Source organism: Apus apus, chromosome 12 (assembly GCF_020740795.1).
Source record: "Apus apus isolate bApuApu2 chromosome 12, bApuApu2.pri.cur, whole genome shotgun sequence".
NCBI classification, from domain to species: domain Eukaryota; kingdom Metazoa; phylum Chordata; class Aves; order Apodiformes; family Apodidae; genus Apus; species Apus apus.
Window position 1 is genome coordinate 13,690,884 of NC_067293.1, and position 243,869 is coordinate 13,934,752.

General features: G+C 50.4%; 12 protein-coding genes across 30 annotated transcripts; 6 read left to right on the plus strand and 6 right to left on the minus strand.

Annotated features, from left to right (window-relative positions):
* The first annotated feature begins 10,466 nt into the window (after nucleotides 1–10,466).
* F9 (coagulation factor IX) lies at nucleotides 10,467–26,571 on the plus strand. Its single transcript, XM_051630456.1, has 8 exons — nucleotides 10,467–10,583; nucleotides 13,319–13,482; nucleotides 13,852–13,876; nucleotides 15,769–15,882; nucleotides 17,610–17,738; nucleotides 19,818–20,056; nucleotides 22,193–22,310; nucleotides 25,831–26,571. The coding sequence occupies exons 1-8, from the start codon at nucleotides 10,517–10,519 to the stop codon at nucleotides 26,376–26,378; spliced, it is 1,404 nt and encodes a 467-aa protein (XP_051486416.1). The 5' UTR covers nucleotides 10,467–10,516; the 3' UTR covers nucleotides 26,379–26,571.
* Nucleotides 26,572–27,972: 1,401 nt separating this feature from the next.
* Nucleotides 27,973–83,420, minus strand: MCF2 (MCF.2 cell line derived transforming sequence). Of its 2 annotated transcripts, XM_051630177.1 has the most exons (30): nucleotides 83,250–83,420; nucleotides 71,742–71,810; nucleotides 71,082–71,196; nucleotides 66,715–66,805; nucleotides 59,511–59,630; nucleotides 58,262–58,378; nucleotides 56,319–56,468; nucleotides 53,351–53,475; nucleotides 52,760–52,874; nucleotides 52,278–52,397; nucleotides 51,073–51,264; nucleotides 49,456–49,647; nucleotides 49,134–49,305; nucleotides 47,403–47,491; nucleotides 46,749–46,837; nucleotides 46,404–46,470; nucleotides 44,518–44,633; nucleotides 44,336–44,405; nucleotides 43,885–43,977; nucleotides 43,452–43,544; nucleotides 42,324–42,449; nucleotides 41,295–41,516; nucleotides 38,263–38,355; nucleotides 37,612–37,690; nucleotides 37,031–37,094; nucleotides 36,189–36,295; nucleotides 36,000–36,112; nucleotides 35,603–35,715; nucleotides 34,082–34,182; nucleotides 27,973–29,914 (listed from the first exon to the last, which is right to left on the minus strand). In XM_051630177.1, the coding sequence occupies exons 1-30, from the start codon at nucleotides 83,365–83,367 to the stop codon at nucleotides 29,874–29,876; spliced, it is 3,372 nt and encodes a 1,123-aa protein (XP_051486137.1). In that variant the 5' UTR covers nucleotides 83,368–83,420; the 3' UTR covers nucleotides 27,973–29,873. The 2 variants fall into 2 exon arrangements, with proteins under 2 accessions (XP_051486137.1, XP_051486139.1); XM_051630179.1 differs by lacking the exons at nucleotides 71,082–71,196; nucleotides 83,250–83,420 and having other exon boundaries at nucleotides 71,742–71,807.
* A 4,735-nt stretch (nucleotides 83,421–88,155) lies between these two features.
* Nucleotides 88,156–144,935, minus strand: ATP11C (ATPase phospholipid transporting 11C). 5 transcript variants are annotated; one of them, XM_051630037.1, is made up of 30 exons: nucleotides 132,380–132,546; nucleotides 126,634–126,753; nucleotides 125,059–125,148; nucleotides 121,066–121,146; nucleotides 119,971–120,078; nucleotides 119,282–119,410; nucleotides 116,747–116,850; nucleotides 116,035–116,085; nucleotides 114,914–114,978; nucleotides 114,282–114,363; nucleotides 113,782–113,932; nucleotides 112,768–112,965; nucleotides 111,753–111,914; nucleotides 111,409–111,566; nucleotides 110,406–110,477; nucleotides 109,547–109,620; nucleotides 108,769–108,872; nucleotides 107,995–108,176; nucleotides 107,195–107,458; nucleotides 106,667–106,841; nucleotides 105,897–105,999; nucleotides 104,707–104,852; nucleotides 104,297–104,356; nucleotides 103,160–103,287; nucleotides 100,674–100,809; nucleotides 98,830–98,895; nucleotides 97,923–98,026; nucleotides 96,135–96,288; nucleotides 92,799–92,894; nucleotides 91,529–91,616 (listed from the first exon to the last, which is right to left on the minus strand). In XM_051630037.1, exons 1-29 carry the CDS (start codon nucleotides 132,449–132,451, stop codon nucleotides 92,802–92,804), a joined length of 3,432 nt encoding a protein of 1,143 aa, XP_051485997.1. In that variant the 5' UTR covers nucleotides 132,452–132,546; the 3' UTR covers nucleotides 91,529–91,616; nucleotides 92,799–92,801. The 5 variants fall into 5 exon arrangements, with proteins under 5 accessions (XP_051485998.1, XP_051485995.1, XP_051485999.1 ...); XM_051630038.1 differs by lacking the exons at nucleotides 92,799–92,894; nucleotides 132,380–132,546 and adding an exon at nucleotides 144,786–144,935 and having other exon boundaries at nucleotides 88,156–91,616; XM_051630035.1 differs by lacking the exon at nucleotides 92,799–92,894 and having other exon boundaries at nucleotides 88,156–91,616; nucleotides 132,380–132,545.
* A 7,693-nt stretch (nucleotides 144,936–152,628) lies between these two features.
* Nucleotides 152,629–156,118, minus strand: ARL13A (ADP ribosylation factor like GTPase 13A). Its single transcript, XM_051630621.1, has 8 exons — nucleotides 156,060–156,118; nucleotides 154,965–155,035; nucleotides 154,624–154,873; nucleotides 154,199–154,304; nucleotides 153,941–154,116; nucleotides 153,630–153,850; nucleotides 153,032–153,133; nucleotides 152,629–152,705 (listed from the first exon to the last, which is right to left on the minus strand). The coding sequence occupies exons 1-8, from the start codon at nucleotides 156,116–156,118 to the stop codon at nucleotides 152,629–152,631; spliced, it is 1,062 nt and encodes a 353-aa protein (XP_051486581.1).
* Nucleotides 155,047–169,482, plus strand: XKRX (XK related X-linked). 3 transcript variants are annotated; one of them, XM_051630277.1, is made up of 4 exons: nucleotides 155,047–155,055; nucleotides 164,059–164,400; nucleotides 166,597–166,856; nucleotides 168,376–169,482. In XM_051630277.1, the coding sequence occupies exons 2-4, from the start codon at nucleotides 164,096–164,098 to the stop codon at nucleotides 169,119–169,121; spliced, it is 1,311 nt and encodes a 436-aa protein (XP_051486237.1). In that variant the 5' UTR covers nucleotides 155,047–155,055; nucleotides 164,059–164,095; the 3' UTR covers nucleotides 169,122–169,482. The 3 variants fall into 3 exon arrangements, with proteins under 3 accessions (XP_051486237.1, XP_051486238.1, XP_051486236.1); XM_051630278.1 differs by lacking the exon at nucleotides 155,047–155,055 and adding an exon at nucleotides 158,297–158,315; XM_051630276.1 differs by lacking the exon at nucleotides 155,047–155,055 and adding an exon at nucleotides 158,345–158,631.
* A 1,015-nt stretch (nucleotides 169,483–170,497) lies between these two features.
* NOX1 (NADPH oxidase 1) lies at nucleotides 170,498–175,676 on the plus strand. Of its 3 annotated transcripts, XM_051630273.1 has the most exons (13): nucleotides 170,498–170,956; nucleotides 171,975–172,070; nucleotides 172,438–172,548; nucleotides 172,629–172,713; nucleotides 172,790–172,935; nucleotides 173,014–173,195; nucleotides 173,408–173,546; nucleotides 173,640–173,732; nucleotides 173,891–174,126; nucleotides 174,207–174,369; nucleotides 174,477–174,623; nucleotides 174,821–174,945; nucleotides 175,134–175,676. In XM_051630273.1, the coding sequence occupies exons 1-13, from the start codon at nucleotides 170,498–170,500 to the stop codon at nucleotides 175,258–175,260; spliced, it is 2,109 nt and encodes a 702-aa protein (XP_051486233.1). In that variant the 3' UTR covers nucleotides 175,261–175,676. The 3 variants fall into 3 exon arrangements, with proteins under 3 accessions (XP_051486233.1, XP_051486234.1, XP_051486235.1); XM_051630274.1 differs by lacking the exon at nucleotides 171,975–172,070; XM_051630275.1 differs by lacking the exons at nucleotides 173,014–173,195; nucleotides 173,408–173,546.
* A 576-nt stretch (nucleotides 175,677–176,252) lies between these two features.
* CSTF2 (cleavage stimulation factor subunit 2) lies at nucleotides 176,253–183,095 on the minus strand. Of its 5 annotated transcripts, none has more exons than XM_051630439.1 (15): nucleotides 183,000–183,095; nucleotides 182,832–182,910; nucleotides 181,984–182,153; nucleotides 181,580–181,716; nucleotides 181,346–181,465; nucleotides 181,111–181,251; nucleotides 180,859–180,982; nucleotides 180,492–180,554; nucleotides 179,194–179,253; nucleotides 178,456–178,597; nucleotides 177,947–178,098; nucleotides 177,401–177,648; nucleotides 176,830–176,955; nucleotides 176,569–176,694; nucleotides 176,253–176,448 (listed from the first exon to the last, which is right to left on the minus strand). In XM_051630439.1, exons 1-14 carry the CDS (start codon nucleotides 183,055–183,057, stop codon nucleotides 176,572–176,574), a joined length of 1,743 nt encoding a protein of 580 aa, XP_051486399.1. In that variant the 5' UTR covers nucleotides 183,058–183,095; the 3' UTR covers nucleotides 176,253–176,448; nucleotides 176,569–176,571. The 5 variants fall into 5 exon arrangements, with proteins under 5 accessions (XP_051486399.1, XP_051486402.1, XP_051486400.1 ...); XM_051630442.1 differs by lacking the exon at nucleotides 183,000–183,095 and adding an exon at nucleotides 182,292–182,544; XM_051630440.1 differs by lacking the exon at nucleotides 179,194–179,253.
* A 154-nt stretch (nucleotides 183,096–183,249) lies between these two features.
* TRMT12 (tRNA methyltransferase 12 homolog) lies at nucleotides 183,250–186,762 on the plus strand. The gene is made up of 7 exons (XM_051630639.1): nucleotides 183,250–183,871; nucleotides 183,995–184,142; nucleotides 184,221–184,410; nucleotides 184,499–184,649; nucleotides 184,731–184,840; nucleotides 185,662–185,819; nucleotides 185,898–186,762. Exons 1-7 carry the CDS (start codon nucleotides 183,807–183,809, stop codon nucleotides 186,330–186,332), a joined length of 1,257 nt encoding a protein of 418 aa, XP_051486599.1. The 5' UTR covers nucleotides 183,250–183,806; the 3' UTR covers nucleotides 186,333–186,762.
* Nucleotides 186,763–187,738: 976 nt separating this feature from the next.
* On the plus strand, nucleotides 187,739–195,751 carry SYTL4 (synaptotagmin like 4). 5 transcript variants are annotated; one of them, XM_051630444.1, is made up of 17 exons: nucleotides 187,739–187,802; nucleotides 188,695–188,857; nucleotides 188,996–189,211; nucleotides 189,709–189,818; nucleotides 189,980–190,094; nucleotides 190,261–190,368; nucleotides 190,641–190,764; nucleotides 190,875–190,965; nucleotides 191,095–191,198; nucleotides 191,307–191,393; nucleotides 191,740–191,918; nucleotides 192,106–192,208; nucleotides 193,079–193,240; nucleotides 194,030–194,135; nucleotides 194,536–194,635; nucleotides 195,142–195,350; nucleotides 195,472–195,751. In XM_051630444.1, the coding sequence occupies exons 2-17, from the start codon at nucleotides 188,748–188,750 to the stop codon at nucleotides 195,612–195,614; spliced, it is 2,067 nt and encodes a 688-aa protein (XP_051486404.1). In that variant the 5' UTR covers nucleotides 187,739–187,802; nucleotides 188,695–188,747; the 3' UTR covers nucleotides 195,615–195,751. The 5 variants fall into 5 exon arrangements, with proteins under 5 accessions (XP_051486404.1, XP_051486405.1, XP_051486406.1 ...); XM_051630445.1 differs by having other exon boundaries at nucleotides 187,769–187,780; XM_051630446.1 differs by lacking the exon at nucleotides 187,739–187,802 and adding an exon at nucleotides 188,326–188,343.
* A 434-nt stretch (nucleotides 195,752–196,185) lies between these two features.
* Nucleotides 196,186–201,417, minus strand: SRPX2 (sushi repeat containing protein X-linked 2). The gene is made up of 10 exons (XM_051630450.1): nucleotides 201,176–201,417; nucleotides 199,313–199,399; nucleotides 199,028–199,219; nucleotides 198,723–198,899; nucleotides 198,228–198,354; nucleotides 198,006–198,127; nucleotides 197,712–197,891; nucleotides 197,445–197,578; nucleotides 197,253–197,374; nucleotides 196,186–196,942 (listed from the first exon to the last, which is right to left on the minus strand). Exons 1-10 carry the CDS (start codon nucleotides 201,243–201,245, stop codon nucleotides 196,762–196,764), a joined length of 1,392 nt encoding a protein of 463 aa, XP_051486410.1. The 5' UTR covers nucleotides 201,246–201,417; the 3' UTR covers nucleotides 196,186–196,761.
* Nucleotides 201,418–202,625: 1,208 nt separating this feature from the next.
* TSPAN6 (tetraspanin 6) lies at nucleotides 202,626–207,795 on the plus strand. 2 transcript variants are annotated; one of them, XM_051630539.1, is made up of 8 exons: nucleotides 202,626–202,783; nucleotides 202,895–203,083; nucleotides 203,273–203,347; nucleotides 203,919–204,017; nucleotides 204,275–204,430; nucleotides 205,043–205,126; nucleotides 206,736–206,842; nucleotides 207,041–207,795. In XM_051630539.1, exons 1-7 carry the CDS (start codon nucleotides 202,697–202,699, stop codon nucleotides 206,802–206,804), a joined length of 759 nt encoding a protein of 252 aa, XP_051486499.1. In that variant the 5' UTR covers nucleotides 202,626–202,696; the 3' UTR covers nucleotides 206,805–206,842; nucleotides 207,041–207,795. The 2 variants fall into 2 exon arrangements, with proteins under 2 accessions (XP_051486499.1, XP_051486498.1); XM_051630538.1 differs by having other exon boundaries at nucleotides 206,736–206,828.
* Nucleotides 207,796–210,606: 2,811 nt separating this feature from the next.
* TNMD (tenomodulin) lies at nucleotides 210,607–219,218 on the minus strand. Its single transcript, XM_051630268.1, has 7 exons — nucleotides 219,158–219,218; nucleotides 218,896–219,030; nucleotides 215,490–215,630; nucleotides 214,592–214,693; nucleotides 212,605–212,758; nucleotides 211,251–211,423; nucleotides 210,607–210,816 (listed from the first exon to the last, which is right to left on the minus strand). Exons 1-7 carry the CDS (start codon nucleotides 219,203–219,205, stop codon nucleotides 210,607–210,609), a joined length of 963 nt encoding a protein of 320 aa, XP_051486228.1. The 5' UTR covers nucleotides 219,206–219,218.
* Between the last annotated feature and the right edge of the window lie 24,651 nt (nucleotides 219,219–243,869).

Consider the following 243,869-nt stretch of genomic DNA (forward strand, 5'->3'; position numbering starts at 1 on the left):
CTAGCTCAGATTCCTTTATTACTATTTTATACCCTTCTGTTCTTACGTCACTGTTCCTTTCCTCCTGCAGGACACTAAATTCAGATTTTAAAAAGCTAAAAAACAACAACAAAAAACCCCAACGAGATCTTGTCTCAGTCTTGTAAAGTATCTCCAGCCTGCAAGCTATGTGCACACTGGCAAGGTGCAGATTTTCTCTTTTCTGCAGGATGCATTTTGTAGTTTTGAAGAAAGAAACACAGAGGGAAAAACTGATATGGAAAAAGAAATGTCTGCACCAAGATCAGCTTGCTTCTACAGAGCCTGTGCTGGAAAAAAGGTGCTCCTCAGGTTGAACACTGAATAAATTACTTTCTGGAAGGTTTCAATTATTTTTTTTCCTTTAAATAGAAAGCCTCCCCCTTCCCCAGGCAGGACCACTGCTTGGTAGTGTTGGTTTTGCAGGAAGCCACCTGCAGAAGGAAACCCTGACCAGAACTTTCCATGTTGGAGCACCCAGGGAGAGGTCTCCTCCTGAGAGACAGGACTGGGAGTGTGGGACTTGTTTCTGCAGGAGCTTTCACACTGCTTAACTTGTGAGAGAATTGAAATCCCAGTTGTCTGTGGGTAATTGATATTTAAAGCTCCCGGAGGTGGGATGTGATGTATGAACTTCAGGGCTACAGCAGGTTTCTCCACAGTGTACTTCTTTCCCATATTATTTATTTCACTTTGGTAGGTTTTAGTTTTAGTGACATGCATGGCAATTTGTTTGCCTCTGATGAGTTTGTCACTGTTTAGAGCAACAATAAAGACACAAATGGCATTTAGAACTTCCACGAGACAGATCAGAGTCATTAATTAAAACTCATTTGATTTCAGGCACAATAATGTGTTTTCCTTCCTTCTGCCATCAACACTTTTGGTGCTACCTTATCTTTTGCAATGAAGCTTGACTGCAGCAGCCCTGTTGGCTGAGGGCTCAGTAACCAAGAACCTGGTGTCTTCTGGCACCAGAGAGAGGGAATCTGGGCCATTTAGGAGACAAGACAGAGGGGATGGTGTCACAGGCTGAGGGGTTGAACTTGCATTGTGCCAACCAACTTAAGTGGCTCAGCTGAAGATGAGCTGTATTACCTAGCTTTAGATTTGCTTATCTATGAAATGACACACTTGTGAGAAAGTCCTACTTCATGTAGTGGGTAATGTTTCCTTTTATGAAGCTTTTTATTGCTCTGTCTCCCAGAGAATTCACTGACTATTCCATTTTGTAGGGTAGTTTAACGCATGACAGAAACACCATGCCCTGTACAGACCCCCCAAAACCACTGCTGGTCTTCTCATGCTGGGGTTTAGCCTGAAAGAAGAGTCAGGGAGCTGGATTAGCTTGAGGGAAAACCTGAGCAATCTGTCTGGGTTCTGACACTGTTCCACTGCACTGTCATGGACAGGCTCTTCCACTGTCTCCATCCCCCCTTCCCCTTCTCTGTGGGTTCCTGGTGGAAAGGTTTCCTCTCCCTGTACACTGGCACAGATGACCACTGTGAAGCCTTTATTTCCACTGGATCCTGCAAGAGTTGGTGGGGGCACACACACAAAAGAATGTAGGACTTTCCCATCAGAATAACTTCTTAAACATCCACTACTAAGTGATTAAAACAACCCAGCACAGTCCTTCTGGCTGTGGTTAACCCAACAACCTTTACAGAAGATAACTTGGCAGAGATTTACAAATGAGACCGTTTTCTACCATGAGATAATTTTCTTTGGGAACTAAAATCTCAAAATAAGGTTTTTACCATTCCCCTCCTTCCCAGGAGGTATCAGACACCTCCCCAGGCAAAGCAATGCCAGCTCCATGTGCACTCATGATTCAGGGGGTTCTTTTCCAGCTGACAACCTGATTCAGATGAAATTTCAAATCCTATTCTATAACCACATCTTTCTTCACTACTATTTATTACTGTGTAGAGAATTCTTTTCTAGATTTTAAGCTGCTTTTTTTTTTTTTTTTTAAGAAAGAAAGAATAATACAGGTAGCTTGATCAGTGCATGGGGAGATAAAAATTTCTCAGATTTCCAAAACCTCAAGATACTACCCTCTGAGAGTACAGCAGGCTGTTTCCTACACAGATAAAGCAAGGGAAAAACAGAACTTAAAATAGAAAACAAGCACCCAAGGGCCCCACGCCTGCAAATGAAGAACATGAAGCACATGAAGAACTCGATTTAGGGAGAAACTTGGTGTATCTGCCCAGAGAAATAACACCACTGCTCCTACAGGGTCAAGCCATGAAAAAGAACCACAAAATTTGTAGGACAAAGGAGGTTGAAGGGAGGAAACACAAATTTCTGGCTGTAGTACATAGAAGATAAAAGTGCTGTTTTTTCAAACACTGTAATCTTACTTGAAGGCCTTCTCTAGAAATGGCATTTGTTCTTCAATTTTAATCAAATTGATTGTTTTCCTCCCTAGAATGGGGCTGAACCTTTTAACATTGCTGCAGAGCAGAGATGCTGCTAATAAATATTTAAAGACTCACAGCTCTAAGTGAAAAGAAGAATTTATTGGATGATATTTCACTTCTCAAACTGTTTGCTCACCATTAAAATTGAAAATTTTAATTTTATGGTGATTGCTCAGAGAGCTGATATTCAGACACTTCCCCAAGAAATCTGGAAGTCAGGAAGAGAGTCTGTCTATAAATAGCTGCTTGGAGATAAACTTCTGTGAACTGGACATAACCCAGACCAGATTTTCAAGTGTGTTGCAGATTCCCCACAGCCAGAGCATAGGCAAAAAAATATTTACTAGCACTGAGCTTCATTCTCCAGATTCATCTCCCAGGAGTGTTTTAAACCTGGAGAAGACAGAAGGGAGGTCTGAGGTTCAGTTCTGCTTGCCCTCAGCCCCAGCTGGTTATGTACTCCTGTGCTGACACAGCAGGACTGTCTCCTGGCCTTGCACTAGTGTAAATATCCATAATAAGCATCATCTGATTTTTCTGTCACATTAATATCAAAAGGATTAATTTTTTTTCCAGGCTGCAAGTAATTAAGGTTGTTGATTTATAAAGTCTCACACCCCTGATCTCTGTCTGCTGTGCCTGCTGTGAAGCTCTCCTTGGACACACACAGTCCCTTCTCTTATCACAGAAGTACCTGGTTTGGAAAAGACCTTAAAGATCACCGAGTCCAACCATCAACCTAACACTGACAAGTTCTTAACTAAACCATATCCCTAAGCACTCCATCTATATGACTCTTAAATACCTCCAGGGATGATGACTCCACCAATGCCCTGTGCAGGCTGTTCCAATGCCTGAGAACCCTTTTAGTGAAGAAATTATGCTTGGCAAGTTCTCTGTGTTCTTTAGATGTGACATTAAACCAACCACAACCAGGAAGCACTAGAAGGAAAAAGAAATGGAGACCATTCAGAAGTGGTGACCTGGCTAAACTGCTGAGGGGAGGGCAGAGCCTCACAGGTTCACTGAAAAAACCGCTAATGGGGTTGGCATGATATTTGTGAAGTCCTGCCAGCTGGTTTTATTGCTAGCCTGGATTTATCCAAGGCCTGAGACAGCCAGTGCTGTCGTGCCACCAGGATCCCAGTCACAGAGCTTTGTAACAAGGTGGCCCATTAAAAGATGGCCAAACCCACAGCCCCATTCCAGTAAATCGAACTGTGCTGGCATGAAGGGGTGGCAGAATTTGGCTCTAAATCTACAAGAAGGTCAAGATGAGGTCAGTGCTCCTGTCCTGCATTCCTTGCATGGAGCAGCCTTAGCTGGAAAGCTCAAAACCTTGAAGAGAAAAAAGACTCAGGCCCATATTCATTCTTAGGAAGAGCATACAAAGCATTTACCTGTTGAATCAGGAGTCATAGCTGGAAGCTGTGATGCATTTTAGAAAGAGCATACTTCACAACCTCTTCATGTTTCCAAGAGTCTGACACAGCTTTCAAAACATAAAAGCTGATGTGAAGAAGCACCCATCAAACCCTTTGGGAGATGCTTTTTGTGATTTAAGATTATCTTCTGCAGTTTCAAATTATGATCTAAGCCTGAGCTTTGGAACTCATGCATTTTTTCAAAGAGATGAGACTAATTTAGAAAGAGTGTGTAATATATTAGACATCACATCTTTTAGCTGATTATACTTCCATGCATGTGAGATACTGAATTTGATTTAAGAAGTTTACAATGTGCTTTAACTCAAACAGTATATTCATAATTAGCCATACAACCTTAACTGCAAAGAGTCCTAGCCAATTCAAGGTAGAGAACTTTCCCAAGGCAGGATAAGGATGCTGCTTTTTAAAGATTACTCTGTATTAGCTTAAATACAAAACTCTCAAGACATCTGCAGTAAAGTCTAAATTAGCAGCTTCAACTAAAAATACAACCACTGCAAATCTGCTGAAGTGCTGTTGCATTCTGTACAGTCACCTCAGGTGCCTCCCTCACTTGCCCCTTTGCTCCCTACTGTCCATCCATCCTCTTACTATCAAGGCTGCCAACATCTTCTGAATAAAGCACAGGCCTGACACAGCAACTCTGCAGGCACTAGACACACATGGACACCGAGATGTCACTGTCCCACTGCACTTGGAGCATAAATGTGTACATGGAGTCAACAGTTCAAAGTCCAACCATATCCCAAGCATCTGACCTTTTGTGTGTCTCAGCCTGTGGAAGTGCCTCTTTCCTGGAACTACAGAATCTGTGGTCTCAGACACGGCAAAGCAAGTCAGGGGATTAAATTCAGAAGATGAACCCAAGCTTCTATGCCTTCTTAGCACTAGAGACTGGAAAGTCCACCTGCAAGCAGTCATGGCAGCAAGTTTCTTCCTCCCTCAGGGAGGTGCTTCCACTGAACAACAGTGAAAAATCACTTCTTTGAAGCAACCACTGGGTACACAATTACCACCCTTCTCCAATTTTCAAGAGTGCCCAAGTAGTGCAGAGGAGTTTAACTAGTTTTCTTGTCAAATCTGGCTGAAAATGAACCTTCACAGCAAAGTGCTCTTGGCTTTGTTAGAGCTGGCAAGTCAGAGCATCCAACCACTCATCAGTGAATGCTGTTAGCAACACCCGGGCACTAGGTCAGGGGAACAGAAGAGGAAACCCAAGTAGGTCAGATGTACTAGGAAGGCAAATTCAGTCCTGATTATTCGTCGCATCACACACCTCTGGCAGTCCTGGGATTTAAAGAGAAAATTTGAGTCTCTCCTTCTGGAAGCAGAGTTGTGGTTTCCTCCATCCTGTGTGTTGATGTGAGCAGACAGCAGAGACTGTGAAGTCCTTTTCTCAGATTATATGTTAACTATTGAGAGCCTCATGCAGTAGGTCCCAGAGTTATCAGGAAAGCTCTCAGCTTTCCCAGTTCCCTCTCAAGTCAATCAGCTGGAAGGGTGTTCAGAGACCACATCAGTTAAGGAGAGGACAAGCTTTGAGTGCCACTGCTTCAAGCACCTATGGCTCAGGGAGCTGGCGGGTGGTATTGGTTAGGGACACCCAGATTAGAAACACCCTTATCTCTTCTCTGCATATCCTCCCCTTAGATTTTCATGTTAATACAACAGACAGTTCGGTCCCTAAAGTGCAAGAAGCCAAATTATAAAGATAGAATGAAAGAGGCAGAAAGGTGAGTAGGACACAAGGATGTCCTGGTACCAGGAGAAGATAGAAACTTCAGATGGAGTATGGTTAAGGCAAATAAAATTAACGAGGGCATAGCCACAAATGTTTACATAGAAAATGAGCAAAGGGAGAAGACTGAGTGTTATTACTTTATGCTCACTATGGAGTTAAGTGCAAGGACTTTGACTAAGGCAGGCTTGGATGTGCTGGTTGAGATTCATTTCACCCCAATTTCAACAGTCCAAAATTGAAGTCTGACATATAGCATAATCTGTTTGATGAAGCTCCTTTTTTATTGAACAAAGGGGGAGCAAGAGAGACATCTGTCCCTCCTCCATTAACAGGCACCAGACAAAGAAGAGATGAATCTTCAGTGAGTGCAGAAGGAACAAAACTCCCTCGGCTGAGCTGGATGCTGCTGGCTGGAGTTAACCCGTCCCTGCTAGAGTCCCAGTCCAGGACTAAGACACTACACTGATAATACCATCAGCTGGAATAGAGAGGAGCTTCTTCAGAGATCTGTTTCAAAGCAACCTGCAAAACTCCAGCTCACACCAGCAAGCCTGGGGCAGGACGAGCCTCTGCCCCATGCACAGAGCTGAGCCAACTTAGTTCTCACCCTGTACGATGATGTTTGAGCTTGGTGGTCTACCTGACCCATCAATACCTGCACGAGCTGCTGCCTTCTCTGAGCTTTGTTTCATTGCTCTATCCACAGTTGGAAGTGGAGATGGCAAAGTCTAAATTTAGACTAACTGGAGCAGCACAGTGTGTCTAGCCATGTTTGCACTCTGCTTTCTGAAAAGATGATGACTAAACCAACCCCAAATTTCCTTTTAATCTGGCCTATTTTACATCAAACTGAAAAGAAAGATATTAAAGCTGCTACTGTGAGATGTACTGCTCCATGAATTAGTAATTGTGTTTACCTTCTATACTGGGAATTTTTTGCCCATGTTACTGTTTCTAACTGCCACTCAACATGAGAAGGTTTTATTCGAACGAAACTATTTCAAAGCACTTTTACACTCATGTAGAGTCAGGGACTTATTTACTTTCTGACAGTTATTTACTTCCTGTAAATATTTCACAGCCACAGGATCTCCCAGATGAAAGCAGAGTTTGCTCTGTGCTCCTGTTCAGGAGTCTAATTAAAAACAGAATAAAATGGGAAGGATGGAGCTTAAGTGCTAACTGCAATGGACGTATCTAGAGGGAATTCAGCCAGGAGAGTCTGTTTCTTGGCAAGAGTATTGAAGCTTTTGCATGGAAGCAGAAGAAAAATGCCCAACACAGGAACTGAAAGCCCTAAGATGAAGAGAGGAGCAAGGGAGCAGCTTTCAGATGTGGGATAGCCATGACCCAACACTTCTCCTGCACAGTCTGCATGCTGCCATCACTGAAGACCTGGTCCTGGTTGCCATTTCTCACCACCAGAGCCAGGCAACTCTTTTTTGTCTGAATACCCCTCCCACAGCACAGATTTGAACTCAGCAGCATCTCCCTGTGCCTGCCATCCCACCAGAGCCACCACCACGGGGACAAGGCTTCTGCATCCCACCTGTGAAAGCTGAGGACATGTCTTCACCTGGGATAGGTCACTAAGGCCACTCACATCCAAATACACCTTAGTGTCTTTAGTGGCTGGGGGACTTTTAACAGAATTAATACTTTCTCCAGTATGTTAATGACTACAACAGAATGATGGGCACTGCAAAGGACTCCACAGCCGTGCTGCCTCTATATTTGGATAACTTCCCAAATCATTGCTCCAGAAAAAGCCAGGGACTTCAAAGTAGTCAAATGAAAAGAAGAAAAGGTGGGAGAAGATCAAGCATTACTTTCCCTATTTTTTCAGAAACAGGTTTCTTGCTGTTGGTTATGGAAAGTTTACTTACCACAGCTGTCTAGAAGACAAGGGCAAATTGCAGTTTGCTTAAGGGTTTGAGCAAGGATGTTTTGCTTAAAAGGTGCATTCAGAGACAAGGGAGATTATGAACAATCCTTTAACAAGAACCTCAAGCCATCCAGGTGTTTAACATAATGGACCAGTGCAGGTAGAGCACATTTAAATAATAATAATAATAATAATAATAATAATAATAATAATAATAATAATAATAATAATAATAATAATAATAATAATAAATCAGATTAAACTGGAAATAGCTTTCTTATTCTGACTTCTCCTAAACTACACTTTGCAGCAGTCCCCAAGCCTGAGGTGGTGGTCCTTCTGCCTTTGACTCAAACACACACCCAGCAATCACATGTCAGATGGTCCTGTTCCAAGGAAAAAAAAAAAAGGGGGGGTGGGGGGGGTGGGATATCTCAACCAAAAATACCCCAAACCTAACAACTCAAACCAGAAGAGACATCTCCTAACATCTCACTGCTCCTCATAGGCTTTTGAACAGGAAGGAACATGATCTGGTTGTGTATTGTAATAAGCTTCTTTTGAGAATGTAGATCATTAAATCCAAATAATCCCAAACCTGATATTTCATTGATGTCATTCAGCTAAACAGCAAAGCTTTCAACTCCACAGTGCCCATGGTGTGGATCACAGTTCTGGGGATTTTGTTTGTAAAAATAAAGAAAAAGAAAGACATTGCTTCCCATGTAGTGCCCCACCAGCTGATAGCAGTAAACCATAAAACTTATTTGTATTAATAGCCTTGTTTATTCTAATGATGTTGGCATTTTCTGCAAAGATTAATTAGCAATAAAGTTGCAAATACTGTTACAAGTGAAATACGCACCATAAACCAAAAATAATTTGTCTGACCTACGTTCTAAAGTAAAATATTGCAGTAATGAGATTCTAATTATCCTTTGTTACAGCAGGCCATTCTCTACACTCCTCTTCATTGATAGGAGATGTATTGTTTCAGCATTTTACCTCAATTCATGTTCTCACATCTGCATTTTCCTGTGCACAGAAAATGAGAGATGATCACTACCTTCTTCAGTTTGCATTCAATTTACATCACCAGCACATTACCTCACCCTAACTCATTTATCTGCCACAGAAACTTGGTAACAAAAGCTACTGTTGGGAATGAAAAAAGATAATTTCAAACGGACAACAAAGAAACAAGATGAATTGCAGGTTTCAGGACCTTTTGTTTGCTCAGGAAAGGGAGAATAAAGGATTTTTTCCACCTAGGCAACAAGGATCTCACAAGCTGTAGCTCACATTTAGCATTTCATATTCACCTGTAGCTGATGGGTCCTTTCTGCATACAAAAGTAACTCCAAATACCCACACAACCATAAATGTCTCTCTCATTTGCTGCACAAAGGAACATTTTTAAATTTTTGGACTCGGTGCACAGAATTTATGGTTCAAAAGCTCAAGCAAACACTTTAATAGCTGCCCAAAGGCTCTAGTGGCTTCATAGCAAGGAGCAGCTCGCCAGCCTGCAAGGCACAGGCCCATCCCAGCATCTCAGCAGGTGGGTTACCCTGGCCATGGTCCCTTGATATGTGCTGTGAGGTTCATTGACAATAGCAGAACATCCATCTTGCTTTGCTGGGAGCTAGTAAAACCTGCCAGCTGCTCTCTTCTAGCCTTTCTGCTTTAACCAGCCATCAGAGTCTCCAGCCTCCCACTGTTCTTAACCATGGTATTAGAGCTAACACCACGAGGCAACAGCTCCAACACCACACCCAGAGACTGAGTTCTGCTTTAAAATGTCTCTGAAACCATCTTGATACTGGACAGAGCACTGCAAGCCCCAGATGTGCACAGGTGCAACGATGGATTTCAGCTCTGTGCTGTGCACTGGGGAGTGGGGGGAAAAGCAAACTGGGAAGCAGGTCTTGAGGAGCAGGTATGTGGCAGAAAGTACACAAGCCCTTCCCAGAGTGGGATAAATTATTTTGGCCTGCTTTCCCTACAGCTCCTCAAGGAAGGTGTGTGTGCTTCACCTTGAAACAGCTCTTTATATTAAGGGGAAGTCAGAAGAGGGGAAGAAGTGGGTTCTAAAGGTTTTAAGTAATTCACCATCAAATATGAATGGTTTCATATGAAAACCCACTCTTTATTTTCTTTATGAAAACTTGCTTTTTTCCTGTGTCGTTTCCCCTATCTTCCCTCCCTTTCTGTCCGCTCTTTGTCAAATATGGATCAGGAGCAGCAGCCTGTGAACCTGCCCTGGGCAAAGACTGCCCTGCAGCCAGGACCCTGCACACTGTCCCTGGTCCTCAGCCAACATTTTAATGATACATCCCTACTCCAGCCCACTGTCCAAGCAGCAGGTTCCTTCCTGTGGCCTCAAGTACAGGACCTAGGGAACTTCATGGTGTTTCCAAGGTTTGCCCCAGTAGACCTGGATAATGGACCAAGAGGCTTACCTCAGTTCACCACTTTAAATTAGATAATCCATGTGAGACCAGGCAGTGCTTTCTGACACAGCCCAGCTCCACAGGCACCTCGTCCCTGAGAGGAGGCTTCATCTGTGGGGTTGTCTTCAAGGGAATCATCCCAACTCCTTTGGATGAAGCATGGATCACTCTGAAGCCTTTGAAAATGCTACTGTGGATTTCTATATGGATAGGAATGGGAAATCCAGTGCTTTAGAGAGGTTCACTGAAGCTGAAATGTTTTATTCCTGTGCCATGCTCAACCCCCTAACGTGGCAGTAATATCCTACAGGGCAGAAGATGAGCCCAGGGATGTCAAATCCCTGGCAGGTTTCTTGCACACAGACGTGTCCTCTCATATAACACCCATGCTGCCACTGCAAGCCTCACCAATGGCACATCTGGGGACCTTAAATTAAAGGGTTACCCAGAATAAATAAACAAGCGCTTGCACTTTGGAACTATTGACTGAGCTCCACCACCCGAACCGGTTGTTAGCGAGAGGTTTGGGCATTGGGAAGAAGATGGCAAATATCCCCCTCCTACTCTGCATTTGTCTTCTGGGAGCTTGTCTTGGTGATGAAAGTACAGGTGGGTTCATCTAAAATCTAGCATGTCCTTCACTTTCGGATGTGGGTGTTACTGGCCCAGGTGAAGGGACAGTTTGTCACTTGAGGCTGGGACAGCTCGTGCAGTCTCCTAAGAGACAAGCTCAGAGGGACTGCTGAGTTTCACAGCTCCTCTCTTTAAAGCTCTGGGTCATTTCTTGGGAATGAAATAACAGTTTTTATGCTGATTTTATGCAGAATGTGTCACAGGGACTAATTTTAAGAATGGGATTTTTCTTAAACTTTCTCCAGCTTTGAAGCTTTCAGAGCCTGATTCAGCCATTTTAGAACACACGTACCCACACACAGAAGGACAAAAAGGGGCAAGGGCTGCAGGTGGAGTAACACCCAGCAACACCCTCAGCGTGTGCCACTGCTTTGTCCTGGAGTACAGACAAGTACTCTCATCCATAAAGCAGTCATTGGATTTGCCACCGTGAGAATTGTTTAAAGCCAAACCCAGCATGAAGGTAACAAAGGCTGTAGGATGCAGCCTAAATTGTAGACAAGATAGAGGAGCTGATGGACGTGGGCAATCACACATAGTAATTCAGGCTGCTGCTGGATTTGTCTGTAACAGCAACAGTTCCAGCAGAGCCTAGTTGACATCCAGTGTGAATACTTGCTTTGTGCAAGGCTGGCCTTGCTTCTTTCATTAAAACATAGCAAGTAACAGGTTAAATACATATATAAATAAAAGGCCTCTTTCCAAAATGTTTGCTTAGCCATGAAAAGTGAGCAGAGCCTGATATTGTTACCACCAACAGCACAGGTGCACCTCCTAGAAAATACTATATTGAGCTGCCAGGGCAGCCCCTTGGCCCACAGACCCATCTCACTTCTCAGATGCTGTTTCAGAAGCTGGTTACTCTTGGTGTGAGGATGGTTTCTAGCCAAGGGGCCTGCAACTTTCAGTTCAAATCAAGTTTTGCTTGTAAAGCAGCACATGGGATCAGTAAGCAACTGAGAAAGCCGAGAGAGATCTGATGGAGGCAAAGCTGCATTCGTTATAATGAATTCTCTCTATTAAATGGGTTAATTGTGGCAGGTGCCTAGCACATCCCACCAGAAAGAGAAGGAACAGGTCTAATGCAGCCACCTCATGTCACATAGGGCCGTGCCCATGTTGGGATCCCTGGACATTAAGCTTATGGAGAGCCTGACAGGGCTACAGAACCAAGGAGGCTGGTCCATCACTCTCCCCTGAGCCTTTTCTGCCCAGCCTGGGGGCAAGCTGGAGGCTGCTCCATGGGGGAGTAGGGGACAGGTCTTCTCCAGCGAGGCTGTGCCCCTGCTCCCTCAGCCCCTGGCTCAGCCAGGGAGGCTCATTTGGGGTTATATGTTCATGTCCCCCACATAAACCATGGCCCTGCAGCTGGGAGAGGACCAGCCACCCCATGCAGGCTGCAGCGTTGGAAACAAGCCTGGCATCTTCAGAGGGCAGTGCTTACCCACCAGCATCTACCGACAAACAGTGAGATTAAGGTCAGGATTTTAATGCCCTCCTTTCAACTTTTAACCAAAACCACACTAGCATTAGGAAGGCAGAGGTGCAAGTTTGCTGCACAGGGACTGAAAGCATTGCAGAAACAATCCAGCCTCTTGCAGTGAGATCTCTAGGCAAAGGGGCTGGTTACACCATCAGAGATGTGGTGTAACTCAGAGCAAACCCCTTTGGGCTCATGAGAGTTCAACAAAACTGACCCTTTGCAGCTTCCCAGAGGCTGGGATCAGCTCTGGATGGAGAGCAGGCTGACCACGAGGAGGTAGCCACCAGGGGGCTGGCATTTGCCCCTCACTGTACTCTGTGCTGAGCTCAAGCTCTCCTTAACCCCCAGGGTGGCCACCAGCAGCCAAGAAGAGCTGCCCTACCGTGCCATCTGGTGACAAAAAGGGACACGGCTGCTAGAGCTAAGGGAAGGTGAAGAGAGGGGAGATGCTGGGGAGGCAAAGCAGGAAGCTCCTCCAGGTGAATAATGGGGAGGCTGATGAGCTCTGGGGACACCCCCCTACACCAGGGGTCCCTTGGGGGAAGCTGCAGCACTAGCAGCTCTCTGCTGGCGGTTTCTGCCCAGGAGCTCAGCCAGCAAGTCAAAGTCAGTGGGGGACGCACCACCTTGATGATGTGACCTGGCCCAGGGGGTGAGGGGGGCTCATGCCACCCTTCTGCCTGCAGGAAGCAGTGGTGTCCAGGCACATGGGCAAAGGCAAAGAGCAGGGACAGAAGCAGATGGGATGTGGCTTCCAAGGGCTGCAGCTGCTTGCAGAGTCAAACGGTCTTTCACAGCCAAAACAAGCAGAGACAGTTAAAGCAGGACAATTTCTGTCTTCAAACAAGACCTCAGCAAGCAGCAGCTTGAAAATGCTTATTATTTTCCCCTCTCTAATAGCTTATTCTGGTCTGTGCATCTGTGGTGGGAGGTACCCATGCCATCTGCTTTAAGGTATTTTAAGCGCTCCCGATCACCCTCTCACTACCCATCGTTTCTGTCTGTCGACTTCTTTGACTCTCAGTTCTTCAGACTGCACTTAAGTTAGACACCAAAGAAGCCTCAAGGAGATGCTAACACCCCTGAAACATCCCCAGCCACTGGGCAAGGGGAAGGTAAATGCATGAAAAGGCCTTGTTTCCTGGGAGAGCTGAGCCCTGGCAGCCCATCCCAGCGCATCCCACAATGGCACCTGCTCCTCTCTAGCTCCTGTTTCTTCTCCATTCAGTTTTCGTCAATAGCAAAGAAGCAAACTCAGTTCTCCAAAGGCAAAAGCGAGCTAATTCCAACAGACTGGAAGAGGTTATTCCTGGGAACCTCGAGAGAGAATGCATAGAAGAAAAATGCAGCTTTGAAGAAGCCCGAGAAGTGTTTGAAAACACAGAGAAAACGGTGAGTATTGTGCTGCAAAAGGGCAACACCTTGTTCCCCCCAGCCTGCAGCTCTGTGAGCCTTTCAGGTGAGACACAGAGGGGGGAAAAGGAATGAACAACAAGGGGAAAACCTGCAAGGGCCAAGTGCAGCATCTACTTTATTCTGTATTCTGTATATCCTCTGTATTTTATTCTCCTCTGTGATCCATCAGTTGGGCTGGGTTCATTGGTCACCACTGGGGTTATGGAGGTTGTGGTTTTCCTGCAAGTCTTTTCCTTTCTCTTTGGAGTCATCCCTTTATTACTTCAATCAGATAGTGCCCAGAAATTAGAAATCAAAGGAAACTTCTGTTGGTTTTGCTTTTTTTCTTTTTTTTTCCCTTTGCAGATGGAGTTTTGGAAAACGTACATTGGTAAGAGCTGCTTTCTTTGTGTTCCAATGCTTACTATTCATCTCCCCATGTATAAGTAGCAGGTGTTTATTGAAACAAGTGCATTCCAGCATTCAGAAACTGTTTTGTGGCAGAGCTAGTCAGAGTCACGTAACCTAAATCTTGCAGCCACCCTGACTGGGCCTGTCCCATTTGTATATAAATTGCAAGCCCCCAAAAAATTATTTAACATGTTATTTGTTTAAGCAGATTTTTTTAGCAGAGTTAAAAAACCCCACAGAAAAAAAAACAACAAACAAAACAGTTCCCACAGACCACTAGATCCATTGAGCCCAGCTCACACTCTGGGCTTCTAGCTTCAGCTGTAGTATAGATCAAAACAAGACAGCAATAACTAACACCCCTCCAGCAGACAGAAAATGCTCTGTTCTCAGGCAGAGAGCTCCAGAGGAGGCACAGCCTTGTCCAAGCACTGTGTGAATCCATGAAAAAGCCATATTAAAGCAGGGCCTCAACATGATCATAGCAAACAGCTGTTTGCAATTCACACCAGTGGTCCCAAACCCTGGTGCTTCTCCACCATTTGCTTTCCTTGCACCATCTATTTCTTCCCTGTCAGCTTCCATCCCAAATGACTCCTCAGTTCCTTACCAAAAAGATTTCAATGTCCACTAAAATATCTGAAACTAATGTTAAGGACATTTCAATAAATGAACTGCTTTGTAGATTGGCAAAGCTCCCAGAACATCTCACTAAAAAGCCTTAAATACTTCAGATTATTCAGTCCAGACAATAAAATTTTAAAAGCTACATTTGCATCATAGGACTACTGTCCTCTGAAAAAACAACTGATGAAATTCAGCACTGCATTTGTTTTCCTGCTACTGTAACCAGTCAGCTCTTCAAAAATAACAAGTGCTGTATATTCCCCTATCATCCAAAGTGCCTGGTTTACTGCTCAGTTTACAAGCTGCTGTTCCCTAACGTGCAGCCCACAGGAGCCCAGCCCTGGTCCAGCACCCAAGTGGTACCGAGCTCCAGTTGCCCTCACCAGGCAGCAACAACAGCCACAACCCACACCTTATGTACAAACACCAACACCCTAACTTAGACAAGGCAAAACCGTGTTGTCCACATTTGCAATGTCTTCTGCACTCCAGCCCATCCCTCATAGCCACCCTCAACTGGGAGTGCAGGAACCCATCAAGACATTCCCCTTGCTCCTTGTCTCTGCATTAGCATTTCAAAGCACACCTCCCTGTCATTTAACATCACAGACTTATTGTCTCCAAGTGTTAGATCACTAGTTTTGCAATAGTGGATATTTTTATTAAAACCTCAGCTTCTCAGCTGTAGGCAACTGTGAAAATAAAAGCCCTGACATGCCAAGAAAAATCTAGACCAGTTAATAGTAGCACAAGGCTTAGAAAGAAAGAGCAGTGACTGAGGCCCTGAATCCTAAAACACAGAGAGGTCTTCAGACCCAAGCAGACAGACCCAAACCTTCAGAGAACAAAGACAAGAGTATTAAAATAATTCAGATTAGGGTATCCTAGCCACTGCTGAAGAATTAAGGCTAGTAATTTTGTCTAATTTAACCAAGACTTGAGGTCCTGTTGAGATGTTGCATGAGGGAGACTGAAGAGGAGTTCTGATGAAGTGAGCAGAGTTAACTCCTGCAGGACAGTGTCCATAATTAGGACTTGGGGTAAAATGCTGCTGCTACTCCAGCATGGACATTGCTGTGCTCTTGGGTGCCAGGATCTGACTTACTTTCCATTACCAAGAAGGAAGGTGTGGAGTCTTCTGCTCATCAGTAACAGGAGGCTTGCACAGAGCAAAGCTCCAGTTCTTGGTTGGCACCAGCCATGGTGGATGCTCAAGTTTGTTAATTCTATTGTCTTCTCTCCAAGATGGAGATCAGTGTGACCCCAATCCATGCAAAAATGGAGGCTTTTGCAAGGATGCAATAAGTTCCTATGTGTGTTGGTGCCCACCTGGGTATGAAGGCAGAAACTGTGAGATAGGTAAGTACTGGGGGTTGACCTGTTCTTCTTCTGCCCTACATGAAGTCACATCAGATCAAAGCAGGCACAGAGTTTCATCCTGTTCATGGACTGTTTGGGACACACTTTGCCTTGCTGCAGGGCACCATGCGAATGTGCAAATTCAGCCCCTCAGCAGTGGGATCGCAGGGGGGTATATAGGATATATATAGGGCATATAGGAGCAGATGTCTCGGTCCTCTCCTGCCCTTGGTGGAGCCCCAGCTCCACCTCTGCCAAGCACCGAGATGCTTGATCGGGCACAGGGTTTAACAGAGACTAAGGCTCAAGGTCTTTTGTTCAGGTCCCTGTGGCTGCCAGAGCAAATGTTGACATAAAGACCTTCCTTTATCTCCCCAGCACAAGCTTTGCTGGGGCTGCTTGTCAATCAGGGATAACTCCCTCAACCACTGAAAGCAACAGTTTTGACCCAACCCTGATGGGACCCTGTGCTCCCACCCCTCCTCTCCATTCCTCAAGACAGGAGGGGCAGGATTATCACAACCTCCCCTCAATGGCATTTGGCTAAATTATTATAATTATCACCAGCAACCTTGACTCGAAAGGCAAACAAAAGGCAAATATTTTCCTGATGGGCTGAGGAATTTATGAAAACCAAACAGCTGATAATTTAAGCAAGATATTCAGCTCTTATATTTATAATATAATGAGAGGCTGTGCAACTCGCATAATGTGCTAGACTCACTGCACTAATAAAAGATTCTCTTTCTAGTTGTGCTTCTGCTCTGGCAAGAGAGGAGCGTATGTTAAAAAGAGCATTTCAAAGCTGCATCAAATTTAAACAGTCTCATTGCAGATTTCTTGTGGAAGTGAGACAGGCACAAAAATAGCACTAGAAGCAAGGCGTGAAAAGGAGCTCTGTAAAAATAGCAAATGATGGCATTAAAATGGCTACAGGAAGGGAGGTGTCCTTGAGGTAGTAGGAGTGGAGTTAATCTGCTGTGAAGTTATTTGAAAACTCATTGAGAATTTAAAGGGTGTCTGTGGATTAGTGGTTTCCTGCCTCCAAAAGATGGTTTTCCCACCACAAAGGAGTGCAAGAAGACAAGCACAAGTCGCAGGAATCTTGCTGTGCCTTGGGCTGGGAACAGTTCCATCAAACATCCTGCTGAAATGGGTCTTCCACATCAGCCTGCCATGATTTATTGCTGTGTCAGGAAGAAGAGATGGCTTTGCTTTGGTTTTAAGTTGGGAGCCCAGCAGTAATGCCAGGACAAAGCCCTTCCTGGGTTCAGGGTTTGCTCCCATTTGACACCTGGTGTTCTCTGCAAGGATCAGCAGTGGGACTGGATGCACAAGCACTGTTGGGGGGGAGGGAGGAGAGCAGCACGATGGCAGGGAAATCACGTGGCTCCTGACCAAATATTTGCAAGAGTCCTTTAGGATCAGGCTGCCAAATTTCAGACAGCAGGCAGCTGTTGGAGGCAAGAGGCTGCACCAAGGTTTGGCAGGACCTCTTATAGGGCCATTCCTCAACTGCCTTCTCAAAGAGGTGCTCAGTGCTCCTTCACTATGAGGAGGCACTTAGATTGGAAAGGAGGAGAGTCCCTGTAAGCAAATGTCCATTTTCCATGGTCTGGGAGAACCAGAATGGGGTACAGGCTGAGTCCAAAGACCCAAGACCCAACAAACCTCTGATCCATTATATTTTCAAAGAGATTTCACAGGTTAATTTTAATTTCTTTCAGACTTCACTTGTGCTATAAAAAATGGAGGCTGCAAGCACTTTTGCAGGCACGACCCATCAAACAAAGTTGTGTGTTCCTGTGCCACTGGCTACAGACTTCACGAAGATGGAAAGTCCTGTGAACCTACAGGTTAACTTTTAAAGTATTTTTAAGAGATTTGGCTGAAAATTTCCAAGGTTTTGTCCTGCATTTAGGTACATGAATCTCATAGAAATGCAATATCCTGTTGGAAACCAGCCTTGTTTCCCTGCTTAGCAAATATAAAGAGCTTGACCCACGTATTCCCAACAGCAGATGTGGGGTCAGGTTTGAAGGATGCAATCTAAACACTGGGGCTTTTTAGCCAAGGTGGGTGGAGAAGAAGGGTAGGTGTCTGGGAATTTGTCCACAAGACAAATCCCTGGTTCAGATGGCTATTCACACAGGTACCTCTCCCACTTGCATTCATCTTATATTTCTAGGTATGAATCAGTAGTTTTCTGGAGGCAGAAAAATTACTTTCAGCTACACTAGAATACACACTGGTTCTCCTCCAGCCAGAGCTCACTCCCAAGTTTTCCCAATAAGAGCTACCATTTAGTTACTGATCCTACAGCAAGAATGCTCTGGGCTTTTTCAGAACAAAAGACAATCTTTCTTACTGTAAATCCTCCTGGTGTACCATTTGATGGCTGGGCATCATACAGTGTCTTCTAATTGCCTGAGCTGGGTGGAGACAAGCCAAGCTTTGTGGTGGTGCTGCTCCCCCGCCAGTGCACAGCTGCACATAAAGACCCTCAACAGGACTAGGTTCCATGGCTCAGCTGTGGCATTGAGGAGCAAGATGGCAAGGCAGCCTAAGGGCTGGAGGGGAAATGCACTGCTTGAGCTTGCAACCTCAAAAAGGGCTAAAGAATAGCTGGTTCTCATTATATTGCCCAGTCCCACCCTACTCCTAGGCTGTGCAATCCCAACCCGTCACCATGCAGCAAGTTAATTGAGCACAAAGACCTCAGCAGCACATCTGGTAGAGGAAAGAGAAGGTTGAGCAGAGAAAGAAAATTGTCATCTAAGCTGAATTTAACATGACGTGATTGTATTTCTAACACCAGAAGTTAAGAGATTTGCACACCTAAGCTAGCACTCAGGCACCTGCACAGGTGACTTAGTTTCTGAAGGTCTAATAGCTACAGCCAGCAACACTGAGCTCCTGAAAGCACTGACTTTCAGCAGTCAGTGTAAGAAGTAACTTAGGAAGTCCTTCTGTTGCTAGAGATCATTAAGAGCTCAGGCCTGTGTTGCCCAACATGCTATATCGCTTCCACTGGACCAGAGAGTTTTATTGTTAGCAATAAGATCATCTTTCAGGTTGGGTAATTGCCCTTCCTGCAAAAGCTTAGGCTTTTGTTGGCTCTGAAACCTTCATTTCCGAGCCTAACCTCACTGGCAGCACTTCCCATCACTCAACAATTACTTGAGCCCTGTTCTTAAAATGAGCTGTGGAGAGGAAAAAAAAAAAAGACGACATCTCAGTAGACCACACTTATATCTGATTTACACTAATGTTTGTTTGCACAGTGATGTCAAAAGCTTTTCAGATGAAAGACAATGCCTGATGCTATTTACTACTTCGCCTGCCACTGTCAGCAGGAATTCAGCACACATTGCGTAGGAGAGAAACGGGAAGAGCTCCTCTGAAATGAGCTTGCAGATGAGATCCTCATTAACAGAGAAAATCTACAACTCTTCCTAGAGTTTATTAATGTTTTCCTCACCTTGGTGCCAAGTAGGATTATCTGTACAATTGGCAGATATTATTTCCTGCCCTGTCCCAGCTGGACTTTTATTGTGCTGGAGTTATTTGCTGTAGGCATGTCAGCCAAGTGGCACCTTAGCAGCCCATGAGGTACAGGCACAGCTGCACCAGCCCCCCACACCCACACTCTCTCACCAGCTTTCTGCCTTTTAAAAGCTGTTCAGCATTCATTTCTAAAGCCCAGAAACAAGTTATGCTTGTGCTACTCTTGCATATCACCCACCCTGCTGCCCAAAGGCACAGGCAGCTGCTGGCCTGGAGAGCACAAGAGTCACCCCACAGATCTGGATCTCCTGTGTCAGGCCCAAAAAAGGACCCTGAGATGAGGCACCATTTGTCTCCTCACCTGCTCCTCCAGTCTCTACAAGTCCCAGCATGACATGCAGCCAGTCCTAACCCTGTTCCTCTCCCAGTGCCCTACCCCTGCGGGAGGATCACGGCTCCAGAAGCAAAGAACAAGCTCACCAGGGCCATAAACACCTTTGAGCACTGGAACGTCAGCACCGACGACCACAACGGTGATCATGACGAGGCGCTTGACAACACCACGGAAACCGGCCCCGCCGCCCCCACGAGGATCACCCCCATCATCAAGACGGGCACACGCGTGGTCGGCGGGTCAGACAGCAGGAGAGGGGAGGTGCCCTGGCAGGTACTGCCTTTTTCTGCAGCTCTCCTGTCCTGAGACCCCAGCAATTGCTCTCTCTCTGCTCTTTTCCTTCTGAATGCAGGGACCGCTCACTTCTACATGTTACTTTTTTACATTAATTTTTTACATTCATCCTACATTTTATACCACAGCAACCAAACTTGCCCAGCTGGCAGCCTACCCTCGCAAAAAAGCTAGAAGTCAGAGTCTCAGCAGCTTTATCTGACAGGGCACAAAAGATCCTTTTTTGAGCTGCAGCCACAGATTCCTCCATATTTCCCAAAATTTACCAAGATTAAGCAGTGAGGTGGAGGGGAGCTTTGCAAAGCACACCTTTGCAAGGAATGATGCAGCTCCTTTTCTGGTTCCATCAGCTTCAACAGATCCATGATAATTCACACCAACAAAGGATATGTCCAAATCCAGCTGCTCTTTAGTTATCCAACCCCACATCCTACTTGCAACGTCATAGTCATCTCTGCCTCACCTAAAGTAACATCACAGGTGAGGCGGGAGTGGCAAAGAAACCTCCTGCGACCCACTCACCACTCTGCAAATACATTTAAATTGTTTTCAAAAGGAAAGACAGCTCCAAGTTTGGCTCTTTTTCAGTCATTCACTGCCTTAAATTCTACTCTGGCTTCAGTGAGAACAGAAATCTCAGTGGCTGAGAGTGCAAAATAATAAATCCAGATGAGATTCTAGGAATGACGAATTTCTTTCCATTGCAAGCTCTGGTACAGACTGACACTGGTGATGTCAATGAAAAGTTGCCCACGTAGGGACATAAACACCCACTCACACAGCTGATCCTTCCTGTGTCTGCTGGGGGAGCACAGCAGCAAGCACAGTGTTTGCAGGTAGGTCAGGAGCAGGCATCTGCCTTTCAGTTCAGAGATAAAAAAGCTCTGGGAGCATCCATGGCCACCAGAAGCAGAAGGTTTATTGGGAGGTCACATTTTGTGTGTGAAAGCAAGTGGCCATACCCCTCCCTGAGCCACACAATCCTTTCTAGCAGAGCCAGTTGTGGGACAGACCATAGCTTATGTTGGTGCCCACCACATTCATAGAGAGCCAGGAAGTTAAAGATGAGAAATCAGTGTCCGTAAAAAAATAAATTCACACACTGCAAGCCCAGCTAGTTGACTGTGTCCATGGAGACCTCATCAGGCATCCTCTCTGAAAAAAACCTTGGTTGCCCAATCTGCAAATGAAGATGTGCTGGGAGAAGTCTGCTGGGATTCAGGCAACAGCCAGGGGGGTACCCTATTCCCCTGGGCTTTGGGGGTGGTTGTGGGGCTCAGATCACAGTGAAGGACCTTCCAGCCCATGGCAATGTCTCCTCTGTGGCTGCTCCAGGGTCATTCCTACACCCACAGACACACACGGGTGCTGGGCTCCATGGTGGCACCAGCACCCTGCACTGCCAGCCCAGAGTGCCTGGGGCAGAGTCCCTGTGGGACATGAGGGATGGCTGTGGGCATGGAGGCAGCTGTTCCTTGCCATGAATGAGCTTCTTTCTCTTCATTATGGGTACTGAGCTCCTTAAAAATTAAGGGTTTAAACAAACAAACAACTCTGCCTAACAAGGCATTAAATGAATAAACTCATGTTAAGGAGGCAGATAGGCAGTGACAAGCCACATCATGTGAAAGGAACAGGATGGATGAATTATAAAGAAATCCTTCTTTTGAATACAGGTCACCAAGTCAGCTGATCAATTTAGTTATAATTCTTGGCATAAGGGATGCCCTGGTTTGTGCCCTGCAACTGTTGAGGTAGTTAGATCCCCAAATGGAAAGGACAGTAATGATTTTGTCCCAAATTAACTAGTTAAGATCTGGTCACTAGCAATACAATAGGGAACTGCTTGTTTTTCAGATGCTCCAAGTTCTGCACTGAGCTTTATCCCCTCCCAGGCTGCAGCCAAGGAAGGAGAAGAGGAACAGGGCAGTGTTGGCCACCCTCTGCCACAGAGCAAGGGACAGGGACTCCAAGAAGAGCAGCAACTCTGTCAGCACTGGCTCTGTACCACCTAAATAGCCTGTCCCATAGCCAAACACCCCCCTGCATCCAGCTCCTCTTCCCTCCCCCTGATTCACATGGACCCACAGGTGTGATTTCCTTCTGCTCTCACAGGTTTACCTGGTGAACAGCAACGGCGTGGGCTTCTGTGGTGGGTCCATCATCAATGAGAAGTGGGTCGTGACAGCCGCTCACTGCCTGAACCCGGGTGACAACGTCACTGCTGTGGCAGGTGAGCACCTCAAGTGGCATCAGGCCAGGGGAGGGCCATGGGACCAGGCTGACAGCAGGGTGAGCAGCACCACAGTGTGAGCTGCTTTAGGGCACCCAAGCCCCAGTGAGTGTTTTGGTAGCAGGTGCCGCCATCTCCTGTAGGAGCAGTGAGCTGAGGCTGGCCTCAGTCCCAAAGGCATGGAGCTGCTGGACCATGTTCCAAACGTGGCTCAACCTGACCACAAGAAACTCTCCCCTGAGCCAGAGAGGACTCCTCACTGCTCAAAAAAGCCCAGTGGCCTTCAGTTAAGATGCTGCTTCATGAGCTGGTGTGATGGATTTTTATCTCTATTAACCACATAGGACATCACTAGCAATTTCTGCCTTTCTTGAGGGTCACACTATGTTGTAAAAAAAAAACAACAAAACAAAAACAACTCTCAGAGAATGGATTCCTGCAGCTGGTGCAAGAGGAGCACCTGTAACCTGACTAACTCTTTGCAAGGAGAAGATGGCTACTTTTTCTCCTAACTTCTTTAGAAGTAAATAGAATTTGTAGATCCTAGTACAGAAAGCAGAAAGGCATGTGGGAAGGTGCACATTCACAGCACAGTTTCTGGGGAGTCAGGCAGGGGCAGCCTGGCCAGACTGCACAGCAAGTTGTGCTGCTACTTTACAACACAAATGTATCCCTGCTCGAAAAACGGTGCTTCCCCCTGACTCCTGGTACCCAGCCCTTCCAGACAGCCTGCTGAGAATTGTGGCAAAAGCAGCTTCCCTAAATTATTTTTTCTCCCCTGTGTGAATATCTGTTATAGGAGGGTTATGTTGGTTTGTACTGGAAGGGAACACTGGTATGGTTAGTAATTGGTACAAGCAGCACTAAGAGGAGTCATGGAAGAATCATGTTTTTCATTTAAACACTATGACACATATTAGAAACAAAAATGACATTTTAAGCGAAGCACTGAATTTACACCTACAGAAACGAGCTCATCAAGAGGGCTTCAGCTGTATCTTCATACTCAAGATTAATGCAGCTGAGCTCCTGGGTGTGCCTGCCCAGCGTTGGCAGGACAAGCCTTGCAGCTTTCACACAGCATTTTTTGCCATCTACTCTCAGGCAGTTTTGCTGGAAAACCCAGCACAAAGCCCAAAGTTGTAACCACTGACATGAGCAAGTGCAGAACGTCCAGTGCAAAACCAGTGTCCCCCAGAAAGGCACGTTTCCACCTGGAGAGAGTTTTGCCTTTACTGCATCAGCACGCAAGATGCCTCCCCCTCCAGGCCCTCTCCTGTATGTCACACACCCTTTCTTTTAGGGTATGTTACCAGCCAGCTCCTCCTGTGCTATCTTCACACCACTCTGAAGCACTGCTGGGTTTCTAGGACAGGGTTTTGGACACACAGCAATTCAAGAAAGCAAAACACAAGCGTGTAGGGCTTGTATTGTAGGACTATTGGATTTGTGCCTGCACCATGTACACTGTAGGGGCAACACCTGCTTCCTTCACATCCACTCAGACTGAACGTTCAGCTGGGTATATAGCATCCAAGGAGGCCCAAAAATTGATAGCAGGGACTGGCAGAAGCATTCCTCATCCCTGATCTTCTTTGCCTCTCCACTTGTACCCCTGAAGAATATTTTCAGGACCCCAGCAACAGTAAGTAGTTGTAGCATAAGAAAAACCCTCTCAAACTCTTCCCCACACCCATCAGACCTCAACAGTCTCTACAACTCCCTGAAAGGTCATTGTGGAGAGGTTGGTGCTGGTCTCTTCTCACAAGTCATTAGTGACAGAACAAGAGGGAATGGCTTCTGGCTGCAACAGGGCAGGATTAGACTGAACATTAGGAAAAAAAATTTCACAGAAAGGGTGGTCAGACACTGGAACAGGCTGCCCAGGGAGGTGGTCGAGTCACCATCCCTGGATGTGTTTAAGGGTCGTTTGGATGTGGTGGTGGTGGATACGATTTAGGGGAGAACTTTGCAGAGTAGGGATGATGGTTGGACTCCGTGATCCCAAGGGGCTTTTCCAACCTGAATAGTTCTATGACTCTATGATCTTGCACTTGCACTGTAGACACAAAGCCTGAGAGGAAACCAACACTCACACTGCAGCAAAAACAAATCCTGGCAGAGCACAGCTTCAGCACCAGCCACCAAACCCTGCCTTCATCATGCCCCAGAACCAAGGTGAATACAGAAACTGCCTCCTCACCTGTCTCCCGGGGCTCCGTGCTGCTCCTCGCAGGCGGCTGCAGCACAGGACAGTGCCAGGAGCACAGCAGGTAGCGTTTAGAAGGGACGGGATAATCTGGAGAGCCAAGCAGGCAGAAATGCTGCAGCAGGGGTTAAAGGCACCCCGCGCCTCCCGGGCTGCCTGAAAGCAAGAGGGAAAAGTCATCCTGCTCCCCAGCACGGCCAGCGCGCCCGCGGGAGGGGGCTGCACCACACACACACACACACACACACACGCTGCCCGGTTGCTGCCCCGAGGCCTCAGAAAACACCTTCCCTTCCCACCACCTGGTGCAGAAGCCGGGAGGGGAGGGAAGAGGCTGCCGGCAGCTCCAGCACAGGAGCCTGGAGCTGCAAACGCCGGCAGCTGAGCTGCGGGCAGGGATCGGGAGCACCTGGAGCATCGAGGGAGGGGAAGGGTTGGTTCTCTGCCCCCCTGCCCCCCGCCCTGCGGCTTCAGAAAAGGCAAGGTCAGGTTTCTTTTTGCTAGTAAGCAATGTATTTTAAACAAAAATAGCTCATTCTAGAGGCTTTCCTCCCTTTCATGTGAGGGGCACATACCCTTACAGCTCTTTGAGGCTGCTAAATTTTTTTTTAAAAGCCACATTATAGAATTTTTTTGGTTGGACAAGACCTTTAGGATCATCACGTCCAACCATTAACCCAGCACTGCCAAGTTCACCAGTAAAGCATGTCCCTCAGCACCACATCTATGTGTCTTTTAAACACCTCCAGGGACAGTGACTGACCCAGCTCCCTGAGCATGCTGTCCCAGTGCCTGACAAGCCCTTTCAGTAGATAAATTTCTCCTAATACCCAGTCCAAACCTCCCCTTGCACAACTTGAGGCCATTTCCTCCTCTATCACTTGTAACTTGGGAGAAGCAACCAACACCCACCTTGCTACAATGCTCTTTCAGGGAGCTGTAGAAAGCAAGAAGGTCTCCACTCAGCCTCCTTTTCTACAGGTTAAACAACCTCAGTTCTCTCAGCTGCTCCTCATCAGCTCATTGCTGCTAAGCTTGGCAAAAGCATTTGATTAGCCAGTGTCACATCTGGGGGTTCAGTCCTGCCAGCTGAGGCACTGAGGAGGTGCTGCCATGGGGGAACCTGCAATACCCTTGGACAAGGAGCAGTATCAGCCTTGTTGGCATCAGGCTGGAGCAGCCTGTGGTCTGGGGTTTACAGCACTTGACCGTTTGTAACCACCCAGCTGGGCTGGTACCACACGGGGATGGCATCCTCAGGGCATAGTCACTGGTCTGGCCATGGCCCCCAAGCCACACTTGTCCCTCCAGGTGAATACAGCACCAGCGAGGAAGATCACACTGAGCAGAGGCGTAAGGTAGTGAAAATCCTTCCCCACCACACCTACAACGCCACCATCAATAAACACCACAACGACATTGCCCTCCTGGAGCTGGACCAGCCACTCACCTTCAACAGCTACGTCACCCCCATCTGCATTGGCAGCCAGAAGTTCACCAACGACCTGCTGAAGCACGGGATGGGGACAGTGAGCGGCTGGGGCAGCACGCTCTTCCGGGGCCGACCAGCCACCATCCTCCAGGTCCTCCAGGTGCCTTACGTTGACCGGCCAACCTGCCTCAAGAGCACCTCCACCACCATCCTGCAGAACATGTTCTGTGCAGGCTTTGCTGCTGGGGGCAGGGACACCTGTGGGGGAGACAGTGGAGGTCCCTACACCACTGAGATTGAGGGCACGTGGTTCCTCACAGGGATCACCAGCTGGGGCGAGGAATGTGCCAAGCCAGGTAAATATGGCATCTACACCAGGGTCTCCAAGTACCTGAAGTGGATAAGGGACACCACGACACTCACCTAACCCACAGGAGGTTCTGCTGTGCTGGGGGATGGACTGGTTTGTTGAAGAGAGACCACAGGAACCGACATGTTTTCAGAAATGGTTGCATTTTAATAAATATTTCTAAATGAACTGGTTTCTGCTCTTGGAAGGCAAAAGTTGAGAGAGCACAGTGGAAATGTGGTAATAAGGAAATAAAAAGCCCTTTTAATTACCCCTGGCTGCATTCCTGGACATGCTGGTACTGCCAAGATGGGGAAAGTCCCCAAATCCTGAATGCAGAGGCTGGTGTGGATGAGCTGGGGCACAGCTCTCACCTGCTCCAGGCCAGGACCACTGGCATTGCCCCAGCTGCTGCCCAGTGCCACGGGCAAGGGGTGCCCAGCAGGCACTGGGTGCCTGGGGCACCCACATCCAACATTGTCCTTGTAGCAGGAGTCGATGAGGGCAGGGAACAGGCAGAGCATCACACCCACAGCACTCCCAGGAAGGTGTTTTCACATAAACCAGGCTGAGGTGGATCATGGGCAGCAGGAAATACTCCTCCTGCCTTAGGTTGCCATAAATGTGCTGTGTAAGTTACCTAAAATCTGTATAAAACTCATCTAGAGGTGGTGGCAGGCTTTATCCTAATGATTGCTGTGGAGCTCTGTTATAATTACAAAGAGAGATGTTTAGTGCTCGTTACCTGTCCTAGTCTCCATATTAATCACATTAAATTAGAGACTGCAGCCATGGGTGCTGCTGGTGGTGATGGAGATGGAGTATTGCTCTCCCCAAATGAGCTTGGGGCATGTCCCCTGTGCTCAGGTAGAGAGTGACACCCCCGTGTCAGGACTGAGCAGGTGGGGAAAACCTTGCAGGAAGGTGCCTGTCCCATGCCTGGGGTGGGTGCTGGCACCCAGGCAGAGGGGACATGGCATCCCAGGGACGGCCATGCCAGGCAGAGCTCCTGGGCCAGGCTGTCTCAAATGGGCTTAGTTTGGTTCCCAACCTTGAGGGGAGGGAGTAATCCCAGAGAAAAGGAGGTTTAGCACTGATCAGTGCTGGTTCATCTCATTCCTCCATCCACAGAAAACTCGAGGGGTGTTTTCTACAGGGAAACAGCATGGCTTTTGGGAACCACACCCAGTGATGCCGGGCATGGGCAGCTCATGTGCAGGCAACACGTGCAGGACCACAGCATGTCCCCAGAGGCCAAACCCCAGTGACAGGGTCTCCTCCCTCCTGCTGACTGACAGGAGCCCCCAAGACCACCTGTCCCCCCTCCCCACCTGCAGGAGGGTTCCTGTGTACCCACACACAGCTCAGTCCCCAGCCTGGAGATCCCTCCAAGCTGTGCTGCCTGCTGCTGGGATGCAGGACCCCAGAGGCTGGGGATGGAGACACCCTGAGCCAGGGCAGGACTTCAAGAGCTGCTATTTCAGACGTCAGTATGAGGGCTGAGGTGCCTCTCCCAATTTCCTTGCCACAACATCCAGCAGGAAGCTAATCGGATCATCTGCCACTGCTTATTTTAAAATCAAAATGCATGTAAAAAGGGTGGCTTGTTCCAAAGAAATTAAATCAAACAAATCTTTTTTCTCTAGCAGAGATGTCTTTGGACAGAACTGCATACTCTCATATGCATTTATTTAACAAGTTTTTAATCTTTAAATATAGATTTAACACATTTTTTACAGGTACATATACAATATAGTTCATTTAAACTTGCAGTCAAGAGAAAATTCTCTACTGTAATGTATAATAACATATACATGAAGAGCCTAGTTCAACAGCATACTTAAGGTAACATACCACGTCGTGTGCAAAGTTTCAAATGTTAAAAATCTCAGACTGTACATTCAGATTTGCAGAACTTATCAACCTCATAAATTAATAAAAGCCTAGATTTAAAACTATGGAAGACAAAAAAGATTAAAACCATTTAATATGCAATGTGTGCTATGTTTGAGACAAGTATTTACAGCTGTACCTCAAAATGTGTACTGTTACCACAATTGTTACCACTAGAAACAGCCCCGACAGTAACTTGAGAGACTCCTACCTTTCCACCTAGCAAATGCATTGGGGCCCATTTTAAACTGGATGGAAATAACCTTCAGTGACTTAAAACCTCTCTGCTGTGATTGCCAGTGGCTGGAGAACACTGGGATCTTTCTGGGTTGCTCAGTTCAGACCCAGCTGGTCACATTTTTGAGGGTATATGGGGGTTACCTGGAACACCAGCCACCCAAACTGGAGAAGTGTCCAGCACTGTGGAACCCCAGGGCAATCACAGCCATCCAGAAGTTCAACCACTCCTCCGTACAAAAGCGGCCACCAAAAACACACAACAGCCTTAGCATGTTTTAACTTAACAACTTGGGGCTGTGCCTAAGAATCCATGGTTCACAAATCCAAGTCAGATCATAAAGGTCCCTCCATAAAGGTCCACGGCATAAAACGTTTCATCTTGACGGGACAAACTCACTACTGCATGCACTCTACTGACCCTGTTCTCCACACAGATGCTCTTTGCACACATCTGCTTCATAGTCAAACCACCTGTACCTATGTTCTACAAAAGCAAAACTAGACAAAGAAACACAAAATTAAATTATGAGTGCTCAATATTCTTTCTTCTTTCTCAAAAATTCAAGATACATTATTGTTAAAGATGCTGAAAAGTACAGTCTTATCACAAGAACATCCTTAGTGCAAACATGGACATTTAACTTTGATTTATGGCACGTGTTCCAAAAGTACATACAATTAATGTAAACTTCAACACTTGCTAGATACAGGTTTCAGCCTTGGGGCACTTTGGGACCCTAAGTGATTGGTGACAACCCTGAGTTGTCAGTTTGACCTGATCCAAACCTCACTGAAGTCATTGGGTCTGACTGCAATGGGCTGGAGCCAGACCCTAAGTGCAAAAAAGAGGATTGTTGGTGTTATTGCATCTTCACATGTGAGTCAGCCAGATGATGCTCTTACAGACCATTACATTCACATAGCTGAAGTAGATATTTAAGAAAAATCCATTCATCAAATTAATTAAGCAGGACAAACAGCTTCTTTGTTCGGTTTAGGGTTTTTGGTTTGATTTTTGATTTTTTTTTTTTTGGTTTACCAAAACTCTTTTATCTGCAACTTCAACAGCTGTCAGCTAATAAGTAGGTAAAGCCTTCAACCTGTAGAGGAAATTTCAAGCATCTAAACAAAGTGTCAGGAAACTGTAGTGTACTTCTCTGATGAAACATGATGGATGTCATGGAAAAACAGCAGGTAAAATTAATAAAATACTGTACTTTCCACAGGAGAAATAAAAGAAAGAGCAGAGAATGGCTTCCTTTATGATTATGAGAGGCTGTTTAGGACCCCGGTCCCGTTCAGTGCAGATGAGGCTGTGGAGGTCTGTGAATGTGATGAATAGTACAGGACAACTCCAACTATTGTGCTATTTCTCTGTAACACTTAGTTGAAAGCTTCCAAAGAGCATCGAAAATAGGATGCTACTAGTTCACCCTTAATTCAAGGGGAACTAAACTTTCTTGTGTTACACAGGGCAGCATCTATAAAGTAATGAAGAATGATGTTAATATTAAAGCATCTTATTCCGAGAAATACATAGTTCCCTGTAATCATGTAACATTTGTATAAAACAAAAAAAGTGTAAGTGCACTCCTGCAGTTCTCCCTAAAAGCTGAACTCCCACTAACTTCAGTGAGAGCCTTGTCTAAGGCAGGACCACAGGGTTTGACTCATTTCTACCATCTATCACTTGATTATCACAGCACAGCCAGCTGCTATCTTCTCTAGGCTCAAAATAGTTTTCTATAGCATCACAAAAGAGCTGTTCTGCCAAGCTGGCTGCCATCCTAGGTTGTACATGGAGACCCTGCTTCACCTTTCAAAGGCCAAAAAGAAATCAACGTTATCTTAATGGACCCTGCATAAATAGGAAAGCCTGTGGCTGCAATCATTAAAGTGCATGAGCAATAGTGCAAACAGCTCTGCTACATCTGCAAAACTACCAGTGGCATTTGAAACAGAACTGACACAAAACTTGAGCATTTCAGCTAACATGCTTATGCCAGCCTGCAAGAGCTCCATCACAAATAATAGTCTATCAGGCAAATTCCAGCCCTGTGGCCTAGGGAGCCATGTAAAGCGTTGTTTCAAGCTCACCACAGTCAAGAGGATGATGCCCACCACCCTGGCCAGCAGGAGCAGAGGACAGGCAAGCTCAGTCCTTCAGGCACTACCAGCGGGGGAAACTTTGCTCAGCTTTATTGCATGAAGAGCACACACAGGGGATCCCCTTAAGGCTTGGAAGTGATAATTTGGCAAGTGGAGTGCTAAAATGAACTAGGAGAGGGTCTGGCGTGTGGAACAGGAGCCTCCATCCTCCTTAAACCAAGCAGCTGCCTGTGCCCGCCCTGGCACAGAGCATCCTTCTGTGCCTGCTCCAATTGCCTTTGGGCTCCAGTCAAATTCTGTGGGCAGCTTCTTAGATGTTTAAAAGAACTTGGGAACCGTATCAATGTTCCTTTATATATATAATCTTACAAGTAAAGGCATTTATCACTGCTTCCATTTTTCACTTGAATTCCTTTTTTATTCAGGCCACTTTATTTCATGCTCCCCCTAAAAGAAATCGGTGTCATGCAACTTCCACCCAGTGAGTGGAAATCGGAAACCTGCCCTTCTCTCTGTCCAGCTTGTAAAGGTCAGGTGAAAAAAACTGAAAAGGCTTTGGCCTCATTTTGCTCTGATGTGGCAACTTGGGAGTGAACAGCATGTTTCCATCTGCTTGCATCTGTTTATCACTGCTGTGAGAAAAGAAGAGGAAGGACAGAGCTCAACCTCGCTAAGACGGAAGGCTGCAGCGCTGCTGGACATGAACACCGGGTCACTGAAGTGAAAACAAATCAGGCATCTGCTTTGGGTTACAGCAAGGCCCTCATTTCTGCCACCTCTGCCCTCCCTTTGCTGTGACACGGGTGCTGCAGCCCAGCTGAGAGGAGAGATGCCTTTTTCTTCTCTGACATAGACACTGTCTCCGCTGTAAATCATGATCTTTGGCATGTTTGCAACCAGGGAAGTTGCAAAAATGTTTTGTCTCCTGCCCCACTGTGAAAGGAGTTGGGATTATAACACTGCACCCCTCACCTGCCCCCAGGTGCGTGTCTTGCACAAGGGCAGTGAAGAAAGAATCTTAATTCATTTACAAGTCAAGTCAGTTGACCAGTCTGAACACTTTAGCAAGGCAGCTTAAACTAGCAACACATGGGTAAATCTCACTAGTAGCTGTTTTCTAAATATTGTTTCTTCTCAGTAGAGTTCTCCCCAAACCTTCTCCATTTTGAGATCTGTGTGTTATCAGCTGTGATATGAAACTATTTCTGTGGCACACGTAAAAAAATCCACCATAGGTTTGCATAGCAGAAAGAATATAGCTATTTGGAAGAAAGCAGGGGGACCCCACAATGTGTTGATCAAATTTACCCTGCTTACATGAAAAACAGCATTTCAGCAGAAGCAGCTAATAATATTTGAGGGTTTCAGTGCTCCTTCCTGCCTCTACTTTACAAGCTTGGCTGCCTACTTCTCCCTCTACTGACTTGGAGCAAGAGCTCCATCTTCTGAAGCAGCAGAAAAGAGCCCAATCCAGAACAAAACCCTGAGCAGTAACTGCTACAAAGTCACTTGCAGTAAAGAATGACCAGTCCAGAGAGGAAAGGAAATTGCTACATGCAAAGGTACTGTTTGAAAATCAGTTTTCAGTGTGCATGTACATTATGGTTCTAAGGACACATCACTGAAAAGCTCTAGGAATAGCCCTATGAAATAGCAAGAAAACATCCTACATCATCCTACGGGATTGCCTGGAGTGCATGTAAAATTAGAACCATGCCTAGAGAATGCACACATGATCAGCAAGGAGAGAGAATGGAGTTAATCTGAGCTGGGCAAACAGAGCCTCAGTGCTGTGACCAGACCTCGGCAACACAACTGCAGAGCATCTGGGCAGTGGGGTGAGACTAACAGGAGGAGCTGTCTGATGTTTCACCTTGTGAAGTTCATAGAATCAAAGGCTGGATTGGGTTGGAAGGGACCTTAAAGATCATCTAGTTCCAACCCCTGACATGGGCAGGGAAACCTCTCACTTAGCCAGGTTGCTCCAAACTCCATCCAACCTGGCCTTGAACACTTCCAGGGATGGGGCATCCAGAGCTTCTCTGGGCAACCTGGGCCCACGTCTCACCACCCTCACAGTGAATAATTTCTTCCTCATGTCTAACCTAAATCTCCCCTCTTCCATTTAAAAGTCATCACCCCTCATTCTATCACCACAAGCCCTTGTAAAAAGTCCCTCCTCAGCTTTCCTGCAGCCTCTTCAAGTACTGGAAGGCCACTCTAAAGTCCCCCTGGAGCCTCCTCTTCTCCAGTTCTTTTTTTAACTTCTTAATTTGTACTCAGCAACTTTATAAACTAGCCCGGAGCTGCAGCCTCTGGGCTTTGGGGGATATGACGACTGACAAAGCAAACCAGTGTTCAAAGTTTGCTGCCACCCTGTATTCAGGATGTATTTATGGCTGGAGAAACCTCCTGCACAGGCTGTGGCCCAGGACCCAGGGAGATGTGATAACCAGACCTGCTGAGAAGACAACACATGGTGCTCCAGAGCGGGAGCATGCCGAGGGGAACCCCCTCAGCCCACTGTGAGCTACCCCCTGCAACAAAGGGGATAAAAATACACCATCCCATAGAGGAAGGACTTCACTGAAACATACTGGAAAACCATCAAGACCTAACTGGAATTTTAAGCCTTTCAGAATGTTTCCTTCATGTTCATCAAAACACTCAATTTTTGACTAAAGGGAAGCATTTTAAAAGAAATCTTTTTGGAAAATTTGTTTCATATGGGCCTAACTGACCTATTTTTTTTATTATTATTTTTAATGGACTACATCTAAGTGGGTTTCCTGAGCTGTTCCCATCCCAAACCCTGGTTTCCTTTTTCCAGTGGACAGCATGGTGATGAGGCAACGCGTGGAGCGGTGATGCTGCACACGCAGCAAGGGTGACAGGCTGCTCTTAAGGCATTTTCTTGTATCATCTGTTATGCTTCTCTATTTCTATGTACAATTATGGCTAGAAAATGAGAAATATGAATTTTGAGACTAGAAGCCTTCTACAGAAACAGGGTAACCTGTTTATCTATTTTATTCTACGGATGGATGAACAAGCTGGTAGCAAGGAGGGCAAGAGGGAGGCTGCAGAAATGAAGTGTTGCCTTCAGAGTGCTGGGGGTCAGGCCTCGATGACTTTTGCAGCAGGGGATTATTTGGCCTAGGTACCTCCTGTTCCCCCAGGGTGTGAGCTACAGCAGCAAGTAGGCAAACCAGTCACAGGAATCCCTGATCAGCCTCCATCTCTTCTCCCCCGATCTTCCACCCAGTGCTCTTGCAAAGGAATCTACATTTCTCAATGCTTGGTTTTAATTTACTAACACCTAAAGTCACAGAAATGTTCTAAGGTGTTAACAAATGAAAAAAAAAAAAAAAAAAAAGCTTAATTTACTACTTTTGCAGGCTTTTTGGAGTTGCTTTCTTTTTTTTTTTTTTCCTGCAGAGGCATGTGCAGCCAGATTTAGTACATCAAGAGTAATGCAAATGGCTTAAAAGACCTGATTGGAGTTATGAGATATTTCTGCTAGGCCTGTTATATGATACCTGCAACTTTGGCATTCCGAAATCTGCAGTCACCAACTACTATCTGCAGACTGTGGACAGGAATCCAGCCTTCTTTTCTTCTGTTTAGGTTTTTCACCAACCTTTGAATGACAACAGTATTAGTAAAAGAAACAAACCAAGCCAGGAGCAGTTTGATACAGGCACACTCTACACAACTGCACAACTGGTGCAACCAACAGTTTGTTCAAACCAGGGAAGCATTTTAACAGGAGCTGGGCACACTTTTAAATAGTTCTCCCTACCTAAATTTAAGAACCTAATTAAAAAACCTACACTGGGGGCACAGCTGCCATGGTGACCCTGTAGTCAATGGAGAGGAACAGGACTCTCTGGAGCATGAGTTATCCTGCCTGAGACATGCTGGTTTCCCTCCATTGACCACCGATGGAGCTGAGGGCAATTACCTTCCTCAGTCCTCTGCTACTAAGCTAGACTGGTAGGATTAATTTAGTCAGGGTACTCTGAGTAAATTCAGCCAAGATGTAGGCAGCTGGAAATAGTCATACTCATAAATGACATTCCTCTGTTTCACTCATGCAGTGAAATTTGCTTTGACAAAGAAGTTTGGTGCAAGAAATCTCCACCCAGCACTGGCTGAAACAGGAGTGAGAGCTGGTGAGTGTCGAGCAGAACTGAGCTGCTTTAGCTAACAACAAACTGGATTTCCCTTGAAACACAAGGGCTGTAGATATCGGCCAGGAATCCTGCTCAGGGAATTTGTGTCTGTGCATTTAGAGGCTAGTGCCTGACAAATCTGATCCAGGTTCCTGCTGATACCACCCTTCCTGTATCCCAAACCAGGCTTTAGAGCACTGTGCACTCTCCTATTGAGCCCCCTGGGCTGGGAAGAGCTAGTCAGAAATCACTCTGGAAAGGAAAGGCAAGCCACAAATCTCTGCCAAATTGCTGCAAAAATCAGAAGAGGGCACACTGCCCTCTGAGTGAGACGACCCAGCAGGAAGCTGGGCATGGGGATTTCCCAGGCAATGCTCCCAGCTCTAAAAAGGAGAACCCCAGGAGAGAATCAGCTATGGAGTGTTAGCTTGCAAGCCAGAGCTTTAAATACAACACAAAGATGGTCTGCAGCCATTAACCAGTTAACACTCATCCAGCTGTTTGAGGGAAGAAAATGTTTCACAATTACTCAATATTGCTGTTAATAAGCCCAGAGGAGCAAAGCCAGCAGCTGAGCTGGGATGGGTGAATGGCTCTCACTTGAAGCATCATCTGAAGTGGGAAGAGCCTGTCAAGAGGGGCTGTGATGCTGGTAAAACACAGCTGGCCCAGACATCCATGGCAAGGGAAGTCCTGACGTGTTTTCCCAGGCCAAGGCAGTGCATGTGGCTTCTAGTCTTGGCAAGGGAATGAATTCTTTGCCTTTCTAGAATAGTCTGAAACTTAACCAGAAGCTGCAAGGAGCGTCTCACCAGGCAAGCGAGGCTGCACCCGACTGCCTTGCAGGCTCTGAGAGATAAGGCAAAATAATCCTAAAATACCTACCACTGTCCCTCACCATCTTCATGCAAAAGCTGAATTTCATCCCCATTTTTCACCAGCAGGTCCTCTGATCCTCTCCTCTTGCAGTCAGCAAGGGCTTTGTATTTTCCTGGAGACTGGTAGTAAGAAAAAAAATTATCTTCTTTAGCTACATTTCATATCATGCAGCTGTTATTTCTGACTGCTGCAGGGAACATGACAAGATCCCTATCAGCTACTTTAATTACAATTATTTTAAGAAACTGTGGTTGAGACATCTCTTCATTCCCTAAAACTGAGTTACTGGAAAATCTGAGAAACATGGACAAGATACATCCATTCTCCAGCGAAGCAAAACAAAGTGAGATGACCAAAACCAGCAGCACCCTGAGCTCTGGGACTATTGCACCTGTCTACTAACCAGCTGGTTCCCATCCTCCTCCTCAGTGTCCGAGCAGTTGGAGAGGTACTGGTTACCCGACCACTCCTCCAGCCCCTCGCAGATTTCCAGGGATTGTGACATTCCCGGCCAGCCTGCAAGACAGTGTGAGCTCAGACTGGGGGTACCCCAGCACCCACCAAGTGCTCCCAGATGGGGAAGGGTCCTTACTTCTGTGGGGCTTGTTCTGGGGGGACGGGAGCCCACTGTCCAGCATCACCGGGCTGGTGCGCTCGGAGTCGTTCTCTTCTGAGCTTATGGAGGCTCTCTGCTGCTTTCTGAATGATTCAAACAAATAATTAGAAAAATCAGGTTTAGTTTTACTTTGTGAATGAATGCAAAGTCCACAAGGTTTGGTAAAAGGGGGTCACAAAAAATAATGGTACTTTTTAATTATAGAATAACAGGTTGCAATGGCCCTCAAGAATCATCTGGCCCAACCTTGCTTGGCAAAAGCATTTTGCATAGACAAGGTGGCTCGGCTGAATCTTTTAAGTCTCCAGTGCTGGGGAATCAACCACTTCCCTCAGGAGATTATTCCAATGCCTGATTGATCTCACTGTGAAAAATCTTCCTCTTGTGTCCAAACAGAATCTCCCCTGGAGTAACTTGTACCCATTACCCCATATCTTTTCCATGTGACTCCTTCTAATGTATGTTTCTATAAAGGTTAAGGGCTTCAGTGCCTGGTTTACATTTTTTGGGATGGGAAATAAAGTTGCTACAGTATGTCCTCCCCTGAATTTGAGCACCATCTTTGATCTCTGTCTCCATTTGCAGAGGAGCTGCAGCTGGGATGATGCTGCCAGGAGATGGCTTGAGGGTGCCCTTACAGACCCCAGCCCACCGCCACCACGGGAGGAGCAGCAGCACGTTCCTCCAGTCCCGGCCCAGAGGTCTCAGAGAAAAATGGGGTGGGGGGAACAGCAGAGAGCCAGGACATGCCAGAAGGCACCAGATGCCAGTGATGGGAGGTACCAGCCAGAGCCCCTGGTCGGGCTCCTGGGGCTCACCTGTCACTCAGCTGGGAGGAGAGTGGGAGCGGGTCCGTGCACGAGCTGGGCTGCTGCTTCTCCACTGCAAGGAGGGCAAACATCAGCTTAGAAACCATTTATTTCATTAGCAATGTCACACTTTAAGCATTATTTTTAAAGTTAGACCTTTTGTACCATGCCTAATTATTTCTATTCAGAGAAAAGCAGGCCCAGGGACTCTCAGAAAGCACAGATTTAGTTATGACTAAGATAGCATGTTAGTACAAACCCAACAGTGAGCATGCCACTAATACACTTAAAACTAGGCATCTGCTGTGTATCTTGTTGAATTAAGCCTATGATAATAAACATTAAATAATCCCTAAGGTAATGCCAAAAAAAAAGTGCTTCTATAATTAATCTTCATACAAGCACCTGGCCTTTACCACTCTAGGTTTTGTTATTCCCCTGTAATGTAAGGCCTCACTCCAGTATTTTGCTACAAGGCTTCTCTGAAATCATTTTTTTGGTGAGAATTACTGGATTTGAAGATTATCAATGTGAAAATAAGAAAGGCTCTGCTGCAGAGTGAATGCCACAGAGATACTGGGCAAATGTACCTTTTATAAGCTCCTGCTGCTTGAACAAGATTTTTCTTATTTCATTCAACCACGCCATCTTCAGATCTACTGTTTGGGCCTGGAAGAAGAGAAAACCATCTGAACTTTGAAGTAAGAATCATCCACTACAATGTATTAATAAAACCTTACTTTTCTATGCCGTCATTAACTTACAATCCCCTTTTATCCAAAGCTTCTTTCAGGAAGCAATCAGGCCAATCAGGTTACTATTTCGTAAGTGACTCAAAAGACTGCATGGCCATAGGGTCAAGCCTTTGCTCTGCGAGCAGTTCTGACATCTAATTGTAGAGGAGCACACGTGGCCTGTGTCCATTAAAGCATGAGGCCCATCTCCCTGCTCAATTCACATCAGCTATTCAGCACAGTAAAACTACTGGTCCATTTGTGATTTCATCTGGAATAAAAGGCTCTATCTCCAAGAAGCAATTCTGTCCCCACTTAAAGAGGACTCTCACAGTTCTGACCTGGACACTAATGACCAGCCACTGGGACAGGCCTGTGAACACTGACATGGGCAAAGAAGAAGAAATGCAAGTCACGTGTCTGATAACCCCGTTAAGATCAATGGATGACACTTCCTTAACCCTGCTCTGAGGATGTAGGCATATCTAGACTTTCAAAGCTACCAACCTGCACAACATAGACCTCTTCCCGCCCACTATACCAGATTTCAAATTTCCGATGGTCTCCTTTCACATTCTCAGTTATTCCAACTGCATTCATCTGCAAATCCAAAAGAACAAAATAATTAAACATAAGACAAATCCTTTCCTCTTGCCTATGAATCCCAGATGTTTTACAGCACGTTCAACAAACCTGTTTTCACCCAGTTCGACACATTTTACCAACTTTCATTTCAGTAGCAACTGAAAGACATTATCTGACTTATCCCCCCAGTTTGCTGCATTTGTAAAAGCTTTCTGAGACTAATCAATGGACCTTAGGGGACTTTTCATTTGGGAATCAGTGGAGCTAATTGAAAAGTCATCTCATACCTCTTTCAGTATGAAATTTCTCAGATGAGGTTTATGAAGCTTTACAAATGCATGGGGTGTTATTTTTCTACATACATTATTTTTGCCATATCGTTCTTTATTTACTCATGGAATTCTGTGTTTTGTTCTTTCTGCAGTCTTTAAAACCCATTTGGGGAGCCCTTTGCTCTTTAGGAATTTCAACGTAACATCTTTTGGTAGCTGAGGTTTCCCTCATCCCAAGGTTTCCAAAAGAAGGGTTAATTTTTGGATATACAGCCTGAGCTGCCATAAACCTGGCTCTGAGGAAGGACACAGACTCCAGGTTAGACGTGGCTGAATGCTGCTGTGCCCAGGTACCTGTTATCACAGACCACTTCTGATAAGTTGGCTATAAATTCAGGATCTATACAATGTGACCCAGCCAAATCAGTAGCTCAAACCATGATTAGAGACCAAGAAACTCTACAGGAACCAGAGACCTCTGAGCCACCTGCTGAACATGCTTTAAAGCTGAAAAATGCTTTAATACTTGATAGTGCATAAACCATCTTCTCACCTAAAGCACAGTTTGCTAGCAATTTCTCACTGAGTAATGGATGGTCAGAAATAGCTAAACTATCCCACTCTCATGTTTTTAAACAGATCTAATAATAATGGTATCATCTATCATTAATTATTCACGGCTGGATTAGAAAAATCCAGTATAAATACAAACAAGGCCTTAGAAAGAGCATCTGTTTAACATTGCTGCTCCTCTTTGTTATTATGTGCATCGTCAGAGCTTTTTGTCTGAAAAACTATGAGGATTTACAGATTAGGTCACCTTTGCAAACCTTCTGTTCCATTGCTTTTTCAAATGTTGGTGCCTATTTGCAGGGACTATGAACAGCCTCAGGAAAAACTGGGCTTAGAAAGTCGGATGAGGCTCCATTCTGACTTTATGAAAACTTAAAACAAACTTTTTTAAAAGATTCTGCAAGCTGTTGGAAAGGGCAGCCTAGAGAGCACTTCATCTGCTCACTGCAGTTCCCAGTTCTGTGCATCTTGTTTAGCATGGCAATTTCTATGGAAGCTCCTACAAAACTGCACAGGTAACAAGATCTTAAGACATTTTAGATGATCTACTATGAGGATGTGAAGAAAAGTGCCAGGAATAGACATATTGAAGGTGTGTTCGTTCATATTAGGGGATTTTGAAATTTTTTGTCCTCCCCCCTGACCAGGATTTATTGTCCCTCAGCTGTTGGTTCACTGCAATGCAGACGAGGTGGGTGAGTGCAAAGCTCTGGGCTGGTGTTCATCTGCATCACCTTCTACAGCAGTACCAGGCAGACTGATTTACTTGGCATTGCAGTGATTTATGAACCTGCATCCTCCAAGTTTCTGAATCTCAGCTGAAAAGGTATTTACCACCGGATATTTTACATAGTGTGTAAAATAATATCCTGAGGGCTTTCTTTTGTTTGTTTTACAGCTGCCCAGTTACACAGCTTCTACACAACAGCCTGCTTTAATCCTGAATCCCCAGAAAACATCCTTGCAAAGAAAACTAATTTCCTGATACTATCATGAATCAAATGAATGCCAACCTCCAGAAACATGATTTCACTCTCAGGACAGCAATTCTGGAAACGGATGCATGCAGCTGTAACCCTGCAGCATCCATGGATTCTCTAACCCCAACCTCTCAGTGTGGCAACCCAAACAACTGGAAAATGAGCCCTCTCCAGGCACAGGAAAACCCTGGGCTGCATTGCCTGGCCTCCCGAGGGCAGGATTTTCTCCTCCAAGCAGCTTTTCCCCACACCACCTCTTCAGTTCTTTCAAAAGCACGTATGGCAAAACAAGTACCCCAGGGAAAACAAGCTGTCCAGAAAGAAAATGATGCTGTTTGGGAAAAAAACATTTAAATACTGAAACATATGGCCTGGGACTTGCTTTTAATAGACAATTTGTAACGTGCACTGGAGCTGAACAGACTTATCTACTATTACATGTCTTTCTGACTGCTTGTGGCATCGCTCTCCCCAGACCCTGCTGAGATCAGGGACCTGCAGCATCTGGGCCCAAAGGCTCTGCCTCCATGTGCCAATTTTTTCCATTCTAAGATATACCCATATTGGGGTTTTATTTATCAAGAAAGCCAAGACAGAGTACTGGGACAAAATGCTGATGCTCTAAGTGCTCATCACATACAGTATGCCAGAAGGGCTCTTTTAGAGGAGCAGTTTGGGATTTTTATTGGTAATAGTTTGTATTTATAGGCTTGAGATGGTTGTTTATGTCCCTCATACTTTGCCACAGGCTAACTCTCTTCATCTGGTAATTGCAGTTTTAGCTGCAGTTAGAGCCTGCCAAAGCCTTGTCCCCACTCCTGGAAAGTGGTATAGGGAAGAAGGCATGTCTCTCATCCCTGAGACTTTCAACTGCACCATTTCCCTGGCAGATGCCATCACACATGTGACTCTGAGTCTGTGGGCTCTTCAAGGTGCTGCTTCAGCTACAGGAATCCTCACAGCTCATTACAACCAACAGCCTTTCCCGGGCATGGCACTTCCATATGGGGCATCAGAGCCCTTAATGGCAGAAAACAAGGCACTGTGTTAGAGGAAAAAGACTCTCTGGGACTGCAGAGCTATTAGTTTCCAATATACATGCTAATGACCTCAATTAAAAAGCCCTTACTTTCAAAAAATGCTTAAAACTGTAAGATGAGGTTTTGTCGTATCCATCTCCATGCTCCTCTCGCTTCTTGCAGAAGACCAAGGCTTTCTCATACAGGAACAGATGCCTCTGCATTGGCTTGAACCTGGCAAGATCCTTCATTTTTGTTGGACCTTTCCGGTGTCCTGTCCAAACACTGAAAGATCCCTGCATCAAGACTTTCCCCAGTTCGCTCAGGTCACCCTGGTAAGTATGACAAATAACAAATGAAGGAAAAAAAAAGTCAGTTAAAATGTAAGAGGACTGTCCCAAAAATGACAGGTGAGGGGGCCAGCTCTGTTCCAGGGCATGTCCCTCTAAGAATAGGTCTTCCTGGAAGGACCAGACGATTTTTTGGCGGCGCGGTGCCAGGAGGGACGCTGAGGTCTCAGGTGCAGGGCTGCAGCTGGTCTATGTGAAGGGAGGCAAGTCAGTAATTGGGAGAACCAGGGAGATAGAAAAACCCTCCAGCTCCTATGACAGTTTAGGCCAAGGGATATGGCTACTTCAGTGGAAGAGAAGGTTTCAGCCTGAGCTGATATCTCAGAGGATAGACTTCTCAAGGAGGTGAGAACAATGACCAGCAGCTTAGAAAGCCATCCCTTCACCCTTCCCTGAAGCCCTAGGAAAGACAGCCCCTTCAACAGGCAAGGATGAAAATCAGCCTCACAGAGTATTTAATTAAATGTTGAATGGGAAATGCTATGAAGACACCACAGGTGAAATACAAGGTGAACCGTGAGAGAACTAAGGTGCATGCTGGAAAAAATACTCTGAAGAACCACAAGGTGGCAACTGTGGGCACTACGAGACTGAACATGTGCTTTGGATGCAGATACTTTCCAAAATCCTGAAATCAGATGGAAGATTATAACCTGTAACAGTATCCTGATCCCATTTGCATTGTAGCTGTTCTAGTGTAGTTTTTAGCTCATACAAACTGAGACACCACCCATTTCCAGTGCATCATCCAGCCTTGTGCAAGGTCTCTCGTTACCCAAATCCACTCACATCATATCCTGTTATTGAAATCTGATGCATAGAGTCATTGACTGACTTTAGCAGATCCAACATTGCAACCAGAGCTTCTTGAAGTTCCTGGACTCCATCACAGCTCGTGCTGTACTTTAGCAGCTCCTGAAAATAGAAATAGAAGAGCACACGTTTGTACTTGAACAAAGCAGGATTTTCCATCTCACCTAGTTTTTCCAACACCCAAGATAAACCTGCACTGCCTGAGTTTCTTTTTTCACATGTCACTGGAAAGAAGACTCACTCTAAACCACAGTCAGTATGAGGTGTGGAACAAATCATTGAAGAATGGCCCATTTTTTTCCTGGGTTTTCTTAAGGACAATGTCAGGTGATAGAGAGGCATCGTGCTCATCTGAGTTCTTTGTTGTGTTTCCCTGCTTGGTAAGAAATGGGAAATAAGGCTCAGGTTTTCCATCAGCTGCCAATATGGCATATATGCCTTCAAATGAGGTTGTAGCAGATGAGTGTCTTCAGATTTGCAGACACAAGGAATAGATTTTATAAAATCCAGAGCCTTCAAGTTAATAACGAGAAACAAGAGTTGAGAATTACATCACTGATTGAAAATAACTTTCATTTCACATCTTCTCTGCCCACTTACAGCCTCTTGAGTACTCAGTCCCTCATTCACAAAGCTGGAAGGTGGGTTCAGAAGCCACCACCTCACTGTTGTTCATACTCTGTAAAGTGGGAATAACAGCACAGCCCTGCCTCAAAAGGGGACACAAGGATAAATGCATTAAAGACTGCAGGCACTACAGCAACCCAAGGAGAAGAGATGCATCAAGGTAATATATTTCATTCATCATTCTGCTATGATAATTTCTGCTTCAGCTTTCTTAGAAGTATTTCTGTTATTTTGCAACTCTGAACAGATTCAAAACAGTCTTTCTCCTCCCCATCAAAACAGCTTGTTAAATGCACTTGTTCCTTTTCCAGGTAAGTGTATTTTCATCCTCACTGAAAGTCACTACAAAGGGCCAAGATAAGCAATAAGTAATCTGAGGCTTGGTGCTGATTTACAGGTAATCTTTAACTGAAAGAGAAAACAAAACAGAAAACAAATCTATCTCCCAATGTCCTTTCAGAGAAGAATGTGAAATACCTTCAGAAGTAACTGGTATTTTGTCAGGCGTTGCACTGGTTTAAGCAAATAGGAATCCAGCCCAAGTTTGTGCTCTAATTTTCTTTGGCATTCCTGGAACAAAGAATTCAGATTAAGTAAGTTTTGCACCAGTTTTAAGTATTTATTCCAACAGCATGGCTGGTGTGGTTTGATGACTTCAAAGATTTCCTGTAAAAATGTCATAGGGTGCCTATAACTAAAGAAATTTTATAAAAACACACAAAATAAGATAAAGAATGGATCTGCCTTCAACTCCTCATGTACAAGAAACTCCAGCTGCTCTTTTTGTGAGGTTTCCATGCAACAGTAAACAGAATATGCTGCAAAGTCACTGGGGTGGCACTGAGGAGGGTGTTTAGGACAAGTGATTGTCCCAGGATGATGCCTGCCCTGGTGGAAACAAAGGGCTCACCTGGAAGAAGGTGCTCTCTGAGCACTGCCTCCACAGGGACTCCGAGCGGGGCTTGTTCTGGCAGTACTTCTCATACATCTGGAAATCCTCTCGCTGTCAGGGAAGCCAAAAGGCAAGTCACAAGTCTGCACACAAACCTGCTGGGCAGCCAAATGTGAGCACCCAAACTGTAAATTTACTTTAATCTCTCCTGCCAACCTTAATATCTAAAAGTCACAGAGTCTGGGCAAAACAACCACTGCTGGCAATCACAGCAGATCATGGTGCAGTCTTGACTGCTGCTCTCCCCCATCTGCTGCTGGGCACACACATCCATTCCCTGCCTGGCTCTTGGTCTTGAGTATCAGAAGCATCTTACTCAACTGACATAACTGAGATGTTGCAGAGCATGACAAATCAGGAGAAACGTCAGCCTTCAAGTCTGCTGTATATGTGAAAACGAGTCACCCACCCTGTCTAGGAAACAAAATCCCACTCTCTCGGGTGCTCCCAGGCAGCTTTCCAGACTGTGCAGGAAAATTCTGCAAGAGACAGAAAGAAAATAAATGCAGTGGTAAGCAAGGTGTGGTTTGGGTATTTAGTCATCGTAGGAAATCAGTCTGATAAAAAGGGGAAATAGAGGCAGGATCCTACTTGTTGTGGAAGTCATATATCTCGGGCATGTTGCCGAAGAGGACATCCTTCCTGTTCCTCAGCACGGGAGGCATGAGGAGCAGCATGGCAGGGTTATCCATCTCAGCTCTGTAGCCCTGTGGGATGCAAAAGGGGCTCATCACTCAGTTGGCCAGGCCTTGGCTTGACACCTCCTCAAAAGCAGATGAAAAGGGGATGTGAGCAGACTTTCAGTACAATCTGCTTTGTTTCCAAGTTGCAATATCCCTTTTATTTCTTTTTTTTTTGTCCCTAAACCCCTGTCTCAGTCCCTGGGCACGTGAGGCTGTGATGCAGCAGGGGACGGCTTGGGACAGCCCCGTTCTCTATTTACCAAAGCCAAATTGCAGCCACTTTCTCCTCACTATGGCCTGACTGTGAGAGAGGTCCCAGAACAAAACTTGTCTGGATTAAACACATTTGCTGCTATGACCATGGGACACAGGAGGGGTAACGTGTGCGTATGGTGGATGCAACCTCCTAAGAACTGGTGCACGAGGTGACTTGTTAGTCACCAGCAGAGGTGGCTTGAAATGAAATAACAAAATCAAAGGGCTTTTTTCTCTTGTACAAGACCTGCTAAGCACCAGCAGCTTGCTCTCCTTGATGCCTCAGGATTTCTGTCCTCTGTGGCTCCACTTGCCTCTCCGAATCACAGCCTCCCAAGCAGGGAGGAGCTGGAAGGGGCATCAATGCACTACAAATTGTCAGGTGGTACTAGGAAATAATGCAAAGCTCCCCTCAGTGAAATCACATCACTGCACCAACGCAAAAACATTCACTGGATGTGGTAGACATTCTAATTGTGGGGTAGGAAAAAGGCACAGGCAGAGCTCAGGACCATCACTGCCAAGAAAATATACAGAAGGCCATTAGCCACAGTTCAAGCTGGCCACACTAGTCTCAGAACTGAGATCCTTTTAACATGAGTAGCAAAAACAACTGCAAAATTGTGGTCAGTATGTACAGCCTGTCTTCTTTGGCTTTCCAAATTAATCTCTCACACTCACCATGACTGGAACCAGTATTCCTTATACTAAGCAGGCATTTTGTATCTGATTAAGGATGCAGTAAAAGATAAGTATCTGGAAAATCATTCATTTATATTTAACCACTGCAAGCAAACTTCCCTCTTTAAAGGAAATACTATTTCAGAAAACTTAAATCTATCTGTCCATTCTTCTCGATCTAGACTTGATATGCACAGTGATAAATCTGCACACCTGCCAACTGCTTTATCATACACAGTGTAGTTTACAAAAAACCCCTAACAATCAGTGCAGCTATTATGTGTAACTACCTGCAGTCCAACAGATTTATATCCTGCTTGCTCCTGAGTGAAATACAGGAAGAGGTATTTAACAACTTGTTGTAGCCATGAGCAAGATTTATTTTGGAATAAAGTACAAGTGTCTAAAATGGCAGCATGAGAAATTACAACCTGGTTTCTAAAGGAATGTGTTTTACATGTTCACAAACTTCACAGTACTGAGACAGAGTCTTCCCAAGGATAAAACACAAGCTTCTTTCTTTTGTCTCCAAAAAGGCAAAAGAAATTAAGGAGCAGTTAAAAATACTAGCTTTTTGTACATTCTCCCAGGCACTGGTAAAACTAATTAACAGTGCTTTTGTGTACAAACAGAAGGCTTCTCTCTCACTCTAGATGAAAAGCTCACCAACTGCTCCTGCAGATACCTCCAACAAAGAAAAGATAGGGAGAAAACTTGAAAATTTATTAGTAGCTTGGGATCTGACAGTTTGGTTAAAACCTGTCCCATCACATTTTTGCTTAGTTTGACAGAGTGGCAGGTGCCCTTTTGTAGGAGTCACCAGGGAACTGTGATGAGCAACCAGAAGAAGTCACTCACCGTCAAAACAGTGAAGAGCTCCTCTACGTATACTCTCTCAGTTTCTATAAGCTCATTTATGACATGTCTAAAATAAAGAAAAAAAAAGCAGCTTTATATTATTTTTATCTACATAAAGAAACCACAGGTAGTCAGTGTGTCCCAACTAGCCCAAAACATGGTGTGATCCCATGAACAATCAACACAGAGATGAAAAAACAGCTAAAAGTGCAAGACTCAGGTCAAGCTGGAGAAACACATGGATGATGGGGCAGGAAGTGGCCAGAAAAAACCATCATTTTGAGTAATGTGAACAGAGGGGAAGCTTACCCTTTTAGTATATCTCACCTTTTTAGTATCTCTTACCCTTTTAGTATATCTAAGTTGTCATCACTGTCTGAAATGAAAGACTGCAAGGAGTTCCGTTTTTCCTGGTAGTCATGCATTACTTCGATCTGGAAGAGAAATGGGATGCACTGGGAAGAGGAACAGGGAGGTCACTGCAGTGGCAGGATAAGCCCAGGCCCTGATGTTGGCACAGGAGCTCCTTGGGGAAGGATGGAATATGCTTCCTTTGAAGAAATCCTTAGCGGCACAAAACTTTAAAAGGGCATAGTATACAATGGGTAGCAAATTATTCCCAGAAATTACCCTACTACATAAAATCTGAAAATATTGGCCACATAATTCATTAGTGCAGAAACCAGAGAACAGTTTCCACAAGGGAAATACCTGTGGATGTGGAGTTTTCCTAGTAGACATCACTGTTATGCAAAGAACAAGTTCAGGGAATAACACACAGGAAATTGAGAGCTGTGACTAGGAAAACAATCCAAGATCTGAGGTGCTGGACTAATTCAAGTAAGCCATAGGGATATTAAAAGGTTTGTTTGCTTGTTTGTTTACAGGAATTTAAAAAAAAAAAAAAAAGCATCTTCAAATCCAAAGCACAATCAAGTTTAGAAGGGTTCTAGTTTTTCAGTGTATAAAACCCACTGAGATTTCATGAATAATTTTTACCTTGCGAGAACTTGGAGTCTTTCTTGATGTTTTCTTCCCAGGGAGAGAGAGATCAAATGAAAATTTCAAACTGGAATTAAAATCCACACCTTGGGTAGAAAAAAAATCCATAATTATGTGATGCACATCAATCTATAGTGAAGGAGATGGTTCAGACAGAAACTAGTAAGTCACAAAGAAATATGGGACACATTTTAAGAATGAATCATTAGTTAGCTAATACTGCAAACTGACAAAATAAAGGGTATCTCAAATAACAATACTGAATATCAAACAGCACAGGGTCCACAGATGGTCATAAAGGCCATAAAGCGAAAAGTAATCAGAAAAAAACAAAATGTCCTTTAAGTGAATCTTGTAATCAAAAACTTAACAAAGTCTGTAAAACCCGAGCAAATAATAGAGCAATAGATAGAACAATAAAATCAAATAAACACCAAAAGGAACACCACCTACTAGGATACTCTTTTAAAATCCTTTTATGAACATTGGGCAAGATGCTCAGCTGATATAAACTTTCTCCACCTTGGAAGAATTCATTGATATTGCCAGTAAATAATTACAAGTTGTAATACTTCGGGTTACAGAGATAAATTGGAAGCTTCTGGAAACCTGGAAAAGTTACGTTAGGTAAAAAAAGGCAATACTTTTGTTCAAAGACCCAGAGCTTTTTTCCTGATAGAGGAAAAGGGTTCAGAGGGCAGTGTGCTCTAGTGAAGGCAACATCAGCCTGGGAAAAGAAAATGTGAGATTTATTTGCTGCCCTGGCCTGCATCTTAAGCAGCTGAACTCCCCTGGCTGCACCCAGCTTCACTCCCACCCCTCCACAAGCCTGCCTATTTACTTCACTCACTCTCTGAACCGGAACCACTTTTCCTCTTTGTATGACACCTTTGTATCACTACAACCAGTATTCATTAATTAATAATAAAAATGTTGTATTAAACCACAATTGTTTAAGTGCTTTATGCACTTTATTTAACATTCCTACATAACTTAGCATGTCCCTGGTTTAAAATACATGGATGTTACTTCGGAATATTTTTTAATACTGATGCATCCAGGGCTGCCAAGGATGTAAGTTTTAATGGTATCATTTAAAGCTAACATGGTGCCACATCCTATTACCACAATCAAGACAGAATGTTCAGTGATCTCAGTTCAATCCAAACCTGTACTTTTATGGGCATTAATTATTCCACAACTGGGATTTAAGGAAGACATTCTCAAGGAATCAAAGGAGTTAAACATACAGTTCCTTTCTGTTCATGCGATTTGAGCTCTTCATTTCTCCAAGCTCCTTCGCAAACATCAATCTAACTTAATGTCAGTTCCAGCTGAAGACAGTTACAGAGGCTGCCACAGACAATAGGTATGCTAATGAATGTATAAACCTTGCTCTTTTATTCCTGTTGTAATAATACACCATTTTTCAGCCCAGTAGGATGTTAGTAAAGCAGAACTAGAAGTATGTGCTGTTTACAGCTCTCTTTTTTCACTGAGTAGGAAATGAAAATAAATACCAAGCAAGCAGCCCCATTCTTCACACAGGCATGAGAAGCTAGACCCAAAAATTGGAAAGGTAACAGATCATCTCATATTCAGTGAGTTATACAATTCTGTAGCAGCCAGCAAGGTCTAGCTAGTTTCTCAAAACCCTGCCTAGCCTTACCCTTCCTGCCTCCAAGCAAAATTATAAGCTGAAAATGTCATAAACTTAAAACATGTTACCATGTTTAGGAGAGAATAATGGTGATTTTGATCTCGGTGGATTTTCTGGCCGAGGGGCAACTAACTGGACGGGTCGCACGTGTTTATCCAGCAGCTTCTTGAAGCAAGACTGACGATTCTCAAACATGCTGCGAACGTTTTCAAGCTTGACCTGCACTGACTGGATCTGGCACTGCAGAGAGTGAAAAAAGACTCCTGTCATCAAACAACTACCACTATTTTGCACTTTGACCTAAACCAGAGGACTGTAAGGTGACAACAGCACACAACGGGCTGATCTTGCTTTTCAGTCGTATAATGAGGAACTGGAGGGGTTGCTTACCTTCAATTCAGATGTTAAGATTGGCTCAAAATCATAGTGTAGGGCTTGGGGATCATAGTTTAAGTAGGCTGAAGAGCTTTCAAGAAATCTTTCTATGTCCTGGAGCGCTTTCTGAGCACCTTCTCTAGACTGGCACTTATCCATCTGCTGGTTGGCAAGCAGGTAGGCACCTTCATCACAGCACTGCAGAGCCTGGGACAGCATGGGGCAAACACAGGGAGCAAGACCATCAGAGGCACCCCTACTTAACCTTTTTCTCACAAGGAATGTAATTTACCAGATCTGTATTTTCAACATGGAGCTAATTATTACTCCTGAAGACCTTAGCAATTACTACATTTTTATTAGAAAGTAGAAAGGCCACATTATTTTTCTGGAGGGTGACTGCAGTCCTCTATGTACCCAGCCAAGATGTGCTCTCACTTGTACCTGGATAAAACCAGTGGCAAAAGTGATTCAGAAGCCATATTTCGTGCCTAGTTGAAACAAATGATAAACTGATATTTACTTAGTCAACTCAGAAAGATGAAGGGGAGACTGCAGACTTCACAATGAGACAGGCATGTTTCTTGAGACAAATGCCTGGCTCAGTGCAGGCCTGAGCTGCAAGGAATGATCAAAGTAACTGCACCAATGTTTTAAAAATAATAATAATAATTTTAAACTGCAGTTTAAAGGTCAACATTCAACATGCCCAGGAACCAGGTGAGCACCAGGCTGGGGTTCAGCTGGCACTCGCACACTGAGGTGTGCACAGGCTTGAGAAGGTGCTGCAGCCAAGAACAACAGAGGACCTGCAGTGTGATGGGCTGTGAATGGAAAGGGAGACTGAGGAGAGCAGGACCACGATGTGCTCCAGCAGAGCCTAGGGGCTAGACCACCAGCACCAACCCAGGAGAGGACCCTGCCCTGCAGCTGAGAGGCTGCTGAGCAATCATCTGTCCCCACAGATCAGTGCAAGATTGAAGTGGGGCACAGAGAAAAAAAATCCAAGTTCCCTAGACCCCTGAAACAGTGAAATGGGACAGGGTCAAACTTCACTGCTTCTCTTAATGGCCTCAGGCTATTACAGCCATTTGCCTTCTGGCTTAATGAGCATGAATTTCCCTAAATGAATTTTTGATGCTGATTAAGATATCAGAGCATTGGAGCCACATGACTCCACTTCCATGCTAGCACACAGCAGCTGAGCCCATCTACAATCTGTCACCTTATTTTACATTGTTCATTCTTAATAAATTGCTAAGAAAAAAGGGGCTGGAACTTACCCGACAGCATTACCTCTGTGGCAGTGGGGATGAAAACCTCGAAAGTCAATCAATACATGGATGCAGCATGAAAGCATGACCAACAGCAGCAGCTGAACTTTGGTGTTCTCAACTGCCCTCTGGAGATGCCCACCTCATTCTGCTGACTACTCACAGCACGAGCAGACATCTGTTTGCTAACTTAAGCAGCTAAGTGAGGGGTGAAGCTCTCCTCCAGCCTCCGGGGAACACTTTCCTAAGATGAACTGCTGAAGCAAAACTGAAAATTTCGGATGCTTCCAGCTAAGAAGTGGAGAGGCTAACCCCACAGAGCAGCTATTTCTCAGGGCACTGTCTCTGTCAACAATACCTGCTGAAGGCGAGTATGAAGATCCAAGGTCTTTTGCAGTCTCATCTGCTTCCTTTTGATCTCATCAGACAAGACATCAGAATGGTGCCGCAGCTCGTTGCATTGCTGGCAGATGAGGTTGAGTGCGTAGTGATGATTTGCTGCGAGCTGGTGTCCGTGTAGTATCACCACCTGGGCCTTCCCTATCAGGTCCTTCAGTGAAAGGAAGAGAGTGCACTGCACACTTACAGAAATAATGCCAAAATATCCTCATATAACAACATGCACTTTCTCCTCTTACCAGATCTCAGGTACCCATGGAGATGACTGCCATTAGGAGCATTAGGAGCAGGATAAAATGGCACCCATCATCTGGGAAAAAAAACTTTTGCTATCCAAAAGGAGGATGAAGAAGAAAACAGTATTTTACCCAGCTAGCAACACTGTGAATGGCTGCTGGCAAAATACTGCTGCCATCTCCAGGAACTGCACCCTAAAATAAAGAGCTGCTGTCTTCTCTGCAGATCTTGGGCTGTGTAATGGTTACATCTTCCTCAGGGTTGGCTTTCTGCTGGGACTGCTGCCCTGCTGCACCCTGCCTGCCTGGCCTGTTGTTCTTCCTCCCTCTCTCTACAAATATTTCTTCCAATCGGCCAAAAAGCCTTTAGACCTTTCCCCTAAGGCTCTTACTTTCCAAGAAGCCTCTGGGGATTGTGTCCAGATCCTTTAGGACTTCTGCACTGACACTGGCCCACCTGCCAAGCACACCCCTTTAACAGAAGTCACATCCTCAGTTGGGCTCCTGTGAATCAGTTTCTCTTCACTCTTCTTTCCCCTTTAACTTCATCCATATGTTATGTTCAAGTCACAGACACGTCAAGATAGCAATTTTTTTGCCTCTCCATGTGCCTGGTAACAAGTCTCCGCATATTAGCACTGCTAAAGCACTTAACATATAAATAATTCTTCTTCCAGCTCATTAACTCCCACACCTCCCCTATGTTCAGACATTTATCTGTTCTGGATTTTCGTGGTGGCTCAGCAAATTATTTTAGCTGTGATAATTAAACACCCTGTTCTTGGCTTGCTGTGCAGAGCAAAGATATGAAATCAATCCTTTTGTGCAGCCACTTACCAGAACCAGGGAATTTTTAGAAAATGCCTCTTACCCCAGAATATAACTCCTGTGTTTCACTAGTGCCTCCTTCTGTGAAAGATCATCTCACCTGAGCCAGACCATCGAAATGACCCAAGTCCTTGAGCCTCTGTTTTACTTGGGTGACACTGTCGCCAGTGCCGGGCAGCTCCGCTTGCTGACCCGTTAAAAATTCAATGGCACTCTTGACCTAGACACAAAGAAGAAGACTGCTGCAAAAGGATACAAAGCACAGGCAGGAATCATTCTCAGACCAGAATTAATCACAGTTTAGCTAAGACTGCTAAATCAAATAAAAAGCCCAGTCTCCAAGAACTAATTTCTAAATACGAAGATGCTTCAATCAGCAAAATCTATGCGACTGCAGGGCAGTGATACCTAAACTGTCTCTGAATGAGGAAGCACAGTGGTCTCCCCAAGCCAGCTAAACCTGCCAGAGCCAAGGTACAGCAGCATAAATTAAACACTCAAAAAGCATAAAAACTTCTCTCCTCTCTCCTCCTTTTCATCTCCAACTTTTCCTTCTGCCAGCAGAAATGCATCTGATAATACCTCTTGAAAGCTTTGCTCAAACTTCCACAGTTGTAAGTATTGCTCCATTTTTAACTGATGTTTTTCCCAGAAGCCATCAAAAGCAGTCTCCATCTCACGCAGCTGACCAAGTAACCTTGAGCACAGAAAAAGTACAGGATTGGAACAATTTGCAAATAGACAACACAAAGAGATGGACAAGATACAGACATTCAGGTCTTCTGAACCAAAGCTCTCAGGAGAAGTCAACAAATGTGTATATATGACTTGTGAAGATCCCAGAGTGAATTTTAATAAAATTGTCACTGCAGATGACAGCACCCAAGTGAAGCAGTTGCTGCTATCTCCGTTTATCTGAATAATACCTGAGAGCCTGGCATGGGAGAACCCTGCAGCTGCTCCACAGCCTCATCATCTCAGTGGCGGGGGGGAAATCAGAGCAGGTCTAAGTCATCCGACAGAAGTCACCCAGCAATTAGATGGGTCTGGAGCAAAACTCCGGTATCTCTATCTTTATCTGTTTGATAGGTGACCCAAATAACACATCTATGTTTAAGTAACTCCAGTGTTTCCACTGAAAAATCAGGCAAATCAAGCACACGCTGCACTCACCGATTCACAGTCTCCCAGTCCCCGGGCCTCTCATGGTGCTGGTCCTGACCACATTCCTCCAAGTCAGGCTCTTCAAAACTGTTCAAAAGCAAGTTCCCCTCTTTTGTGACTGCTGTAATATCTTCCTGTGTAATGCAAAACATTTCGGATTCAGGCCACTTTTTGTCAGGTAAGGATAAGTCATTTAGTGCTTCTCCTGCTTCAGTTCCCTTGCATGAAAGGAAGCACCAGCATCCATCAGACCAATGGATTCTCAGCAGATGTTTTAGCCTCCTTAAGGCAAAGTCAGCCCTTGGAGCTGGAGGAGAACTGGTCATCAGGCTGGGTGAAAACTGGCATGAAGGAAAACGTAGGCCACAAAAGGATTAAAGATGCAGGAGGACAGCACTACCACAGGTCTCTCTTGGAGGGCAGATAGGTTTGTATAACATACCTATCTACACGTTCATGTCTTCAAGCAAGTATTTCTGCAGCTTGGAGGCTGCACTTCTCCATCAAGGTCAGCACAGGGTGTTGTAGAAGAGCACCCCATAGTGGGACAATGCTGGGACTGAGACTGCATGGCACCACTTCCTAGAGCCTCTACATATAAAGGGAAGTCAGCACTTTCAATATAACCTCCACTTAGGGAAAAATTAAACCCTTGGTGTGTTCCTTGGCATCAACTGAGGTGCTTTGTGCTGTGTTGGGCTCAGCCACAAAGGCAACAGGTGCAACTGGTCAATTATTTTCAGAAAAATGAGACCAAACACAGAGGTGAGAAGAAAGGACAAAACCAGATGTGGCTGATTAACTGAGTCCTGAAGAAGAGACCTGTGCATGACTCCACTGGCAAGCCTGGAGGAGTAAGAGCCCATCCTAGGAGATGGCCAGATTTCTATTGCAAGAGAAATGATGGCAAAACCACTTTAAGGAGAAGATTCAGAAAGCACAGACTTGCTTAAACATCTACCTGTCCCAGAGATCTCACAGCAACCCGAACATACCAGCATCTTCAGGGCAGCACCAAGGAGCAGAAGGACACGGCTGCAGGACCTTCTTCTCTCCCACACACACAGTGTCCACTGCTGGTTTGCTTCCCTGTTCCTAAACCATCATGGAAAACAGCTACAAGGCAAAAACCCTCTCTCCTTTTGATAGTACCATATCCAGGAGACTCAAAAGAGAAGAGGAATTACACAGTATGCTTTAGACTGCAGGTGGCTGCTCTCTCATCCTCCTACACCTCATTCTCCAAAGCCCTGCATTCCCCTTCTGATTCAAAGCCTTTCATTATACGTATGACAAAGTAGTCCAGCTCTTAAACAGGTGTTAGCTTGATTTTTTCCCATTCAGTATATCAAAGAGGTTAATTTCTTAGTTACTCTGTTTAATTAGTTTCTGTCATTGTCTCATTGTGTTTGCAACCAGCTTCTGTGCAGTATCACAGCTACATAAACTGCTCTGATGGACTCATTATTTGAATTCAGGAATCAGCTGTACCAATCTTGGGGCTGTAACGAGAGAGAGAAGGATCCCATGTCTTGCTGTCACCACAATCTGTGCAGTTTCTCATCTGCTTTCATCTTTCATGGTCTTAGAAGGAACAAAAGAAAAAAGCCAGCAGAGTTCACTTCTGTCAAAAGCCAATGAGTGGTTTTGATATTTGAAATTAAGAGATGAGACATTAAAAGCAACAGATGCCTTGTGCTGAGCACTGCTGTGCTTTATATGCAAATGAAAACACGTGAAGTATTTTATTTCTCCACAGAGGAAAGTGTGTACTACTGACTGGTTTATACACAGGACAACACTGTGTATCTGATACTTGCTCCCCACACTTTGGCTACAGTCCTAAGGACGAGGTTCAGTCAGACAGTCGTACAGCAATATACGTAGCTGTTGTTTTACACTACAGCTCTCTTCATTTTCAAAGAAGAAATAAAGGAATGTTGGCAGTATCTATAATAATAATTTCTATACACGTGCACATTTATGCCTACACACAGCAAGCTTTGGGTGTCATTTTGCATATTTCTTACAGAAGCCTTCTGGGAACTCACTGTCACGTGAGTGACAAATGAGTAAAAATGAAAATAGATAAAATTCTTTGACTTATAGAAATGAATCCTGTCATAAAGTAAAGGGCCACATTCTTCAGTTAAGCATCATGGCTATTAGCATGGGAATTGTTCCTGAAGTGAGGCTTTGGGGACAGGCCTGTGCTGTCCCCAGAAAGATGCAGGAGCAGCAGAGACAACAGCTGGACACAGAAGCAGCTGGTTCCACTAAAGCAGCCACTAGATCCTGTAATAACTCTAATTACAATCACAGATAGTTGAAAATAAATCTTAAAATATTAAAGACAGAAATGTTGTTTAAGATGAAATATGAAGGCTCACACAAAGGCAGGGATGACATCATGGTGCTCTGAACTACACACTTGCACGAAACCCTCACCTCGGATGCTCTCTGGCACAGTTCCCAACTTCCCCCAGGGAAGCTGCACTGGGTGGAGGGACCCAGGGACAACCCATCCCTTCAGACCTGCTGATGGATCTTTGCGTGCAGCTTCCTCCAGCCACAGGGGTGAAGATGAGGGAATCCCAAGTGGGGCATGAGCCCACAGGAGAGAAAGCCTCCCAGCCACCCTCTGGCCAGCCAGACATGCCCAGCCAGCAGCTGAAGCCCACCTGCAGCCAGCAGGGAGGTGGCAGCTGAGAGCATCTGCCACATGCTGGCAGGGTAACTGGCTTGGGAGGGATGGCAAATATCAGGGTAACACACAGAACCATTCACACTAACATACAGAACCAGTCACACTAACACAAAGTACCAGCCACACTCTGCTTTGTCTGTCAACACTTATGCAAGCAAATGAGGAAAGGAGGAGTAAGCACCAAACCAGGAGGCAGGCAAACCCCAGAAATCCCGTCTTGCTGCACCACCAGGGGCTGGGGACAGGCAGCAGAGCTGCTGGGAGCCCTACCTTGAGCTGGTAGTACTTGTCCGTGCGCAGGGCCAGGATGCGCTCGATGGAATAGATGTCGTCTGGCAGCTCGGTCTCTGCCAGCTCCACGCCAAAGGACTGCAACATCTGAGCAATCTCCTTCACAGTCAGTGCAAAACTCTCTATTGCCTGGTGGGAGACAATAATTGCAATCAGCCTGGGATCCAGGATACTCCTACAGCTCGTTGAGAGTATGCAAAGAGCCAAGGCTGAGGAGCCCAACAGCTTGCTCCAAGAGAGATGGGTGGGATGTGCACTGCAGACAAAACTAGTGGCCACCAACTCATGGCCAGGTGGCTTTTACTGCAGACTGAATCCACAACAGGGACTTAAATAAGGATAGTACTGGGCAGAGATACCTCTTGTTCTGTTTTCTGCTGCCTATTGTGCACTCAGATTTTTTCCTATCACAGATTGCAGGTCTATAGCAGAAGCTAGGATGGGATTCATCTCATGCATTCCTGTAAATCCTATTATTCTTCTCCACTGGTTAACCCACCCAGGGAAGTACCTCCAGGCAGTAAGGCTTTGGAGATGTATTTGGCTTCTTGGTGATGGATGTTTCCAGCTTTGCAAGCCTGAACAGTGGGTTACAAGGCAGCCTGGTATCACAACCACCTTATCTACAGCTTCACCAAGATGACAAGGGAGGGAGTCAAGCAGCATGCCAGAGACAAACCAGTGACAGTGGGATGGAAATGAGTGCTGTTGGTACCTCCCCAGCACATCCCAGACAGCTACTGGGAGCTCCAGGCACCTGCTGGCTCCCACATCTCTGGGTAAAGTGGGGTTCTCCTGGCCCCACTCACAGCTCCACCTCTGCTTTTAAAAATGGGGTAATAAACTCAAATGTAACTGATTGTATTTATATTTTTTTTCACAGTGCATATTTTTCATGGCAATTTCAGGAGATGTTTTATGAGCACACTACAAGGGAATCTTGAGAGAGGTTTCTCATATGGACACCGATCTACCATATGAAGCTATGGTCTAAAAACAATCCTTTTCTTAGATGAACATTTTTTTGCCATTCATTTTGTCATTTTTATCTCCAAGTGTGAGAGCTCTGCCATTATCACTTTAACACATCATGCAAAAGAACAAAACTAAGAGCCAAAAATTTTTTTTTAAAAAATCCTTACTTTGGCAGCACACCAGCGTAAATTGGCACAAAGTGAATGGCACAAGCAATAGCTTGAGTTATTCCTGCTACCATGTTGTGTGCTTTGGCCTTTCTACTGAGCTCCAGATCTGCTGGTGTGGATGATGTTGCAGGACAAAGGGCATTAAGATGTCTGGTACATTTTTTCATTAGCGCTTTGACTTGTTGGAAAGGTAACTGGGAATTCAATCTGCCATTAATCTGGGGGTCAAAGTCCCAGTGAAAATGAAGAGTGTGCAGGAAGCACAGAGGCACACAGCTCAAGGAATTAAATGTCTGCTTCCTGGCAATATTAGAGGAAAATTCTTGCAAAGAAAAAGAAATTTGAAATTTAAAATTTTCTGGATTCTCTGTGTTCAGTGAGTAAGCCAAGAGCACTCTCATTGCCCTGGTTCCCAAATACACTTTTGACATTAATCATATGAAGCAACCATTATTTAGAAAAAAAAAAAAAAGAGAAAGAAAAAAAAAAAAAGGCAAGCTTATTCTTTATCTACCATTAAGGGAATTTTAATAAAGACTTAAGAAGACAGATCTTTTGGGAGCAGCTTCAAAAGGACCCTGAGGAAGCTAATAATCCAATTCCCTTACAAACCCATCCAGTGTGTTAACACCACTCGACTCCTTTGCAAATCTGATGAAGGAAATGTAGCTGGCTTCAAAGGTAACTTTCAGCTACCCACTGCTCACTGCCTTATGGAAAACCCTTCTCAATTGATCCCCAGCACCCAAAAGCCCAGTGATGAGCCCTGGTACGTACAGTCCTGAAGATGACCCACTCGCTGTGGCAATACTCCAGGGTGCCTCCAAACTCTGGCGTCAATTGCTGCTCATCAATGTACGTCAGCAGGTCGCTCACCGAGCTCAGCATAACAACCTACAAGCAAGGCAACACCCTTAGTTGGTTCATCATCACTTCTACCCAAGTCATACACAAATTAAGCCTACAAATCCTTTATATATCTAAAAATACAAGTAAAAATACATAAAATGGGTTTTCTCTAAGTATTATTCTATAGCATAGCTTTCTTCTTATGCTTATGGTTTAACGTGGCTTTTATTTGACATATTTCACCATTTTCACAGGCCAGCCCTGATCTCCCAGTTATTTTCCTCCTTAAATGCAAAGCACAGGGAGATGCTGCAGTATCTGGCTGCAGAACAGAGCTGAAAGCAAAAGTAATGCAGGTTTTTGCAAGGGATGACCACTAATCTGGAGAAAATGCATACATTTTAATAAGTTACGAAGCACTGGCCAATTTCACATAGATATATATACTCATGAGGTTTTGAACGTCTTGACCTGCCCTGGGATAAGGCAAGAATTTTCAAAACTGTGCAAATTGCAATCATTTTAAAGTGAAAAATGCAAAGTTTGTGGAAATTGTTATGATTTCCTAAAGGAAAACATAGGTTTGTTTTGTGTGCTTGTAATGGAGTCAACCTTATATTCCATAATTCTGTAAAGAAATAGTTTCTTCTCTTAATTACTCTCACTACATCTTATAATCAAGGTTGCTTTAAAAGTCTTGGCAACTTTGACTTGAGACTATAAAAGCATTTAAGCTGCTACTTTAGAAACAAATACCAACCTGATGTTGGCATGGAGCTTACACTGGGGTGATAATGGCAATTGCAGGTGGGATTCAGAGCAAAAGCTGCACTAGACATCTCTTTTGACTTTTCAGACATCAAAAACATGCCTTAGCATGGCTTTACCCTACCAAGAAGCCTACAGCCTCCACGGGGTAGGAGGACAGGCTGAGAAGCCCACCACCCACTACCATGGACATGCTCTGTGGGGACCAAGCTGTGCGTAAGGCAGCTGAAAAAATGCTCCAGGAGAGATTTGGTGGAGAGAAAATCAGGGGAAATAGAGCATTTCAGGCAGACACACCCTGGTTACTCTTCACATAGGTGCCTGCACAGCAGGACACTGTCACCTCTCACCCGAGGGGTGTGGGCAGTCCCTGGTCACAGCCAGGAACAGCATCTCTGGGTGCTCCTACCGGCAACTTGTGCAGAAAATCCTCCTGGCTGAAGCGAAACCCAATGTCAGTGAAGGTGCGCTGGAAAAAGCTCGTGGGACGAAGAACCATCACTAGGTGCAGGTTCCCTGGGAAAGATGCCTGCAAGGAAACAGGGATGACATTCAACTTGGGGGCGTGGCAGGTCCAACCACAGTTTTAAAATGCCTTGAAAAGAGGGGAGATGGTTCAGATCTCAGTATTTTTTTCTGATTGCCCCCGATAGCTTTTTCTTACTTTCAAAACAGGAGGGAGGCACTTTTTTGGAGATACGGGACATAACTGTGGGAGGATTGTCCCATTCCACTTCCCTTTGGAGGAGACAGGAGTTCAGCTGTGCACCTTGGAGGGTCACTTCTTATAACTTTATTACTCCATATTGTGTTCAGCATTATAACTTGGGGAGTAAAATTACAACTTAGCAGGGAACAGAGGGCAGGAACATCAAGAGGAATGACCAGACAGATTGAGGAAGCAAAATTTATTGCCAAACATGTTAATCATCCCATAACTGCATCAAGAATACTCTTCTTGCCCCTGGTAATTACCAAGCAACACTTAATTTGTGGTAAGAAATTGGAATTTCCTGTCTGCGTGGCTGGAGCCTTTTTTTTGAAGCATATGGTTGGCAGGTGTGTTTTGAAATAGATGTGTGAAAAGGGTGCTTGAAAATGAAAAAGAATTTTTAAGAAAGTAGGAATCATATCATTAAATTATGGGTAAGTGCATAATGCAAAGAATTGAGTTAATTAAAACATTATTTCCTCCAAGATCCTGTCAGGCCAGGTTACATTCCTCCTTATATTATCCTCCTCCTTGAAACATGAGAGCAGTTATCTTTGCCAAGGGTGAAGGTAATGAATGTGTTCAGGTATTTTGCACCAAAGGACACTTAATCTGTGTCTTCAAAACAAAGATTGCTGCTATAAACATGCATTAGAGTTGTTCAAAAAAGCCATGGCTCACACTTGAGATCTGACATCCACAAACTGCACTGTAACTCATTTGCTATGTATTCTTGTGTAGGAAAGGTCAGGTTGTGGTTTCCATTGTCTACAACTCCAATTAGGAATGGACAGTGACTTTTAGCATCAAATGAACCACATGCATTCAGTCTATTGATCCGTTGTTATTTTGAGTAGGAAAAAAAAAAAAATATCATGTGCATGAAGTGCCAAAATCATACCCTTTGGAAGTCGAGAATGGTGCCAGGGACAAAGATTTAGCATTAGAAGCAATAGGAAACCATGAAATACCAGAGACATTTGTGCTGGCTGCCAGCCCCGGGCACGCAGCGATGGCTGCAGCCATGAGAGACACAAGGAACCAGCCTCCAACCTCATCAAACCTGCAGATAATCCAGAGGTCTAAACCTGGCCAAGGAATCAGCAGCCCTTTCCAGCTCTGAGGCAGGTCTTACCCAAGAAAGAATGGGTGAGAAGCTGCAGGAGATCCAGGTTCAGCTTCCTGCTTCAATGTCCCTTTAATTACCTCTACAAGGAAGATCAGTGCTCCTGCATGACAACTCCAGGCAGGCCCTCCAACAGCCCAGCTAATAGATGCAGCTTGGAAGAGAAACTCATCCCAGAGACCCTGCTCAGATCATAATTTTTAACTTGAGTTTCTCATATTACTAGAAAGCAAATAATCCACAGTCTACTTGATATCTCCAAGGAGCTGGAGTGGTTCCTCACTTTGAGAAGAATCTCTGCCTGGGATACAGAAAACCTTTACAGAGGAAAGCACTACTAGAACTGGCACAGGCTTGTGGACATTTTGAATTAACTGAAAATTTACAGCATTAACATTTAACTGGAAAGTCTCTGGCAAGCTCAACACCCATCCTCCAACGTGTCCCAGAGAACCTGGCTGCCTCTCCCACCTCACTGTGCTGCCTTTCTGTTGGACCCAGTAAATACTGCTATTGCTCTTTCCAGGCCAGTTGGCTGACCTGACTATTCCTTGACACTCTTCAAGCTTACCCTACAGCACTAGGACATCCCAGGAAGAGACTGATCAGTCTGTGTTCATGACAACTTGTGCCTGTCCCTGCAGAGCTGTGAGTCCTTCATGTGTCATTCTCTCATGCCCACCCTTAGGTCCGTGTTTGCCTCATTTTATATTCTGGTCACTTACCACTGGGCATTTCTCTGTACACAGGACAACGGTATCATCCCTTAACAAGGTTTCAAAGATATCACCAAGGAGCAGCAAACCTCAAATGATGTGATGTTTCTGCTCCAAGACAGGCCCCACACCCCTGATGTCAATGTCTCAAACTGACTTGAACCAAAACCTTGCGAGGCCACTGGTCTTATAATACTTTAAAGGAGCTCAGAGGATGCTATTCATGTCCTTCTGCATGGTTAAGAGTCCACTGTAGGTGAATCCAATGGTGAAGTCCCACAGAGTTTGGAGAAAGTCACTGTTTCCAGCTCAGAAACACAACAGTGTGTCCAGGCCTCTGGATTTTAGGCTCCTACCTTGACTCGTTTTGGAAAATGCATCAGCAATACCTCCATATGTTTGAGAAGAACTATCAGCTAGAGATGCATCCTCCCTTGGCCTTAACTCATTATCCTCCTCCATCCCCTGTCCCCTTTTACCCTCTTAGTCACTTCACACAGAGATGAGTCTGCTTTGCCCTTTCCTACTCCTTCAAGAACTTTCCGACTTGTACCCATCAAGCACAGAGCAGACCCCCTGGAGGAAGGGCCTGGAACTCCAAAGCATACTGCCCCGTGAGAACCTGCAGACTTTGAATGTCTTCTGCTATGAGCTCTTGGGCAGGTAATTCCTAGCTCCAGGAAGATGGGCCAGTGATAAGGAGGCAAGCAGAGCCACCTGCCAAAACCGCGTTGCAAAACTGATACGCTGTGCAACACCCCTCTGAGAGCAAAGCTGCCTTTGGACACCTTTGGGCTCATTAAGGCAGGATGCCAACACCTTCCACATAGCATACAAGAGAAGACCATCAGCTGGCACTCAAAGCCTTCTGCAACATCCACCAGGTGGGCAAATTCTTTTTTGACACAACTTTATGCCCCATACACACATAACTGTAACCCTTTTGCTCCTTGGTATGTTTCACCACAGAGGTAGTTGGGTTTCCAGGTCAGGGGATTTTATTTCCATTCACTTTGGAAAGCATTTGGGAATTTGCACATACAGGATCAAGGTCAGCAAGTATGAGTAGCTACAAAACAAGAAATACAGCTTTGCAAATGATACCTGATGTATTTTGAGCATGGAAAAAAAAAAAAACAAACAAGCCAAAAAATGAGCTTGCAGAAAGTCAGTCACCAAACAAACCATGTCCTGTGCCCTTTTAAAGACTTAGGAGAAAGGATTAAATTTTTTTTTAAAAAAAAATTATACATATATACCTATATGTATATATAGACCAGTAATTCCTCAAAGATAATGTTTCTGAAGGGACCAGATCTTTTTCCATCAGTGCTACAATTCTAGTTCTTCTAAGGGCTGAAATATTGAGAAGTTACCTGCCAACTGAACTTTGATGATGCTGAAGGTACTGCTGGAAAAAAAAAAAAAAAGCCCTTCCCCATAATATATTCAAGAAAGCAAAGGCAAAAGGTTCCTCAATATCACCTTACATTTTAATCTTATTTATAACATGACAAAGAATCTTGTGTGTTTGACAAACTCAGGTTTATGTAACAGAACACCTGAAAGAAGCCCCTAAAGCCTCTGCCCTCTGCAGCACATCAGGAAAAGCAGAAAACTATCAGCCCAGTTCCTCCACACCAGGCAGTTGGCAACATTTCACTACAATTAACTGTCTCACTGACCAAAGACTGTGCTCAGAACACTCCTCCCTTTCTGAGGACACAAATGTGTAGACCCTAAAGGCCGCAGTTCAGCAACTTGCTTAAATGCATGTTCAACTATCGCCATGTGCAGAGCCCTGATATAATCAGTACAGACAAACTGAGCAAATAAAGCACAAAACAGGGCATGCACTGAAAGCATCACAGTTGTTAACTTCTTAGTGACTATCTCATCTTGATGCATTTGGTGTGATTTTCCCCATGTTTACGAATCCAGTTTTCAGAGAATATTCGTCCCTGCAGTTTTCACTGGGACATTCAGAAGGCTGGAAATCAATAAACATAAAGAAAAAAAAAAAGTACTATCTACCAGTAAGTTTGTTTCTGAGCAATGGAGACTGAGGTGACTGGTCCTTATACAGATGCTGAAGCCAATGACTTTCTGCTGCCCCTTAAAGAAAAAGTCACACAACAACATGCCAGGCACCTCTAGTTTGAGCTTTAACTCCGCTCAGAGCCAAAACGAACCTCCAAAGCCCTCTGCTGCCTTTATTTTAGCCGGCTGCAGAGTTAACCCCGAAGATGCTGCTATAGCATCGCTGCTGCACAAATTCTGCCGAGGGCCCCTCTGTGCCAGAGCCCTGAACCCGCCTGGCCCGGCACATGCCCCAGCGATGCAGGAACAGCCCGCAGGAACAGCCTGCCTACTCCCGCTCGGAGGATGCTCCTAAAAATACTCCCCTTCCACGCTCAATTAAAATCGCTCGGGTCAATCCGCTCCTTTCATCATCCCCGCCCCCCCCACCCCCCGGTACCAAAAGGCCTCCGACCGCCGCGATGTGGTTCCCCACGTCCTTGGGCGCTGCAGCAGCCGGGCCCGGAGCCTTTTACCGCATCCCTGCCCGGAGCCTCGCACCGCATCCCTGCCGGCCCGGAGCCTCGCACCGCATCCCGACCCGGAGCCTTTTACCGCATCTATGCTCGGAGCCTCGCACCGCATCCCGGCCCGGAGCCTTTTACCGAATCCCTGCCCGGAGCCTCGCACCGCATCCCTGCCGGCCCGGAGCCTCGCACCGCATCCCGACCCGGAGCCTTTTACCGCATCTATGCTCGGAGCCTCGCACCGCATCCCGGCCCGGAGCCTTTTACCGAATCCCTGCCCGGAGCCTCGCACCGCATCTCGGCCCGGAGCCTCGCACCGCATCCCGGCCCGGAGCCTTACCGCATCCCTGCCGGCCCGCCGCCCGCCCCGCCGCGGGGCCGCCTCGGCCATCGCCCCAGCGGGAACGGGGCCGGGAACCGCCGCGCCCCGGGGCCGGCAGGAGGGAGGGAGAGCAGGGAGAGCAGGCGGCAGGGAGAGCAGGCAGCCCCGCCGGCTCCCGGCAGGCAGCCCCGCTCCCCTTCCTAGCGCCGGGGTTGTTTTTTAAGGTGGAATGCCAAAAATCATCCTGCAAGAGAGAGCCAGCTCTTTCCCTCCAGGATCGGGCTCCCCGCGTGGAGCTTTTACCCCTCCCTTTCTTCCCTCTGCAAGGGTGCGTTTTAAAGCTGGTTAGGATTTTGTCGGGAAGAGAGGAAAGACGCTCCTGCCCAAACCCCAGGCTCGACCCCGGCAAAGCAAGTAGCACCAGCCTGAGCCTCATTTGCACATGCAATTAGAGACAAACACAAAGAGTTAAACAAAAATCCGTGCAGTCTGATATAAATTTTTTCAGGATCAGATGCACAACTGCAGAGCTGCAATTGCATATGCATATGCTGAAAAAATAGGACACTGTGTGTTTAAAATTCATCACATTTGCAGTTCTTTATTCCCAAATTATATCAAGATCAGGAAAAAGGACTTCTTTGATTGCAGCACGGGTTATGGTTTATGACTGGAAAGAAATCAAGATTTAAGCTTTTGTGTAAGCTGCACAAAGGCAAGTCCAGTCAAACACCTCCTGGACACAAAGCCAGCCCTTTAGGGCCAGACCCTGTTTTTAAGGCAAGATTCCCAAGTCTTATTATTTAGTGGAGACAGGTTTCCTCTTCTCTTTGCTTGCACAGAGCACCTCTGCATTATTTACATGGACAGCCCTGATACCACAGGCAAAGTCACTTCTCTGGACACACAGCACACACAGGTACACAAACAGGGTGTATGCTCAAAGGTCACCAAATAATGACATTTTCTTAGTAAACACAACATGAATGACACTTCTGTAGAAGCTACAAATCAGGACAGCATTTTTTCATGTTTGAAACTTCCAGACCATGCAAAGCAACTACATCATCTTTAAGGGATGCTCCTAGTACTAGCACTGATTCAAATGCTAGTAGCAGCATAAAATTCTGATTATCACTTTAAAGAACTATTATTAAAATGCTGCTTCTTCTCTAATGGTATGGTAACCATACTTGGAAATTCAATTTAAAACTCTCAGGAAAATCAGAACCCAAAATACTGAGAGTGATAACTTACACACCTTGCAAAAGGGTAACCCTCTCTTCCTTCTACTGGATGCCCATCAGCTAAAGGCCATCAAAGTCAGACACTTTAACCCCAAGTTCACCCATGCCAGTATTAACTACTTAAAATAACAGAAGATCTAACTTTATCAGACCTAAGCAGAAATCTTTCTCAGTACATACTGTTTGTTTCATTCTCTATCAGATGGATCAATGCCTTTAACTGTTCAATGATTATAAGCAGAAACAATGGCAATAACAAGCCCGGAATGTTTTCAGTGACTTACCCAGGTGCCACAGGCTGGTTGTGAAAGCATTTATCCCTCAGCTCCTACGTATCCACGCAGCCACCAACATCAGGTTTCTATGCCTGCATCCACTACTGTAATATCATGCCCTGATGTCATAAGGCACAATGCCTTGCAGAGTTGCAAAAAGCTCACTTTTGAGGTATGTGCAGAATCTAATGATGGGTAGTGCATAAACAGGTGTCATAGGTATTTAAAATACATGAATGCATACGTATGCATGTAAAATAGACTTTTCCACTCATGCCCATATCCAAATGTCTGTGAAGCCTCTTTTAAGAACCTAACACTTTCAGTCACTGAAAACTAAGCAAAATATATCCTTACTAATAACCAGTGTCTAGAAAGACAAATTCTCCACTCATCAAAAGCCCAGAAAATGGCACAAAATATATCTGAACCACTGTGAAAAAGCACAAAAGCAAGCAAATGAATGCTAATACTCAAACAGCTCATTTATGCACACAAATGGGGCACAGAGCTCCGCCTGAATTAATTATAGGGCCATAAACCAAAATACTACCTAGAGAGAAAGCACAAGTATCATTGCTCCTGGTTCCCAGTGTTTTCAGAAGTGATACATAATGGGCACAAAGACTTAGTACATTACAAGAAATTAACATTAACAAGAGGACTTACTGCTATTTTTTGGAGAGTCATTTTAACTGATGTCCATGTGTCCAATCTTCTATCCAGGATTAGGATAAATTTGGTGTCAGAATCATGTTGACTGTGAGATAAGAAAATATCAAGTAATCAGGTAACATTTGGGGGAAATAAAACTCTGCTCCCCCAAAGAACCCCAAGTCCAATAACACAGAATGTAAACCACATTTTGACATTCCCACAATTGCTAAAATATTTCCTTGAGCAGTCGCCAGCAAGAAACTTGGGAAGCCTGCCTGAGGGTTAGCCCAGGGTTATGCATCACCTTTGAAATGGGCACACTGTGGGAGATGGAGAGCGGTAACAGACTGCCCTTAAAACCTGAGAAGGACTTTGCTGAGGTGAGAGGCAGCTCAGGGATGACCAGCAGCCTCCAACATGCACATCCCTGCACTCACTGCTGAGCTTTTCCATCTGAGGGAGCTCACTGCCTGCTTGCCCAAGTTACAGCATCCACGGGATGACTCCTGGCTAGTTTGGGCACAGGACAAAAAGATTACAGTAACCCAGGGAAGGGTGATGCCAGCCTGGCCAGAGGAGAAGGGGACCTGGTGCTGAAACAGGCTATTGGGGCTTTCCAAACTCCTGCTTCCAAGGCAGCGAGTGCCAGGAGACAATTTTCAGCACGCCCTGCTCACTTTGCAAGCACAGGCTTCCTGACATCCCTTTTGACACCTAAATCCTTTAAGTTGCTTTGAAATCCCTGGTCTTACCAAGCAAGCCAGCAGTACTGGGGATGCCAGGTCTGGCAGATGACCTAACCCACAGGTGAGCTCCTGTCTGTAACTCAAATACTGCCTTCCCAGGCTGGCTGGGTACAGCTCAGCCAGGCTCAACCCGGGACCATACACAACCCAGGGCAGAGTGAATTACACACTGGAATCATGTTTGCAGGCAGGTAAGGGGATGCCAGCTTGTAACCGAGTCCTCTGCTGTGAGTGTATTTACAGGATACCGAGGGAATATTTACAATCTTTATTTTGCAGATGCTGAAACAGAATAGCCATGGCCCACGCCACCCTACCCGGCGTCTCGCTGCTCCCAGTGCACGTGCTGGTTCCCCAGAGCTGGGTCAGGTATCTGCACTGGGCACAGCCCAAGCACCAACCTCTGTACTTCGTGTGTTTGGCAAGTGAAAGCCCATGCTGGCTAACTCAGAAGTATCACATAGCAGACAGCACTTGGCAACTTCACTACAGGAATAAAAAGCCACCTGAAGCCAGGGCAGGGGATTTCACTCAATGTACATTTTGCTGCTCTGGTCTGTGCTAGTCACACCTTTTGCAAATATATTTAAAAGGAATTAACAGTTCTGCTGAGAGGAAAAAAAAATAATAATAATCAAATTCTCTTTGGCTCATAATAACAACTGACTGAAAATAAGCAGAGATACCCAGCTCCCAAGCTGTGCTACAAATATACCTTATGGATCTCTGACATCACACTCAAAGTGCAAAGGTTTGATCTGAATTTATACATTGCCATGGAGGTGCAGCAGAAGAGAGCAGAGCAAATTAATAGCAGATTTTTCACCTGGGTCATACACAGAACTTGTGCATGTAGTGAAGTCTGAGGTTACAGATTTTGAGCTGCACCAGGCACTACTTTTCAGCCAAAATCTTTTAGCTAAAATAGTTTTGGCAACATTAGACAATTCTTCAGGTTTCTGTCAGCTCTGCTCACCTCCAACAGGAGTTAAGTGACCAGGGTGGGTGGGAGGGGGGCAAAATGATCCTTCTGTTTGAGGTAAAAATAAACCCCTTTATTTTCTGCACACTCTAAAACTTTAAAAGATAGATTGCTGTCCTGTAACAAACAAGTCCTCAACTCTCTATGGTATTTCCCAACTCGCTGCAATTGAAAAAAAGAAAAAATACTGTTTATACAGCACTGCTGTCACAATAAAACCTGAAGATAGACACCAGAATCCAAGTCATTTAGAAAAGGCAGCCTGACTGTGGTGCATTGTCAGTTAATAAAAGTATGTCAGAGTATTCCATTTACTCAGGACAAGGTTGTATTCAGAGAGCAGTCTCTCAGCATGCTTATTTACTTTTATCAGTTCCCATATAGACACAAAGAAGAAAGTTCCCAGCTCTCCAAAAGCCTTGAAACCTACTGTGGGAAATTTTTAATTTGTTCTGGGGCTAGTGCAGCAAGTCTCTGACTATTTGCAAGCCAGGCTGATCACATTTCCAGTTCTGCAATGTAGCTTTTAAACTGACAATAAAAATAAATCAATGCTTTCTCACCAAGGCTGCAAGGGGTGAGTTCACTTACATCCAGCAGCAGGAAGATGGAGACAGACAACCAGATTGAGGATTCTTTCTCTCCAAGTGCTTCTTGTCACTTTTTTTTTTTCTTACCCTTAATTTTGTATGTGTTGCAGGAAGCACCAGACTAAAAATAAAGACTTGGGATATTTTGCACGGAGACTTGAAATCGGATCCTGGAGTCTGCAGTTGTGTGATTTATCACAGGACTGAAAGAGTCCCTGTGGCTGGTGGGATCAGAGCAGGACCTGCTGCGTAATATTTAAATTCAGAGGTATTTATAGCCAACAGCACCCTTTGCTGTTTCATTAACCCTGCAATTTGACTTGGGTGCACAGGGAGTGAAAGGTGGGGACCTACAACTTCTTTCTCTGCACAGCTTTTCCATACAAGCACTGCCTGCAGCATGGTTCCCAGGAATCCTAAAGTAAAATTAACTTGCCTACAACACTCCCCTTCCCCCAGGCTCTGTTACTAAGGCACTCACCTTGCTGAGCAAAAAGTAGCTTGCAGCATCCATTTCCTTCGTCTAACAATTATGCTTCACGAAATTCAGCTTCTACAAATCTGACACCCCATGAGGCTTCCTCAGACAGGTATCAGCAGGACGAGATGTAGCCCTTGCTGCTGATTGCACAGGAAGGGAACAGTGCCCGTGGTGCTGATGTGCCCATACTCATCGTTATGTGGTAGGGAGGTGTTGGTGCATCCACAGCTGATTCTGACATGCAGGGCAAATATTTCTCTCTTTTAGGGACTTTCTGGCCCCAAGTCTGAGCTCTGATCCCACAGTGTGATACTGCTGAGGAATGTGTACTCAGGGCTACCAGAGCCGACACAGGCCTTCCACTCACCCTCACCTCTGTGGTGCTTTTCTTTGCTTCCCAACTCTGCAGCCTGTACCAGCCTGAAGTGTTAAAAAGCACATTTTGAAGACAGTCAGGTATCAAGGCAGGCTGTTCTGGTGGCAGGAGGAGCAGAGCAGCACGATTAAAGTGGTTTCACAAATCACATGCTGAACATGTTTGAATCACCAGTAAGCTCGAAGCACTCATTAGTTTCTTGATTGTGTTTGACCTATTACAGGGACAGTGAGACTGCTCATCATGCTAATGCTGGGGTGTTTACAGTCCTATGAAACAAGAAGCCCTGGACAAACTGGGCAGAGCTAGGAAGGGCAGTTGCACAGACCCAGGCTGCCCACACAGCAGCAAGGAGAAAGCCCTCCAGCCAGCACACACCACAGTGTGCTCCTGTCCCTATTGGGACAGTGGAGCCCATGGAACTTCAGTGACCATCCAAAAAGAGGACAGATGCTCTTTTTTTCCCCCCCTGCAAAGGTGGCTAAACACACAGTACTTCCTTCCCAAGGCAGCTGCTGACGAAAAGCTCCCATTTAGCTGCTTGTCAACCTGCTCTCCCCGCAGGAAGAAATTTGCCAAAACAGGCATTATTCAAGGAAATTAAGCATTCCAGGTAACTGAGTCACCAGGCTCAGCAGCAAGAAATAGGACGGCCATTAATCTAAGTACCCAGTCCTGCACGTGGCACAGGCAGACTGTCAGGCACTTGACCCCGACCCGCAGGCAGGTAATGGGAGCTGCTGAGACACCGCCTGGGATGGGGACCCCAAGCGGTTTGGTCCTGTCATTAGGCTCTTCCTCTGGTCACATTTCTCTTTTTTTCCACGGTAATGACTCTCTATTTGTACATGTCAAAATATTACTCTGCTGTGGCATGGCATATTTAAGTGGTGACACATGTCAAAGCTTAAGGAAAGCTTGCTGGTAATTAGAAACTTAATGAACTAAATTTATGATACACTCAGGCTGACAAGTCACAGGAATAATGTCCACTTGTTTACTCTACAATTACTGGCATATTAGATACCACACCTGGACACTGTAAGGTCAAACTTGCATCGTTTGCCTTCTCCCTCTTACTTGGTCAGAGCTGAACATGTCCCTGACCCCCACATGTGGCTTTACCCTGAAGATGCCCTGCCTGACCCAGGCAGGACCAACACCTCTGCCCATTGCAGGCAAGAGCTAGAAGAGAGCCACATACCTCGGGACTGACGTTAGGTATGTTAAGACTTTAGATACAATCTCCTCAGGCACCTCATTGAAGCGAGCATTGTCAGGGAGGGTGATAATCCAAGCCTTGTCTTTCCCTCGGCCACCTGGAATAGAGACATGGGTGCTTCCCTGGACTTGCTTTCAAGGAGCAAAGCCCAGGTCCACCATGCAAGTCAGAAAACATGCTGCCATCATTACAGAGGGCTTTTACATCACCAGAATTGCAAAAACTGGCCAAATCCTGCCCCTGATTTCAACCATAAGGCACATGCACAAGTGGTATAAACAAACATTAGGTACCAGATATTTCCTTTATTTATGGAGCATGCTTTAGATGGGGCAGGAAAAGTCAGAAACACAAGGAAAAAACAGCACACTGGCCTGAAACCCACAGAAATACATTTCAAAGCACACTTGTCAATGCATTGAGTGAGGGTAAAAATATTTTACAGTATGGCTTGAGACAGACACCTAACATGATCTTTCAACTGCCTCAGTGTTTATTATCAACATTTCTAGGGGCGCTGGAGACAACCTGACGGATACTACCCTGTCTGAAGTATCATTTTGCCAAAGAGTGCAGAAGTTCCTGTGGAGTATTTAATTACCACAGAGAGAGAAAGGCTCTGGAGAAGTTCACCATACTCACCAGAAAGAAAAGCAATCTCTTTCATCAAATCATGACTGATGTCTTTTGCACAGATGGGTGTTGCAGTTTCTGGAAGACAAAAAAAGCAAAAGCAGCAGTCAAGATGGAAGCAAAAATCCAAAGAAAACATGTTTCCAATGTGGGACCAAATCAAAGGCAGCTTCCCTAAATTATAGATGTAATTTCATAACAAAGGATATATGGTTTCCCCCAGAAACTAATGTTTCTAATTACTCTAGCAGGGCAACCACTGTAAGTCCGCAGCGCATTTATTCTATCCAACATACTAAGGGAGCACTGCCTGGGAGCCTGAGCCTTCTCCCCCAGCAGCGTATATCCAATGTTAATATTTCTCTTTTGGAGTTCCTAATTTTACTCCCCTATTTTGCAAACTCCCCCAGTGCCTCCTAGCCACGACAATCTGATGGGCTGAGATTTCTGCTGGGAACAGCAGCGTCCAAGGCTGCCACACTGGGAACAAGGTTGGGTTTTCAGACTGTTACAGTCTTTAATTTTGAGCAAATAAGCTTCTGAAATCATGTTTCCATTTGGCATGGTGCCACATGCACTGGAAAGGCTGTTGTCCTTATGTTTGCTTATAAGATTTCTTTTTAATTAAATAATGGGAGCGGCTGTTTTAATATCTTATTTAGTGCACTGACCATTTCAGTGGCAATGAAGCACAGTGGAACAATATACATAATTTTACCTTTCATAGGGAGAAGGAAACAAAAAACAGACTCAATAAACATGAGAGGAGCTTATAGCTGGCAGACATTTTTCTGAATTATCTATAAATGGAATGATAGCTAAAAATTAAACATCCTTGTTCCTGCAAATAAATGTTACAAAGCTCATCTATCTAGATTAAAGTCCTGGTGCTTTCTGATAATCAAATTTTAAACAGTAATTATTTTACAGAGTTGGCCCCAGGGAGTAATCTTTTGGCTGTTTGAAATCACACAGACTGCATACTTCAGCACACTCCAGCATAATCAATATTTATTCTATTGCACTTTTTCCAAAAGCTTTCTGGTCACTTCCACTTTATCCAGGGATTTTTCAAGCCGTTCATCAGCTGGACAGAGCTGAAGCATGGCAACCCAGTGGTGCTGGGGATGGAGGAACTTGCCTCCTGCAGTCCCACCTGACTGGGGCTGCTCCCTGCTCTTGTATTTTTTCCTCCTCTAGATAAAAATGTTATTTTTGTTTGCTAAGGATTGAACCTCAGTCCCACTGGCATCTCCAGAAACATTCTTGATTTCAACAGGCCCCGGAATTGGTCCAGGGGAAGAAAGAAGTTTGTCTTGTAAGATATTTCCAGTATTTCTTCCTTATTCAACTGCTTCATCTAAGTTGATGAAAAGCAGTGGCAATAGATTTCTTCCCTATTAATTGTTTTTTCCCAGCTCAATAGTTTCATACTGATAAAAATAACATTTAATAACTGAATGAGTTCCAACACATGAAGCAGATTATATGAAACATGACAGACTTAAGAAAAAAGCCCCTCACTGTGCACACATATTTGCCTACCCCTACCCACAACTGTCCCTCAAGATGCGGCCACCAACAAGCCTGGCAAAGTTCTGCCCTGCATTATAACACCCGTGTGCAACTCAAGGGCTCAACAGCAAACACAGTCACAGGTTTACAGTAAATGCAGCTTTTGTTTCTGGGTCTGCAGCCATGTGGGAGGGAAATGCTGGTTTATTGATAACCGCCCAGGAAAGAGGGTGGGAAAAGGGGGTTAACCTTGGCATGCTAAAAACCATAAACAATTAATAAAAAGTTTCACAAGATATTTTCTCATTGAGAACAACCTAACAGCTTGCAGCTTTAAATGAAGCCAGAGACAATAGCTGGAAAAAAAGTAGCATTTTTCCACAGATATCTTCAAACTTTGCCTTCCAGAAGAGAAATACCAGCTCAAAACCAGGATGCTTTAACCCCAGAGTCTGCTGTTTACTCTCTCACATCTCTCTTAGCTGCAATTTCCCAATGATCATCATGGAAACGGCAGAAACCAACTTCTGGTTTAATCCTACCTGCACAGGGGCTGTGCCCTCTGCAGGCACAGGTGACCCTGTCCCGCACAGCCCAACAGCTCAGCAGGTACCACTGGGCTCATGCCAGCAGGTCCACCTGGCATTTTTAAGTTTGAGGTTCAAAGCAATACAGGATGGGGGATTCTGCCATGCTTGGGAATGGCCTGGGGAGGGACCTGCTTTGCAAGTCATGGTTCCTAGCAAGAACCTTGCTCCCCACCATTTTATTCCACTGAACGGTTCATCCCTGATTCTGGCACAGAGATGGAGACCCAGATACCTAAGCACCCTTATGACTTGGAGCTTCTCGCTTCTCAAGGGATAACATTCTTAGAAGAGGGCACTAAGCACCTTTAGAAAGTCAAGCCCTTCCAGACAGTCCCAAGTTGAACAACCAAAATAACTAATTTGAGGAAAAAGAAGGTGGGTAATCTTCTTCAGGCAGTGAAGGCTCAGAGAGTGTCTCCTTCACAAACCCTCCCCATCTCCTGCGGGGCAGGAGAACACAACAAATGTCAGATGGGCAGGGTGGCTGCCCTTTGGTAAGGTCAGGGCATAACAACAGGGTGATTGTGGTCCCATCTAGAGCCACTCCTTGGCCAATTCATCACTGCTCTGCACTGACATGGAATTCAAGCTCCTGGGCAAATGTTAGGGAAAATCAAGTGCTGGCATCAAACCCATAAGTGTGTTGCTGTGCCTGTGGCACATCAGTGGGATGTTAGTCCAGAAGGGTGACCTCTGTTCCCAGATCTCTGGAAAAAGAACAGTGAAAGGCACCCAAGATATCCCCCTGTCAAACAAGGCTTCCGTTGATGTTCATTAGCAGACTGGGGGTTTCCTATTTGAAGGACATTCTTGGGACAGGACAGAACAGACCCCAGGGTACTGCCCAGCCAATCTGCATCTCCCTTGGCACAAGGCAGAGGAGGTCAAGGTTTCAGGCAAGTCCACTCATCTCTCTTTTAAAAAGAGGCTTGTGATCATCAGCTACCACTGAATAGAGCTGTGCTATTACAAAACCAAACCAGAACTCCTCATGTTACAGCATTCTAGAGCACTTTATGCACTGCAATGCTATCACCACACAGGCAGGACGACCTCAGGCTTCAGGGCCTTCCTAAAAGCAAGCAGCATATGGATGATAAACTGTCATGATAGTGTAGTAACATTTTTTATACAGGCTCCAAACTGGGTATTTATAAAATGCTGCTGCAATTATTACATTCAGAGACTCCTCTACAGAGGAGATTGTTGCCATGACACACAGTTTCAGAGGATGCATGAAGCCAAGCACAGAAAAGACAAAAGGGAAATACAGAGCTCTCTAGCCCACCAAGAAAAACTAATGCAGGTCATCAGGGAACCCCACCAAATCTGTCTTGTCCCCATCATCTGATTACACAGTCTAGAATATATTGTTAGGTTTCCTCCATAGTACCACACCTCAAGGTCACTCTACAGACCATGGTTGTAAGAATGGTCCTTACTGTTAGAGATCTTCCTTTTTGAGGCAATTCAAGCACAACAGGACTTCCACATGTGGTGGAGGTCTGCAGTGACATTCAGAGAGGGAACAGCTACAGCATGAAACCAAACTCCTCTCGTAAAACAAATTCTGAAGTGCTTTGCTCATTGGTAACTATTGTTTTATTTTCTTTTCCAAACTTTGCAGGCCCTCAGCATGTGCAGACAGCAGCTGTGCAATGCATCTGCCAAGCTGATGTAATAGTGCCTTACACTTCACACCAACCAAGTACTGTCTGCAACTGTAAAACCCATTTGGATATGGCTTTGTTGTGAATGAAGAGCAGCAGCTTTTCATGTGAGGGTTGCTGCTGTAGTCTAGGAAACAACACTGAAGTAAATTAAATTAAAAGAGTAAAGGATCACGCTGGGCCATCCACAATCTTCTTATTCTCAGCTGCTTGTCCTTTTGGACATTGTCGTGGTCTGGGTCTAACACGACAACAAAGGAACAACCCTATGGCCACTCACCCACGTGCAGCCTTGCTGGCCTCACCCTGCTGCCTCACCAAGCAGTTCCAAAAGTCTTTGGATTCAATCCAGTACACAACAAGAAATGTCACCATTCTCCCTATCAGCACACCATGTCCAAAAAGCCAGAGAGAGGGAGTTATTTGTGAAAAAAAATACTATCTTATATTGCCTGCAAACTGCCCTGCTGTGGATGGCATTCTTGCATGAGGTCTACACAAAGCTCATCCAGCAGCACGGTGCAGAGGGTCAAAGTGCCTGTCCCTGGCTGCAGGGAAGCAGCAGGACAGGAGCACAGAGACACACAGGCTGCTGCCCTTACCACCCCTGCTCTGCTTCAACCAAGATTCTCCCGGGAATTCTGCCCCAACTGTGCAGTCTCCAAGTGGTGCCTTCCCCAACAAGCTTAGACCTGGAGTAGGATCCTAATTTCCACATCACCGGATCCACCATCCTGCCTGTCCGTCCCGCTCCCTGCCTGCCTGGGAACAGGACACGATGCTGTGAAGGCACAGAGCAGGTGTCTACACAGTGCTGTTGGGAACTGGAGCCAGGAGGGGCTGGTGGCCAGCCGGGTGGCACCACGGTGATGGAGACACCGTGCTGAACTGCACCTTCACCGCAGAATACGATGTTGTGCTCCTCAACAAGGCCTGCTGCATTCACCACAGGCTTATTTACAGGACCTGGTCTGAGCAGAGAACTGACAGCCAAGGCCCTGAGGCTGCTTCCTGGCTTTGAGACTGAACTTTACAGTAGCTGGAAGCAAATCCTGTCTCCCATAGCTTCAGTTCCTCATTTGCAAACAGGAACAGGCCCAAGTGCCAACAGGATATGATATTAGCAAAGGACTGCAAGCTTGTCTGATGACAAGAGAGGAAAAGACCCCAGCATCTTCCAGGATGACATAGATGTCAATGTCTGTATGGGTTGTACAAGACCTGGGATCCAAGGGTGGGTGTTGAAAACCCCTTTGAACTAATCACTGCATGATATTGGACTAGCCTGGGCAGTTTTCACAACCCATGGGATTTGCTTCTAGAGGCACCAAAGAACTGAAAGTCTTGGGATCAGACATGAGGTCCACCAGCCACGACTTGGTGGCTTCCTCTCTGGGAACCTGAGGCTGAGGGGCCATTTCTCCCTACAAGTGAGTTCACAGCAAGCTGGCTCTCAGGGGCTTGCAGGTCCTAACCAGGACTTCCAAAAATTCTCAGGGCAGAAAAGCAGAGTGGCCTGCTAATACAACATATTTGTACTCGGTTCTACCAAAGTCATCCAGAGCTGCAGACCACATGGGGTTTAAGAACATTATGCTGCAATTACACCTTGATAGAGAAGGTAACAGTCTGGTCCCAGGTTTAGACCCGTAGGGACCTTTTCCCTGTGTGATGAATACCCTGCAGTAAAAGCACACCCTGCATCAAACAAATTCCCTTCCCTCCACACCACAGAAGTTCAGCCGCTAACAAAACTTAGACACTTGACTGTGCAAAGTCCAACACCTGCTGCAGTCCTCTTCTGCATTTGCAAGTGATCTCAGGTACGTTGCAGAAGCTATATATGTAATCATTAGTCATTTCTAACCGCAGCTCTGAGCTGCACACACCCTCATATGCACCAAAACCATGTTCAGCTGCTTTTGCATCCTGCCCTGACACACAGACACTCTTGTCACCAAGAGTACCTGTTGCACAGATGAGGCCTTGTTGCTCCAGGGGAGCCAGGCAGCCCTTGGCCATCTCAGCATAAGAACAATTTCTGCTGCTGCACTAAAACCTGGCACATTCAACAGTTTGTAATTCCAGGTGGTGCAGCCATTCCTCGTGCTGAGTGAGAGACACAAAAGACCCATTAAAATATTTATGGCAGAAAGCATCAGCACCCTTGACTGCTACAAGCCCCTTTGCCTCCCCTGCCCACAGGGACAGCTGGCACCTCACCTTGCTGCAGCCACAGGCTGCACAGGAGCATCTGCATCCCCTGAGCCCCAGGGGCACCTGCTTTGGAACTACAGCCAGTCAAAACCAGGTCTTCATTTGGAGAGAAAGGTTAGCAATTAGGTAAGGTTCTCAAATACCTATTTTTCTGGAAGACATGATGTATTGATCTTGAGGAAGATGATGGGGCTTGTCAGCTGGTTCTGTCAATAGCCTGATGGCAAACCTCACTGGCCAGAGGTGAATCTCTCAGTAAATCCTTGACTGGGCAGATGCACTTGCACAACCAGCACAATATGGGGGCTGAGGGATGGCAGAGCCATCAGAAGAGCTACACCCCAAGAATATGGTGGGAGTCATGGACAGACAGGCTGTATTTAAAGGGAGCTGGTGGTTCAGGTGCTGGTGGTGGTGCAGCTGCCCCAGGAGCTGCCAAGAGCCTGGTGATGCTGGCAGCCAGGCATGGGTGGCCCTCAGAGAGATCCCTACAGAGGCAGGTCAGCAGCAAAAGGCCTCCTTCAGAGCCAAGCAGGACAGACACAAGCAGCAGCAGCCACCACACCACCATCTCAAAGGGACATGCAAAGCCATGCCCTGTGCAGGACAGCCACCAGCACCAGCTCCCCAGTGCAGTCACCACCCTTCGTGAACATTCTTCCTGAATTGCAGCCCTAACTGTCTGCATGTGAGTGTGCCCCACTGAAAATCATGATTTAAACTTCACCAGGAGCATCATCTCACGTCACAGATGGGAAACTGTGGTGGTCACATCAGGCAGGAACTCATCAAAAACACCCAGCGATTCAAAAAGGCTGTGGAAAGCCCCAGGGGGGTTAGCCCATTGCTAGGCATGACAGGTTGGTCACCACGCCTGGTTCAACAACTGCTTAAATTATCCTTTGTCAGACTGGGGAGGATATTTTAAGGAAAGGCTCACGCTGCCTGCAAGCTCCTTCTTTTACTTCTCCCCAAGCATCCGCACAGCGTAGGAGGCAGGATACGGCACCAGATGGTCCTCTCTTCTGACCTAGTGGCTGTGCTTCTCCACCAAGGCCTTGCAGGGCTTATCTGCAGTCCATGCTTCAGTGCAGGCACATGTCCCCACCACCCAAACCTGGGAGTGTGCTCAGCTAAGAGCTCATACAGCAGAAAAAACAAGTGAAGCTTCTGAAAAAAACAGAGTGACCTTTTCAAAAAGCTTAGTTTTCTATATACTGAGGATAAGAGTGAAATGCAAAAGAAAATGCTGTGAAAGAAAAAAAGATAAGAAACAGGAAGAAAAAAGTTCAGCACAGTCCAGCCTTGTGGACCATCATCAAGGCAGTGTGCCCATCCCACAGAGGAATGTCCTCACGGGAGCAGCTGAATCATCACCCTGCAATAGCAGCTGATCTGTACAGCCAAAGAGAGATTGGGTGGCACGGAGCACCCAGGCAAGCACAGAGTGACCCTGGAACGGGCCCTGTGGCCAAGCCTGCGAGCCCTGGGGCAGGAGCCTCCCACTCCTGGGCATCCCTCCAGCAGCCACTGGCAGAGAAACACTGGCTGTGAAAGTGCAGGAGCACCCAGGGCACTGGCCTGGCACAGCTGCCATTGCTCACTCACACACAAACCTGGCAAAATCTCATTCCTGCTGACCACAGGCCATGGCTGCCAGGAGGACAAGGTGCAGCCAGTGAAGGATCCCACATTCACAGGAACACTGTCCTGCAATACAGTTTTGGGACCTGAAGTGAACAAAAGGGTCCCCAGGAGGCAGGGCTGAGCTGTGCTGCCCATGGAGGATGCTCAGGGATGGTTAAAAGGTCCAGGGCATCCCTGCATGCTGGGGACCAGGGATTTTGGAGGAGTGGATCTCTTCCTATTTAGATTTAACAGCTGTCAAACCACGGAAATCTTGGTCAGAAAAGGTGAAACAAAAGAAAATTACCTTTTCTCTCCAGTTATTGCTGTGGCTAATCTGCCAGTGGGAGGGAACAAAATACTGGATGCTCTGATGTGCTCATGTCCAATCAGAAAAACTATCTTCTCTTATCACCCTGAACTAAGGAAAATTGAGAAAGATAAAAGCCAGCTCAACCCTACATGAATTTACACCTATTGCAAGAAACGTAATAGAAGTTTCTCAGCACCCACCCCTGCAGATTCAAGCTCAGCGTGGGAGTTGAGAAAAATCTTGTTTCTTGCACATTTCTAATACTTTGAAGGTTCAATGTACTTTTAAAGTTCTCCTCTTCCCCATTTAAGCCACTCTTCCCTTACGGGAGACTTCAGAAGAAGCCTCCAGGTGTTTTGCACATCAGCACCAGGCACATTTGCCAGCTGTGCAGGGGACACTGTGTTTAGCACCTGCCACCAGCAGGCACCTCCCCAGCCAGTATCACCAGCCTCCAAATAAAGACTTCCAAAGCCAAATAAAAACATTCAAACATCAGCAACTTTCCCATCATAATTTAATACCTCGCAAACATTGCTTTTTCCAAGCCAAATTCCAGCTTTGTGCAGAGACAAAGTAGCTGCTGGGAGATGTAACAGCAGTAAATCCTTGGGCCCCGTTACCTGCCTAGGAACCTGGCATGAGCATCACTGAAGTCACTGGAACAATTTATTTTGCTTTCACAGTCCATACAGCCAGGAAACTAAAGAGTTTCCCACAACAGCATCACCTGGAAACTCCGCTGAAAAATGAGAGAAGCTAAAACAAATTTTTCCCAAAATGAAAATGGAAATGCTCAGTTCTGGCATTCCCCTCTTGCGCAAAACGACCTCTCCAAATCCAGCTAATCCCTGCGGCAGGAGAAGGTCAGAGGCATGGAAAGTGAGGGGGAGGGGGATACCGTTGGTGCTCAGTGTTTCACACCACCCAGCCCTTGGACAGACACCCCCGGAGCAGCAGATGGAGAAGCACAGTGTGCAGGCAGCTCAGGCAGCTCCAGTCCCAGGGAACAGCCCAGCCCTGGGAGCTGCCGGCAGCCGGAGCTCCTGACTCAGCCCCGCTGGAAAACCAAGCCTAGCGTGGCCTGAGAGGAAAAGGGATTGGGAAGACAAGGCAGCCCCACCCAGCCACTTCCACCACAGCTCCTTGCACTCCCCTTCCTCTGTCCCCAGTTGTGCAATGGCCTCCGATGTCCCTGCATGAGGAAGGCTGTCAGATGGAGTGACTGAGGCTTTGGTAGCGCAAGTAGAGAAGTGTGGGACCCAAGCTGTGCTCATCACACGTGCTGAAGTGACCAGTGTCCCAGCAACACGTATTTGTCAGCACAAAGGTGCCCATCTGCAGTACGAGGCTGAGGACACTCCCTGGGTTTGTGGCTCCAGGATTTCCTTGCAAGCCTTACCTGCCAAAACCAACTTTAACAAAAGGCTCCTGCCACAAGCACAATGAGCAGTGATACCTGAGCTCTGAACTGCCCAATTCCAGGCACGTGGCAGAAGCTCTGTGTCTCCAAGCATCCTACAAAGCAAGTGCTTTGGGAGACACTTGCTTTCCCCCACCATATTTTACACTTAGGTTGCTTCCTTCCCACACAGCCCTGCTGTCACTTCGCTTTTGTCTTGGTAAATGAATGATAAACCATTAAACTGCAGTTGTAGCAAATGTGATGTAGGGAGAGGAAGCACGTCCCACGTACTACTGACTGCTCCCAGACTACTACTCCTCCGTGGTCCACCCAAAGGGGTTCAGACCAACAGTGATACAGAGCTTTCAGATGTGGGAGAAACTTTCTACTAGAAATGACCAAGTTTCCAGCACTGATGTGTCAGGGGAAATGGTTAAAACACAGTCCCAGATCAGGCTGAATGCTCAGAAATAAGCAATGAGGGAAAAAACCTCCTGATTTATTTTTAATCTCATGCTTCGCGGGACCTTACTCAACTTTGTATCTTTGTCAATATCTCAATTTTAAGAATCTAGGTGGATGCCAAATCACATGCCCAGATCCTGCAGCTGTAACCACACAAGAGTGCCTTTGTGGGGATATTTTGATTTCACATGGGCATTATGCAAAGGTCATCTGCCATGAGCTTGTTAGAAGGCAGGGCTCATTCTCACGAGAAACCCACTGCCCACTTTCACCTGGTTTCTGTTGCCTCACTCACAGAAAACCTTCACCATCTGCATCCCCATCTCTGTGTCACCCAGTTCCTGTGTGAGCAGCGTGGGTGTTTCATCACCAAAACCAGCTCAGGAAGGATCAGACTTCTTTTTAATCACATCCACTCAAGAAGCATCCCTTGCTGACTGACCACCATCACTCCTGCCTACATCTTCCTACCTCATTTGCAGGTGTGGGCAAAGGAACAGGACAGCACAGGCCTGGCAGGCAGGACAGCAGCCACAGCAGAGTGGAAGCATCCCACAGGAGCATGCACACAAGCACCTCTCTAGGGCCAGGTGACACATCGGTAAAGCCCTCACCTGTGACAACCTCCTATAAACTCCTCCTGCCCCTAAACTGTGCTTTGCAAGGAGGCCAAGGAAACTGGATTTAGACTGGGAGCTTTTTTTTGGGGTCAGTGTGTCTTTCTCGTGCCTGGCACGGCTCCAGGCACACTGCCAGCTGTGAACAAATAAGGAATGATGAGTGTCCCTGCCTCCTGACGAGGTGCACATCCTCTAGCAAGGCTGGAGTCACCCAAGATGCCACTGCCGTTCCTGGATTATGAAAGACCTCTCTGCAAAAAATACCTGTTCCCCCCACAGGAAAACAAAATTACAAAAAAGTCAGGGCTCCACGTAGTTTACGAGCAGATCATTGTCCATCGAAGGAAACTCAGCTGAGGCAGGAGAGCAGCTTGCAGCCTGAGAGGAAGGGATCGGATTGCATTCGCTTCTCACATGAAGGGTGTGCGGCCATAGAAGCACAGCAGTGTCACTACAACTCTGCGATCCCCAGCATAGCCTGGGATCAAGAGATGTGTGAAGACCAAGGAATGAGGGAGGGAAGAGGGGTTGTCTAACACAGGCACACGCTTCGGACACATCTACTGCTTTCCTACTTCAGAAACCGGGCAAGGGCACATCACAGCCACCAGGCTAAGATGCACCCTCCCAGGGAGGACGTCTTTAGTTTTGGTCCTGAGGAATCTCACTAGCACTGCCAAACATCCTTCTGCTCGCCGCCAGCAGTCTCCTTTCTCCAAAAGGCTTTTTGAGCAAATGCAACCCAGCAACAAAAAGGACATGTCAGCAGCACGGTGCCAAGCAGCCTCTCCGTATAAACCCCAGGCCACTCGACGCCCACCAGAGCACCCGGAGTCCTCGGTACCCCTCCCAGCAAAGCCTGGCAGGGGCTCCCCAGGCAGCACCAGCAGCGCTGCCCGCCCCGCACGGGCACCTGTGGGGCTCCCGCCGGGCAGCGGGCGAGCCGGGCTGCGGCCACGGAGAGCGAGGGACGGCCGGGGGGGAAGCCCTTCGCCACCCCCGCCCCACCCACGGGGACCCCGGTCCCCCTCCGTCCTCCCCTGCCACCTGTGCCACCCGCACCGGCCCCGCGGGCTCCGGCAGCCCCGGCACTCACCGGCAGCGGCGGCCTCCAGCAGCGCGGCAGCCTGCAGCAGGCAGTAGTAGCGCTCCATCTCCCCGGCCGAGGTGCCCCCCGGCGGGGGAGCCGGGGCCGGGGCCGGAGCCAGGGCCATGCCCCGCCAGCTCCGCCGCGGGCAGCTCCGCCGCCGCCGCCCCGGGCCCGCGCGGCCGCCGAGGCGGGGCCGGGAGAAGCGGGACCGGCCCCCGCACCGCCCCCCGCACCGCCCCGCACCGCCCCGCATCGCCCCGCACCGCCCCGCACCGCCCTCCGCACCGCCCCCCGCACCGCCCCGCACCGCCCCCCGGCACCCCAGCCCTCCGACCCCGCCACCTCGGCTTTTTCCCCTTTTTCCCCTCCCTCCCCCTTTTTCCTCCCCTTAGTTTTCTCCCCCCCTTTTTTCCTTTTTTTAATTATTATTATTATTATTATTATTATTTAATTTCCTGCCGCTCTGCGGTGCCCCCGGGCACGCCGCTCTGCAGCCCGAAGCCTCTCCTTGCCTGGGTGCCTACAGCCCATCTCTAGGAAAAAAAAAAACAACTACAACAAAAAATGTCTTTTCATCCCCTGCAAGCAGCATTCTAGCAAGGTCCTTGAACAATATAGAAGGACTTCATGAAGCCACGCTACAGCCCAGGCTGGCCAGAGCTCTAAGCACAGTGCCAGCCTGACCCAGCAGCCTCAGGTTCCCCGATGCTGAGGTTCAAACAATGCCAGCTCATTCTCAGCAGGAGCCTGAGCTGCTCAGGAAGGCAGGACAGAGACGTGGATGTTCCTGTTTTTCCAAAACGACCTTCTAATTATGCTCCTTACTATAATAGCAACCTTTTTCCAACACTTCAGCAGTCAGGGCTATTAATTTAGGACCCAAGGTCTAATGATGGTAGTATGAAAACCACTGTGTTTTGACAGACCGTGTCCTTTCTACACTAATGCAGAATTTCTCAAGGAAAAGCTACCCACTCAGTCAGGGCTCCTCAATTGTAAGAGCAGATTCTCAGTAACTTAACAGTTTGAATGGACAATTTTCTGCCTGGTCATAAGCACCTCCTCTCTGATGGGGAGAGTTCATGTGCAGTTACTCATCGAAAAATCAGGTGCTCAGCAGTAAAACATTGTTATAAAATAGCCATATGCAAGGCTGCAAGCATGGAAAGACAGCCAGGCCACATTCCTTCTGTTTTCTTATCACAGGAATGCTATTTTCCTTAAACTGCAGCAACTCTGAGGCCCATCCAAGTGCTGAAAGTCTCCTTTTTGTTCCTGGGGGATGCTCTGCTGGAACCAGGACTCACCACTGCTGAGTGATACATCCCCACTTCTGGCACTGGCTTCGGGAAAAATAAAGCCAGCCAGTAGAAGATCCAGCTGTGATCCCTAAGCTTTGGCAATCAATCCATTTCTTGCTCTCTGAAGGGAAGACAAAATGCTTAAGACTGGCTCTGGGTCAGGTGTTTGCAGCCAGCACACCCTGCCCGAGCCTCAGGAGGGGCAGGCTGGGCCACTGTAGCTGGTGCCAGCAGGAATCCTGCACATCCCAAGGCTGCACCTCCTCCAGCCAGTTCAGCTGGCACCAGACACCACCAGCCAGATCTCAGCACGGAAAAGCTGTGTTTGCTCAACCTGAAGGATAATCGCTCAGGCTTTTCCTTACCATTGTTCCTTTACAAACCTGTATGGCCACAAAGCTTGTTTGGGAAACCTGGCTGCTTCCAGCCTCTCCTTTCGGGCATTTCACTATAAAAGCCCAGCTATCCCAGCAAAACGTTCAGCAGAGACACTGTCCAGCTGCTCCTGTTCCACACTGGCAGGAGCTACCCAGCACATCTGTCTCCTCCAGAGACAGTTACTCTCTGCCTGCCCAAGGAGTGATAAACTGAGATAGAGGGAACAAGGAGACGGATAAAAAGGAAACAGTGACAGCCAGAAACACGGGTATTTCTTCTTCAGGCATTTCTCACCCTGGCCCATTAACAATGTTCAGCACTCTGAGAGTGGCACATAGATCTGAGGAAAGAGCCCTTTCAAAGGGCTGGGGAAACCTTGCCAGCACCTGCAGCACCTCTGTTGGCAGTTTTATTTCATGTGACCACAATTCCTTATCCTCACATCTTAAGGAGAAGGTGTAGGTAGAATTCCTACTAATTTCATTAATTCTAGATCAGAGACTGGAAAAAAGAAACCCTCTAATAACATTTTTAATTCTCCTCTTTTTTATTTATTTTTTTTGTTGCCCCAAGTTAAGGCTAAAAGGTTCTGTAGAGACTGGTGTTATTATTTGGATTTTAGAAATCACACTTCAAAAACACCTGTTTATTCAAACAGGAATGCTCCATTTTAGGCACCACAGATACCTGAGGCCTCACAGTAATGCAATCACCTTTGGGGATAGATCTGGATGACTATACCAGCTACATTTTTATTATAACCTGGAGAAAACACAGGTTTCATTTCAGAAATGAAATGAACTTCTGAAAACTGCTGCTCTCCCACTTGGCCACGGGTCTGTGCAGAAAGCAAGGGCCCAGGAACAAGTCCCAGCCCCACCACATCTCTGGAGACATCACTTGCTTAAGAGGCGTCCAGATGAGTCTTGACAAACGCCCATCTGTCATTGTCAGCTCAGACCATCCCATCCCCTACTCTCCCCTTCAGAAATTCACCTATTTTGACAGTTGCTGGGCAAGAGAGTTTCTGGTTAAAGAAGGTCATTTAACTTGTCACCCTCAACTCAGCCCTCTGTCCCAGCTCTCACACACACAGTCTCACAGGTGCCAGATAATTTCTCCAAGATACAGCCCCGCTCTGATTACTCCAGGGTTCAATTACTGCAACGCTTTTCCCCTGGTTTACCCAAACCCTTTTTCCTGCTACACCACCTGGGAAGCTGCTGTAAATACCTTTGCCCTGTGTTACCACATTAGTCCTTTTCACAGGCAAACCCTCCACTGATCCTCTGCTCCCCTCCGCGCCTGCTCTGTGCCCCCTGCTTAGCCCCTGAGCCCCAGCTGCAGTGGGGAAAAGCTGCTTAGCCCTTCATGCCCAAACTCCAATGGGCAAAATGGGACACAAGGGCTTTGTTGTTTTGTTGTTTTTTTTTTTAGGGTGGTGCTGGGAACCCAAAAAGCAGAGCTGGCTAAACATGGTTTGGAGTGAAAGATGTTGAAGGGAATCGCTCACCCCTGGAATAAGCATAGAGACATCAAAGTACTTGTGCAGAAGAGTAATTAAGCTCTGGTCGGTTTTCATAAATGGGGATTTTAGGAGGATTTCATGTGCACGAGGCAGCATCACCCCTGATCCAGGGGTACCATCTGGTGTGGGCTTTTCCCAGGCTGGTCCAGGAGGGCAGAGCCTCCACAGCCTGGTAAAAGTCCTAGTCCCACTGAAGCCAGTTAAACTTGCACTGATTCCATCAGGAGCAGGATTTTATGACACCTGCTGCATCAATGTGAGAAAGAGAAAGGACTCTGCTCCACTCTCCCATTCCTTTTTTCTGCCTCTGTCAGACCTGTCTTATTTATTTGCACAACCCCCAGGTTTGGAAGGGAACTCACAGGCAGTTGCACACACACCCTTTCTCTAGGCCACAGCGTGTTTTCCAGCTTAGCAGGTTATCCCCAGACATGTGAGGATGGAAGCAGCCAGTCCTAGTCCCAGCAGTGAGGACCTTGCAGACCCATTGCCTTCAGCAAGGGCTGTGGGGAGGGACAGGGACACCAGGGCCCCTCCACCTGCCAAGAGCCCTCACACCAGTGGCCTGACCTTTACAAAACCTGCTGTCCTTACTAAAAACCACCTTACAAAGTGACATTGCTTCTCCTTTCTCACATGAAGGGCTACACAAGTACTGTAAATGCTAATTTGGTGCTTTCTGAAATACCTGGTGACACAAAGCTGTCTCACCTCCTTTGCATTTACTACTTCTGTCCTGTCAGCCTGGGCAGCCAGCTCAGAGTAAAACCCTTTCCAGCTCTTCACATGATTTTCACTATCACTCACTCAGGCTATTAAGATTTTCAATGCATGTATCTGGTTTCCCATAGTACAAGCTGCTTCTTAAAGGTTATAGTTTGTTTTAAATAGCACAGCCATCTGTCCTCCAGTGGCTCATGGGAGCTGAAGAAATCAAAGCAGCCAAAACAGAATTTTTCAAAGTGTCAGGTTTTCATTATAAACATTTCCATTTGAATCAGACACTTTAAAAAAAAACAAACAACAACCCCAATGTATTTTCTTGGGTATTATACAAACAGCCTGAGTGTTGCTTTAACAGTTTCCTTGCATTGTTGGCATTTCATCAATGCAATTATCTGGCCCCCACTTCAGCAGCTCCAGGCACTTGACAAACCACAGAATAATCCTCATGTGTGTGCTTCTAAACTTTGAACTAAAAAATGCTAATTTATTACAGGTACCACCAATGACACACAGAACTGATGCACAGAGTAAAGAAAAGCTCTTCATGCATATTGGAGTGGGGCACATGGAACCAGAGTGTTTTGTTGTTTTTTTTACCCAGTTCCCAAAGATCAGCTAAAGCTCAGAGTTCAACTCTTCTACACAGTTCAATCGATTCACTCACTTAATTCACATGACCTGCTTTCTGAATTTGACATTATTTTTAAGGGAAACAGGTTTAGAGCACACGTAAGGCAGCTATGTGCAGCAGCTGTTCCTAGCAGAACTGCTAATACCTTGTTGGAAAAATAAACATATGAGAAGCAACCTGTATTTCCTTAGGCAAATGCCACTCTGCATCAGAGAACAGAGTGTGGCCTTGCTGGCATCATCTACCCCCCATGAAAATATTGATGGTCACCCCAATACTGTCTTTGAAAAGCCCACGTTATAAACTATTGCCTATGAGCATCCAAGGAGACAAGACACAACAAATATATATGAATCAGAACAACATACCAAAGTTTATTGATTACTTCAAACAAAAGTTTCTGTAATGAAAAAAGAGCAAGTTGCATTCATAAAAGGTAACATTCACATTCATTTTCCTTATATAAAGCAACATAAATGTATAAAATTGCATTTAAGTGAAAAAAAAAGTAAGGTTGCAGTCCTTTTTATTTTTTTTTTTTGCAAGAAGCTGAAAATGCATTTTCTCATTGCCTGTATATAATTTACACTTTCTATATACTACATGGTTTTTTTTAAAAAAAAAAAACTTAGCTGGGAAATTGGCTAAATGGTACAGTATTAGGTAAGTTTTTCAACTGTATTTATACAAATTTAATTTTAAGCTTTGATGCAATTCCAAGTCATTTATAATAATGATTAGGATTAGCTTTTTCAAAGTAGCGATGACTACACCAAGTTCCTCCGTTATCACCTGACAGATTTAGAGGGAATCTTAATTACTTTTCTTATCTTTCAGTGTCACTAGTCAGTGATTAAACTTCAATGAATTATGCAGAAAAAAGAACCCAGCCTTGTTTTTCTTCAAGTTTTCCACCGATAAGCCTGTACTGACCTTTTAGCTCAGTAATGAGCACTGTAACATTGCGGGGACGTGAACAATCACAGCATCGCTGTCGGATTACTGCCTCTTCAGCTGACACCCTGCAGCCACTACCACTGCTTTTGCTTCCCTCCTCTAACCCCTAAGAGGGGCTCCTGTTTCTCCTGATTTCACAAGTTATCCAGAGCAATAGGAATTTCACTTCTGTCATTGCTGAATGACAAGCATCAGCTCTTCTGCTGGTCCAGGGCAGCCCGGTTGTCCCAGCAGCCTCAGCACTACACCAACTGCACTAGCTGAAGATCCAAGCCCAAGAAAATCTCTGTTTTCCCCAGAGAGCTGCTATTCCAGCCATTTTATATTCATTCCCACTTGCTTGCCAGCACACATGCCTTGGGTTTGAAAGTACAGCTATTTCAATGGGTTGCGCCATCCTGAGACAGGACACTTGGAAACAGGAAGAGAAAGATTTGATTCTCAGAAGGCTCCACCTTACAACAGGCTGCAGAAATTAACCTGTTTAAGTGGCTTTTTTCAGACAGTTCACACATACATGGCAAGAGTCCCTCTGTTCCTACTAATGTCACCAGCAAAACCTCCAGCTGCATTTCATAGCAACAGACTTTGACCCTAGGAGTAGAGAACAACACAACACAAACGGAGAAGCAAGGTGTCAGGCTTGGGACCATTTGGGCTTGGAATGGGTTGGAATCACAGGAATTAGGCATTTCAGTGCCTGCATTTTGAAGGTTATGTAAACACAAGTCAGCAAATGTATATTTAAGGAGAAAGGTTAGATTTGGCATAGAGAATCTTCATTGTATTCATCACATACTTGATCTGTAGGCACCATATTTTAGCAAGAAAAGTTGAGAATGGGACAAGGTCTGCAAGTTGAATTTCAGGTCCATGAAACGAACTATAAAAAGGAAAAAAAAAGAAAAAAGGAAAGAGCTTTGCCCATGGGACACATGCTGGAGGTGCAGCTCCTTACTTGCATGCAGCAAGGAGTCAAACCGCGGTTGCTAACGAACACCACTTGCAAGGAGGCCAGTGCAGTGTGTATAATACAGTGGTCCTGTCCATACGTCTCCTCCCTCCCACACACTGGGCAATTTCAGAGCAGCCTCAGGGACTGTGCACACCCCTTTCCCACTCGGGTAAAAGCCCACTGGAAAGTCCTTCTCATACACACCAGAATTCACCTGCAGCTGATCCGCATCCCGCTTCCACCAGAGTCAAGGAAGGACCTCAGGGGTGGCAGCCAGGGTGCAAGACTCGATTCTTCTGAAGATTAATAGTCTGCTGGTAGTGAAGTTTGATGAAGGGAATGTTCCATCTAGTCCCAAATTGTTTCTTTGCATGGAAGTGACACAAAGCCTGGTTGAGCATGAGCCAGACCCAGCCGCAGCATAGAAGGTAAAACTTGTTACTTCTGGGATGAAACTTGAGTGTTTCTCATAGCAGCTCCTCTGCAGAGTGCCAGGACAGTCAGCACCAGGAGGGACCTTCACACCAAACAGTGGTGGCACATGGTGCTCTGTCACTGCTTAGGACTTAATGCAACAACAACAAAAAAGCTGCTTTTTCCACATACAAAGTATCAGAGAATTAAAATCGAGCATCAGGCATCTCACCTGTGCGGTGTGTAGCTTAAGAAGAAAAGTTCTGATGACCATGGCACAGGTAGATTTAAAAAGAACATGCCAATTTAAAAACCAAATAAAAATGTAAAATGAAATCAGGTTCAGGTATTCCTTCTATTCTTAAACCAGCTTATTTTCTTAGTGCAAATAACTCAAGATGCAGTTCTCTATGCCTGCAGGTTCAGAGACACATCCCATGTCCCTGGGATTGTCCAAGGACCGTGCTGTCTCTCAGGCCTTTAAAGTGTTGAAGCAACTGCTCAGTGCAGCAACATGAGCACAGCCTGGGCAGAACAGCTGTGAGCCTGGCACAGCCCCGAGATCCTCTCCCCCCCCCCAAAAGCTGCCTTCCATCACGAGCAGCCACAACACGAGGGAAAATGACCTTTTCCTCACTCTCCATCAGGAATAGGCCCATCAGCAAACTGGCCCCGGGAGGATGCTCAGGTGCTTCCCAGCCCTGCAGGTCTCCACATGGATACCACCGTGTGGATGGAGCACAAACCAGGACCCAGAGAACGGATCAGGGACTGGAGCCTTTGCACCATCAGCGAAGATTTCCCACAAATTTTCAAGTATTTCTGCCACGTGCACCAGGGAACCCACCGCTGGAAGGGGGCAGCCCCTGCTCAGGGCTCACAGCCCCACACCAGGAGAGATGCTCACAGGGCTGCATCCAGCTTCTGTGACTCTCCCCAGCGCCTCCAGGGAGCCAGAGGGGGCTGTTCTCGGCTTTAAAGTCTGTGCTACTTCTTTGGTCAGGCAGAGCAAGAGACTCCAGCAGCTCTCTGCTGCTCTCGGACAGATCTGCAGCAGGCAGAGGAAGCCCCCGTGTGACATAGGGCTGGCATTGCTGTCTTGCACTTCCAATCATGCTGTTTTGGATGAATTCCTAAAGATGTTTTCTCGGCCTCCAACGACATAGACTTGATTTGGCAGAATTTTTTTTAGGGGGTGGGGAAGCCACAAGACCAAAGACAAACAGGTACCGTGGGGCCAGTGCCCTGGCTACTGCCTTATCAGCATGGCTGCTTCCTGTACTTGGTAATATTAAAGAGAACTGGTAGGTTAACACCACGTTTCTTTCCCACAGCATGACAATATGCAGTGTTTGTATGGAGCACTTTAAAGTATCCTGAGAGGACATTGTTCTGCCAAATTAGTAACAGCATCTTCAGTCTTCACATAACCATTCTCTATACGTTTGTATGAGACTAACATAGGCAGATCAAAGGGGCCAGTCTGCAAAAATCAGAAGGAAAACACACATGCATTGCAATTGTTACATTCCCAAACTCATAAACCCTTTTGTGTTATTTTTAGGAAAAAAACCCACTTAACTTTGTAGAAGAAGAATGATTAGAACACATTAAAAGTGCCAAATTTCATTCACAAGCGAGGAACCAATAATAAGACAGTAAATTAATTTGCACAAGCTGCAAAACGCTGCCAGAAGTGCACAAGAGGCGTCTGCTGCCCCCCGAGGCTCCCGTTCTGCCCCAGCCCAGCTGCCTCCCGCCCCAGTCTGCACCAGTACACGGCAGTGGAGAGCACCACCTAACGTCTGCAGCTCGGCAGCTACGCCCGGGCAAGCAGAAACCCGGCTTTACACGTTTGGAGCTCAGGCAAACCTGCCCGCTGGCCCCTGCCATTGCACCGGCGTCTTTAGGAGCAGCTGAGGGCACAAAGGTAGGGGAGGCTGGCAAGAGAATTTGCAGCAGACAGCACACAGCTCTAACATCCCACTATAAGCAACACTGTGAATTCAATTAGGCACTTTTTATTCTGCTACAGGCTTAAGATGATGTTTAGAATCAAGTAAACCTGTGCACTGCGTGTGTATACACAGACATGGAGACATGCCTGCTGTGCCATATGTTGATGTATAGACAAGTACACACACTGAGTTTCAATCTATGCAGATGAATTAACATGTACTTATTTCTATCTGACAGAACAACATGCACCCTAGAAAAAGGGATTTGGGTACAATTCAGATGCAATGCTGGAATCATTTTAATAGCTGAGATTTGATACTGAATAGTAAATACATCAGTGTTAGCTTTTATAATCACCGTTAGCACCATTCACTGACTGTGTTCTCAGACTAAGTTGTCTGTTAATATTAGACTAAAACATCACTTACATTGAAAAGATTTGTTTACATACTGTGAAATATTTCAGGTTTGAGCTGCAAAATATTTCAGTTTGAGATCTGTGCACATATGGGATTCTGAAAAGGCTAGATAGGACAATGTTCCCAAATTAAAATGCATCCCAAGCATTGCATCTCCATTCCACAAGGACAGGTGCCCCACACCAACAGTCAAGATGATTACCAGAACCACAGTTTAATTGATTTGGGGGTTACAGTTGGTTAATTAATGCCTTTTAAAACCATCCCAACTCCTTTGCACAGGGTACCTGTTACAACATATTAGACTCATCTGAGAATGTTCTTAAAAGAAGTGGTCTGACAGAAGGTCTGGTCGACAATGAATCAGGTGCCTTCCTGCTGCTCTGCAACAGCGAGGCAAAGAGACTTGTAGCACATGTGACACTTGCCTCTGCCTGATGGTTAAACAATATAAGACACACACACCTTTTTACAGCTAAGTCACATCACAAGGGATGCAGCAATACACACTGCCTCAATACCAGGGTGATTAATACTGGCTGGCTTTTGAAGTGTGAAAGGCACAGAGGGTGTTCAGAAACTAGCCCTGCTTCCTGAAATGGGTAACTTCAGACTTGGGGGCTTATGCTACAGGTGATTTGGAGGAAAGAAGGAACCATCCTTGATCTCCACATAACCAGTATTTTTAAAATATCAGGTCATGCTGGAGACCTGCAGTGAAACCAAGCACTAGGGACACATTTTCTGGGAACTTAACTGTGGGGTAGCCCCACCATCCTCATGGCCAGCAACTCTTAAGACTATCCCTTATCATGAAGGTTGCCTGCAGTGGCTTATTCACTTGTACAAAGACCAACAGCAGCATTAGGTTGGATGGACTGAGCAAGATGGGCACTTGGGGGAGCTCCTCCTAGATCGAACAAACCTGAGCCGTCTCTCAAATCATCCTGAGCACAACCAAAATCGAATCCCCCTTGTCCCATGCTTTAGAGAAGTATCTAGCCCACTAACACACAGAACTCCAGTGGGGAAGGAGAGTGTAATCAGCATCTCCTGTGTCCTCTTCACTTGGACATTCTCAACATGACCAGCTCACACACCTCAGGTGCAGCAGAAGACCAAAAGAGGAAGAGACAGATGAAATATTTAAGCAAAAGATTTAAATGAATGCAAGAAGAGGGGGGAGAAGAAAAGCAGAGGCTTGCTGGGTGAGCAAATCTAAACAGAGGTTTGCTGCAGTTAGGTGTTAGGAGGGAAAAAGCAGTAGAGTGAGCAACACATAACGACTTGGAAAGGAAATCACCTTATTCACTCCAAGAAAAGCTGTGATTGCTGGAAGTTTGAGAAAGCATGAAGATAGTGGATGTTCCTGAGGAGGGAAGGCGCTTCGTTACCTGGTTTACAACAGCACAAAAGACAGAAAATTGCAGTACAAGAAAGAGAAAGGCAGGAACCAAGGAAAATGCAAATGCACCTTGCAGTTAAAAAAACAAACAACAAAACATTCTCACACAGAAAACTGAATAAAGACTGAGCAGAGCTGATGTGTTGTGTGATAGGGAACTCGGGGTGAAACCTGGTCCCATTGAGGCCAAGGGCAAACACCCATCCCCCTGGCCTCAGTCCATCCTCCCCTTCCAGAGGGTCTCTCAGCAGCCAAGTCACAGTTTCAGGCACCTCAATAACTGCCCTCACCTTCTTTTTCATTTAATGCTCCCCTTGGGAAACAGGTGGGGTTTTTTTCCAATGTTAAGATCAGGATCCTCAAAAATGGCTTGAGTTGAAGTATTCTACCTGATCTCAGACATCTTTAAAAATCAGGTCACTGACTTCAGTGTCTGACCACTGGCATCATCCAGAGCTGGGATCTGCTTCAGGCACCTCATAAAGCTCTTAGTCAAAATGTAACTTCAGATCTGGCTCAGCCTGTGCTTAGTTTGGTGTGTGCATATATAGACTTTTTTAGTTGACACTTACTTTGCTTTGCTAAACAATTTCACAAGAGCCTTTTTTAATGCATATAAAGCACTCTTGAAAGCAAGTACTGCATGAGGGAACAGATCATCTGGCCATCAGCTGAAGGCAAAAATGGGTCACCTCTCAGGTGAGTAGAGGTGGGGCTTGGTAACCCCCAGGTCACTCTTTCAGGTGACTGTCCTTGAACCATTCTATGTCTGCAGCTGAGAGCAACTCACTCCCAGCCTATTCAACAGGGCTGTCAAGCTAGAAACTATTAAATTATACTTAATTGACATGGCTCCTCAAAGAATTCACCCATACTACTTTTACCATCTCTGTTGCTTTCAACTTTAATTACTTGGGGTTTTTTCTTGTCTTGCAGATAGTTTTTACTTCACTGATATGGTGCCAAACTTGTATTTCAAACACTATGGGAGGGGAAATGCTTTTCTACTTCATTAGGTGTGTATGTATTTATATATATCTTTAATCAAGATAACTTCTAAATAAGGACCAAAGATAACAGGCTATGCCAGGTGAGGAAAGTATACTGAAACCTCCCACAGGGCTTCAGGGAGTGAACCCTGTTTTGAACCTCAGTGATTGTAAGGTTATCCATGGCTTCCTGGGACACAGGCAGAGCAGCTGAGCACTGGAGGCTGCTGGCACCAGGGTGCTGGGCCAAGGCATGGCAGGCAGGGCTGAAATCCCCTCTGCCCAGCCAAAACCTGCAGCTGTGCCCCTGGGGACAGTGATGGCTGATTCCAGCCACCCTGGCCAAACCCACACTACCAGCACATGCTGGGTGCCACCATGGGGGTGACCCCACCATCAGCGCTGGCCTCTATCCCCTGGCCTACAGCTGGCTGCTCAGAGAGGCCAGGCTCTGCCCTCAGAACTCAAACCTCATGGCAAGAGACCATCAGGGCTGGCTGGCAATCCACCTGACCCAGGCCATGACTTACAGCTGATCCAGAGGGAAAGAGAGGAGCTGCAGGAGGGAAGGACAGCCAGGAGAACCAGGGCTGCCCAGGGGTGGTGGGCACTTCTGGGCAAGCAGCAAGGGGCAGGGGTGTCTTAGCTCAGCAGGGCTGGCATCCACCATTTGCAGGAGCAAGAAAACTTTTAGGTGGTGGTTTGCACTTATAAGTGAGCCCCCCAGCTCAGCAACAGAGGAAAGCTGTTAAGAAACCAGCTCGCTTTGGAGGAGAGCACCACAGGCTAATGCTACAGTTATTGAGAGGTGTGGGCAGATGTGACAAGACCTGATCCTGGTCCCCCTGCACCTGACAACAGGCACAAGAGGAACATCATGGGTCTTTTCTTTGACATAAAAACAAGCAGCTTTTTTTTTCCCAGGACACAATTTGGTAGCTTTGATGACCAGCTAAGGTTGGAAAAGGGTTATTGTATTTTATAAGAGACAACAGGTTTCCATCTAGTGAAGGCAACTAAGGAAAGGCATGGGTTGAGTCTCTCTCCTCACTACAGATCGTCTAGGCAGTAATTTTAGATGAGCTTTTTGACATTTCTGGCATGTGAAAGAGCAAGACAAGACTCTGGAGAGCCTTCCTCAAGACATGAATGGTACTGTTACAGGCTCATCTGGTGCTTAAGAGAGGTCTCCCTAAAAATACGACATGATGCATCATCATGTTCCTTACCTGATGATTTTTCTCTTTTATATTTTTTAAAACTATTAGAAGAATTTCTGGGAAAAGGCTGATAAAGATCAGGAGAATTATTGCCAGCCACGTGGAAACAGAAGTCAGCATGTGGGCAAATACAAAATACATTCTTTGCTGCTTCAAGAAAGGCCTGAAAAAGAAAGAATAAAATAAATTCTGGTTAATATGAACTTCTCAAGGAGGTCTATCAAAGGCAGATTTAGAGCAAACCATCAGCAGTAATGCCTCTCTTTCAGAGAGACATGGATACAGCCTGCACAGAAGTACACTGTCCATTCTTCCCCCATCTCCTGTCTTTATCTGCACTAGTTCTGGGGGACTATGCTGTCACCTTAAACCATGGGTTTTGTATTTTCCACATCTGCTTCATTACAGAGTTGGGAGGGGTTTGAATTTTGCTACTATCTGAAAGCAAAACTATTCACCTTATCAAAACCAGAAAATTTTATTTCAGCTTTGGAATTTGCTATAGCTTCTGGTTTGTTTTTGATGGTGGAAATCCATCCCAAAAGGTTATTTACATTTTCTGCTGGAACTCTCAGTCCCAAAAGTTTATTTGCATCTTTCTCCCTCTCTTGATGATGGAGGAGAACAGACAGATGCTTCTGAAAAACATCTTGTAAATAACTGATGACAAGCATCCCAAAGCAGTTGCTGCTTAGCATTAATTAAAAAATCTTGAGCTCTGCAAGTTGAACACACCAGTAGGAAATTCACATTTCAGCACAGAGATCTGGCTAGATTGCAGATCTGAAACTGCTGTTTAGGAATGACGAAAAGTTAAAGCCTGTGACCCCCAGTTAAAATATTTAAATCAGTTCCTCATCTTTTATTAGCAGGCTGCTGGGTCAAAGATCTAGCCAATAACCCATGGCACTAGCCCACAGGATCGCAAAGGTAAACTAGAAGATGCTGTCTGCTGTGCATGTCTGCATGAACATCTACTCCAGCATGGGAAATAGAAAACTATTAATATTTGCAATGCTCTATTGCTTGCCTGCTTTTGCAAGATATTAAGCCTAAAATCCTGGTTGCAGGAAAATCAGTAATGATTACTTCTAGGCAGACCCAGGATTTCAGCAGCAGGATCTGCACCTTCTCCTGCTTATTTCTCCCTTTTAAGCTGACCCAGAGTGCTGGGTCCTCTTGCTTTGCATCTGCCTCATCCGTTCATAGAATGGTTTGGGTTGGAAGGGACCTTAAAGATCATCTAGTTCCAACCTCTCTGCCATGGTCAGGAACACCTCCCACTAGACCAGGCAGCTCAAAGCCCCATCCAGCCTGGCCTTCTTCCTTTTTTTCCCCTATCACTGCGTTTCTTTCCACCATCAACTTTTCCTCTTTCCCATCCATGTGCACAAACAGATCCTGAAATATTTACCCAGAACCTCTCAATGCTAAGAGGTTCAGCACCAGAAAAGCCTCTGCTGACAGAAGAGCAAACCACCTCTTGTCAAAGCCCTTCACCTGGATGCTGACCAGGTCACTACATGCTTTCAGGCCACCCCTTTGGTAGGTTGACAGGCCTCCTCTAACACATCTCATCATGCAACAAGCCCTCTTCCAGCACCAGCTTTTAGTAGGGGTTGGATGGAGATGTTATCCCTTCCCTCTTCAAGAGAGAAAGGAGTGTGGCTACACACACCTTGCCATCTATAAATCTCTTGAAAGCCCAACTGAGAGGATGCTGGAGCCACATCCCCCAAAAACCAGCACTGGGCATTCCTCTAGGAAAGCCCCATGGAAAGAAGAAAAGGTACTTGCCAAATAACTCCTCCCCAAAAGAACGAGAAAAACACATAGAAGGCAAGAGAGCCCCAAATCACGAAGTGGTTCATCCATGTCCAGAATCTGGTATCTAATGCCAGCTGTGTGAGTAAAAAAAAAAAGAACAGAACAGGCATTAGATGCAGAGTGCATTTGATTCTATTTATATGACATTTCAGGCTGCTTTCAGTCAGATTGAAGGTTGTCCAAACAGCTACTTCTGCATATGTCCACCAGGGAAAACATTTTCAGTATCTCCGGGCTGGCACAGGGTCAACAAGGAAACAGCTAGTTTCTAATTGAAAGTGACACTTCTTAATAGAATAAATTTGATGCAACCTCTGATGCTACAAGGAAAGAAATATCTAAAGGTTACGGGGACTGTAATTGCCTCCTGTCACCACCTGCTGTCCCAAACCAAACACAAAAGACCTTTTGTAAGGTCTTATGCAAAGTGTTCATTCTGGAAAGCTCCACAAAACAAAGCAGATTTGCTGTTATTATTTGACAGATGTGCTTTTGTGATCCCTTCAGTGCTCAGCAGTGTCTGAAACAAGGTGGACAACCCCAGTTCTTCATTGTTCCTCTCCTCCTGCTGGAACTGAATGCCTTAACTGTAATCACCTGGGGCTCTCAAATGAGGGCAGAAAATAGGAAAACAATGTAACCAAAACAAACACATACAGACCAGCACAGCCCAGGAACACAGTCCTCAGGCTACACAAAGGACAGCCATCAACAGGCAGGTTCTGCCTCTATGGAAGAAGATTGAAGTGTGGTGGGAAACATATTAATAGAAATTTCACCTTCAACACATTAACTGCAGGATTTTACAGCACACACACACACGCTTTGGAAAGTAACTGCAAAAATAAGCACCAGAAAAAGGAAGGAAGAGTCTGACCTTCAGCGTGACGGTGAACACCAGCACGGTGAAAACAATCGTCCCAAAGGTCCAATTCCCAAAAACCTGAAAAACACATTATGTTGCCACAGGCATCTCGGTCCATCTTCTTGGAGAGGCAGAGAAGGACAATGGGGGCAGGGGTGCAAGCAGGGACAGGAGGGGAAGGATGGGATAGAGCAACAGCTACAGGGGACAGAGGCTGGGAGAGACTCACTGCTGCTACACTACCCTGCACCATGCAGTGCCACGCGGACGGGCCACCCAGAGCTGGGATGGTGACAGGCACGACCTCCTACTAGCAAAGTCAGTCAAGAACATAAATCACTGGACCACCTGCATTTCATAACTCTTGGTAATTTGCTCCGTTTCTGCTTTCTCACAACACAGCTCATCACCTCATTTCCGTCCCACTTGCAGAATGCACCAACAGGTATTTTTCCATCTGGTTTGGTTTGTGGATACTAGTGACTACGCATGACAAAGAAAAGCAGATACTGTATATAAATCCCAACTATGGCAATGAATGGGAGGGATGCTTACCAAAGGCTGTCAAGACCTGAATGCATACATTAAAACAGAAAGTGAAATGTAAAAGTTTTCAAGAAATGCACAAAAACTGAAGTCAATAGGAGCGAAAAAGGAGTCAAACATACATGGATACTGTGAACAATTGCTGGTAGCAGTTCTTACAGGTGTAAGTGTTAACAAAATAGGACATAACCATGGATCTTATACTAGTGCCTCATTGATTTGGCCTCTCAAGGCATTTGTGGAACATATCAGTGCTTCATGTTTTATTCAAATATGACCAGAATGGCTATAAAAATAGAAAAGCACTACATCTACAACATAAGGACTTTACTACTTAGAGCTGGGGCCATAAATGTTGGCATTGATGCAACGTATGCATATACATACATAAATTTCATCAGCTTCTCTCCAAATGTAACTGCTAAAAAATAAATCTAAAGTATTTCCAAGGGTCACAAGTGATGGTGTAAAGAAGCTTTCCACCAACCAAAGCCTGTAACACACCATGTGCTTGACTAGGGAAAGTGTCCTGAGACAGCCCAGGCCACCACCAGTGTGGCAGCCACACTGCACTAGTGCTTTGCTCTGTACTCAGTAAACAAGCAAAAAGAAATAAATTCAATTTCCCCTCTTTCTGCATGAATTAACCTGAGGCAGCCCCCACACCTCACTCCTGTGGGAATACAAGTGCTTGTCCCAACACAAGAGTCACCAGCAAGCAGACAGCAGGAAGAGCCTGTTTGTTCTGCCAGTGGTGCTGACTTCTGCTGGCTTTGAAACACCCAAATCCCATTGCCAGCCTTCTCCCAGCACCAGCCTCCTTCCCCTAGCACCAAGATCACTCCCCGGAGCAGGAGCAGTGTGCAATCAGCCCTGCACCATATCCAAGTGAACAAGCAACATCTCCTCAAGGTGGGCTAATCCAGTCATTTACAACCTGCTGAAGACATGCCAAATATCATGCAGCACACTGGTGGGAAGGACAGACATTGGTCCTGCCCTGGGCCAACACTGGGGCCACACAGAAGAGTGGAAGAGCTCTGTCCTCACTGGGTTGGAATAAAGCTGTGTGTAAGACTAGTTATTTTACCTAGTGAGTATTACCAGCTCTGCCCTGTTTCCATGGTGATTTGTAAAAGGTTTTATTTCAAGCATTTGCTGCAGCAGCACACCATAAGCAAGGCTACACTGCTGGACAAGACTCGAGACACTGCACAGATTAAGCATGTAGATGTTCCCTGCCAGGTGTATCAAAGAGGCAGCGCACAAAGAAGCACTCATCTTTCTCTTTCCTTTTTTGGTGGCCTTACCTTTCCATTATCTTCCAGTGATGAATTTTGAAAAAGAAAATAAACCCCAAAGAAAAACACGAGTCCTTCAAAGGCGCCCAGAAAGGTCCAGTAGAGGAATGGCCTCCACTGCAGCATTGCATTGTCTGAAACCTTCCTGCCAAGAGACAGAGTAACAAGAGAATCACCATCACATTTAGGATACACTGCAAAGGCCTTTTTGCAGCCACAAATCCACAGGCTTTGGAGACAGCCCTTGCTCTAGGAGACAAGGAAGTAGAAAACAAATACCTGCCAGCCTACAGGACATAAACAGCATCTGCCATATGCAGCTGCTGGGCAGGAGAAATCATAAGAGGCTCACCATATTAATTAGTTTTGTCCTTCTCCTCTAGGTAACTTGGATGAAAACCCAAGGCGGCTCAAAGTAAACAGCTGTAGCATTGTCCTGAGCCTTCTCTGCAGCCCCCTCACAGTCCAAGGTATGCAAAATGAATTTTAAAACCAAAGAAAAGCCATACAGAATGCAGCAAGTCCATGGTGTGTTTCCCTCTTTTAGCTGAATGCAACAACTCCCTCTTTAAGCAAAGCCCTACAAGTCCCATTCCTGGAAGTGGTGCTTTTCTGTATGGGCTGAAAATAACTTCCTGAATGGTTTGGTGGGTGTCTTTAACAGGGAGGTTGTAGCAGGAGGCTCTGGCACAGGATGAGATCTGCACAGACCACAGGCAAAGCCTGAGGAGCAGAGGGTGACCATCAGGGCAGAAGGGAGTTCAAAAAAGTTTCCTGCATCGTTGTTTTTTCAGATTACTTAAAAAATCTGAAGATTGATTGGGGAATAAGAGCATGCTTATGGCAAAACCAAAAATCCCCATTCTCTTCTCATTTTTCTTCCTATGAAAGCAACACCTCCACTTTCAGCAAGACACACCTTGCAGACCAATGCAGTGCTGGGCTCCAGCAATTGCAGTTTCCAAACCAAAACCCTACTCAATCCTGTGCACAATGATGCAGTGACAATGCTCTAACATACTGCAATTTGGAGGATGAGTAAGGAGGACAGACGAACCAGACCAAGTGGGTTTTGTTGCAAGGAGAGAAAATACAACCAACTTCCTCATGGCAACCTCTGTTTTGCTTTCCCAGTGACATCCTGCAGCGCTTGTTGCAAACAGGCTCTTTACAGCACCTCAGACTAGAGGTCTGCACTGCAGCAACTCAGGGCTTCCCACAGCACAGGCACAGCAGCCGTTCTGCATTCAGCAGCACACACACACAGTCATGAATATTCAAACTGAAGCTGTCTGCCTGCACAATTAATCTGTTTTCCCTCACTGGGCAGACCTCAGATCAGACACCCCAGCAGGCGTTTGCACAGGGTCCTGCTGGTATTGCTCTTTGTGACATAATATTCAATTATCAATTTATTTAAAAATACCTGCAGTGGCCTTTTGCCATACAAGTGGAGGAAAACAGATCTAGTCACTCAAGGATCTGAGTACTTATTTCAAAAGCACCAATGCCCCCTTCCTAGCCTTACAGCCCTTGTTGCATTTGCTGATTTTTCTATACCTAAAGTAACTTCCATAGCATGTCTTTAGGCACCTGCTAATTCCATTTGCTGACCCAGCAAAGGCATCACTCTTGGTTCAAGCACAGCTTTGTCACACACAGCACCTTTATGGCTGAGGAACATTGAACAATGGTGACAGGGCTTGCAGAGGGCACTGACCTGAGCATCTTACTTAGTTTTGCTGAAGGGCTCCTCCCAAGCATGCGGGTAGGGGCAGAGGAAGATGGGAAGCATCTGTTTCCATGGGAGTTTGGGCCCTCTCCCCCTTGCAACCAGGAAAGAAGAAAAAACAACCAGAGAGAGACAAGTCTCCTCTCAAACTGTCCTTTCCAAGGGCAACGTGGCAGAAAACTAAGCATGTGGATAGAAGAGCAGAGTTTCCCAGTAATAGGATCCAATATGAGGATTTGGCCCCCTGTTGAGGGGGAGCCTGGGGGAGGATATCCATTTAAACCAGATGAGAAACTACCTGCCTGAGCAGGGCTTCAGGAACATTCATCTTTCTGAAAATGAATGGACCTTTTTTCCTCCTGAAAGCTAGAGCTCCCCTCCATCCATTACATGCTCTGTCATGTGATTGCCTCATGCTGCCTGGCTCAAAGCTAATGTGAATGAATGGTCTGGCCACACTCACAGCTTGATTTTTCTCACAGATGAAGAATTCCACCTACAGGTGTTTTTTTTTTAGACACCACAGTGCAAATTGCTAGACCAGATACTGTTAGAGAGCATAAATAAGCAGAAACAGGCAGTAAATAGGGCATTGCTCAGCTCTAATGCAGCAGCAGGAGAAACAGAAACAGCCTTTTCTGCAGCTCGTGGTGATTCCATCAGCAACACAGGGCAGGGACATTTGGTTACACTCCTGCACCAGCACAACTTCAACCATGGTTAACCAAGTTGTGGGGGTTCTTACCAGTCCAGTGTCACTTACATGTAGAGCTGAGGATCTGAGGTCAGCGTGTCGATGCTGATGTGCTGCTCCAGGAGGCTGTAAGCCAGGATAGGCAGTGATGTGAAGCAGATGTTGTACATGGTAAGGTAAGCAGCATCATACAGTGGCTTAAAAGAGGAAGGAAAAGTAAAATGAGATAAATTACACTTTAAAAAAAAAGATTTAAAGTTTCTAGCTCTTGCCTTCATATATGCTCTACAGATTCATCCCTTTGTCACAGCCACATGGGACAGTTCCACTTGACAGGGGTGACACTCCGTGCAATGCTGGGGCCCAAGCACCTGCAGGCTGCATGGCCAGGACCCTACTCCTACCACCAGGAAGTTCTTTAACTGCCTGGTCTCATCTCCAGCAAAACCCTTATCACAGCTTTTCTGTAGCTGCTCTTGTGCTGCTGTTTCTATTAATATACTTGATGTCTCCTGTGACTCTCTAAAGACTAGATTGCTTTAGAGGAACTATGGCTGCTGCCTTTTTTTTAAAAAAAAAAAAAGGCAAGTGGTTCTGCAGAGACAAGCAGAATTATCATTTACTCTTCATTATGATTAACTTTTGAGTCCAAATAGACAGAAAAGCCTGTAAAGTGACACAAAAGCCAAAGCTCTCCTCTAAGCACATGAACACACTTGCCACACAGATCTGTCTTCCCAAGGCTCACCTGGACTAAGCAAGTCTCTGCTGACATGCATCATGTGTCTTTTTTTAAAGGCTGTCATAAAAGAACAAATTGTTCTTCCTTTAAAGAGACACCCTTAATGCAGGGAAATGTTGCAGAGGAGAAAAGATCAGGACGTCTTTAAAACTTTTTCTCTTATGATAAGTACAAGTAGCAAAACCAGGTGCTAACAAACCAGCTAAACCCCTGCCTGGCTACTTTTGGAAGGCACTCGTGGCTGGTGGATGGGAGAGGAAAGACAGCAGATTTATTTCTTTTCAGCTACATGTCTCAAAAACACTGTGCTCCAGATATGGTGCTAAGCAACAAGGTCAGTTCCTACTGTCCTCTAAAGCAAGGTGAGGAAGGAACAGGACACCAAAAGCCAAGTCTCTGCTGGGAAGCCTCATTGTGCCACTTGCTTTTTATCTTGGCTCTACAGACACGTTGCTGGATGTTACCTGCTGTGAGAATCCACAGAAGAACTGGTATAAAAACTGTGGTAAAATGAAGCAAAGGTTCTAGGGAAACAAGAAGACAAACTATTAGCAGGGAAGCACTTGACTTTTCAATATAAATCAAAACAACTTTTCCAGTTATCAGACATTAGCATCTGCTATTACAGTATCAGACAAACTAGGGTACTGTTTGCTACCAAGCCCAGAACTAATCCAGTGAGCTCTTAGTGTCTGGAGAAGTCACAACAAAAGTCCTGCTGACATTCCCCTGTAAGCTCTGCTTGTAACTGACCAGCAGCCTGTCCTAGGGAAGGAAAGCAGAGCTACAGAACATCCGATACATTTTTTTTTTCCTGTTCACTAAGATTTTTTTATTGCAAACAAAGAAATAAGCTGCACACACACATCCTTACCTTATAGAAGAAATACTGTACAAGGTGTGCTATTCTCACATAATATAAATGCCCATGTGCTAGTAGCAATTTTCTTAAATGTTTGAACTTTGGCACAGCATAGTCGCTGTTTCTGGAAGCCTGTCGTCCTTCTTTGCCTTTTATACCTGGAGACACAAACATAGCAAGGGGTTAATCCCTAAGAGACTGGAATTATTTGGACCAATGCTATGGCAAATGGTTAATCCCAAAGGGACTGGAATTTGGATCAATGCTACCCGCTAAGTTTGTTCTCATCATTCAGTGTCTCAAGGCATGACAAAGGCCGTCTTTCCCTCTCGAGTGCCCCAGGAGAGCAAAACTCAGAAGTGCTGCAGAACTTGGCACGGTTGTGGCTCCACAACATTCAGACCTGCCTCTGGAGTTTTCAAGCTCTATTTAGGTTGCTCTGAGTTCTGTGTAAGAGTGCGGCAAAGAATATCTAAGCAAACCTGATAAAAGATAAGGAATTGGTTTCCCCACAGGCTTGCCCACATCTCACCCAGCCTAGTTATTTCATTGCAAGCACTCAGCCCCTCCAGACATTCCCACAGAGCTCAAGAAAGACACTTTTGTTCACTCAAAAGCCATATCCAAATGAATTGCACTGGGACCCTGTTCATCAGAGGGCAATTCCAACAGCCACAAAGAAAGAGGCTGCCCTTTCTCTTCCAGCAACTCTTCTTTAGCAGCATTACAAAAATCTCCAGTATCTCCCATATCTCTGACACCAATCTGCAGGAAGGAGGATAGTTTCCAGCCTGATGTCAGTTGGACAGACAGGGCAGGCACATCACTGAGCATTCACCCCTGGAAACACATGTGGGTCCCCAGTGCTGAGTTACCAGCAGCTGCAACCAGAGTCGTAGTAAATTCAGGTATTTTCATTAAACTGCCTTTGCAACAACTGCCAGAAATCACCCATCAGTTTACTACTTAAGCCTTTTTTTTCTAAACAGCAAGCAACTGTTAGCACCTTGAATTTGGCCTTGGAGTTTCTGAACACCATCTGCAGTCTACCACTGATAAAGAGAGTGGTACTGTCAAAGGTGAGCAGTGTGTGATGACCCCAAACATTTAGCTGGAGTCAAACCCTGGCTCCAAGGAAAGCAACAGCAGACTTGTGTTTTCCAGTGGGATCAGTTTAGCCATGTACAATCAGAAATACTCACCTATTCCAACATGTGCTTCCAAAATCATACTAACATCATTTGCACCATCCCCTATGGAGAGTGTTATGGGGCTCCCTTTTGTGTTCTTCACCATTCGCACGATCTAAAAAGATTTTTAGAAGGACAACAGAAACCAAGAATGCAGTAAAAATCTGTCCCACTTGCAAGAGCCCCCAGGAAGCAACCAGGCTTTCAGAGCAGCAGCATAATGCCTGGAGAACTCAGATTAATAAAACCCCTTGTTATTTCCCTTGCAGTCACCAACCAGAGCAAAAGCCAAGATCCAGCTGCCCAGGGTTGAAGGAGAGTATTTAAAAAGAAATCCCAGCATCCCACCTTTCCCTTCTGCCAGACTCTACTCTCACAAAGATGGGACCTCTCAGGCACGTCAGTGGCTGGAAACTCCCCCCCCTAGAAACCCTCCCATGGGGCAGAAACTCGCCACTTATCAGGCTTGGATACCATCAGCTGGTATGAGGAAGTCACGGACTCCTCTTGACAAATTTGGAAAGGAAAAAAAAGAACAGGGCTTTTTATTTCCAATTGGCTTGGGCTTGTGGCTTCCTGCAAGCATATTAAACAAAGGCTTTACATACAGATTTGAAAGAATGGATAATTTCTATCACACTCTGAAGGTCAGATGGGGCTTAAAGACAGCCTGGAGAAGTCCTAGCTGATTAAGATGATCAGGTAAAGACCCAGATGCTTGATTAAAAGAGCATGGTGTCACCTAATGATGTGCTTCAGATGGTTAAAAGCAGAGTAAATACCTGTGCTTTCTGCAAAGGGGCCATCCTGCAGCAGAGGACTGCAGTGCACTTCAAGCAGATTTGTAGAAATATGGTTTTGTAGTTACTAGAACTGGAGTCCTGAGAAGGGTTGAGTATCAGTGACAGTGTCGAGCCATCTATGATCAGGCCATATTCTTGGGTCAACGTCCAGCTTCTGGGACACAACAAGGAACACGCTTGAAATAAAAGTCAGGCTTTGAGAAGTCAGTCCAGCAGTTTGTATCATCTTACTGGAAAATAAGCTGCTTTTGTATTCATCTTCTTCGCATCCCCTTGGGGGAGCTTAGCAATCTTTAAAAGCTTGGATTCAACACGTGCCCTTTGCTAAGGAAACCGAGCAGTTGAGTTCCAAACCAACTAACACTGGAGGTGATGAGCACAGTGAAGGATCTGACCACAGTGCCTGCCAGCAGCCAGTCCCCAGGGCCACAACATGGTCCTGTGTCTCCATCAACTTTGCATCCCCAACCCAAAAGGCTCAGGGGCTGGGTCCTCTTGCTCACTCACCTCTTCAGGCCTCCCCGGTTTTTGGGAACATCCTGAATCAGCTTTTTATGGTACTCCATCAGCAGCTCATGGAGCCGATCCTCCTTCCTTTCACTCTCACCCACTGTTTTCACCGTCAGCTCCAGCAGCTCTGTGCTGGTCTGGAAGAGCCTGCAGGCATAGCAGGTGGATTTGGCAGTTTCCATCTTGTCTCCTGTCAGCACCCAAACCTTCATGCCAGCTGCGTGAAGAGCCTCGATCGTCTCTGCCGACTGCTCCTGCAACCTGCAAGCAGAAGCAAAACATCACTCCTCAGGCTGGCCCATGCTTACTCCATAGAACCCTTCTTTTGCAAAAAGGAAACACCAGCTCAAGAGAAGTTAACTGATTTCCCCCATGCAGGAGAGACCACTGCCACAGGAATAAGGATTAGAAGTCATCAATTCCAATGTTTTATTTGCAGACAATAAATCATTGCTTTATACTGTGAGACTTGTGTCAAGAGTTTAATTTACTCACAGTTACTACAACTTCATGCAAAACTGACTTTGTTTTGATGTGCAAATTAACACTGCTTGCTTAAATCACTCTCTAAAAGCACAAGTGCTTCTGTAGTTTCATTAATAAATCCTAATTCCTACTACACTGGCCCATTTTAGCAACTAGGGCACTGTGTAATGGGCTGTGTCACAGAATAATTAATCACCCTGGACACTTCCAGCATCTGCCTGGCTGCTCAGTCCCACCACAGAGAGTCAGGGCCACGATGCAATGTTGAGGAGAAACCACACGTCCCAGCATGTCAGTGATCATCTCTTTACCTGTCTTCTACAGCAGTAGCACCAATCAAGTGCATGTCTGCTTCTGTGTCTTCAAAAACCTTCGCCATCCTTTCCTCCCTGTCCTGCAGAGCCATCTTGGCTTCACTCAGTTGTCTGTCAATTTTGTCGTACTCCTTTTGAGTCAGTTCTTTGAACGCCACGCAGAGTGTTCGGTAGCCATCCTGGGGAGGAGGGAGAGGGGAAGGAAAAAAAAACAACTGGACAATTGGCATAAAACCAGATTTTCTGCAGCTCCTCACTTCAGGGTTAGTGCTTTTCTCCATTGTCAGTGCTTGCTGTCAGTACTGACCCTGATGGCAACGACAATTTACTGGCTTGAATCAGAAGAGCAATTTCTGTTCTTCCCATCAGAGTAACCATGGTTATGCTTATTACTTGCATGTAATATTGCAGAGAGAAACTAAGAGAAGGACAGAGCTGAGAGCGTGCATCCAGCAGGGAGACTGGGGACCAGGTGTCCCCAAAACTGGGACCAGGCACTTCTCCCACCAGAGAAAAAAGCCTGATATTGTTATTTCTATTTTTAACTTGCTGGAGAGATGCTCTGACAACTATGGCGGAGACCATAAGTATATCAAAAGTGAAATAAACATTAGAAGCCAAAGAAACAGAAAAGGAAAGAAGCCTGGCTTCAAAGCAATATGAAGTGACACTCATTTTCAACACTTCCCTCCAAAGCAAGGTCACATCCCTATTTTGGGAATAAGACTTTCCTGACCCTAGGAGACAGCCAAATTCCATCTACATGCTCACCATAGCATTGCGGTCCACGTGGACTTTCGTTTGTTGGATTTCTTCTTGCTGGACCCTTGGAAAAATAGAGGAATCTGCTCCTTTACAGAAGAGAAGCAACTTTCCTAAAACCAAATCATAAATAGTTTATAGCCTTCACAAGCCATAGAAAGAGAGCCAGCAAATGATGCAGAGGGAGGAAATCTGGCAGGGCTAAAGAAGGAACTGCTAGAAGCCTTGTTGCTTACCAAAATGGCCTCACAACAACTTGTGCAAAGCCTTGTTTGACCTCAGGCTGCAACATGTCATGTCCCTACCTGCCTCTGATCAAGCTTTCTGTGACAGCCTGGATAAAGCAGTTTATTTTTCCCTGTTTAATAAGCCTTGCCAACCTTTTCAGACAGTAAAAAACCAGCGTCCCACACCTTACAGGACTGACATTTGAAAAGGATGGCAACCTCTGAATTTTTGTCTGCTACCCCCATGAAAACCCATCCTGCTCAGGGAAAGGTCTCATATCTTCTCCTTTGTACTAGCACCTCCAGGCTGGAGCAAAGCAAGCAGGGATGCCTCCATGGCTCACTGTTCCTGACCTCTCCCTTTATCTGCTGCTGGCCCCCAGCAATGCTATATGGAAAATTAACTATCTCAACCAGACCCAGTACAGAATTTAATCAGACCAGCTTAGAAAACCTAACAGTTTAGCCTGGCATCCTACACACTAGGTGCAGGATTCAAGAGGACATGTTCTGTATTTGTGCCGAGTGTATGGGAGTTCAGAAACATGTTTTAACTGTACCCGTGGTGGTTCTCACAATGACGCTCATACGGCGGCGGACGGGATCAAAGTTCAACACATGGAGAAGTTGGTACCTTTGAAAAAGAAAAATAGAGCTTAGATTCAGTAAGAGAAAAATAACTGTTTAAGACAGAAAATCACTAACAATGAGCTGGAAAAATCAATACACCTTACAAGTGGCAGGACCCACTAGGCAATGTGCTTTTTACAGCTATGGCACAAGAAAATGGGACTAAAAAAACCCTCCAGTGCTGCTGTGAGCAGGAGGGTGAGGCTGAGGGTGCCCAGCAGCACACTGAGACCTGGGCTGGACAGGGGCACAGGCTCTAGCATTGAAAATAAGAAGCTTCCCTGTAAGGGGAGTAAGAAGTGAGACTTGCTTGTGAAGGCAAGTTCTCGGGAAGCACTAGGATTAGGTCTCAGATGTCCCACAGGCAGAGAGTATGTAGTAAAATGTCATTATTTTCAGCTTGGGAAGGGAAAAAGTTACATATCATGCAGCTTAGGCTTAGTTATCCTGCTGTGAGGCTCAAGCACTGTCTGTAAGGTCAGGAACGATCCCAGGAACCCCAGAGCCATCTCCACAGCTGGGCACAGATGAAGAACATGTGAGGGACAGCAGACACTTCAGGGACCTGAATTTAGACATCACTGAAACCAACAGAGTTTTGCAAGCAAGCCTTCCTGCCTGCACCTGGCTGTGCTGCACTTTGTAAAAAGGACAGGAGTTTTTGGGCAGGTCAGCATGGGACAGCTTGGGCCTTGCCAGGTTGGCCACGCTGACGAAACTCAACCAAGCTGGGTGGGAGCTGGAGCAGCACTAGCAGCCCCATTCCTCAGTGGTCCCTGCAGCACTTACATTTCAGTTTCGTTCTTTTGGTTTCGTATTTTCATGAAATCATTTTCAAGTCCTAGAAAAGTGAAACCATACCTGTCAATAAACAAAAGGACAGAACAACATTGAAAACACCCATTGGCACGTATTATACATTAACAAAATTCTTGTTTCACCTTCTGCACTGCAAAGGAGAGCAAAGAACTTAACAACCTCCAGCTAAAAAGCTTGGCTGGATGTTTGCTTGCCCCATGCAGAGCTTGCTATGATGTTCTGGCAGCACTCCCATGACCTGGAGAACTGAACACTGCTGGGCACAGACGCCAAGAGCCTCTGGACACAGTCCCCTGGGTCTCTGGCAGATTTACAAGCCGTAAGCAAGTATATACAGCTGCAACCAGCCTCCATCTAAAACCTAGGGGCTGGCAATAGCATAGAATCATAGAACTGTTTGTATTGGAAAGCACCTTAAAGATCCTTTAGTCCCACCCCACTGTCGTGGGCAGGGACATCTCCCACTAGATCAGGTTGTTCCAAGCCCTGTACAACCTGGCCTTAAGCATCTTTGGAACAATTAAAATGTGGGTCTGATAAAAGTGGCCCATCCTCTTATTTTGCCACCGCATGCCAAGGAAGCTATTTGGCTGCAATGTGTGTGTGACTGCTCTCCATTTCTTGGGTATTAAAACCCTTGGCCATGGGGACTCTACCAAAGGAACCTCTGCCCCAGCCAGGTGCTGCTGCACCTTGGGGCTGCTCTCAGTGCTGACTGCAAACCTCAGACTCCTGAGAAGCTGCTCAGGGAAGACCCTTTGCAGAGCAGCCCTTTTACAGAGAGCTCATTTAAACCCACAGGCTCACATGCCTTCACAGGGCTGTGGGTCAGGCCCCGCACTGGTATCATAATGGGCTTCCCAGAGAGAGCTAACTGCTTCAACTAGGAAAGGTGTCTATCACCTTCCAGTAACCCTCACCTCCCTCCCACCAGAGACACAGAATTAAAAGCCCAACATCATTACATCCTTACTTTTCTGCGCCTTTCACCAAAGCAATTTCATCTGGGGAAGAGGAGATGTAGGTGTATTTGCGTTGTGGATGTCCTATCAGCCCATCCACCTGGTCAGCTTCCTTGATCTGGACGGTGTGGCAGAGGCAGAGGGCTCGCAGGAACAGCTCCTCACGGCTCTAGGCAGTCAGGGAGGGCCCGTTACCAGCTTCATGCACCAAGCCCACCTCACAGCACTTGGCTGTGATCTTTGTGTATCCAGATTTTAAAACCAAAACAAATTCTCCCTCCCAGCTTCCACTCTATCCACCCAGCCAAGAGCTGACCACAAAGCCCCAGCAGACACCAATACGCCAATCTCTTACCTTCTCTGCCTTGCCATAATACTTGAGGGGTCCATCAGTCTGAGAGAAGCCATCCACCTCTGACAGGCAGTCTGTGTACTTGTGCCCATCTATGCAGCACTCGATGAACTCCATGCTGTTCTCTGTCAGGGTCCCGGTTTTGTCCGTGAAGACGTACTCCACCTGGGAGGGAGCAGGGCAGGCTGCCTCACTGCACCCCCACACCCATGCACCTGGGAAGGAGCCCCCCAAAACCAAAGCAACCTAGGCACTCCAGTGCACCTGTACCAATGGTGGGGGATACTTGGCTGCTGTCCTAACCTGACCCTCCAACACCACAGGTGCCCCACAGGAGTTACACCACTGTGCAGCTCTACTACTTTGCTCCTCAGAGCAGCTCCATTATTTTTCAGCCTGTTGCAGGGGTGGCAGCTCCTGAAGACTACAAATCTTTTTCCAAGCTCTTAGTTTTCCCTTCATCATCTTTACTGGGTCCTTAGCTCTAATTCCAAGTGCTTATACAGCTGCTGCTGCAAGTCTGCTGCCTCCTTAGGGGGATCTGCATTTTTGGTGCCATTCAAATTAGATAATTGCTACTCCAAATGGATTTGTGTTTTTTTAAAGCAAAATAAAAAGCAGCAGGCACTTCTCATACCCCAGCAAAGCCAGCAGCAGCACAGCTGCCTGTGACTGCGTGCCCAGAGACATGACTGGGCAGACATTTTTGTGAATCCCTGAAGAGACAGAAATTTTTAATTGAAGCAGTGAAAGCAAACCACCCTGACATGCAGAGTGTTGTGCCTGAAATTCCCCAATATGGAAACAACAGGCATGACCCAATTCCTGCTCTTCCATGCACTATTTATAATCTTGTCCATTTCACAGAGCAAGTAGAATCACATTAAATGGAAAGTGCCACCAAACCATCTGAAGCTCTGCCCTGAGGGGACTGTGACTGCCACGCCAAGGTTTCCTATCAGGGAGGACATTTTTGTCCATTTTCATCCAAGCAGAAGCAAACAGAGCATGTTCTGACCTGCCCGAGCTCTTCGTTCAGATCCGAGGTGTTCACCAATGCTCCCTCTTTTATTTCTTCATCATACATCTCCTTGTCCCAAGAGATGAAGAAGGAGCCCAAGAACTTCTGCATCTCTACTGTAACATACATGGAGACTGGGATAATAAAATTGAAGAGGACCATAAATGACAAGAAGTCCGTGAACATCCGCAAGACCTGCAATGGGAAGAGAAGACATTGCAAGCGTGTGCCTGTCAGGCACAACTCATGGGCACTTTACCCCAGCACCTCAGGGGTTTTAGAAAGCTTTGCTTCTAAGGTTAAATTGAAAAATATAACCCGAAAATGAACCCAGCTAAGGTACAAAGCCGAATTTCTTTTTCCTTTGATGCAGAAAATCTCACTGTCTTCTGCAGATCTACAAGGGTCTAATACAAGAGGACATCTCCCTGCTTCATAGTGACCAAAACTATGTTTTATTCAAGTATATTCCTCTCAAAAATACAGTGCCACAGGCTCATGCTGATCTCAAGTAACTAGAAACAAAGAGCAAGTGGCCTGAGACCAGTCAAGATACGGCTGGGGTAGAACTGATGCAGGGACAACCCTGTAAGTCTTACTCAATAACCCATCAAATAAAAGATTTCTACACACTCATACTCACTCTTCCAGGCTTGACTGCCTGTGTCACAGTGAGTTTAAGCAGCAAGTTGACATGGCCTCAATTTAAGTTAACCTACTCAAGGCTGAAAGATAGCTCCAGTTCAGTTAAGGATCCAGGTTAAGTCAGCTGCTTCATCTCTATAATTTATAATATTTATTTATTCTTTGCCCTGCTCCACGCAAGCATCACCATGCACAGGCACAAGACAGGCAGGAAAGAAATACAAATAGCAGGAGAGTCTGAAGGAAACAACAGAACTTCCAGCAAGCAAACAGGACTCACAGGGCTGGCAGCAGACACCATCAGATTAAATAAAACTGTCAGAATAAGTAAAGCTGGAGGAGGTGCTGAAATACAAATCCACTTACCTTGAATGTGTCTTTCTCTTTTTTAGTCTTTTCATTGTACCAAGGCTCATCATTAAATGGATTACTCTGCCAGACATATTTCAGAGTTGTGCACACAGTAGCCTTGCTCAACAGGATGCACAAATACACTATCAAGAAAGCGTTGATGGATCTGAAAAAAATAGATTTTTTTTTAAATGCATGCAGCTATTATTATATAGATAATCATGCAAATAAGCTGGAACAAGACTTCGTTCTTTTTAAGGAGGGAATTACAGAATAGTGCTATTGACAGAGTCAATTTATGTATTTTAACATTTCTTAATTTTGTTTTTAAATTAAAAAATGCTACTAAGTGAGGCAGCTTCTTGAGACATAGGCTTAAACAAAAATAGATTTTCTATGCAATCAAGAGAGCATCTGAAACAAAAGGCAGCAGATTAGGGGATTATTTCTATACAAATGCTCCATAAAAAAATCCAACAGCTTTTACCTATTTTTTACCCACTATAAATACTCACTTTTCTACAGCAGACCGTTTCTGAGATTTCCCTTGGTAGTTCAAAGCCATTTTTGTTTCCATTCCAGTGTAGACTGCAACTCCTACAGGGTATCAAAGCAGGGTTCATAAGGGACCCACAGCCCAGGAGGGATCCAGCTCACATTTAGCCATAAGGGGCACCAGTGTTTACATGAAACCCAAATCCCAGCTGAAGGAAGTAGCATCACCCAAGGACTGTTCAGCTACAGAAATCTCTGAGGCTGCTAAGTAATGTAATTGCTTTTATCCCAGAGCACTGAGCAGGAGCCCATGGATCACATACAGTCAGAGAAAACATCAGTCTTCTGCGACAGCTGTCACCTGCAATCATTACTGGCTGGGACTGTGAACCTAGCACAGGATTTGGGAAAAATTCCCTACTCTTCATAGCTCAAGCAAAGAGAAGAACTTTCTCAGGTGCATTAACATAATGTAACAGTATCTCTTGATTTCAGCCTGTCAACTTTGCAATCAGCTTGCAGACCAAAGGCAGCTGTGGAGCCCAGGCAGCCAGGCTGCAGAGAAGTATTTTCCCTCTCTAAATGTAGTGAGGAGTACCTACATTTGCCATTATTTCTCAGAACTATTTAAACAATAATAAAAACTGCTCACCATAAATCTTCTTGGTATTTTTGAGGGTAGCACCTTTCAGCAACAGGTTTTCAGGACCCAAAGATCTAAACATAAAAGTGATATCACATCACTCAACATTCAAACTGCTTCATAACTTAGATTAGAAAGCTGAACAGATGTTCTTTAGATCTGATTACTTGAATTGTTTTGTTTCTCTTTATGTAGGTGTATCTCCATTTCATCTTACATGGACTATTCTTGGTGCTTAAAGTTCCAAACTTAACGGGGGATTCTCAGTAAGGCTTTTAAGGAAAAAGTGCAAAATGTTCAGATCTTAAAGTACTTACATAAACTGATTTTAAGTGTCAAAAGCCTGTCAATTCCAGCACTCCTGATCAATGGCACCAATAAAGCCAACACCTTAATTTGCTCCCTCTTGTTTTATATTTCTTTTTGAAAACCCCACCCATGACTCTATTGCTTCCAGGGTCTGGGTAGATCCAGCACAGCATGAAACAAGACCTGCACCACTCCAGTGACAGCCAACTGTTTTTGATCATTTATAAGTGTTAACCACTTATATCTTCCCAAAACACTCTGATGTTTAAATTTCTGCTTTCCCTCAAGTAACTCTGCAACTGCCTGGTAAATTTGTTCCCCATCAGCAGGGGAGAAGGTTACCAGGTGGTCCTGCACCACTTCCTCAAAACAGGCTTAAACAAATCACAGAATGGCAGAAGACAGTAAATGGAGAGATTAACTACAGACCCCTCTTAATAATGAAGTATTTGGAACAGTTAAAGCAAACCAACCACTCCCTAATGATCACAGACCTGTTTGGGTTGAAAGGGACCTTAAAGATCAACTAATTCCAACCCTCCTGTCATAAGCAGGGAACAGTTTTTGCTAGACCAGGTTGCTCCAAGCCCCATCCAACCTGGCCTTGAACACTTCCAGGGATGGGGCAGCCACAGCTTCCCTGGGCAACCTGGGCCAGTGCCTCAGCACCCTCACAGGAAATAATTTATTTCTAATGTCTAATCTAAATCTATCCTCTTTCAGTTTGGAACTGGATGATGGCAGCAGGAGTTCAGATCCTTGAAATTTGATGTAGATACCCAACAGCTTTGAGGAGGGCCAGAGATGGCTGCATGACCAACCTGGCTACAGGCTCTTGGTTACTTCTGTAGATGATAATTCTTCCAACGAATCTGCATTAAAAATTAAGAAAATTGTATTACAAAGACAATATAAAGAGCTACTACAAGCATACTTTAAAAAGCAAGGGGGAAGCAAACACACAAGTATATTTGAGAGTTTAACACCTCAGGGGTGGCTGTGCTCAGGACAGGGAGAAGCCACACACCTTCTTAGCCAGGAAATCCCCCACCCAGCTGCCACCCACCAGCAGAGCAGCAATACCTGACTCCAGGCACCGCAGCACATCCCTACCACAGACTGCAACACAGCCCAGCAAAACTCCTTCAAGGGATGTAGCCACAAAGGCCACTAACTCCTGGAAGTCACTCAGCCTGGTGCACTTCACTTGGCAGGTAGAGTGGCCAAGGAACAGGCCCAGGGCCCACGACTACACCTGAGCTTCCACAAAATCCTTCATTACACAAGGACAAGCACTGCAGTGGGGAGGTTCTGCTGCAAAGAAACCGAGCCCTGAAGAAGTGCAGTGTCACCTCTGCCATCCTTGTATGGAAGAAGCCTGGCAGCCTTGAGAAACCTTTTGGTCTCTGATGAAAAAAGCCACCCTGAGCTTCACTGAGCTGCAGCTCATCAGATCCCCCCAACCCATGGTGCTCAGGTGGCTGCAGAGAGTGACACCAGGCAGCTGCAGGGCAGGCTGGGGGGCAGACTCACTTGTAGAGGTCGGGCTGTGGCTGCTCACACTCGATGGTGGCAGTGAGGGTGTCAATGGCTTCATCTGTGCAGAGCACCGTGGTGTCCCGCACCGCGTAGTGAGTCTGGGCAGAGAAGCAGAAGCAGTGTCACCACAGGGCCCCAGCAACTCAGCCCATGTTTTACCCTGCTACTTAAAATACCACCACACAACGGCTCCTCAGCACCAGCAGCTCACAAAACACCACCCTGCTCCCACAAGACAGCTGAAGCATCTCTCAGCCACAGAAGACTGAAGCCAATAAGCTTAAGAGAAACCACAGTGGGAAGCAGCTCCTGGACATCTGCTCAGTGCACCAAAATCATGCTTGGTTTTCTCTGAGGGACTTGGTGCTGCCCTGGCTGGGGTGGGGGGAGGCTGCAGGTGCCCCTGGTACAAAGGGACTCCCAGGGATCGACACCAACCCGCTCCTGAAGGTAATTAGATGCCTGATCCAGTGCCCAGGGATCAGGCAGAGCACTGGCAGACTCCAACCTATTTTTAGCAGCTGCTGCTGCGAAGGTTCATCTCTCACAATTAACTGGAAAGCCCACGAAGGATCTGCTCACTGCCTTCCAGGCTCTATTTATAGGAGCTCCTCAGAGCTCCAAGTCACGGCGGGCTGCCTCAATCCATCTTCATAAACAAATGCATTAAAAAGCTTCCCTTACTCCTTACATTTGCGTTCCCCTCCTTACGCATCCCAGGAGGATCCGTTAGGTGACACAGGCTGTAGTCATGACATTTTGAATACCTACCCTCGTGCCATGCTGGTGACCTGCCTGGCTTCTCCTATTGAAAGCAGATGCACAAACACACTCGAGTCTCTGGTATAAACCACAGCCTTTGTGAAACACACCTCAAGCTGCTCCTGCAGTGCCCTGTACCAAGCCTGACCCTTCTGCAGGGTTTTGCACCCAACTGCTCCTGTCACCACAGACACTGCAATTACTGAGCAATAGTAAAGCTGCCTCCTAATCAATTCCACAATCTTTACATCCTCGGTCCCTTATTATATTTAGAAAACAAATGTTCTTTTACATAAAGTATGACTGAAGATTCATATTTCAAAGACAGAGATCTGCCAAAATCCCTTTACACTTCTGCTCCAGTTCCACTTAACCAGGCATCTCTCCCACACCTCGACCTGACATGCCCCAAATACCTGAAAAATCCCCACCAGGCAGACAGCAGATATGTGCAGGTGAGGATTTTGTGAGTACCCCAGTGTTTTCCTCATCCTCCTTTCACAGCAAACCCTGATTCCTAACGTTAGGCCTATTTCCTCAAAAAGCACTTGCTTTTCTATTGCCCCTTCCCCTTCAAACTCATATTCATCTTGCCAAGAAAGAGGAGACAGCTCCCAGTCACCTACAGGAATCCACAAACTAGGGGAAAAACAACCACAGTGCTCGATATAGAAATTTAGCTTCGCATTTAGATTCAAAAGTCAGAGCCAACACTCAGCAGAAGTTATGGGAACTCGTACATCTAATACACCTGACAAATAAGAAATTGCAACTTAACATGGTTATCTATTTTTAGCTTCAAGTCACTTCAAAGCTCCACTCCTCTCCACTTGTGGAACTAGTATGGTGCACCAGCACTGCATCAGCTCCTAACCACAATTTCAAGTACTAATTAAAGCTGTCCCTAAAAGGACAAGCCACAGACCTCATACAATACACATCAGATTGATGACAGTATTCCCACTGCCATCAGACTGTGCTGGAATGAATCATGTCCTTTTAAAGTATCATCCACTCATACTAAGGCTGTTGCTTTTTTCTGTATAAATATTTATAAAACATAAATACAACCAAATTTTCCTGTCTTCCCATGTACACAAGTTTGTTTGTTGTTGTTGTTTCTTTCCTTAGTTTAGAGAGGGGGGTGAGTGAATAAAGAAAGAAAACACACTGAAGAAGAGACTGACTCTGAGCAAGACTACTATTAAATTTCATCATTTGATTCAGGGAAAAGGGAGAGAAAAAAAACAAAAAACAGAAGTTTTTCTCAGGCTGGTGAAAAATTCCCCAAATTAATCCAGACACGTTGCCTCAGAAAGTCCCAGACCTTACTGGAAGAGCTCAGTTAAACAGCAGAAGCATTAGCAGGCAGTGGAAAGGGAGCTGGAGCAGCTGCAGGCACTGCTCTAGCAACACACCAGACCTGACACCGTGGAGCAGGGAAGCACCCACACGCCTGCAGTGCTGGGCAATGAGGCAGCAAAGCTGTATTGATACACAGGATTCCATCTGGGGCAGCAACAGCAGAAACGGTTGGTGGAGACAAAACGGAAAACAAACAACCCCCAGGGCGCTTTGGGGCTGGCACACTGGGAGCAGACAGAGGGCAGAGCTGTAAATACAGCCACGTGGCCATGGAGATGGGCTGGGTGGGAGCACCCTCCAGTTATTCACACCCTGTGCAAGCACCAGCATCAGCAGCAGCTCCAGGCACCCAACTCCCCCAGAGCATCAGCTTCCCAACACAGCCCCAGCCATCCCCATCACCTTGAAATTGGACTCGCCATCGAGACTCGCTGTCGTGACGTAACAGGTCCCATCTGTGCTGCTCGAGGCCAAAAATATCAAGTCACAGGGGAAGGTCTCATCTGCTTTCACTTCTACTATGTCTCCAACCTGGTAGAAAGGGAACATTCACATTAAAAGCTCTCTTGGCTGTCATTAGATGGTTATGGATTTAGTTTCTCAAAGCCCAGGAGAGTCACCCTGGCTAAAAGGGAAATGAGGGTCCAAGAGATGCCCGGGTCCCCAAGCATCACTCCACAGCTCAGCACCAGCTCAGAGCACCCACATGGCACAGCTGGTGTTTAAATCTTGATGGAGCAAAAGTCTCTGTACTTGTCTGAAGTGTGGGGTGATAAATTAACGTCAAACTAGTGTACTTTTCTGGTGTCCTTGGGAGAGTTGGAAATAGAAAAGGACTGCCTGTCCCAGCAAAGTGCTGACAGATCTGTCACTTGTCAGCCCCAGAACAGCTTTTGTGAGACAGCTTTTCAAAGGCAATCAAACAGAGCAGCCTCCCTCCTTGTCCAGGAAGGGCTCCCTGAGCATCCTGTCTGAAGTGCACACACCGGGGCAGCTCCAACTGCAGTACATCCCTCCTGCCCTGCCCTCACCTCCCTCCCATGCACCCTCTTCTTCCCATCAGGGATAATTACACATCAGTTAACAGTTACCTTGATTTTTTCACTCTCTTTCTGCACTTGCTTTGCATTTTCAACAATGGAGACGTTGCTTTTGTTCACTTCATTGTCAGCCCTGTGCCTCAGCCAGTCCTCGTACCCCTAGGCACACAAACACAGGCAACACCAACTCATAACAAAGCAAGGAAACTCATGAAAGAGGACGAGTGGGGACAGAGCGAGATTTAAAAAATTAATAAACTTAACTAGTCCTCAGACCTCCTTCATGCCTGACAGAACACCAACCAGAGTAGCTCAGGCTGAATCAACTTGCTTATAAAAACTTCATGTGCATATTTGACAGATTTGGAACAGATTAAAATAACACACCAAAATAATCTATATGCAGTGCATGCAATGAGCAGCTAAATTACTTTAACATGTTTCTATTATTCTCAGTGTTGGCAAGAACAGGCTGATAAAATGAGTAATACACTTAGCACCCTGCAAGTCTTTCCTATGGTAATGCAGGACAGGGCTCTTCAGTACTCACTGAAAGAACATTCAGATTTGAAGCAGATGGGTTTTACTCTAGGTCTCCCTTTCTGGCCCCTTCAGAAGAAACTTCCTTTGTTATTATTCAATCCTTCTTGTAGAGGAAATTTGAATAGTCACATGTGCATATGAGAGGAAAAAGGGCTTTTAACATGAGGATTAGGTATTTTTGAGACTAGTGGAGTGGTTGAACAGAACTTGGCCTTTCCATCTACCAGCACAGGAGCAGAGCACAGGCTATATTTGGAGCATGTCTCTGCATCCTGAAAAGACTTAGAGAGCATTTCTAAAAAGAGAAGAATTCAAGTAAAACCAGAACTACAGCTGTAACCTTCAGTGACACTCACGGCTTGTTCACAACAGCACATGCAGAGATGCTTTATGTGGCCAAAACAAGAGAGACACCAGTAATTCCACTCAAAACAGCCTCCTCTCTTGAAAAGCACCAGGATGTGCGTCTGACTTTCTGAGAGGGATTCATCAAACATACAAGCCCATTTTAGTGAGTACTGAGTATATTCAAATACATGCTCCTCATTTTCTCTACTGCATGTCCCCAAAAGCATCCTACTCTCCCCACACTGACACTGGTACCTGCTTGATTGCTGTGACAGTGATGACAAAGAAGAGTGGGAGGCCACTGGTCACTGGGCTGGTTGGGGTGTCCACTATCACCTGCAGAGAGAAAAAACATACTGCTGACAACTGGTTTTCAGGCAGCAGAAGAACCAAAAACCCTGGTAACCAGGGAAAAAGGGTACTCATCCCACTGGGGGTAAATCACAGCCCAGCAGAGGTGGAAGGGGCAGACAAGAAGGACCAGCACAGGCCTCCCCAGGAATGTTCTCCTTTAACTCAAGGAGACTAGAGCACCTCCTCCTGAAGACTGTGGGATGTCCTCAGGTGGGAAAAACCCTAATTTTGACCTTGCTGTAGTGGGAAACAAAAGCCTGGCTGCTGGGACAGGCTACACAAATGCAACTACTCAAGAGTGTGGATGCCCACAAACCTGCTCTCACCACAGGGTGTGCTGGAGAGAACCGAGGCAGGGGAGGAGGGTGAGGAGAGGCAGCAGCAATACATTAAATTAAAAGCATCCTCATTTTTCACTGAGCCACAGGAGGGTCACTTCTCCTCTTTGGCAGTGAAGACAGGACAAATCTGAACCCTAAAATATGGCTGCTTATGAGACAGAGGAGAGTACCAGTCATCTTGAACCACTGACACTCAGAGGTTAAAAATAACATGTTTCACCACAAATTACCCAGGAAATATATTGCAGAATGGAACATGAATATTCAAGTAAAACAGAAACCCACACTTAGACTTCAAGGTCTCAAACTTGGGGTTCAGAGCACAATTTAAGCCCAGTGACTGCACGAGGGCCCTGAGGTATAGAGCTGGATCCTTCCTTGAGCTGCAGCACAGACCAAACTCTTCCTCCTTAATTAAACCTTCAGGCTGTGGGAAACTGCTTCTTCTGACTGTGTAATTACTTATCCCAGAGGGTAAGAACAGCAGAACAGGTTCATAACTTGGAGGGAATAATGTAAGAGGAGAACAAGCAGCACCCTTGCCCCACCTTCCAACCAGGGCACATAAAATTGGCCTCCTTTTCCTGCTGTCTCCAGAGAGATCACGAGCACGAGAGGCAGACAGCGAGGGCTGTGATGAAAGGGATGGGGAAGCTAACCAGAAAGGCTTTGTGTCCCCACAAAGGGATTTTGTCTCCATTTGTCCTACCCTGGCATACTCACAGAAAGCAGCACTTGTATGTTTATTGTTTTAGGCTGCCCATAAAATGCTGCATTAAGGACAGGACTGCTCTCCTAGGCTGGGAGGAAGCTACACGGAAATTTTTAGCTCTGTGAAGTGCTGCTCACTGCAATTTAACCCCACACTCTGCCCCAAGGAGAGAAAAGCCAGATCACCTTGAAGTGGAAGAAATTCCACCACAAGAAGCAGCCAGGTAAGTGGTGAGTGAAGTAGCCTGATAAACCAAGATAAAAACAAATTCTTCCAGGAACACAAATGGCTTCCTGGCTCACTCAAACGGGTGTACAGACAAAGTCTGGTAGGAACCAGACTTTGGAAGAACAACCTTGAGTGAGGACAGTGCCAATGTTGTACAGCCACATCACACGTGATGGCCAGTCACCAAGCAACATCACTGAAGTTTAGGCCAATCAGCCAGAAACCATCTAGCAAAAATTGGACAGATCTTGGGAATATATGAGGAACTTCGGCTTTTAGCTGAGGATGACAAGGGAGAGGACCTCCTGCTGCCCAGCTGGAGAGTTTTCTGCACTTGTCAAAATGCAGTTGTGTGTTTGTTTAAATAAAGGATATGATTTTTGTCTGCACAAATGCAGTATTATAGATGTATGAACACAAATATTAGATTAAGTCCCCAGAATAACTCATTTATGTATTTGGAGATTGCACACTCGGCACACCCTGTGGCTCAATACCACTCTTCCCCTTCATGCCTGGTGAAAAGCTGAGGGACATACAAGCAATGAGCCAGCACATTAAAGACAGACTCCTTTGAAGCTATTTTTGGGCTGTTGTAGGAATTCATCAGCTAAATTTGGATCCACTTAAAAGTGACAAAATCCTCCTGTTAATTGTTTCTTCCTAACTCATTGTTTAGGAGACTGACAACCACAGCCCAGAGGACATCTCCATCAATCAAAAGGGACATTTTTCATTCCTGGCATCTCCTAAATTAGCTTGGTCTGCCTATAAACACCACTGGAATATTCTTACTCTGGGCCAGGACCTTCCACCAGGCATTTACTCCCCTTTGGGTGTTGCAATAGATGAATCAAAGAAAGAGCCATTTTTTATCCCTGTTAGCATGCTAATAAGTGTTACACATTTAATGCACATTATTTTCTCTGAAGCAAGAGCTGAATTTGGACTCCCAAACATTCTGATAAAGGATTTCAGCAGTAGGTGAAGAAGATTGGCCAGGCACCATGATCCTCCTCATGCAGTAGAAAGCAATTCCATTAAAGTAATTTAAATATAAGCACCAGAATTTAAGCTATAGACACCATTTATCAAGGTATAACCCTTGGTATTTTAAATTAACAGAGAACTTGAGTGGTTTTTTTTTATGAAGGGAAGTGACATCTCCAGAACAATGAGCATCTGGGGACAGTCAGTTACTCTATACAGCAGGATGTGCTGTCAGGTTGGGTTTTGCTCAAGTGGGTTTGATTTTCTTTATTAGATCATGAGGGTTGCTTCTTTATTTTAGAGGTGCTCACAGAATAAAAACAAGGGGGAACAGCCAGGCTCTTCTCTCATCTGTGTACAATGGCTATGCAGTTAAACTGCAACTGGTTTTGTAAGTATAATCAAGAATATCCCACGTTCTTCATGGCCAGAGGGTCAATAGCTAAAATGTAATACCACATCACTAAATGGCCAACTACACAAAAAGGACATCTTGACTCCAGGGCATCACTTCAGTTCAAGGCAAATTACAAATTCAGCCTGACAAAATGGAACCACGCCAGTGAAACCAAGAGATGGAGGCAAGCCAGCTGATGCTGGGATAAATTGGCCTCTCATGTAGCACTGCCAGGAAGAGTCATCCACAGCCATCAGCCTGGGATCCCCTGAGTCTGCAGCAGCCACCAAAGTGACCATAAGCTGTAACTCTTCACCATAATGACAAAACATTGTAGACAACAAACACACAGCCTGTAAGAGTGTGGTACCCCAGACCTGAACCACCAGCACCCCAGAGACACCAGGGAACTGCAGGCTGTTTGCAGGAGCTGCACAGAGCTGTTTCATTTGCTGGAGTGGAGGTTTTGATGTCTATTTTCAGCCCCAGAGCAGGCTGTCTGCCCCAGGCCCAAGTACAGGATTTAAAAGGTCAGGAAATGCACTGTGGTGACTGTCTCAAACTCCCTTCACCCCAATTCATTGTGACAACCTGATTTTCTTGGTTGACAGAACAGAAAATGAGTATTCAGGTGTGCTCAGGATTGCTCTTTAACCAAAGCCATAGAGCAGAAAGGGGTTTGGGTCTAAAATTTGCTATTTTGTCTGCGTAAAACAGCTTCCTGAAGCTTCATGTTCCCAAATTTTACTGAGTACAGCCTCTCTCTTGTACACCTTTGTGGTGATTTGGCAGTGTGCTGGGTTAACAGTTGGACTTGATGATCTTAGAGGTCTTTTCTAACCAAAGCAATTCTATGATTCTATAACTAAGATATATAAATATCATATAACTTGGGAAAAGACAGTTATGGAGCAGAACAAAAAACTAGATCTTAATTCTGTAGCACCAAATATATTTTCACCAGTTGACTGATCTTAACACTTCAAGAGTTACAATGCTTTTTTAAATTGTTTCAATAGCCACTCAAACATCACCTCAGAAAGGCCCAAAGATTGTAATTATGCCTTGGATGGTGTGTCAGAATCATAACCCAGCTTCCAGTTAAAAAAAAGACAGCAAAAAACCTACTTACAAGCACCACAGCCAGCTTTGAACTCCACTTGTTGTTCAAGTTGTGCTTGCCAGAGTACATAAATAAAACCCACCCTGGGCATCAGAGCTCTTACCTGCACGAGGAAGATGATGAGGAAGTAGAAGTTGGCAATTCTTCTAAACTGCTCAAAAAGGTTCTTTGGGAGGAAGTTCCAGAGGGTGTACTGTGGGGAAAGATGGGTTCACACACAGACTCAGGCACAGGATGGTTTGTTTACTTTAAAGTAGACAACTGTTTATCTTTTGTCAAATTAACCCAAACCACACTGTTGGACATGAAAAACCAGGATCTGTTTCAGCATCCAACTTCTAGACAGGCATTTGTAGAGATACAATTTCATGAAGAAATAAATGCACAGCCCAGAGGTATTTTTTTTTCCAAAAACCATCTGAGTTCTGTTAAAAAAAAAAGCCATGTTGCCCTTACAAATGTATTAGGTTGTGCTTCATTACCATTTTAAGAGGGCTGCTGAATCATTTGCTTTGGAAAACACGTAGAATTTAAGAACAATGTGGAAAATAAGGGGTCTAATACCTGATCCTCCAGTCTGCCTCGATTAAACAAAAAATAAGCAGTCAAGTCTCCAGACCAATATCCATTTAATTATCAAAAGAGACTGGTCAGGTAAGAAGACTCCACGCCTAGCAAATATAAATGGAAAAAGAAGAGCAAGGACACAACATTCAAAAATAAATTGGGGAAGTATTAAATTTAGTGCTAAAACAAACCATTTTGTCAGAGAAGGAACTGAAACAGGGGAAGTTGTCCTCTCTGAAGGACCCTCTTGTGTGCCAGGGAAATGTTACATGAGTTAAACATGGTCAGACTCAAAACTTTTCCTCACTATGAACTCAGACAGCCCAGATACATATAAACAAGTAATACCCAAGCTGTATAAAAAAAGAAAGGGAAAGGGAAAACCCTCCTTACAGCTGAGCATCATGAATCCTATAAAACGAAATATGTATCCAGCTGTGGTGACAACACAGGATGCCACTTGTTTGATATTTTACTTGAATTGGCTTAAAATCTTTTGAAATAGCTTCAAGAATGACATGGAAAAAAGCTAAGCAGAAGGCAGATGGGTGTCATCACACAGTTTTCCACCACAAACAAAAGCTGCATTAATACAGTATGAATGTTTCCCCTTTCATCCAAAGGGATAAATGGAGCATGGTTATTTTCATCCCATCTCAAGAGAGAAAGAACCCACAGAACAAAAAAAAAGGGGGAATCTTATTTTTCTGTCCATTTATAAAATAACCCCCATTCCCTTTTGTAAGTCTGAGCTGCTGCTGCCTCACGTGGTACTACACTTAACTCGTCCTTTATTCCCACAGGGGATGCCAGGAAAAAAAACCCCTCACCATAAAAGACCCACAAAACCATTGTCTCCATGGGCTTTGCTCTCATCCAGCCTAGCAGGACAGAACTTGTACACACCCCCACTGGGATGGATAGGACAAAGACTAACAGAGGCTGGAGCTGCAGTGCAAGGTACGTACTCAGCTGCTCCACTTCTAGTCTGACCTTTACATCCACCCTTGAGGAATTCAGAGTTTCTCAATTTCAAAACCAACCATCAGGGTGGACACACAAGCAGGGAACACTCATGCCCAACACACCTGCAGGAGCAGAGCAAGCTCACCTTGGAGGAGACAATCCTGTTGTCGCAGAACTTCTGTGCCACGTACGCATCAGTTTCCGACACCGGCCGGTGCCCGACCACCACGGTGCGTGTGCCCACCCGCTTCTCTTCCCCAGCACACTGTCAGGGCAACCAGGAAAGGGAAACATCAACTTTTAGGTCAAAAAAAAGGTCAAATATTTGTACTAATAGCTTCCAGCTTCTGAAGGCACCGTGCTGTTCATGGGAAACAAGGCAGATGGAACCTCAAAAATTCACTTCTCTGCCCCAGCAGAAGCACAGAGACTGAAGAGGCACATGTAAGGTCAGGTAACAAAACCAAGGTAACTCTGAGCCTGCAACCCAGGGTCCCCAACACTGCTCAGTCACCAGCCCCCCTCAGACCACAGTGCATCCTAAACCACACCAGGACAGGCCACTACTCATATACACCATGCTACTGCCTGTGCTTGCACCCTGTGCCAATCTGCAGGGCAAGTTTCCTCTCTTGGAGGAGAATATATCTTTTTCAAGCACTTAAATTATATCCCTAATGACTTCTTCTACACATCTCTTCTTAGTCCCAGCCTTGGAGGGTCCTTCTGCCTTGGGTTTCTACAATGTCTCCAGGCTTTATCCAGGACCCCACAGATGACAACAGAAACTGCACCTGCCTTCACACTTGCTCTGGTGCACAAAGACTTGGGATTTAACTTAAATGATATATATACACACACACCTCTGCTGGTTTAATATCTCAGATAATACCAGAAATAATGAAGCAGACATTTTCTCATCACAGACTCCTCAAAAAGACATACAGGGTGCTGAGGATGCCAGCATGTCATAAGTGAATGATAAATGGTGTCACAAGGGTTTGATGACAGCCTCTCTGCTCCACAGCAACCTGGGAAAGGACAAGGGGAATTACAGTAGAATAAACTCAATCCAATGGAAAGCAGAGCTGCTCCAGGGCAGGAGAGCATCCCTTGCATGAAGCCACAAGAGATGCTTGCAGCTGGCCCTCACAGGAGAGGTCATGGCACCAGCAAATTAAACTTAGATCCTCCCAGCAAAATGAAAACTGTGTTAAAGTAACACAAAGTAAACAAGCTATCTGAATATAATGAAAGAGTGCTCTAACTAAATGTAATTCAAATACAAATTTCCACCTTCCTCTAACATCACTTAAAAACACTTGCAAGCTTGTGAGAAGGCAGAGGCAATGCAGGTCCCCACCTGTAGCCCCACGGAAAGCTCTCAGGTAGAAAGAGCACCCCATGGGCTCCAGTTTGATCATCTCCCAGTTTCAGGCTGCCCAGCACATGTAAGGTACTCAGCAGACCACAAAAGCCTATTTTTCAAAAGTAACAAAACTGTGCAATAGTTTAAAAATCAGCTTTTCATTCTGCCCACATTCCATGTGCATATAGTGAAGTGTTGCTGCCACAGACACTTGTGGCCAAAGGAGGAGACCTGGCTGGCATCATGAAGCCTTTTGCAAGGTTGAATTTAAAACTCTGAAGTTAATTAAAAATGCCCTCTAAGAGTAAATGGAGTAGGAGAAAAAAAGGGTCATTTTAGGTCAGGCAAGGGTTTCCTCAGAGTTAACATTTTGGATTTTAAAACACAAGCAGGGAAGACATTTGTCACTGTTCATGGTTCAAGGGCATTAGCAGGCAGAAAGGCTGCCAAAACACCAGCAGATGCTGTTCATACTGCACTTAGTCTTATTAATCCGCAACCCTGAAGCTTGTTGCTTGGAAAACCCCCCCGGGCAGGAGATAAAAATGCCAAATCCCCATCCTATGCTAGTAGCCTGGCACAGGCTCAGCCCACACAGGTGGGTGCTCCTGGTGTGCCTCGAGTCCAGCTCAGTATCCCAGTCATCCGAAGGGCCCCTCACAGGCAAGCTGGTCAGGCTGCCAGCAGAACCCAGTTGTAGAAAAGATGCTTTGAAAACAACCAGGGTAAGACAGCAAGGCCTGGAGCTAACCACTGCTTGGGGAAAGCATAAAACAATGAATAACTGAAATTTAAGCCAGCCCTATTCATGTACCTGGAGCAGCAACTATGAAATGGATGCTGCCCCAGGAGTAAGGTCTGCAGCTCTTCCTTCCCCCAACTCTCCATCCATGTCTGCAGCACCTTTAATTAAAGTGTTTTTATTCCATGCCTAATCCCAGTTCAGTGTGCTGACCACTCTCACTAAAGCTGTCCTCAAACCACCAGCAGCAGCTGCTCAGAGCAGAAGAAAACTTCTCACTCACACCCCTGCATGGTGTCCCTGCACCTCCTGGAGGCAGAGCCAGCATCCCTCAGGCTCAGCTGGCTCCCAGACATAGACCAGGCAGGCACACACTCCAGCCAGGGAATGCCACTACCCCACCACAGGCCAACCACTCTCCTAGCCTCACCACAACTACCTGCAAACATCACATCTTCTGAACAAAAAACGAGACCCAAAAAAAGGTCCCTGATGTATCTGCTGCATTATGGAGGTGGCAGCCATGGGTCTCACCAACCTGCACCCCAGGAGTAGGAAGCAGAGCCATTCATCCACACCACAGCAGAGTTGAGGAGCACAGACTGTGGCCATGCCTGAAGTCCCCAGGCAGGAGCTGGGTGAGCATCCCTCCAGTGCACGGAGGAAACAAGCTTCCCCTGACCATGCTGCTGGCAGGGTGGTGGGAAGGAGCGAGGTGGGGTCTTGTTAAGCACCCACATTGGCACAGAAGCAACAAAGCTCTGGTTAAAACACTCTTGGAAAAACATACATTTACTCTGCAAGACTATCCATAGTTAGCCATGGAAAACCTGGAGCATACGGAGAAGCCAAACCCCAGGTGTGGTGTGTTAGCTGACCAAGCCCCACCAAATTACCACCACCAAGTCCTGGGTGGGCTTTCACCCCTCAACTCCCCTTCAGTTTTTTGCATTGCCTGCAAAGATGACAGCAACCCTCTCTGGGGTGCAGAGCCCTCTGCAGTGGCAGCAGAGGGAGAAGTCCTCACTCTGTGGTCTAACCAGACTCCCACAGCTCCCAGCATTTCCTTTCCCACACCACGGTGTCACACCATCTCGCAGCCACGCAAGGAGCTGGAAGGCTTCAAACCACATCTCTCCACTTTTTCCACCTCCCAGAAAGCCAGTGCACACCATCATGATACCCCATGACAAGAGGCCTTGGCTCAGCTGAGCAATTAGGAGCTCTTGGTTTGCCAAGCCCACCTGGAACAGCTCTCCAGGTTGCTAATAGATGGCTGAGTCCTAATAACAGCTCTTAACAGGGACTTAGGAGGAGATTTAAGGAGTAACTGCCAGTTTTTGGAGGAAATTATAAAATATGCAGATTAGTGAGGAAAGGATTTAGATGACTTTTCCCAACCGCCTTTCATAAAAAAAATGAATTCCAATGGCAAAATAAAATGAAAATATTACTTGGATACATTTCAAATGGCTGCCTTGTTGCCTGGTGGGGTTTTATAAAACCCATGCCATGGGGTGCAGGAGTCAGCTGGTGCAAACAACAACCAGAACTTCTTCTGTTTAGAGCTAGGCATGCCAAAAGGATCACTTAAGAAAATAAACACACTCCCCACACACACTTTATCACCTCCCTCTGCCCAAGGCGTGGTGTTTGCAGGAGTGCTGGGAGAACCAGAGCTATCCGTAGGGATTAGCAGTTCCAGACTGTCCAGGGGCTTGGGATGGTGCATCTTCCCACCAAGCCATGAGGATCTGGGAATGCTGGTAGGTGATCCTAGTCCCCTCTCTGCCATACTGTGTCCCAGTAACCCAACACAGCACCCCAGGGGGCACCACACACCCTGGGAACTGAGAGGAGGGAGAGCAGGAGATGCCTCTGAGAAGAGAGACTCTTCTGCTCAATATCACTTGAAGACCAGCCCCGAAGATGTGGATCTCTCCTGCACTGTTTCAAGCTTTAGGTCTGGGCTCCTGCTCTGCTCCCCCAGTGTCTAACCAAGCCCACCAGCAAGTCAGCCTCTTCGCAGGGCACCCAAACCAGATCTCTCCTGAAGGAGCTCAGCTGGAAGGCAACAACCAGGGTGACAAACACAAATCACAGGAGATAACAATGAGGCCAGTAAAGCTGTTCTGCAAGGAACCTCTTATTGAGTAGGCAGCTCACTATCCATCTTCACTTCCCAGCGGGTCAGGACCAGGCTGCAGCAATAAATAACACTGCCCATGCAGGCACACGGGCTCTGCTGCAGGCACAGCAGGGCAAAGGCTGCTGCTGCACTAGAGCCACGGAGAAATTCTGACACAGAACATCCTTCTCTTCAATATTTTGATGTAAGCCAATGCTCCTGCACTTTCAAGTTTGTAAAAAGGCCACTTATTGCTGGAAGCAGGAGTTTGGAATAGACAACATTTGGGATAACGGCTATTTTCTTACCTTGTACAAATTTTCAGTGCCCATCTCCACACATCAGTATGTCCATGGAAGCTCAGCTAAGGCTCAGCATTTTGCTATAAACCTTCCTTTCAGGAGTTAGTAACAGGTAAGATTAGAAGGCATTGGACCAGGGCTAATAAAGTCCAGGGTTGCAATTAATGACCCAACACCATTTACGACTTGAAACAGTTGAAGCATTACATAGAGATGGCAGAATTTCATTTGCAGCCCACAGCACTCCCCACATTCTTTGCCTGAGTTTGGGCAAGCCTCCCTTTGTGCCACTTTCCATCTCCAGCCATGCCCTTCTCCCACAAAAATCTCCTGCCCAGCACCAAAGCTCCTGCCCGGCTCCCAGAGAGGCTCTTCACCCACCCTCCCAAACTTCTGGGAATCCAGCACAGCACCATGCAAAGTACCCAGACAGAACTTGATAAGAGATGCAAACCTAGGTAAAAGTTATCAAGCCTGGGTAAAAATTAATGGAGTTAGACCAAGTTCAAGAAGAGAGGTGAACCTGTGCTCTACAGCCACTGTTGACATAGTCATTCTACGTGGGCCATTTCTAGGGCAGCTGCAAAACAGTGTTTAATTATATCCCCTATATGGAAAACAGGTGTCTGTGCTACCTCCTGGCCCCATTTACAGAGGAAAAAATAGTGGCAGGAAAAAAAAAAGGACTCACATCATTTGATTTACTATGGTTTCAGAAAGCTCCTAAACCAGAACTAATCAAAAGAAGCTCCTTTCATGTTTGCTATAGATATCTTCAAGCCACAAAGTAAATACAAATAACTTAAAGAAAAAAAGATCTAATAAAAGCCACAGGCATTTAAAAAATAGTCATCTGCTAAAACCAGAGATAATTATATAGTACAAGTACAAAGCTCAAAAATTTGAATGAAATCACAGCTTATATTAAATATATGCAAAAGATTAAATCACATTACTTGGCTCATGAATAGTTTAAAGTCTAATCACTCCTGTATTGTTCCATTTATCATAGAAGTAGTTGAGAAGACGACCTCATTTACAAAAAAAGCCAGCAAGAACAACACTACCTCCTAAAACAGCCTGTTCTAGCTCCCTTGTCAGTTAGCCCTGGAAGAATCAACAGAAACACAGCTACAATTTCAAAAAGCCTTTACAAACTTATTGTAACATCCCAAACCACCCAGCAGTCTCACCCAGTCACTCAGCACACCAAGCTCTCTGCCCGATCGAGATGTTTGAGTTTTTTCTTGCCAATTTTTCTATTACTCTTTGTCCTTAGTAATTTCCACCCCAGTGCAAGCAACGCTCTGAGAAAACCCTTAAAAACACAGCAGCACAGACTATGCTTACCCATGCTGACCACATTTTCAGGCTGATCTCCTGATTTAGAGCGAGAATTTGACCGATCGGGATCAACCCCATGGCTCTGCCCTACGGCTGCAGGAAAGAGCTGATAACATGCACAGTCCTCAGAAAAAAAGCCAAAACCAACATTGCATTACAAGAACTAAGAGCCCATAGGTCCAAGAGAAAGGGCTGAAGGTAGGCACAGCTCTGAGCTCCTTTCCCAACAGAGAGGACTTCTGCTGCTCATTCCAAACAGAAGAGGGAAGGCTGGTAGCTTGGGAAAGTGAAAGGTTGAAATTTAAACCAGTTGTTCTCCTCATTGAGGCTGAAGCTCCGACTGATATTTTAAGCAGAGAGAGAACAATATCACCAAGGAGTGACCACTGGGGGAAAGCTGGCTCCAGGCAAGGGGGGGAAGCAGGGGACAACCATGCAAACCTCCAGATCAAGCAGAACAAGCAGCAACAGCAGAAAGAGGAAATGAGGGAAAAGGTTTAATGCTTTTTTTTTTAAACTGTGGCCAACACTTCATGAAGCTTAATACCCAGACGTCATCCCTGGTCCCCCACTGGGGATGACAAAGCAATGCATGGTGTGCTCTAGCAGAGCATCATCAACCCAGACCTCATCTTAATGAAAGTCAAGGTGCATCCAGTGACACAAGGGGTCCCAGCCCATCCCCATGTCCCCTCCATCCCAAGGACCTGCTGCCTCACCATGTGGACTTGCAGCAAGGTCACCTTCACCAAAGGCTGAAGAACAGCAGAACCCAACCAGGCTGAGTTTCCTGGAAAAGCTTACTTAGTCAATAAAGCCACTGATAAAACCAGAAAGAGACGGCAGGGTGGGGAGAAGAGGGGAAAGAGCTACTTGAAAGATTTTTAAAGGGTGGAGAGAGGAAACAAGTGGTTTTTTTCCCCAGATAATACATTTATAGGAGGGCCCAGCCCTCTCCCAGACTCAGGGTGTGCCAAGTACAGGGAAGAGAGCCAAAAAGAGCTGTTTTGGTGTGGGTTTTAGTTGTGCTTTTCTTTTTCTGTCTGAAGGCAGTCTTTGCACATGTCACACATGCATCTTCCTGGCAAATGTGCCACATTGTCCCCAATCACAGCCTCAGTTCAGCAGCTCTTTGCAAAAAGTCAGGTTCACATATGATGCCAAAAGCAAAACCCCCAGCAAATCCAGCAGATATTGATTGGGATGGCATTACTTCAGTGCTGCTGTTTTGTGGAAAATCTCTTGCTCCTGTTCAAACAAAACCATTGACCTTTGGAAGTTTTCAGGATCTCAACTCTTTTTCCCCCTGCCCTGTTGGCAGCCAGGGTTATGAAACCATTGCTCATCTTGAAAGGCAGGCAGCATATTTTTATTTTTGGCAGTCCAAAAGAAAAGTTTGACCAGCATGCTGCCAGCATATCAAATTCAGGCTCATAGCAACATTTCAGACTACAGAACAGAAAAAAAGGACTTTGAATAAGAGCCCAAATGTTTTGCAGAGGTCACAAAGCAAATATAAGGAGGTCTTCCCGTTTTCAAACCTCTTCCTCCCTCTTTTTCCCAGCTCAAGCTGTGCACATGTCTGCTCATCAGCAGCTATTTCACAGGGCAGTGAGCTCTTCAGAGCAGTGATTTGCCCTGGCAAAATTTAAAGAGCAAACTGGAAAAAAAATTCCAAGTTTGCAATTGTCAATGATTGCATCAACCAGCAGAGCTATAATGTGTTGGTTTTCCTGTTGCTTTCTGGTCCTCCAAAAGCCAGAGCTCTTCAGTTATGGAAACAAATAAAACCCCTAAATACTATGTTGTGCATCCCAGCTCGGCCAGAGGTTACTCTGACCTCTGCCACCTACAGACATTTCCCCCCTTTTTAACTTTTCCCAGCATTTCAGAGCCAGCCAGCAAACAGCCCATTTCCCAGAGCAGTTTCCTCCCCTTTCCCCTGGGAAGCAAGTCTGCCTGGCCACCCACCCACCAGGGGCAGAGGCTGCAGACTCCCCTGCCAGGGCAAGCATCACCTCAGCAACCCAGGAGCAAGGGCTTGTACCCAGCCTGTGTCCCTCCAGGTAAAGCTTTTCCCCAGGGTTCTGTCATATTTCCCACACAAAAGCCACCAGCAGGGACAAGAGGGCAGGTCACCAAGTCCTGCACCAGCATCTCAGGGCATCCTCACCCCTGCAATGGGTACCTGAGGTCACAGCCCTTCATGCTGCTCACTCACACTTGTCCAGATTATGGTTTTTTTTACTTCAAAAAAGTTAAAGCTGTAATTTGCTAACCCTCCCCTTGAGGTACTGCAGAGAAACATTTCCACAGAAGCAGCAGGAGTTAGAAAGGGGAAGAAAGAGAGAAATCAACCTACTTCCATACCTTGCTCCACAGGCAAAATCAGCTTTACATGCCCCAGACCCCATCTGGGGTATTTTTATCTCCAGATACTATAGTAACCAACAGATTTATCCTTGGAGCTTCAGGCACAGTTACACTAGGATACCAGATCAGTGCAATCCACCCAGTCAGCAGAGAAATCCTGAACATGTGGCCTAGGATTGTTTATCTTCAGGAAATCCTCTTGGCTCATATTTCTGCCAGGCTGGGTAGAGTGGCTGCAGATCAGCCCCAGCAAACCACCCACCACCCAGGGCTGAGCACAGCCAGAGGCACAGCAGCCAGGTTTGGCAGCAAGAGGGAAATCTGCTTCTCCACAGGGACCTGGAGATGAAGTCTGACCTGGCCCCAGGATGCCAGGCTTGGAGCATGAGAGGTTTTGCTGGGGTTCATCCTGGCCCTGTCAGTTGGAGAAGAGAGCTCATCCTGTGCAGAATGGGAAACATCCCAGGAGATAGTCCTGGTGACTCAGAACAATTCCTATCCCATCCCACCCACTGCCTTCCCTAGACGAGCACTGGGATAAGGTCATTCCTGCTCTCTTACCAAGATAAGCTCCTTCTCCCAAGTTTTCCTCTCTGCCCATCTCATTTCCCCACCCTGCATTTACCAGAAAGGTACTTGTCAAGTGAAAAGTCTCACTTCCAACCATTCAACTGCACTGGAAAAAACCACCCCACGGAAATGTACTCCACAATGATTATTTGGCTAATATAAGGATGACAGCCCTCTGGGCATCACAGCTAATTTTACTGTGCTGCCTCCCTGAGCAAACATTTATAATAAAAGGTGAGGTGGAAAGAAGAGGAAAAAAAAATAAAAACCTTCCACAAGAACTGGCATGCAAAACACCACCCTGCAAGCCAAAAACAATGAACCAATATTGCATTTTAAGCTTGGCTTTGCAGCCTCTGTAAGAGCAGGGCTGAGCTGAGCAGGTGCCCCCAGTGCAGCCTGAGCCCCCCCAGCCCTGAGGTACATCACCCCAGGCAGCAGCCACTGGGCTGCCTGCAAATGCTGGGGAGGAATTACACAGAAATCATCATAAAAGATGGCAGAACTGCTCACAAAGTGGATTTATTTTTTTTTCTTCCCTTACATTCAATCTCCTGGCAGTGAGATTTTTTTTCTTCCCCCCTCTCTTAAGCCAATTGAGACAGGCAATGGAGCACAGCATTGCTGCAGTCTAGCAGTACTTAATTTTTATTACTGCTGAAAAGATCTTGGATTGCAATACCAAAGAGACACTTCAAATTGTCTAGTCTTGCCTGTTGCACATCTTACTCAGCTTTTCTAGATCCTCTACTGCACAAGAAAAATAGAGTCCCTTTGTTTTGCAAATCAGTGCACTTGCCACAATACTGCAAACAAATTACATCTATCAAGAGAGCCTTGCCTCTGTTTTCCACTTTAGTAGTCTTATAAAATCTTATTAAGGGTATACAGAGTACTTGAAGACAGGCCAGACCTAAATGCTGCTTGCTGACCCTTCAAAAACAGTCAGCTAGATACTATCAAGCCCTCCACATACTGTCCTACAAAAGCAAGACTGGGGCCAGACCAAGAGCCCTTTCACCTATAGATCATGCAAATCTCAGCTGAACTCAAAGGAAAAACCCTGCAGCAAAGCATTGCTCATCCAGGGCCAAAAGGAGGTTAACAGGAATCTTGCTAGAGTCTTGAACAAAAATAACAAGCTTGATTCGCTCCCAAAATACCCCAGCTAGGAGAGCCTTGCAGGTGTTTACCCCTCCTTTCTGCTTGCAGGAGGAAAACAAAAAGCCCTTTGCAAACAGTCAGATCACAAATAAATGCATGAGGCTCTCATGAAGGAGAGCAGGACAAATGACTCTGAACTACAAACGCTCTCAGCTACCGCCGGATGTCAAGAGCAGACGCGCTTTTAGACTAAATTGGCTTCAGTTGGAATCCCATCTCAAATGACTGGTTTTGGGGAAAAAAAAATTACTAGAGAGCCTGACATACTGCAAATCATGTGCAGAAGGAACTGCCTAAGGAACTAAAAAGATTTTTACAGAATACTGGTTCGGAGCAGCATCTGTAGCAGCGAGCATCCCTATGAGAGCATGAAACATGATGAAGGGTAGCAAAGAACCACCCAAGAATGCTTCCCATCCACCAGTGAACCCCTCATTAGGGTAATGACCAGCTCCTCTCCCCACCCAGGTGGTACCATCTAGAAGTTCCCTGGATCTTGGCTACACCTGAGAAGCCGATAAGCAAAAAAAAATGTATTTAATGCACTTATATATTGCATATATCCATATTTAATGCATATATATATATGCACACACAATAGCTGCAGCCTCTGGGCAGAACAGGCTTTCCTGACCCAGCAGCCCTGCTGCTGCCAGGCAGGAGCCAGGCAAAGGTGGGGTCCAGAGGAGACCTTCTAAAACAGGAAAGTTCCACTGCTTCCCCAGGCTACAAGTTAGTAAACTAAGCTCTACAACAACTTGCCACTGCCTGCCCATCCCCTGCGGTGTCCTGCCACAACAGGGTGATGGTAACCCATGTAACTGCTCCACACAACTCTTAGTGTCAACTTCACTGCTAAAAGCACAATAGTAACTGCTGAAATCAAACCTTAACCAATTCAGGCAAACACCGGTGAACAACTCACTGGTGGGATGTTGAATAATTCAAAGTAATTAAATGAACTACAATGTGATGGTTACATGGAGAGCAGTCATGACTGCTTTGCGGTGGCAGAGCCAGCCTGTGGAAAGGGGGCAGGGAGTCACAGGAGAGCAAAACTGCAGGAGAGAGGTTTCATAGAATAACTTAATAATAATAGCCTACAATCATCAGCATGAGCAGCAGTGTCCTTATTACCCACTTGCAATGAGAAGGACTCACTTTTGGCCCAGCAGTGTCCCAGAGGACAAGCCATGGTCTGAGCACAGCACACTTCATGCCATGTCTGTCACACAGTGCTTGCTGCGAATGACAGCCCTGAGCAGCAGCAGTTAATGGGTTAATCACTGGTGGGCACAGCCTGCCACAGCCTGGCACCCCAGCCTGCCAGGAGTCCAGCATCTGCGTGGGCCCCACAGCTTTGAGAAAGCTGCAAATCCCCGAGTGAACAAGGGAAAACACTAAAAAAAAGATACAGAACCTCAGTGTGGTTTGGCCATTAAAATAGGGGGAAAAATAAAGATACTCTCTGCTTGCAAGAGATTAAGGGCTGGGGGTGGGGGTAACAAGCAGGGTTCTCCCAGTGGTCTGCATCACGGCAGTGGGGTTGGAACAACATGGTCTTTAAAGGTCCCTTCCAACCCAAACCCTTCTCTGATGTGCAGAGCTCACAGCCCAGGTTGGATGTGAGGAGAGCATGGGCAGGTGAAGTCCACAACACCCTGTCAATCGCACTGGCAAAAACCAGCCCATCCTTCCCAACCCTAGACCTCAGCAAGCACAAATTTTTCTGAAATGAGCAATGAGCAGCAGATTTCAGTCTAAACTCACAGGTAATGTATTTTCTAAGATCACCTTGGGATAGCCTGTCCCAGCATTGGGCATGAGCTGCCCCTTGCTCCTCACTGTGACCTAACCCACTCCCCCAGGCAGGGCTTGCTGGGGGACACTTTTTGGCAGAAGGCCACCACAGCAACCAGCCAAGCCAGGGGAGAAGCACAGGAAAACCTCAGCACTGCCCTCCAGCCTCAGCACCCGCTTCCTACACAGCTAAATAAAGGAAACTCCCTTGAAAAAACCCCCAAGCAAACGTTTTCAGGGAAAGGCAAATGGGTTAATAGCACACTCAGTCACCCTGTGTCCAAGTTTCTTGGAAAACTCACACTCCCAGACACCAGAGCCAAACTGAACAGCTCAGTGCCTCCCTTACCCCTGCAATGTCAGCTCCTCCAGCAGGCAGACCTTGGCTGCAGATATCACAAGGGATGTCCCCACATTTGGTCACCTGTGTCTTCTCAGCAAGGATAAATTAAAGCCCCCCAAGGAGGGACAGAGTCCCACACCCCAAGGAATCAGCAGCCAAAGGCTGCTTTTCTGTTGCACTGTGGGAGGAAGATGCTCACAGGGGCCCCAACCTGCACTGCAAAAAACACGGTCACTGGCAGAACAGCTCATTCTGGTGTGAAGGTTTCTTCTGGCCAAGAGACTGCAGTTATGTTCTCCACCAGCTTTGCTTTTAACTAACATTTCAAAGAGTTCTCTCCACTAGAGAGGACATCAACGGTTACGGCCAGAAAGCAGCAGTTTGAATCGGAAGGGAAGTGCATAAACCAAAGCAACAGGATGAAATTGAAGGCAAGGCTGAAAAGCCTGCTATTAATAGACAGCCTGTTTGCTTTTACAATTTTTATTGTTGAAAACAAATTGCCATGCAACTCAGTTCAACACCGAACCTTCCCCTCATGGCCCAGACAATCATTATTATTCTCAGCAAAACACCAACTGGAGACAAACTGCTTCAAGTGAAGAATAAAATGCAGCCTTAAGAAGTGTGTTACTCTCCACAGAAAAGTTTCTGCACATCACGGGTTTAACTGGCAGCACCATTTATCATTAATGTTTGACCAGTGCCTTCCAGTCCCACCTTACAGTAGTATCTAACCTCTCCAAATTTTAACTGCATGCATGAACATTTCCATGCAGCTGCATGTCCAAGGCTTGTTTTTTATTTGATTTTTATTTATTTTTAGCCAAATGGTTGAGCTATTCCTGGGAATAAGGCTACAGTTAGGAGACTGCTGTGCAACATTAAAGAGAAACAGCTACAGGAATTTGAGAAACTCCTCTGTCCAGATTTTCCAGGGAATTTGAGACCCTGCGTCCCATTTTCCAGGATAAGGGCATTGAAAAGGGATTTCAGCCCTGGGGAAGAGCCTTTACCATGTCCAGGTTCCCAATGTGAGCCTCTTCTGACTTCTGTGGTCAAGCATGAGCTATCTTGTGGCTGCTATAGGGCATCTGGCCCCGAGCACACCAGACGCCATTCTCACGTTAAATACGTTACAAAATAAATTCCAGAAACATTCATGAAAAATTCAAGTTGCTTCATTAAAATCCACACTCTTTTGAAGTGTGGGATTTCTAAAAGCAGATCTGTCACCCAACATCACAGAGACACCCCAGCCCCAACACTTGCCGTGGGTTTTTGTCACATCAATGAAAGCAAAACGCTTCTTGTGGAAACTGGCAGTCAGGTACAAGGTATTTGACACACTTCCACTCTCACATGGCTGGACTGGGGGGAAAAAAAGCAATTCTCAAGGCTTTCAACTCCCACCTATGCTCTTCTTTCTTATTAGAATAGGAACTGCAACCACACTTTGTAATGTTTGGTTCACACTCTCTAAAAAAATTAAAAAGCAAGCATGAAAGAAAATCACAGATGTGTCCGTGGCCCAAAATAGACTATTACACATTTACTGCAAAAACTAAAGACAAGAGTGTAAATCAGCATCCTCCACCTCAGACACAGACATCTCCCACAAGACTTACTTCAGCATCCCCCCAGCTTGGGGGGATAGTTGGGGTGGGGAGACAGCAGGCAGCAGTGGTCAGCCCCACTGCACCCCAGCGACTTTCCCCATCTGCTCTTGTCCCTCCTCATCTACTTCCCATTGCCAAGGAGGAAGTTATTTCCCTTCTAAAATTTGTGATTTCCTGCCATTCAAAGAGGTATTTTTTTGCAGGGTGCCCAGTAGGACTTGCCCCACAGGGCTCAGCATCACCACCTTCCCTGCTCCATCCCAGGCGTGACTCATCTCCCCAGCCCCCAGCACATCTCTTGAGTCAACAAATGCCATCTCCAAGGCCTTGCTCCTACTCTGCTCCTCCCCAAAGGGGCCAGGAAGGGCTCTGGGGACGTGAGGGGACACACAGCTGTGTGCTGCTGATGGCTGTGGATGCACTGGGGTATCCTGACCCAGACCACCCTTGGCAGCATCAGCCTCACCCCCATCCCAACATGTGTGGGGTTGGGGGGCACTCAGGCTAAGACAACCTTAAAAAAATCCAAAGGGGCTTCAGAAAGCTCTAGCAGAGCCCAAATGGAGCCCAAACCTCACACCAGGCACTGCTCCTGTGTATGTGAGCCCCCTGCCTTACAGGGCCAGGGCCTGTACCCCTGCTGTTTTGGGAAGGGTAAGGTTTTGGAAAGGAATTTTGTGACACTCACAAGTGCTTTCACAGGGGAACCCTTCCCTGCTGCCCACAGAACACCAGTGGCAGGCAGGCACAGCTGGGGGATGCAAAGCAAGTAGTGAAGCAGTGGCCAGGAGCCTGGCTGGGGTAGCCCCCGCAGGGGGGACAAGCCACAGGTGACATTAAAGCCCAGCTCAAGTGCCAGTCTCCTGCAACCTTGCCTTGTGGCAGTTTGCAAGCAATTTTTTTTAATTAGGTAAAATGAGTCCCAGATGGAAAAGCTCCACCAAGCATGCAAATGAAAAGTATCAGTTGGTTACAAAGGCAGCTCCTCCTCTGTTTTAGGGCTGCAAGAAGCAAACCCCCTTTGCTGTCTTTACCGTCCCTTTGCAGGGAAGTGGGCAAGCCTAAGGTGTTCCACCAGGGACACCAGGGGACAGACAGGTCCTGACCTGGGGGAACTGACAAGTCCTGAAGAGAGGAGAGCAGGAGACCCCACCAAGCCCCATAACCAACCTAGGGGTACCCCCATTGCTGGCAGGCACACAGCAGAAAGAGATGGACACCCCAGAAGAAGACCAGCAACAGAGCATCATTACCAGCCTGAAGCAAAGCAAAGGCACCAAGTCACAATGCAGGTCCAGCCCAGGGACAAGCACTGAAGGCTCATTCAAGAGGCATCCTTCTTCTCCCAACATCAAGCAAATGTTCCTGAGAGCCAGCAGCTAAGGACCAGAGCTTGCTGAACACCCAGGGATTTACCAGGGCATGGGCTGCAAAGAGGATCAGGCCTCAAGGTATTTAATGAAAAGCAAATAACACAAGGTCCTGTTGTTAGACGCTACACAAAGTGAAGAATTTTGCTCCCAAGTAGGGCTTGCTTGTTTTCTTACCCTGGATTTTACACAAGAACAAATACCAGAGCAAGGACCTGCACTAATTGCAGGGGCAAGAGACCCAGGCAGCAAAACAGCAACAGGTGAGCACCAGGTGCCCACGGGCTCAGCCAGCACAGGGCACCCTGAGAGGAGGGAGAGCACCCCAGGGTGCTGCTCCCCCAGCCTGCCTGCATGGGGGCACTGGTAACTGTTCCTTCTCCATTTCTTACTTGGCTCTTACAACAGCCCAGATCTGCACTGGCCCAGCAGCAGGAGCAGAGCTGTGGTGCACAGCTTTGGCCTGCAAGTACAGCAGTCTGTGTGCTTCAGAACCATCCAGGAAAAGAGCACATTGCCTTTCATGCATGAAACAAGAACCAGCACTTCCCAGGAGTCTACCAAGTGAGTTTGGAAGCGGGCAACACTCAACCCACTCCTGCAAGGACACCTGCATAAGGAGACAGACTTAAACCCCCCCTGGTCACCAACACACTTCCCCACTCTACTCCTGCATCCTCCCCACAGCAGCTGTACAAGTAGCATGAGACTAAAAATAAGACTCCAATGCCAGAATCTCTTTCCAAAAAAGAACTAAAGTTATATTTCAAGCTGACAGTATCTCCTGAAAGTGGATTAACCATAGCAATCTTGCCTACCCACAGACATCCCAACCCCACCTCTCCTTTTGGCAGGGATGGTTTCAATAGTGTAAATTGAAGTTCAGAGTCCAACTTGTTTCTGCAGAGAGCATCAGCCTGTACCCCAGGGCAGCAAAGCAGACCCCCTCTGTCCCTTTTGCTCTTTTTACCACCCCACTTTGTACCCTACCCAGGATAAAAAAGTTTATGGGAGGGAGAAACAGAGCCATAAAATAGTCACGTTACAGGGCAAGACATATTCATTGTGCCCAAGCTGTGACACATCTGAAACAGGATTTTTAATATCTATTGGTATTTATGAGCCACTGGCAGAGACCACAGAGTGGAGAGATGACAACATTTGTCTGAGTAGCCCTATAGGATCTGAAGTGCCAGATAATCTGCAGCCTTTAACAATGGCAGTGAATTTTCTGCAATACTGCTGTCACTACCCAAGCATCACTTGAAGCCCCATGCCACCCATACAGAACCATAGGCAAGACAGCAGCTTGGGGATACCAGGAAAATCAGCATGGGGTTTCCTCTCCTCCCACTAAGGAAGAGTGGGGACCAACCCAAACTCAGCCAGCTCCTGAGAGCCCTGTGGGGCTGGAGAGGGCAGAGCCACAGCAGCCTGGCAGGAGCTACTATCTGCCTGAGGCCAGGGGGACCCATGCCACTTGCACCAGCCTGATAACAAACAGGGCTCCTTGCTGCTCAAACACCTTACAAAGCCAGTAGGTGGAAAAAGCATCCAACAACCCTCAGCAACACTGCAGTCACCCTGGTGAGCTTCAGAGGCCCTGAGCAGAGTAATTCCTCTAACCAGAAAACTACCTCCAGCCCTCCAAACACACCCTGAAACCCAGAACAAAACTGTTCAAAATACCTGAGTTTGGTGTTCAGGACCATTTCTTCTCCACTCCCACAGACACATCAGGCCCTGGCAGCAGTGGATGTTCCCTCCCCATGCCAAGGGCTGGTGGGAGGTGGTGCAGGGCCACTGTGGGACCACTGGGCAGCACAGGATGCTGAAGCCAGAGCCCAACCAGGCACCTCTGTGGAATCCCATGGCCACCAGTACCTGCTCACAAGAGGCCATCACCTAAAAATGCTCTCAGCCAAATGCAATAGCTGCAAAAGACAGAGTTCATACCCCAGATGCCTCCTGTGAGGGCACATCAGAAGCATATAAAACAAGGCAGAGCACAACTCAAAAGTCAGAAACTCAGGGTGTGGAGATTAGATCTGATACATCTGTCCTCGGGGCTGCAGAACAATAGTTGCAGGTGTGTTCCCTGCAAGGCTCACCCAAAGCCTATCACAGCAATCCAACCTACAAACAGGAAATTTAACCATTCTTTCTCCCCAGAACTGCTGCAGAGCTACCTCCAGACTTACAAAGGAGATGAGGGTTGAACACCTGGGTATCTGGCAGAAACAGCTCACTCCAAAGTGTGCATGAAAACACATCTCCCAGCAGCTCTGGCCTTGCAGGCTGCCACGGGCAGAGCCCGATTTCCCAGCAGGTACCCGGGTGCCAAGGGGTGCAGGCACCTCGGGAAGCAGCTCCTGAACCTCCAAGGGTGTGTTCCCTGTGCTAACACCACACGCCTGCTGTTTAAACTCGGGGAACTTTCTTAACTACGCGCTGCGCAATAAATGGCACCGCTCGGTAAACAGGAGCTCCCGAGATGATGTTAAAACGCGGGTTTTCACCACACTTGCAGTGGAAGAAGTCGGGGGGGGGGGGGGGGGGGGGGGGGGTGGAAATGAGTAATTACAGACTTCAGGCCAAGCAATGAGGTCACAGTGAAATCTCCAAGCAGCTTATGTGGCACCGGTTTTTAACGAATTTGGGGACACAGGGCGGGTGGAGCAAGGGCAGCACCCCGGGACCTGCCGCACCTCCTGCCCGCCCCAGAGCCACGCGGAATCGACCAAGTCCCTTCCCCGGGCTTTTCTAGGGTCGTTTGGGGTTTTGTTTTCGGGTTGTTTTTTTTGGTCGTGGTTGGGGTTTTTTTTAGATTTTTTTTTTTTTCTTGCCAGGCAGGGGAATTAAGAAAAAATAAAATAAATAAACGAAGGTTCGGGCTGTGACAGCAAAGGCAAGTCCTGGTGCGGAGCCGCAGCGCGGGCAGGGCCCTCCCGGGAGGTTTCGCAAGGGAAGAAGCTGCGGCTGCCGGGGGGGAAGGGGCCGGGACCCCCGCCACGGGGATGGGATGCGCCCCGTCCCCCCCCCCCCTCCACCGCCCGCCCCCCGGGAAAGCCCAGCTGATAAAAGAGGGGAAAAAAAAAAACAAACCACAACACCCGAAACCCCAAAGCATCAGGAAGTTCCCCCCGCCCGGCACCCCCCGGCCCCGCACTCACCAGGCGGCTCAGGCTGCGGCGGAGCATCGCGGCGCGCCCGGCCCTCAGCGCCGCGCCGCGCCCGGCCCCGGGCTGCCCGCGGGCCCCGCCGCCGCCCGCCCGCCCCGCATGGAGCCCCGCACCGGCTCGGCCCGGCCGCGCTCGGCAGCGGCACTTCCCCCGCGCCCCCGCTTTTGTCCCGCCAGCGCCCGGGAGGCCGGGCCCGCCCGCCCCGGAGCAGCCTGGGAGCTGTAGTGCCCGGGCGGGCCCGCCGGGCTGCGCGGCCCCGGGACACGCCGAGGGGGGGGGAGGAGCGGGCGGGGGCTGCGGTTCTGCCCCGGGGAAGAGCAGCCCCCCGGGAGGAGTCTGGCAGAAAAGAGCCGCGGGGCCGGCCCGGTGCGCTCTCCGAAGGCGAAGGAAGGGCGGGAGCAGAGGCTGGAGAGAAGCGTCATCCCTGCAGCCCGCACAGCCTTGGGGTCAGAGCCCTGCTGGCTCCCTTCCCAAGCCTTCCCTGCAGACACGGCCATGCTAGACACTGGGTACGGTTTTGTCCCCTCTCTCCCATCTCACAGCCCTCCAAATAATCCTCCGATGCACAAGCCCAGGCCCTGCCCGGATGCTCAAAGCAAACGTCTAACACCCCTTGGCACACTTTCAGTAGAATCAGACTGGTTCGGGTTGGAAAGGACCTTAAATATCAGCTATTTCCAACCCCCCTGCATGAGCAGGGACACCTCCCACTAGACCAGGTTGCTCCAAACTACATCCAACCTGCCCTTGAACACTGCCAGGGATTGGGCAGCCACAGCTGCTCTGGGCAACCTGGGCCCACATCTCACCATCCTCACAGTGAATAATTTCTTCCTCAGGTCTAACCTAAATCTCCCCTCTTCCAGTTTAAAACCTTTTCCCCTCCTCCTATTACTACATGCCCTCATAAAAAGCCCCTCCCCAGCTTTCCTGTAGCCCCTTCAGGTACTGGAAGGTGCTCTAAGGTCTCCCCAGAGCCTTTTCTTCAGGCTGAACAACCCCAACTCTCCCAGCCTGTCTCCAGAGCAGAGCTGCTCCTACCCTCTCATCATCTTTGTGGTCTCCTCTGGACTCACTCCAACAGCAGCCCCTGAGCCCAAAACTGCCCAGATTTCCCAGGTGCCTCCAGCCTTTAGGCAGCACACAGGACAACTCATTCTCTTCCCTCTAGGCTGGGATAAAGCATGAGTGGAAACAACAGTCCTCTGAAATAGCTTCCTCAAGGGAGCATCAAACCAGTCCAGAGGGCACAGAGTACAAGAATATTTGTTTACACATAAATCACCAAACTGAGTGAGACGAGGTGTAACCTAAACCTGCATTTTCTATTGGTTTTGACATTGTTATTACCTGGTAATAAACCAGCTGTTTCTGGAGCAATATCCTCTGTAACAGCAGAGGGCCAGGAGTTCTCCTGGTGCTGGCCTTTGCCAAAAGCCCCGAGGAGCTCCAGGAGCAGATGGGCTGCTCAACCCACCGGCCAGGGGCTGCTGTCACTTCAGCAGCTTTTGTTGCTCCTATTTTAAAGCAGGCTTCTCCCCCAAAACTGAGCAAAACTCACCTTGGTGCACCATGGCTGGACCCAGGGAACAGCTGTGGACTTCCAGAGACCTGGAAAACACAGATACTTCACTTGGCGTTTTTAAAGCAAGAATAGGCTTTACTAAAACCAGTCACATTTGCTCCACTTGAACACCATCTGGCAGGTTTACACAGTGTGGTATCTCCAGGCTCACACAGGAAACCTGCCCTGGGCAGCACCAAAACAGTCAGGTGTTGGACAGGCAGGAGCCTACTAGTTTGGGGGTTTTTAACCCCAGTTATCCCAGAGCAGCAGCAGGAGGGTCAAGTGAAGAGTCCCACATCCCTGCTGAGCAAAGCAGCATTCCCAAATGGACAGCCAGTGCTCATCCAAATCCCAAGTGCAGCCTCTCCACTATTCTCCATGCAGCTGTGCTGTTACTTACCTTTCTGCACAAAGCCTAACCACAACAGAGGAAACCAGAAAACAATGCCAGGTAGTTTTAAATACATTTAAAAATAATGAATGGAAATTGTTAAACATCTTTATATAATCCCTAACCAGTTTAGCTCTAGACTTCCTCCCCCACAAAACAACAGAGAACTAAACTTAGATCAACAGTATACTGCAGCTTTTGCACTGCTTTTTTGATATTTTTCTGATGTTTTTCTAACCTGTTTGTGCTGGCTAAGAGAGGGAGTCGCAGCTCTCAGGCATTTTTTCCCATAGCTGGGTGTTGGACACACCAGTAACACCCAGGGAATCCCCAGCCTTCGGGATCAGGCACTCCTATTTCCCAAGGCCATGGCAACTTGCCTCACCTGGCCCAGTAGAAAAAAAACACCTATATTCTTTCTTTTACAATGTATTCCTACAGGTACGGTTACTCCTCATTTCACCCACGTTAACTGGGAAGAGAAAATGGTCTCACCAGCAGAAGAGAGGATCCATGTAGATGCACTTGTCTGTGACTGCCATGCTGTACAGTTTGCAGCCTCTATCCACTTTGAAATGCTGCCGCCTTTAGCTCGAGAGTTTGCTGGAGTTAGAGCTAAAATGCACAACTTAGAGTGTGATATGGATTTAAGCATTAAACAGGTAGTTATCTTTAACACATTGCCAACAGTGGCTAAGGTGTTGGAGAGAGACCCTCTTCCAGAAAGGGAGTCCAAGCAGGTCAGCACAGCTGGGAAGCAGACACAGGCAAGTGCTTGATCTCCACGCTCAGCCAGAGCAGAACCCTGGTTGCCTGACATGGACCAGGCTGCTTTAAATCCATCTGTCTCCCCACTTACTCTGCACAGCCAAAGCCATGATTTCAGTGGACAGATCGAGGCTACTGTCATCCCCCCTCTTGCTGCTGACACAGGGGCCTCGGGGCAGCAAAACCCCTATCTCAGCAGAAACCATCCCCACAGAGAGGAAGCAAAACAACCCTGACTGGGCTTTTTCACCCCCTGAAGCAGCCTGCATGATTCAGCTACTGACTTGTTAGCAACTGTGTCAGCTTTACAAGGGAACCTATTTTTAATTAACCTTTTAATACCACAAACACCCAGCCCGTGTGGATGACACACAGGGCACAGGCAGTACCAAAGGGCCCTCCTGCATGAAGCCAGCAAGGACTCTATCCTGCACCAGCTGTGCCCTCCCTACAGCAAAGGGACCACAAGGGACAACCCAGGGAGAATTTTGCACAATTCACCTCAGGCAGGACCCACCACTGCTTCAACTACCACCAAAAACTAGTTGACCAGTACATCAGCCAACCTCCCTCAGCAGGCTGCCAACCAGGGCACAAGCACAGCAACTGCTGTGGTCTGCTCTCAACTTGGGAGAGAGCATCGCATCCTTTCACAAAATCATTTTCATGTCCTGTAATCTTTGTCTTTCATGTTCAGAGCGATGGAAGCTTTTCAGCCTCAGTCCCTGGCGGGTACCATAGCAGGAGGGGAACCAGCCTCCCCACTAACACTGCTTTATTTTTCACACACTTATTTTTGCAACGTTCTTTGCTTCTTCTGCCATCGTGTGGCCAGTTGGAGGAGGAGCGCTGGCTATGGGAGACCGTGCAATTGGCTTGACGTGCCTTAAGCTTGTTTTATAATTATTACTTTTTTTTATAGTATCTGGTGAAGCATGAAGTCAACGTAGATGTTTTACTGCTCTTCCAGGTCCATCCCACCTGCTGAGTGCTACAGGTTCATCTCTAACTTTGTATGGCTCGAAGTAGATCTTGTTAATCCAACTACTTGATTGACGGCTCCTTCATGGTAAGGACATGACCTCCCTGGTGACCAGTCGAGCTCCTCCACACACTGGGCAAGAGGATGGGGGAAAGGGCACACCCTGCTGACTGCCAGCACAGCCACAAGCTGTCTAAGCGATTTTCTTTCCCTTGAGAAACATCTCAGGGCCGTCTCTGCCTGGGAAAGCCCGAGTTCATGCTCAGGGCTGCTGTGGTCATGGCACCCTGCAGAGACTTGCAGGGTCTCCAAGGGAGTGCTCTAGGATTTCCCCAGCCTTCCTGGAAAAAGGAAGGAAGAGGCAGGTTTGGAGCCTTCACTAAGCAGTACTGAGTGGACTCAGCAGCAGCATCTATCCACCCTGGTGTGTCTGTAGAGCAAGGGGATTTGCAAATACTTTTCTCCACCCCAGTTCCATTTTAGATCAATTTATCATTCCACCAGCAGCTTTCTTTGCTGGAGCAGGGCACAAGGTTCAGATACTGCTAGCTGCCACCCTGTGCAGCAGTTGTACCTTGCAACCTGGGAACACAAGGCCAGAAAAAAATCAAACAGTAAAAAACCCTATAAAACCAGCCCCCAAAACTCTTCCTACAGCTGTGCTACCCACAGAAGGTGGGTGGTAAGGGCTAGTGCAGAGCACAGCTTGGGTAGCAAGAAAAAGATGTATGTCACAGGTCAGGATTTGGGCTAGAGTCTTGTTAAACCCAGCTGCACTGAGATATAAATGCCATTTAATAAGGTGAAAGTTCTCTCACAGACAAGGCCTGAGCTCTGATTGCTGCAGAAGACTTTAAAATGAACACTTCTTGTTAATAATTGGCTCTTGATCCCATATCCAGTGATATTCTGTAGCAAAAGCCCTTCTAGTTAATACACTGATAACCCTTCTCAAGAGGCACTTTCCCCTTATAGTCTGAAATAACCGATTCAAATATGCAGTGACTTAGAGTGATAATTTATGAAAGACCCCAAATTTTGGATAACAGAATTTCCTTTTTTAAAAACAAGCTTTTTATTAAAAGGGGAAAAAAGCAAGTATATTGGGTACATGATGTGACAAATCTATATACCTGATTCCAGCACATTGCCTTGTGCCCTGAGACAAATACATCCATTAAATAAATGTGATTACATTCCTTCTCCTCCTGCCAGCAATAACATTTTCAACAAGGCTCATTTAACCTAGAAAGGGAAAGTTTTCATAGCTTCTTAATTTCCAGTCCCTGTTATTGTCTCTTTCCCTGCAAAGTCTTAATAGCCTTTTTCATAACAATCAAGAGAAACTTGGGGAGTTGCTCTCACCTAATTAAGCGTTGATTTTTCTTAAAAATTTTGTAGAATACATGACAACAAAAGCTCCAGCTCTACTTTTTAGTGTAGTACAACAGAGGATCTACAACTGATAACAAAAACCCAAAAGGCCTCTGTGTGGCTGCTCATTATTCAATGTATGAAGCCTCTGAGAGCTAGAGGGGGGCAAGAGCTTCTTGGCATCACATGCCAGCATTTTTCAGCTCAACATTTTGAATCATCTCAAGGAAATCAGCTGTACCCTAGTGTGCTTACCCAGAAAACACAGAAATCTTTCCCAACACTTCCTTTTCCCGACTGAGGTAAGAATCTCCTTCAAGAGCACACTGGCACCCAACCCACCTGTGACATATGGAAGGAGCTCCAAGCATGAGGAAGTGTGTGTAACAATCAACTTCTCAGGCTCAAAAAATCCACTCCAGTCTTTTATCAACTCAAACAGCTATTCTAAGGTTTATGACCCACTAACCTTACTCATATATATATTTAAGTATATACATACTGTAAGCAGCTTTACACCTAAGTGTAACCTGAAAAAGAACCCCACATCTTGGCTCTAGCTATCAACATATTAGTGATACTTCCAGCCCTATCCCAATAGACAGCAAAGCCAGGGAGCATAGGCTGCTCACCTCCCCACCAGCCACCACTGCTCTGGAGCAAGATTTTATTACTCTATTTTTATTTTTTTATATGTATTTTTTTTACCTTTGGTCCAGAACAGAGAGGGAAGAGCTGCACACAAAGTACCCCCACCATCCCAAGGAAACCCCTGGCCTCACCTTGGCTATAAATATGCCCTACAACACCTGATGGGATTTACAGGGAGGCTGGTGGAGAATGAGGAGCACCTGTGACCCCATGGCATGGAGTAGCCAGTAATTACTATCTTTTGGTTTGTCTTTGATCATATAGGTCTCAAGTCCTCATTTCCAAGATATTTCTGGCTTTGAGATAGACCATTTTTAACATGCCATTGTCACTGCTCACCTTTTAAAATAGACAAAAGTTGTATTCCTGGTTGGTGCAGACTAGAGCTGTTTCCTGGCAGTAGGAGGGATTAACTGTTCCACAGCCACAGAGACACCAGGATAAGGGAGTCTGATGTTGAAATACATTTGAGCTGCTTGTCTGCACTGCTCACTTGAGATTGCTCTATTAGGGGAAAGTGTGTTAGATCAGCCTAACCGGTGTCTTAGTGCTGGCTTCCAGGGAAAGTTTCATCCAGATGCCCTGCAGCACCAGCCAGGCCCATGACACGGGTGGAAGGAGCCTGGCTGACAGCCTGGGCTGCCCCTGCGGGGGCACACAGCCCCATCCCACCCCAGGACAAGGGGCTCCACCACAGGCAGGGATCCCCTGCTTTGCCCCCACTCCCATTGCCCACAGCCCCAGCACCACAGGGATATCCACCAGACAGAGACAAGGGTTTACTAAACGTGCTGTATTTACAGGCCAGTATTCATTTGTTACTCTTGTTATTTACAATTAATCCCTGTAGTCACTGATAATTGAATCTGGCAGAGTTATACAGAACTTTACAGCAGTCTGACAAGGCAGAGTAGCAAGAGTTTCTCTTCTTTTCCCTTTTCAGCCCTGCCAAGGGAAGAGTTTTACTGATTTTTCTTGCCCTGAGCCACAAAGGGATTACCTGTTAATCAATAATCCAGGGAGCAGAGGTGACTCATGCTCTGCTGCTGAGCGCTGCTCAAATCCCAACACAGCTGCAGCTGGAGAGGGAAAACTGCTGCACCCTTGACTTCATGTGAAGTGTTTCCAGGGCTGATGGTTGGTTTTCCTGCACGTGCATCCAGCATGGCATCCAGCCAGAGCTGGGCAGCCAGTGCACTCCAGCACATCCCAGCACAGCTCTGCCAGACACAGTGCGTGTCACAGATGGGTTGTGTTGGGATGTGGATGCTCCTTGTTCCCTCATCTCTGAGCATAGATCAGGGACCACCCAGGGCTGCAGGTACTAGGCTGTCTGTGACACTGGAGGATTTTGCATTGCCTGCAGGTCACCACCATCCTTCCTGGGAGGATGGCAGGATCAGGAGGAGCATTCCCCTCCTGGGAAGGAGGCTCCAGCAGTCTCCACCACTAGCTGCTGTGGAACTAAGCAAGCCTTCACAGGCAGATGCACAGACAGCATGGGAATCACCCTCCTCCACCATGCCAGGAGGCTCCTGACAGCCCTGTCGGATGTGGCTGTGGGCTGTGTGAAGCTCTTCCACAGATCATCCATGGCTGCCCCTTGCCTTCACCAGCAGGAAATTAGACTTGTCCAGGCAACAGGCAGAGACTGACTGACTGAAAGGCTGAGGCAACCCCTGACCTGCAGAGACAGCTTTGCCTGAGCTGTAGGTCAGTTCAAGAGACAGGCTTTTCCCCTGGGCTATTTGCTCCCATCTTCCTCTCTTCCACAGACTCGGTCAGGTTCAGACTGAGTCTTCCTCAGAATACTAACACGGGGTCAGCAAGTGGCTGGCTGTTCCTGCCTGTTCCCTTTTCAGATGGGTTTGCAGCCCAGCTGTCAGAGTCGTCTCACAAAGGGACTTCTGGCTCACTCTTGTGAATCCCTGGTTTCCAAGCCATGCAGAGGACAATGACACTACTCATGCCCCAGGACCCAGTGCCCAGGACTACCAGCCCTGGCAAACCACCTCAGAAGCCCTGCACAAACATGGTTCCCACTGCCACTGCAGTCTGGAGTCCCCTGGGAGCACATATCCACTAGGATGTGCCTTCCTGCTCAGGGCACGATGGCAGACTGCTGCTTCCTCTGCTCCTGCCTCATCTTCAGAGCCAGTATTGCCCGTCGGTACAGGTCTGGGGAGGAAGGGAAGTGGTCAGGCACTAACACAGGGGCTAAGCCCTAGGGCCCAGCCTGGCACCCTGTGCTGAGCAAGGGCTGCAAGGACAACCCAGGCTGCAGCACAGTGCACTTGTGTGACCACCCTGCATCCCACTCAAAGGCAGAGGCTGCAGCACCTGCCTCACCAACAGCCCCCACCTTGCCCTGCAGCAGCCCTGATTGTGCCCGTGTCACTGCACCAGGTGCCCCATGGCCAAGGACTCCTGCACAGCTCACACCCCACTGCCAGCAGGCCAGACTCCCCGACACTCCAGCAAAATCTGTGCTGGGAAATACCAACCAAAGGTGCTTGAGAACTCCTCATGCTGCTGCTCCATGGCAGGTTCCTGTGACTTAATTTTATTCTTGATTTTCTTCTTCTTTTTCTTTTTCATGCCCTGTGCTGGATGGAGAAATAACAACATTTCAGGCACCACATCTGGGCAAGGATGCATTTGTCACCAAACCAGCCGAGAGGACTGCTGCTGCTGGATCTGCAGTCCTTCATCACCTCTGTGCATCAACCCCTGCTGAGATGCTGGGATGTGTCTCTCCTCTCCCCCAGCCAGACTCCCATGAACCCACTCAGCCGATCTGCAAGCAAAGCTACCTGAGATGGCAGGGACCAGTGGTCTGGCACACCAACCACCACATTGCTGGGTCCCAAAACCACCTCAAAGGGTATCTCTGAGGGTCCTGGTGCCAGTGGTGCCAGCAGCCCCCCACAGCCCTCTCTCACCTGGGTGGGGGGTGGCCATTCCGTTGGGTGTGGGCTCCTCCTGCCCCACTCTGTTGGGAGGCAGAAGCCCCCCAGCAGCCCCGGCTCGGCTGTCACCCCCTCCTCCTGGTCCCTCTGGCTCCTCGGCTGGGCTTGGCTGCCTCGAGCTCTTCTTCCTCACCTTCACCTTCCTCTTCCTCCTCCCAAGCCCCTTCGTGCTCTCCTCCTAAGCAGGACGAGGGGGATGAGGAGAGGATGGCGGCACCCCCCTGCCGTCCTGCCCGATCCCGGGGCGGGGGGTCACTCACCAGCGGGAGGAGGCGGCCGACGGGCCGCAGCGGCCGTGACTCCCCCCTCTTCCCCGGGCCGTCCCGGGCACCCTCCACGGGGGGCGGCGGGTCCCTGGCGGGGCGAGAGCACGTCGGGGGATGGCGGCAAGCCCCGCGGTAAGGGGGAGAAGAGGGACACGCACCCTCAGATCCCCGCACCCACCTGCGGGCGGCCGGGCGGCCGCGGGCGGCCCGGGAGCCGGGGCCGGGCGGTGGTTCGGGGTCTGTGGGCGGTGGTCCCGGGGCAGCGGCGGCGGCGCGGAGGAGCCAGCGCAGCCCCTGCAGGGTGGTACGGACAGGGCCGGCGGGACCGGGACCCCTCTTGGCAGCGCAGGGCTCCTGCGGGCAGGGGCAGGGTCAGCCCGGCGGGCAGCGGGCAGGGGGCCGGGGGCCGCGGGCAGGGGGGAAGCCCCGCACTCACGATGCGGCAGGGAGAGCGGTTCTCGTTGACCAGCCTCTCCAGGGACAGGCGCTCGATCAGCTCGCCCGGCAGCAGAGCGGTGGCCGCGTCTTGCTTGTTGGCCAACCTGGAGTGCGGGGAGAGCGGAGAGTGGCCATCAGCCCGGCCTCTGGGCACCTCACCACACGACTGCGAGGGAGGTTGGATGCTTTCTTCTGGTTTGGCAAAGCGTTGCCCCAGCCCGTGCCAGGCGCTGGAGCCGCCTCCCCAGCCGGTCCACAGGGATGCTCCCAGCTCCCGAGCACTGCTGGGGTCGTGATGTCCCAGCACCCCCTAACAGCGCCCTGGGCACCACATCCCTGCAGCATCCTGGCCACACGCCACAACCCCAGCAACAGGTTCCCACCCTAGAGGGGTTTCCCTGCATCCCAGGGACTCAGCCTTACAGTAAGATGGGCTTCCCAGAAACGTCGGGATGGCTCAGGACGCGGCTCAGGACCTTGCGGGCCTCCTCGATCCGCTCCAGGTCACTGGAGTCCAGCACGAAGAGGAGCCCGTGGGCCGTGCTGTAGTGGCTGCGCCAGGCGCTGCGGGCGCGCTGGGTCCCGGGCAGGTCCACCAGCGTCACCTCGAACCTGTCCACCCGCAGGCAGGTCTGGCCGGGCTTCGCTGCAGGCAGCACCTCGCTGGCCAGCGCTGCGTGCGGGGTGAGGGCAGAGAGCAGGTGCGGTGAGCAAAAGCTGCTGCAACCAGCCACGGCCGGCATGGGGGCTGTGCTGCTCCTCACCTCTCTCTATGTCCACGATGACGGAGGTTTTCCCTGCATTGTCCAGCCCCAAGACAAGGAGGGTCACCTTCCTGGGGAGCAACAACAGTGGGTGAGCATCAGAGGGAAGGGTTGTGGTCCCTGGGGAGGGGTGAGCACTGCTGGCCCTGGGTCTCACTGGAGAGGAGCCCTGTGCACAGCAGCCATTCAGGACGGTGACGCAGGCTCTGTGTGAGCTGGAGGCAAAGGCAGGGACAGTGTCTGGTACACAGGAGAGGGCAAGGGCAGGCACAGGGCATCTGGAGCCACCTCGGCACTGCAGGACAGCTGCACTGTGGGACCTTCAGTGTCCTTCCCACGGTAAGGATTTCTTTTCACATCATATAGGTTAAGCAATGATATGCACAGGCAAAAAAAGTTTGTTCCTTGTATGCAAATAGTTAATAATTGCTTTTGGTGTCCTTCCTTCTCAGTGAGTTACGGGTACAGAGAGCCAGGTAGCTAAGAGGTAACAAAGACATTTTACAAGATTCTGCCTGGACTTGGGAGGTTTTTCCTCTTGATAGATAGTCCTGTTTGGTCTCCAGCCACGCACAGAATGTTTTCCCTGTGGTTGGCACGCCACGGTAGTCATTTGCAGCATGTTTTTCTTCCTTAAACACACAGACTAGGCTGCGTGGGCAGTGTGGCTCCACCTCCAGCATTACAGCAAGCGCTGACAGGAGAGGAACATAAACCTCCTCACTGCCCGCAGCACCTGCCTGGGCTGGTGCAGGGCCATCCCCAGAGAATTAACCCAGGTCTCCCGAAACACACAAACACAGCAGATGTTTGTTTCAGTTTACCCTCCCTGGCTTTCTTGAGTTCGTGCTGGCAGAGTCCTGCTGGGGGTGTTCCCACAAGTGCACCCCTGCCTGCCCCACTGCCCTCCCTGTCCAGCTCCTGCCTGCTGGAGAGGCAGCGAGGACACAGATGTGCCTTGCTCCATGGTTTGAGGATAGTTTCTGCAATGGGCACCACTCTCACACTGTTACCACACTGGTGCCCTTGCCAATAAACATGCAGGTAAACACAGTGCCCCATGGGGAACCGCAAAGCGCAGGCATGGGGACCTACCTGATGGGCTCCTGTATGGCCTGCAGCCATGACCAGCAGTTGGAGAAGATGTGGAACATGCTCAGCAGCCCCGTGCAGATGGGTGGCCTCTCTTCAGCACTTAAGAGGCAAGCAGTCTGGCGTGTCCCTGTGCTTTGTCCTCCTGTCCATGCCTGCTCCCCATGGTGGGGAGCATCTCACTCTGGGTTACCCCATCCCATGGCCCAGCACTGCTGCCTCCAGCCTGGTGCACACAAGCCAAGCCAGGGAACAAAAACCAGCCCTCTGGGCAATATCTCACAGGCACAGACCCCTGGCTGGACCCTGCCCCAGCAGCCCCTTCTTGCATCGCAGGAGCACCAGTCAGGCTCTGACCCACTCCTCCCTGCTTCTCAGTCCCTGCTCACAGCCCCTTTGCGTAGCAGCTGCTTAAATCTAATCTGGATTTAAATTACTTACTCCTCATATCTTCCTTAATCCTGGTGGGTCGGCCCAGGCCGGTGGCCGCTGGGACAGAGTGCCACGGGGCTGCCCATCACACTGGTTGGCATGGCAGGGCATGGTGTTACCCATCTGGCTGCACCTGTGGCACTGGGCAGGCTCACGCCTCCATCACTGGCTTAAATCACTTGTGGGAACATTGCCTGATGGCCTACATGTGGCTTCCAGCTGAGTTAGTATGTCTTCTTAGAGTGTTCCTGGCTCCTTGCTGCCTGATCCCTGTGTGGACTTTTCCCTGCAGCTTCTCCCTGCCTGGGGGTCCCCTCGCTGTGGGGCTGGGGGACATCACTGCTCACTGCTGGCATTTCATGCCCTGAGGCACCCACTGAGCAGCAAAAGAGAAATACCAACCAGCTTGAGCAGGCGCCTGGCTGGGAGCAGGGAGGTGGGGGGGCCTTGGGCAGCAGGGCATGGAGCAGAGCCAAAAATGCCCCAACTCCTTTATCAGCAGTCCTGAAGCTCTCATCTTGCTCCTCAGGTTTCCTGCTGCTTCGCCCTGCTGGGGCTGCCCTCCCTGGCATGCTGCCGCTCCTGTGTGGAGAGGGAGCCACATGGGGATGTCTGAGCTGCAGCACCTTTGGGTGTGAGGAGTGGGGCCCAGGGGGATGAGGACATGAGGGCCTCCAAAAGCCACACGGGGAAGCAAAGAAGGATGCCTCTGCCTCACATCAGTCCATGCTAAACCACCTAGTGCCAGCAGCACTACCTTGACCAGCTGAGCCTCAGCCATGAGCCCAGGATGCTGGGATACTGCCAGCATCCCACAGCTCTGGAATGGCCCCAGGTGTGCAAGGCCAGGCCGGGCACAGCCCCTTGCTCCAGCCCCATACACCGCTGGGGAGCTCAGACCCCACCCCTGGGCAAGGGAGCTGCCCCAGAGCCACGCTGTGGGCAGGGAGCCATGTGTGGTTAATCATTGATGGAGGAAGTTTCCACACTGATATCATGGCCACGTGCAACAATATTTGGGGTGATTCTTCACCCCCGTGCTGCTGATGGTGGGGCAGTGGCTGTCCCTCAGCTGCCTTAGCCCGGCCCAGGGACAGAGCCTTGTCCCCATCCTGATGGCCTTTTCCACTTGGTCCTATTTTGGCAGCCTGCTGGGACCAGCAGCAGTGCCAGGTTTGCAGGCAGCATGGGGCTGGGAAGCCTTTGGGAGAAGGAGCCGTACCAGGGCCAAGAAGACTTACTGAAAGTATCAGATCCTGTCTCTGTGCCTTGGGGTGGCACTGCCAGGGGACAGCCAGGCAGGGGACAGGAAGAGGCATGACCACAGGTACTATAAATAGGGAAGTGCCATGTGGCAGGCAGCCCTGGAGCCAGAGGCACGGTCTCCCTGAGGGGCAGCAAGAGCTGGTCTGTCTCCAGCACTGATGGATTTCCAGAAGTCTCTGAGCACTTGGGCCTCTACTGCTTTTAACACATGTGTCCAAAATCCCTGGCCACACCAGTGTCAGGGACCAGGAAATCCCCGGGAACCTGAAGCAGCTCCAGGTCAGCACTCCCAGTGCACACACACACACACATTGGGCTCAACAGCCAGGAAAACCTCAAAATCCACCGTAAAGGTGGCGAAACCCACATTGGACTCTGGGAGGTGGCACGAGGGCCAAGCCCAGACGGATGGGCATTCTGCCGGGCCTGGGCTCAGGTTACAGCGCAGGCGGGTGGCCCTTTGCCTGTGCTGCCAGGCTGAGCCAAGGCCCCTCTGCCAGCACTGCAGGGACCCCCGGGCAGTGCTGCAGCAGCCCAGGTTTCCTTGGTGACTGTTGCCAGGTGAGGAACTCTACAGCAGAATTTATTATCTTGGTGGATAACTGGAGATGTTCCATGCCGGAGCTGTGCCCTGGCACCTTGCTGGGCTGGACCCTCTAGCTGGTGCCAGCAGGAGCCCTTGAGAGAGGGCTGTGCCCAGGGCATCGGGACTGCTTGGTCCCTGGCATCACTTCCAGGAAGGTGGCACGTGTCTTGTGGCTATTTCTGCCCACTGGAGTGTCGCAGGCAGGCGAAGGAAGCGAAACCACAGGGACCCCAGAGAAGTGCAGATGGACGCGGGCTGGCGGGCTGCCCTGACTTGGCTTCCCTAGACCCCGTGAGTACATGTCTGGACCAGCATCAGGCACGCTGAAACCCTCTCCTGGGACCCCCAGAGTGGGGAGAATGGTAGTGGCAGGTCTGGGGAGCTTGCACGTCTAGAATGACGGCTTGCAATGTTCAGCAGTGGGCAGAGCAGAGCTATGGGGGCTGCCTATGGCATTTACTGAGAGCTTTGATCTGGGGTGGCACAGAAACCGAGGTGATGGCAAGGACTAAAAAGTCCTGGCAGAATTATTTGCAAGCTGTCCTGCTTTGCTTGTGACTGCATTGGCTCTGCCCAAAAAGGCATCCACAGCAGGGTGAGGACAAGCACAGGCTTTGGGGAGGGACTCATCTTTTATTTAACATGGAAGGAGACAGATATGCAAATAGCTGCATCGTCCCTTTAAATCCCAGCACGGCTCTGGTGGCTAACGATAACCCCGGATCATACCAGCTCCTAAATCCCAAGAGCTAATTACAGATGAACCCCTCGCGGTCAGGCTGGAAATGCAAGATAATTACAGCCTGTGCCAAGGAGACCTGTTGGAGAAGAACTGGGGCACTGAGGTGCTGGCAGGGTAGTGTGGCAATGGGGAAGGTGGCCAGTTTGCACCACGGACAGGCACAGAGTCCGCAGTGCAAACTGGCCACCCCTCCCCATCACCATGTCAGCAACCATTTTGGAAGCTATTTTGGGCAAGGGAGGTTGTTTTTCTAGAGTGCTCTTTGCTCCTCCACCACAGGTACCGGTAGCTGGTTGCTTTTCACCCAGTTTCTGACTGGGTGCTTCCCAGTCAGATTACACATGAATTCCTGCGAGAGGCTTGGATTTCAGTGCAAGCTCCTCTGCCAGGGTTTGCTCTGCTCCCTGCTGCACAGGGGAAAGTGCCAGCTTGCTCCTGTGCCATGCTTGGAGCTCGGTGGTGCCCTTGCAATGGCTACAAGCCTTCTCCAGGCTCCTGCAAGGGTTTGCTAAGAGCCTTACAGTGCTCCTGCTGCTTTCCTGCAGCTAAGCCTGGGGGTAAGGAGAGTGTAAACCATCCCTCCTGCCTGCCAAGGTGCCCGGGCACACACGGTCGCAGGGTTAGCATGCTGCCAGGGCTGTATACTCTTACAGTAGGTAGGACCATAGGCAATCAGTTAATTAAAAGTAATTTTAACCTTTCCTGCCTGGCTTAGTGTTACAGCATGACCCGCTGTCGGAGCTGGGACTATAGCCAAAGAGGCATGACTCCAAAATGGGTAATTATTGCAGAGACCTGTAAATGCACCCAAAAAAGGTAGCTCTGTTTTCTCATTAGAGAATTTAGGCTGTGAGGCAGCAGTGGCACAGCCCAAGCAGCAGGAGCAGCCCAGCCCTGGTGGCCCCGAGCCCAGCAGAGAGCTCAGCACAGCCTCCAGCCTGCAGCCAGGCTTGAAGGGATGAGGTCCTCAGGACAGACAGGATTTCTTCTCCTAGCAGGATAAGGGAGCAAAGCTGAATGAGGAAAGACATCAGGAAAAGCAGCTGCATGACGAAGCAAATGGAAAAAATATTTCCCCAACCAGAAACTATTCCACAGACTGCTGGGGCAGGAAAAAACACCACTGAGTTATTGGGAAAGCAATGCAAAATCCAAACAGTTTAGGCTGTGGAAACCAGTCATTTGCAAAGCTATTTCTAAACTAAGTAAAACATTCCTGGCTCACAGATTCCTGGGAAGCCCCCAGTTGCCAGCCCTGCTGGTCAGGGCAGCACGACTGTGCTGAGGGGACACAATTGTGTGCTGAGCTGGGGAGCACTTTGTGATTTCTACTTCATCCAGCACATGGGGTCTTTAGGGGACCAACACATCCCCACCATTGCTCCGTGCGGCACCAGCTGAATATTTAATCCTCAACATGAAGTCGGAGCGGGGGGAGGTGGAGCACAGCAGTCCCTGAAGCAGCTGCCTCCACCTTTGTGTGCATAGCTATATTTGGGAAGCCTGCAGTGTGTGCTTGGCATGTCCCAGCAAGTGCTCAGGGAGTGATCCCTGCTCCAGGTCCTAGTGCAGTGGCCAAGCCCAGGGAAGAAGCAGGAAAGCTGATGGGAGCGGGCCGGCAGCTCTTCCCTACCTGGGCTCTTTAAGGGCTCTGGCAAGGAGCTCCCTGCCATTTCCAAACAGCTTTTCTCTTCTCCTTTTACAGGAGCTGAGCTGCCAGGCAGGAATGTGTAGAGCAGACATGGCTATTTTCAGAGTGAGAGCTGCTGAGGGAGCTGCTCCCACCACACGTACAGCCCCACACCAATGCCCTCGCACGTCGGCAGGCGTGCAAGGGGCTGGGAAACTGCAGCAAATCCCACGTTTCACATGGTGGGCAGACATCCTGGGTCCAAAGTGCATTGTGTGAACACTGGGATTAAGAAAATAATGAAAGCTGGGATTAAGAAAATAATGAAGCTGGAATGCTCTCCAGGACAGGGCAGGCGTTTGTGGGAAGAGGAGAACTGACATTCCCATGTGGTGGCTGGATCTGGGCTGGTGCCTCAGGCATCCCTGGGGAGGGGGAGAATCCTGAATGCTGCTGCCTGCTGCAAGGGATGGGACAGGGGCTCAGGGGGCACGGTGCCACCCTTGGGCAGGGAAAAGTGTTTTCTCCTTCCTTCTGCCTTTCTCTCCTAATTCCAGCTCCTGACAGTGAGGCCTGCAAAACACATGAGCTTCTAGGTGCTGCTGCGAGACAGAAGTAACCTGCAACCCATCTAAGTGCCCTCACTTTTCTAGTGGTCCTTGAGATGCCAGCACAGTACCCCTCTGTTTGGCTCCTTGGGTTTTTACCCTGACGGGCACTTCCATTGCAGCTTCATGTTGTGCTGGAGGTCACTTCACCCCTCCAGGAGGACAGGGCTCAGAGTGAGGGCTGGCCCCGGATCCAGCCACTGCACCTGGGAACACCTGGGTGGGATGTCTCCAGCAGCCAGGCAGTCCCTCCCACAGCCCTGGGTCAGGGGTGGTGACAGCAGCGTCCCTGGTGTCTGCGCAGCCCAAGCCGTGCTGAGCGCGCAGGCGGAGCGCAGGGAGGGGCAGTGGCAGGGGGGGCAGGATCGCTCGCCGACGTTGTGACACTCATCGCTTTTATGGGCTGCTGTTTACAGCACTGAGCTGCGGGCAGGTAGGGTTAGGATTGAGAGGTGACTCACAGTGTGAAGCAGAAAACAGCTCGCTCCCTCTCCATGCCTGGGTTGGAGAATGGGGTAATAAGTAGTGTGGAAAGCGCTGTGGGGCTTTTCCCTGCATTCCCCTGACACCTGTTGGGGCTCCTAGAGGCAGGACTGGAATTCTTGACTGCTTGAACAATTGCTCTTAAGTATTTCATCATAAAGGAGGGGGAGATTCAATTAAAAATATGATGAGTTGAAGCCCAGGCATTGCTCAGCCAAGGGTTTGGTGACCTGCCAGACCCCCGGGGGATGCTTTTAATTGGGATAAATGCAAGTTGCATCAATGGTATAAATTGCAGGCTGCTCTTGCTGCCAATACAGAGGCGTGGGTGCAGTTGGCAGCTCCACATTATACACCATCCCTGGCTGAGCACCCGGTTGGGCTGTCTTGGGGCTGGCAGAGCTGTTGCCCATGTATGACTCCCAGCCTGGGTGTCTGCAGGAGCCATCCGGCTGGAGGGCAAGCTCCTTCATTCAAAAGCCATTCCTTTCACCCTTTGCCCTGCTAGTTCTTTTTTTGGAGAGGCTGTTTTCTAAAAACAGCTTGAAAATATGTAACATACCAGAGCTGAGTGGTCACACATAGGTCTTTCGTCCCAGCCAGTTAGGCCAGTCCCTGTGAGCTCATAGTGTGTGTGGTTTCCCAAGGCAGCTGTTCATAGTTGGAAGGAAAAGCACTGAACAGCTGCAGAGACCAGGGTTGCTTCTGTGTGGGAGCTGCCATCAGGGAAGACAAGGCTTCCAAGGGTCTCAGGAGGTTTTATTCCCAGCTCTGCCACTGGTAAGCCTGATAGCCCTGGTGAAGCTTCCAACCCAGCAAAATGAGGAAAACCCTTGTGCATGGGGTCTGGGAGGTGTCATGCTTTTGGCTTGCACAGGGCTGGGTGAGCGATGGACAAAGCATCTCTGCTGTTAGCATGGGCACCTCCTGGTGAGCTGTCCTGCCTGGCAAGGGAAGAGCACCAACTGCCTTTTAAAAGTTAGCTAAGACTTCCCAGTCTGCCTAAAGCAGACATAACTGGCTGACCTCAAACACTCCTTGCCTTGTCCTGTCTCTCCCAGCCAGCTGGCGTGTGCCCAGGCTGGACTGAATAACCTGGCAGGCATGGCTGCCCAGGCAGCTGCCTGCACTGCCACTGTCACTCCTTTGGGGAAGGCAGGCAGGGCTGGTGCTGGGGACACTGCATGTGGGGGCAGCGCAGGCAGCCCCAGGGCCACCAGTGCCAGCAGCCAGCCTTGTGTCCCCATGGCTGCACTGGTGACCGAGGTGCAGAGCTCAGCTGGCTTCCCCAGGCCTGGACTGCAAGTGGGACAGATAGGAAGGGACATGGGGCTCAGCAGCAGGCTCAGCGATGGAACATTTGGCTCCTTCAGTGAGTCCATATATCCCATCACTTTGAAGGAGAGGGGAGAAGAGCCCTGTTGCTCAGCTGTAGGTCCAGGTGGTCTTCACTGCCTCCTACCCCGATGCAAGAGCATCCAGGATGCAGGAGTCACATCTCCCCCCTAAAATCTTAACCAGTTCTGGAGGCCAGCCCTCACACACACACCAGCTGCCTGCTGAACTCGAAGGGGTACCCCTGCCACAGCTCAGCTTGTGAGAAAACAAAATGCTCCCTGCCTTGGCAACACCCATCCTCCCACATACTGCCCCACAAAGTGCAGGGCCAAGGGCCAGTAGGTGCCCTGACCCAACCCCACACACCCTTCACAGAGGCAGGAGCTCAGGGTGGTGGTGGTTGCAGGCAAGGCTCTGGCAGACAGCTGGTAAAAGCCACAGGTCTGCCTGCTGGCCGGGCTGGAACCCAGGCTGGCAACCTCTCCTGCCCCATGGTGGGACCCCATTGTCCCTGGAGCTGCCTGCCACATCTCCTCTGCAGGGGAACCCCATATTGCTGCACCTTGGGCAGAGTCCTCCACGCCAGGTGGGAACCCGGGCACAGCAGCAGGGGGTCCCGGGGCAGGGGGGTGGCGAGCACGGCGGAGATGCCTGTCCAGGGGACTCCGGGATGAAGGGTGGGGCCCGAAGGGGAGTCCTGCCCCCTGTGCCCGTCGGGGCGAGTCCGGAGCGCGGGTACTGCGGCTCACCCCGGGTTACGGCGCGGCTGGGCTGAGGGAGGCAGGGCTGGGCTGAGGGAGGCAGGGCTGGGCTGGGCTGGGCTCAGCGGGGCAGGGCAAGGGCACCCGTCGGGGCGCCGTGCGGCGGATCCCGCCCCCCGGCTCCGCCCCGCAGCGCGGCTCTTCTCTCCGCTGTAGCCCGGGATGGCGCCGCGGCGGGGCTGAGCGGGCCGGGATGGGGATGGACGGCCCGAGCGGGGGCTGCCCGCCCCCCGCCACCGCCGCCCCGTCGCGGGCGAAGCTGCCGCTCGGCATCGTCTTCTCGACGGCGCTGTTCTGCGGGGAGGGAGCGGCGGCCGCCGTCCTCTCTTTCTCCTACGACCACTCCGACGACCGCTTCTGGCTGGCGCTCACCGTCTTCTTCGTGCTCTGCCCGTCCGTCCTGGTGCAGCTCACTCTCATCTTCGTGCACCGCGACCTCAGCCGCGACCGCCCCCTCGTCCTGCTCATGCACCTGCTCCAGCTCGGGCCCGTCATCAGGTGAGCACGGCAAGGGACACGGGGACCCCCGGCAGGGGATGCGGGGACCCCCAGCCTGGGACACGGGGGTCCCTGCAGGGGACGCTTGCAAGGCAGGTGGAGGCCCTCAGGATGGGACTTGGGGACCCCGGCAGGTCCTGCTGGCACAGAGTGAGAGCACGGACCGTGGGCCAGGCAGGGCAGGGCAGGGCACTCCGGGCACTGGCTGCCAGCAGAAATCTGCCTGTGCAGCAAACCCCAGCGTGCCCAGAGCTGCTTGCTCCCTGTTCCCCTCCTCCCTGGGGACACTGCTGCTCCTGGCCAGCCCTCCCCAGTGGTGCCACAAATCTGCCAAGCCTGCCAGGGGTTGCTGCCTCCTCTCTGCTTGCCAGACCCCCAGTCTGGGCAGGACTCAGCCCTCCCAGCCTGCTGCATCTCAGCTGCCCCAAAGGTTCTTCCCACGGTGGCTTTCTGGAGCCAGCGTTCCCTCTGCCTTTGGGTTTTGCCATCGTCTGGCTTAAGCTGGGAGGGGAGTACAGATGCAAATCTTGACTGAGGTGCTTGAGGGTGAATAGGAACAGGGGTTCTGCCCCCTGGAAAAGAGTGCTCGGTCTGGGACATGTGGAAGTTTAGGGACATGGAGGAGAGGATCTGGGTGCAGGAGCAGGGCCGGCCTGGGAACTGGGGCACCACCAGACCCTGTGGGGAGAGGAAGGTGAGAGGGTGGATGTTGCAAGCTGATCTCTCACTCTTTGGGAATGCTGCAGTGCCTCCCTGGGCTGTTGTCACCCTGGCCACCCCGCTCAGCTGGAGTGCAGCGGGTGTGCAGTGGGCAGCACGGGGGAGCCACCATCTCTGCAGGGCTCCTTCCCAAGGGCAGCTGGCAGCCAAGCTGCAGGGCACGCCGTGCCCACAGAGCTGCACAAACACCAGGGCCTGCGCCGTGCTTCCTCCATCACCGGAAACAAGCAGGGTGCCAACGACATCCTCGTCACCACGGTTCACCCTCCAGGGTGGCCGGGGAGCCTCACTTCCTCAGCCAGCCCTGGGAAGGGCTGTGGGTCTACCTCAGCCCACCTTGGCCCATGGTGTTGTCACAGCTGTCACCGCACCCACCGCAGCGGTCTGAGGCAGTTAGGATGGTGCTTGGCTGCCTGCAAGCACCAGCCAGAGCTGCTCGGAGGGGGCTGCTTCATTCGGCTCCTCGGGCTGGAGATGGAGCCTAGGCTGTTGAGAAGTTCTGGCAGGGCATCAGGAGACAGCTGGGACTGCCCTCAAAGCTGGGCCTTTTGGATGAAACCATTTTCCCGTTAGAGTTTCCCGTGAGCCATGAATGCAGGTCTGGCAAGAGAATTTATCCAAAAAAACCCTCATTCTGTTTGGGTCTGAAACAGAGCATCTTCTGCTGTCCTGAGTGCTCATCAATAATTACATCCTGTTGATCCCAGAGCCAGCTTGTCCCCCGGAAGGGAGCCAAGCCTGTTGGATGGGTCCTCTGCTGGTCACCCCTGGCCCATGCACACCCACCTCCTGGCTGCACGCTGAGGGGCTGGGGGTCCTGCTGGCCTGGAAGCGGGGAGCAGTGTGGGAGAAACCCACCTCTCCTGCCTGCACGTGAGGCTCCCTGCAGGGAAGGAGCTGCGGAAGCCTGGCCTTATCTACCCATGTCACACGCGGCTTCACCCTGCGCTCCCCTTCCTGCCGTCCCCACCAAGAAGGAAGCGCAGAAGTCTTCTGCTCAAGGGGGCAGATCAAAGACAGTACCAGAAAGTTTCTCTTGCCTCTGCTTAGATGAAGAGATACATTTTGTGCCAGTGGGGAAAACAGAGCCCGAGGGAGATTAACCCCATCCTGTAGCTATAGCTTACAGCAGAGCTACAGGTTCTGTACCCTGGATGCTGCACCCCTTGCAGCAGGTGTTGAACCCCTTGCTGAGACAGTTGTTGTCCCCGGGCCCCACACACTTCACCCTGAGTGCTGGAGCAGAGGACCAGCCAGCAGGCATCCCTGCAATCCTGGTGTCACCCTGCCCTCATCCTGACTTCCCAGGTCAGGGGACTGCCCGCAGCTCTGCTGTGCAGTTGCCCAAATCAGTTGGGCTGTGCCCAGCAGGCGCAGGGTCCAGCTGGCACTGTGCGAGGGGGGCTGGAGGTGCTGGGAGCTGGGCCGGGGGACAGCAGAGAGGCTGGCGGGGTGACAGCTGCCACGTCCCCACAGGTGCATGGAGGCCCTGGTGGTTTGCTGCTGGTCGGGGAGGGAGGAGGAGCCCTATGTCACCATCACCCGCAAGCGGCAGCTGCGGAATGGCTACGAGGTGGAGATGGAGCAGGAGGTGGGCCACTCGGAGCGCCGGCTGGCCACCCACCGCAACGCCTTCAAGCGCATGGCGGTCATCCAGGCGTTCCTGGGCTCCACCCCACAGCTCACCCTCCAGCTCTACATCAGTGTCCTGGAGAAGTACATCCCCACAGCCCGAGGTAAGAGTGCCGGACATGGGGGCTCTCCGGGGCTGTGCTGGTGGGATCCCACCAGGCCACAGCAGCAGCTCCTTAGCTGTGTGTGCCAATGTGGCATCCAAACCGCTCCAGGGACTAGCTGGGGGCACAGCTCCCACCAGGTTTCCCTAATCATGGAGCACAACCTGCAAAGATGGGCACTCATCCATCCCCTTGTTTGCTTTTCCCACACCCAGTGCTCTGCTTTCCAGCTTGGAGAGAGGCTGGGAAGAGCTGGCTGTGACCGAGGCACCAGGCTCTGCTCCCAGCCCCAGTGCTTGCAGATGTCTGCCCTACAGAGCTGTGCCATCCACCCAGTGCCTGTCCCATAAAGACACTATACCCTTGCTCCAGGCTGCTCCAGTGTCCATCAGTTACCGGGTTTTTCGGGCCAGTTATGAGCTCTGGCCTCCCTATGGTCCCTCTGTTGGCAGAATTTCTGAGTCTTTCCCAATGGCTGGAGCTCCCAGCCCAGCACTCTCAGGCTCCCTTGCATGGTCCCCCAGTGTTTGTGAGCTCAGGGGTTGGGTGTCTGGGAGCAAGCTTTTAAATCCCACTTCAGCCAATGAGCCAGGTGAGCAGGAGGAACTTGCACCTTTCTGATTGTAGCACCCGGTGAAGGAGCTGCCCTTGCTGACCTGCTCCCAGCTATGCTGGGAGCCCAGACCTTGCCCTGCATTCCCACAGCAGGCACATGGGAAGGGGAATGTGGGAATGCTCCATACAAACCCTTTCCTTGGCCACAGCCACCTGTGAGGGCGTTTGGGGGTGTAGGAGGAGTGGAGGCAAGAGGAGGAGCTCCAGCACTCATTCAGCAGCAGAAGTGGGAAGTGAATCCTGGTGGGCACATTTTGGGCAATTCCCTCACAGCTCAGGTGTCTCAGCTCAGCTCCACAGCTCGCAGCCACCACCAGCACAACAAGGCTGGGACCAGCCACACACTTCCCTTCTTGTCCATAATGGTTTTCCTGGCTGTGCTGAATGTGAGCAGCTGCTGGTATTTCATAGGAATGACCTTGGCTTTGCAGCCCCCAGACAAGTGTGTTCTTGAGATGTTCCCAGGGTGAGTGGTAGGCTACAGGATCCAGTTCTCAGTCCAGGTGAGGGCAGAAGGATGTTGTCAGCACAAATCATGACCCACTCCCCCTTGAGCAGCATTTCTTGCACAGGGCAGGGGAGTTTGTGCCTGCTTCAAGCCTAGGAAAGGCCTCAGTTTGGCAAAAGCTTCGTGTTTATTGGTGTAGGGAGAAATCTGGCAGCAGAACCCCCTGCTGCCTGCAGCTCCTCCCACAGCCACCCCCTGAGGGGGTTTGTCACTACCAGCCATGAGCTGTCCCAGCAGGGCTCACACTGAGCCTCCTGCTGCAAGCCCCGGTGCTCGGCACCCTGCGTGTCGCACTGAGGACTGGCACCCCATGCTTTGCACCCAGGGCAGCAGAGAGGCCGGGCACACAGTCTGTTCCCCAACACTGCCTGACTCCCCTTTCCTCTCCTTCTGCAGCCATTCTCATGGCCATCTCCCTGATGTCAGTGACCTACGGGGCACTTGTCTGCAACATCCTGGCCATCCAGGTCAAGTACGATGACTACAAGGTCCAGCTGCGGCCGCTGGCCTTCCTCTGCATGGTGCTGTGGCGCAGCCTGGAGATCTCTACCCGTGTGGCCGTCCTTGTGCTCTTCAGCACTGTCTTCAAGCACTGGATCATCCTCGTCGCTCTGACTAACCTACTGGTGGTCTTCTTCTTGCCCTGGGTGCAGTTCTGGCGGAGCGGCACCCGCCTGCCTGACAACATCGAGAAGAACTTCAGCCGGGTGGGCACAGTGGTGGTGCTCTGTGCCTTCACCCTCCTCTTTGCCAGCATCAACATGTTCTGCTGGTCGGCCGTGCAGCTCAATCTGACTGACCGGGATCTCATCGAAAAGTCACAGAACTGGGGTCTCCTGGCCGTGTACTATGTGGTCCGGCTGGTGGAGAACATCGTCCTCATCATCCTGTGGTACTTCTTTAAGACAGATTTCTATGAGCACATCTGTACTCCACTGCTGGTGGTGCAGCTGCTCCTTGGCTACTGCCTGGGCATCTACTTTATGCTCCTCTTCTTCCAGTACCTGCACCCCTGCCGCCAGCTCTTCCACCACAACGTCGCCGACATCCTGCACTGTGTCTGCTGCCGCCGGCACCTGCCAGGGACCCCTCTGCACCTCCAGGCACCCCACGAGCCGGGCGTGAGGCACAGCATTGTCTGAGGGACAGCCAGCACCTGGCTTCTCCATCCAGCTATGGACACAGGGATGGACAGTGCTGGGCTGTGCCAGAGCTGGAGGGGGCTCGTGGCACAAGCCGTACCAGAGGCAGGCACTGCCTGGCTCGGTGGTGGCAGCAGGTCCAGTGGTGTCCCCACAGTGGCATGGGGACAGGAGCTTGCCTGCCTGCCGGGGACCATGCACATGGACACAAAGGACTTAGGGGGTGCCCAAACTGCCTGCCGTGGTGGGGCACAGCCCCTGGGGTGTCTCCACACCCCTGCTGTGGTGCATACGGTGTCCCTGGGGCCACAAGACCCAGCAGGACTGTTTTAAGCAGTAAAGAAACTTTGCTGTGGCTGCGCGTCTGGGTGATGGCAGGTGGCTGGTGACTCATGGGGAGGGTAGGGACTGTCCCGCCGGGGCTGGCACGGGGCGCACACCCACTGCACACGTAGCCCTTGCAGTCATGGGCACTGGCCGGTGGGAAGTGGGGACGGAGGAAGCTCTACCACAGAGCTGGTGAGATGAAGGAGCTTGGTGGGACAGGGACCGGCCTCATGCTGTGCTTCCGTCAGCAGAGCCATGGCTGCAGGCCAGGAGCAACTAGCAAACCAGCAAGGAGCAATCCTGCCCAACCTGTTCCTCCAGGCTCCAAGCCCCAACCCTGGCTGCTGTTCCCAGCAGGAGCGCCAGGCATCGTGGAGCTCAGGACCCTGCAGCAGAGGGCAGGCAGGAGAGGAAGGGCAACTGGCATTGTGGCACGGATGTTGCTGGGACCCAGGCATCCTGGCCCCAAAATAGAAGTGTAATCTGCCCCCCAGCACCCATTTGTGGGGTCAGCTCAGTTTGGAGGGTGCTGAGTGCCAGGCTGGGGGTGCTCAGCAGCCCTGGGGTGCCCACAGATGTGCAGCACTGCTGCCACTCAATCTTAATTCAGCCACCCTGGAGTGGATCCCAGACCTATCTTGGTTGGAAAAGACCTTAAAGATCACAGTCCAACCATCACTGACAAGTTCTTAACTAAACCATATCCCTAACTTCTATGTCTGTTCAACTTTTACATACCACCAGGGATGATGACTCCACCACCACCCTGGACAGCCTGTTCCAGTGCCCGTTAACACTTTCAGTGAAGAAATTCTTCTTAACATCCAATCTAAACCTCCCCTGGTGAAATTGAGGCCATTTCCTCTTGTCTTACCACTTGTAACTTCACTGAACAGCCCGATCCCCAACCTCCTTTAAGGTGGTTGTAGAGAGTAAAATCCCCAGGATGGATATTGGAACCAGTGCAGTGCTGTGCCCCCAGGGTGCTTCTTCTTTGGTGGTTTTCTTATACAACAGGGGCAGTGAAGGCTGGGGAGGGAGGCTGGGGAATGGCACATCTCCATGACTTCCTCCCACCAGGAAATAAAATTCCTACCTTAAAAAAAACCAACACATTTTTGCCCCCAAATATTGGAAAAAAAAAAAAAAAAAGAGGAGCAGCCCAAAGCATTGCAGCACCCAATTGTGGGGCCACAGGGGACCCCCTCCCATGGGGGTCAGCCAGTGCTGGGGGCTGGTTTCGGGGCTGGCTGATGGGCCAGCCCTGTTTTCCCAGAAGGTGGCCTTTGAAACCTCCCGGCATTTCCTCAAAGGTTTCTCAGGGGAAAGTCCCCATGGTGCCATTCCCGCGGCTGGGTGCCTGCCTCCTCCATAAAACGGTGAGCAGGCAGCAGCAGCAGCAGGAGGCAGCAGCAGCAGCAGGAGGCAGCAGCAGGCAGCAGCAGGCAGCGGGACATTGCACCATGGGCAACTGGCTGGTCAACCACTGGTTCTCAGCTGCCGTCCTGGTGAGTGTGGGAGACTGGGGGGATCATCTGTCAGGAGGGGCTGGGACGATGTGTGGGTTATTGGGGGGCAAAGTCTGGGCACAGCCCTGGGTGGCTCATGTGGCAAGTGGGGGCTGATGGGCTGTCCTGTCCAGAGGGACAAGCATCCCCTCTGCTCAGCCAACCTGCAAAACCCTGGCAGCCAGGGAAGGGCTGGGGTTCAGAAAACTTCAGGAAATTCCAGAGAATGAGGGAATCCTGCTACAAAATTTAAAAAAGCTGCCACTTTGTCCAGCTGCTTTGGCTGAGAGCCTCCCAGGTCCCTGTTGTCCCCACATGAGAGCAGGAGCCTCTGGTGAGAACCCACACAGGGATGAGGAACTTACCCCATAGGGATCATCTGCCAGTGCCATGCTGTGGCATCCCTGGTGTAACAGGGCTTGCCCAGCTGCTTTGCTCTGGGTCAGGAGCTGCAAATGCACGGGAAAATGTTTTGGGTTGTTGTTGTTTGTTTGTTTTAAAAATGGGTTAGTTTCATATTTAAATTGCTTTAAAAAGACGAAAACAAAATCCCCCAGAAACAAACAAATGCGAGGTGGGGTGTTTTGGGGAGCTTGGCAAAAACTTGATGTCTGTGAGAGGGGCCAGTGAGGGGAGCTGGAGGGCTGGGCAGGGGACAACAGCATGCTGGGGCTGGGTCAGCCAGCTCCCTCCTCCTGAGCCTTCCCCAGGCAGCCCTGACCACCTTCCAGATCTGGCCTCCCACCAGGCTGGCATTGCCTGCACCTGCCTTTCCTCCTTCCTCGTGCGTGGGTGATGCACAGAGACATGGGTGACAAGACAGTTACTTTGCAAGACTCACACACCCCTCCCCACCTTTGCCCGTGTGTCTCAGCCCCATTTGTGCTGCTGCAGCTGATAAGGAAGCAGGAGGGGATGTGCTGTGCTGGTGCCCTCTGGCTGCACCCACACCAGAGTGCGGCAGATGAGAGGGGTCCTGGGCTGGGGTCCCTCATGAGGCTGCTGCTTTCTCCCATAGGCAGCCTGGCTGGGCATCAACATCTTCCTCTTCACCTACTATTTTCTGTTCTTCGACTGGGATGAGCGATACTTCTACACCAGGGCCATCCTTGGGGTAAGGTGTCTGCCCAGGCACACATGCCCCTCAGGGCCCTCCTGCAGTGGGGTGGGGGCTGCAGCACCCACTGTCCTTTCCTTGTCCTGTCTCCTTCCATCTTGCCAGTGCTCCATCCCAGTCCCCAGCCTGGTGTGCCTCCATGCCAGTCCCAATCGTGGTCCTTGTCCTGTCCCAGCCCAGCATCACCCCACCCCAGTTCAGCATCATTCGCTCCCCTTCCCCAGTTCAGCATCCCTTGGCCCCATCACGTCCCAGTCCCAGCACAGCACCATGCTGGGCAGAGCCATGGGGGGCAGCAGAGCTGCAGACATACATACCCTGCCTGCAGCACTGACAGCAGCTCTGACCCCCTCCTACTCCCCAGTCCGCCTTAGCGTGGGCACGAGCATCAGCCAAGTGCCTCAACTTCAATAGCATGCTGATCCTGCTGCCCGTCTGCCGCAACCTCCTCTCCTTCCTCCGTGGGACCTGCTCGGTGAGTGCCCCACGGTGGCGTGGCCAGCACAGCCATCCCTGTCCCCATCCCCACTGTGACATTGCCACCTCTCCCCGCAGTGCTGCAGGCGGACTCTGCGGAAGCAGCTGGACCACAACCTCACCTTCCACAAGCTGGTGGCCTACGCGCTGGTCCTGTTCACAGGTATTGCCCGCACTGAGCTGGGGCATGGTGGGGACCTGGAGGTGGGCAGATGGGTGACTGCCTGTCCCCTGTCCAGCTGTGCACACCATCGCTCATCTCTTCAACCTGGAGCGCTACAACCAGAGCCAGCAAGCCACTGACCGCAGCCTCCCTGCCATCCTCTCCAAGATGCACCTGCAGGGCAGCAACAAGTGGCTGAACCCCATCCACTCCAACCAGACAGTGAGTGCCAGCTTCAGCAGACAGCCCCCTGTCACCACCTGTTCCCTGCCTCCCTGACCCATCCTACCATCCCTGCAGACGGTCGAGTATGTGGCCTTCACCACCATCCCGGGGCTGACAGGGGTCATCATCACGCTGGCACTCATCCTCATGGTCACGTCCTCCACCGAGTTCATCCGCAGGAACTACTTTGAGGTCTTCTGGTACACACACCACCTCTTCATCATCTACTTCGCTGGCCTCTTCATCCATGGCATCGCGTAAGGCTCCTCACCACCCCCAAAGGACAGTGAGGGGCAGCAGCCACACACCCCAGTGGGGCAGCCCTGCCTGCCCTGGGGGAGGCTCCAGCGGGGCTGTGGGCTCCCCATTCCCGGGGCTGTGGGCTCCCCGTTCCCAGGGCTGGCAGCATGGCTCAGCCCCGGCAGGGTGGCAGGAGCTGGCTCCTGGGCTCACCCCTCACTCCCCGCAGCGGGCTGGTGCGCGGGCAGACGGAGGAGAGCATGGAGGAGGTGCACCCCTATCGCTGTGCCCTCAACCTCACGGACAGAGCTGAGAACTGCAGCCACGACTGCTGCAAAGACCCTGAGTTCGGGAGCATCCCTGCCGAGGTAGAGCAGCAGGGGGGTAGAAGCCCTTCCCTTGCCCTTGGGATGCTCCTGCCTTGGCCCTCCTTAACTCTTTGCTCTCCTCCATCCCTGCAGTCCTGGAAGTGGGTTCTGGCCCCTGTCCTCCTCTACATCTTTGAGCGGATCCTCCGGGTCTGGCGTGCGTGGCAGAAGGTGGTTGTCAAAAAGGTGGGTGGTGCAGGAGCCTATGCCTACTGCCAGCTCCTTCCCTTGCAGCTGGTGGTGCTGCAGCCACCAGCAGCCATGGGGAGGTGGGCAGGGGCTGCTGCCAAAGCCCCTTGTCCTGGGGCAGGAGCCAGGTGCTGAGCCCTGTCCCTGCCCCACAGGTGGTCATGCACCCTGCCCGTGTGCTGGAGCTGCAGATGCAGAAGAAGGGCTTCCACATGGAGGTGGGGCAGTACATCTTTGTCAACTGCCCTGCTATCTCCCTGCTGGAGTGGCACCCCTTCACCCTCACCTCAGCGCCCGAGGAGGACTTCTTCTCCATCCACATCCGGGCAGCTGGAGACTGGACAGAGCGTCTCATTGACACCTTCCAGCAGCAGAAGCCAGAGATGCCCAGGTAGGCTGGAGAGAGCCCAAACGGACCATCCTGGGGATATAGGGAGGCCGTTCCTCTTACCCAGGCCCTCTCTTGTCCAGGATTGAAGTGGATGGCCCCTTCGGCACAGCCAGTGAAGACGTGTTCCAGTACGAGGTGGCCATGCTGGTGGGAGCGGGCATTGGCGTTACTCCCTTCGCTTCCATCCTGAAGTCCATCTGGTACAAGTTCCAGCAGGCTGACCAGACCCTCAAGACCAAGAAGGTATGGGGTGTCCCATGGGACCAGAAATTGGTTTCTCCATGCTGGGCTTCCCTGGCCTAGACATTGCACACTCCACCTTGAGCAACCCCTCTCTCCCTTCTTCCCAGATCTACTTCTACTGGCTCTGCCGGGACACTGGAGCCTTTGCCTGGTTCAATGACTTGCTTGCCTCCCTGGAGCAGAAGATGGCTGAGTCGGGCAAGGCAGACTTTCTCACCTACCGGCTCTTCCTCACCGGCTGGGACACCAGCATTGTGAGTCACGAGCAAGGGGGCACAAGGGGTGGCCAAGGCAGGGAGGAGAAGCAGGGCAAACACATCAACAGCTTGCAGGCAGAAAGTCCAGGAACAGTGTCTGGTGGGCATCAGCAATGGATGCTCCTCTCTGGTGAGGGACTGGAGGTGGGCTTATGGGTGGTGGTCAGAGTCCTCACTGTCCCTGCTCCACCCAGGCCAACAACGTGGCTCTCCGCTTCGACACCCCTACGGACACGGTGACGGGCCTCAGGCACAAAACCATCTTTGGGAGGCCCATGTGGAACAGCGAGTTTGCAGCGGTGGCTGCAGCCCACCCCAGGTGAGAGCCGGGCAGCAGCTTGGGGTGCTCAAGCTGGGAGGCACCTCCTCCCTGGCACCCAGCACCAGGCTGGGCAGGACTGGCTTTGGGAGAAGCATGCTCATCTCCTGCAGGTTACAGGGACCCCAGAAAGTTCTTAAATCACTTTTCCCTGAGCTGCCCCCCTAATATTCTCTTGCTGTGTGCAGGTCAGTGGTTGGTGTGTTCCTCTGTGGGCCGGCAGCTTTGGCAAAGAGCCTGCAGAAGTCTTGCCACCAACACTCCAGCCTGGACCCGAGGAAGGTCAAATTCTACTTCAACAAGGAGAACTTCTAAGTGGCAGCCAGTCTAGGAACTCAGCGGGCTGAGGACACTGCCAGTCCCACCTCACACCCCATGCCAGAGAATGGCCACAGATAAGCATCTTGCTGAAGAGAGTCTGCACCAAAGCCAGGCACGATGCAAGTGTCCTTCTCCATGAGGAACTCCACGTTCAGCAGCTGCTGACTTCTTGACCCCATCTACAAGGGGTCCTTGTTGACTGGGCCTGCAGCTCCATATGGCCCATTGAGGAGCAAGAGGCACGTGCTGTGATGCTGCTGCTGGAGCAACAGGAAGCAGTGGGAGCACCCAGTGGGCTGGGCAGAACCACAGGTTGGGGATGGACAAGAGAGGGGCACGTGGAGCAGGCCCTGGGGGCCAAAGCTCCTCTTCTGGATTTATATAGTTCTTTGCATAAAAAGGTAAATTAAACCTGCTTTCCTTTGCAATAAAAGCCTCTGTGGTGACTCAAGTCTGTGCAGGTGTGAGGGGAGCCCACTCTTTGCCCCCTGTAGGGCCACAATAAGAGCTGGTTCACAGCAACCCCCTGGGGTGCAGGGCAAGGCACCTCCCTTCTGTGGGGGCTTGCTGCCACCCACTGCAGCCAGGGCACTGCCCTGCAGGCAAACACCAGCACAGCACACAGGCTGACCCCAAGCACAGTTCATGCAGGGACAAAGAATTCTGCTCAAGCATATGCAGAGAAGAGGGAAAAAACCCACCCTCCCAGAGCAGGTCGGTGTGGTAAGCGATACAGGAATTGGATATGGAGCCCTTCCCACACAGTCAGCAGGGACAGAAAACTGAGCTCCCTGATCTGCCCTTCCCCTGCACCCCTGAGAACAGCTGTGAGCAGCACGGCACATAAGAAATCCCAGGAGAAGTTCCTGCTCTGTTGCTGGGGAGACAGGAGGAAGAGCCTGGAGCCAGGCCATGGCACTCCCAGAACCCAACTGTTCCGTTCCCGCTTCCACAAGAGACCAAACAAGGCAGTCGGAGACACGGCCTTAGGCAAACCCTCCTTCTGCTTTATTTCAAACATCGTAAAATATACACACAGAAAAAAAAGGATGAACGGGAGGGGAAAACATAAGGGGGGAGGAGAAACCTCTCCCAAAGAACAGCATGAGCTCAGACTGCAACGGGAAGCAGTTGCCACGGAGCGTCGCTTCCGTCCCGGAGGATGGCACCTCCACCAGGCACCTGCCAGAAGGGAGGAGCATGAGCCCTCATATGGAGAGGAAAAGTAGGGCAGAGCCCCATCCTGAGCAGCTCTCTGATTTACTGAAGGGGAGTGGGCACAGGCCAGGGTAAGGATGTTACCTGTCAGGGAGCCCCCGTGGACTTCTGGATTTGCTCCTTTAGAATAAGGATGCTCTGCCGCTGATCCGGGGGCAGCATGGCGATCTGGTCTGCTGTCAGCTGCAGAACCTGCATGATCAGGGCTGCCTGTGGGGAGAGGGGGGAATGAGAGACTTGCCCTACCAGAGCAGCCACGAGTTACTGAGCCAGGAAGAGGCTTTAAGTAAGGCACAGAGGAAGTGCTGCTTCCAGTGTCTCAGCCTTTCCATTTTGTCCTCTCACCTTCTCGTGATCCTGGGGGGTGACCTGGCTCTGTCCAGGGCTAAAACCTCCAGGCTGACCAGCTCCTTGAACCCCTGCCCCAGGAATGCCTCCTGCCTGCATGCCTGCCCCTGCCATGTTAGGAACCTGTGGGCATAAGAGGGGATAAGGATCAAGGTGTCTCTGGATTCAGCCATACAATTACAGGAAGTTAAAGCAAATGATCAGATGAATGTCCCCACCGCCAGCATGAAGATGCCAGAGCACAAAGAGAGACAGGCTACTGGGCATTTTCCATGCTCTCTGCTCTCTTCAACTCCTGCACTCCTTCCTGTGCATCAGGAAGAAACGGAGAGAGGCCTGAGCCTCATCTCATCCCCAGCACATGGGCAGTGATTGGGGAGATGGGGCAGATGACCCAGACCCCTCTAAGAGCCACTGACCCAGGCCTTGTGCTTCCTGGAGGCAGTGTTCTGTGGGATGCCCAGCCCTCTCCAGCTGCTGCAGGACAGGATCACACCCTCCCATACCCAGACCTGATCTACAAGACGTTGTCAGTGCCCATCCAGATGAGCAGAGACATGGTATGTACCTGGCGGGGCCCCTGCGGGCCACTGGCTCCCATGCTAAGCGGTCCAGGACCCTGTATCCCACCGGGCATGGGGCCACGTGGGGTGGGACCAGGCCCTCGAGGCTCCAGGCCCCGGGGCTCCATGACCCTGGCCTCCATGGCCCTGGCTTCCAGCACCCGTGGTTCCAGGACCCGTGCCTCCAGAGCCCGTGCCTCCAGCGCTCGTGCCTCCATCACCCGGGGCTCCAGCCCCCGTGGATCTCTTCCCACTGTGGAGGAAAGACAAGATAAGCTGTTGAAGGGAGCAGCACTGCAGGGAGGGTGGGAGCGAGCCCGCTGCCTCCTTTGCCTGGGGACTAACAGATGCCTGGAAAGCGCAGGGCTGGGAGCAGAGGGGACATGCCTGGAGAAAGTCCTTGCCCCACGGAACTGTCCCTCCTTGCCCTGGGGTCAGTTGTTTCACGGCCGAAACCCCCTTCCTACAGCTCACGCTGGGGCAGCGGGCTCCACTCTGGCTTCTTGCCTGCACGCTTTAAGCCACCCATTATTTCATGCCCCCTCTCTCACCTCGAGCATCCATCAAGGGCCCCCGTGGCTCTCCCATCAATGGTCGGGGTTCTCCCATGGGTCCCCCCCTCATCTCATGGGGGGGGCCACGGCTGTCATGACCAGGCATATGGTGCATAGGGGCTCCCTGGTGGGGCGGCCCAAGGTAACCTCTGACGCAGAGAGACGAGGAGAGCAAAGCAGGAGGAGGAGAAAAAGCGAGAGAGTGTGAATCAGACGCTGGCTTGGCATGGTCTGGGCAGAGCGCTGGGATTGCCCCCGAAGGCGGCCGCAGGGGAGGAGGGCGAGGCTGGCACAGGGACAGGTGCTGTTGGCCCCATGCCACAGGGCTGCTGCCATCACCCCGGGGATGCCCCGTCCCCGGGGAAATGGGCTGACCCCCACGGTCGGCAGCCTCCAACCGGGCAGCGGTGACTCCCGGAAGGCTGGTGCCATCCCTGTCCTCAGCGAGAGGTCACCCTTGGGCAGGGGACAATGCCAAGGGCTCCTCTCCTTCCCTCTCCCCTCACCTGGGCTCCACTTCTCCAGTGACTGAGAGCAGGGTCCCTCCGCGAGGGTCATTCGGGGCATCTCCCAAAAGGCCTCGGGGTGGCGGGCCACTAGCAGGTAGAGGTCCACGCTGCATAGGGGCCCTCGGGTCTGGCATGGGCACTGCCAGGGAGACACACAAGAGCTCGTGAGGATCTGCATGACCAGTGCCGTGCTGAGACTGTTCCCCAGTGCTCTGGGGCTGGGGTGTGGGGCGGCCTTGCTGCTTCCCAACGTGCAGGCAGGTGGGTCGTGCTGACCACCAGGGGGGCAGCCCCTCGCACCCCAAGGCCCTTTCCTGGCTGCTGATTGAATCCCTCTTTCCCTCTCTGGCTCTGCCTCAAGCTCCTCACAGCACCAGGTGGCCAAACAAGCATGGGTGCTCCCATGGTGGTCCCTACAAGCACCGGCATCAACATCCTGCCAATGTGGGGCCAAGAGGAAAGCAAGACCTGGAAGGCTCCTGGTAGTGAGGTGTCAAAGGGGGCTGGATCCAAGGCAAAAGCCCTCTCCTCTTCAACTGCTGGTTCTCTGTGCACAGTGCTAACCTGTTCTCTCCTCTGGCCCCAGAGGAAACCCTGCTTCTCCTAACCCTGCCAGGCTACACAGAATGATCCATCAGTCCCCGAGGAGCCCTCAGTGCAGCGGGGCAAAAGCTGCTCTCTGCAGACTCCACAAGGAGCTCCATGGGAGGAGGGAGCTGGCAGGTGCTGGGATACCTTGAACGCGTTCGATAGACGCAGGCCTGGCAGGTCCCACGGGCGAGAGCTGCAGGTTCCCTGGGCAAGCAGCAGGAAAAGAGGGAGAAGAGCAGACACGTAAATAGTGTATGCACACATGCACTCAGCCTTGGGGACAGTGCTGCCTGTAGGATCATCTCTGTTTGCTGAAGTCCCCCAGAAAACCTACAGAGGAGATGCTGCACGCTGCAGATCTGGCTTTATCAACCTCTTCCGTTTACGCCACCTCTGCCACCACAGGTGTGACAGCTAGCTTGGCATGGCCCTTGCCTCACTCACTGTGTGAACATGCAGGGCAGGAAGACATCCTGCCAAGAGCACGGGCACTCTGTGGGGCCACGCTGTGCCCCACAACACACAGCCCGGCACCTTCTGCTTCTGCCTCTGCCCGTAGCTTCCCATGGCACTCCCCAGTGCCAGTTTCTGTCTGCTCTCCAAAACCTTCTGGGTGCCAAGAATTACCAGGCTGCTCTCAGGAAGATGGTGCCCACTCCAAAGAGAATGAGAGTCAACTGCCCCTAAATACCTAAGACCAGAGGATCTCAGAACAGGTTGGCCACATTCCTGAAACAAAGCCTACAATACAAGTCAAGGGAACAGGGGTGTCAGCTGCCCTTGTGCTGCATTACTGGGAGAACAGGAACGCCCCGGCTGTCTAACAGGGCTTTACAGGGCGGCCATGCAAGGTGTGAGCCCTACGGAATGCGGCTCAGCCGGGCCGTACAGACCGTGCCTGCGCAGGGAAAGCCAAAGCCATCGAGCACCGGGAAATTCCCTGTCGAGCCTCGCACTCACTGCCGCAAGCAAAAGCGAAGGCCCAGCTCCCTCTGCCGGGCACGGCGCGGGGAGACACGGGCAGCACAAGCTGCTTCCCAGGCAGCAAAGGAGCAGGATAGAAATCAGAGAAGAGCAAGCTCTGCCCGCCCGCGCTTTCAAAGGGACAGACACAGGCTCACAGAGAGAGGGAAAACACAGGCACGACCGGCTCAGCGAGGCTCTGCGGGGACCAGCAGCTCTCCCAGCTTCCAGGACATGTCTGCACAACATGGGGCAGAGCAAGGAGGGAGCAAACTGGTGCATGGGCTGGGGCCCTGGGAGCAGGAGAGCTGCTACCACAGCCTCGAGCCTAAGCAAACAAACCCAGGAGCTGCCCTGGATCCAGAGACAAAGCTGCAGGTAGCTGGTAGGGGCTTGGCACAGCACAGCTCAGCAGCTGTGGCCTGGGCCTCACTGGAGGGAAGCTTACATGACACACATCTTGAACCCATGTGTTTTACCTTGTCCACGCTCCAAGGGGACAGGCCCTCCACCTGGCATCCCAACCTGTGGCTGCATCCCACCTGAGAGGGAACAGGCAGAGATCAGATCCTTCCCTGGCTGTCCCTGCACCCCTGACTGATTCCTCCAGGCTCAAATACCCCCTGCTCCCAGCTCAAGGGGTAGCACCCAGAGATTTACTTTCTTGGGTGTTGGTTCTCTGTGGAGTTATGCCAACTTTCTGAACCACCACTGGCACCAGCCATGGCACACAGTATGGGACTGTGTGAGCTCTCATGGGGTCAAGCCCCCTGGTTAGAGGGAGGTAGAGCGAGGCTATCAGCAGGACCCATGTGCCCAGGATTCAGCCCAACCCCACCCACTCACCTCCTGGAGCCATGGGGCCAGGGCCCGGGCCCTGCACAGGGGCTGCCATCTGTCCTGGGGCTGGCACTCCTCCCTGCATGGGCGGCTGCATCAGAGGAGGAGCACCATTCACGTGCATCCCACCCTACCGAGGAGAGAGACTGGACCTCAGAGGAGCCCTGTCACGCGGGCACGTGTGCCCCAGCTGGGAGAGCTGGAGCCAGCAATGCCCATCTCTTCCCTGCACAGCACGTGCACTGCACAGGCTCTTACTATGGGCTGTGGCTGGGACGAGGGGGCATTCTGTGGGTTCAGCTGGGCGTTCGGCCCTGGCCCAGGCCCCGGTCCTGGCCCCGGCACTGGCTGGTTGCCTGGGATCAGAGGAGGAACACTGGTCTGGCGATGCAGGATTTTCTAGGGGCAGAAGGAGAAAGGAGTTCTCTACCAGCCCAACTCCATGACAGGCTACCAGCAACACCCTCTCCAGAGGAGGCAGCAAGGGACAAACCAGTGCGATCTCCGGGTCGACGATCCGCATGACCACCTGGGCCTGCAGCAGGGCATAAGCCAGCTGGGGGTTCTGCAGCAGCATGTTCCTGGCTTCCTGGGGGCTGTTCTGGACACACAACTGAGAAGACACACACAGATCAGAGCTCTGGCAAGATGGCATGCAAGGGGCTGTGAGGGCACGGGCAGCAGTAGTAGAAGCTGAGCAGGGAGCACAGCCCTCTTCTTCACTCACCTTCATCTGCTTCATCAGCTCAAACATCTGCTCGGGTGGCAGGCTGGCTACCGCCCGGCTGATGGACTCGGGGGCATCTTCAGGATTGACAGGGTCCCCATAGGGTGACTCTATGATGGGTGCGCCTGTGCCCAAGCCTGCAACAGAGTTTGTGACCTTGTACAGTAAAGCAAACCACCTGTTTTTAATGGGCTCACCAGAAGGGAAGCACCATGCCGTGATGGGAAAGGGGAGGGAGCGAAAACAGGGAGAGAAAACACAGAGCGGAGCCCGGGCAACCCTCTGCAAAACCACATGCATCCATTCCCTGGAGCAGGACAGCTCCCCGAGGTCTCCTCCTCGCAGCAGAGGCAGAGAGGCCGGGAAGGCCAGGCCCAGCCTGCCACCACAAGGCTCAGACTCACTCTTCAGCTCCTCCTTGTTCTTCTCGCTGGCCGCGTTGTCGACGCGCAGGGCCCTCCCGCTGAACTCCCGCCCGTTCAGGTTCCGCATGGCGCTGAGGGCCGTCTCCTGGTCCTGGTACTCACAGAAGCCATAGCCCTTGGGTTTTCCCGTCTCCCTGTCATACACCAGCCTGCACACGGAGGGAGAACCACACTGCTGGGGGCAGCACGGGCGCCCGGCAGCGCGCGGCGCCCACGGCTCCCCGGCACTGGGGAGGGGGCTACTGGGGAGCACCAAACAGGAGTGCTGGGGAGCAGAGGGAAGGCACCTGGAGTCAGATCAAGGTGTGCAACACTCGGCCCTAAGCCAGAGCCAAAAGGCCTCCTGGATCCAGGCTCACGGGTGTTCTCAGAACTCCAGTGTCCGGGAAGGCCACGAGCACAAGCGCTGTGCCTTCCGTGAGCCCACAAAGGCAGCTCCCGGGGGCACAGGGCTGGACTGGCTGCTCCTGGAGCTCCCATGCCCCTCATCGAGAGCTCTCAAGCCGGGTGCCAAGCCAGGAAAACATCCGCGCCGAGCCCCTGGCCAGGACAGAGCCTGATCAGGACCTGGGGCCTCGCCTGCCCCAGCAGGGCGGCTGCCTGCCGCCGGGCCAGCGGGCCACAGCCCGGCTGTCCTGCTCCGCCTTCGTGTCTCCAGCTGACCTCGGCACGGGACCTGAGCCCCGCCGGGAGCCCCAGCGCGGCTGCCCCGGCCCCACAGCCCCGCCGGGAGCCGCCCCGCCCCGCTCCCGCCCGTCGGGGCCGGGCCCGGATCCGCCCGCGCCGCCCCGGGGGCCGCGGCGGGGGAGGCCGGCAGCCGTTCTCACCTAAAGCTGACCACGGGCCCGACCTCTGAGAAAATGTCCTTCAGCTGCTCCTCGGTGGCTTCGTACGGGATGTTCCCCACTGCGGGAGAGAGGCGGTCAGCGCGGGGCCCCCAGCGGCGGGGACAGCCCGCCCGCCGCTCGGCCCCGGCCCGGCCCCGCGGCAGTCACCGAAAACGGAGCGCAGGGAGCGATCCACCGCGGGGTCCCGCACCGACAGCCCCGCCATCCCGCCGCCCGCGCCCCGCCGCCGCTTCCGGGCCCCGCCGCCGCTTCCGGTCCGTTGCCCCACGCCGTCCCCCCCGGGTTCCGCTTCCGCCCGGCCCGGCCAGGAGCATGGCGGCCGCGCAGGCCGGGGGGGAAAGCGGTCCGGCGGGAAACACGGCGCCTGCGCTGGGTAGGAGCGGGGTGCGGGGCTGGGGCAGCCGCCCGGGGCTGCCGGGTCCCCCCGGCTGTCTCACGCCCATCCCCTCGGGTGTGCAGCCGTGGGCACGTCAGCCCTGATCCCCCGGGCGCTCCACTTCCAGGGCACCCCATCCTCCTGATCCCCCGGGTCACCCCATCCCCTGGGACCCCTCACCCCCGGAAACTCCAGCCCTCGGACACTCCCTCCTACGCACCCTGGGGCACCCCCGTCCCTTGGCGGACCCCACCGCCGGGCACCCCAGTCCTTGGAGGACCCCACCGCCGGGCACCCCAGTCCTTGGAGCTCCTTATTCCTCACCCCAGAGTACCCCATCCCTGGCACACCCCACCGCCGGGCACCCCATCCCACCGTCCACCACATCCTGTGGTGACATCCCTTGGGATACCACATCCCCAGTCACCCCACGGCAGCCAGACCCCTGCCCTGGCGTGCCCCCGGCACGGGGGTGCCGGGGACCCCCACAGCTCCTCTCCTTTGCCAGCCTGACACCCTCTGGCAGCGGCCGCATCCCCGCAGCTGGTGTCCTCCCTGCACCCTGGGGCAGGGCAGGAATGGCAGCCAGGGATGTCACCACCCCCGCGCTGGCCACGGGACGGCGGTTTGCCCAGCGCCTCAGGTGAGCCTGCGAGGGGCCGCGGGAGCCCCTCGGTTGCTCCAGGCAGGGCTGGAGGGGGTCTCCTCGCTACCGTGGGGTGGGCTGTAGTTCTGGGAAGGGCCTGACCGTGCCTTGCCCCTGCAGGGAGCATTTGGAAGAGGAGAGGCTCCTGGATGGGCACTACCGGCTGCAGCAGGTGCCCGGGGGCCGTGTGGCCTTGCCCGTGCTGGAGGAGAAGCTTGACCAGCTGCGACTGCCCCTGGAGATGCCTTGTGAGCTGGTCTGGATCAAGGTTGGGAGAGACCCCTCGCTCTGAGCCCTGCTGTGGGACAGAGGGGTCTCAGCCCCACATGGCACATCCCTTCCACAGGACCCTGTCCCCTCCAGGGCAGCCCGCTGGAGGACACCTGCCCAGAAGCTGCAGGAGGCGCTGAGGCAGCTGCTGGGTGAGAGCTGGTCGGAGGAGCTGGAGCGTGACGTGCCCCGTGCCTGGCAGCGGCACGGGGACCTGGTCCTGCTGAGCGGGGACTGCTTCAGGGCTGCGCCCTGGGAGAAACTGGGTAAGGGGGAGAGGGGTCCTTCTGCCCCAGTCCTGCCCACAGGGCTGCCCTGGCCTTTCCCAAAACCCCTGGGATGGGTGCATGGCAGGGCCAGCGCTCTGGGAGACTGTTGCCTCGGCTTTGGGTGCCCAGCGGCTGGCCAGGCGAGGACGGGTGTTGCCAGATGGGATGAGGTCTCCCAGTGTCACCCTGCTGCTGGGCCAGGATGGCTGGGTGGAGCACGTGGACAATGGGATCAGGTAGGCAGGGGCCAGTGGTGCCAGTGGATGTGATCAGCACAGGAAAGGGGCTGCCCTTACCGGGCTGGTGATGTCTCCTAGGTACACGTTTGATGTGACTAAGTGCATGTTCTCACCGGGCAACATCACTGAGAAGCTGCGGGTGGCCTCGCTGCCCTGCTCCGGGGAGGTCCTGGTGGATCTCTATGCAGGTAACAGGGATGGCAGAGGGGTTTGGTGGGGCAGGCAGGCAGAGCAGTGGTGCAGGTACTGATGGCATCCAGGTAGATGTGAAATGTCATTTTCGGCCCAATCTGGACAAATATCCAGGTGTAGAGCTCCTGCTCCATCGGTGAGCCCTCAGGTAGCCTGGCACTGCTGTCCCTCCTGTGTCCTCATTGCCTTTGGACACTCAGGGTGACCTTGCACTCCTGCTCTGCAGAGTGGTGCTCTGTACCTAGTGCTGGTCGTGGATTTGGATCTGGGAAAAAGGTTTGCCCTAAGTATTGTTTCCAAAAAACTCCTCGTAGATGTCCTGAGCTTGTACTGATGTGCTCTGAGGACAAGCTGGTGCTAACTGAAGCCCTCCTGTGCTACGAGATGACTGGGGAGATCACACCAGGCATCTGCGTGTCTGGAGAGCCATTGTTTTGTGTTTAGGGAAGTTAGTGCTTCCAATTCGTGCCAGACAGAAAGGCTGTGGCACTTGCAGAACTGCTCTGGATGAATTAAAATAAATGGCAGTCTGGGCACCTCTGCATAGAGTGGAAGCAGAGCAGGGCAGGTCTCAAGCTAATGGCCAAAGACTGAAGGTAAAATAAGCTCCTCCGTAAACATTTTTCAATGCTTTTGCAGAGGACAGAAGGATGAATTTCCATTTTCCCAGCGTCTGGGCTTGTTCGGAGCCAGAGCAAAGCAGATTCAGGGATCTGGGGTGGCAATTCCCTTCCTGCCTGGCCCGCCTCCGGGGAGGAGCGCAGACCCCGGCGGTGCAGGCCCTGCCCTCAGCTTCTGCCCTCCCTCCTGCCCCCAGGCATCGGCTATTTCACGCTGCCCTACCTGGTTCATGCCGCCGCCGCCTTCGCCCACGCCTGCGAGTGGAACGGCCACGCCGTGGAGGCGCTGCGGAGGAACCTGGCGCTGAACGGCGTGCGGGACCGCTGCCGCATCCACCGCGGGGACTGCCGGCGGGTGAGCGCTGCTGCTGCTCGTGGACCCCCAGCCCTGCCTGGCATCTCCCCCCCGCCCTCACCTGCCTTCTCCTTCCAGCTGGAGCTGCGGGATGTAGCGGACAGGGTGAACCTGGGGCTGATTCCCAGCTCGGAGGAAGGCTGGCCGGTTGCCTGCCGCGTCCTGAAGAAGGACACAGGTGGGGTTCTTCACATCCACCACAACGTGGAGACTCTCCCTGCTCAGACCCCTGTCCTGCCAGCTGAGCAGGGGTCTCCAGAGGGAGCCAGCTCTGATGGAGAGATGCAGCACCCAGTGAAGGACAGTGGCAAGGAGATACTGGGGGCCAGGATCAGACCCGAGTGGCAGAGGTGGGCTGAAGCCACGGCGGCACGGATCCAGGGGCTGCTGGCAGAGCTGCACGGGCAGCCATGGTGCACCAGCATCCTGCACATCGAGGTGGTGAAGTCCTATGCACCGCATGTGCATCACCTCGTGCTGGACCTCGAGTGCCGGCCGGTGTTGCCCACCTAGCTGGCCTTGGGCCCCAGTGTGGCTCCCAGCTCACAAGAAATGCTGGTGTTGGGGCACTGGTGGCCAGGGGATGCTAGCAATGCCTGCTGCCAGCCTGGATGCGCTTTGCATCCCCTTGTTCCCAGGTGACAGCACGGCCCAGCAGTACCTCTCCATGCCTAGGGCACCGAGGGATGCTGTTCTACCAGATATCCCTCCAGGAGCTGGCCTAGGATGGAGTGAGCTGGAGCTAAGAGCTCCCTGAGTTCTGCCCTGGCTCTGGCTGTCACTGCCCAGCCCCGTTTTCACACGGCGCTGGATAAATGTCATGTTCCTGCTGGGCTTCTTTTCAGCAGGTTCAGGGCAGCCTTGTGCTTTTTTATTGTACTGGAAACATACCTGTTCATCTTGGTTTCTTCTCACCTTTTAACATAAATAAGGACATTTCCTACCTCTCTGGTTGGTGTCCAATTAAAACACACACACTAGTGCAAGCCTGGAGGTCCTACCTGAGGATGTGGGGTCCCTGGGCAGTGTGTGGAGGGGCTCAGAGAGCAAAGCCTATGTCCTCTGGCTTCAGTTCTGCCTGCAAGCCCAAAGCCCCTCTAGCCTGAACGTGGTGTGTGTTGCCTGGGGAGGCAGCTCCCACTGCCCCTTTAGTGTTGCCATGGGCTTTCCCCTGTGTAGGTGTACTGTCTGCTCCCACAGAGCTGGGAACCTCTGGCTCTTCCCATCCCATGGCAGGGAGCCCTGGGGCACAGCTGAAAGTCTGGACAGAGCCTTGTCCCTGCGTTTCCTTCAGGGCTGCTCCCAGCTGCCTCCCGCGCTGCCCTGCGTAGGGAGAAGTCACCTCCACCTGCATATGAGCCCCGAGCCTTATCCTGCCACATCTGCTCACGTTTTTACCCCTGTTGCCTGTGCTGCCGTGGGCAAAGCTCAGGAGCTGGGACTGCGTCTCTGCCCATGAAGGAGAAAGGCAGAGGCTGGAGCCTTGTGGTGGGGCCACCCTCTGCTCTGGGTAGAGCTGGAGGACACCCTGACTGTACTGCTCAGATTTTGGCCTGCCATCCTCTGCTGGGCATCCCAGGGACCCCGGGAGGGCACCGCAGCTGGGCGGGTGGCTGTTGACTTTGTGCCGACGCGTGTGTGCTCTCAGGGAGGAGCTGCCCAGAGAAGCTCTGGCTGCCCCATCCCTGGAAGTGTTCAAGGCCAGGCTGAATGGAGTTTGGAGCAACCTGGTCTAGTGGGAGGTGTCCTTGCCCATGCCAGGGGCTTTGGAAATAGATTTATCTTTAAGATCCCTTCCAACCCAAACCAGTCTGTGATGCTGTGAGGGGGCGGGAACCGCGTCCCGCCCGGGCCGCCCCGTCGGTGCCGCAGGTGCTGCAGGCGCGGCCCCTTTAAGGACGCGGTCCCGCCCTCGCTCCCCCCTCCGCTGCTGCCGGGAGGCGCCGGCGGAGCCGCGGCAGGTACCGGGCGGAGCCGCGGCAGGTACCGGGCGGCCCCGCTTGGGGCGGGCGGGGGCGGCTGGGCCGGGGGGTCCCGCTGCGGGCGGGGGAGCGCAGGGCGGGGAACGGGCGGGTGGGCGACGGGCGGGGGGACGACTGCCGGGCCCCCCCTGCTCCAGTGGCCATGGGGCTCCGCGGCAGCCCTGAAGCCCCCAGGCAGAGAGGTGTCCGGGGCCCGGCCAGCCGTCCCCCTCGTCCACGGGCCACACCAGGGTGCGGTGACAGGAGGACCCTTCTCGCCGGGCTCGGCAGCAGCCCCTTCCAGCCGCCGTCCGTCCGTCCGTCCCCCCGGCTTGTCGGTCCCGCCGTCCCGGGCGAGCAGCGGGGGGGCTGCAGACCCCCGAGCAGGCTCTCCGGGAGTGCGGTTCCGCCCGGCTCCGCTGCCGCGGGGCCCGGGGTCCGGCTGTCGGCACCCGTGGCCCCTCGGTCCGGATCCTGATCTTGCTCCGGCTCTCGCTGGGGCTCCGGCTGCGCCTCCGCGCTCGGCTGCTTCGCGGGGGGACCAGCAGGTCTCCGAGTCCGGGGTGCGTTTGTGGGTGCAGCAGCCTGGGGCAGCTCCTTCCTAGCCGGGGGTGCTGGGCGTCAGCTCGGATCCCACGGAGCCGGCTGAGGTCACTGGGGCTGGCAGGCAGCCGAGAGCCCAGCCCGCAGCCGCGCCGTGCCCCGGGCCGGGCCGCGGGGGGGGCGGCGGGCGGGGTGCGGGCCCCAGGGGCGGCGGCACCAGCCAGACGGAGTCTTGGGTACGAGGATCGGGGCGGGGGGAGTCGGCCCGTCCTGCCGCGGGGTGCAGGCAGGGGGTCCGCGGCAGAGCCGGGCTGATGCGGGTTACGAGCCCGGGACGGGGCTGCGCTGAGCGGGGGGCTCCTCGCTCCTAGCACGGATCCGTCCGTCCTGCTTCTGGCCCGGGCGAGCGGTCACGGGTGGAGCGATGTCGGAGGCCGTGGACCTGTCCTTCCTGTCGGACGCCGAGAGGGATCTGATCCTGCAGGTCCTGCAGCGCGACGAGGAGCTCCGCAAAGCAGAGGAGAAGAGAATCAGGTGAGGCCGTGGACGAGTCGAGGGCTGGTTTCCCCGTTTTGCTCTCGAAGTGGCTGGAGGGGTGAGGGTGCGGGCAGCGGGGCTTGCTCTGCGGTGCCGCGGCTGCTCTGACAGCTCCCGATGTTGGGGTCCGAGCAGGCGCCTGAAGAACGAGCTGCTGGAGATCCGGCGCAAGGGAGCCAAGCGGGGCAGCCAGCGCTACAGCGAGCGGACGTGTGCCCGCTGCCAGCAGAGCCTGGGCCGCGTCAGCCCCAAGGGCAACACCTGCCGGGGCTGCAACCACTTGGTGTGCCGGGACTGCCGCTCATACAGCCCCAACGGCTCCTGGCGCTGCAAAGTCTGCTCCAAGGAGGCGTGAGTACCCCGGCACAAATGGCAGGGACCTCCTGTCCCCTTCCTCCTCCCTGTTACCACAGCTTGATGCCCCATGGCCAACCTCTCCTAGCTCCAGTGCAGGGCAGCTGACACTGCTGTTACCTCCCTGAGTGGGCACCCATGGTTGGGGGATGGAGAAGTGGGTTGTGCCCCACTCGTTGATCTCATTCATGCCCACCCTGCTCCTTCCCTTACTTCACTCCAGCATATCCCCATGCTCCTTGCACAGCCTGCATCTCAAGCACCCCAGGTTTCCTCCCTCTCAGCCTCCCCTGTCCTACAAATGCCTCCCCATCTTGTTTGCTGGGGACACAGCTGTGCCTGTCATCTGCCCAGTGCATCATCTCTGCCCAGCCACCTGCCAAACATGCTTATGGTGCCTGTGCTCAACGTGGCAGCATCAAGAGTGGCAGTGGAGCACAGGGAGCTGCCTCCCTCTGCTCCTGACTGCCCCTTATTGCCTCCCTGCCCTGCAGTGAACTGAAGAAGACAACAGGTGACTGGTTCTATGACCAGAGGGTGAATCGCTTTGCCAACCGGCTGGGCAGCGACATGGTGCGGCTGTCCCTGCGGCACAGGACAGCAGGTAGGGCTGCCACAGCAATGCCTTCTATCACAGCCGGGCCCTCCAGGATGCTCTGGCTTTCCATAGTGCACCTCTATCCGTTATGGATTTAGCCAAGAGAAGCTTCTGCTCCAGGCAATGCGCGTGGAGCGGTGGTCCTCCTGATGCCTCTCTCCTTCCAGCCAGCAAAAGAGAGACTGTGGGACAGACCCTCCTCCAGAAAGCCCAGCTTAGAGAGCCCAAAATCTCCTCCACAGCCCAGCGGCAGAGCCCCCCAGCACCCCGAGAGGAGCCAAGGTGAGGATATCCCTGCCATTTCCCCCACGCTGGGCACCAGTCTGTCTCTTCTGCGGGGACAGAAGGAACACTGCCACCCTGTTTGCATCATTGGTGATGCAGAAGCTCTCTCTCAGACCAGCCTCCTCACCAAACAGGACATACTTGTGGTTTTGTTTGTCTGCAGTTTGTTTCTGGATGCTTCAGAACCTCAGGATGGCAAAAGCGACACAGAGTCTATGGAAAATATGAGCCTGGATGGCTACAGATCTAGTCCTGGTGGTGTGAGGGGCAGGTGAGGGGTTTCTTGGGGTTCACATTGGGCAGGTTGTGCATGGCCAGGTTGTGCACGGCCAGGTTGGCCTGGCAGAGGATGAAGACCTTCTTCTGAAGCATGTTTTTCTCTGTTCCATGTTCTTGGTCTAGTGAGGGGCAGTTGGCTTCTCTTGCTGTGCTGAAACCTGGCCCTGGGCAGGCTGGGGTGCTCTGAGGAGCTTGTGAGGAGACAGTGCTTCCCCACCCCCGTTTTCTCTTGTCTTGGGGCAGACCTTTTTGTGTCCTCTGCAGGAGTAACTCCTTGGAGAGAGCCACCCCTCTCAAAGATGGAAAGGAGGTTGCTGCACCAGCAGGACCCGCTGCCTCCAGCCTCACCCTCCCTCTCCGCTCCAAAAACACATTCTCTGATGGACGGGTGTGTGCTGCTGCTTCTCTGGTGGGCTCAGCCCTGTCCTGGGGTGTGGGGACTGGGAGCCCTGTGGGGTGTCCACTCTGCCCTGCCCTGAAGGGACCCTTCCTCCCCAGGATGCCACCATGGGGAGCCACGGCAACGCCTCGGTCGATGAGCATGAAATGATATTCAAGAAGAATCCCCGGCGGGTGGTGAGGCCAGCAGGTGAGAGCTGCGTGGGTGCAGGGGGTTTGGGTGCCAACCTGGCAGTGTGGATGGGAGAGGCTATAGCAGCCCTTCTCAGGGCAGGAGCAGCAGTGCTAGTCCTGCACTGTGCCACTGTCTCTTGTTCAGACTACACCAAGTCGGTGATTGACCTGCGCCCAGAGGACTTTGTGGGGGAAGGCAGTTCCTTGGGGGACAGGAGCAAGTCAGTCCCTGGCCTCAACACAGAGCTGGTGAGACCCTCGGTGTCCTGCAGAGCTGGCTGCCAGGTGGAGGAGCAGCTGGCTGGTTGGCCATGTCCTGCTGCTCCCCACTCAGGCAGTTAGTCTTTCTCCTTGCAGGAGGAGGAGGAGGAGGACATTGATAACCTGGTGGAGATCCACCGGCAGAGGGTGGCCCGGGGCAGCATGCGCAGCGGCACCTCCTCCGTGAGTCCCGCAGCACAGCCGTGCTCTGCTCCACAGGAAGAAGTTATGGAGAAGGGCAGCACCGAGGGGTTGCCTGGGAGGGAGGTGGGGTGGGCAGCTCCTGGGGTATGGAGGGCAAGAGCTTGGGGCACGGGAGCTTCCTTCCCCTGAAGGGAATCAAAAAGCAGAGACCCAGCTCTCTTCCAGAGAGCCTGCATGGATGTTGGAGGCACTGGGTGGCCATCCCTAGCCACAGAGAAGTGAGGGTGGGGCTGTTTGGAGGAGGTGTGGGGAGTATAGCCATGCTGAGGTTGAGGAGGGACCTACCACTGAGTATGCCCCATGTCAACCCTGCCGTGTCTTCCAGAGCACTCTGGGGAGCATGGTCAGCATTTACAGTGAGGCCGGTGACTTCGGAAATGTTGCAGTCACTGGGGGAATCTCCTTCTCCCTGAGCTACGAGCAGAAGACACAGACCTTGTTCATTCACGTCAAGGAGTGTCGCCAGCTGGCCTATGGGGACGAGGCCAAGAAGCGCTCCAACCCGTGAGAGCTGGGAGGGGTGGTGGCTGGTGGCACCACGGGGGGGACTTGGCTGGGTTGTGGGGAGCCCACCAGAGATGGGAGCTGTAAGTAGGGGAGGTCTGGGATTGTCCTGCTGGGGGGCTAAGGGGGGTTATGGGAGTTAGTTGTGGGCAGACCCTGGTGAATTGCTGCCTGCTCCTCCCTTCAGGTACGTGAAGACCTACCTCCTGCCTGACAAGTCCCGGCAAGGGAAACGCAAGACTACCATCAAACGCAACACCATCAACCCGCTGTACAACGAGCTGCTGAAGGTGAGTGGGCATGGGTTGGGGCACAGCCCGTTCCCCACTGCCGGGCTGGGCTGGGCTCCAGACCCTGAGGCGGGGGCTCTGCAGAGGACCCATTCCAGACACTGCACCCTGAAAGCTGGAAAACCCCAGTTTCCAGGCTTGGTGACTGCTCTGATGCAGCTGTGGTGTCAAGCCCTGGGTGTCATGGTGAGGTGGAGACACAGCCAGATGTGAATGTTTGTCCTGGCTCCTGTGGCATCCCTCAGAGCTGGGGGCCTTCTGCTTACCCCTGGACATTGCTTTCCTGTGAAGAAGGCTCCTGGACCATTGCAGACAGGTTACAGTGGTGGGAGAGCAGAGGCAGAGCTAAGGCAGTTCTGGACCCTGGGGCAGAAGCACCTGGCACTGCCCTTCAGAGCCCCTGTTGCAGCCACAGCAGGGTGGTGGGAAGGGCTGGCACCGTCCCTGAGCCTGGCAGCACATCACTGAGGCCAGACACTCACCGGGCAGGAGTAAAGTGGGAACTGTGGTTGCGTTCCCAGGCTCCCAGAGCTCTGGGTTTGCTGAGGTCTCACACTGATCAGCTGAGGCTTGGTGGGTTGGCAGGGCTTTGCTTGTGGTGGGGTGGCTGGATGCCATGAGTCCTGGTCCTGGCTCTGCACAGGTTCTGAGGACCACTTGCCTGGAGAGCACAGGCTCCTGCACCACTGCCCTGGGACTTTGAGGTTTCAGCAGGCTTGGAAAGGAAGAAAAATAGTCTCCTGTGTGCATCCATTGCTTCTCAAACCTGTCTCCTCTCCTGCTGGAGAGCTGTGGCTGATAGTGTACGGCAAGCCTGTCCCCTGTTTGGTGCTGCCTGCTCACTGGTGGTTTTCCTGTCTCTCTTCCTAGTATGAGATTAACAAGTCCCTCCTGCTTGCAAGGATGCTGCAGTTCTCAGTCTGGCACCACGATCGCTTTGGCCGAAACACATTTCTGGGAGAGGTGGAGGTCCCACTGGATGCCTGGAACTTCAAGAGCCATCTGGAGGAGTTTCTGCCCCTGCACGGCAAGGTCCTGGCCCTGCCACCCCAGCCCTGCTGTTTGCAGCAGCCTCCCTTGCCTGGTCCTGTCCTGGGGGTGGCCCTCAGTGGGAACAGGGTGCAGAGATCTCAGATAAGAGCTGCCAGAAGGCTCACCCCAAATCAAATCTTGGAGTAACAAAGACCCCAGAGCAGACAGCAGTAGTAGTTAAAAAGGGCAGATCTTCTGCCATAAGCTGAGCTTTCCTCCTCCTCAGCTTGTCCCCTATGGGATGCAGTGGGATGTTTCTGTCCCATCAGGTATTTTCATTTTGCTTGCTTGAGTGCTTCAAGAGTGCGGCTCTTCCCAGCTCCCTGTCCTGACCGGCAGGAACTGGAGCCAACTTCAGGGAAACAAATGGAGGAAATTGTCTGGGACATCCTACTGCAGACTGCAGAGCTCTGCAGTGAGGGCCTTTGTGCAGCTCAATGGCAATAGCAGATGCTGCTGCTGGGCATGAGTCTGGTTCTCTTGACTACGTTGTACTGTGGGCTCAGCCCTCAGCATTGCTGGGGCTCCAGCAGCTTGTGGGAACCCCTAAACAGGGTTTCCTAAGGGAGCTGCTGAGCCCAAGTGGGATCCCAGGGGGATCCCAAAGGAGCTGGTCTGTCTGTCCTGGTGATGCTGGGGAGGGTCTGTGGGCATTTGTGTTGGCTAAACCACCTCTAGGGTAAGCCAAGGCCTTTGGCTCAGCATGGGATGTGCTGCCTGCAGGGTGGGCCATCACCATGTCTGCTCTGGCCTCTCCAGCAGTGTTTGATAATCTTTGCCTCTTTGTAGATTGGGGCTGATGCTTCTGGTCTCCCCCAGTACAAGGGAGAGCTGGTTGTCTCCATGAAGTATATCCCATCTTCCAAGCACCCTGGGGCTGGGAATGGCAGGAAAGGTGAGTGCTGGAGCTGCAGGATCTCTGTGCAGCCTGGGAGACCCGCTTGTGGCCAAGCAGCTGGGCCTGGGTGGATTTCTGGGTTGGTGCCACTGCAGCCTTCTCCTCTGCAATGCCACAATGCTGCTGTGGGTTGGGGAAGACCTGTCTGCCCTCAGGCTGGCTGGGTTGTCCCAGTGCTTTCCTGAGGCTTGACCAGGTTGGACTGTCAGGCCCCATGTGGAGCACTTGTCTGCTGTAGCCTCAGCAGGCAGGGACAGTATGGGAGGAGGCAGGAGGAGATACCAGCTGGACATCTGTACCTCCCTCTGCCATGAAGACTGTTCAGCAAGACCTTTACAGAAGTCAGCAGTGCTGGAAATTAAGGTTGATTAATTCTTGCTGCGTTGGATTTTCCTAGGCAAAGCAGGGGAAGGTGGTGAGCTCCAGGTCTGGATCAAAGAAGCCAAGAACCTCACAGCTGCCAAACCTGGGGGGACGTCAGACAGCTTTGTTAAGGGGTGAGTGGTGGGTCCTGGGTGGGGGAGGAAATTAAGTCATTGCTGGCATCCCAGAACTGCCTTCGGGAGGGATGGTCTCTCTGCTAGCTGCTCCATGCTGCCTGTATTGGTACCCTGAAAGTCACCATCTGCCCACCTCTGTCTGGAGGTGAGATGGTCCTGGTATCTCTTGAGTTTTCGCCAGCTGAGAGGTCGCAGTGGGAGGCTGCATGCAGGGCATGGCTCCAGGTGCCATCGAACTGTCTTCCTAGAGGTCACCAGGCCACTGAGCAGCTGGGGACAAGCAGGCTACAGACCTTGCCCTCCTGAGACCACCTGCAGTCTGCTGAGCCCCATCTCAGGAGTCAGGGCAGAGACCCACCCCCTTGAAGACCATATTGGCTCTTCTTGGGCTATGTTAGGGAAGGTGGGCACCAGACCCAGTCCTGGGGTACTGGGGTGCCCCAGTCCCTGGGCCTGAAGGCAGTTACAGTCATGCTTCTAACCCAAGGGGCTGCTTCCCCCAGCTACCTTCTGCCACACAAAAACAAGGCCTCAAAGAGGAAGACACCTGTGGTGAAGAAGACCTTGAACCCTCATTACAACCACACGTTTGTCTACAATGGCATCAACCCCGAAGACCTGCAGCACATCTGCCTGGAGCTGACGGTCTGGGACAGGGAGCCACTGTCCAGCAATGACTTCCTTGGGGGTGTCCGTCTGGGAGTGGGCAACGGTGAGGAACCCTGGGGTCCCATCAAACCCTGGGGACAGGCAGCCTTGCTTTGGTGTCACCTCACTGTGGGGAGGAGGCTGCTCTGGCAGTAACTCCTGCCTACCTCCATCCTTTCTCCCAGGCATGAGCAATGGGCAGGCTGTGGACTGGATGGACTCCATGGGCGAGGAGCTGAACCTGTGGCAGAAGATGCGCCAGTACCCAGGCTCATGGGCAGAGGGGACACTCCAGCTCCGCTCCACCATGGCCAAGCTGAGCCCATAGGTTGTGGCACCAGCACCAGGTGGTCGCCAAGGGCTGGCACCTATCCTCAGAAGCTGCACTCACTGCATGGCCCAGCAGGGCTGCCAAACTTGGTTACTCTTTTTGCTTATACTTTAATAAACATGACCTTCTCTAAACAGGCTTGGGCAGAAAATCTTCCTGGCCTAGCTTTGTTTAAAGGGTTTTCCTTTTGTTTTGGGCTTTGCACCAAATTTCAGGCTGAGCTGGAGTCCTTGTGGACCCTCCCTTCTTTCCCCCCAGGCGAAATGCTTTGAAATGTGGTTGTTGTTTTTTTTTCCTTCTTTCCATTCTTTCCATTCTTCTCCCTTCCACCCGCTCTGTTTCACGGCCTGATCCCTCCTTGTCTTCTCTACCCTCCTCCCACAGTTTGCTGCCGGCTCTGGGAATAAGGCTGGGATGGAGCCACAGGGGCTTGTGGGTGCTGGGGGTAGTGGTCCCTAGGAGAGATAGATTCCCTGGCCCTCCTTGCAACACACCTTCTGCCAGCACTTTTATACAAATGTATTTATTTAGAGTCAATATTTTACTGCCAAAACAGTTCCCAGGAAGGGTTGCCCCATGGCTGGTGGAAGGGGAAGCGAAGGGTAGGGTGGGGAGGATGAGCCCTCAGGGTGGGCTGTGTGCTGGCTTTGCTGAGTATGGAGCTGTCTGCTTTTACTAAAGGCTTTTTGGCAACTGGGGCAGGACCTTGGTAGCAGTGCCAGGGAGGGAGGGAGGGGGTTCGGGTTGTGCATGGGGTGAGAATGGCCGTGGGGAGGGTGAAGCTGCTGCATTAGAGGCTGCTGCCCTGGCCTGTCCACTCTACTCTGCTCTGGCTTCCCCATCTCCCCCCTGCCCTGGGGTCTAGTGGAGACACTCTGGTGGTTCCTGCTGTGGTTCTGGCCAGGCTGGGCCATCCCTCCCCACAGCTGGAGAGAGGCTGCTCCAGGCTGCTGGGCAGCGGGGATGCTGCCACACATGGCCCCTGTCCCCATCCCTGCTCGCCTCTCTGTGCTGGAGAGGGGCTCCCCTTCCCCTGGCTGCCCTCAGCTCCCTGGTCCTCCTCTACGGTGGGCGACTAGAAAAGCAGAAAGGAAGGTGTCTGTCACGAGGCTGGAGGCAGAGGGGGGGTCTCCCCAGCGCTGCCTCACTCGCAGGGGTCCCCACTCTGTGCCCGCCGTGCCGCCTCCCGCTCGCTCAGCAGGTAGGTGTCGATGAAGACAAAGAGCTCGTCAGGGTTGATGGGGGAGATGTAGCGCTCACGGTCAGTGCCCCCCTTGTCCAGCAGCACCGCGTTGAAGTGGAAGCGGGTGAGGTGCAGGAACTGCCTGGGGGGTGCAGGGGGGAGCCACGAGTCAGGGCTGGGTGGCTGCGAGTTGGGGCTGAGCCTGCCCATCCCATGCTAGCACGCTTAGGTCCTCCTGAGGTGATGGCTCCCATCTCTTCCTTGGGTTGTGAGCCCCAGAAGGGTCTGGGGATGTATTTGGGCACGCCAGGGGTGCCCCACATTGCACAAGCCTCTCTGGTGCAGCCCCTCCAGTGTCCACGAACCCAGCTGCAACCTCCTGCTTTGCCATCCCCAGAGATGTCCCCATCCCTGGCATCTGGCTCTGCAGGACAGCCCCCCAGCCCTGCTACCTGAGCTCCTCGATGATGCTGAGGGACAGCTGGTGCTCCCGGATCCGTCCCACCTCATGTGGGGGCTGCCCCACCAGCTCAACAGTGGTGACGTGACGCAGGTCCAGCCCACAGGCGGCTTGCTGTGGGGAGGGGGGTGGTGAGAAGGTGCTGGGGGGCATAGGAAAGGGGGTGGTGGGAAGGTCTCCTCACCTGCAGCATGGACATCTGCATCTTGTAGTAGCGGTTAGAGGGGTCAGGGGCCGAGATGACAAGGAGGCGACGTTTCTCGTGGAACTGATCCAGCAAGCTGGCAGCTGAGTTCACAGCTGTGTTGATCTGCATGGCTGAGGCAAGAGGCAAGCACGTGGGGCAGTGCCATTTTGCCCCCCATCACCCCTTCCCCACCCTTTCTCCTTGCTGGGCAGCACCTCCCCAGGCATGGCTGCAGCTAGGTTCACCCTGGCCCACGCCACTCACGTGCACAGAGGGGCTGGGAGCCTGTCCACTGCTGGGTGGACTGGCAGACCCTCAGCGAGGTGCCCTGGCGCTCGTAGCCCCCCTCGCACAGGTACTCGCAGGTGGCACCGTAGTTGTTGCCATCGGAGGTGCAGGACAGGTAGCCATTCTGCGGGGGCTTCAGGACAGGACAGCGCCTCACTGTGAAAAGGGAGGCTGGTGAGGGCTGGGGGTGATGGGGCACGGCCCCAGCCATGGGGTGCAGAGCCAGGGGGGAGGCAGGGGAGCTGGCAACCCCAGGGGAGCCCAATTCACCTTGCACGCGGATGCGGAACTTGCAGCTGGCTCGGTTGTACGCCTGGTCGTGGGCGGTGTAGCGGATCACATGCTCTCCTTCAGGGAACTCAGAGCCGGGCTCTGGGCCCCGCAGCATCACCCTGCACCCATCAGTGGGTTTCTGCATCAGGGCCCCAGGAGGGGACACCTCGTGCTGTCCCCAGCCCTCGCCAGCAGTGCCTGCAGTATCTCTGCCCTCACCTCTTGATGACACCGTCAGCAGAGTCCCTCACACGGGGGGGGTCCCAGTAGATGGTGGCAGTCAGCTTGCCTGGCTCGGCTATCCGCTCTCGGGAGTCTGGGCAGCGGATCTTAGGAGGCTCCAAATCTACCCGCAGGGAGGAGAAGGAGCTGTGCAACCTTCAGGTGCTGGGGCTGGGCTGTGAGAGCTGGGCACTGGCCCGCCCTGGCACCCATTCCCCCCAGAGATGCTGCACACAACCCCAGCACCCTGGAGCCAGCAATGCCAGCACTGAGCACCACGATCCTGGACCAACGTACCCTGCACCAACCTGTGCTTCAGGGCTCACAGCACCTCGGGGAGCAGCAGAACAGGGGTCTCAGGGCCTGTCACCCCCTGGCAATGCTGGGTGAGGTGTAGGTGTGATACCTGCAGGCACCCCAGGGATTTAGGGTGGCCTGCCCTTGTGTGCCCCAGCTGCATGGGACTGCGGGGACGGTAGGGTGAGAATTTACCTACACAGATTGGCTCGCTGCCACTCCAGCGCCCATCTTCCATGCAGATGCGTCTCCGGTCGCCCTCCAGCTGGTAGCCAGGCTGGCAAGTGTAGTCGCAGCGGGAATCCATCTGTACCCCAGCTGAGCAGACATAGGAGCCCCGCAGCACCGCTGGCAGCCCGTGGCACCGAATTTCTGGGATGGAGAGAGCAAAAAGGGGAGGGAAGCAGCTGCCCGGCTGTGCTGGCAGGCAGAGCGCCCAGGATCAGCTGCAACGGGTGCCCAGAGGGATGGCAGTGAGCTGGTGGCCAGGGCACACTCACGCCGGCAGTACGCCATTCCAGACCAGTGGCGGCTGGGCAGGCACTGGACGGTGCTGGGCCCCACCAGCCGGTACCCGCGGGCGCAGCTCAGCTCGCAGCGTGTTCCCAGGCTGCTGCGGTAGGAGCTTCCCCGGGGCGAGTAGCAGGTGGCCTCTCCGCGGTGGATGTTGAGCGTGGCACACCATTGGGGCACTGGGGGAAAGAAACGAGGTGACAGGAGTGATTGCCCCCCCCGTGTCTCTGTGTCCCCATGGGGACCCAAGGGATAGACCCAGGTGCCGTTACCTCGGCGGTAGTCCAGGGCAGGCTCAGGAGGAGGTTCTTCCACATACACTTCATTGGTGTGGCCCTCAGCAGCGTAGTAGCCAGACCCTGGGAAGAGGGGAGAGACAAAGAGCTGCGTGATGCTTCATGGCTGCTGCAGTGCCCAGGTGACAATGCCTGCCTAGGCAGCAGCACCCTCCAGCCCCAAAACATCCCACTGGTCTCCAGTGATTGCTCCTACCCCCAGGAGCTCCTGTCCTGCAACCTTGGGGCCATTGTCAAGGGTTAAGCCGGGCAGACGGTGAGCCCAGTCCCCAGGGACATGGTTTGCGCTGGCACCAGCCCGCAGACTAAACAGCAGCAGGAGCAGCTGCGGTTAGGGCAGGAAACGGGCGCTGGCGCAGAGCGGGCTGGCACCGACCCCCAGCTTCGCGCTGCCGGGAAGTTCTTCCCCTGCTCCCGTGGCACCGTCCCTGCCACCCGGCATCCCAAGGGAAGGAAAAAAGCTGCCTTCTCCCATTGGTCCCAGCGGACCCCCAGTGCAGGGCACGGGAGGAGCGTCATGCTGCCAGGGCAGGGGGCTGTCAGGGATGCAGCCCCTGGCACACCAGGGAAGGATGAAGCTGCTGGAGGGGCTTGGCCAGAGCTGGTGGCCTCACGCCATCCCTGCTGTGCAGAGGGGCCCCTAGCCTGATGGCCATGCAACATCCTTTTGGGCTACTCTCTGGCCCACACGCATCCCCGGGGGCACGGGACCAGCAGGAGGGGAGGGAGCCGTGCAGGGGGAGAGGGCTGGCGTCCTTCCCCGCGGCCCCTCGGCGCCTCGGCCGGCCGCGGCATTCCCCAGCACTGAGCTCACGTTTCCGCCGCATTTCCGCCAGCCCCCGCCATCGCTGCCCCCTCCCCGCCGCCAGCCCACCCGGCTCCGGCATGGGGGGGATCTCCAGCCGGGAAAAGGGACCCCGGGCCAAGCGGTAGCCCTGCCATGGCTGCACCCATCTCCCCTTTCCTCTGCTCCGTGTTTTGGGAAGGGGATACCCGCCGAGGCCAGTCCAAGGAGCAGCCCCCCCGTCACGGGGAGGAACTCCATTACACATCTTTCCGACATGAACTTTACTACAGAGCGACTCCCCCCCGCTTCCCACAAGCTCCATTAAGTCACCCACTCCTTCCCACAAAGTGTTTTATCCCAGTGCCCTTCCCATGCTGCCACGGCTTCCCTCGGGAGCAGAGGGGCCCTGGGTGAGCACAGGGCTGGCATCCGTGGGGCTGGCAGTGGGACTGTGAGCAGAGCTGCTTCCCGGGGGGGCTGCCGAGCCCCCCTCCAGGGCCCCAAGGGATGGGGTGCACTCTGTCCCTGCACGCACTCTGTCCCTCTTCATGCAGGGGCTGCCTTTTCCTTCTCACCTGGGGCCACCTCGCAGCCTTGGCTGCACCAGGCAAGAGCATGACTGCAACATAGAAAGAGAATGGGGACAGCAGCAGGGAAGGGGGAACCCTCCCAAACAGCTTTGATTCTTGACCCATTGGCCCGTCCGGAGGGAGATTTGGATCTGAGTGCTCCATCCAGGCAAACATCTGCCGGCTGAGAGCCCCCGCGGGAGAGAGGAGTCAACGGGAATGCTACACTCCCGCAGGCAGGGGAGTGATGGAGAGGCTGGCTTTCTGCTCTGCTTTGGATGCCTCCCAGCACCCCCTCTATTCCTCCCTGCACCTCCCAGCGCACCCCTGCAGGCACCCCAAGCCCCTCCAGACACCAGTGCTCTCCCCAGTACCACCACACCAGGGCACCCCTTCCTTCCTTCCCTCCCCTGTGATCTGCCAGAGGGGAGCAGGACCCTGCAGGCGGCCCCCTCGAGGGACCCCCGCTGTGCCCACACTCACCTTCGTGCCACGTGGATGACACCAACTTGGCGAGGACCACCAGCAGGATGGGGGCTGCCTCCTGCGCCATGCTGGGGGGTCAGGGGCCGGGGACGGGCCAGCCCCGCTGCAGCGCTGGGTCCGGGGGCAGCCGCGAGCCCTCAGGGGGATGGAGAGGAGCTGGAAGCAGGGCGACAGCCTCCTCCGTCGCCTTGTCACTGCACAGACGCCTAGCCCTCCTGCCTGTGCTGAGCAAGCCTACTTTCCCCTTCTGCCGCCCGTCCCAAACATTCAAAAGCCGTGAGTCAGGCCCAAAATGATGAGATTGTCAAAAATAATAAATCCCAGGATGATCCGTTTTCCAATGCACCTCCTGCTTTTCCGAGGCTTTAAAAGGTTGTTAGTTTTTTTTTCCTTGTGAGCAGAAGAGCCAGGAGTCTGCTTCGACTCAGGAGAGAGCGTAGCTGAGCCTGTGCCAGCCCTGCCGGGCTCTGGGAACGGGGGTCGTGGGGGATCGAGGACAAAACCGCTGGAGCCAGGACCCTTTCCCCACCTCCTGCTAGGAGGGAGGGAGAGATCCTGCTGCAGACGGCGGGCTCCAAAACTGGTCCGGAGACAAGCGCTTCCAGCTGGGGTCTGTTTTCCAGCTGAAGTTCAGCCCCCACTAGGCAGAGGTACCGAAGTGCGGTTTGTTAGGACCTGTCGCCCCACATCCCATGGGGTTGGAGGAGAAAGGTGAGGCAGGAGCTGGTGCCAGCCAGGATGTGGGCTGTGGAGCACAGGACTGTATGAGTGAGGGCAGGCGAGGGACGAGCCTGGCATGGACAGGTAGGAGAGCTGGCGTGGGGCGGCGGCGGCGGGGGGGGGGGGACACACATGCTGCCTGAATGCACTAATTATGTGGTGGCCAGGCTGGTGAGCGCACTAATTCATAACCCAGCTGTCCTGAGCTGCCGGGAGGCCGCTGTGCGGGGCTGGTGATGCCTGGACTGTGGGAGCAAGGACACGGGGAAGACCGGCCCGTGAACCCGCAGCCCCCACACCCCTCCTGCAGCCCAGGGGCATCCCGAGGAGGGAAGGGAGTGCTCACCCCGTGGCGGGCAGGATGCCCATTGCTTGCTGGCATGGCTGCTGTGCCGTGTGCTGGGACACGGGGCGGCTGCCCCTACCAAGGCTGGTCGCTGTTCTGGGTGCGGGGGACACCTCCAGGGCTGGGAGTAGGAGGGGCAGGCGGGGCGGCATCACCCACAGCCGGGGAAAGAGGGCAGTGAGGAGGTGGCACCGGGCAGGCAGCGGGTAGCACGGGGCAGGCGAGGTGACACGGGGGCTGGGGCAGGGTGCAGGCAGGGGGTGGCCCCGGGCAGGTAGGGACTCCCCCTCTGGGGCGGAGCGTCGCGCCTTCGGGCGCGCTCGGCCATTTTCGAGAGCGCTCGGCAACCTCCGCCAACGCTCGGGCCGCTCCGCCGCGGGGCGGGGCCTGCGCCGCGGGGCCGGTCCCGGCAGGAGGGGCCCGCGACCGGCCCGTGGCGGCTCCGTTCGGCCATGGCGTCCCCGTCGCGGCGGCTGCAGACGAAGCCGGTGATCACCTGCCTCAAGAGCGTCCTGCTCACCTACACCTTCGTCTTCTGGGTGAGCGCCGTGCCGCGGCACCCCCGCCCCTGCCCCAGCCCCACGACATGTCCCGGGGACGGTGCTCTGTCGCGATAGTCGCGAGTCACGGACGCTTTCCCCTCTCCCCAGGTGTCGGGTATCGTGCTGCTGGCCGTGGGCGTCTGGGGCAGGGTGAGCCTGGCCGTCTACTTCTCCCTGCTGGACGAGAAGGCCACCAACGTCCCCTTCGTCCTGGTGGGCGCCGGCACTGTTGTTGTTCTCCTGGGCACCTTTGGCTGCTTCGCCACCTGCCGTGGCAGCACCTGGATGCTCAAGCTGGTGGGTGACCCCGGATGGGGTGGCACGGGGTCCCATCCCAGCCTGTCCTGACCCATCCCAGCCTGTCCTGACCCATTCCAGCCTGTCAACATCCCAACCCCATCCCATCCTCATCCTATCCCAACCACATCCCATCCTACCCTGCCCTATCCCAGCTGCCCTGTCCCATCCCACCCTCTCTGCCCACAGTACGCCATGCTCCTGTCCCTCATCTTCCTCATCGTCCTGGTGGCTGCCGTCGTGGGGTTCGTCTTCAGGCACGAGGTGAGTCTGGGTGGCTGCTGCTCTCTCCTGATGCTGCAGAGCAAGTTTTGAGCTGGTTTCAAACCAAGCTTAGACTCAGATGCTGCTGGAAGGACAGAGGTGCTTCTGGGAGCAGTGCTTAGTTTAGCTAAAATGGGGGTTAAAACAGCCCAAAGAGCAGCTTGGTCCCCATAAGGACCCCTAATATCCCTTTAAGGACAAGGCTGCCTGGCACAGTGTGCTGCCCCTCTGCCAGGACAGGTGAAGTAGCCCTGGACTTTAATTTCTGGCTTTGGTCTATCTTCTGCAATAATTCCTGTAATTAAAGCTCCTCTGAGGGTTCCCTGAGCAGCCTGCTTTGGGGGGAGTTGGCACTGTGTAGATCTTTGTTATTACATGCAGCATCCCTGCCACAGCACATCCCAGCCTGCCCTTTGATGCAGTGCTTAATTGCCCGGGTGGCTGGGGCAATGTCTGCTGGTCACAGCTGGAGTCATTCCTGCCATCGCTGAGAGGTGACTAACGTGGGGCTGTGGGTCCCCAAGGGGACCAGGAGGGAACAGCGTGGCTGCAGATCTCTCTCTCTTGGCAGATTAAGACAAATTTTGAGAGTAACCTCAACCTGGCCTTGAGGGACTACAACGTGACCGCAGATCGGCACAGCGAGGCTGTTGACACCATCCAGAGAACTGTGAGTGTCCAGCTGGTGTCCAGCTGGTGGGGGGGAGTCTGCTGCCTCGTCCTGGGGTATCCCCTGAGACCCCCTGTGGTGTTGGCATCCCTGTTGCGATGCTGAGGGTCCTTTTGCACCTTTGGGGAGAAGATGTTGGGTGAGATGGGGGACAGTTCCTGGAGACATAAGTGCAGGGGATCTGTGGAAGTGGTGGTAGGACTGGGGTATCAGTACCATGGCTTGACCATGCTCACCAGACGTGCTTCCCCTTCCAGCTGCACTGCTGTGGGGTGCAGAACTACTCGGACTGGGAGAGGACTGAGTACTTCACCCAGAGGGGCATTCCCCAGAGCTGCTGCAAAAGCCAGGATGACTGCTCGGAGGAAGATCTGAAAGACCCGAACAAAGCCAAGCTGAAAGTGTTTGTAGATGTAAGTTAAACTCAGAAGAAAAACCCTGCCAGTCCTGGAGATGGGGAGGGCAGAACTGTGCAGGTGGAAAAGGGCTTTCCTTTCCCTGGGAGGGCTGAAAAGGAGAACTGTTCTCAGTGCAGATGCCCTGCGGCCCGGGGACTGCCCTGGGATGGACGTAAGGGAAAAGAATGGAGGAGTCTGCTCATGTCTGAGGTCCCCCCACTCCTTCCTTCAAGGTCAAGGACTAGCCAGACCCAAGTGTTTGTGCCCAAGTCTGTGTGTTTAGGAAACAGGTGAATAAGGAGGCAATTTCCTGGTAAAGGTAGTTTTGTCAGTGCTGACGTCTCCCCACAGCCGTTCAAAGTCCTGACCTGGTGATGAGCTCAAAGTCCTGACCTGGTGATGAGCGTGGGTGACCTCACCCAGGGCAATGCAAGGGACGTTCCTGTGATGAGTCACCTTGCCCAAGCCAAGGCTCTGGCTGGGAGCAGCCTGAGGGCAGCATTCCCCTCAACAACACGGCTGGGCTGGGAGCTGGTCAGCACAGCACTGATAGGGAAATGGCTTTGCCGAGGTCAGGGGGGGCAAAAAGCACCAGACCCACGTGTGCCCCCTTTCCCTCCTCTGCAGGGTTGTTTCTTCCTGGTAACATCAACGATGGAGTCAAAAATGAGTGTGGTGGCTGGAATCTCCTTTGGCATTGCCTGCTTCCAGGTAACTCTCCCTTGCTGGCTGGCACAGGAGGAGTGCTGAGCAAAGCTGGCATGGCTCTGGCGGTGTTTAACTTCCGCGCAATGTCTGGTGTGTGTGTACAAAAGACCTGACCTGTTTCAGCCAGAGAGGAGCGTCTATTTTGCAGATTCCCCTTGGGTTTAGTCTCCCCGCTGTGCAGTCTCCAGTGTCTTAAACTTAGGGCTGAAGCACCAGGTCTGTTTCTGTGAGTGCAGGTTATTTGAGAAGAGCTCCTGTCTGAAACAACTGACTTTAAGAAAACCCAAGCAGAGCCTGTGCTGTGCCAGATGAACTCCCTGTTTTTGCTGCTGGCAGGGATCAAATTGCGCCCTTCCTTTTCCTATGCACTGACCTTCCTCTTTATCAGGGAGGCATTTTGGCATCACTTCTGTGTGGCTGGGTCACTGTGAGCACCCTGCCATTGCTCCCTCTCCCTCCTGCTCCCCCACCTCTCCTTTGCTTTATCCTGTAGGACGCTTCCTGCCGGAGCCACGTGCTTGCCGGCCCCTGCTCCTGCGGGCTTTATCCCGGCAGGAAGCGAGAGGCCCCTGCCCCAGCTCCACCACTCTGGGCACTGGGCACGGTGACGCCACGGTGTGGCTTCCTGAGGTGCTGAGGGTTTTCCAACGTTGACTTTGGAGGGACCAGAATTCCCCCTCCCCTTGGCCCAGCACGTGGAGGAGGCTGTGGCGCGAGCTGCGAGGTGGAACCTCACCAAGCACTTCTCCCCTAATGAGCATGTTGCCATGTGTTTCCCGTAGCGGATGCACTGAACTGGAGGAGAGGCAGGAGCCAACAGCCCCTGGCTGCAGCTTGTGCTACCAAGTGCTCACTTGCAGCCAGGAGAGCCTGAGAGCCAGTGTGGGCCCAGCTGCTCACTGCTCTGTCCTCTTCTGCCGGGCTGTGGGGTCACCGAGATGTGACCGACACACAAATGGTGAGCTGCACGCTCCCAGCCACAAAATAATCTTGGCTGATGCCAGGCTTGGGAATTGTAACTGGTTCCTGGCTTTTATCACCCTTTCAGCAGGCCTGGCTGTGTTGTGCGGCCGGCGGGGACCCATCATGCAAATGTGTCTGACTTTGCTGATCTAGGTCAGGCTCCAGCAGGATCTGGCCTGAAATGTCTGCGCGGGCTGGGAGGCCATGTTGTGATAACAGTGGCGTGTCCTTCAGACGCTGATGCAAAACCAACAACCTTGCTTCCCTGCTGTCCTTGCGACGGGGAGGGGTGGCTGCTGGTCTCTGGTGGCTGGGTAATTGGCTGTGACGCTCCTGATACCTGTGTAATCTCCAAAAATGCCATAAAACAGTAAGTGCTTCATGAAGCAAGATGTAACGGGATGGGATGTGGAGCATCTCTTGTGAGGAGCTTGTTTGGCTGATGCCTGCCAGGATCCTCCACTTCAGCCTCTCCCAGTTACTCAGAAGCAGGGTGCAGCAGCCCGTGTTGTGGTTTGTAAATTCCACTGTTCATCTTGAGATTTTATAAAACTGATGCTCTGGAGCAATTTGTCAGGCTTTACCTCTAGAGTACCACATCCTGGTTTTGGCTACCTCTGATGTGTGGGGTTTTTCTCCTCTTTTTCAGCTGATTGGCATCGTTCTTGCCTGCTGCCTCTCCCAGTACATCACAAACAATCAGTATGAGATGGTGTAGCTGTCCCCAGCACGCTGTGGCCAGGTATGTCTGTCCAGGTATGTCTGTAAGCTTGGTGGTTCACCTCTGCATCCCTGGCTGCTGCCTGGTCACCCATGGGACCTTCAGCACCATGGCGGGTACCGCTTTTGGGGGCGTGTGGGGAGAGAGAGTACCTGCAACACAGTGCCTGCTGCATCATTTTATCTGTATATAAGTCCAGCCTTGTCTGTTAACACCTTGTCTGTGTATCTCAGGGTGTGCTCTCCGTGGCCAAGGAGGATGCCACCACCTCCAGTTTTCCCCTGGATGCCGCTTCAGGAAATCTTGCTTTGAACTGACTGATCTTCTTCTCAAACTAGCTCATAGAAATGAGTGCAGCAGCTGTCCTGGTGCGCTCGGGGACTTGTCCTAACACTACTCTGCTGTGCCACCACGTGGGATGATTAGTGTAGCTGCAGTGGTTACAGCCAGCACGGCTCCTCCAGGCGCTGCAGCCCCTGGCTCTTTCCTCGGCGGCGGCCCCGGTGCTGTGCTGAAGCCGATGGTGCTGGTGGCCTCCTGGGACTTCCAGTGTTCATCTTTGGTGCCTCCCTCGGGAAAGCAATGCTCCTCCTCATCTCTGGCATCCCCTTGACATCCCATCGCTCCCTGGACATGGTTGCTCTTGAGATGGGGCTGTTGCCCTGTTAAAACACGGCCCTGCCAGCCTGAAGCCCTTGGCTCAGCAAGGTCTCGGCTTGTTGCCAAGCTCTCTCTCATCCCTGCCCTGGGTTTTATATACTTTTTAATAGTTGTACTTTTTAAAGTACAGGCTGTAGTGATTCTTTGTAAGCTGTAGCAAGGTTTGGTGATGTAGCTCCTGGTGCCTTTACCTTGGTAGGTGTCTTTGCACCGAGTCAGCTGTGACTTGATTGTCAGTATTATATGCTGCCTTAACTCATTCTGTGTATCAAGTAGAACTCTTTTGTCCTGAGACACAATAAATATTAAGATATTTTACTCTATGAAACCTCCTTAGCTTTTCTTTTCATCTCCTGGAAATTCCTTTGCTTGAATCCCTACAAAGAGCAGCAAACCCCTCGTGGGAAGTAGCCTGCTTGCCCCAGGGCAGCCGTAACCTCTGGACCATTGCAACCTGCATTTCTCTGATCCTCACTGGTGCACTTGTGCTTACAAATAACTTCTGTAATTGAATTTTCTTCATAACAGCAGTTGTGTAACAGTGCTGAAGCAGAAGGTCTGGAGCATCCCAGCCCAGGAGCCAGGTGGGTGAGTTCAGAAGGGTGCAAACATGTGCATCTGCTGATGACCAGCCCCTTGCTGGGAGCACAGGGCAGGGCAGTGCTGCTGGAGCTGCCTGCATCCCCAGCCTCTCCCTGGGGCCAGAAACGTGAATATAAGCTGTTGTGTTAGTTTGATACTGCTGGTCATCAGGCTGTTCCATCAGCAAGCCTTTGCTTTTCTGAGGGTGGCACTGCAGGGGCGTGGTGCAGCTCCCCTCCTGCCCAGCTTGGGGGATTTTTGGATCCCAAGCCCTGAACTCAAAATGGCTGTGGCTTGGAGCAGCCAGCTGGCTGCCAGGGCTGCCTCACCTGCTGCTGGGGAGGGGACAGGTGTAAAAGGAGGTTAAGTTGTGGGTAGGAGCAGTGTCCCTTTCTCAGCCCTCCAGCAAATGCTGCTTTTGTGCCAGGTGAGCTGCCCCAGCCAAACCCCCTGTGGTGTGGCAAAGGACCGGGTGTGGAGCAGCCTGGCTGCTGATGGAAGAAGCCAGCACCCAAGATCCTTACTTTGCGTTTAATGTGGGTGAGTAGATGAGGCTGTTGTCAGTGCCTGGCTGGCCAAAAGCCTGCTGGGTTGGGGTGGCGTGGCAGAGTGCGTCAGAGCATGGAAACTGGGGTGGAGAGATGGCTGACAGCAGTTAATGGATGGATGGAAACAGGGCAGGAACACGTGAGAGGCAGGGCCAGGTTTGGATAAAGCCATCCCTATCAGAAAGCCTGTGCAGGGGGAGGTGACCCTGCACTGGTGCTGTTTTGGCTGGCCCCCCGGCTGGGCCGGGCAAGGGGCTGACACTGTCTCCACAGGCAGCTTCCCCCCTGGGGTGGATGGCAGAGGGGATGCCAGGCAAGCTGGGATGGTGCCAGCTGAGGGTGGCATGGGGAGCTCAGAGGTTTCTGAGCTGCTGCAGACAAATCAGCACTGCCTGTCTGTGCTGACCTAGGGAGCACAGAGGGCTGGTCCAGGCTGGTTGTCCCCACAGCCAGACGCTGTGGCCATCAGAGGGTGCAGATCTTGCCTAGTTAAATATTGCTTATGTAGACACTTTGCTTTCATTTGGAGACACCAGTGATGTCCCAGTGTTATGGGCATATTCTGGGTAGGCTAGGGACACTGCTGTCTGGGCAGTGATGTTGGATGTGCCTTGGTGACCCATCCAGTCCCACTGAGCTGGGACATGAGCACCACTGGCTGGCCCCAGGGCTCTGGTTTTCTGCAGCAGCTGTGGCTGGTTGGGTTTTCCATGTCCCCACTGTGTTCAGACATCCCCTCTCAGGGGGATGAATGTATTGGACTTGTCAGAAACTTCTGGTGTCCCCAGGGTTGGTTAGTGTCCCTTGGGGTGCTATGTGGTGAGCTCTGCTGCACCACACTCCCAGTGTTTTCACCATGGATGAAGGAAACAGCCATTAAAACATGCTCATGTCCCCGTGGGAGCCACAGGGATGCAGGGAGGGCCTGGCAGCCCTCAGGACACCATGGCTGGCAACTGACACAGTTGCAGTGAATAGAGCCTGACCCCAGCTCTCTCCTCTGTATGTATGGCTGGGCAGGCTCATCTGTTCAGGTGCTTCCTGAAAAGCCCTGGCTGTGGCAGCATGTGCTCCCTTGGTGACACTGAGGGGGGATTTGCTCAGTGATGTCTTTGGGATGTCAAACCTGCTTGGAGCAGCCAGCTCCCTGGGATGAAAGGTGGCACCTGGGGTCTGGCGTGAGCACCAAGGCCATGAGCAGAAGAAGGTGCCAGGGGGTGCCCCAGGGTTGTGGCAGTTGCCCCCAGCACTGCTGAAGGCAGTGTCCTGCTCAGGGTGGCTGCTCTGTCTAGGACTTGTTTTTCCCTCCCGCGACCCGGGGTTTGCCCATTTGTTGGTCACAGGTCTGGGGTCAGCTGGTGGCACTTGGGGTCTTCACACCCCTGCTCCTTCTGGCTCTGGCTTCCCAGTTCAGCAGGGACTGCCTGTGCCTGCTGCCTCCGCCTTGCCTGCAGGCTGCCACGCTGCACATCGCTCCCGAGGGAACCGGTGCCACCCCTGAGCTGTCATGAATAACTGCTGAGCACATCAGAGCACGCCGGAGCAGCGTGTTGGGACGTGCAGAACAGCTACCAGAGCCGTCAGGGAGCAAATTAGGGACCTCCACACGTCCGCAGCCAGGCGAGCGCCGGCAGTCCCGGTACCTGAGTTATGGATGCTCCTGACGAGGCAGCTGAGCAATTAGATCCCTTCTCAGACCCATTAAGCATCACAGCCTGAGAGTAAACGACTTTCCACTTTCTTTGCAATCGCTCATACAAGACGTTTATTGTTTGCCTCTTAACTGCTCAGCGTGGTGACAATGCACTCAAGCACGGTCCCCCCGGCCCCGCGGGGGCAGCGCAGGATGCCGGGGCAGGAGGGTGCTGCTCTGGGGGGCTTGCACGCTCACTGGCCATCGAGCAGGTAGCCACCTGCCTCTCGGCTACGTCGGGACGCATCCAGATGGGTGGCGACACAGCAGGAGGGTGCAGGACAGCACACGAGGGCCAGGTGCTGCCTGGTAGGTGCTACACCCTGCCCAGCATCCGTGCGATCCACCAGTTGCAGGGCATGATGATCCGGCAGATGACCCTCCCGCCCTGGTAGCAGTAGGGGTAGGGGTAGTAGCCCAGGAGGGGCTCGCAGACCCGTCGGCAGTAGCGGTTGGCGCGGCGGCACTGGGCGCAGCAGTAGCCTCGCTCGTCCCACAGGGGGTGGAACTCCAGCCCGTTCTCCGACTGTCAGGAAAAGCCAGGGTCGGCACAGTGAGGGGGATGTGTGGCCGGGGCACCTCGGGACCACGGGCTGAACACCCCAGGAACATGACCAGGGCACCCCAGGAACATGGCCAGAGGACTCTAGAAGCATGCACAGGGAGGGCAGCCTGAGGACCTTAGGAAAATGGCCAGGGCACCCCAGGAGCACAGCCGGGATGCCTCAGAGGCATGGACAGGACATCCTCAGGTAAGCACCCAGGAACATGACAGAGCACCCTAGGAACATGGTCAAGACACCCCAGGAGCATGGACAGGGTACTCCAAAAGCATGGTTAGGACAATCTAGGAGCACAGCCAGGACACCCTGGGACTTTGGCCAGGACACCCCAGGAGCACAGCCAGGACACCCTGGAACCGTGGCTGGGGCACCCAGGGGTGTGATTCCCTGCACTCACGTAGTCATTGACGGGCAGATCCTCCTCAGTGAGCTGCCGTGCCCGGCGCTTGGGCCCCAGCTGCACATCCTTCTCCACCTTGTGTTCACTCCCTCCACCCAGCCAGCTCTGGTTGTCCATAAGCAGCTCAGGGTCTTCTTCTTCTGCCCCTTCAAGGTCGGCCAGCTCAGGAGCTACAGGAAGAGCACAAATGGTGCTGTCAACAACCAGGGAGCAGGGGGAGAAATGCAGCAGCAGCCATTAATGCCTCTACCAAAATTTGATGCTATGGTATAAGACAAGAAAAAGCTCAGACCTGAGCAGCCCCACAAGCAAACCAGCTCTATTCCGTTGCCTCCTGCTCTTACCAAAGAAGGACTATAGGAGATAGAATGGCAGGAGGACATCTAGAGAAGAGATGGCCTGTCCCTTCCCTATGCTCACAGGTGGCGGTTGCCCATGGGTGGTGTTTGCATCTCCTGCACAGGATTGGGGGTGCAGGGAAGCATGTCTTCATGGTGGGCTCTGCTGCTGTGGAGGGGATTTATAGAGCCCCAGCAAAGCAACACAATTTGGGGCAGATTATACTAGGCTACAGCACCTGTTGGTGGCTTAGGTAAGACCCACAGTGCCATTAACTTTCTTTGCAGCAGGAGTTAATAGCAGGGACTGGGGGAACAGAAAGGGGAGAGTGGCCGAGGACAGCAGCCTCCCTCCACATCAGGGATCCCTGGTGCCCACTTGCTCCCAGAACCTTCGATGGCCCTGATTTCACTGGTACCCTTGGCAGGTGAGATGTGCCTCTGCACCTCTGCAGCTGCAGAGCAGAGAGAGTTTTCTCGGTAGGAGTTTTTAAACTGGCTCAATCGGGTATAAGTGGGTTAGAGCAAGTGGGTAATTACACTGGTGGATCTCAGAGGCTGCAGCCTCTGTGAGGGCTGTGTAGTGAGCAGCTGGAGGTGGTAACCCCGTTGTGTGAGTTAGATGCAGATGTCTGCTCATGCTCTGATGTTCATGTGGTGATGAGAATTTAGTCGTCCCAGTTTCCAGCAGCACTGGCTTCTCCACAGGTATAAAGGGTTTGGGTTTTTTGCCTTGTTATGAGGAGGGTGGCTGCTCTGCAAGGGGCAGGGCAGCAGGGAGCTGGCAGAGACAAGAGCTTTGCAGAGAGAAACTTCATCCGCTGCTGTTACATTGGCCACACTCTCTTGTCTCCGTGGCCAACATTGTGTTCCTGTCTGCGATGTACAATGAGGCTGTGGAAATGGGTTCCCACCTCATCACAGTGGGTGACATGGCAGGGGGGACACGAGTGGGTGTCTGCTCCTGGTGAAGGGCCTCATGAACACTTTGGCGAGGAGATGGCTTCTTGTACCTGCTATGGGCGTGGGGTAGATCCAGTAGATGGTCATGTTTCTACAGATGTCAAAAATTTTGGAGTCCTTCAGGAACTCCTTGTTCTGAATGGGCTTTTCCCCAGGCACCCAGACCACGGACTGCTCAAAGTAGGTGGTTGTGATTTCTTCTCCCTGGAAGAAGAGCAAGATTTCACTCTGTTGTGGTGAGACACCACTGGCTGCTTCTCCTCCCCTTGGCCTACCCAGAGGCACCTCTCCCCTCCCAGAGGGCAGCCGAACTTGGCTTGTGGTTCTCACCAGATGCAAGACCCCACTGGCCTTCACAGATCAAGACCCATCATGAGCCTTGTCTTCCCTGTCCACTTTCAGATGCTACCACCCCACTCTCTCCTTCCTCCGTTCATCATGCTTCAAGAGCCTTCTCCTGTGCAGTCCCCACCATCTGTAAGAGCCTTCTGGAGCACCCTAGCTCATTTAGAACCCAAGATTAAAACATCACTGCTCTGCTTTGCTCTTCTTACTACTTAATTTCTCTCTCCGTCTGCTACTGATTTTGTGATCGAACGCTTTAATTTATTCCTCTCAGAAATTCTTTGCACGGCCGTATTCTGTAATTTATACCACATGTCTCTGCCATTGCATTAGTCCATGGTGTGTTTTGGCAGGCGCTCAGGGAGGAAGATACATAGAGATTATTGGATGGGTCTGTGCTGAGCTCTCTGCCAAGGCGACATTGTGCATGGTGGTGGTGGTAGCCCATAGACCAAGCTGGCAAATGGCATTTTTCACTCCAGAAGGTGTCTGGAGCTGCATTTCTCTTTTATAGAGTTTTTCCTTATGGCTTGGGGAAGTGTGAGGAGAATGCCAACACAACCTGGCCCAGTCTGAGTTGTTTTCAGGGTCTCTGGTGAAAGCCACTGGGTTGGAGAGGTGCTGCCTGGAGGACCTGGCAGAACAGCAGGCCCTGGGAAGAGATGACTGGAGCTTAAATCTACATTTATCTCCTTGGGTTTTACATTTCAGCTCTCTACCCGAGGCAATGTTCTGCTAAAGCCTGGGAAGTCATATCCCTTTTACGACAGCAGCTGAAAAGATCTATTAGCTTCTTACAGCATAATCAAAGAATCGGTGTCTGGGAATTTGGGTCATGATTCAGGGAAATGTTTCTGCCCACGCTTCGTTTCAAACATGTGTCCTGCTGGTGTTTTATCTGCAATGGCCTCCTTGGGGTGGGATTAAATCTGCTAACACCCTTCGACTTGCAAACAGGGAGCAGGAGGGCTGTGGCACTGCCTGGAGCTTGGAGATGGGGCCAAGGACACGGGACAACTGGTTCCAAGGGACTGAGCCATCACCCCAGGTTGCACTGTCTGAGGGGGGTTAAAATATGGAGTTCAAGAATATTTCCATGCAGCATGGAAAGCGTGTGGCTCCTTGCAGCAGGATGTGGTGGGCAAACGTTAAATGGGTGTAAGAAGCAGCTGGGCATATGGATGGGAGCAAGGTCCACCAGGACAGGGAGGTGACCCCAGCCCCACACTTCCCACCTCCCAGGGCTGTATGCCAAGTGCTTTCTCAAATCACATTTCTTAAACGTGGCTGTTCTTTGATATTCATTACTTCTGCTTCGTTCTGCTTGAGAACATGAGGCTCAATTCCTGGAGAAAACAATTTGATTGACTTTTTGGTGCCTGCTAATCCTGAGCTGCCTCACGACCTTTTGGCTACAACAGGATTATTGTTCCTGATCTCCAGTATTGTGCCGAGAGGTTTTTGTGTGTTGGCTGTCTAATCCCATCTCTTTCCACTTGTTGTTTTTAGAAGCAATCCTCTGAAATAAGATCATTTTATGAAGTGATCAGAACTCATTATTTCTCTATTGTGGAGTCTCCTGGAAGGCTGGAGCCAACAGGAGGGTGATGGGAACTGGAGCTGCACTCCCAACACCAGCGAGAGGAGAGAGTTTCCCCAGGGGTGCAGGGGTGTCCCGTTTTAGTCACCTACCTCAAGCTCAGGGATCTTGGCCTCTGTTGTTTCAGGTAGGACTCTAGTCTGAGTTTTGATGAAACATTTTTGAAGTCCCACAAAGAAGATGCCAGTTATCCCCTGCAGCATCAAAATGAACAGCAAAAGGAGCAGTCAGGGCAAGGCTGGAGGGTGAATAACCCCATCACACGGAGGGTGCAACTGGGTGAGCAGTTTGCTGTATTTTTCCTGTGGATGTTTTTGTGCCAAGCCTGCTCAACAGCAGTGCTAAGATGTACTAACAGGTTCTCCTAAAGGACATTGCATTTTATGGTTTGGGAGAACTGGGCTTTTTAAAAATATTTTGAGGCAGATAGTAATAAAATTTTTACTTTGTTCCCCTTCTCCTTATAACTATCATGAGCTCTAGTTATCATATAAATAAAAATATGCAGAATAGCATCTGACCGTTATGGTTACATGAACATTCAGCCCCTGGTTCCTGCTAGGCTATTAGCTGAAAATTTTGCCATATGTCACTGCACAGGGTATTTCCCTACAAATTTTAATTAGGTTTCAGCAAGAGCCTGCAACGTTGTCAGGAGGTTTTAATGCTCTCCAGACAGACAAATGTACTGAGCTCAGATAGATTTATGATGATTGCATTCCTTTGCAAGGGTAAATCCAATAACTAGGTCTTGCTTTTAAGATGTATTTTGTTGGAACTGAACCATGCCACTATTAAATACTGGTGGAAACTTATGTAGATGCACACCTCCTTTCCTTTGAGAGCATCCCTAGGGAGTCTGCATATAGGCATTGCTCTCCCTGATCACCCAGGCTTTGCTCCAGTGACCCTGTGGTGTCCTAAGGGCTCCCGTGGGTCCTGCTGCAAGATAGCAGGGAGGATAGCAGGGACAAACCCTGCCACACTCACATTTTTGAAGTCATGGATCTCCAGGATTTCCTCACTGCCATTCCCACTCCTGAAGGTCTCTGTCCTGGCCAGCGGGTCAATTTCCATCACAATCTTCTTCTTCTCACCGTGGCTGAAGAACGTGTGCTCCATGTCATAAACCTGTGAGGGCCAAAACAGCACAGGGATGGGCTCAGCCCCCACCCCATTTCACATGCTGGCTGGTGGGCAAGTGGGCTGGTGCTAGGTGACCAGTGATGCTGGGTACCCTGCCATGGGGCCAGCTCTGAGCAGGACAATCATCTTGATAGTGCGAGGAGAGGCAGCTCCCAGGCACCAGGAGGAAGAACAGGATAGGGCCAGGCTGCAGAGGGAAATGTGTGTCAAGACTGGCAGAAGGTGCTCATCCCACACTTGCACCAGGAGCTTCACCACAGCTCAGCTTTGGCTGCTGCTTTCTGTGGCACGAATCTGAAGTCCTGAACCCAAGGGACCTCCCTTTGCCTTCTCCCTGGCTTGCTTGCTCCATCACTGTGTCCCTGTCTTTCTTCCTCCATCACTGCACCCCTGGCTCCCTTGCTCCATCACTGTCCCCCCAGCTTGTTAGCTCCATCCTGTCATCCCTGGATCATTTGCTCCATCTCAGTGCTTTCTCTTTTTCCTGGAACGGCAGAGGTAAAAGCCTCTCTCTCAGCCTGGAGGAGCTCAGGGATTGCCTGTGGATCAAAGACCTCCTCGAGGGTTGCTGAAGAGCTTCGGGGCGTAGCAGCCGGCTTCCTGCGGCATTCAGCGCCGCGGGGAGCCGGGCTGAGCAGCGCCGGGGGGAGCCGCCCTCATCCCTCTCCTCCTCGCAGATGCTGGCACACTTGGCTGGCCCGGCAGCCCTCCATCCCTGGGGATGCCTGACCCTTCAAGCATGAGCAGCAGCAGATGCTATTTGAAGCAGGAAAATGATTCTGCTGGCGTGGCGAGAGCCGGGGAGCCTTGGGGAGTCTCCTTCCCCGAATCAGACGGTGCCATGTGGAAGGGAAGGGCTTGTGCAAATCCTTTCAAGTCCACAGGGCAGGGGGCAACGATGGAGGCACGAGGATGGGAAAGCCCTGTGGATCCCTTGGCATGGCTGTGGAGCTGGGGAAGGAGCACCCTGGCCCTGCAGCAATGCCCAGGTGAGGGGCAGCAGCTCTGCCTGCAGTCCCCACCTAAACCCCTTTCACAGTCCCCTGGTTCTTGTGTGTCTCTCCCTGTCAGAGGGTTCAAAGCCTCTTAGCAACATTTTCAGCATCAGCATCACAGCATTTTGCAACTGATGGAGGAAGCCTGGGCACAGAACTGGCTGTGCAGGCAGTAACTGCTTGGTCCCTTTGCCCCTGCTTAAAAATCAGAAGAGCGATGAGTGCTTTGGCAGCCACAAGGATCTCTTGTTCATCAGCAGGAGGCTTTTGTAAAGATAGATGGCTCTCAATGGATTTTATGGTACAGCAAAAATAGTCTGAAGCCTAAAATGACTGGAAGGCCTCTGGTTTTGACTGACAAAATGTGCACAGTGCTGTAAATCCTTTCTAGGCGGGTAGGATCCCAGGTGGCACCTTACCTTGGAGTGCCTCTCCATTTATGAAGAACTACTTTTGCCAGCGCAGTGGCCAGCTAACCCATTTGGGCTTGGCCAGTTCCACGCTGCTTAGAGAGCTGTGAGATGTTTTATAGGGCTAAAAATTACGCTTGCTGGCAAATGGTTGACATATGTCTCCCTGGGAGGCTGGGCAAGCCCCCTGTAAGCTGACTCATCAGCTCGTCAGCAGCGCTGGCTGGCATGGATGGTGCCGTGCAGGGGGCAGTGCCATGTCCAAGGCCACCTCTCAGAGGAACAAGTCTGCTTTGAAGATTTTTTTTCCATTCTCCAGTTGCATGAGGGAAGCCTGAAGGGAGTTTTGCTCCTTAAAGAGCTCAGTTCCCCTTGGGTTATATTTTTCAGCATTAGGAACTTCCAGCCTTTCCTGTCCTGCTGTTTTTGGAGGACTCCCGGACCAGCTGAAGAAGCTGCTGCCCTGCAGCTGCAGAGGACACGGTGATGTCAGATACCAGGAGCATCAGCGTGCAACTCCATCACTGGAAAATCTGCTTTCCTGGCACCTCATGCTTCGCTCGCTACCCATCAGGTGCTGTGAAGGGCTTCTAGAAATACTGAGAAACTCCATCTTCCACCAGTGCCCACCGGTGAGGATGCTGAGGACCGGCACCCTGGATCTTGCTTCCAAGGATCCAAGGATGCTGAGGACCAGTGCCCTGAAAATGCTTCCAAGCCTGTGGCAATGGCTCTGGGGAAGGCTCAGAGAAAACCTTCCCTGCAGGGGTTAACAGCCTCTTCCCCCCGTGCTGGCACACACCCTGTTTTTCGAGAAACAGTAGAGACTTTATAACCATCTTGGCAGGAGCCTGGAGGCACATATGGCTTTTATTACCTTTTCTTTTATTTTTGGGGGTATTTATTTCTATTTGCTGATAAGAAGACAAAGTTTCCAGCAGGCAGGGTGCTTCCTCTGCTTGGTGGGAGGGGAGCCCTGTGGCAGCTCCGGTGTGGGGCAGGGAGCAGAGAGGAGATGTCACCGTGGGAAAGTGGGAAAGAGGCCACCTTGGCTGTGCACGGGAATTTTGGAGAGGTAAAACCTCCTGGTGCTGGGGTGCAAAGTGGGACCTCCTGGATGAGCATGGAAACTCGAAGGGGAGGAAGATGAGGAGCATCAGGCAGGTTGTTGGCTTCAAGGTTAAGCTGTTTGCTTAGGGTACAGGACAAAAAGGGGAGAGTTGGAAGAATTGCCAAGATCTTGACCGGAGTGGGCAGAGATGCTGCCCCCAGCATGCTCAGCACTTAGGGCAGCATCTGTCTGCGGAGCTGGGAATAAAGGAGCACAATCCAGTTAGCAGGAGCTCCTCCAAAAGCTAATACCTCTCACCGTCCCCTCGCGTTGCAGACACATTAAAGTAAGAAATATAATCCGTGACAATCAATCACCGCTGCGTCCTGGCTTTCTCTCCTCTTTATGCAGTGGCATAATGACTTTTCCACCAGTTTCTGGCAAGATAATTGAAATGAAATGGAAAATATTTTCTTACTTGTCATAAAATTTGCTGCCGGTGAAATAAGAGTAACTTTAACTCTTGGTGGCATAGCTCCCATCTCCTGTAATTGTCAGTCAGGGAAAGAATGTGGTGACAGAGGAAAAAAACCCAGCCTGTATAAAGTAAAAGCTAGTTATGAATAATACAGAGATTTTTAAAAGTCTCATGAATACCTGTGGTCTTAGAAAATGCATTTTGTGAAGTTGCCTGGGTTGTGGGGTGTAATTAAAATTCTCAGTGAGTCGGGGGGGGACAACTCTGGCTGGGGCAGCGGCACTTGGAAATGCTGGATCAGAGAGTTCGTACTTACTTTTCTGGGTGTTGGGTTCCAGACATATTTGACACCAAAAAATATCAGAATAAGAGAAATGAGCAGCACGCTGAAGAGCAGTCCACAGATCTGGTATCTGGTGCAGGTCTTCTTTCGGGTCTTGGATACTTCTGCCTAATTAATGACAAAACAGCCAGAGCCAGAGGTCTGCTGATGATTCAAAGAGCGACCGGTGCACCTGCGTGTCAGACATTGATCATGCTGACCAGCTGTGTGGGGGCAAAGCAAGCCATGAACTTACGTCCAGAAAGCAGCAGTCCTGCGGGCTCTCCAGAGCCGGCCCTCCCATGGTCTCCTCCGTGTGCGAGGACGCGATCCCGCTCCGAGGTGGAGTCACAGAGGCTCTGGGCTGCAGATGCAGCGGGGAGGGCTGGGTCACGGCCACCCCCACCACGGCAGCAGCCAGCTTTCCCCTCAGCCTGCTGGGCCCCAGGCCCTCCTGCAGCACTTGCTCTCTGCAGGGTGCAAGCAATTCCCACACTTTTGGAGACAAGCCCTCACAAAATTCCACTGCACCTTGTCCATTGGCTACGTCCAGGGACCCACTGGCTACATCCAGGGTCCCATCAGCCACAGCCAGGGTCTCATTCACCACACCCAGGGTCCCACCATCGGCATCCAGAGTCCCATCGACTGTATCCAGGGTCCCACTGGACACGGCCAGGGTCCCAATTTTTTTTTGCTCCTGCCCATGACGGCTGGAAGTGCCCAGACTGTGCAAAGGCTCTCAGGAGCTCTGGGGATGCAGAGCTGCTGCTCTCAAGGGGCTGCTCACCCATGCTCAGGGGGGGCTTCTGCAGCAGTGGCAGCCTGAGAGCTGCAGCTGGGGCACTGTGTGGTGGGGGGACACGGCATGGCAGGAGGGAGAGGTGTGGGTGTGGGCATGGGTGTGCATGTGTGAGCCTGTGCTCACAGCCAGCCCTTAGCAGCATGGTAGGAAGCCCAGGCTCTCCTCATGGAGGCTCTGGCATCCCACGGCAGCTTTGTGCAGAGCCTTGCCCCAAAGTCAGCCTAGTCAGGAATTTCCTGACTATTTTTTTTCTACGCTCAAAAATTTCCATTTGTTGAAATCGTATCATTCCTTCATGGAAATGAACCCATCTTAAGAAGACTTTCAGAAATCCAGCGTGAAGTTTCTAGTCTGAACAGGATGAGGCTTCCTGGTGTAGAGGAGCTGGCATGCACTGGTTTTCCAAGCTGCTTATGCTCATAAAAAACCCAGAGTGCATCATGGACTAATTAAAATTGTGCTGAAAAGAAGAAAACCCACATGGAGTTTCGCTCAGGGTGAGAAGCAGAGAAAAAAATTGCTTTCAGCAGGTCCAGCACTGGCTTTGTGAGTGTGTGTGGGCATTGCCTGCTGCAAGCTGGGGGTAAAACCAAGTGGGACAGAAGCAGAGCTGCTGAGTTGCTTGTGAAAAGTGTTGCACACGCGTGTGTGCAGGGTGGGGGTGTGCCCTGGTGTACTGCTCCCTGCAAAGGGGTTTGGGCTCCTCGCCCTTTCCTTTAACTTGGTAGCAATTTCTCAGGGGTGTAAAACGCATCAGGGGTTTTTTAATATTTGAGAGGCCAATAACAGCAGGGAGTTATATTGAGGAGTGAAAGACAGCAGGTTATTTGGAGGAGAAAAATAACTTTTAAATGGAAAACAGCTTTTGAAAACATCTGAAGGATTTTGGAAATCTAAACGCAGCAAATCTGTGCAGACACCCAGTTTGTCTTTCTCCACTTTTCACCAGAAAGTTTCACCTCTGAAGCTTTTGTTATTCACTGGAAACTGGAGTATCTTAAAACATTTGCTTTTCCTGTCAAAATTACCTTTTCAAAGGAAAACTTTGGAGCAGCTCTACTGAAAGAGGGTTGTGATTACAGGAAAGAATTACAGCAGTGCTGTTAAGCAGACATAATTGATCAGCAGAGCACCGATCTTCACAATATGCCCCACTCCAGGCACAGGAAACACTGCAAATACCACTCATAAACCAAATTAGGCATTATTATTTTATTACTTTTGTAAGGTAAATGTCAAGCATTTTAGTGGCAATCACTGTAACTCCAGCAGGAGTTGGGCGCCTGAACTACCTGGGAGAGGTGAGAAGCTCCCAGGGCTGGGAGTTAATAAAACTCAATAAATATCTCCAGTCCCTTCCAGTGTTTGGAGAGTGCTGGGGATGGAGAGGCTGGGAGGAGCAGTGAGGCTACAGGGGGCCTCACTGTGGAGCGGGAGACCTTGTTTCACCACAGCCTGCAAAACTGGGCACTGCTGGCCAGGAGGGATGGGGAGCAATGGGAATGAGCACACAGAAAGCGTGCACACACACATGCACACACACATGCACACACACATGCCCATGGAGCCTCAAAGCCAGCTCAGCCCCCTGTGCCCTGGCCCCAGGCAGGGCAGGAAGCAGTGTGAGACCCCTCTTCGCTGTTGCTCTTCATAGAGAGGGTTATAAATACCCAGCCTTGAAGCAGGGGTGGTTTGATGGCAGCCAAACCCCATGTGACTCAAATTATCCTTCCTGACTGGGAGATGGACACTTGGGATACAGAGAGAAACAGAAACCATGGGACGATGCTGCTCTGGACTGGGTTTTTTCCCCCATTCCCCAGGGCTCTGGCTCAGCATTCAGGGTTTCAGAGAAAGAAGTAAGAAAAAAAAAGTTTTCCATGAAAAGACAACAATTTTTGAGGAAAAATGCCTCAGTCTCTTTAAGATGACAATTGGGTTCTCTGTATAGAAAGCAGTTCTGATGGAAATCTCCTGTCAGTGCCCATGAAGAGGGAACAATCACTAATTTTCCATGAAGCTAATGAGCGCGAGTCTATATGACAAGGGAGAACTTAATCTGATGTGAACTGAGGAAGAGAAGCAATACTGATATTAATGTGTGACTAATTGATACCCAGAAGAACATTTGAAGTGATTAAAAGGCATTTGATTTTTATACAGGACAAGAAGAGGCTCATTGGCTATGACTGGTGCATCTTTTCTGTTTTCTGCTGCACGCTCCAATTTGCCCAGAAAAATCTCTCGTATCTGCAGCACGGCTTGACTGCCGCATCAAATCCCTGTGCCTGGAAATGCTACACCAAGAAATTCCTCCTGGACAGTGTGGAGGTTCAAACACAGTGTGAGTGGGGGCCAGAAGCCTGTTAGAAATAAAATAGTTCTCAGAACTGCTAAAAAAGCAACTGCCCAAAGCAGCGGGGCTGGGGCAACAACCTCCAGCCGAAAACGCGCGGTGATTAATACAGTGCTCTTTGTTATAATGAAAAACCCATTAAGGTCAGTGGCAGCATCTCTGAGCAGCACTAAATCGGAACGATGGAGACAGTAAAGTTAAGAATGAGCCATAATATTAATGTGGATAGTGAATTAATTGAGCAATTCCATAGGTAGTAAGTAAATCATACCGTGCACTGCGAGCTGGGGCTCCTGCTGCAGGGCGGTGTGGTGGCAGGGGTGGCTGGATGGAGCCCTGGATGGAGCCAGGGGAGTGACATGGAGCTGCAGCACCCAGGGAGAGCCCTCTGAATCCACCCCACCAACCTCTGCCCCTTCTCCTTGGTTGCTTTTTGGGGGTGTCTCTCAGCAGAGGAAATGCCTCTTGCTTTGCTTTTTTAGGTGCTCCAGCCCCAAAATACATCCGGAGTGCTGGTTTACAGTTTGTGAGGGATGTTGCATTCACAGTCCAAGGTGTGTCTGTGCCCTGGCCCTGCAGCCATGGTCCAATGTGTCTGTCCCTTGGTCCTGCCGCTGTGGTCCAAGGTGTCCATCCTCCTTATAAACTGGCTCTTCCCGTGGTTTGGGCAGGTCTCTCAGGAAAGGTTTCCTCACCTTCAGGAGACACAAACAGCACCCTCCTACCAGCCCTTAAATCCCTCCTGCTGCTTTTTATTCCAAAGTGGGGCTTTTGCATGTATGTGGGTCAGGCTGCCGAGTCTCTCCCCACTTCCAGCATCCCAGACAGCAAATAGAGGAAAGGAAACATCCCATATAAAAAGAAATTTCTCATTGGCCAGTGGCTGGTTACACAGAACCAGTTCTGCTTTAAACCATCCCATTTTCTGTAACATTTGTTAGATGAGAGGACACATACCTGCTCTTACCAAATAGCCACATAGGGTCTCAGCTGAAGGGAGGCTGGAGTAATTGGCCTATTCATCATTCATTGTTTATCTTAAGTTCACATTGTCATAGGGAACTCCAGAGACATCCTTGATTTAAGTTAAGAAACTTAATCATGATGATAAAACTGCTTGGGGAGTCAGATGCCATGCAGGAGGTGCAGGTGTCCACGTGGCACTCGGGCAGCCACAGCAGATTATTCAGAGCTGACAAAGCTTCTGGAGAGGGCAGAAAAAGATGAATTTGTGGTGGCCGTTCTGATGGAGCCTCTCAGAAAGTTATTACTGAAGACATATGCTTCCTGCTCACAGCCCATGAAAAATCCCACTCCTCCAAGCTCAGGGGGATGTCTACCTCATTGCTGCTGTTGAGACTCCCTCGTCAACAGAAGCTATTAACAGCACCGGAGAATTTTATCCAAATGCCAGTTTCATCTTGATAAATAACAATTTCATGTCTCTGTTCTACTAGATGACTACACAGCTTTATTTCAAACACTTAACTTCTTCAGAAGTGCTTCCCAGTGCACAAGACTTGGCTCATCTATGGAATATGTGCTGAGCAGGTTTTATTTTCACCAGGCTTTGAATATCTAGAATGCAAAGACCGACCTCATAATCCTGCACTCTCGTAAGTCACTTCTCTCAGTAAAGAGCTGCTTCCTACTGGGAGTGCTAAAAAGTAATTGAAAGCTACGTGTGTGTTGGTGTCACACCGAACAGCATTTTATTAAAAATAGTTTAAGGGTTGTTAAGATCTGAAGGAATAGTCTACAGCTCCTCTCAGATGTGAGAAGGGAAACGAAGAGATAACTTGGGAAGCGAGGGGTTGATGCCTCCCTCTGCCATGCAGGGATCACCCCCCTCCCCAGTGCCCAAATCGGGGATACAGAGACTGTTCTGGGATTCCATGCTCCCGGCAGCAGCAGGATACTCGGGATGATGTGGGTGCTCTGCTGGCAGCTGTTAATTGCCACCCTTAGTTAGAAGTGGCTAATTTTGTGACGGCTGTGGCTGAGGCACAGAGGGAGGAGGAGGATGAGGCCAGCCTGGTTTCCCCAGGAGGTGCAGATGTCGTGCTGCAGGTCTGTGGGTCCATGGCAGGACAGAGGGATGCTTTGGGTTTCTCCAGCAGCAGGAGTGAGCCCCTCGGCATGGGGAGAGGCACCAAGTTCCCCTGTGGGGGTCTGCAGGGCCCGGAGGTCACCGTGGCCATGAACCCAACAGTCAGGAACATGCAGGGAGAAGAAAATTTTTGGTAAAAATGACTGCATTGTGTTGGGGTTGTGTGATGAGAATAACAAGTTGATTATCATTGCTTAGTAAACCCGAAATACTTAATGTGAACATATTAAACATTTCCTGCTGAATCAGTTCAGTTCAGTATCACATACACTCCTGAGTTATTTTACTCTGTCATCTTATATACACATTAATGTTGTTTGCTTACCAGGGTAAGTAGAGATGGAACTGAGATTATTCCTGAATGCAACTAATCAAGAAGGAATCCATTAAAGTGAAGAATTTCAACACATTTAATTTTTCTTTAATTGTCATTAAACCTCCCATTGATGGCCCTTGCAATGAATCACACTGTGATGCTACAAACTTAATTTTCTTCATTCTCTGAGACCACACACAGCATCCCAGTGATGGGAGGACGAATGCCCTGGTCTCTGGGGTGCACTGAGGTTTCTGGGGAGATCCTGAGGTTCAGGAGATGGGGGTTTGCCTGGTCCTTTCTCAGTGATGTCTCCATACAGCCGTAGGTCAAGCACAGCCTCTGCCTCATCCTGAGCTCTCATATGTACAGTCAAACTGTGCATGGCTCCAGGGTCCTTTTAGGAAAAAACCCAGCCATTTGAAAAATCAATAAAATAAATAAAATGAAACAAAGTCAGCATGACTGCCCATCTCTGCCCCAAACAGAAAGAAGCAGTGGAAGGCTCTACAAGCCCATGAATTTTGGGGTTCAGCAGCTGGTGCTGCTGCAGGCTGGCTCACATCTGGATGCTCCCCAACACCTGGTGGGGCCCTGGGGGGCCCAGGCTGGGGGGGCCACTCCAGGCAGCGATGCTTTCACCTGGGGCACCAGGTGCTCCCCATGAGCAAAGGTGGTTGGAGCTGATGGTGCTCAGCTGCCCCTGCCTGGGTGGGTATATAGGGGATGGGGTGGCTGCAGGGAGGGCTTGGGCTGTGCTGCCACTGGCAGCCCTAGGCTGGTAGAGGAGAGCTGCAGGATCCCAGCCACATGGGGTGCTGAGAGCTGAGGATCAGAAGGAAGAAACTGAGATGAATGTTATTGAAAAAGGTGGCCAACAGAGTGGGAAAGAGGCTCTGGTGCATTCAGGTAAGGTGGGAGCTGTTGGGTTGTGGCTGTGTGCATTGACCAGTCCCATTCCTGATGAGGAGTGGCACCTGCGCTGGGATAAGGGATCTTATCTTCTTCCTCCTCCTCTGCAGCTTCCTCTCTGCCTCAGCCATGTGTGACAGCAGATGGGCTGCCAAGAGGCCGTGGGGGGGAGGCAATGAGCATAGTGGTGGTGATGGACCGTGGCATGAGCCACTTGCTCACCCACAAGAGCAGGCAGAGCTGTTGGGGTGCTGGGGCCCTCCTGCCTGGGCACCATGTGCCAGTGGCTTTCAGAGGCAGCTGTGTGCTGAGGCTGCTGCCTGACTGGCAGCCAGAGGGTTCTTGGGGCTCCAGAGCTGTGTCTGATGGTACTGGGAGCTGCTGTGTGTTGTCCTAAGAGATGATGTCCCACTGCAACTGGAGGCCCTGCCAAAATCCTGCTAACTCGGCCAGTTGCTCTGTTGGGAGGTGCCCCAAGTCCTAGGCAGGGCTGTCCCACTGCCCATCCTGGGGTCTGCACCCTGTGTGGTGCTGGCTGGCCCATGCTGTGCTCTCCTTGCCCTGCAGCTGGGCTGGCTGCTCCTCAGCTCTTTCCTCAACTTGTTTGCAAGTCTTCGCCCTTGGGATCACTACTGCAATCCCTCCTCTGCCATATGTGGGGTCTTGCTGGCCTGTCTGCCCTTTCCTTCCCCCTGATGTACCCAGTAGGGTCTGCTGCAGTGGAGCTCAGCTCCCTGCCACAGCCTGTGCCCCCAAAGCCTGTCTGCAGTGGTCTGAGCCCCATGTGCCTTTGCAGAAGGCTGGGCATGCAGAGAGCACCTGCACTGCCTCCTCTCAGGTGACACCTCCCTTCTCTGTCTGTCCCTTCTGCTGAGGCTCTTACATTTTTTTCTTAATACTAAGGCTTGGAGCTCTCATCCTCTTTCTCTCCTATTGCTCTGCTCTCCCCTTGCTATACCCAGCAGGGATTTATCTTTTTTTCCTCCCAAGTTGCTTCCCTCCAGTTAGATTTTTCTCTCCTCCTTTGCTTTGTTCCTGCTCTCCTCCTACTCCCTCTTTTTGTGCCACCTGCCACAATCTTCTCCTGCTGTTGCACCCCCAGCACCTCCCCATCTCTGCAGCCCCTGCCCCTAGCTGGGCTTCTTGGCCATGGGGTCTGCTCCTTGGCTCTGTCCCTGGTGAGGTCTTGGCTGGCAAGTGGGAATTCCCAGGAGAAGCTGCTTAATTTGCTGTCAGCTAAGGTGATGGGTTTCTGCCTTTTTACATTTTTTTTCATCCTGTGAGAAACTGCTCACTAAAGAAAGCACATTTTTCTTGCTTACTGGGAGTTCCTGCTTGTCATTTTTATAAATCAGTGTTTATTGGCCTAATTATTGTAAATGCAGAGCCCAATAAAGGTGACTGTGATTGCAATATCTGATAATGAATTTTATAACAAACCTGCTGAGCCTGAAAGCTGCCAGCAGGAAAGACATTATGTCAGGTTAATGACAGAGAGGAGAAATCCTCCCTGCTAAGCTTTTCTTCCAAAGCATGAAGGAGCTCTGGTGGAGGTTGCCAAGGTCCTTACATGCTGGAGCAGCTCAGGCTGGTGGGGCCCTCCAACACTGCACCCCAAAGCTTTTGGGGCTCCTTCACTGCCTTTCTAGCCTTGCCCTGATGGGGGAACCCTTTGGACATGCAGGATGGAGGGCTGAGGGGTGGGGGCTTGGCTCCTGCCAGGCTCAGGCCTTGCTCTGGGTGTGCAGGCATCAGGCAGCAGCACCCAGAGGTGCTTGCCTCCCTGTTCCCACTCCCCCATCTTAATCCCACCAGGCAACTGCTGAATGGGAAGCAGAGGGAAATCAGCTTAAATAGCACCTAAAGCTAGCTCAGCTCCAACTGCTCTAAACAGATTAATTAAAAAAAAAAAATCAATTGGGCTCTGCAGGAGTAGGTTTTCCATAGAGATGTTGGTGCCTGCTCTAACCTCGTGCCCTCATGTGTGCCCTGGGGGGGACAGCAGCATCCTTTCCCATGCTGGGGGGACAAAGACCCCCTGCCCATGCTCAGCAGTGTGTGGGGCTGTCCCCTCATCCCCCTCACCTCCTCCTGCCCTGGTGTCTGCTGAGATGGTGAGGCAACGTTTTGCTGGAGCAATGCTGCTCCTGCAGGTCCTGGGTGTGGTGAGGGTATGGGGGACTTAAGGGCCCCTCATGGGGTGTCTAAACAGGCTGGTGGGATGCTGTTGTTACAGGACATTGCAAGTGCCACAGATGTGTGATGCTCGAGGAAGGGTGGGAAACCTGGTGTGTGATCTCTGCCCTCAGCCCCAAATGCTACTTGGTCATTTTGGCCCCAGGCTCTTGCTTTGTCTTGGTCCTTCTTGATGCTTGTGATGGTTCCATGCCAAGTCAGTGGCAGCTGCCCATGGGTCTGCTCCCTTGGCTTGGCTCTTTCCCACAGTTTGGACCCAGATCCACAGATTTCAAAGCTACAAGTGTTGGTCTCTGGACTTTTAGTCAAGGCAAGGCAGCTGTCAGCTCTGCTGAAACCAGGTTTGTGCTGCTCAGGGTCTGTCTGATCTGAGAGCCAGCTCTGTCCTGCTGCAGGAACTGGGGTGACTTTCTAGACCTGGTTCAGACTCAGTGTCACTTCACATTGCTTTGAAACCCAGGCTTGAAAGGTTTGATTTAGTTCCCTCACAAGCAGCAGGAATTGAGTGCAGGAGGGAAAGAAAAAAGACTAGAAGAGAACATGTTTTCTCTTAAATAATGCAGAGGAACACGGGGGAGGAAGATGTACAAATGTGATTTAGTCCTTTGCCCCTGTTATTTGCTGCCAGTCACCAGAGGACCCAAGGGGGGCCAAGGGAATTACTTGCCCTCTGTTCATGTGGATGCCCATGCTGAGCTTTCTCTCCCAAACCACCAGCAAGGGGCTGGAGCTGCTATTTTTTGTATCTTTAATATTTGGTTGGCAGCTGCTGTGTTTGATGCTACTCAATGTGAGAGCAAATTGGATTAACTGAAACATATTTACTGGAATAAGCAGGGAAAAAAACACACGTATGGGTTGTTTGTAGAAGCTGGTGTCTGCAGAAGGTGGCTGAGGCCCTTGAGGGGTTCACAGTGCATGGCGCAAACCCTGGCCTTGCTCAGAGGCTGGGATGGAAAAGGGAGATTTCGGGGACACCACAAATGCAGCACCAGGTGCCCCTGCAGCCCTTCCCCAGCAGGATCTGCCTGAGAGCAGTGTGAGCCAATGATTTATTGGTGTTATCTGCCATGCATGCAGGAATGCTTGTCTTCAGCAGAGAATGCTTTCAATTGTGCAGTCAATAAGGAGGGAACATGGATACCTCAGGAAAATTTGCAGAGCAGCTTGGAGGATGGCTTCTGTTTGGGTAAATGTGTCCCAAGCACAGGGTGCTCATCAAGCCGTGGTTCAGTGTTCTGCACCACCCACACACATGTTGTCTTTCCACCTGGAAATGACACCCCCCCCCCCCCCCCCCCCTTGCAAGGACAAGGGCAGAGAAGAGATGCAGACAGAATAAAACCTTGCTGTTGGAGGCAGAAGGCTGGTGGCTGTGATTTCCTCTGCCTGATGCTCAGCTAGCTGGCAGGAGCATTGTCAGGGCAATATCCTGCCCTGCTCAGCCCACAGAGCACAATTATTTCATTAATCTCATGTCATCTCCTCCTCAGCTGATCCAGCTGCAATATTGCTGAAATAACTTGGCTGCTCCCTGGGGAGGAGCAGACTTCAGAGGCCAGGAGAGCTCTTCCCTCTCCTCCCTGCTCGCAGTGGGTTACGATCCCTAAAGCTGCCAGAAGGTTTGCAAAGTCTTTGATTCCTTCTATCTCTTACAGTCAGGGATGCATAAGAAACAGCTTATGAAAAAAGAAAAAAAACACAACAACCAAAAAAATCCAACCCACAACCAACCAGTTATTATTATCATCAAACCCTTCAAAATCCCAGGGCAACTTAGCAAGGTCTAGATGAAGAAGCCACGTCCCCATCCCAGACACAAAAATGTCATGTTGCATTGGCCAATGCTGGCAGATGCTGTCAAGCAAGTGGGGGTGTGGATCTTTCCCCATTCTCTTTGTGTACCCAGCTTCCTTGGATGCCTGGGTTTCTTCTCCCCTGAGTTACTGCCCAGACAGCATGTTGCTCCCTGGGCTTCTGCCATCCCAGTGCTGTGGTCCGTCGGGGTGGGAGCATTAATGGGGTGCTAATCTGTGGAGCCTCATTAGCTGCAGATAAATGAGGAGTCAGGTGAATTCTTCCTCCGATTCCTAGAATACTGTTTTAATGCATAATGTATGTCCGAGGGTAAATCTGTTTCTATTTAAATGTGGGGAAGAGTGTGCTGCTGAATTTTAAGTACGTTATCACAGAAAACAATGACTGTGCTGAGTGAATGACATGTCTAATGAACAGAGTGAGGGGAGCAGGGCTGGCATCTCCACTCCCTCATGCTGCTGCAGCCTCCATCAGCTGCAGGGGGGATCTTTTTTTTCCCCCAAGCATAGTAGTGACAAATTATACAATCAATACAGAGGCTGATCTGTGGTCTAATCTTGCTTAGCCCTGATAAGCCCGGGATTGATCCAGATCTAATCTTGCTTATCCTGGAAAACCCAGGAGCAGATCCAGATCCTCAGGTCTAGGGCTGCACGCATCCTGTGCACGCCCAGAATGGCTCCATTGATTTGCTGGGGCTCCAGCCTCGCTGTGGAGAGGTTTATCAGCAGGATCTGTCCCTTGACGTGTGTGGCAATCAGAGCAGTCATCTTGATTAATTGGTGGCAGAGAGTGCCTGGCATCTCTGGCTGCAGGACCAGGGAGCAATGGGGCTTCCTACGTAAGACTGGCACAATAGAGGGAGGAGGTTAAATGCTGGCTGGGAATCAAGGCTGCTCGTGTTTTGTCTGGGCTATGAGAGCTTTTCTTTGCTATCAAAGGTGGTCATGGAGCTGTGGATGCCTACAGAAGGTGCAGCTTGTGTAGAGGAGGCTTCTGCTCCCACCCAAAGTGTTCCCTGGTCTCCTCTCAGGTCCTGGAGGTCTCCTGACCCTTCACCCATTACTTCAGTGGGCAGAAAGGGCTGTGGTCCCAAGGATCAGATGGTCCACTTTGCCACATTTGCCCCACAACAGCTGGTCCCTGCAGCCCACCAGCCCTTCTTGCAGCCCATGTCAGTGGCTGCAGCACACACAGGTCTGCTGCTCCTGCCAGTCAAGGGGCTTCTGTCTTGGGGCCTTCCTGCAACTCTAATAACTTCAGGAAGAAAAAAGAAAAAAGAGGAGGGAAAAAAAAAGAAAAAAGCAATTACCTTCTGGGTGGAATTTCTCCAGCCTTTACTCAGCACACTAGGGAGTTTGTCAGGAACATGGACTGGAGTTTTATTCAGCTATTCCTGAGTTATACCAGCACAGGGAAAATGGCATGTCTCACAGCTTGATGTTTTTCTGATGTCTGCCTTTGCTCTCAGGTTTAAAAAAAAAATACCAGACCCCAAAAATCTCTCTTCAAAATGTAAAACTTGCCCTTAGCTTAATTCAGTGGAGACTAGAGCAGCTGTTCCTGCATCTCAGAGAGAAAAAAAGATGCCTCATGCTATTAACATGTCTAAAGAAATTGGATGTGGAAATATGAAGGTCCCCTGTCTTTCAAAAGCTGCACTCTGCGCCTCGGGCTCCTGGCTCTGGCACGGTGCAGCACCGAGGGAGGCAAGTGTGTGGCAGGAGCTGACCCTGCTGGGCTTAAAGGGGAATTGTGCTCCAGCCCCTCCAGAAGAGGGTCCCCGAGCTGGGAGGGGGTGACAAGGAGCTCTCTGCAGCTTTTGCAGCCCCGTGCAGGTGTATTGTCAGAGGCTGGGCTCAAGTGCTGGGAGACTGAATGCTGGAGGCTTGGTGCCAGAGCTGAGCTACAGCTGCATCTGCAGCCTGGACCTGTGTTCTGCAGATTGAAAAGCACTGTAGCAGTGTAAATAAGACCTAGAAGGTTCTCAAACACTCCAGAAATGTTCTCTGAGAAAAATACACTGCCTTTCCCCCTCCCTTCCTGCAAACGGAAAATAATTCTGAGTTCATCCAAATGTGCTTTTCTAATCAAAGGGGCCACTTTGTACTTCTGAATCCAAGGGGAGGGGATGGGAGCACAACTGAAACAAAACTCCTTCTCAGCACTGCCTTTGCAAGATGGATCTCCTGTGGCTAAACCCATCTGTGTTTCTCCTTTGGCGTGAGCAGGAGGATCTTCCCGCTGCAGCTGGGCACTTCACTTCAGGCTTAGCTGCTGCACGAGGAGGGTGAGGTGCAGGACAGCCCAGGTCTCTATGGCAGTGTGTGCAGCAGCCGCTCTCCTTATCTTTCCAACTTGCTCAGGAGAAATTGCTTTTGTCAATTTTAATTTCAGCTGAGCTGAGCAGGATAAACAAAGGGAGGTGCAGGCAAAGCAGATGGTTTGTCGCAGAGCACGGCGCAGGCAGGAAGACAGCACAGCTTTTTCTAGTGTGGAATGGTCTTTCCTCACATCTAGCTATCCATCACCCTCTGCTCCTGAAATCAACTGGGCTGTGCGATATGCAAAGTGCCCAAATGTTACAGCAGGTCTGGAATACTCAGTCTGCAGAAGTTTTAGCAGTGGGTTGGAGCATCCACACAGAAGCTTTCTGCTGGTTGGTGATGGGTCCTTGTTTGGAAATCCCCACGGTGGCTGATTGTCCCATGGCTGGGGCAGCAAAGCTCTGCTGTGCCTGGGCTGAGACTTTCTTCTGCAGTTTTGCAGGTGGGACAGTGTCACCAATGCTCCTTGCTGGTGTAACTGGGGTTAACTCAAGGGTTCAAGTCTTACCCCACGGTTCTCCCTTCTGATTACAGCAGCCAGGGTCACCTCAGGACTCCTGGGGGCTGAACAAGCAGAGAAAGGAGATCTCATGGCCCTGCTCTGCATTTCCTTGCCTACAGATGTGGCCTTTATTATCCACCTTGCATATGTGGAAGTTTGTTATCTGTGCAGGTATTGATGGGAGCACAGAGAAGCTCTCCACAGTGTGGACTGGGCTGGCAGGAAGCTGCCTGTGGCCAAGAGGCTCTGGCACTGCTGCCATGGCACCGTGTCCAAACCAGCTGGGGAGATGTGATCCTTCCAGGAGCTGGTGCTCTCGGAGCACGGTGCAGATTGGTGGATATTTGTTTCTGTAAGAACCATGCTGGTGTTTGCAAACCCTTTTAAATTGCTCACAGCAAGTGCTTCTATGTCTGGAGGAAAGTCTGCTTGCAGAAAAGCCTTCAGGAAGGGAAGGTCTGGGGGGTGGTGGTAGGAGCCTGAATCCTTGCCAGGTTTCCATCCCACAGAGTGTGTTGGGGCCGGAGCAGGGACGTGCTGTGGCTGCTGCTTGCCTGCCTTCCAACAGCAGGCAGGCTGTCCCTGCTCCAAAATGTCCCCATTAAAGCATCCCTGTGCAATTTCAAATAATGAGCAAATATGAAGAAAATCAAAGTGTGTTTGAACTTCATTAATGAACTGAACGAGGGCTAAATATTTCCAATAAACTTGGCTGCAAATTGACAAAATACCTAAACCAGCTCTTTCTGTTCCAGCTCAGGTTCTGCAGGTGCCCGAAGCCTTGAAAAACTCAGTGTGTGAATGGTGGCATCTGCCAGACCCTGGTGGGCAGAGCAGTGATTTGTGAAGATAAGTGACTTCTTCAAAACCCAAGTGAGTGTATTACATTTCCATGTGTGGGCAGGAATATCCCCTTGGGGACAGCAGTGGGGGACAGCCTGCTTGTGCTGCTGCTCTCCATAGTGGCCAGGAAAGGGAAGATACGGTCCCAGGCTTGGGAGAAAACAATTCAAAGGAGGCTCCACGGGGGAAATTAGCTTGTGTTAAAGAGGATGGTCCCTGTGGTATTCCTGTGCATTGCAAGAGACCTATTTAGCATTTATTTATCTTTATTTGCTGTTTACAGGAGGCTGAGCAGCAGCCTTGCTGGCTACTGGGGTCCCCCCTCTGGGTGTGGGTGAGCCCCAGTTCCCAGCTGTGCAGGCAGGGCTGGGGTCCCCAGCCCAGAAGCAGCTGTGGGCTCTGTTTGCAAAGGCAGCTGGAGTTTCAGCAAGCTGAGTTTTCATCCCATGGGGCTGGACACCTGATCTGTCACTGGCTGGGTGCTCAGGCCTTCCCTCAGGGACAGATGGACAGTTGTCCCAGGCTCTGCAAGGCTGAGCATCCACCCCCAGACTTTAGGGATGTCCTGTGTAGGGTGCAGAGGGGCTGTGTGGGTGATGCTTCAGGCCAGTGGTTTTCTCCAGCAGGACCCTCAGCACCAGCTGGTGCCAGCCTGGCTCCACAGCGCCGTCAGCTGATTAGCTTGCTAATTAAAATCTTGAGGGATGTGTTAAACCTCTGCCAGGAAATGGGTGTTTTCACGTAGTGTATGACGTGATTCTGCCACGTGCTCTAGGCTGTAATTGCTCCTTTTCCCTTTGAAGGTGACACTTGCCCAGACTTTAATGATTATTTATTCCCTGGCTGCAGGAGAGCTCAGTGCCTCCATCACAGCCTTGGCTCATGGTGTGAGAGGCTTGGGTGCCAGGTGGAGGACCAGGGAGGGGATGTTTCAGGAGGACATACGTGCAGAGCTATGCTCCAGGTGGCTGCTTTTTCTTGGACCCTGGTGCCACCACAGGCTGGGGCTCTGATCCTGGCTCTAACCGTGTCTGTTTGTCTGTCCCCAGGCTGCTGCCACCTGCTGTGTCTCAGGGTGATGAGAGCTGTGTCTCAGCACTGGAAAAGCTGCCTGCCAGTCTTTTGCTGCTCCTGAGGGTTTAACGCACTTGTCTAAGAGGCAGCTCCCCTGTTGAGGAGGATGCCATTCCTCTCCCAGTGCTCCCCTTGCTTTCAGGGATCACACACAATTGTGGAAATACAGAATTTCCAAAAATGCCCTCAAATAGCAGCAGAGTCCCTTGGGATCACATCATCTCTAAACAAGATGAACCCAGAGTACAGATACATCTTTTACTGTTAATAGATTAAAATTGCAGATGATCACAAAATAGCAGTGTACAGAATAAATGCTGAGCTGATGTAAATTACTTTTTCCTCTATTTCCTTCTATTAGCCATGACCATTTATCCCAGGCAGAGCTCTGTCCCTGGAAAACACCTGAGCTGGGTGCAGACCAGCAGGCTGGGTAAGTGCTGGGTAAGATGGCAATCCTGATGGACTGAGATGAGATGAAGTGTGAAAATCAGAGGGACTGGGAGATGGAGGATGCTGCCTGTTGTATTATCTCAAATTCTTAGGAACAGTTTTCTGCTTTTAAAAAAAAAGTCTTATTTGTGCTCTTTTTTGTTCTGGGCATCACTTGCTCCAGGAGAGGATTTGGCCTGCAGGCCAGCAAGGAAAGCTTGCAGCATTGGCAGCAACACTGTGTGAGGAGCAATCCTTTAAACAAGATTATTACTCATTTTACCAGGCACAACTATCCATTATGGTTCATAAAATACCATGTAAGTGATTCTCAGCCTGATCCAAATGATATATATTGTGGCCCAGCTGGACTCACTTTTACCCTGAGCCTCTTGTTGGAGGATATGTTTCCATCAGTGGACACTGTAATGTACCTGATCATGTGGACAGCCAAGAGTGATATGAGCTGTTGGATAGCATGGTTGCTGCCTCCCTCCTGTGTTCTTTTCTGCAGGACAGGGTCTGTGTTGGCCATGGCTGGGGTGGCATGTTGGCCCAGGGTCCCAGAGGAAAGGCATTTCCATCCTGGGTGTCCACTGGCAGGTGGCTTTTGCACCACTGGAGCTGCAGTTGCTGTTTGGGCAGCCTGGAGGGTGATGTCTTATTACCCTGGAGAAAGTTAAGTCTGTGGGCTGGTGGAAGGGGAGGAAGACCACCCTGGGCTGTGGGAGGAAGGCTTCATCTTGATGCTCCTACTGGAAGTGAGCTTCAGAAATTCATTCTGGAGATTCAGCTGACACAAGGGTGGTAACGAGGCTGCTTGCTACACATGCTGGTGCTGTGGGAGGACATGGACCAGCAATCCTGCCTGCATGTCCAGCTTTCTGCCTGTTCTGCAAGGCACTGGCAACAGCTCGAGGAGTGCTGGGGCCTGGGGCAGCAGCAGGGTTGGGTCCCTGCCAGGATGCAGTTACCCCTCAAGTAAGGAGCAAGCACCCTGTGGCCTGGGGTCACCACCAGCACCAGTGCTGCCAGCACCTGCTCCATGCTGTGCCAGTGGCCAGCCTGGAGGATTCTGGGCTGTCCATCTGGCATTGTTCTGAGACACCATGCTCAGTTTCTTGCCATGCCAAAACAAATCCTAGCAGACTATTAATCACTGGCTTGGAACAGCATCCACGCTGGGTTGGTTATGATAAGCTGCGCCAGCCTTTTCCTCCACACCATGTCTGACATTGTGTAGCCATTTGAAGAGGCTGTAATTACAGCAATTGTTAGGCATTTTCCTAGCCCTTTCTCTCTTCTCTCATAGGTGATGTAAAGTGACAGATCACTTTCCCTGATATTCACATCTCCAAGTGCTCTGCCCAAACACCACCAGTAGCCTGGCTGTCTTGCCGTGTGGGAACATCAGGCTCAGCATAGGCATGTCAGAATCTCAGTTTGGTGGGTGAAAATGATCCACGTGGTGATGCTGGGGATTTGATGGGTGTATTCTGCAGTTGCCCTACATCTGCAGTTGCTGGAGGGGTCGAAGGGAAGCACACTGGGATTGGTGCCTGGACTGATTGCTGGGTGTGGGATGCAGGCAGTGTTTGAACTGCCGGGTGCTGCTAAGTCAATACCAGTGAGGACCCAGTGCCAGGTTCCCTGATGTGGGCACCTTGGTGGGATGGAGCCAGGGCTGGATCCCAGCCCTGCAGCTGCTCCTCAGCTGGTGCCACATGTCTCCATTGGCTGCTCTAGAGCTGGGGCAAATTGTGCCAGCTGAGGAGCACTGCGGCAGGAGGCTGGAGAGCCCAGAAATCCTCCCTCCTGCCTGTTGGTGTGCTGGGCAGGAGCCTTGTGGCTCTGGTGTAAAAGCAAGTGAATGTTTGGGAGCTATCAGCTCTCCAACAGTGCTAGGTATCTAATTTCTGCTGGAAGAAGGAAGTGTTGCAGTCTCTTTTCTATTCCATGGGATCAGCAGCAGACTAAGTAGCATGCTGGAACAAAGTGGGGAGAAAATAGAAAGAAAAATGCAGAGTAAGTGATTCAGTTGTGTTTGTGACTGTTTTGGAAGATGGAATGGATGTTGCTGGAGTCCTGTGCAGAGTTTGCTAAGCTCTTTGCCTTAGCTATGTAGCTGTTCAGACCAGAGAGATTGCACTGCCCTATTTCTCTAAATCACTGCCCTTCCTGAAGTGTCTCTCTTCCCCCAACCCCCGCAATCTGTTTGTGCATGCAAGGACCTGGAGACTGAATTAAGATGTGCTATTTGTAAGCAGGGCAGGAAGAGCAGAGATTCTCCCATCACCTAGAATAACCTTTGCTGGCAGGCAGATGCCCTGCAGAGAGAAGTTTTGTTGCCTCTCAATTCATCCATGGAATTGCTGTCTTGTAAACCCTAAGGCCTTCTGTTCTTCACCTGTGTGGGTAACAGCATGTGTGGTTTGTAAATCCAGGCAGGGATCCAAGGCCCTCTCCTGAAGGTCCACCACACAACTGTGCACTGAGCTGCACTGCAGAGCTCCCCTGGCTCTGCTCCTGCATGCCCCAATGGCATGGATTGGAACTTCCTGGTGCTTTATCTACCTTCCCTCTTCTCTCCTTAATCTCTCCTTAACTTGTGTGTGGCATTTAGTGCATGGTGATGTGTGTTTGGGGCCTGTGCTGGAAGTACAGCTCATTATCTGGAGTGGATAATATTAAGCACTTTTCTCTGTTGGCCATTTGATCACAGGGTTATCATGGTTGATGGTTTTGTACACTGGAATTGATTGCAGGGGAAATATTTAGCCAGCAGGGCTGAAACACAGGGCTCCCCACAGGCTGCCAGGGGCAGGTGTGCTGCTGCACCCGGGGGGCTGGGGAGGCATCTCAGGGAGTGACTAGTAGTCCTTTGCAGACCCTCAGGTCAGTTTGGGTTTGTTGTTTTTTTTTTTTTTTTTTTGTAAGAAAAGGGATTAAATCAGCTAAGCCCTGCTGGCTTTTGGAGTGATCCTGCAGCAGGCTGTCAGTCCCAGGTGAGGATGCTGTTGGTGCTTGATGCCAACCTCAGCTGCAGGGGGAGCAGCTCTCGCTGCAGGTCTCCTGCCCGAGCAGGGACACCTTGCTGCCGCTCTGGGCCCAGCCTCTCGGCTGACACAGCCAGCAGTGATGCCGATTTATGGCAGTAACTTTTCCTAACGTGCCCTCTGGGAAGTGGCCTGAGAACCAGTGCACTCTTTTGCCACTGGCCGTTCAGTAGCCACTGGTCAGTGAAGGCTGGCAGCAGCCAGGGGGACATGGGCCACCGAGGCATGCACCTCCTTTTTTTGCTTCACATCTTAATAGACAGTATGGGATGGAGAGTGGTTAAGGGAACCAGGGTTGTTTGTCCTGGAGAAAAGGAGGATGAGTACAGCTTCTCACTCTCAACAACTACCTGAAATAAGGTCGTAGTGAGTAGTGTTGGTCTTTTCTCCCAAATATCAAGGCATAAAACAAGATTAAATGTCCTCAAGTTGCAGGAAGATTTAGATTGGATAGTGGGAAAGATCTCTTCATTGAAAGATTTGTCAGGCACTAGAACAGGCTGCCCAGGAAAGTGGTTGAGTCACCAGCCCTGGAGGTATTGAAAAGATATGTACATGTGGTGTTTAGGGCCATGGTTTAGTGGTGGACTTGGCAGTGCTGGGTTAACAATTAGATCTGATGATCCTTTCCAACAAAACAATTCCATGACTCTATGATGCTGCCTTTTGCCTTAATGTTGGCCAGTGCAGGCTGCTGAGAGCCCAGCTCCTTGGCTGCTTTGCATGGGCTGTGCCTGCCTTGCTCCTTAGGTACCTTCAGAAAGCACCATCCTAAGATTTCTCCCCCTGCCCAGGTTTTGCTGCCAGGCAGGCTGTGTGAATTGGGAGCAGCTCCAGCAGGCTTCTTCTGGACCAACACCAGAGTGGGAGGGGAGAATTAGCCCTGCACCTGCCACTTTTTTAATATAGGCTTTAAATCTGATTATAACTGCCTGTCTGGCTCTGCATTATGTGCTTGAAGATTATTCAGCATTATGTAATCTTTGATAAAAGATGCAGCATCAGTAAAAGTGAATTAAACTATTGAGTGATAGGAGTTTATCGAATTCCTCTGAGTGATGCTGTCCTCTCTTTGGCACTTTAACCTCTCCTGTGGAAGGAGCATGCCAGACACTGCCCTTGCTAACAGCCAGGAAACACTGCTGACTTGGGTGGAATCGTGGGAGTACAAATAATGTTAGATTTCAGCTTAGAAAGACAGGGTTTTTTACAGTCTAAAGGCTCAATATTTTACATCAATGGTCCCTTATCTGCATGATGTGCAAAGTGCTAACAGCTTCACATGGACAGATGTCTGCAAGTCCCTCGGATGCTCCATCAAGTTTGGCTTGTAGAGGGCTGATGGGCAGGGCTGGCCAGGCTGTCCTGGCTCCAAAACCTCCTGAGAGTGGGAATGCACTGAATTCCCACATGATGGAGGGTGGGGGGGGAAAATCTGTGTGTTTAATTTCTAAGTTGGATGTTTTGTCTTATTTTCATAACACCCTCCCCAATACAAAATATTGTCTTTTTCTCCTCTGTAGGTATTCCCTTTCTCCACACATGGTAGATGTCTGATGGCTGAATGGTCTAGGGATTTTGCTCCAAGTTTTCCTGTGTTTTTCATTTCCTTTTTCTGTGCTACAGTCTTTTTCTAGTTTGCTGTGATGTTAGAAACATTGCTAGGGGAAAAAAAAAAAAGCACAAACCTAAACTGTAACTCTTGACACCCAGATGCTTTGAAAAGCTTTCAAGTTTTGCAGAACTGGATAAGCAAAGAAAGGAAAAAAATAAACCTACATCATTTATTTTACTTCACCTAGTAGCTAAAAGGAAAAAGGTGCTGGAAAGGGGAAAAACAACACTTCAGAAATGTGAAATTAAAAGAAAGGTTCTGAAAAATTAAAAAGATAAAGTTCCTCTTTGATGTTTTAAACAAATTTCAAAATTTCAGACTATTTTGTGCATGTTTTCTCCAGCTCTGCACTGCACCTTGAGAAACAGGGTCCTGGGGGTGTTGGGTCTGAGCAGATTTTGCTCCTCCCTTGCTCTAGCAGAGTATGCAAGTGCTGGCTGGGGAACCACCAGCAGGGCAGGGGATCAAGGGGGGTGTCCTGTCTGCAGGTGATGGTTTTTCTGGCATCATTCTGTGCTTGTCCTTTCCCCTCACCTGCTGCACAAGGAATGTTAAATAAAAAAACCTAGGCTTGACAGCCTGCTGATACCATAGTTTTAAATATACATGTTTTAGATTCTGAGATTTACTTTTTGACAGGTACAAGAGAGACAGCTATAAATGCTAGGCTGGAAGGGAAAGTCATTCACATTAGTGCTCAAACAAAGGGCTGCAAGCTGCACCACTTGCTTTAATTAAAAGCTTTCCTCATTTTACAGCATGGGCAGAACCACTATCTTTTTTACACGCTGCCTGTACCCATCAATGAGCAGCTGAGTGACAGGCTGCAGTGCCACCCTGTCACACCAGCCCCCTCAGACCCCCAGCCTAATGCTGAAGGGCAGCAAGTTGGCACCAAGGAGGACAAGGCAGCTCCCTGATGGCAGCATGACTGGAGGAGGGTGCTACAGAATGGGCTGCTCTCCTGCAAGGACAGTTCTTACAAGGGGGACATGAGGACCATCATGACACCACATCTCTCCATCCCAGCCAGGCCCCCACAGACTGGTGCTAAGGGCATCAGCAATTGCATTGTGATGGGAGTGTTGGGTTTGGATGAACTAGTTGTGTTGCAAGGAGCAGAGCAAAGCTTTTAGATTTCAGAGCCAACATGTGGCATCTTTATTAATGTGCCTACTTGAGTTCCCTGGGATGCGATGTTTTCTCCTCACCCTGGCTATCCATCTGAGCTGATAATAGGACTATTAATTCATTTTGTTGACAGCACTCACAGACCTCCAGTGAGGCAGGAGAGGGGTGGGATTGCAATTGATGCCTGTTTCGTTCCAAAGGGATCTTGTCACTGCTTCTGACAAACTGTGTATCAGCTGGGGGTGAAAGGATGGAGGGTTAACCAAGGTTATGGGTGATGTTGCAGCTGGTCAGCTGAGGCCTGGCTTCTCCTTGGTCACCTGGAGAGCATCCTGCAGAAAGCCACTGAGATACAAGGTGCTTTACAGAAGCCAAACTTGCAGGAGAGCTTGTGCTCCAGGGAACATCACATGGAGCAGGGACACTGCCACTGAGGCTATACACTATGGATCAGCTCAGTCTCTTAACCCTCCTTTTATGCCCTTCTGTATCTCTACCGAGGTAAAGTTCCTCTGATTTCAGGGCCCTTTCAGCCCTGCCTGGCACATAATCCATTGTGTCAATCTTTTCCTTTACAGCAGCAGAAATACATATATGCAGTAAATAAAAATTGCAGCTCTTTTATACAGGTGATACATAAAGAAACATCTCTGTGGAAAAGGAGCTGTGATTAAGGTGCACCCCTGCCCAGCTCTTGCTCCTCCATGCCTGCCCTGCCAGTGGTTCACCCCTTTACATTCAGACTGATCCTGTCTGGTTTTAAATATCTCAAGCCACAGAACTTTCTCCCTCCAGGGAATCACATCACAGCCTCATAATTTTCACTGTCAGCAGAGGGGATTTTTTTCCCTTGTGACATTCAACCTAAATGCTCTGTTTCTTCATTTCCTGTCATCCCTTCTGGTGATGCCCCTTGTACTCTATTAAATAATTCCCTCCCTCTCTATTTACACCAACCAGATCTGTAAGGCTCTTAGTTTGTCTCCCCATGGACAGCTCTTAGCCAAGCAATATATATATATTTAAGCCTTTTAATCTTCCTTCAGAAATCAGTCTCCCTGTGCCTTTGATCATTTCTGTGCTTCCCTCTGAACTGCTGCCAACGAGTCTGTGCCAAGGGAGCCCCTCGTTCTGCTCTGGCCACACCTGAGCCTCCCAGCACCTCCACAACACCCTCGGTCACCAGCAGCTGACCCATCCTTGCTGCCTCATGGGTCCCCCTTCCCATCCCCTGTGACCAGGCCCTTCCCTGGGATGTCACTCCAGCTTGTCTCAGCCATCCTTGTCCCTTCTGCAGTTGGCTCATTCTTGCCTTTGCCTCCTCGCTGCACTCGCTCGTGTCTGTCCAAGCTCCTGTTGCTCCTTCCTGCCCATGTTTCTAATCTCACTAGGCCCTTTTTTTTGGTGTTAATTTTCTATGCTTGCTGGAGCTCACAGCACCTCCCAGCATAACATCATCTGCCAACTTCATTAATGTGTAGTTTAGTCCTTCTTTCCAGGTCATTAATGAGGGTATTAAATGAGGGCAGACCTAACCTAGATCCCTGCAGTACCCCATAAACACCTCCCCCTTTTTCTAATTACCCTTTGTTTATGATCCTTCAGCCAGGTTTTCAAGCCACATGGCAGAGTTCGAGTCATCAGAATTAATTTTTCCGAGGAAGGCTTCACGGACTCGGGAATGGAGCGCTTGCCTGTTTGCACCGTCCTCCCCGCCCCTCCCCGTGTCCCGTCCATCGTCCCCCCGTGGACCCCGGGGGTCAGGACGCCTCAGGCTGCCGCTTCCCGGGGAGGGGATGAACCCCCGGCAAAGGCTCTTCTCTCAGCTGTGCTCTCCCTCCTCTGGGACACCGCAACCAGGAGCAGAGGTACCCTGCGCCCCGCCCGCGCCACCCGGGCAGGACGGGGGATCCCCTCGGGTATCCCGGGGGAGGGTGTGCCTGGGGGGGATGGTGTCCCGGGGGAAGGGTGTCCCTGGAGGGGATGGTGTCCCGGGGGGAGGTGTCTCTGGAGGGGATGGTGTCCCGGGGGAAGGGTGTCCCTGGAGGGGATGGTGTCCCTGGGGGAGGGTGTGCCTGGGGGGGATGGTGTCCCGGGGGAAGGGTGTACCCTTCAGGGTGTCCCCCTCGGGGCTCGCGGCCGTTCCGTGCCCCGGGCTGGGGGAGCTTCCCGGGGCCGGTCCCTGTCGCTCCGGCAGCGGCCGCGAGATGGCGCCCTTGTGCCTGGGAAGGCGCGGCGGGGCCCGACGGCGGGGCCGGGAGGGACCGGGCCCGGGATCGTGGGGCGGCTTGACGGGCGAGGCTTCGGCTGCCGCTGCCCACAGCCCCGACGAGGCCTGTGCTGCGGCTGCTCCGGCCGGGCAGCCAGTCCCGCCGCCTTCCCCGCCGCGGCGCCGGCTGGCCGCTACCGACCGGCGGGCTCCCGGGGCGGTTTGCCGCAGGGACGCGCCGGCACCCGGCCCCTCTTGGAACTTTGCCGGGGGGTAAGAACGCCGTGTCTGGCAGTTCGTAGCCGAAAGGCTTCAGGCTGAGCACCGGCAGAGCCCGAGTGCCCGCCCGCCCCCGGCAGCGCCCCCGCAGCACCGGCCCGAGGCCCGCAGCGTGGCGACACGTTCCCGGTGCACCCGTTAATTACACCCCGGGGTAGCGAGTGCCGTGCGCGGAGACCGAGGTGAAGCACCCGCACACGGACAATGGAAGTTTTATTTCATTTGTAAAGGAAGACGGTGCCGTGGTTTACCCAGTAACTAGCGATGAGCAGCGGCCGCTGCCGGAGCTGGAGCCGCCCGGGAGGACCTGGCGCTCCCGGGTCCCACGGCGGCTCCCGGGAGACCCTGCCCGGGGAGCGGGCTGCCGTACAGCCAGAGCGGGGTGGGCTCACTCCCGCCCCAGGGGGGAAAGCGACTGGACGGGCCTGGGGGCCCTCAGCGCCAACCCGGGCTCCTCGCTGCCCGCCCGCGGCGGCGCCACCCGGGTGCGGGCGGGCTCCGCTGCCGCTCTGTGAAGGGGGAACCGGCGGCAGCAGCCCCCGGGCACCGCGAGGCACCAGGCTCCCAGCACCACCAGGCTCCCAGCACCACCAGGCTCCCAGCACCAGGCTCCCAACAACCCCAGGCTCCCAGCACCACCAGGCTCCCGGCCGGCGCAGCCACCCGCACCGCTCCGCACCCGCTGCCGCCGCTCCCGGCCCCGCCCCCCCCGCCGGGCAGCGCAGCTCCGCACGATCCCATTGGCGGAGGCGGTGCCCGCCGGCCCCGCCCCCGAGCGCCCATTGGCCACAACTCGCCGCCGCCCGCCCTCGCGCCGCCCGCCGGCGCTCCGGACTGCGGGCAGTGGCGCGCGGCCGCCGCAGCGAGCGCCGGCGGGAGCGGGATCGGCTCGGCTCGGCTCGGCGTCCCGCGGCTCGGCTGGACTCGGCAGCGCTCGGCTTCCCGCTGCTTCCCGCTGCTTCCCGCGGCTCGGATTCCCGCGGCTCG

What these genes read in the sequence shown, in the direction of transcription:
- F9 (XM_051630456.1), top strand. Translation starts at nt 10,517, where the DNA reads ATGGCAAATATCCCCCTCCTACTCTGCATTTGTCTTCTGGGAGCTTGT. An exon ending in AGGCAGAAACTGTGAGATAG is followed by an intron (nt 15,883 to 17,609) that starts GTAAGTACTGGG and finishes AATTTCTTTCAG; the next exon opens with ACTTCACTTGTGCTATAAAA. An exon ending in AAAGTCCTGTGAACCTACAG is followed by an intron (nt 17,739 to 19,817) that starts GTTAACTTTTAA and finishes TTCCTCTCCCAG; the next exon opens with TGCCCTACCCCTGCGGGAGG.
- MCF2 (XM_051630177.1), bottom strand. Translation starts at nt 83,367, where the DNA reads ATGGCCCTGGCTCCGGCCCCGGCCCCGGCTCCCCCGCCGGGGGGCACC. An exon ending in AGAGATTGCTTTTCTTTCTG is followed by an intron (nt 71,197 to 71,741) that starts GTGAGTATGGTG and finishes TCTCTATTCCAG; the next exon opens with GTGGCCGAGGGAAAGACAAG. An exon ending in GATTTTGTTTCCTAGACAGG is followed by an intron (nt 43,978 to 44,335) that starts GTGGGTGACTCG and finishes CTTCCCTGACAG; the next exon opens with CGAGAGGATTTCCAGATGTA.
- ATP11C (XM_051630035.1), bottom strand. Translation starts at nt 132,451, where the DNA reads ATGGGGTTGATCCCGATCGGTCAAATTCTCGCTCTAAATCAGGAGATC. An exon ending in AAACGGTCTGCTGTAGAAAA is followed by an intron (nt 113,933 to 114,281) that starts GTGAGTATTTAT and finishes TATTTTTTTCAG; the next exon opens with ATCCATCAACGCTTTCTTGA. An exon ending in TCTGTGGATTCTCACAGCAG is followed by an intron (nt 103,288 to 104,296) that starts GTAACATCCAGC and finishes TCCTCTTTTAAG; the next exon opens with CCACTGTATGATGCTGCTTA.
- ARL13A (XM_051630621.1), bottom strand. Translation starts at nt 156,118, where the DNA reads ATGTTCCACATCTTCTCCAACTGCTGGTCATGGCTGCAGGCCATACAG. An exon ending in GGCCGCCCGGCCGCCCGCAG is followed by an intron (nt 153,851 to 153,940) that starts GTGGGTGCGGGG and finishes TCGCCCCGCCAG; the next exon opens with GGACCCGCCGCCCCCCGTGG. An exon ending in GGAGGAAGAGGAAGGTGAAG is followed by an intron (nt 153,134 to 153,629) that starts GTGAGGAAGAAG and finishes TTCTCCATCCAG; the next exon opens with CACAGGGCATGAAAAAGAAA.
- XKRX (XM_051630277.1), top strand. Translation starts at nt 164,096, where the DNA reads ATGGGGATGGACGGCCCGAGCGGGGGCTGCCCGCCCCCCGCCACCGCC. An exon ending in CAGCTCGGGCCCGTCATCAG is followed by an intron (nt 164,401 to 166,596) that starts GTGAGCACGGCA and finishes ACGTCCCCACAG; the next exon opens with GTGCATGGAGGCCCTGGTGG. An exon ending in GTACATCCCCACAGCCCGAG is followed by an intron (nt 166,857 to 168,375) that starts GTAAGAGTGCCG and finishes CTCCTTCTGCAG; the next exon opens with CCATTCTCATGGCCATCTCC.
- NOX1 (XM_051630273.1), top strand. Translation starts at nt 170,498, where the DNA reads ATGGCACATCTCCATGACTTCCTCCCACCAGGAAATAAAATTCCTACC. An exon ending in CCATCCACTCCAACCAGACA is followed by an intron (nt 172,936 to 173,013) that starts GTGAGTGCCAGC and finishes CCATCCCTGCAG; the next exon opens with ACGGTCGAGTATGTGGCCTT. An exon ending in CAGAAGCCAGAGATGCCCAG is followed by an intron (nt 174,127 to 174,206) that starts GTAGGCTGGAGA and finishes TCTCTTGTCCAG; the next exon opens with GATTGAAGTGGATGGCCCCT.
- CSTF2 (XM_051630439.1), bottom strand. Translation starts at nt 183,057, where the DNA reads ATGGCGGGGCTGTCGGTGCGGGACCCCGCGGTGGATCGCTCCCTGCGC. An exon ending in GAACAAGGAGGAGCTGAAGA is followed by an intron (nt 181,717 to 181,983) that starts GTGAGTCTGAGC and finishes ACTCTGTTGCAG; the next exon opens with GCTTGGGCACAGGCGCACCC. An exon ending in TCGACCCGGAGATCGCACTG is followed by an intron (nt 181,252 to 181,345) that starts GTTTGTCCCTTG and finishes TTCTGCCCCTAG; the next exon opens with AAAATCCTGCATCGCCAGAC.
- TRMT12 (XM_051630639.1), top strand. Translation starts at nt 183,807, where the DNA reads ATGGCAGCCAGGGATGTCACCACCCCCGCGCTGGCCACGGGACGGCGG. An exon ending in CGGTTTGCCCAGCGCCTCAG is followed by an intron (nt 183,872 to 183,994) that starts GTGAGCCTGCGA and finishes TTGCCCCTGCAG; the next exon opens with GGAGCATTTGGAAGAGGAGA. An exon ending in ACCGCGGGGACTGCCGGCGG is followed by an intron (nt 185,820 to 185,897) that starts GTGAGCGCTGCT and finishes TTCTCCTTCCAG; the next exon opens with CTGGAGCTGCGGGATGTAGC.
- SYTL4 (XM_051630444.1), top strand. Translation starts at nt 188,748, where the DNA reads ATGTCGGAGGCCGTGGACCTGTCCTTCCTGTCGGACGCCGAGAGGGAT. An exon ending in GCCAAGAAGCGCTCCAACCC is followed by an intron (nt 191,919 to 192,105) that starts GTGAGAGCTGGG and finishes TCCTCCCTTCAG; the next exon opens with GTACGTGAAGACCTACCTCC. An exon ending in GGCTGGGAATGGCAGGAAAG is followed by an intron (nt 194,136 to 194,535) that starts GTGAGTGCTGGA and finishes GGATTTTCCTAG; the next exon opens with GCAAAGCAGGGGAAGGTGGT.
- SRPX2 (XM_051630450.1), bottom strand. Translation starts at nt 201,245, where the DNA reads ATGGCGCAGGAGGCAGCCCCCATCCTGCTGGTGGTCCTCGCCAAGTTG. An exon ending in CTCCCAGCCCCTCTGTGCAC is followed by an intron (nt 197,579 to 197,711) that starts GTGAGTGGCGTG and finishes CTCTTGCCTCAG; the next exon opens with CCATGCAGATCAACACAGCT. An exon ending in TGCAGATGTCCATGCTGCAG is followed by an intron (nt 197,375 to 197,444) that starts GTGAGGAGACCT and finishes CCCTCCCCACAG; the next exon opens with CAAGCCGCCTGTGGGCTGGA.
- TSPAN6 (XM_051630539.1), top strand. Translation starts at nt 202,697, where the DNA reads ATGGCGTCCCCGTCGCGGCGGCTGCAGACGAAGCCGGTGATCACCTGC. An exon ending in GCACCTGGATGCTCAAGCTG is followed by an intron (nt 203,084 to 203,272) that starts GTGGGTGACCCC and finishes CTCTGCCCACAG; the next exon opens with TACGCCATGCTCCTGTCCCT. An exon ending in GGTTCGTCTTCAGGCACGAG is followed by an intron (nt 203,348 to 203,918) that starts GTGAGTCTGGGT and finishes CTCTCTTGGCAG; the next exon opens with ATTAAGACAAATTTTGAGAG.
- TNMD (XM_051630268.1), bottom strand. Translation starts at nt 219,205, where the DNA reads ATGGGAGGGCCGGCTCTGGAGAGCCCGCAGGACTGCTGCTTTCTGGAC. An exon ending in GGAACCCAACACCCAGAAAA is followed by an intron (nt 215,631 to 218,895) that starts GTAAGTACGAAC and finishes TGGCCCTCACAG; the next exon opens with GTTTATGACATGGAGCACAC. An exon ending in AGATCCATGACTTCAAAAAT is followed by an intron (nt 214,694 to 215,489) that starts GTGAGTGTGGCA and finishes TTGATGCTGCAG; the next exon opens with GGGATAACTGGCATCTTCTT.